The sequence below is a fragment of the Elephas maximus genome, chromosome 11 (genome assembly GCF_024166365.1).
Source record: "Elephas maximus indicus isolate mEleMax1 chromosome 11, mEleMax1 primary haplotype, whole genome shotgun sequence".
Classification (NCBI taxonomy): domain Eukaryota; kingdom Metazoa; phylum Chordata; class Mammalia; order Proboscidea; family Elephantidae; genus Elephas; species Elephas maximus.
The window spans coordinates 111,938,675-112,161,075 of NC_064829.1; the positions used below are offsets into that span (position 1 = coordinate 111,938,675).

The 222,401-nt window shown below is 51.7% G+C and overlaps 13 protein-coding genes, 2 long non-coding RNA genes and 1 other non-coding gene across 20 annotated transcripts; 5 read left to right on the forward strand and 11 right to left on the reverse strand.

Moving 5' to 3' along the window:
* Positions 1-432: 432 nt before the first annotated feature.
* LOC126085415 (uncharacterized) lies at positions 433-13,065 on the reverse strand. Its single transcript, XR_007519269.1, has 3 exons — positions 12,870-13,065; positions 10,421-12,259; positions 433-7,020 (listed from the first exon to the last, which is right to left on the reverse strand). It is a non-coding gene; the product is annotated as an uncharacterized LOC126085415 (long non-coding RNA).
* A 10,141-nt stretch (positions 13,066-23,206) lies between these two features.
* Positions 23,207-36,984, reverse strand: SELENOV (selenoprotein V). Its single transcript, XM_049902463.1, has 6 exons — positions 36,161-36,984; positions 34,152-34,176; positions 33,973-34,026; positions 33,795-33,869; positions 33,599-33,696; positions 23,207-23,267 (listed from the first exon to the last, which is right to left on the reverse strand). Exons 1-5 carry the CDS (start codon positions 36,982-36,984, stop codon positions 33,619-33,621), a joined length of 1,056 nt encoding a protein of 351 aa, XP_049758420.1. The 3' UTR covers positions 23,207-23,267; positions 33,599-33,618.
* Positions 36,985-37,181: 197 nt separating this feature from the next.
* Positions 37,182-46,229, reverse strand: DLL3 (delta like canonical Notch ligand 3). Its single transcript, XM_049902464.1, has 10 exons — positions 46,161-46,229; positions 45,729-46,010; positions 44,788-44,845; positions 42,475-42,717; positions 41,291-41,508; positions 40,221-40,443; positions 39,266-39,857; positions 38,887-39,007; positions 37,376-37,462; positions 37,182-37,298 (listed from the first exon to the last, which is right to left on the reverse strand). Exons 1-10 carry the CDS (start codon positions 46,227-46,229, stop codon positions 37,182-37,184), a joined length of 2,010 nt encoding a protein of 669 aa, XP_049758421.1.
* A 2,645-nt stretch (positions 46,230-48,874) lies between these two features.
* Positions 48,875-58,733, reverse strand: TIMM50 (translocase of inner mitochondrial membrane 50). The gene is made up of 11 exons (XM_049901442.1): positions 58,599-58,733; positions 57,526-57,688; positions 57,154-57,185; positions 56,909-56,930; positions 55,317-55,375; positions 55,094-55,213; positions 54,744-54,848; positions 54,549-54,647; positions 53,502-53,658; positions 53,057-53,163; positions 48,875-51,873 (listed from the first exon to the last, which is right to left on the reverse strand). Exons 1-11 carry the CDS (start codon positions 58,704-58,706, stop codon positions 51,772-51,774), a joined length of 1,074 nt encoding a protein of 357 aa, XP_049757399.1. The 5' UTR covers positions 58,707-58,733; the 3' UTR covers positions 48,875-51,771.
* Positions 58,734-60,276: 1,543 nt separating this feature from the next.
* On the reverse strand, positions 60,277-86,902 carry SUPT5H (SPT5 homolog, DSIF elongation factor subunit). Of its 3 annotated transcripts, none has more exons than XM_049900878.1 (30): positions 86,810-86,902; positions 86,456-86,533; positions 81,956-82,121; positions 80,380-80,445; positions 79,813-79,824; positions 79,240-79,309; positions 79,068-79,136; positions 78,880-78,945; positions 78,554-78,584; positions 78,190-78,258; positions 72,217-72,468; positions 70,250-70,339; positions 70,075-70,145; positions 68,735-68,840; positions 68,414-68,507; positions 68,171-68,307; positions 67,051-67,206; positions 66,804-66,950; positions 65,632-65,778; positions 65,416-65,541; positions 64,446-64,530; positions 63,980-64,099; positions 63,808-63,910; positions 63,597-63,724; positions 63,398-63,503; positions 62,763-62,921; positions 62,486-62,654; positions 62,175-62,378; positions 60,776-60,871; positions 60,277-60,702 (listed from the first exon to the last, which is right to left on the reverse strand). In XM_049900878.1, exons 2-30 carry the CDS (start codon positions 86,528-86,530, stop codon positions 60,559-60,561), a joined length of 3,264 nt encoding a protein of 1,087 aa, XP_049756835.1. In that variant the 5' UTR covers positions 86,531-86,533; positions 86,810-86,902; the 3' UTR covers positions 60,277-60,558. The 3 variants fall into 3 exon arrangements, with proteins under 3 accessions (XP_049756835.1, XP_049756834.1, XP_049756836.1); XM_049900877.1 differs by having other exon boundaries at positions 86,456-86,617; positions 86,810-86,882; XM_049900879.1 differs by lacking the exon at positions 79,813-79,824 and having other exon boundaries at positions 86,456-86,617; positions 86,810-86,882.
* A 1,172-nt stretch (positions 86,903-88,074) lies between these two features.
* On the reverse strand, positions 88,075-94,395 carry LOC126085340 (uncharacterized). The gene is made up of 4 exons (XR_007519248.1): positions 92,875-94,395; positions 92,145-92,286; positions 91,956-92,000; positions 88,075-89,770 (listed from the first exon to the last, which is right to left on the reverse strand). It is a non-coding gene; the product is annotated as an uncharacterized LOC126085340 (long non-coding RNA).
* A 192-nt stretch (positions 94,396-94,587) lies between these two features.
* Positions 94,588-97,340, forward strand: RPS16 (ribosomal protein S16). The gene is made up of 5 exons (XM_049901047.1): positions 94,588-94,698; positions 94,836-94,937; positions 96,755-96,851; positions 96,956-97,003; positions 97,139-97,340. Exons 1-5 carry the CDS (start codon positions 94,651-94,653, stop codon positions 97,282-97,284), a joined length of 441 nt encoding a protein of 146 aa, XP_049757004.1. The 5' UTR covers positions 94,588-94,650; the 3' UTR covers positions 97,285-97,340.
* Positions 97,341-100,177: 2,837 nt separating this feature from the next.
* Positions 100,178-112,926, reverse strand: PLEKHG2 (pleckstrin homology and RhoGEF domain containing G2). 2 transcript variants are annotated; one of them, XR_007519302.1, is made up of 19 exons: positions 112,052-112,926; positions 111,282-111,409; positions 110,211-110,470; positions 110,031-110,131; positions 109,268-109,334; positions 109,089-109,135; positions 108,763-108,913; positions 107,851-107,988; positions 107,453-107,653; positions 106,814-106,906; positions 106,635-106,721; positions 106,231-106,264; positions 106,039-106,140; positions 105,840-105,887; positions 105,561-105,577; positions 105,165-105,344; positions 104,206-105,073; positions 102,042-104,126; positions 100,180-100,661 (listed from the first exon to the last, which is right to left on the reverse strand). XR_007519302.1 is itself a non-coding variant. In XM_049901046.1 (18 exons), exons 2-18 carry the CDS (start codon positions 111,382-111,384, stop codon positions 102,484-102,486), a joined length of 4,140 nt encoding a protein of 1,379 aa, XP_049757003.1. In that variant the 5' UTR covers positions 111,385-111,409; positions 112,052-112,926; the 3' UTR covers positions 100,178-102,483. The 2 variants fall into 2 exon arrangements, 1 of the variants encoding a protein (XP_049757003.1); XM_049901046.1 differs by having other exon boundaries at positions 100,178-104,126.
* Positions 112,927-113,222: 296 nt separating this feature from the next.
* Positions 113,223-113,315, forward strand: TRNAI-UAU (transfer RNA isoleucine (anticodon UAU)). The gene is given in 2 exon segments: positions 113,223-113,260; positions 113,280-113,315. It is a non-coding gene; the product is annotated as a tRNA-Ile (tRNA).
* A 3,544-nt stretch (positions 113,316-116,859) lies between these two features.
* ZFP36 (ZFP36 ring finger protein) lies at positions 116,860-118,831 on the reverse strand. Its single transcript, XM_049901518.1, has 2 exons — positions 118,734-118,831; positions 116,860-117,912 (listed from the first exon to the last, which is right to left on the reverse strand). Exons 1-2 carry the CDS (start codon positions 118,755-118,757, stop codon positions 116,965-116,967), a joined length of 972 nt encoding a protein of 323 aa, XP_049757475.1. The 5' UTR covers positions 118,758-118,831; the 3' UTR covers positions 116,860-116,964.
* Positions 118,832-126,023: 7,192 nt separating this feature from the next.
* Positions 126,024-129,226, reverse strand: MED29 (mediator complex subunit 29). Its single transcript, XM_049900566.1, has 4 exons — positions 128,919-129,226; positions 128,579-128,637; positions 128,067-128,151; positions 126,024-126,322 (listed from the first exon to the last, which is right to left on the reverse strand). The coding sequence occupies exons 1-4, from the start codon at positions 129,132-129,134 to the stop codon at positions 126,080-126,082; spliced, it is 603 nt and encodes a 200-aa protein (XP_049756523.1). The 5' UTR covers positions 129,135-129,226; the 3' UTR covers positions 126,024-126,079.
* Positions 129,227-129,415: 189 nt separating this feature from the next.
* On the forward strand, positions 129,416-134,350 carry PAF1 (PAF1 homolog, Paf1/RNA polymerase II complex component). Its single transcript, XM_049900564.1, has 14 exons — positions 129,416-129,738; positions 130,454-130,483; positions 130,581-130,673; positions 130,968-131,089; positions 131,183-131,249; positions 131,358-131,459; positions 131,545-131,650; positions 131,737-131,805; positions 131,923-132,026; positions 132,113-132,229; positions 132,326-132,454; positions 133,475-133,580; positions 133,689-133,779; positions 133,866-134,350. Exons 1-14 carry the CDS (start codon positions 129,692-129,694, stop codon positions 134,261-134,263), a joined length of 1,581 nt encoding a protein of 526 aa, XP_049756521.1. The 5' UTR covers positions 129,416-129,691; the 3' UTR covers positions 134,264-134,350.
* A 210-nt stretch (positions 134,351-134,560) lies between these two features.
* SAMD4B (sterile alpha motif domain containing 4B) lies at positions 134,561-174,605 on the reverse strand. 2 transcript variants are annotated; one of them, XM_049900562.1, is made up of 13 exons: positions 174,466-174,605; positions 158,896-159,295; positions 147,423-147,893; positions 143,786-144,025; positions 143,121-143,230; positions 142,873-142,959; positions 141,563-141,905; positions 140,750-140,835; positions 140,174-140,292; positions 139,430-139,628; positions 139,124-139,247; positions 136,967-137,050; positions 134,561-136,759 (listed from the first exon to the last, which is right to left on the reverse strand). In XM_049900562.1, exons 2-13 carry the CDS (start codon positions 159,089-159,091, stop codon positions 136,731-136,733), a joined length of 2,088 nt encoding a protein of 695 aa, XP_049756519.1. In that variant the 5' UTR covers positions 159,092-159,295; positions 174,466-174,605; the 3' UTR covers positions 134,561-136,730. The 2 variants fall into 2 exon arrangements, with proteins under 2 accessions (XP_049756519.1, XP_049756520.1); XM_049900563.1 differs by lacking the exon at positions 174,466-174,605 and adding an exon at positions 159,855-161,937.
* Positions 174,606-180,993: 6,388 nt separating this feature from the next.
* On the forward strand, positions 180,994-186,820 carry GMFG (glia maturation factor gamma). The gene is made up of 7 exons (XM_049901531.1): positions 180,994-181,098; positions 181,524-181,620; positions 181,717-181,766; positions 182,642-182,691; positions 184,990-185,072; positions 186,432-186,505; positions 186,631-186,820. Exons 1-7 carry the CDS (start codon positions 181,096-181,098, stop codon positions 186,700-186,702), a joined length of 429 nt encoding a protein of 142 aa, XP_049757488.1. The 5' UTR covers positions 180,994-181,095; the 3' UTR covers positions 186,703-186,820.
* A 6,731-nt stretch (positions 186,821-193,551) lies between these two features.
* LOC126086313 (basic proline-rich protein-like) lies at positions 193,552-198,027 on the reverse strand. Its single transcript, XM_049902465.1, has 4 exons — positions 197,939-198,027; positions 197,241-197,365; positions 195,989-196,064; positions 193,552-194,836 (listed from the first exon to the last, which is right to left on the reverse strand). Exons 1-4 carry the CDS (start codon positions 198,025-198,027, stop codon positions 193,552-193,554), a joined length of 1,575 nt encoding a protein of 524 aa, XP_049758422.1.
* Positions 194,032-204,883, forward strand: LRFN1 (leucine rich repeat and fibronectin type III domain containing 1). The gene is made up of 5 exons (XM_049900752.1): positions 194,032-194,088; positions 196,502-196,534; positions 198,655-198,709; positions 199,405-200,847; positions 203,911-204,883. The coding sequence occupies exons 4-5, from the start codon at positions 199,442-199,444 to the stop codon at positions 204,800-204,802; spliced, it is 2,298 nt and encodes a 765-aa protein (XP_049756709.1). The 5' UTR covers positions 194,032-194,088; positions 196,502-196,534; positions 198,655-198,709; positions 199,405-199,441; the 3' UTR covers positions 204,803-204,883.
* Positions 204,884-222,401: the final 17,518 nt, after the last annotated feature.

Consider the following 222,401-nt stretch of genomic DNA (forward strand, 5'->3'; position numbering starts at 1 on the left):
AAGATACAAGAGATACTCAAGACACAACCTAATCCTGCAGATTTGAGTCCTGCTTCATTAACATAACTGCCTCTAATCCTGCCTCATTAACATCATAGAGGTTAGGATTTACAACACATAGGCTAATCACATCAGACTACAAAATGGTGAACAGTCACACAATACTGGGAATCATGGCTTAGCCAAGTTGAAGCACATTTTTGGAGGACACAATTCAATCCATAACAATGTGCATAATGCAGGGAGTGCCATTCACAATGAATTATTTACGAAGACTCTCTCTGAAACCTTTCAACATCATCTATGCAGAAGACAACCCTGCCCTCCCAACCCCCTTAGAGTCCACAGGAGCACTCAGTTAACCACTGAGGGTGGTGAGACCCTGTGTGGCGCCCTGATCTCCTCGGCTCCAGGCATCTGGGAAAAGGGTGGGTGATCTAGAGACATGTCAGGTACAAGCAACATACATAGCTCACCTGGCTCCGCTCTGCCTCCCTGTGAGTGTGTGGTCATCCCCGCCATTAAGTAGGGGACACTGTAGGATCCCAGCCCAACTGAGAGTTGTCCAAGCGCTCGAGGCCCTTGGCTTCTGAGGAGCCCTGTTAAGGATGTGGGTCACCTCATGGCACCATTTATCATACTGAGATTCTTTAGATTTTCTGTACGTTTTTGTATAAATTCAAACAAAGCACAAAAATCTGAAGAAAATTCCAAGCAGTGCTCACACGGGATGAGTTAAGGGGGTAGGATTAGAAGGTAACCTATTTACGACCCTTTTATTTTTCAATTTTGTAAATAATAGAACTGGTTTTAGTACATATTAAAAAGCAGTATCTTCTGTAACCTTTTCACACGGGACTACACCAAATCCATAAACGTTGTTTTCGTTACCATAGCATAATGCTTTTATTTAATTGAAAGGCAAGGGCAAGGTTTGGTGGTGGTGGCGTCAGAAAGAAAAATAACCATTGGGGGGAAAGGGAAGAGCTCCAAAAAGTTGTCCGGGCGTAATGTGAAGAACCCCAGACTGAATTATATTGATGTCAGGGCAGAGCGGGTGTGATCATCACTTCCACACGTGTTCCATCACACCACCCAAATGCCCCAGGTGGGTGGGCTCTGCCTCCTTATCCTAGATCCCAGACTCCTTCCCTTTCTGCTGTAGTATGTTCACTGAAGTCTGCCCTGCCAAGCTCCCAGGTGAAAACATTTTGTAGGACAGTTATAGACACCTCTGCGGTCAACAGAATGCAGCAAAGAGGCCTCAGTTCCCTACTCTCCTGACCCCTGAAAATAAGGAATCCAAGACCTTCTGAGTCCCAAGGCCTTCTGAGTCCCAAGGCTTTCTGAGTCCCAAGGCCTTCTGAGTCCCAAGGCCTTCTGAGTCTCAAGGCTTTCTGAGTCCCAAGGCCTTCTGAGTCCCAAGGCCTTCTGAGTCCCAAGGCCTTCTGAGTCCCAAGGCCTTCTGAGTCCCAAGGCTTTCTGAGTCCCAAGGCCTTCTGAGTCCCAAGGCCTTCTGAGTCTCGCAGTCCACCCAGCACGCCCCTCCTCTGCCCCTCTCAATGCCTCCCCAGTGATTCTGGCCCCTGTGTCTGTGTCACATATTCTGGTCTCGAGACCAGTGAAGGCTTGGACCTAAAGGCTTCAGCCTTGTCTCCAAGAAGCTGCAGCTGTCCTAGTGTTTATCTGTTGTGACTTTTATTACATCAAGTCGATTATGACTCATAGTGACCCTATAAGACAGAGTAGAATTGCCCCATAGGGTTTCCAAGGAGCCGCTGGTGCATTCAACCTGCAAACCTTTTGGTTAGCAACCAAACGCTTAACCACTGCGCCACCAGGGAGGGCTCCTGCTTTATTTTAATTTATATTTTATTCTTAAAATTATTAAATTTAAATTTCTTGTTGTTGATTTCAATCATGGGTTTTCTCTGTTTTTCCGAATTTATATTTGGGTCATTTACTGTTATAGTAATGAATTTTCAATGTATTTTACATTTCTCTATTCTCATGGGCATATGGCTTTAGCTACAGCTCCTGGTTTTATTAAGGAGCTCTGGTGGCAAAACAGTTAAGTGCTCGGCTTAACCTGGTAGTTACGTCCCACCCAGTGGTTCCTCAGGAGAAAGACCTGACCATCTGCTCCCGTAAAGATTACAGCCAAGAAAGTCCTGTGGGGCAGTTCGGCTCTGTCACATGGGGTCACTACAAATCGGAATCGACTCAGTGGCACCCAACAACAAAAGCACGTTTATTATATTAGCTTTTTTCTCGTTCGTTACAGTCTCAGTCATATACATGGGGTTCAGTTCATGTACGTGTTAATACATCTGACAAGTGTAATAAAAAGACTGGGGGTATCAGAAATTTATATGACTGTAAGGCTTCTACAATTTACCAGAATTGGTAAGATATGAACTCTAATTAGACTGTGAAATGTTCGGTATATATATTTGTTATCCCCAGAGCAATCACTAAAGACAGTTCCAAAGCCACTCAAGAAAAATTGGGTAATCTCAATAGTCTCTCATCTAGGAGATGCATAAAGCAGGTAAAACTGCAAATGTAACAATACACACACACATATTCACGTGCAGGTTTCTGTGTGAACCAAAGTATTCATTTCTCTTGGCTCAGTACCTAGGGGTGGGAGTGCTGGGTCACATGGTAACTATGTCTCTCCCAGCCCCCACCCCAGCAGGATCTGGGCAGGTCTCCACAATGGGCCAGGGGAAAGGGCATGAGGACTCAGAACCACCCGGTCCTCCCCACTGCCTGCTGCATGGACTGCTCCTCCACCAGCTGCCCTTCCGGCTCCAGTATTAATCCATAGTAGACGAGATGCAAGAATCAGGACCCCCTAGGCCTGGAACCTACTGGAGGGGCCACACCTATCGAGCCTTTGTGTAGTGAGAAGCCCCACCCAACAGGCCCACCCCTTCCTGTCATAGCCCCTTTCACCTTGCTGTCCCCTCCTTCCTCCCTCTGTCAGCCATTCTGATAGGTCTCCTGTCCTTCCTGATCCCTCCCGCAAACCAGGTGTGGATGGGAAATGAGGGGCCCAACTCCTGACTGACTCGCTCCTCCAGCTGCTGCTCAGTTCCTTCCCCCTTCATGTTCAAGCCTACTGTGAGCCCCTCTGAAGGGGAAGGAAGGAGGCCCTTTGCATCTCAGGACCTCAGTCACGGCTACAGCAGATGCCCGTTCTGCCCTCCCCGCTGATCCCAGCAGTCACATACACCCATGAGTGTAGATTCTCTAGTCGCCGCCTCACAGTTCCCAGTTTCAACCAGGGATCTAGTGACCCTCTCTCCATCAGTCTACCAATGGCAGCTACTGCACCCAGTCCCAGCCCCTCAACCACCGTGTCTCCAGGCTGCTTCTGACATTGGGTCATCCCCACAGACTTCACCCCAATTTCCCAGCCACTTCTCTTGGGGCATCCCACTAGCTACAGTGGGAGCTTCTTCCCATTTGACCAGCCCCTTCAGATACTGCCCCCCATGACAGTACGGCATCAGACCCAGAAACAACCAGCCCACCTGTGCTGAGGTTCTGTGGTCCCACCCTAAATTTGAACCTTTCCATTTACCCTGGAGTACAACCCAGCCCACAATCAGGGCCCCTGAGGGGCAGCAGCACAGAACCGGACCTCTAACAACTCACTCCGGTTGGGAATCCTAGCAGCCCAGCCCAGCCCCGAGATCCACTCCAGGCAGGCCAGCCTTGGCCAGCACACTCAGCTTTTGAGGATTCATTGCCCACAGCTTCCAACTTGGGCACCCATGTCAGCACACAGCTGGCCTTGTTGGCACCTCAGCTGTTTTCGTCTCTGGTGAAGCCATTACTTCTGGCTTTGCAGCTGTATATTACCCAGCACAACTATGGGCTTTGGGAGAAGACAGGCCGCCCTAAGGCCAAACCATTGTCATCATTTCTGTGATCCACCCAAAGAACTACTTCAGAGATTCTGAAGAAGAGACCAGCAAGCTGCTTGTAATTTATTTTCTCTTTCTGTTTGATTTTTATTCTCACTCCCTCTCTGTCTGCCTCTCTTATTCATAGGCTCTCCTTGTAGCTGACCTCATCTAGGCAATGGAGGTCCTTGGATCTTCAGTGCCTATAAAACCTCTCTCCAGCCCTCCAAACCCACTTTCTTAGCATTGCCCTGGTTTCTGAACCCCAGTCTGCACCACTGAATCACGCTAGATGACCCTTGATGGCCCAGGCAGGGAGCTGGGCTGGGAGTCAGAAGCACTGGGATATACTCTGCGGAGGGGGCACTGTGAAGTGGGGTTCTGGCCTGGGCACCCCCACACAGGTGCCGTACTGCACTTAGTGGCCCCGGACATGCACAACTGTTCTCTTCCCTCCAGCCATCAGGAGAGCCCCACAAGGAGGGTGGGCGCAGAAACCCTCTTCCTCCTCATTCCAGTGGACATATAAAAGGAGAGAAAGAGGAAATGTAAGTGTGGATGAGGTACTATGAGGAGGGGAAGGCAAAAACATTCCCATGTGCACCGCTGCTTCCCTAATTTTCATTTTGGCACTTCAGGGAAAGCAACGCAACCAATAATACCAAGATTCTGGGTGCTATACATGTATATGGAAGAGGAGACATCATAAAAATGAGTTTAGGTAAGTGAAGAGTGTCTGGAGAACACCTTCCATGCGGAAGGGATGCCCATTCCATAGAAGGCCCTAGGGGTGGTGAGGGCTTCAGCCCTAAGGCTAAGCTGTCCAATGGCTGCCATAATTTGGAGAGGATGGCAGTAGAGTGGCCATGTGAATAACTTCGAGGGGTGCCATTCACATGGAGTATTTTGTGAAGATTGTCCCTGAAAGCTTTCAACATCATCTCATGCAGAAGCCAACCCAGCCCTGCCATCCCCTTAGGGTCCACAGGGGGCACCCAGTCAAGCACTGCCCGTGGTGAGACCCTGAGTGGCACCTTGATCGCCTCTGCTCCAGGCAGCTGGGAAAGGGGGTGGGAGATCCAGAGGCATGTCAGATGCAAGCAACACAGCTCACCTGGCTCTGCTCTACCTCCCTTTGGGCACGTGGGCACGCCTGCCATCAAGTAGGGGACCCTGTAGGATCCCAGCCTGACTGGGAGTTGCCCAAGCTCTCGGGACCCTCAGCTTCTGGGGAGCCCTGTCGAAGGCCTGGTCACCTCATGACACCGTTTCTCAAGCTAGGGTTCTATAGATTTTTTGTGTGTATGTAAAATTTAAAAACACACACACACACGCGCAAAAATCTGAAGAAAATGCAACGCAATGCTCAGTTGGGGTGAATTCACGGGGTAGGTCTCCCCAGTGTGCCTGGGGAAAGGGCATGAGGACTCATAAATGCCTTATCCTTCCCCCTGCCTGCTGCAGGAACTGCTCCTAAAGCTACCTCTCCAGCCCCAGCATTAATGCACAGCTGAGACACAGGGAGAAGCAAGATTCCCTGGGCCCAGGGTGTCCTAGAACCTGCTGGAGTGGCCATCCCTATAGATCCTTCGTATTGGATAAGCCCAGCTCACCAGGCCCACTCCTCTCCTCACTGACAGCTTCCCTCCTCTCCTCACTGACAGCGTACCTTCCAGGCACCCTTCATGCTTACTGTCACAGCCCCTTTCACCTTGCTGTCCCCTCCTTCCTCCCTCTGTCAGGCATGGACATGGCTGAAACGTCTGATAGGTATACTGTCCTTTCTGATCCCTCCCTCACACCAGGTGTGGATGGGAAATGAGGGGCCCAACTCCTGACTGACCCGCTTCTCCAGCTGCTGCTCAGTTCCTTCCCCCTTCATGTTCAAGCCTACTGTGAGCTCCTCTGAAGGGGGAGGAAGGAGGCCCTTTGCATCCCAGGACCTTAGTCACGGCTACAGCAGATGCTGGTTCTGCCCTCCCCGCTGCTCCCAGCACCTGCTAAATGCAGTCACATACACCCACAACAGTAGATTCTCCGGTCTCCTCCTCAAAGCGCCCAGTTCCAACCAGGGACCTAGTGCCCCTCTCTCCATCAGCCCACCAATAGCTGCTTCTGCACTGTCCTACCCACTCAACCGCTGTGTCTGCAGACGCGACCTCCTGACCTACTTTTGACTTTGGGGTCACCCCATGGACACAACCCTGCCCTCCCATGACAGGCAGTCATTCTCAATCTAATCACTGTTTCTAACAGCTGCATCATAATCCGAGCAGGAAAGAACCAGTGCCCCATTGACAAATTTTTAGGATCTTTCAGGCTTTGGCTATTACAATGGATACACTTAAATATATCCCTTTGTGCATGGTTACCAGTGTCTGGCATAGGTGAAATCAGCCTCACAAGAGCTGAACCATGTACCTATGTAGTAAGTACTAATATTATCCCCATGAGACAGATGAGGACTCTGAATATTTCCCAAGAGGAGGAGTGGTCATTTGGAGAACTGCTGCCCATTGTTGCTGTGATAGGGGTGAACTGGAAGACAGAGGATGACCCAAGGGTTCTATAAGCCTTGGTCAACCAAATGTCCCACTTTGCCTTGGACAGCCCTATTCATAGCTGTTTCTCACATAATTACAGATAGCACCGCCTTTTACTTTTGAAAGTGTCTCTGTAAGGCGGTAAATTACATGGCCAATCACCAGAATGGGGAGGCTTGGAGAAAACAGATGGCCATGACCACGCAGAGACCCTCGCCTGCCCTGCCTTCCTTTCAGCCAGCAAGAGACATCCAGTTGACAGTAAAACAGATCAAGGAGGAACCTGGGCACTCTCAGTGAACCCCTACAGTCCCATTTGGAAGCTGAACATGGAGACCTGGAGGACATGTAGCTTCAGTGGGCGACAGCGTCTCTCCTTGCAGGAGCCAGGTGAGAAGTGGTAACTGCTCAGCAGCCAGCAGACACGGCAGATAAGGGCATCTTCTCCATGCGGGCATCCGGGTGCTGGAAACCCTCCCTCCTAGGATCCAGCTCTTCTGGAAGCATTCCCGCAGCCAGAGCAAGCCTTAATCCATCAGCTCCAATGACTTTATCATGACCTTGAAAGAGAAGATTGAGGAGGCTGGAGTGGCCTGCATGGAGGATCAGCCCTGCCATCACAGAGGATCCTTCTGAGAGCTCCCCAGGCGCAGAGCTCTCTAGAAGGGATGCATGACCACTCACCTTTGCTAGGATCAGCCTTCACCTGAGTTGAAAAGCAGCCACAAGTAAAAAGCTTTTACTTTCCAGTTATGCTTTGGCACTAATAAAGGGTGCGGGTGGAAAAATAATGAGCTTTTTTTGCTGAAATTTCAGTACCAAACTAGCTTCATTAGGCATCACATTATAACAGAGAACCATGGGAAGTTAGAGGCACTGCTGAGGTCATCTACAATATCAAGGCAGAAAATCAGCATGATATACAATCCTTCATGCTACAGGTAGAGAATCAGAGAAGCAGAGGGACAGCAGGACATATCCAAGTCCTAGGACAACTTAGGGGTCAAGTCAGGACTAAACTCCTCGACTCCCCAAATCTCTGACCTGACTGCTTTCCTCTATACCGTATTGACTTTAAGGCTAAAAACTTCAGCTTTTGTGAAAGATCATTTCATAGACACACTTTAAATTTAATACAAGAATATCTCACAGAGGACATGTTCAATTGTCAATTATAAAAGCCAATGACCCCAAATATTGACCTTATTTCCAATGACTGTTACTGGGCTTTGTTTACCCCAATGTCACCTCCTCCAAAACGAACTCTTATTAAATGAACAGAACCACACAAATAGTATTTAGCCTGGTAAGATCCTCAAGGCGTCTCCAAAAAGTAAGGCTTTGTCCAAACATGATGATTTTTAAAGCAAATTATACCATCCTAATTCCCATAAAGCTAAGAGCAAAACAGTAAAATATGTTGATAGCCACTTAATGCAAGTAAAACCCAAATCATAAGATCCAGTTAGCTTAGGAACTGCATGAGTCTCTCTAATGGCAGAAATGGACAGGATTCCCCAAGATTTGTTACATCAAAGAGGGACTCCCAGAATCTTTTGTGGATAGGAGGGTTGAAGTGAACTGTCTGACCTCACAGAAAGATGAGCCACTCAAAAGCCTATTTGGGGTTTCATAACTACCTAGCTCCATTTCTTGAAAGAAAAAAAATCCTTAAATTTATCTGCAAAAGGAGAATAAAAACATTTAAATCCAAAGAAGATCATGGTGTACTCGTGGTCCATCTTTAATGACAAGCTGTAGTTGTCTTCTCAGCTGTCCCCCACGAAACCCACCACTAAAAAGTCAGGTTTCTAAATTCTCCTTGCTCTTGGTGAAGGAATGAACTACAAAGTGATAGAGTGCCACTGTCGTTAAGGTCAACCCCCCACTCCAGAATCATCATTCAAGAAACCTATCGTCATTTACTTATTTGCCACTCAAAAGCAATTATCTCAGCAGTAATATTTAAGAATCCGAGAAGAAAATTAATTTCCAATATAATAGAAAGATACTGCTTAGGAGTTTTTCAACAACTTTGCCGATAAAAAGGTGCATTGGAACATAAATATCAAATTTATTCCCTGAAAACCTCCATCTCCCCATGTCTTTAGTGAGATGGTTCTATTGTGTAATATTACATCAATCCAACAACTAAAATAAAAATCAGATATTAGGGGAAAAAAACGTTACTCTGAGCACCTGTGAGAGAAAATACAAGAGAACTGGAAGACTTCCCAAGGGGGGAAATCAAACTTAACGGAAAGCAGTACTTGGGAAAACTTCCGGTTATCGTGACCACTATACCTCCAGTACGCATGGCTCAGACACAGCAGGGGCTGCACTTTCCCCACGGCTTCTAGCAGAGTGGAAACAGCTGTACTGTAACTCAACATCTGCATCCTTAGCTCTGAGCCCTTCGCGTTGGACCGCAAGAAGATTCGGCAAACTCATCTTCCTCCTAAAAACTATTATGTTCAACAACTATTTCCAATCTGTCTTCACAGTCTTTCAACCACCCCCATTATCTGCAATTCTGGGATTTCCTGATGGAGTACAGATCGTTATTTGCATTATGCAAGAACAGTCAGCAAATGAACAAACTTCTAACTTATCTCCCACCTTGGAGGGGGCTCTCCAAGTCAGGAGAAAGGAGGGCTTGGAAGCCCACTCAAATTCAAGTACATGCAGACCCATTTTCAGCAAAGAGCCTTTATTTTTATCATTCATTTACTGTTTAAGGAGCCCTGGTGGGGCAGTGGTTAAGCACTCGGCTGCTAACCAAAAGGTTGCAGGTTCCAACCCACCCAGTGGCCCCGCAAAGGAAAACCTGCTGGGGATCTGCTTCCTAAGAGGTGATGGCCAAGAATACCCTGTGAGGCAGTTCTACTGTCATATGTGGTCACTATGACGGCACCCAACAACAACAACAATTCACTATTTAAATCCTCTGCTCAAACTTACTATTGCCCAAAGTTTCCACTTGTATGCTTCTAGGGCTTTTTCCTGAGCTCCTGTTACCATGCACCTTTTCAAAGAACCAATAATTTTCAGTCCTCATGACCTCACAGAAACATTTTCTTACAAATTTCTACCCAACTTGAAAATGGTTGTTTTAATAACTGTGCTCTAAAAGAAAAGCCTTTGCGAAAACCAATGATCGCTAACCAAATCGTAAAATTCATTGCCTGCCCACGCTCACAGCATCCTTGGAGTTATCTTTTTCATCCACAGAAGGCATTCCATGCAGAGGTCATCATTCTGTTGGCTGAGCCTCTGTTAGAGAAAATCTGATGTGGTTAGCAAGGCTTGGAGAACTCAACCTCAGTTACCAGAGTCTACTGGACATCATGCTTGGCAGGGTAGAGGGTCAGCGAAGGAGAGGAAGACTCGCAGTGAGATGGACTGACGCAGTGGCTGCAACAATGGCCTCAAGCACAGAACTAGCCAGCATTTTGTTCTGTTGTACATGGGGTCACTATGAGTCAAAATCAACATGACGGCACCGAACAACAACAACGATGGTCCCAGTGGAGCCCTGGTGGTCGAGTGGTTAAGAGCTCCCTGCTAACCAAAATGTCGGGAGTTCAAACGCCACCAGCCGCTCCTTGGAAGCCCTTTGGGGCAGTTCTGCCCTGTCCTATAGGGTTTCTATGAGTCTGAATCGACTCGACGCTAGAGGTTTTTTTTTTTTTTTTTAATAATTTTTATTGTGCTTTAAGTGAAAGTTTACAAATCAAGTCAATCCCTCACACAAAAACCCATATACACCTTGCTACACACTCCCAAATACTCTCCCCCTAATGAGACAGTCTGCTCTCTCCCCCCACTCTGTTTTCTGCAATAGCTTTTTTTTAATGGTCCCAAGCAATTCTGCTATTCTTAGTGAGCATTCAATCTCCTGAGTCAATCTATCATGGCAATAATAGGGAGATTGCTAGAACAGAGGGTCCAATTACTTACCTTATGCAAAGAAAGCACAAGGAACACTCCTCTGATACTCCCTCTTTTGATTATGTGCAAAAGGAACTATGGCCGGCCACATGACAAACCCGGGTGTCATCGTAACACTGGTCATTTTTCACTGCTTGCCCAAACACAGGCTGAAACTTGCTCTGTTGTGCCCATGACCTTGTCGGGTCTGCAAAAGAGCAGGAAACACATTAGGACTACACCAAATTGAAAGCATCACCTTCACAAATGAAAAGCTGCAAGTAGGGAAAACAGAATGGTATGACATCTAGTCTACTCTTCTAAAAAGTAGCCAAAGTCCTAATCCAATTTTTCTTTGAAAGCACATACCCAGAAAAAAAATTCATAATACATCAGGGAAAAAATTAGAAGAATTAAATATATTTCTGATTTAGGATCCAGAAACATCTCAGTTTTAATTTTAGGAGAAAGATCAAGGGAAGAGATGACGAAAAATTGGAATTTTAGGGCTCAGTGGGAACTTAAAGATAATTTACTCAAATCCCTCCATTCCTTTTAAAGATAAATAATGATGAAGTTAAGTTCCCTAGTAGAATTGAAGCTGAACAAAACAAAGTTATCAGTTTGGATTTTTCCCCTGCCTGCCAAGGTTAGTGTCTTAGTTATTTACTGGTGCTATAACAGAAATACCACAAGTGGATGGCTTTAACAAACAGAAATTCATTCCCTCACAGTCTAAGAGGCTAGAAGTCCAAACTCAGGGTACCAGCTGCAGGGGAAGGCTTTCTCTCTGTCCGCTCTGGGGGAAGGTCCTTATCCTCTATCTTCCACTGGTCTAGGAGTTTCTCAGTACACGGAACCCAAGTCCAAAGGACACGCTCTTTCTTGGTGGTATGAGGTCCCTATTCCTCTTCTTGATTCTCTCTCCTTTTATCTCTTGTAAGATAAAAAGTGATGTAAGCCACACCCTAAGGAAACACCCCTTACAGATCAGGGCTGTGACCTGAGTTAGGATGTGGCATCCCACCCTAATCCTCTTTAACATAACCTACTCTTGCCTCATTAACCACAGGGAGACATTAGGATTTACAACACATAGGACAATTACATCAGATCACAAAATGGGGGACAGCCACACAATACTGGGGATCATGGCCTAGCCAAGATGATACATATTTTGGGGACACAATTCAATCCATGACAGTTTTCATTTTTGAAGCATTTTCCCCAGACATCAGCATTCTGCTGTCTCAGAACTGTCCCTGCTCACCACAGTGTTTCCACAAAACCATCTACGTGTTGTGACAAATTCGAGAGACACAAGCAACTGTCCTTGTCATCGAGACATAATATTCGCGGTAACTCTGTACTGTGTACTACAAGGGCAGACGCAGGTAAAATCCATCTGGGCTAAAGGAGTTGATGGATTTGGAAAACAGTAACAAGTATTTAAACAGAAAATAATGTGATGAAAGCAGAGTGCAGGATGATGATAATTCTGGCAGTGCACACTGCGTGGATTAGACAGGAAGAAGCTAGAAGACTGGTGCTGGGATAAGAAGCTGTGAGCATAAAACCAGATCCAAGAAAGACTTGGAGTGATTATGGTGGCAGGAATGGGACAGAGGAAAGGACAAAGTCACAGGCTGTTCTGGAGGAGAAAAAAGTTAGATTGGGTTTTCATGTTGAACCAGCACCACAGCCATCTCCCCAGTAAGCCAGGGGGTCTGGGGAGGGGAAATGACACAGAGCTGGCGTCCCTGGGCCTCCTCAGGGGTCATTTCAGACTCCAGACTCCACGTGGTTGTCCAAAACACGCACAACGAGGGCTCAGTGCTTTAGGATCTCCAGTCCTACTTGACTCCATGCCTAAAACGAAAACAGGACAGTAGGAAGGAGTGTGGTGAGTAGAAGGCAAGCTCAAAAAACAGGGACTTTCCATTTTCAATGCTCTTTTAAACAACTACATGTATGGTTTGTTTCAATCTTTGAAACTAGCCAAAACTTTCACACACAAATGCGATCACAAAACCATTCCTGACCACTTACACCATCAGAGGCCTGGTGGCATAGTGCTTAAGAGCTCAGCTGCTAACCCAAAGGTCGGCAGTTCAAATCCACCAGCGGCTCCTTGGAAACTCCATGGGGCAGTTCTACTCTGTCCTATAGGGTCGTTGTGAGTCAGAATCGACTGGCCGGCAACGGGTTTGGGTTTTTTGGTTTTGATTTTGGGTTTTTTTTAAAACGTATCAATCACTAATATCACCCAAGGCTGCACGTCTTATAATTTGAATACTGAACCAATGAACTTCTCAACAGTCGCCCTATTTTCACTTGGTTTTTGTCAAAGTCTCAAGTCAAAGAACTCCAAACACGTCGCGTCGCTGGGGCTCCAGGGGTCACTCCACCGCCCTCCATCCCTGCGCTCCTGACCCCCGGCTCATCCCTGGGGTCCCCTCAGGGCCCACCCCGGACGCACCCCACACCCTGCTCCCCGGGAGACGCGGGGCGCCGACACTGGATGAAAGGATCAGAAGTTCCGAGAAGCGTCTGTTCCTCCTAACGCGGCTATCTGCACAAAAACAGCCGGGCAGGCCGCTCACCACAGTCGACATGTCTGAAAAGCTGCAGCCGCCACCAACGCCCCGGTTTGCAAATAACGGCGACAGCTCCAACCGCCGCCTCGGGGGGCGGGGCCGGGCGCCCCACAGGACCCGCCCCTGCGGTGCACCAGCCAGTCAGAGCCACGGGGCTGGGATGGCCCCGCCCACTTCCGGGAGGGGCGTCCTTCTTCCTGCACGGCCTGGCGCCCTAGCGCCCTCTCTGGTAGCAGGCAGGGATACAGATGTGTAGCGGGGGAAACCTGTGCCCACGTGCCAGCACCGGCCACCAGCCTTTTGTCTGGTCACGGACCACACCCATGGGCGCTTCCCAGCCACGCCCACTTCTCTTCAGCACCTGAGGAAAGGTTCTCAGGCTCCACCCAATGAACTCTTAGGCCCTGCAGCACCTTGACCTCCTCCACAAAGATTCGTCCATAGATCCGAAAAACCCAGGCGTCGTGCTACCATGCTGGGAATACAACGTCTAGGGAAAAAAGCTCCAAAGAATTTAATAAAACGCTGGTAAGTGAAGAAGCAGTCCTGCTGGGAAAAATAATCCCCAAGCCACCATTCCACAGAATTCAAGCTTTGCAGAACCAATGGCCCTTTGGGATGGTCCAGTGTGTTTCAGCCAACAGATGCAAAGATGAGGGCCCTTCATGGAGGCATTCAAGGGACAAGTATTAGGTCACTAAGACACCCCCTGTCTCCCACCTTCCCTTTTATAGCTAAAAAAAAAGTCAGAAGACTGAAGTGCTTATTCTTGCTGTGTGACCTGGAGAAGTTCCTTCATTTATTCAACAACGTTAACTAAGGCCCTACTGTGTGCCAAGCTCTGCGTTAGGCACTGGGGACACATGGACTCTGTCCCCAATGTTCCCAGTTATCCAGGCATGGACCAGTAATGTGAAACTTGACTCCAAAAATGGAGGGCACCAAGAGACTGAAGAAAGAGGTAAGCAACTCCAGTGTGGCGGCAGAGGAGTTTATTAGGGAGACTTACGTATGAAGCAAGTCTTGGGTGACCACAGGGCCAAGGCAGATCTCTGCACTCCACAGCGGGAGGGCAGAGGTTTTATAGGGGTGGTGGACGACAATGGCTACAAGCTGGGGTTTACATAAGGATGAATTGGCAAACTGTAGTGAACTAGCAGACGGCATGAAGATGCTCACGTTCAACCTTGAGAAGTGTAGTTCCCCTTCAGTCCACCCCTCGAGGCCGGCTCTTACAATCTGGCACATTCCTCCTCTTACACTGCAGCACAGGGACCCAGTTCCCTCCCCACCTGGAACAGGTACAGAAGTGGGGTTGGCCAGGTACCATATGGTGCCCACGCCTGTACCAGAGACAAAAAGTTACCCTGTGCCCAGAACGGGGGAAGGCTTCTTCTATAAGGAGTTGGAACTGGGAGAGAGAAGATGACCCAATTCCCAGCCTCTTATCAGAGAAGGCTCTGAGACCAAGGCCTTTACTTAGGCAGCGTGGTTGGGAGGCATAGAGGCAGACAGTCCACCCCTTGACTCCCATTAGTGTGCCAGAAAAAGAAAAAAAACAGTACCAAGTCCTGGTATGTCCATCACACATCTTGGATGTTGAGCTGCATCCGTGGTTTGGTGCATAACCACTGTAGATGTTGTATCTGTGCTTCAACTGAGGCAGCACTTAATAAGGGTTACTAGTAGGACTGAGTCGGAATCGACTCGACGGCAGTGGGTTTGGTTTTTTGGTTGAGTAGGACTGTCCTCAGCAGATTGATCAGCCCTGCTTGGAGGACAGATCTGAACCAGCCACCATAGTTGGAGCTTAATCCAAGCCAACCGAATAGATCAAAAGGCTGCATTTGTCCAATTTTATGTGTATATAACATGTCCTGATTCATTTATGTAAAAACAGCATACTTCTCCCAACATGGCACATTATATGAACAGTACACATTTCAGTACAAGTAATACAAAAGCTCCTTTTTTCAGCACTACTGGACAAGGTATTACTATTGCCTGATCAGGCTAATTCAGACTTGGTTTAGTCAGTCAACGTACATTAGACCACCTGGTCACATCCTGCAAGTTCCCTGTGTCCAAAGTAATGTCAAACTTAATCTTAAAATTTCTGCTCTCCAAGTCAAACCATCCAGTTCTGTGCCGTTTACATTTTTAACACACAGGGAGAAATTTCCTTCTAAAGTTGGAGTACTGTCCACGTGCAGTTTTCATACCTTGAAAGATGTTTTCCACGAGTAGTGGAGTTGACCATATTCATTTACCACATGGTCTTCTCAGTACACCAGGTTACACATTCAGCTGGTCCACGAGGTGGTCCTCCTCGTTGACAGATCAGCTGGAACAATGTGGGGAGATGACTTGTCATCTCAGTTCAGATGTTCACAGAGCCAACAGTTGGTCTGATTGGTAGCTCAAGCAAAAGCCTTTATCATTGGGGCCCACGGGTGAAGGGCTCGTTCATCCTTGTGAGATAATCTGGTAGAGAAGGAGACAACATTAACAATTCCCACCTCCCCTCTATCTTCTGTAGGACTTGAGGTGGGGGTTGCCCAGGTATAGCCACCCAGGCTGTCCATCTTAGTCTTAAGGCAGTGACCTCTGTGGAAACCCAGATCTTTTGTGATGAACAGTTGTATACAAAAGAAACACATTTCATAAGATAGCTGGACCGAGCATATGGCGCAGATGAGAAATGCCCTTGCAGTGAACTGCTGCGTTGAGACTTCAGACTGTTTGCCTGAGATGTATTCTTCAGTCTGGGGTTGTCTGGTCCACTCCCGTCAGCCATTTGAGCCTGTCCATTGAAGTACTCCCAAGCCATGGCGTCTCCAATAGCCTCATATGCATGCAAAGGCTGGACAATGAATAAAGAAGATCAAAGAAGTGATGCTTTTGAATTATGGTGTTGGTGAAGAATATTGAATACACCATGGACTGCCAAGAAATGAACAAATTTGTCTTGGAAGAAGTACTGCCAGAATGCTCTTTAGAAGTGAGGATGGTAAGACTTTGTCTCACATACTTTGGACATATTGTCAGAAGGGATCAGTCCCTGGCCAAGGACATCATGCTTGTTAAAGTAGAGGGTCACTGAAAAAGAGGAAGACCTTCAGTGAGATGGACTGACACAGTGGCTGCAACAATGGGCTCAAGCACAATCGTGAGGATGGCGCATGACCAGGCAGGGTTTTGTTCTGTTATGCATAGCTTCCAACTCAAAGGCACCTAACAACAACAACACTGAGTACTCAATCACCCCTGTGACTTGGGGGTGATACAGAGCATGAAGAGTTCATTCAAGATCCAGTGAAGACTCTAATGGAAGACTCTAGAGTCCCCAATATTATTTACCTGCCCAGAACGCCCTGGCCTGTTGGCTCAGGAATCTGTCCCCAGGCAGGCTTTAGCCTTGGCCAGGGTCTCATAGGAAGGCCAACTTTCCTACGCTGTCTGGAGTTTTCTAACGGCAGGAGCAGCCCAAGCGTGTTGGCCCAGTCTGGGATGGTGTGGGAATCTCCGCGGCCGACCTCTTTTAAACCCAGGAGCTGGTCGGTTGCACATCTGCTTGCTCTGGAGCACAGGACGCTTCAGCTTCTGCAGTCTGCTCTTTGGGGGTTTTCCCGTCTCAGCGTAGGGGGCTTTCTGGTGACCAACCACACAAGTAACAAAAGCTTATCAGGAGCAGAACTAATTTTTTTTCTTTTTTATTGAGATGTCTCATCCCCCTGGGGGCTTGCTTTATATGTCAGTCTGACAGTTGTAGTGGCCAGATTGAGTGCCCAGGCTATCAGCTATAGCCCAAGTCACAGTTGCCATGTACCCCACTAAAATGGCCCTAACTGCAGCAATTCCCATCCGGTACTTGGAGGCAAAAGGCTACAAAGGTGTACGTTAATACATCAACACCATCAATACATATCATAGGGATTTGTAGGGGCTTCGAAGGGACTTATCCATAGCCAGGCTTGGACAAGGTTCTCAATGACGGTGACCTCAGACCCAAATATATTCCTCATTTTGGTGCCAGGTATTATAGAGATGACAGTCACCTGTCTAAAAACCCAAGACGTGCAATTCTTTTCATTTCCTCATTGAACTTTATTGTAACTTAAGGCCTTTGGCTCTCCCTGGTGACAGAATGACCTGGGCTTAATCCTCAGACTTAATTATTTCTGAAAGTCAGAAGGTCTGGGCAAAGTTGTCAGAGCCCTCAGTCATTTGTGGGGCCATGCCTCCGCTATACAAATGCAAGCATGGGTTCAGCCCAGCTGCCTGGTAACACGGATGCGGCTCCCTCCTACTTTAGTTTTCCCCTTACTATTACAGCTGCAGCTATGTTGATGCTTGCTTATCTTGGTGGGGGCAATTATCAGAGAATTCCAGAGGGGGCCTCCGAGGTCTCTTCAAGGCTGCTCAGCACAAGCTGTCTTGAATGGTTTTTTACTCCTTTTTTTTTTTTCTAGTATTTAAGCTCTTGTTTTGGGCTGGGTGTTACAGGATTTTTTTTTTTTTTTTTTTTTTTTTTTAGGGACTTGCTCAGCCCCTCCAACTGCCTCCAGTCCCATTGTTGCAGGGCTTTGAGCAATGGCTAGAATTGTTCCCCTAGCCCCGGAATCCTCCTCCATCTTTGTAAAACCTGCAGGCGAGTGTTTCTAGCTGCTCACCCTGTTCATGGATGTGGCTGTTTATAATGTGTCAGCTGTGACCACACATGACTGCCACACATCCCTTTCCAACAGTAACTCTTTCTGCAAATCTCTTATGTGCACTTCAGCAACTAGCTGGGCTTCAGTGGCCAGCTGAATAACCCAGAGCATTGGCCATCCCACGGCCCCTACTGCTCTCCTAGCTTCTTTTTCACACTTATGAAGGCACATGTCTGCCCAAAACCAAGCTATGTCACTTGGCATTTTGGGGGCATCCCCATACTCACACGGCAGTCCGCATTGATCAAGCATATGGGCTAGACCTTCCCACGTGGAGGCCACTGGCCAACCCAGCAGTTCCCCCACAGGTGCCTCACTCCCACTTGCCATTTCCTTGGTCTCCTGGTTGGCTCACCAATTGTCCAGGCATGGACCAGTAACGTGAAACTTGCCTCCAGAAAATGGAGGGTGCCAAGAGACCAAAGAAAGAGGCAGGCAACTCCAGTGTGGAAGTGAAGAAGTTTATCTGGAAGACTTACATACAAGGCCAAGTCCTGGGTGGCCACAGAACCAAAGCAGATCTCCTCACCCTGCAGTGGGAGGGCAGAGGTTTTATAGGGGTGTTGGACAATAGTGGCTACATACCAGGGATTTACATAAGGATGACTTAACATGCTGTAGTGAACTAGTGGACCACATGAGGATGCTCATGTGTTCGGCTTTGCAAAGCCTGTTTCCCCTTCAGGTTTGAACCCACTAGCTGCTCCACGGGAGAAAGATGTGGAAGTCTGCTTCTGTAAAGATTATAGCCTTGGAACCCCTATGGGCAATTCTACTCTGTCCTATAGGGTCACTATGAGTTGGAATCAACTCTACGGCAATTGGTTTGGTTTTTGGTTTTTAAGGTATTGATTATATGGAGAGGGGAGATGTGTGCAATGGTTTCCATTCTGAGAGGGAAATGGGTAGAATATCAAAAAGTGACCCTCATAATCAGGGGTCGCCAACTCAAATTTCTACAGAAGTTAAGTGCACTTGGATGTGGGACAAGAGGGAGAGATGGGGACTCTGGCAAACTGTTACAGCAAAGGAGTCAACTGCTACTCAACTTCAGCCAATTACGCCATATGGAAATACGAGTTCAGTGCTCCTACAGCTTGTTTTTTTTAAGAGATTTTGGTATTTTGTGTGAAAACTCCTGATTTTCAAATTTTGGCAACTAATTCAAAAAGATTTAAAACACCATGGAGATCAAAAAAATAGGTCAGCTTAGGACAGATACTTGTTATTTCTCCCACACTTTCTTAGTTTCCAGAACTAGTCAGGCTTGCCCAGGGGGTGAACCAAGGTTGATCTAACTCAGCAATTCTCTGAGTGCAGTGTGGGGACACCAAGGGAGATTCACAAGATCAAAACTACTTTCATAATAATGCTAAGATTATTTACCTTGTCCTTTTCATTCTCTCGTGAGTATACCATGTGATTTTCCAGAGCCTGTGTGGCAAGTAACAGCACAACACAGTGAGCACAGACGCAGATAAGAGAACCTAGCTTCCTTCCATTGAAGAGATTTGCAAAACTGTAAAACAGTGCCACTTTTTTTCACTACATTATTTTTTGTTTTGGAAAATGTTTATTTTTATAAAAATATATTATTTACGTTAACGTCTTGCCACCAAACACGGGTGCTTGTCCTGTCCTATTAGCTGATCAAAATGAGACGGATGCCACACCACCAGCTGCAAGGGAAACAGAAAGTGGAAATTTATTGTTTGTACAAAAGAGGAGCAACGTCAGTCTTAGCAGCTGAAAGACTACATGCTTCCCGCCCCAGGGGAGCTTGGAGCTTTTATGCCCTCCAGTCGCCAAGGGGCAGGGATTGGCCCGCAAAATCCCATCCCTCCCATGTCCATATTTGGAGATTCAAGTGCTGAGTCATGTTGTAAAATAAGGGACATTTCACTCTGCAAATAGTCTCGGATGCAGCTGTGTGCTGGAGAACACCTTCTCTGGGCAATGTTCAAGTCTGGGGTCAAGTTCAGGGCCATGGCTGTTCAGGTCCAGTGCCGGCACCAAGATCCTCATTCACTCATGCACGGATTCTGGTGCCAAATTCAAACCGCAGTTAGAGCCCAAGGTCTAGGTTTGAAACTGCGGCTTGGCAGGCTGCAAGAAAGGGGGTAAACTGCGGTAGAGTGGGGAAAGCCTTGGCAGCAGCTTCAATCTTAATATTGTTCTTTTTAAATGAATGCTTTTTAAATTAATTTTATGTTTTAATTCCTAAAATGTGAATAGCAGTAGATATAATCCACATGCATAAATATTGGGGCCAACAATAATTTTTAGAAGTGTAAAGGGTCTGGAAACCAAGCAGTTTGAGAACCACTGCTCTAAACTTGGCAATTCCATCCTCTTTTGCTAAAGATTGATTGGCCTGGAGATAAGCGTGTGACCCAGGTATGGCCAATCAGATGTAAGGGCAAATCTGCTAGGCCTTCTGGGAAGGATCTTTTCTGAGAAAGCAAATTGTTTAAATCAATTAACAAATAGAAATTTTTTTAAGTTGTCAGTTTCTAATACAGGAAATATCAATTGGTAGAGCCCACATAAACAAAAGTACTTTGTGCTTCTCAATAATTTTCAAAAGTATAAAAAAATAAGACCAAAAAGCTTGGGAACCTCTGAACTAACCCATGTAAAATTTTGTAATGGCATGTCGTAAGCCTTTCAAAATATTAGCTGTTCTTATTATTTTTACGGTGATGATTAATAAGATATAAAATGTCAAAATTGCTATGTAACAAATTATCATAAACTTGGCAGCTTAAAACCACACTAATTTATTATCTCAGTTTCTTTGGGTCAGGAACCCAGACATGGGTTAGCTTGTTTCTGCTCAAGATCTCTCCAAGATGAAATCAAGATGTCAGCCAGGGCTGCAATCTCATTTGAGGTTTTCAAGTTCATCCAAATTGTTGGCAGAATTCAGTTCCTTGCAGTTGTGGGACTGAGATCCCCGTTTTGTTGCTGGCTGTTGGCCAGGACTCAGTCTTAGCTCCTAGAGGCCATCCTCAGGTTCTAGCCACATGGCCGTCCCACACATGGCAGCTTCCGTCGTCAAACCCGGCAGAAAACTCTTCTGCTGCTTCATGTCTCCTTTAGGGGCTCATCCAATTAGGTCAGGCCCACCCAGGATAAGCTCCCTTTTGATAAACTCAAAGCCAATTGATTAGGGGCCTTAATTACATCTGCGAAATCCCTGCTGCCATAACATGTAACATAATTACAGAAAGGACACCCGTCATTTCACAGATCTCACCCACACTGAAAGGAAGGGGATTATACAAGAGTTGGATCATCAGGAGTCATCTTAGAGTTCTGCCTACCACAAAAACTTCGTATATTACCTTATTATTTCTCATCGTATTTGTGTGGTGGGGAAAACTTGGGGTCTGCCTGGGCTGGAATCTTAGTCCACACCAGCTGTATGACCTGGGTCAAGTGACTTTAACTCTCTGAACTCATGATTCTCTTCTATAATGTTGAGAAAATAATGATGATGATATCACCTAGCACTTACATAGTGTGTCCCCTCTACCAGGCACTGTCCTAAGTGTTCACAAGGATTAACTTATTCCATCCCCACCACAATCTGATGACGAAGGTACTACCAGCATCTCTGCGTTCCAGATCAGGAAACAGCTGGAGGCACAGAGAGGTCAAGCGACTTGTTGGGATCACTCCCCAAGTCTGAGGCAGATGGAGCCCAACACGCCACACTGCTTCTCCATGACACTCATAGCACCTGGCTTTGAGGATTTAAGCCAGAGAGATGAACACGTGGGACCCAGTGACACAGAGGCCAGGGTCTGCTTCTCCTCTCACTCCTCATCTCTCTGTCACTATGTCAGCCTCCCACCAAGTCTCTGGCCCCAGCCCCGAGAGCTCAGCAGCCTCCTGAATGATCCCTCCTGGGCTTCCGCCAGGCCCTTCACACTCACGTGTCCCACTAACACTTCAGAGCCTCCCCCAAGCCCACCCTTCCCAGTTTCCACCTGTGGTGAAATGAAGCCTTTATGTGGTATTTTGCCTTGGTTCTTTGGAAAAACAGCTTGAGAGCTTTTTCCCCCAAGCCACAAGGAGATACTTTTGCCCTAGTTTCCTACCCCAGAGGGTGTGTTATTTTTGCCAAGCTGATTGACATTTCCTGGGTAAGCTGTAAACAAGCTGAGGTTTGATATTTTTTGCCTGTCCTGCGGTTGCTACGGAGCCCTGGTGGCGCAGTGGTTAAAAGCTCGGCTGCTAACCAAAATGTCAGCAGTTTGAATCTATCAGTCCCTCCTTGGAAACCTTCTGGGGTAGTTTTACTCAGCCCTATAGGGTGCTATTAGTCGGAATTGATTCAATGGCAACAGGTTTTGATACAGTGACTCTTGTGTGTTCCTTCCATCTTCTTTTGATGCTTCTTGCGTCATTTAACATTTTACCTGTAAAGTCATTCAATACTGCAACTCAATACTTAACTTTTACTCCTCCCCAAAACCCTATGGGTTAAGTACTACTATTTTCCTCATTTTACAGATGAAACAACTGAGGCAAAGAGAAGTGAAATGCCAAAGCTAGTGTCATGGATTCAATTGTTTGCCCCCCAAAATATGTGTCAACTTGGTTAAGCCATGATGCCTAGTGTGGTTGTCCTCCATCTTGTGATCTGATCTGATGTAATTGTCCTATGCGTTGTGGTTAATGAGGCAAGATTAGGTTATGTTAAAGAGGATTAGGGTGAAATCCAACACCCTTACTCAGGTCACAGCCCTGATCTGATGTAAAAAGAGTTTCCCTGGAGTGTAGCCTGCATCACCTTTTAACTTACCGAAGATAAAAGGAGAGAGAAGTGAGCAGAGAGGGAGGGACCTCCTACCACCAAGAAAGAAAGGCCAGAAGCAGAGTGCGTCCCTGCACTGAGAAACTTAGACCCCGGGGAAGACTGATTACAAGGACCTTCCTCCAGAGCTGACAGAGAGAGGAAGACTTCTCCTGGAGCTGGTACCCTGAATTCAGACTTCTAGCTTCCTAAACTGTGAGTGAATAAATTTCTGTTCATTAAAGCCATCCACTTGTGGTATTTCTGTTATAAAAGCACTAGATAACTAAGACAGCTAGGAAGTGTCAAAGCTAGGATTTGAATCCAGGCAGGGATTTGGGTCTATGCTCTTGACCACTGGGCCATACTGCCTTCTACTCTGCCACACTATCTGCAACCAGGTAATTACTTCTGATCCTCCCTTACTAGACATAGAAATAGTATCCAGACTCTCGTAAATGGGCAGATCTGAGCTTCACAAGGGCGGGCAGCATGTCTGATTTTTCTCTCCAGTAACGCTCCCCACCACCAGCTTACGCCAGGTAGTATCTGTTAGTTGCCTACCCTATATCTAGCCCCCATTTTTCCACTGAAGCAGGGTGCAGTTTCCATCAGTCAGAGGCAGGCAGACCAGAACACAGGGAGGCAGACTCTGTATTTTTTTCTTCACCCCTCCCTGGCCCCACCCCAGCCCCAGCCACCATCAGAAAAGGACCTGACTTGGCAACATTTCAGCCCTTCTCATCATCTTGCTGAGGCTCCTGAGATGGGGAGAGAAGAGAGAAAATTAAAAATAACAATGATGTCAGCAGCTCCATAAAAATAATAGCATTTACATGGGGCTTACAAGGTGTTAGCCACTGTCCTCGTGCTTTATATGAATTACCATACCCACCTCAGTCTCCTTGCTAGTTTTCAAGTGCACCTGGCACCCTCCTACCATGGGGGCCCTTTGCACTTGCTGCTTCCTCTGCCTGGACTGCTTCTCCCCCAGACATCTGCATGGTTCAAACATGTGACCCTAATACCTTGCAACATGTTTTCTCCTATTCAAAATGGGTGATTGGAGCTTGACATAACTAACACCATAATGATGTTCTAAGTAATCTGTAAGCATTTTTTATTGCACCAGCTGCACTGGTCTCTGTCCACAGGAGTGTGGTGCCTTCTTGGCTCCTGCGGCCTTGGTCTCCATCCTTTTCTTTGTCCTCTTGGGGAATGGCCTTCAGCCTGCAAGGCAGCAGCTAGGAAGGTTGCCTGGAGCTTTTGGTCTGCAACTTTCTTTCTTGCTCCTTATCTCAGGCAGAGTGGACTTGGCAGGCCACTTCTACTAGCTGAGAGATTCTTATGTAAGTTCTTTTTCAGACTGTTACAAGCATACAGATTAGAGTTCAGATGTCCAAAGTGCGTATCTTTAAGAGTTTCTTGTAGTTGTTCTGTGATGTATATGACCATCTGTGGGCTATGTGCTTAAAAACATTGAGTAATCCTTGCCAAAATGATTGATATATAAGCTCTGATGTAAAAATTGCTTTTGGGGGACTCCATAAAGGACAGCCTGCATTGCTGTGGGGGCCCCTCCGCTGGTGTCACCTCCTAAAAACTTTCTCTTTCTGACTTGGAGCACGTTTCATTGGCTCGACAGCTCCAGGGCACGGACCCCAATCAGGTAACAAATATCACCTTCTCAATGAGACCTTCCTTGACCACCCAATTTAAAATTGCAAAAAAAAAAAAAATACCCCAGCACTTCTTACTCCTCTTCCCTGCTTATTTTTCTCCTTAGCACTTGTCACCTTCTAAAATGCCTTCTAATTTACCTACATATCTTGTTCATCGTTTTCCCTTCCCCACTAAAATGTCAGCAGGGGTTTGTGTCTGTTTTGTATCCCCAAGGCCTAGAACAGAGTAGGTGCTCGGCAGATACTTGTTGAATAAATTAAAAAAATCTAATGAGGTAAGGTATATTATAATCTCCACTTTACAGAGGGGGAAACTAAGGCACAGAGAAGTGAAGACATTCACCCCAGGTCACACAGGTAGTAAATGGCACAGCTGAGATTTGAACCCTGGCAGCACTGGCTTAATCATTATCAATCCTCCCATCTGTAATGCTCCCCCAGCACCCTTCACCCATTCCGCCCCCTTGTGGTTTGGAGGCCAACTCCAACTCTGGCTCCGGGAGTAGACGCAGGGTTCAGGACTAGCCAAAGAGAGCACCATACCCCCTTGGGCCTCAGTGATTGGTTCAGGGATGGACAAGTGACCTAATTCAGATCAATGAGAACCTTCTGCAGGACATATGCCACCAGGAGGGGGAACCTGTTTGAGAATAAAGCCAGCCTAGGAAAAAGCTGACCTCAAAGAAAGGGTGCCTAAATCCAGCCATGCCTAAATCCAGCCATGCCTAAAGCCCATTTTCCCCTAGACTTTTATTCACACAAACCATTTTTTTTTTCTTAAACCTGTTCAAACTGGGGTTTTTGCTTCAATCCAAAGAATTCTAAGCAATTCTAATAACAACGGTTACCATTTTAGCAAGCTCTTAGCACCTAACATCTAATCTCACCCCACCTCAACTTTGTGTGGCTGGCAGAGTCAGGATTTGAACCATGTCTCTGTCATCCTGGAAGCTGGATGTGTAACCACCACGTATTCTACATATCGGTGAGTATGGGGAACAGACCTTTCCCCAGGCTCTCCCGCCCTCCACTTCGGCTGCTGAAAAATAGACCAATTAACACGTAGCAAACCAAAACCAAACCCGTTGCCATCGAGTCGATTCTGACTCATAGCGATCCTATAGGACAGAGTAGAACTGCCCCATGGAGTTTCCAAGCTGCGCCTGGTGGATTCAAACTGCCAATCTTTTGATTAGCAGATGTAGCTCTTAACTATTACACCACCAGGGTTTCCATTAACACATTAACATACAGTATTTTCAAAAGCTTGTTTATAAGTCTTTAAAAACAGATAATAAAACATGTGGACCTTGTCTGGATCCTGATTCCAGAAACTAACTGTAAAAAGACCTCCCCGAGACACTCGAGCAGGCACTCAATAATATTAAGACTTTTTTAAAAATGTTCTAGGTGTGATAATGACTTTGTTTATATTTTTAAAATTTATCCATTAAAGATACATACTGAAGTATTTACGGGTGAAATAACATGAGGTCTGAAATCTATATTAAAATCCTACAGTGCAAAAAAACAGAGGGAGGAAGAAGAATTGATGAAAAAAGATAAGAGCAAGATAATAGGTACATGAAGTTCAAACTATTCTCTTACCTATTGGCTATGTCTAAAAATTTCCACCACAAAAAAAGTTTTTAAAACTCATAGCCTCCATTTATAAAAAATTCTAGAGAACACAAACTAATCTGTGGTGGTAGAAAGCAGCCTAGCGGTTGAGTGCGGTGGAGAAGAGAAGGTGAGAGATGACACAGACTCATTAGGAAACTTTTGGGGTGAAGAGCATGCTCATTTTCCTGATTGTGGTGATGGCTTCACAGATGTGTGCAGATATCATAACTCATCAGCTTGTACATTGTGAACATGCACTGTTTCTTATACACCACTATCCCTCAACAAAACTGGAAACTAATATAAATATATATATATACAGTCATGTATCACTTAACGTCCATGATAACCAAACCAAAACCAAACCCTGTGCCGTCAAGTCGATTCCGACTCATAGCGACCGTATAGGACAGAGTAGAACTGCCCCATGGAGTTTCCAAGGAGTGCCTGGCAGATTCGAACTGCTGACCCTTTGGTTAGCAGCCGTAGCACTTAACCACTATGCCACTAGGGTTTCCATGTCCTAGGTTCTGCCAAATAGGATGTTATGTAATTTAGATGTTGTGCAAACACCATATTATATACAGACAGTCCCCAGGTTACAAACATCCGACTTACGTACAATCCATAATGACGAACCAACCCCTGTAAAGCCTGTTACATTAAAAACTTGAGGTATATACAATGGTTTGTAATAACAAATGGGCACTATTTTGCAACTCACATGAAGACATTATTATTACCTCAACAAAAAAACTAATTAAAAAATGGGCAAAGGATATGAACAGACACTTCACCAAAGAAGGCATTCAAGTGGCTAACAGATACATGAGGAAATGGTCACAATCACTAGCCGTTAGAGAAATGCAAATCAAAACTACAATGAGATACCATCTCACCCTGACATTACTGGCAGGCATCAAAAAAAACAGAAAATAACAAATGTTGGAGAGGCTGAAGGGAGATTGAAGCTCTTATGCACTGCTGGTAGGAATGCAAAATGGTAAAACCATTTTGGAAAATGATATGGTACTTCCTTAAAAAGCTAGAAATAGAAATACCACATGATCCAGCAATCCCACTTGTAGGAACATATCCTAGAGAAAGAAGAGCCATCACTCAAATAGACATGCACACCCATGTTCATTGTAACATTGTTCACAATAGCAAAAGGATGGAAACAACCTAAGTGCCTATCATCTGATGAATGAAAAAAAAAAACTATGGTGTACACACACGATGGAATCCTACCCAACAATAAAAAACAATGATGAATCCGTGAAACATCTCACAACACGGATGAATATGGAGGGCATTATGCAGAGTGAAATAAGTCAATCACAAAAAGACAAATACTGTTTGAGACCACCATTATAAAACCTCAAGAAATAGTTTACACAGAGAAAAAAAAATCATTGATGGTTACGAGGGAGGGGAAGGAAAATCACTATCTAGATAGTAGACAAGAGTCAACTTTGGGCAAATCAAAACTACAATAAGATTCCATCTCACGCCAACAAGGCTGGCATTAATCCAAAAAACACAAAATCATAAATGTTAGAGAGGCTGTGGGGAGACTGGAACACTTATACACTGCTGGTGGGAATGTAAAATGGTACAACCACTTTGGAAATTGATTTGGCACTTCCTTAAAAAGCTAGAAATAGAACTACCATATGATCTAGCAATCCCACTCCTTGGAATATATAATAGAGAAATAAGAGCCTTTACACGAACAGATATATGCACACCCATGTTCATTGCAGCTCTGTTTACAATAGCAAAAAGATGGAAGCCCATCAACGGATGAATGGATAAATAAATTATGGTATATTCACACAATGGAATACTACACATCGATAAAGAACAGTGAGGAATCTGTGAAACATTTCATAACATGGAGAAACCTGGAAGGCATTATGCTGAGTGAAACTAGTCAGGTGCAAAAGGACAAATATTGTATAAGACCACTATTATAAGAACTTGAGAAGTAGTTTAAACTGAGAAGAAAATATTCCTTTATGGTTATGAGAGGGAGAGGGGTATTCACTAATTAGATAGTAGATAAGAACTACTTTAGGTGATGGAAAAGACAACACACAATACAGGCGAGGTCAGCACAACTGGACTAAACCAAAAGCAAAGAAGTTTCCTGAATAAACTGAATGGTTCGAAGGCCAGCGTAGCAGGGGCGGGGGTTTGGGGACCATGGTTTCAGGGGACATCTAAGTCAGTTGGCATAATAAAATCTATTAAGAAAACACTCTGCATCCCACTTTGAAGAGTGGCGCCTGGAGTCTTAAACGCTAGCAAGCAGCCATCTAAGATGTAGCAATTGGTCTCAACCTACCTGGATCAAAGGAGAATGAAGAACACCAAGGACACAAGGTAATTATGAGCCCAAGAGACAGAAAGGGCCACATAAACCAGAGACTACATCATCCTGAGACCAGAAGAACTAGATGGTGCCCGGCTACAACCAATGACTGCCCTGACAGGGAACGCAACAGAGAACCCCTGAGGGAGCAGGAGAGCAGTGGGATGCAGACCCCAAATTCCCATAAAAAGATCAGATTTAATGGTCTGACTGAGACTAGAAGGACCCTGGTGGTCATGGCCGCCAGACCTTCTGTTGGCCCAGGGCAGGAACCATTCCCAAAGCCATCTCTTCAGACAGGAATTGGACTGGACAATGAGATGGAGAGGGATGCTGGTGAGGAATGAGCTTCTTGGATCAGGTGGACACTTGAGACTATGTTGGCATCTCCTGCCTGGAGGAGAGATGAGAAGGTAGAGGGGGTTAGAAGCTGACCAAATGGGCACCAAAAGAGAGAGTAGAAGGAGGGAGGGGGTTGTCTCATTAGGGGGAGAGCAAATGGGAGTATGTAGCAAGGTGTATATAAGTTTTTGTGTGAGAGACTGACTTGATTTGTAAACTTTCACTTAAAGCACAATAAAAATTATTAAAAAAAAAGTCAACTTTGGTGAAGGGAAGGACAACACACAATATGGGGGAAGTCAGCACAATTCGACAAAGGCAAAGGCACAGAAGCTTCCTAGACACATCCAAATACCTTGAGGGACCAAGTTACTGGGGCTGAGGGCTGGGGACCATGGTCTCAGGGGACATCTAGGTCAATTGGCCTAACACAATTCATAAAGAAAATGTTCTACATCCTACTTTGGTGAGTAGTGTCTGGCGTCTTAAAGCTTGCGAGTGGCCATCTAAGATACATCTATTGGTCCCATCCCGTCTGAAGCAAAGGAGAATGAAGAAAACCAAAAACACAAGGAAAATATTCTTCCAAAGGACTAATGGAGCACATGAACCACAGCGTCCACCAACCTGAGCCCAGAAGAACAAGATGGTTCCCCGCTACCATTACCAATTGGTCTGACAGGGATCACAATAGAGAGTCTCGGACACAGCGGTAGAAAAATGTAGAAAAAAATTCAAATCCACAAAAAAAAGATGAAGCTTACTGGTCTAACAGAGACTGGAGGAACCCCCAAGACTATGGCCCCCAGACACCCTGCTAACTCAGAAGCGAAGCCACTCCCAAGGTCCACCTTTCAGCCAAAGACTAGACAGGCCTATAAAACAAACAATACCACGTGAGGAACGTGCTTCTTAGTTCAGTCAAGTACGCTAGACCAAATGCGCAATGCCTGCCCAAAAGCAAAGCCAAGAAGGGAGGAAGGGACAGGAAAACTGGATGAATGGACACAGGGAACCTGGGGTGGAGAAGGGGGAGAGTGCTGACACATTGTGGGGATTGCAACCAATGTCGCAAAACAATTTGTGTATAAACTTTTTAATAAGAACCTTTTTGTTATTTTTTTCCTTAATTTGTATTGTAAAAAAAATTATTTGAATTTTTCCTCCTAAATGTTAAACTCAAAACAAAAAGTTATTTGCGTAATTAATTGCCCAAATCCTTCTCCTACCGCTTGCCCTCACGCTGCACTCGGTTTCACACATAAACAAAGGAGGGGTTATCTATTGACTTTTTATTGAAGATGAGGGTTTACTTCCCTTACAACCACCGTCTCCCCCAAACACACACACATGAAAGTGACTGAGAGGAGAAACGTAAAATAAAGTTATTTGTCTATTCTCCAGCCTCAATTAAAAGAGAAAAATGGACAAGGAGTCTTCAACAGAGAGAAAACGGTGTTTTGCACCCAAAAATATCCTGCTTATGCGCTTTGCTATAAATTGCTTTTCTCTGTACTAACAACAACAACAAAAACCGGAGATAGAGAATAGCTACAACCCTGTGAGCTAAACAAGAAATCTTATTATCTGAGTAGTCATCTTGAAGGCAAGTTTCCAAGATTAAATTTCACTGTGCTTTGTTCTTATAAGCTGTACCCACTACCTACTGCTGTCAAATCAATTCCGACTCATAGCAACCCTATAGGACAGAGTAGAACTGCCCATGGGGTTTCCAAGGCTGTAAATCTTTACGGAAGCAGATGCCACATCTTTCTCCCACAGAGCGACTGGTAGATTCGAGCCGCCATCCTTTCAGTTAGCAGCCAAGTACTTAAACCACCACACCGCCAAGGCACCTATCGTAAGCTGCAGGGGTCCTCTGTAGTGTGCTTCCCTGACATTCGGGATAAGGATATAAGCACTCTCATCATATGTGTTACTTAAGAGTCTCCCTTACCTACCCTGTGTTTAGGATTGCATCAACGCCAACAGACGGCAAAACATGTTTTGGGGAATTCCAGGAAGTCATAAATGATTGCAGAAAACAATGCCAGCTCACAAACTGTACCTGTTACTAATCACTTAAGTTATGGTAGGCTGTCAAGACTCAAGGAATTAAAAGCAGTGCTTCTAACAGGATTTATTCACAGTGCAAAGTCTTGTTGATCCATATACTTTCCCTTACCCCATACTTACTATTTAATTATATTTTTCCTTAATCATAATTCAGTGTTAAAAAAAAAAAAAAGCAGTGTTATTATTATCACTGTATTACGTTAAAGATGTTTTAGTGTATCTGGAAGTATTTCAGGTTTTTTTATGCATCGAAAGTTACACTATGCACTATACACTAAGATAAATATTTGACTGACTGACAATAGATACGAACACGTGTTGCCTGCAGGAAGCTGTTGCATTTGCTGTATCCGGTTATGTTTGATACGTCCCATTCTCCAATCGGGATTTCTTAATTTATGGGACCATGGACTTACATGTGGTTGAACGTTGCCCAAATGGACGTTATGCAGCGCATGACTGTGTGTGTATATATATATATACACACACACACACATACATGAAACAAAGTACTAAGCCAGGAGCAGCCTGCAAATGTGTATACGGTAAGTACCTTTAAAAATCCACTATCAGGCATCTGGGGTCTTAAATGCTAACAAGAGGCCATCTAAGATGCATCAATTGGTCTCAACCCACCTGGAGCAAAGGAAAATGAAGAATGCCAAGGTCACACGACAACTAAGAGCCCAAGAGACAGAAAGGGCCACATGAACCAGAGACCTACATCATCCTGAGACCAGAAGAACTAGTTGGTGGCCGGCCACAATCGATGACTGCCCTGACAGGGAGCACAACAGAGAACCCCTGAGGGAGCAGGAGATCAGTGGGATACAGACCCCAAATTCTCATAAAAAGACCAAACTTAATGGTCTGACTGAGACTAGAGGAATCCCGGTGGCCATGGTCCCCAGACCTTCTGTTGGCACAGGACAGGAACCATCCCCGAAGACAACTCATCAGACATGAAAGGGACTGGTCAGCGGGTGGGAGAGAGACGCTGATGAAGAGTGAGCTAATTAAATCAGGTGGACACTTGAGATTGTGTTGGCAACTCTTGTCTGGAGGGGGGATGGGAGGATAGAGAGAGAGGGAAGCCGGCAAAATTGTCAAGAAAGGAGAGACTGAAAGGGCTGAGTCAAGAGGGGGAGAGCAAGTGGGAGTAGGGAGTGAGATGTATGTAAACTTATATGTGACAACTGATTGGATTTGTAAACGTTCACTTGAAGCTTAATAAAAGTTATAAAAAAAAAATCCACTATCAGCAGCAAATAAATTATTGTACGTACACTTTAACACCTAAGAACAACACTGCCACCGGAGCTTCCTGTGACGGTGGATTCCACGTTCTATGTCTGTGCCGTCCAGTCAGTGGCCACGTGTGGCTACTGAGGACTTGAAATGTGGCTACTGTGACTGAAAAACTGTTGTTTTTTTATTTTTATTATTATTTCATTTTAATTAATTTAAATTTAAATAGCAACAATGAAGGAAATACTGCATTGATTAAGGGTAGGGTTGCCCAGCCAATTAATGTAATTACTGTCGATGAGTTGTACACCTGTAAAAAGTTGAATTGGCAAAAGCTGTGTGACAGATACATTTACAACAACCACAAAGAAAGGAAAAAAGTAGCTACTGAGGCTTCTTATGTACAACCAAGCACCTCATGGGATTTGGTTCCTTGGTTTGGAGGTTTAGGGTCATGGTTTCATGGGACATCCTAGTTAATTGGCCTAGTGCTTCTGTTCTACCTCCTAATTCATTGCGTAGTGCCTGTGGTCTTAAAAGCTTGTAATCAGCCATGGAAGGCACAGCGACTGGTCTCTATTCAACTGGAGCCAACAAAGGAAGGAAAAGGAGGAGAACATGGAATGTGTGGCTAACTGCCTCCATGAACAACTGCCTCCTTTGTCACGAGACCAGAAGAACCAGATGGTGCCTGGCTACCATAACTGAATATTTTGATCAAAGATTCTATAGAAGAATCCTGATCAAAAGGGGTAAAATTCAGCACAGTAATCTCATGGAATCCAGATTTCTGGAGCCATGGAGGCTGGATGAGGCCCTGAAACTACTGCCCTAAAATAACTGTTAAACCTTAAACCAAAAATACCCCCTGAAGTCTTCTTAAAACCAAACAATAGTTTAGCTAAACTAGTAAAGAATGTCTGCCTTGAGCATTATGCTCTTTTAAGATCTATCTATATGGAATCAAATTGACAACAGCAACTCAAAAGGTTAGATAGGAACCTTAGGGGGCACTGAGTTTATGTTAACGGGGGAAGAACAACTAGGAAAAGAGGTTGAGAACGGTGGCACAACTCAAAGAATGTAATCAATGTCACGGAATTGTACATGTAGAAACTTGAATTGGTGTATGTTTTTGCTATGTATATTCTCAACTACAGCTAATTTTTAAAATTTTTTAAAAATTTTAAATAGCCACAGGCTGTTCTGAGATAGTATAAACTTTAAAAGCTCTTCTAAGAGGAAAAAGTTATAATCAACATACCAGTGTACTGCTTACTACCTTATTACCTACTCTGTGCCAGATACTGTTTATTACCCTATTACCTACTCTGTGACAAGTATTGGTTATTACCTTATCACCTACTCTGGGCTGACTACTGTTTATTACCTTATTACCTACTCTGTGCTGAGTATTGTTTATTACCTTATCACCTACTCTGTGCCAAGTACTGTTTATTACCCTATTACCTACTCTGTGCTGAGTACTGTTTATTACCTTCTTACCTTACATGAGCCGTCTCATCAAATCATCTCAACAACCCCATTGTATAGATGAGGAAACTGAGTCTCAGAAAAGGGTGTAGGTGATTTCTCCCCAGTTATAATAGTGAGGGTTGGCTGTGCTAGGATTGAAACTAGGAGTCTATGACTCCAGGATAGTATCCTATCCCCCTTTCCCCACACCTGCCCCCATCCCAGCCTCCACCCCTCTCACCATGGCCCTGGCAAGCCCTCACCTCACCTCCAGCTGGCCAGTGCCTGCTACTCTTTCTTGATCGTCTCATTGATACTGTTCACAATTTTCTGCAGCCTGGTATCATCCACAAAACCATCACCTTTCTGGGCACAGAGGGCAAGAGTAGAGACATGTCTACCCGATCCCCCCCGAGCCCCAGCCCCACTCCCCTTCCCTGTCTGGGACCCTTGCTCAGAATCACCTTCTTCGAATGGACCAGTTTCCCGTCCACAAACACTTCAAATTCCCCCGTAGCCTGGGAAGAAATGTCCTCCTCCTGGGAATGGAAGGTTGGGGGCTGGGCAAGGCCCCCTTTTCCCCCTACTTGGGGGTCTCCAAGCTCTGACCACCCCCAACGCCCAGGCTACCAGCACACTTACAAAGATTAGACGATTTGGAAATTGCTGCTCCAGACTCTTTCTCAGTAGAATGTACTGTGGAGAGATGAGGTGGGGTCATGGGGTCATGAGGTCACAGGATAGGGGAAATAAGAACTCCTCCCAGGCTTCATACCTTCATACCCCACACTCCCCCCATTCCCAAAGCCAAAACTACTCACCCGAAGGCCGTAGCTTCAGAGGCCACTGGAGGCAGAGGGCAAGAGGAATGTGGCAGAGAGAGTGAAGGGAAGACACAAGACACAAGTCAGGGCCCTCCGGTGGCTCCATCTCACTCAGGGCAAAACCACAGTCCTCCTGTGACCCACAAGGCCCCACATAATCGCCCCATTACCTCCCTGCACTCACCACCTCCCACTCTCCACCTGGCTCACCCTGCTCCAGCCACAGGGACCTCCTAGGTCTTCTTCCAACACTCCAGGCACTTCTGCCTCAGGGCCTTTGCACTGGCTGTTCTCTCTGCTGATTGCCCTTCCCCCAGTCTCCACACAGCTCCTTCCCTCCCCACCTTTGCTCAGGGAGGCCTTTCCTGACCACCCTAGCTAGAATCGTAAACTCCCAAGATGCCTTTTGTCCATAGCACTGATTACCTCCCAATATACTAGATAATTCACAATTTGTCTTCTTTATTGCTTTTGTTTGTTTGGTTTTTTATTGTGACTTAGGTGACTGTTTACATAACAAATTAGTTTCTCATTAAACAGTTAATACACAAATTGTTTTGTGACATTGGTTACAATCCCTGCAATGTGTCAGCACTCTCCCCCATTCCACCTGGGTTCCCTATGTCCATTTGTACAGTTTTCCTGTCCCTTTCGGCCTTCTCGTCTTTGCTTGTGGGCTGGTGTGCCCATTAGTCTTGCATACATGATTGAACTACAACATAAGTTCCTCACGTGTGTTACTGTTGGCCCTATAGACCTGTCTAATCTTTGGCTGAAGGGTGAACCTCAGGAGTGACTTCAGTACTGAGTTAAAAGGGCAGCCTCGGGTCATTATCATTTTTTGCCTGCCCTCTAAACCAGAACGTCAGCACCACAAACAAGGGCAGGGATCTTTGTCTTTTTCACTGCCGGGTCCCCGGTGCCTGGCACATGGTAGGTGTGTCCAATGAACTACCTAATGAATTCATGGAGACAGAGAAAGAGATAGAAAGAAAGGAGGAGCTGGGCAGAAAAAGAGAGAAGGGGAGATGAGCAGACGGAGACACACGCACAGCCTGGGGAAATGATGACTCGGAGTGAGTTGGGGGGAGACAGCGAGAGCTGGTGAGATGGGCTGGGCAGAGACGGAAGAGAGACAGGGTGAGACAGGGAGAGAGGCAGGCCGCAGAGAGCCTTCGATGAATTCAGCCCTGAGTCCCAGGGAGGTCAAGGAAGGTTGGTGTTACAGTTGTTGCTGTCGTTGACACAACCCAAGGCTCAGGTCCAGGGCGGCAAATGAGGACAGCACTCAGCCTCCCGCCGTCTTTGCCCTTGCTGCTTTGACCACCTTCCCCCCAGCTCTTCATTTAGCAGCCCCTTCCCATCACTGAGGGAGCAGCTCAAGTGCCATCTCCTCAGAAAGGCCATCCCTGATGCCCAGTTGGAAGCCCCCTCGTCCTCCCACAGAGCACCCATCTGCATTCACACTAACACCTGCTGACTTTGTGTCCTGGGGCTTCCCCTCCGGAGAGGTGCATTCAGATGTGTTCAACCAACACAGGTCTGAATGAATGAATGAATCTATAAAAGTGAACAAATGAAGTTCAGAGCCAAGAATCACACCGCTGGAGCATGGCAGGGATTTGAACCCAGGTCTCTGGAACCTCACAGAGAATGAGAAGGAAAGCCAAGTTTCCTACCTGGGAATTAGGACCCTCCCCTCACCCTGTGGAACTCTGGCGGCGGTTGTTAAGAGCTCGGCTGTTAACCAAAAGGTCGGCAGGTCGAGTCCACCAGTCGCTCCTTGAAAACCCTATGGGGCAGTTCTACTCTGTCGTATAGGGTCACTATGAATCGGAACCTCGACGGCAACGGGTTTTTTTGTTTACTCGTTTGTTTTGATTTTTTTGGTTTGTTCCTCACCCTACCCCAGACCCGAACTTCCAGGTCCCCAGTGCCCCTGCACCCAGCCCATCCAGCCCTTTCCCCAGGGGAGGAAGGCAGCTGTGGGTGGGGCCAGCCCTCACCAGTAGACCACTCGAATAATGACTCTGTCGTCCATTTCGACGTTCTCGCTGGTGGAGGCGAGTGTGTTGTTAGAAACCGGTAAGGTGGCTGACAGCTTGGTCCCCAGAATGGGCACTGGGATAGGCCTGGGGGTGGAATCTATCAGCTTGGAGGCCTGTGTGTCTACGGTCGGGATGGCCCCGAAGGCGGACCCCAGTATCTCAGTGGCCGATGGAGTGAGCGGCGGATGGGGACCCTCGGTGAGCTCAGACAGGCTGGTGACAGATGGGACGGCCTTCAGACTCGACGACCGCGCAGGATCCTTATCAGGCGACAAAGTTGGCTCCGGAGCCGGCTCTGGGGGTGAATCCAACAGCAGGGCCGGGGTCGGGAAGGAGGCCGGGGCCGGAAGCTCAGCGGGAATCTGGGCTGGAGTGGCAGCCTGGACCAGAGGGGGGGCCCGGACCGGAGGCAAAGCCCGGACCGGAGCCGGAGCCCGGACTGGAGTCGGGGTCCGGACCGGATTCGAGGCCCGGACCAGAGTCGCCGCCCGGACCAGGGTAAGGACCTGGGCCGGGGTCGGGACCTGGGCCGGGGTCGGGACCTGGGCCGGGGTCGGGATCCGGGCCGGGGTCGGGACCTGGGCCGGGGTCGGGGTCCGGGCCGGGTTCGGGACCTGGGCCGGGGTCGGGGTCCGGACGGGGGTCGGAGTCCGGACTGGGGTCGGGGCCCGGACAGGGGTTGGGGTCCTGACTGGGGTCGAGGCCCGGACCGGAGTGGAGGCCCGGACCGGGGTAGAGGTCCTGACTGAGGAAGGGGCTGGGGCCCGAGTCTGGTTGTTCATGGAGGGGCCAGTGGGGGCCGGGGTAGCCCGGGTTGGGATTCCCGCCCCGCCCTCCCCCCGGGACAGGGAGCACACACCCGCACAGAGTTCTGAAATGGAACGTGACCACAGGGGGCACTGTTACACCGCGTTCACTCGGAGCGGAGAGTCGAGGGGTGAGACCAGACCCCTGGATCTTGCCTAATAACTCCCGCTACTTAACGGCCACTACCAGGGTAGGAAGCACCCATATTGCCCCAGTGTTTCCCCCAGCCCTTGTTAACCTTCTTGTACCCTGAATGTTTCTTGACTGTCTGGTCCTGTGCTGGATGATTCTGGGACAAAGAGGTATCAGAAAATCCCTGGTTCCTGCCCTCACCAGGCTCCCTAGTCGGGGAGACACACCCCTCACCAAACAGTGATAGTCCAGGGGGTCAGGGCCAGGATGGGGGTAGGTGCTGGCAGTCGGGTCTGGATTGGGAGGGGGGCAAGTATTGGGCTGTGGGAGACCAGAGGAGACACTAGACTCAGTCTGTGGCAATCAAAGAGGGCTTCCTAAAAGAGGCGACAACGGAGAGAGCTGGAAAATAAGAGCAATAGCAACAACAAAGAAGCTACATTTATATAGCTTGAAGTGCTATACACTTGCCCACAATAGTAAGTAGAAGAGCTGGGATTCAAACTCAAGCTGTCAGGCTCCAGAGTTCTGGCCCATCACCACCCTGACAAGGACTAGAGCAAACTGTGACCTCATCAAGGGCAAGAATTTGGCTGTCTCATGCCCTGCTGTGTCTCCAGCTCCTAGAACAAGACTTGGCACACAGTAGGATCTTAGTAGGTATCTGTGGAGTGAATGAAAGTATCAGGAAAAAAGGCACTTAACTAAGGTGACCTGTAGGCAGAGGAAAAACACTGGCTTGTTGAAAGGGCTGAGAGAGCCTGGGCAGACACACACATACACATACACACACACACACAAACACACAAACTAGTCCCAGGGGAAACAACCAACTGGAGAAGGGCACTGAGTCACAGAATTCAGCCCTGTCTGAGGCTACACCTACTATAGGGTTTTCCTTTTTATTCTTTTTTTACTTCAACTAGTATTTTTCTTCCTTCCACAACAAAGTCCTATCTATGATTCTTGCTAGGAAACCCTGGTGGTGTAGTGGTTAAGAGTTTGGCTGCTAACCAAAAGCTAGGTAGTTCAAATCCACTAAGGGCTCCTTGGAAACCCTATGGGGCAGCTCTACTCTGTCCTACAGGGTGGCTGAGTCGGAATCGACTCCACGGCAACGGGCTTGTTTATTTTTTGTTTTTTAATGACTCTTCTAAAGCACAGAATTTCTCCCCTTAACCCCACACTAAGTACAAAGCGATCAGAGGGACGAGTCAAAGTTGGTCAAAACAGGAGCATTTATAGATGCCTCTGAAGAGATGGGGAGAGAAAAATAATAGGATATAAATAGCCATTATGTACAATTTCCAACGGTAAAGTTCTCCCAGCTACCCCTTCCAACGTGAACTCCAAAGTGTCTGGGGCAGAGATTTGGCACCACCAACTAAATACAAAAATATCCAAGATCTGTCTCCAAGAGATGATGGCGAAGAGGCAGGTCAGGCCTAGAAACAAGATGAGTAGGAGGTATTAGAAAGGGCTGCCCTCAGCCTCTTCTCCCTCTCCCCAGTAAGAGGAAATCAAGTAAGGGGTTTTGGCTGAGGAACCCCACCGTAACCTCTCGAAGCCATAGGTCTTCAAAACAGAAGCTGGCCAACAGCTCAGAACGACAGCAAGAGGGATGTAGGACAGACTTATATTAAGTCAGAACTGGAAATTGGGCTTAAGCACCTTCCAGAGGTTCCCATTTTACACAGAGAAAAGGAGGTTTAGAGATAAAGCAGAGGATGCCTCCACCGGTGTACCCAATGTGTGTAGAGGCGATAGACAGGGACAGCTACCTCCCGAGCATAAATCGAAGGAGCAGATATGACATAAATCGCTCGAGAGTCTCCATCCTCGGGACGACTCCAATCAGCGGACAGACTGCGGGAGAAAATGAAGAAGAAAGAAAGATGCAAATCCCTTAATTCTCGGATCTTGTTTTTCCCACCGACCATCGAGGGGAACCTAAACCCAACCAGGGGAATTGTGGAACCAAACAACCCGAAAAGCCCAAGAGCTCAGGGACAACAGGACTGGACCAATCAGGGAGGTCCGTCGAGGAAGCAGGCCAACTTTCCTATGGAGATTGACGCAAGCAGCCAATGGGACGAGGCATAGGTCTGTGGCCCGGTCCCTCACCTCGGGCCATCCCCGGGGTCCTCTCGCATACGCATGTTGTTCAGAGCATCGGGGAGTGAGTGGGTTGGTGGCTCCGGGGTCCCCGCCAACAGGCGAGACCCAGTATCCCGGCCAGAGCCACGGCGTCGCAAGTGGATCAGCCAGAGCACAGCGCCGGCAAAGCTTGCGGCCACCAACAAGCCCAAAGCTGGCGGCAAAAGGAAGCGCTGCGGATCCCCCTGCCTGGGGCCCGGCGGGGCCGCGTGCGGTGCGCCTGCGCCGTCCTCCGCACCGTCGGGGCGAACCGGGAACTCGCACCGCGCCCCCATGTAGCCGGGCGCGCAGGCGCAGACGAGGCCGGAGAAGTGGGCGTAGCAGCGGCCGCCGTGCGCGCAGGGGCGCGCGGCGCACGGGTCGGCGCGCTCGCGGCAGTCGCGGCCGCCGAAGCCCAGCGCGCAGGAGCAGCGGCGCGCGCCACCGCCCTCCAGGCACGTGCCGCCGTTAGCGCAGGCGCGCCCGGCGCAGTCATCCAGGTCGTGCTCGCAGCGTGGGCCCGCGAAGCCCGCGCGGCAGCGGCAGCGCAGGGCATAGCCCAGGTCCAGGCAGAGCCCGCCTGCGAGGAGAGGGGGCGTCAGGGGGAGCCGCCCGGGAAGGGAGCACCCCGGAGCGCTCAGAGCTCTTCTGTTTCCCGGGCTTGTAATCCCTTTCTCTAATGACCAACCGCTATAGCTGTCTAGCAAGGGCTGGCCTCCTGGAGTTTGCCCAGTGCCTGTATCTACCTGCAAAGCCAGCCCGCTTCCTTTTCTACCTGGTGGCATCATGGGTTAGCTCAGCCTTCCCTCTTTGGCTCTCTGCGTGTCTTTTTTTCTCGGCTTCGACCACACGTTAACAGTTCGGGAACTACGTGTGGTCCTCTTGCTCACTGCGGGGGCCCCACCCCACCCCACCCCGCACCGATCCGGCCTCGCCGCCTCACCATTCCGGCACGGCTGCAGGCTGCACCGGTCTACCCTCTTCTCGCAGTTGGAGCCCTGGAAGCCGGGCGGGCAGTGGCAGACGTAGGCAGAGTCGGGGTCTGCGCCCCCCACACACAAGCCGCCATTGAAGCAGGGTCCATCCGCGCATGTCACCCCGCTCACCTCACACCGAAGCCCGTAGAACCCACGGGGGCAGGCGCACTCGAAGGAACCTGGTGTTTCCTGGGCAGGGGCAAGAAGGCTTGGGGCGGGCCGTCTCCTTGGAGCAAAATCCCATGCCCCTCAGGGTCTTGACTATGGAGTCGGCTGCTTTTCTAGTCTCAGCCCTCAGCATGCAGGCGTCTTCTCTGGGAAGCCCTCCCCAGACAACCCCTTGCTCCCTTCCATGCTTCTGCGTCTACCCATGTAACCCCACAAAGAGGCCCAGAGGCATCCAGTCCCCACCTATACACCTTTGCCTACCACCTGCTGCCTGTCTGGTCTGCCCTCCCGATTCCTCCTCATAGCTTTCTTCCGATCTCTCCTGCCCCCACAACTTGAACCCTGAGTGTGTCTCACTGTCCCATGGTGACAGTGTCCAGGTGGCCCACGCTGGGTTCTCCATTATCCCAATACACACTGGGCTCATCCCACCTCCATGCTTTGGCTCACTCGTCTACCCATTCACTTGGTACCTCCCTCGGCCAAGTGGTACTTCAAAAGTCCCACCCCTGTGCCCGCCTCCTCCAGAAAGCCTCTTCTCAAGTTCCGCCCCTCCCCCCAGGTCCCAAATCCCCATCCCACCTGGCCCCACCACCCCCTACCTTGGGCCCTAAGTTGTTCTCTATGCTCATCATTCCCACTCCACACCTTTAGGTACTGCCCGCCAGGTCTGCCCTCCCCCGTCCCAGCCCCATCACCTAGTCCAACTTCAAGGCCCTAGATGCAGGCTGGACACCCCCAGGAAGCCCTCCCTAACGGCTACCCCTGGCTCTCCACCCTAGCTGGTGTCACATGGAGCCCCAGAGGGATGTGGAAACTCCCAGGGTAAAGTAGGGAGCAGGATGAGGTGGGGGTGGGTGGTACTGACACTACAGCTGCCCCCGTTGGCACACGGGTTCCCGTCACAGGGCCCAGGCCCGGGTATGAGGCACCCAGCTGTGGCAGAGGATGGGCCCCTGGGGCTGAGGCAGCTGCTGGTGGAGACTGGGACTGTGCAGAGGGGCCCAGCCCATCCCTCCAGGCATCGACATTCATTGGGTTGCTCACAGAAGCCATGCTCCGGGCTGCAGCCTGCTCGACATGCCACTGTGAGGGACAGAGAGACAGAAGGAAGTGGAACATAGATGGTGGGGAAGGCCAGGGTCGGGGGGATGGGGGCCGCAGAGAGGTTTCTGAGTGCTTTCCACATACCACCTTGTTTCATCCTGTGACAACCCTCTGGACTAGATGACATTGTGAGCCCCAGATTACAGACAGGGAAACTGAGGCCCAGAGTGGTGAGATGACTCGCCCAGCTAGGAGGTGGGGGATCAAGGATTTGAACCCGGCCATCGGGTTTCAGAGTCTGTGCTCTTGGAAGGAGGATGGGGAGGGGACTCCCAGGCCTGGGCTTGCAGAGAGGAAAATGAGCAGAGGGATTTACGACTGGGAGGGCCCCTGCCCCTTCAGGGAGATGGGAGGGACTGGCTTAGTCTGGGAGTTCCTAGGGGTCTCAGTGGGGCTCTGAAACTTGGGGAGAGATCTGAGAGGACTCAGGGTTAGTTGGGGGTTCCCAGGCTTTAAAAAGCAAGGGGATCTGGCCTGCAACAGCAGGCAGGGAGGAGAAAGGATCCCTTGGGAAATCTAAGAAGAGTTTCTGAACTTCTAGGTAGAAGTAAGGAGACCCCAGCATTAGAAGAGCTGTGGGTGTCCTCACATTTAGAAGGGGTGTGGGTATAGGAAATGGATGTAGGAGTCCTATTTGAGGCTGACGAGTTCTGGGAAGAAGGAATGCGGTTGGGGTACCCAGGCAGGGCTAGTGAGAGATCTAGGGTCCATAGTTTCCCCGAAGGTGGTAGGTGGAAGCTGGATGGGAGGCTGGGTACATGGGCAGGGATCGGCGGGCGTCCTCACTACCTTGGAGAGGGGTGTCTGGAGTATCTGGGAGGATCCTGGGGTCCCCAGTTACCTGAAGAGGGTAGCTGGGTTGTGAGAGGGGACAAGGGGGCATGACGGTAACTAAGGAGGGACGGGGTCCGGGTGGGTTGGGGCGGGGTTGAAGGTGGGACCCACGTGGTGCTGCGCACTCCTCCTCCATGGGAGCGCATGGGCGCTGTCCCGGGCCGCACCGCGAGGGGGCGCTGCGCGAACGGCAGAGGCGCGTGCACGCGGCCCCGACGGCGGGAGGCTCGCAGCGCGCGCGGTACGAGAAGCGCAGCTCCCAGCCGCCTGCGCGCTGCACGTCCCTGGCCCACGGGCTCCCAGCCTCCAGGCGCCACCGTCCGGCCACGCGCGACAGCAAGCTCCAGGCTGCTCCTGCAGGGACGGGGGAGAGCCGCTAGGAGGGGTCTGATCGGACCGCGGCAGCACTCAGGTCTCCGGATAGAGACTGACCGCGCTGGCTTGACTCTGGGATCCCATTAACCAAAAACCACACCCATTGCCCTCGAGTGGATTCCAACTCGTAGCGACCCTATAGCGACCCTATAGCAGGCCGAAACAACCGTTATCCAGCCTTGAGGTCCTTTGGCACCGCGATAGTCGAGGTTGTGGCTTGGTATGTCTCTTCCCCCATCTCTGCTTGCTAGCTTGCATTTAACCTATTTTATATCTCAAAAGAGATTGACTCAAGATACACCTTACCCAATTAGCAAGGCTGTAACTGTCGGGGACTTTTAATATCACGATCCCAACTAGCTCCCCACGACCGCGTTGGCAGTAGTTCCCCCACAAAAGCTGTATTGTTAGTTGCCTTCAAGTCGATTCTGACTCTGGCGACCCCACGTGTGCCCCACAGGGTTCTCAAGGCTATGACCTTTCAGAAGCAGATCGCCGGGCCTGTCTTTGGAGGTGCCTCTGGGTGGGTTTGTACCGCCAACCTTTGAACTAGTAGTTGAGTGCTTCACCTTTTGCACCACCCAGGGACTCCTATAAAAGAGTGATGCCCCATATTTTGCCCCCAAATCCTTTAGATAGTAAAGCAATTGCCTGGCTATAAATTACCCCCTACAGCACTCTGTGACATTTGATATCTCCATATGGCCAAGGGACACAAGCAGGTCGCCCCCATATTGTGCCTCAGAATCTTTCTATATCAAAACAGTGACAGAGATCCCAATTAGTAGGCCATAAATTACTCATATTGCACCTGAGACCTTGGAATACCAGGAGAGTGACAGTCCTCCCCCCATAATAGCTGTTACACCCTATTATGGATTGCAGTGTGCCCCCCCCAAATATGTGTTGCAAATCCTAACCTCTATGCCTGTGGTTATAATCCCATTTGGGAATGGGTTTGTTATGTTAATGAGGCAGAATTAGTGTAGGGTAGATTTTGAGTCAATCTCTTTTGAGATATAAAAGAGATTAAATGCAAGCTAGCAAGCAGAGACGGGGGAAGAGAGATAACCAGGCCACGTGAAGATCGCCCAGGAGCAGAAGCTCAAAGACACGAGGACCCTCCTCCAGAGCCAACAGAGAGAGAAAGCCTTCCCCTAGGGTCAGCACCTTGAATTCAGATTTCTAGCTTCCTAAACGATGAGAAAATAAATTTCTGTTTGTTAAAGCCACTTGTGGAATTTAAGCATTTGGCTGCTAACCAAAAGGTCAGCAGTTCGAGTCCACCAGCCACTCCTTGAAAATCCTATGGGGCACCTCGACTCTGTTCTAAAGGGCCGCTGTGAGCTGGAATTGACTGGACAGCACTGGGGGTTTGTTTGGTTGGTGTAGACGACTACGACGCCCAACACTGGGCTGCAGGAGCGTTCTACGTCAAAATGCCGACCGAGCCCCCACCGCTTGTGAGTTGCTGTGGGGTCTGTCCCGACTCAGGACAACCTTATATATAACAGAATGAAACATTGCTGGTCCTGCGCCACCTTCAAAATCACACAGCACCAGAGCTCCCGCCAAAGAAGGCTAAGAGCACCCCACATCCCTCCCCAAAACCTTCACTCAAAATTCTTCCTGGAAAGCCTACAACATCCCATAGAGCTCATGGGACCTCTGTATGGATGTGGTGCCACAGCCTCCCGTAAAAGAACCAGTAGTAACTCACATTGCACGTTGGTTCTCAAAATCATGATGGTGACAGAGCCCACCAGAGCAGGGCTGTGAAATGCTATCTTGCTCTAGTGGCTTCAATTCCAAGACAGAGAGCTTCCCCCTGCTACCCAGGGCCAGGCCTATGGACTCCCACACCCAGCGCCAAGACATTTCTGTGTTGAGATGCCCTGACCCTGGAGCTGTCAACACCCAGCGCCATGCTCCAGGGGCTGTGATGACACCCCAGAACCAGGGATCCTGTGAAGGCCCCACTCTGCGTGCCCTTGGGGCCACAGACAGCACCAGGTCACTACCCTGGACCTCACATCAGACCCCACTCACCTGCAATCTCCTCTCCTAGTTCTTCTTTCCAGATTTCAATGATGAGAGAAAAGGTACCCTGGTTAGGTTGGGGGAGGAGGAAAGGAAGGAATAAAAGACGTTGATCAAGGCAAGGACTCAGTGAAGACCAGAGTACAGGGGTGAAGAGTGATGGTCAACTCTGGGCATCAGGCAGGCAAGGGACAATTCCTAGAGGTACTGGCCCAGGGAAGGAATGGAATTTTGAGCACTTACTATGTGCTCAGTATGTACTCAGTCTCACTTTATTCAAGACATCTGGTTGAATTCCTCACAAGCGAACCTAGTGAGGTGCCTTGATAATCCCATTTTACAGATGAGGAAACTGAGGCTGGGTCTAGAATTCGAATACAGGTCTGTTCACCTTTGTACTTTTGGGGTTGTGGGAATGGGAAACACGATTTCAGAGGTGAAGGAGTTAGGAATAAGGGCCCCAAATGGAAGAACCGAGGGAGGATAAAGTGAGATTGGGGGTCTCCAAGACAGGATGGGAGGGTTCCTAGGTGCAAGGGAATTTGGGGATAAAGATGAGGGTTCCAGTATTTAGGGCTTCCCAAAGAACAGATGCTCCTTGGAAACCCTATGGGGCACTCCACTCTGTCCTAAATGGTCCTGGTTGGTAGAAATCGACTGGACGCCAATGAGTAGTAAAGAGCAGACAGCCTTCTGTGAATTTAGGGTTTCCAGAGGGTGGGCTTGGAGTTCTGGGAATTTAGAGTCCTCAGCATGCAGGGTGGGTCAGAACATTTGGGTCTCCAGTAAGTAGGGTTTAGGGGTCTGGGAATGTGGAATTTCACATGGTAGAGTTACTGGTCTGGGAATTTGGTGTCCCAAGGGGGACACTGGGATCTTAGAAGTTGGGGGGTGGATTTGGGTGGAAGGTTAGGCCCCTAACACCGGGGGTGCCCTGGAATGGGTCTCACCGTCCAGGCCTCATGGAAGGGCACGCGCATGAGGCGGTCGGGCAGCTGCAGGTCAGACGTGGGCGCTCCGGGCTGCCCGGTGTAGACGGGTCCGCGCGCGCTCAGCGCCGTGCCCAGGGCGCACTGGGACTCGGCGGCCTCCTCGGAGACCCCCGGCTTCAGGCAAACCCGGAAGAAGAGGCGACAAGGACCCCGGGCGCTGCACGGCGACCGCGGGGCCTCGGGGCCAGGGCCCGGCCTGAAAGAGTGGATCTGCAGTTCGAAGACGCCGGCCGGCTGTGCCTGGGGCGGAAAGGGCCACGAGGTGAGAGGCCTTTGGGGACGCAGGCGTCCAGTCCGCCCCGCGCCCCTTCCCCAGGGCCCTCGGGTCGTCTCCCCACACACGCACCTCGCAACCCTCCCTTCCCACTTCATCTCCCGCGGGTCTCTGACCTGGGGGAGGAAAAAAAGCGCCAGGAGCATGGTCCGGGATAGGAGCGGGGGCTTCCGCAGGGCCACCATGGCCTTTCGGGGGTCTCGAGAGTCGCAGCTGCTGGCTCTGGAGCCTTATATCCGAGGGGACGGCCCCGCCCCTCTGGGCAGCCGCCGGTCTCCGGGGGACTCGAGGGGAGGGGGCTCTCCGGGGGACTCGAGGTCTGAGCAGGAGCAGCTGTGAGATTCTGTGTGGTCGTGGGCACGGGCAACGTCGTGAGTGTATGATTCTGTGAGGGTGTGCGGTTGTGGGCGCCACCTTGTGTGTGGCTGGTTGGGGGGAGATGGTGGTTAAGCCTGTGTGTGAGATTGTTACTGATCTCAAGATTCTGTGTGTGTGTGTGTGGTGGGAGCGAGAGCTGCTGGGGGGTGGGAGTCTGTGCGTGACTTCGTGATTGTGTCTACCTGAGATTGTGTGAATTCAGGCATGCTCGTGTGGTGAAGCCTGCTACCGAGGTTGTGAATAATTCTAATCTGTGTGTGTGTGTGTGTGTGTATGTCCGTGTCCACCTCCATGGGAAGCCAGGGATGTACAAGATTTCCTGATGTGACATTCTGAGGTTCTGTAGCTGCGTGGATGCTTCCCTGGGCATGCCTGTGAGGCCTGGGCAGCTGTGTTAGTAGTATGAACCTGTAACTTAGTGGTCTGTGCAGGTGCCTCTAGGTGGCTGTGTGTGTGTTTGTGTGTGGGAGGGGCAGCGCGAGGTTGTGACTGAGGGGTGTGTGTGATGGAGCCTGGGTGTGTATTTACTGTGGGGGACATGGTGAGAAGTCCATAGGTGTAGCCCTGTGTGGCTACTATGAAGATGGGGGGTTCTTTGTGGACCCATGTGTGTGCTTCTGTGCTCCCCCCCTCCCCCAAGACAAACCCACATCACGGAAGCACCAGACGCCAGGGCAGAGGAGCCCCCGCCTCAGAAGGGGCTCCCAGCTGTATGTAAATGTCGCCATCTGCCGGGCGGCCGCCCCCGCCCCCTCCGGGTCGCAGCTGGCTGCCCGTTTGGCCTCCGGAAGGTGTGAGGAGCAAACGGGCAGGAAACTCCGTCCTCACATACCAAGGGGAGGCTCCCCGCCCCGGGACGAACGGAGGGGGCACCCCTAGACCCTCCAGAAGCCCCTTAGTATTCCAGGGCCTCCGCGAGGAAATCCAGTTAGCAGCAGGTGTTCCGGCCCGGTCATAATCACTTACTCCGTGCCGGGCGCTGGGCACGGCCCTTTAGAGGAAGTAAAGCCATTCATTTCCAGAATTAAAAACACTTTAATACTTAGAAGCTAGTGATTATAGGGAAAGAATATAGGTCCAACTTACAGACATTTTTTCTTTTGGAGGAGTAAGATAGGATGACCCCTAATGCCCGTCCAGCAGAGACATACACAGGTGGTCAGTAATGTTCGAATTAAAGAGACCAGGGGCGTACAACAACCTAGAGTTTTCTCTTAATCCTGAGGACACCAGAGTCTTGGCAGGTTTTATGCAGGGGAGGCCATGGTTGTGTGGTGCAGAAAACCCCACACTCCTTTGCACAAACCCTCCCTCCACTTGTTACTCTTCCCATTCATTTGTCTAATTCCCTCTTGTTCACCATTCAAGCATCACCTCCTCCAGGGAGCCCTCCCTAACACCTCCCAAGGGGCCTGGGCAGCTCCTCTGAGCTCTCATCACCCCCAGTACTTCTCCCATCCGGGGGCCCAACCCCTCTGTCTGTACTTCCCCATCCAGGCCCTGATCACTCTATGGGCTCCTTCTAAAGCACAAACCTGAGTATGGCTCCCTGCATGGATTTCCAGGGCTCTTCAGGGTCCTCAAAATATACTCCAACCTTCCAAAAGCTCCTCCCCTACCCCACCTTCCCACCCCCCAGCTGACTCAGGTTATATGGTCTCCAAAGGTAGTCAGATCTCATGGACAAAATTACTGGAAGGTGAATGGGGGCCCACACCAGGTTAGGTGCCAGAATGAGCACCCCACCACAGGAAAACAGTCAAAAACAATGTGGGCAGTCATCAGAACCAGCTGGGGGAAGTCCTGGCAAGCCCTGCCCTGGATGGCAGCTTCAGAGGGTATCCAGGTGGGAGAGGTCTCAAAATCATTAAAGAAAAACAGCAAGAGCCAACCTTTCCTGAGTGTTTGTGCCAGGCCTGAAGGTGCTTCACAAGGATGCTCATTTCTGGGTGTGATGTGTACCTTAAGGGATTGCCAAACACCCTCTGTAGAGCTCTGGTGGTGTGGTGGTTAAGAGCCTGGCTGCTAACCAAAAGGCTGGCAGTTCAAATCCACCAGCTGCTCCTTGGAAATCCAATGATGGAGTGCTACTCTGTCCTATAGGGTCATTACCCCCAAACCCAGTGCTGTGGAGTCGATTCTGACTCATAGCGACCCTATAGGACAGAGTAGAACTGCCCCACGGAGTTTCCAAGGAGTGCCTGGCAGATTCGAACTGCCGACCTTTTGGTTAGCAGCTGTAGCACTTAACCACTGCACCACCATTATGAGTTGGAAATCCACCCAACAGCAATGGGTTTGGTTTTCTGTAGCTATATGCCCACAGGTCCTCAAGACAAAACGGGATTTGACCGTCAAGTGTCAGCCACCACATACCCATTTATGAACTCATTTAGTAATACAGCCGCCCTTGGAAATGCGCCCCTCCCCACGACCCCCACTGGAGTCCTGCCCATCACCTCCGGCCTCTCCTCACCATCTCTCACCCCTCAATACAGAAATGTCCCTTCTCTGCTCAGGACACCCCTGTGGCTCCATCTCACACCAAGTAAAAGGCAAAGTCCTCACTGTCGCCTGTGACACCCCACACGACCTGTTTCTCTCTGCCTCAACTCCTGCCATGACCCTCCTCACCCACCTGCTCTGGCCACACGGGCCTCCTTGCCATTCCTTGAACAACCAAGCCCTTGGCTCCCTCAGGGCCGTGCATGGGCTGTTCCCATCACCTAGAACGCTCCTTCATTCCACAAATATTTAAGACGGGCCTAGTAACCACCAGGAATCCCTGGTGGCACAGTGGTTAAGAGCTACGGCTGCTACCAAAAGGTCAGCAGTTCACATCCACCAGTCGCTCCTTGGAAACCGTGCGGGCAGTTCTACTCCGTCCTATAGGGGTCGCTCTGAGTCGGGATAGACTCAACAGCAACAGGTTTGGTTTAGTAACCACCAGGCACCGACAAGCAAAACAAGACTCTCTGCCCTCCTGGCACTTTCACGGAAGGAAGGCAGAGAGAATAAATGAAAATGTGTATGCCAGGTGGTGGTGAGCATATCGCAGAATAAACCAGAGTGAAGAGGGATGGAGTATATTGGGAGGAAGATTATAATATTCAACAGGGTGGTCAGGGGAGCCCAGACCTAAAGGCAGGGAGGAAGCCAGATGGATACCTGAGGAAAACGTTCCCCGCAGAGCAATCAGCCAGTGCCAAGGCCACACGCACAGATCACCAGGCCCCAGACCTGCTCAAGGTCAGGGACGAGCCCTTTCCCACGCCCAGGGCTGGAGGGCAGGAAGCAAATTTTCATTCTTTGTAGACACTTGTGAGCCTTTTAGAAAACCTAGAGTTCAGAGATTCATTGTGGCCCACAGTTTGAAATAAATTTTAATTAGTATAGCAAACAGCTATTGATCCACAATCAACACCCACGGAACCAGCACTCAAGAAATCAATGGACACATTGCCTTGGGCAAATTTGTTGCAAAAGACCTCTTTGAAGTATGAAAAAGCAAAGATATCTCTTTGAGGACTAAGGTGTGCTGGACCCAAGCCATGGTGTTTTCAATCACCTCATATGCATGTGAAAACTGGACAATGAATAAGGAAGACTGAAGAGCTGATACCTGTGAATACTGAACATACCCTTGGGCTGCCAGAAAAAGGAACAGAACAAATCTGTCTGGGAAAAAGTACAGCCAGAATGCTCATTAGAAGCCAAGGATGGCGAAACTATGTCTCACATACTTTGGGCATGTTATCAGGAGGAATCAGTACCTGGAGAAGGACATCATGCTTGGTCAAGTACAGGGTCATCAAAAAAGAGGAAGACCCTCAACGAGGTGGACTGACACAGTGGCTCCAACAATGGGGTCAAGCATAACAACGACTGTGAGCATGGCCCAGGACCGGGCACTGCTTCGTTCTGTTGTACACAGGGTCACTATGAGTCAGAACTGACTCTACGGCACCTAACACCAACATAGAGTAGAGAAGGTATTTTTAAAAAATATTTAACTGGTACTAGCACTGGATGGCAGCTGGGACAGCAAAGGGGGAAGGACTTGGGTAGAAGGTGATTCAAGTCCAACTGGTACAGGATATTTCAATCTGTAGGTAACCAGTATGGCCGGTAACAAGTCCCCGTTAATACAGACAGACAGGCAGGCAGACAGAGATGATGGATTTAGTCTGGATGTGGATTATCCTGTTTACTCCTCTCAAGTACTCTACTAAGATAAGTACTGTTACACCCCCATTTTAGAGATGAGGAAACTGAGGCAGAAGGTACGTGCCTTGCCTAAGGTTCACACAGCTACCACTGGAAAGCCTTACATGGAAGCATCCCGCCAAACCCTAAAGCCTACCCTATGAAGTAGGTGCTACTATTACTTTATAGATGTGGAAACTGAGGCACCGAGAGAGGTAAAGCAACTTGCCCAAGATCACACAGCCAGGAAGGTGCAGAGCTTGGATTTGAACCTGGGCAGTCTGGAGCCGTACCCTTAATACATGGCTCTGCTGTCCAGTGTGGGAGCCAGGAGCTACCTGTGGCAATTTAAAATTAAGTAACATTTCAAATTCTGTTTTTTCAGTCACACTCTCCACATTTCAAGTGCTCAATATCCATAAGTGGCCGCTGGCTCCTGTACCGGACAGCGCAGACATGGAACGTGCAGTCCACCATGGCAGAAAGTTCTACTGGGCATTACTGCTACCGCCTGCCTGTTTTAGCTAGGAGCCAACATTTAGAAACTCGGAGATTTAATTTAAGAAATTCCAATTTCTAGCTCCTACTAAACAGACCAGAAGATGAAACGACCCCAGGCCTACTTTCCCGCGGGGTGACAGCCGGCTGGGGCGGAGCATCCCTGGCCCTTGTGACAGGGAGATCTCTGGTCCACCAGAGCCCCAGTGAGCCCGCTCTTCACGTATTCACATAGCAGCCCGGTGGCTACCTGTCTTCAGAACCCATGGTGCCGTCCTCACTTCTCCTGTTCACAAGTGGAGAGTCTGGGGCCACAGGCAGATGCGTTTTTTTCCCGCAGATCACACAGCCACAGAAAGACACGGCCAGAGCAGGGACCCAAGTGTCCCGATTCCCAGGCCAGGGAACCGACCCTGATGCAATAAAGCACCCACTCCGTGCTTGGCAGCCGATGAGCCGCTCTGGGAGAGGTGGGTGATGACGCCCGAGTCCCTGACCTCACCCTGATGCCCCCAGCTCGTGACTCTCCGGACACACGAGTCGTGGCGTCTGGGATGGACTTTATTGGACACGTGGCAGCCCACTTCTTGGGTCTGTGAGCCCTGGGGCCAGGACCCAGGCACTGAGTCTGAGGAGGCCCAGGGATTAGGGCTGTTTGGAGCGAGGCCACAAGCGGCTGGTGAGGGAGCTGAAGAAGAGGTTCTGCTTGCTGGACTTGGAGAGCTCAGCCAGGCGCTGCTGTTCCTCCTGAGCAGATGGACAAACAGACAAGGGGAGGTCAGCCCAGGGTGGGCACAGCTTCCCCCCTAGACTCCCAGGCCCGCAGCCCTCAGCCCAGGGGCCAGCCTTCCTCTACTCCCAGCCCAGCCCAGCCTAGCCCAGCCCAGCCTTCCTCTAGCCCCTGGCCCAGCCCAGCCCAGCCCAGCCTTCCTCTAGCCCCTGGCCTGGCCCAGCCCAGCCCAGCCCAGCCCAGCCTTCCTCTAGCCCTCAGCCCAGCCCAGCCCAGTGCCCCCCTCCCCAAGCCCCCAAGATACCAGCTCATAGACAGGTGGACTCCAGGCTCCAGAGAGCCAGCCTAGACACTGGCAATAACCAGCTCTGAGTCACAGGACCCCCCGGCTCTGACATTTGGGGGACGCCAGATCCAAATCCCAGGCACTCAGGATCTCCATTCTTGAGCCTCAACAACTTCTTAGACCACAAGCTCTCACGAGCCCTTTTCCCAGATCTCAGGGGGCCCCTCCCCTGAAACCTGGGAACCTAATCTAGACCCTACCCTCCAAACCTGGATGCTGGCAAGACCCTGGCCCAAACTTCAGGGGTCCCTTCCCCAGACTGCATGGTCCTGCTTCCTGGGCCACTGGTACCCCACCCTGACCGCTGCTGAGTGCTGGGGGACACCAAGCCCAAATCTCTAGGAACCCCTTCTCTGGGTTGTGTTCAGGGGCCCCAGGAACACAATCTAGAATCTGATCACTCCCAGCCCAGAGCCCCGGCAATCTCGTCCCCAGACTCAATCCACACCCGCAGCCCCATTTCCAAATTACCAAGGTCCAAACAGGACCACCAGAACTCCTTATCCAGACCTTCAGGCCTCACCCCCCAATCCCCAGGGATCCCTCTTTCCAGACCTGAGCAAAGCCCACAGGCTACCTCCACAAGTAAGCACGGCCCCAGCCCTATCTCAAATGCTTGGCATTTCCGGCGTCTGTTCTCAGGCCAGGCCACAGAATCCGCTCCCCACTCATTACCACAGCCCCGTGAAGCGGATTGTCTTATACTCCCAGTTTACAGACACAGGCTGAGGCGAAGCAGGAAAGGTCACACAGCCAACCAGTGAAGGTAGAGATGGGCTGACTCCAGGCCCCTCCAGGGAGCCTCGGAACCAATGTACCTGCCCCCACGTGGCTTGGGGACCCACAGCACCCACCTGCTCTAACCGGCTCTGCCGCTGTTTGAAAGCCTCAAGCGGGTCCTCCTCCAGTGCGTAGTGCTCCAGCACTGTCCGGACATCCTCCACATTGTTGAGCGCAATGGCTACGAGCACAAAGGCTGGGGTCAGCCAGGCTGAGGGCCAGAGGGAGGCAGGGCCCACAGGTAAAGGGCAGACCCTGGGGGTCGGGGCCACCTCACAACATTCTGAAAGGATTCCAAGCCCTGAATGTCCCCGGAACATCCCCAGGTGCCCCCTACACTCCAGAGGAACCACCCAAATAGCCCAAGAAGCTTCTAAACACTTTAAGATGCCCCTGGACCCTCTGCTTCTCAACTGCCCAGTTCTACATGAAAGACGAGCCAGAGTCAAGAGCTTATAGTCCTTCTTGAGGGGCAAGGGCTCTGGGGTAAGAGGCCAGGAGGTCAAGGGCCAGCCTCACTCTTGAGGAAGGCGGACAGGTCCAACAAGACCCGGTCATCAGAGTTGCCATCCCAAGGCCGCAGGGCAACGCCGTTGTACGGCTGTAAGCGAAAGGCTTCCTTCTTGCAGTCCACAATAACCACACGGGCTGGGTCCCGATTCAGACACGAAATGTCCTGGAAGCGGGGGGGGGGGGGGGGGGGGGGAGGGGGTGGTAGGTCAGGTCACTGCCTGAGTCCCTCCCCTCCCTACCAGGAACCCATAGAGACAGGCAGACACACACACTGGGATCACCACGGCAGGCTTGTGTCTATGGCAACAAACTTCCCAGGGAGCTGGTCACACAGGTTCCTGGAATTCCCACCCAGACAGACATCCAGTACACAGAGAGGGTGATCCAGGAGGGCAGGGGAGGGAGCCAGACACCACCCAGGGGATTGGGACATGCTGGTGTGTCATGGGCTGCAGAACCTCTCACCCAGATACAGAGATGCAGGCAGACCCAGAGCAAGAGGGAGACCAACAGACAGTCATAGGAGACAGGCACAGATGCCAAACACATGGCCACAGATCCTCCCATGACCCTCAGTTGCAGCCCACTACCTTTAAACCCCCAAGAACAACACAGACCCCAGACCCACCAAGACACAGTCAGAAATCCATGAACACTTGAACCCACACGCACAAAAAGGCCCAGGCACAGACTCAGGGACGCTGGATATATAACGGATCATAGTTACAGACTTCAGATCAGGTGGGCCCCAAATGCAATCTCAATTACACAGTCCCAAAGACACAGAGACAAGCCCTGTGTCCCTACTGGTTGTCCCTAACTTTCTCTTTTAAAGAGAACCCACTTCCCTTCACTCCCATCCCAGATTCTAAGGAGAGAAAAGGGCTCAGAGTCCCAACCCAGACTGGAGGCAGACCAGGTCCTGCCAGCAGGAACCAGAGCTGGGGCTGAACCCAGGTCGAGGCTGGGGTCAGAGCTGGGCCCTTGTTCCCTCAGGAAGTCCCCACCCCAAGTCTGCCAGCCCAGTAGCCCACCCATGGCCCCACCCGGCACCTTAACATGGTGCCCCTCCATGTATCGTGTGGCATCCCGGAAGAGGCGATAGGAGATGAAGCCATGGGGGTCCACGCTGTCTATGAGAGGAAACGCGGTCTGGGGTGGGGTGGGAGGGATAACAAGGTCAGGCTGAGCCCTGGCCTCCAGCCCTCCCGCCACACTGAACACCCCTCCCCGACCCCAGGCCCTCACCATGCCAGTCTCTGACGTAAAAATGACGATTTCATACAAAGGGGCGAGCTGCTGGAACAAGGTCTCGATGCCTGGACGCTTCTTAAACCTCCAGCCAGTGGCCAGCTGGGGAGGCAGTGGGGACAGTGAGACACGCCACACCCGCCCTGCTGCATGGACACTAGCATCCTCTCCTTTTCACAGCTGAGGAAGGCAAAGCAAAGAGAGGCGCACCTCCTCCCCAAGGTCACACAGCAGAGCCGGGGCCGAGCCCCAGCCCGGCTCCAAAAACTGTGCTCTTAACCATGTTATAAGATCCGGATGCCCAGACCTGTCCAGTGCCCCAACCCACTGCCTTCCCCAGCACACACCGACCACTCAGGGTGCAAGAGGACGCCAGTGAGCTCCAAGACCAGTGTGTAGGGCGGCTGGTAGTACGGCTCCCGCAGGGGGTCTGGGAGCAGGCAGGGGCTGGTGGGCTCGATGATCATCTGTGAAAGAGGGACAGGATGGGGCGCCCTCAGATGGAGCCAGGCGGCTGGGGTGGGGTGGGTCGGGGGGGATCTGGGGACAGGGCCTAGGGCTCCTGCTCACCTGTCTATAATCTTTGAAATATTTGTACGTCCGGCGCAACTGCTGGACCAGGACTGGATCTAGGAGAACGCCAAGGAACAAAGGGTTCTGAGCTAAGCCCCTGCTCAACCTCCCAGACAAACCAGGGGCTTACTGAGCTACCAGGTACAAACCATCTACCAACACACCTAGCTTGAACCAGTTCATTTCTAGGTAAAAAGAAAGAGAGGGGTAAAACGAGGTAACCGCCAGGTAGAGACAAAGATAATTTATCCACCTGCCTAGTTTTAACCTGGAGCCCTGGTGGCGCAGTGGTTAAGACCTCAGCTGCTAACCAAAAGGTTAGCAGTTCAAATCCACCAGCTGCTCTTTGGAAACCCTATGGGGCAATTCTACTCTGTCCTATAGGGGCATTATGAATCAGAACCAACTTGATGGCACCTGACAACAAGTTTTAACCTGAATATTGCATTCACCCGGCACCCAAAGTATAAAACAGAACGACTATACATCATCTACCCATTCAAAACCAACGTATGTATATATCTGTTGACATCCAATTTGAACCACTAGGCTTCTAGAACTGCTCACTTTCAGCCAGCAAGCCAAGTCCAGTCAAATCAGGATGAATATACACACATCTCTCTCTTTTCAACCAGTGGTTCTCACCCAGGAGTGATGTGGAAGGCAGCGTCTGGAGATCTTTTTGATGGTCGTGCTACTGACATGGAGTGGGTAGGGGCCCAGGATGCTGCTAAACATCCTACCGATGCACTGGGCAGGCCCCCACAACAAAGAATTCTCGATTCCCAACTGTCAGAAGTACCAAGGTCAAGAACACCTGCTTTACATCCCATTTATTCGCGACCTACTTATACCACTGCCTACTTCAATATGGCATATTTAGCCCACTTAAACCCATGGGCCTACGTGTCAAAAACTATAATACTGGAACCAGTTAAACTAATAAACATATACACTTATGCTTGTGTTTATCCGCTCATTTTATACCTGTACCTTCCGAGTTACAGCAGCATCAATATATTAATGTGCTGACTGACAAACGTCTCCAACACAAATAGGTAGCTTCTGAAATGTTTTTTTCTCGGGGAAAGTGCCAGGTGTGATAGGAATTGACAGCTACTCACTACTATCCAATTTGTCAGAAACTCCCCAGCCAAAGCTGGTTAAACAGAAGCGGGAGAAGGGAGGAAGGCATTGTATTGGAAATGAAGAGCCGGATGGGTTAGAGGCTTGGGGGAAAAGAGGAGGCTGTCATAAAGAGGCAGAGGTTAGGGGCTAGAGGCTCAGATCTAAGGCACAGGAAGCCATGTGTCTGGCGTAGGGCCACCCTGTCTCCCCAACTCCCCCCATTCTCCTCCCCCCATCTGGCCCTGACCATCTGCTGCCGGGCTGAGGGGCCAGGGAAGGGGACTGGGGCTTTGTAATGCCCCTCCTCCCAAAGCCATCCAGCTGCTGACTCCCCCACCTCCCAATGGAAGAAGGAGGGGCAGGGGGAGGGAGGACGCACCAGATGGGGAGGGTGACATCCCTGCAAACTGCGGGCAGAGTTGGGAGGATGGGGATCCCAGAATCTGTGCCTGTTTACTTACCATTGTCGAATTCATCAGGAATCTAAGAGGTAAAGAGAAAAACAGGGGGCTGGGGGTGGCAGAAGCAGAACCCCATCACACCCAGAAAAGGCATCTCCAGAATCCCGAAGAGGAGTAAGCAATAGTCCCTGGGAGGGAGAAGTTCACCCCAGGCAAAAATGGGCCTGACCAGACCAAAGGGGACCCACTGTCACACGCACAGGATGGGACCTCTAACATGGAATCTAGATCTCTTTCCTCCTCACCTTGGCACCAGTTTCATCCACAGAGTTGTTTCCTGCAAGGAACAGAGGGATGAATGAGAAGATTTGGGGCCCAGTCTTCTGGGTACTGAGGCAGGGGCAGGGAGACTGGACTCCTGAGTTCTGAGGTCTCCTCTTTCCCATCTTCCCACCGGCCCCCTGTAACCTTGTGTAGGAGCCCATGTGAAGGAGTAAAAACTTGAGGGAGGGAGCAAAGGAGAGAAGACAGGAAATGCCCCCCCTTTTCTACGTATGTGTCCTAGTTGGCTGCCCTTCTGAAGGACAAGCTGAATGAAGATAAAACTCTAGGGGGAGGTTCTGTGGTGGAATGGGAGGCCTAAACGACAAAACTGGGGAAAAGGGTGTATCCCTCACCAAAGATATAGACAACGCTCACGGTCCCACCAGCCCCGAGCAGCCCTGCGATCCAGAGTGCGACTTTCTTGGCATAGCTAGGGCCCTCAGACCCCCGCTGCTGCTGCTGCTGCTTCTGTGACCCCTGGGCCTGAGTGCCCCCACGGCTCCGGATCTCTGCAGCCTGTGATTGAGAAGAAGGCAGGTTGGCCAAAAGAGGAGAGAGAGGAAGCTGGGGTGGTTTGGGCACCCCAGACCCTGAGAAGAATCAAGGCCCAGAGCCAGAAGCAGACACCCACATCACCCCCAGGCCTCCTGTCCCTGGAGGGGCAGCGGGAGGCTGGTCCCTCAGGAGAGTCAGGAACTAGACTGCCAAACACCTGGATCCCCGGGGTACCCGGGATCCTGGAGGCAACAGGACTGGAGGGTCTGGAGCCCAGAAAAGTAGGGGAGGAAGAAATCGGAGGGCCGGGACATTTGGGTGCCTGGAGCAAGGGGTTGGAGGACACAGGGGGGATGGGACAGGACGAGGAATTAAGACATCTGGATGCTGGGGCTCATGGTAGCAGGGTACTGAGAGAAGGGGTGGTTCAGGAAGGGGGCAGTCCGCTTGCCTGGGGCTTGAGGAAGTAGGGCACGGAAATGATGGGTCTGGAGGTCGGAATGGCTGGGTCACTGTCAACATGGAGGGAGGTCGAATCGAGAGCCCGAATGCCTACACCCTTCCCTTCCACCACCAAAGCGGAGAAAAAACCCCCAAGGCCAGGTTGGGACCCCGGTGTCCCGGGCCTCTCCCCCTGAAGTATCACCCGAGCGGGCAGAGAGATGGAGAACAGGTGACCCTCCCCCCGGCACCCACGTGAGTGAGAGATGGGGTCCAGAGGGCACACTTGGGCCCCCAGCATCCAGCCCAGGGGAGTAAGCATGTCCACTTCGGGTGCCAGAGAAGCGCCCCAGGGCGCGGGGGGCGGCGGCGGCGGGGTTCCATTCAGCACCCTGAGGTGCGGCGCCCCAGAGCCCCCGGCCGACCGCGTCCCGTCTGGAATTCCGGGGAAAGGCCTCCGCACGCGGGGCGCCACCCCTGTCCCGCTCACCTGGTCCGGGGCCCGGGGGGACGGTGTCGCCAGCCTCGTGCACAGCCCCCGGGCGCCGAGCCGGAGCCCGGTCCGCAAGCGCAAGCACAGCGCCGCCGAGGCCGCCATCTTGCGTGACGCCACGCGGCCCCGCCCACTCGCTGCCCTTTTGCCCGCCCCAGGCGGGGCCACGACCAATGGGTGCGCAGGAGCGGGGCGGGCGGACGGGAGCCCGAGAGAGACAAAGGGCCGCCGACCCATCGCTGCCGGCGCGCTCTCCTCTGGCCGCGGTTCTGGGCGCGCCAAAAGGGCTAGAGTCACCCCGCACCACGCCCCTCGGGCGCTCCACCGCCCCTGCGACGGGACGCAGCAAGGGCAGCGATCACACTCACTGCTGAGGCCATGTAAGAGAACCACCGGCCAAGGTTGCCCACAGTGGCTGCCTGATCTGTCCAAAAAGGGAATAGACAGGAGTCCGGGAGCTCCTCTCGCCCTCGGAGGGGTCTGCCTGCTCCTCCCAGCTGTCAGAAGTGGAGGCCCAGAAAGCGGACTAAAAAGCCGTCCCTCAAAACCCTCCCTCACGTGGAGCTGGGCGGCGGCATCTGTCTTCTCTACCGTTTTCTGAGCACTTCTTGCCCTTCCAACCCTGTTTCTCATAAAACCAAAAAAAAAAAAAAACCCGTTGCTGTCGAGTCCGACTCATAGTGACCCTATAGGGCGGAGTAGAACTGCCCCAGAGGGTTTCCAAGGCTGTGATCTGTACAGAAGCAGACTGCCACATTTTTCTCCCACAGAGCGGCTGGTGGATTCCAACTGCTGACCTTTGGGTTTGCAGCTGAGCGCTTTAACCACTGCGCTACCAGAGCTCACTCGAGTTTCTTGTAACAGTCTGGAATTTGGAGAGCCTACCGTTTCATCTGGGGCTCAGCCAAAGGACAGCGAGGGACATGTCTGGCTCAGCTGGGCTTACTCATTGAGGATGAGAATTCTATGAATCAATCTCCCCAAAATTATTTTGCATGGGGGGGGTGCGAAAAAAAGTCTGATACCATTTCTATGACTTTAAAAACATGCAAAATGAACACACAACATTTAAGGGTAAATACTAAGGTCGTAAAAGTATAAAGTCAGGCACAGGAAAGATTCGATTCAGGAACGTGGTTACCTCTGGAGGAGCCCTGGTGGTGCAGTGGTTAAGCACTCGGCTGCAAACTGAAAGGTCTACAGTTCGTACCCACCAGCTGCTCCGGGTGAGAAAGAAAGATGTGGCAGTCTGCTTCCATACAGATCACAGCCTTGGAAGCCCTGTGGGGCAGTTCTTCTCTGTCCTATAGGGTCGCTATGAGTCAGAATCGACTCCAAGGCAACGGGTTGGGTTTGGTTTGGGGAACAGTAACTGTGATTTTCACTTAGCACAATAACTCATGCCTGAATGAGGCGTTATTTCATCAACCACATGGCACGCTGTGCTCTAAGATGTCTCTTCACGCATTCCTCTCAAGAGCCCTCTAGGGTGGGCACTGTCAGTATTTTCTATATAGAGAAATTGAGGCTTCGGTGGGACCCCAAGTTATTTGCCCAAGACCACAATGAAGTAAGAGCAGGGTCTGCAAATGACCCCACTTAACAGACCAGAGAATGTCCCGTGCACACACACGCACGCACGCACGCACGCACACACACACATATCAATGAAGACTTGACCAAATGGCTTTTTATTGAAAGACCGTAACGCAAAAGCAAGCTTGGGGGAGTGGTGCATACAAGGTGAAGACCCTCCCCAGACTCTACTCTGATTCCCGTGATGGAGATGGAGTCCCAAAACATCAGGGAGGGAGGGGATGGGAACCCAGAAAGGAAAATAAAGGACACCCAGAATGACCTGCCTCGCTCGGCTCCAGCCCCAGGGTCACAGCCAAGGGAAAGGAGGGTCACACACCACCTGCCAGGAATCTGCCAAAGTTCACCCACCCTGCCTGCCTCAGACCTCCAGGAGCTTCCCTAGGAAGCGGAGGTTGAGGATCTTGAGCTGTTCGTCAAGGTCCATTCGCACAATGCCGTCCTCGCCATCGATGCTCAGCAGGACGCCTGTAGCTTCCCGGTCCTCACCCAGGATGACCTTCACCTGGGGGTGGGGAGCATGGGGTCAGGGTCCCGCATCAGCAGCCCCGTGCCCCTTACCCGCCTTGTGCCCTTACCTTATTGTTCTTGGTAGGGGTGATGGGCTCCAGGTGCTCACTGGAGATGCTGACCACCTTCTCACTGTCCTTCAGGTACACAGAGCACATGCCTCCCTGGGAGTGGGGACAGCCCAGTCAGCCCGTCCTGCTCCCCACACAGGACTGACACTGCATTCCAAAGGACACACACTTGGTGCTCATTCTAAGAAGCCACTCCCAAGGTGACACAGGGCAAGAAATGGCAAGGCTGGGCCTGGATCCAAGGCTGGAGCCCAGTTCCAAGGCTGGGGCCTATGGGGGGTGTTTTGGGGAGGGGTGACCAGGTCAGTGAGGGAAGCACTGCTTCTCAGGCCAGAGCCCTGGGCCTCATCTTGGTCGCCTTCTTCCAAGACAACCCTCCAACTGAGGCCTGTGTGCAGCCCGTCCTGCCCCGGGCTCCGGCCCCCAGCTCACCATCTCTAATCCCAGTAAAGCAACATAGAGAAGTAATTCCAAACCATAGATCTGATCCCACGCTCCCTGCTCCAGTTCCTCCCTGACTCCTCAAGCACAGTCTAAGCTCCCCCAGCTGGCATTTGACCTGGCCTGGCCACTGCTCTGGCCTCAGCGCCCCCTTTCCCTCTGGCTCTTTGTGTTCCAGTCACAATAATGTAGCTCCGCTCCCCAAAATGCGCCAGGCACGTGCAAGGCCCTCTGGCTGGAGCACTGCTAACCCTTTCCCCAGCCATTTTTCCTGGCTTACTCCTACGCATTCTTCAGGGCTCAGCTTAGACATCTCCTCCAGAAAGCCCTAATTTCCCCCAAAGTTGAGTAAAAGTCCCCTTGCTCTGGAGTTCCCCCATCCCAGGTCTGCCCACTTCACTCTGGGCTGTCACTATCTTGGGACATATCTGTCTCCCCCGCCACTGGAATGTGAAATCCATGTGGACAGGGCCTGAGGCTGTCTCAGTCTCTAGTGTTTCTTTAGTTAATTCAATTAATATTTATTGAAGGGCCAACTAGGTGCCAGGCCTTCATCTAGGAACTGGGAATATCTACTTAGGAATACAACCCTGGCTTAGTAATCAAGGACTCACACCAGGGTAAACTTCAAGCTGTGACAGAACACAGGAAGAATTACATGGACCTGAGAGAGCCAGTAAGAGGCAGATGTGCGCTAGCCTAGGAGGTGCTTTGCTGAAGGGCAACGAGGAGTTAACTGGGCAAAGAATGGAAGGAAGAGGAATAAGCATATCAAAGGCCCTGAGGCTGAAGAAGGCACAAGGGGGGAGGAGGGCCTGTCACTAAACTCAAGCCTGGCACAGAGGAGGCACTCGGTACAGGTTACTGAATCAATCTCTCAGAAAAACATGTCAAAAAGATCAGGGGCACCATGGGAGAGGATGCCTGCCCACTGACCACTCTGGGCCCCACGTACCGTGACGCTGCGGATGACGCCGGTCTGCCCCACCACCTGTGTATCCAGGTAGGTGTCCCGCACCTTCACCTGGATGTCAGTGGTCACCCAGTCACTGGAGTTCTGTTCAATGCCCGAGCCCGGTGTGTGCGGGTTGTAACCACCAGGGGAGGGGGCTCCGGGTGTCATCGGACTGTAGCCAACAGGGCTGGGGCTGGGGCTGGCCTGCAGGGGCAGAGGGACAGGGTTGTTGGGGACAGGGCATCTGGCCTGGCTGTCCCCATGCGCTGAGGCCTGCCCTGGGCCTCCAGGCCATGCGAGCTGACCAGTACCTGATAGGCCATGGGTGAGGGCGTGGGGTGGTAGCTGGCAGGAGAGTGGGTGTTCTGGTAGCCTGCTGGGCTTGGCGCCACCTGGTGGTAGCTCTGGGGACTGGGGCTGGGCTGGTAGGAGCCTTGTGGGGAGGGGGCGGCGTAGGGTGAGAACTGGTCTGTGTTGTACCTGCAGGGACAAGGAGAGACAGGGGCATTTGTTGGGGTGGGGGAGTGAGGTAGCAGCAGCGGCGTGGGGCTGGACAGGGATGGTTAGGGTGAGCCCCAGCTGACTCACATGGCCGGTGTCCCTGGTGTCTGTGGGTTGTACTGCGGGTTGACCTGTGGGGACGAGGGGTCAGGATAGCCAGGTGTTTGGGGATTGGGGGTTCCCCCGTAGGCCTGCGGTGACGGGGTGGGCTCATCGTCAAAGGCGTACTCGTACTCTTCCTCAGCCCTGTTGGGGCGAGAAGCTGAGAATGACTGGTGACAACAAGGCAGCACGCACTCACAGAACAGCTGCCACACACAGGCCCTGAATGGAGGCCGTTTTGTCCTCCTGTCAGCCCGTTCAGGGGTGCTCCTGACGGTGTTTTACAGCTGAGGAGACTGGGACTGCGAGATGAGGCTGCCTACCAAGGTCACACCACCACGTGACCTGTCTCCAACCTCAAGTCCCAACCACAATGCACCACTGGCTGGGGCTGGAGTGGAGGGTGTCTTGGCCCAGCCTCAGCCGTGCCTACTCCTTCACCTGGACCAGCCTGGGGCTGGGGGCAAAGAATTCAGGGATGGGCCCACACAGACCCCTTGGTTCCCCGTGAACGCTGAAGCAGAAAGAGGTCTCCCAGGTACCCCGGCCTAACCACACACACACCAGCACTCAGACCCAGGGGCTCAGGGAACCACGGACCCCCAGCTCCTGGCCCTCACCGTGACGGCGTGTTAGGGTTATTAGGGTCCCAGGCCCCACTCTGGGCAGGTGTGCGGCTGCCGTCGTGCAGGGGCGTCTGCGAGCCGTAATGCGGGGTGCGGCTACCTGGAATAGGGGAGATGAATGTGACCATTAGCTTTGTCCCACCTCCATGTCCCCCCCACATCACCCTCCGCCCTGCCCTTCAGGAGCACTCACCATCCTGGAGAGGTGTCTGTGAGCCGTACATGGGCGTGCGGGAGCCGGAACCATACATGGGCGTCTGGGAGCCGTACATGGGTGTCCGCCCATAGGTTGAGGTCATGCCACCGGGGCGCCGTGAGCCCCTGTCCACCAAGAGAATAAGAGGGGTGAGCAGGGCCCCTCACCCCAGTGATCCCACCCTGGCCCTCCCCTGGCCCAGTCATACACCGTGGTGAGCCGCTGGCGGTCAACAGAGATGGTCTGGCAGGTGGAGTGCAGCTCCACGCGGGCCGTGGACTCAGTGGCATCCTTCACCACGCCGATGTAGCCTGGTGGGGAGGCGGAAGGTCAGGCCAGGGGCTCCTTCCCCCTGACCCTCCTCTGGCCTCACAGGTCACCTTTGTAGGGCCCTTGGGAGATGCGCACGGTCTGGCCGATCAGCTCGTTGTCTCTCCGTCCGCGGCCCCGACTCATGCCGCCACCACCGCCACCCGGGCTACCAAAGCCTCCGCGCTGACCTGGGGCGGGAGGGGAAAGGCAGTAATGTCCCCGGGCTGTGACCCCGTTACACCCCGTGCCTATAGCCAGAGCGCCCTCAGGCCCCTCTTCACCTGCCTGCCTCCCCCATCAGAGCCCTGCCTACTCTGGGCTATCACTGTGGGGTTGGGTCTCCACCCCCATCCCAGGCTGTCAGCCCCACGAGGGCAGGTCCCAGGGTGATCTCAGTCACTGCTGGGCCCCCAGCATCACCAGCCCAGCATCCTGCCCCGATCCTGCTCAGCGAGCATGGGCCTGCACACAGCAGTCTCTCCTCCAGCTCCTCCCTCCTACATCCCCAGGCACATCCCACCCAACTCCTCTCACCTCCGGCACTGGGGTGCATAGGGCTGCTGATCCGGGGGCTCATAGGGGCAAAGCCGCCCACAGTGAAGTTGGTCACATCTCGGGGCTAAGGGCGGGGCAAGAAGTGAGCTGACAGGCAGGAGCTACGGGTGGCGGGGCCTGGGTGACAGGCCCCCAGCCCCCATGCCACACTGACTGCCTGCCCTTGGGAAGAGTTCCTGCTTGAACCTGCCCAGTTCTTTCGCTCCTTCTGGTGACAATGCCTCAATTTCCCTTTGGGGGAACTGCCACCCATCTGCCACTGTGGACCTGTCAATCAAGAGGCCCAGCCTCATCTGGCCAAGGGGTGGGACTGAGATTTGGTTAGTCAGGAATTTAAATCCCTGGTGATTTTTAAATCCCCCTGCGGGGCCCTGAGGAGACCGCCTCCTCATTCTAGCTACCCAGGTCCCCAGTCCCGATTTCCTTTCAGACCTGGCCTATACGACTCTCCTATAAGTCCCACCTCAGGGCCTTTGAGCCTGCTATTCCTCTGCCTGGAACACCCTTCCCTGACATGCCATGCGGCTGTCTGTGCCTTCGCTCAGGTCTCTGCTCAGCATCGCCTCCTCCATTTAAAGCCACAGCCCCTACCCTTCTCTATCTCTGTCCCGTTTTATTATTCTTTTTCACAGAGCTGACCACCACCTCATGTCGTTCTAGTATTTACTTATCTGCCTATTCACCTCTGGAGGCTCAACTTCAGGAGGGCAGAGACCTTTGTCTTCTTCATGGCCACATCCTCAGTGTCTGGCACCTGATAGGTGCTCAATAAAACCAAGTAACAGACGATCTGGGGAAGAGCTCAGAACCCTAATAAACCACATTTCTCTGTAACTTTGCCAAGAACCTGACAGTGACACCTCCTCTCCTAACTCACTTCCGGTCCACTCTTGTCACTCCTGAGGCCAGGAAAGGCCAGAGCCAACAGGGCCCCCCCTGCCCGCCTCACCTTCGAGCCCCCCGCCAGCACCAGGTGGCGTGTCTTGCAGACAAACATGCCCCCGTTCTCCACCAGTTTCTTGCAATGCAGGAAGGCAAAACTCCGGAAGATGTGGCGAATCTCGCCCTCCCGGCCCTGGAGCGGGAGAGAATGGTCACTCTCGTCACCGTGCCCACCCCACGCCACCCCCCCAGACCCGGCTGAAGAGCAGAAGCTTGCACTCACCGAGTGGGGACCGTCGATGACCTTGACGATGTCTTTCACGTGGATGTTGTTCTGTTCCGAGTCCAGGGCCACAGCAAAGCGGTTGTCCTTCTTCCGGGTCACGGCCTGATGCCTGACGGTCACCACCTTCCCATACATGTTCAGCACCTGTGGGAGGGTATGGCGAGGGGGCAGAGTGGAGCAGGCCTTCCCTAATGGGGCACAAGCCTCCTTGTGGCAGACTGTCCCGAGTTCTGCAGGACACCGAGACTCTGTGCCCCAGGGCAGACGATGTCAGGAACGAGGCACCTAGGCACCAAAAATGTTCCCACTCATTCCACATAACCCTCTGGGGGAGACTCAGGGACCTGAGCGGGGCGGGGGAGATGGTAACATGATAACTACTGTTTGCCCATCACTCTGTCAGGCCCCTGCTAATTTCCTGAAGTCTCACAGCCTCTCTCTGAGGTGGCTGCTGTCATGATGCCCATCTGATGGAGGGGGAAAACTCAGAGAGGGCAATTTACTAGCCCAGGGCCACAAGGCACAGCAGCAACAGAGCTAAGATGTGAATCCAGAGTCCAGGGACCAAAGCACTCTGCTCTGTGGCTCCCAGGTCGGTGAGGAGGGTTAGGGGGGAAGGGTCCCTGCGCTCCCAGGTCTGTGAGGAAGGTTAGGGAGGAAGGTCCCTGTGCTCCCAGGTCTGTGAGGAAGGGTTAGGGAGGAGGGTCCCTGTGCTCCCAGGTCTGTGAGGAAGGGTTAGGGAGGAGGGTCCCTGTGCTCCCAGGTCTGTGAGGAAGGTTAGGGAGGAGGGTCCCTGTGCTCCCAGGTCTGTGAGGAAGGGTTGGGGGGAGGGTCCCTGTGCTCCCAGGGTGAAGAGGAAGAGGGTCCCTGCCCTCCTGCACCTCAAATAGGCACCAAATGCCAGGATACATATCTGAGTGCAGGGAATCATTCACAACCAATGAAGTAGATGCTGCCACTATCCCCATTTTACAGGTTGTGAAACTGAGGCTCAGGGAAAATAAATGACTTGTCACTTGCCCAGCATCACACAGCCATTGGTGACAGGACCAGGTCTGCACCCCAGAGCAGATCTGGGTTCTTTGCCACGGTGCTCTGCCGTCTCCCAGGATGAGGAAGCCCCTCAAAGTAAGCCCACCTCCCCAGGCCCCATGGAGCCCACCACACACCTGGAAGGTCTCCCGCTCCAGCCGCACGATAACACCCACGGTCTGCGGGTCCAGCTGCACCAGCTCACCCCACTCGTGCTGGCCCCCCACGTCTACACCCGATGCTGTCTCTGAGCAGAGCTGCAGGTCGCGGGGCAGCACTTTCAGCTGCCAGGAGATGGGGAGGGGAATGAGGCGGGTCCCGGTGGACCGTCTGCCTGTGTCCCCATTTGGCATAGGCACTCCACTCCCCAGCCCCAGCCCCTACCTCATGCATGGTGAGGTCAGAAAAGAGGATGACAAAGTTGTCCTCCACCCGCACGATGAGGCCTGTGTCGCCCTCGAAGCGGCCAGCAATCACCTTCACGTGGTCCCCCATCTTGAAGTACTTCCGAAGTTCCTGGGCTGGGAACTCCAGCATATCCTGGGGGTTGGGGTGGGGACGAGCAGGTGAGGGGATGCCACCACCACCCGCCCGTGGTCTTCCAAGTCCACTTGTGTTCTCAGAAAGGGCCCTGGGTCAAAGGCCACTTCAGGCTCAAGCCCCTTACCACAAGCCCTCAGGCTGCCGTGGAGACGCCTGAGCCCAGACACAGGACAGTTGCCTGGACAGCTCTTCAGGCCCACCCAGAGAGCCTGCCCCTTGGACACACAGTGCCGGACTAGACAGCTCTGCAGACCCACCTGGAGACCGCCTACCCCAGACACACAGTGTTAGCCCAGACAGCCCCTCAGGGACACCTGTCTAAGCAAACCAAAGCAGGCACCCACCTCAGAATACTCCATGGGTACACCAGACCCTCAATCCTCAATCCAATACATTCCCCAATGCCTTCCTTTCCAGAAACAAAACATAGGCCAACCCACTCTCCAGTTCCACACACGAGGCAATCCCTTCAATGACAGCCACACATCAGGACACATACCCGAACACATTTCCTCTTCTATCAACACCTAAGCTTCAGTCATGTGCAAGCAGGACACAGGCTCTGCCCTCACCTCCCAGGCTAGGGAGGTAAGCACACACCCCATCTGTGCACAAGCCCAGTCACCCGAAGACTCAGACCCCTGGCAGTCCCCTAGAGACAGACAGGACCCCAGGAATGTAACCAGGCGGCCCTTTCCCCAAATCACACAAGCAGGCCTGCACAGACCCCACCCCAACCCCGAGACTCACGCATTACTACCTCATCAGACATACCCTCTCACCTGAAAACACTAGAAAGGCCCAGACATACCCCTACCTTGAAAGCACACCACTGCCTGGACACACAAGTACAACCAGACACATCCCCAAACACTCAGCTCCCCTGCCTCTCAGACCTGAGCGCAGCAGAAGCACACAGGCAAGCACACGGCTGCAGCCCCGGGAGCGGGATGGCGCCCACCTTGAGGTCCTCGTGCTTGGGCATGATGGTGATCTTGTTGCCGTCCACACTCAGGATCTTGCCCTGCAGGTTGATGAGCTCACCCTCGCATACCTCCACGTTGTCTCCCGGCTGGAAGTTGTGCTCCCGTTCCTTCCCTGCAGGGCAGGCACGGGGCTGATGCGGGGCTGACGTGGGGCAGGTATGGGGCTGACGTGGGCCACTCCCTCCTCCTTGGCTGGGTTAGAGATGGGGACCAAATACCTGTGCTCTCAGTCACCACCTCCAGGTCGATGCCCTCTGGCTGGTCCTCAAACTTCTCCAGCTCGGAGAGAGTGGGCTTCACACCCTCTGTGATCTGAGCCCCGAGGTGCAAAGGGGGGAGGAGGAAGTAGATGAAGGTGAGTGTCACAGCCCCGCTGAGTAGGCCAGACAGCAAGGATTACTCCCCTCGGACACTCCTGCCTCAAGCATTATCTGAGAGACCCCGACACAACCACTGCTCCGGGGTCTGGACTGCAGAAGGAAGAAAACACTTGACACCCATCTCCCATGCACACCCACCACCGATGCTGGGACCCTCACCACAGCAGACATGGCGAAGCTCTTGAAGAGAAAGCCCTTCCGGCTATAGCGGTTCCCCTCGAAGATGAGGAAGTCACCATCAGAGGCAACATCACCCCCCAGGGACCTGCGATTTGGGGAGAGTGATGGTTAGAAGGGGAGGGGTGAAGAGGACAATCTTGCTGTACCTCAGTCTCCTCAGCTGGCCAAACAGGAAGAGGACCATGGGATGAAATGGCCGACACACAGTCTCCTGGCGCGAGGGCCTTCTCACAAACCCGAGGCCCCACCTCCACAGAGTAGCCTGCAGCCCTGCCTTCTGCCCTCTCTCGCCCCCTTCCCTGCTTTGTTTATCACTACGACACTTATTGCCACCCGACAGTGGACTCTCGATGATCTGTCTCCCTAACTAGAATGTCAGCTCCCCAAAGGCAGGGATTTAACAACTTTTATTATTTCGCCTGTGAGAGTACTGGCGCATGGTAGCTCTCAATAAGTCTTAGGTGAAGAAAGTCAGTAACGGTTAATACAGTCACAGAGCACTCCCCCTGAGCTGCCCTCCGAGTTGGACGCCCAGGCCACCCGGGGTGATGGGAGAAGAAATCAGAGCGCTGACAGCTCCCAAAATTCTCTCTCTACCCTAACTATCTCCCTCCAACTCTGCAACTGGATGTCCAATGCCTGCATGACATGTCTAAACCAAACCCACTGCCACTGAGTTGATTCCAACTCACAGCAACCCTACAGGACAGAGTAGAACTGCCCCACAGGGTTTCCAAGGCTGTAATCTTTATGGAAGCCAACCACCACATCTTTCTCCCGCAGAGCAGCTGGTGGGTTCCGACCACTGACTTTTTGGTTAGCAGCCAAGTGCTTAACCACTGCACCACCAAGGCTCCTCGACATGTCGACCTGGGGGTTTAAAAGGTGTCACAAACTGAGCTGCTCCAATCCCCCACCAAGCTGGTGACAGTGGGGGGAAACGTGCTGGGTGGGTACTCTGAGCCCCATCTCATGCCAGGAAAGAGGTCAGACTTTACTAAAAAAAAACAGAGCCTGGCATAATGGGAAAACCCCATTTCAGTACACGATGCCATCCCTGGAGCACTGACTACTGCAGAGCGTTGCTCTGGATATGGCATGCACGTTCATTCACTGAGTTCTCACTACGGTCCTAGGAAACATGAGTTGTTAGTATCCATCTTTACAGTGGAGAAAACTGAGGCCCAGTGACATTAGTCAAGTTGCCGGAGGTTACACACGTAAACGAACCACTCACGACCTGCACCTGCTGGGTGCCCCTGCCTATGGAGGAACAAGGAAAGGCACATTCTGTGCTGCAGGCCCCAGGGCATGCTCACCTGATCTTCTCAGCATCAAACAGCCTCTGTGGCGGTCGCTTGAACTTCTTCCTTTTGGCAAACCAGTCTTTCTGTGGGATAAACAGGGCAGGGGTGGGACAGGTGAGGGGGTGGCTTGGCCATGAGCAGGTACCACCTGCTCCCGCCTTCCCCGCGGCAGCCTGCCCCATAGTACCAAGCTCATGCGAGCCTTGATGCGGTCGTAGTCTATGCGCGGGATCATCTTCAGGGAGATGGTGTTCTGGCTGGGCTCCACGTAATCCACCTGAGCAGGTGGGATGGGGTCAAAGAGGCCCAGCCCAGGGCCCAGCCCCTGCCTGGCCCTCCCTCTCCCTGAGCCCGGACACAGGAAGGGCAAGGGACGGGGTAATGGGGGACTACTTGACACATCTACCTGGGTGATTAAAAGGTGCCTCAGACTTAGCACATCAACGACTGACCTCCTGCTTGCCACCCAGAGGCTCCTCTCCCCAGCACCTCCACTCCCATCTTCCTGCTGCTCAGACACGCAGCCTGGGACTCGTTCCTGACGCCTTCCTTTCTCCCACACCCCATCTCATCTCTTAGTAACTCCTGTCAGCTCCATCTTCATAACACAGCCAGAATCTGACCTCTTCCCCCCTCCTCTATTACTCTGTCCCTGGTCCTGTCCCACCATCACCTCTGCCTGGACTACGGTAGCTGCCTCCTCATGGGTTTCCCTGCTTCTGCCTTTGGCCCCTACAGTCTATTCCAGGGGATCGGAGCCTTGCCACTACTGACCTCTTGGGCAGGTAGTTCTTTGTTACAGGGGGCGGGCTGCCTTGTACATGCAAGACGTTTAGCAGCACCCCTGGCTTCTACCAACTAGCTTCCAGTTCCACCTCCTCCCCAGCTGTCACAACCAAAAACGTTTCCAAACATTGCCAATGTCCCCTAGGGGGCAGACTCACCCTTGGATGAAAACCAGTGTTCTAATCTCAACAGTCACTATAGTAATCTGGTTGAGCCCAGAGTCAGGCTGTGGCCCTCTGGGCCCCGTGGCCCTCAGAGCCCTCCCAAGGCACGAAATGCCCCATCGCCTCTCTGAGCTCAGCTCCAGCCACTCCTGCCTGCACTCAGTCTGCTTCGGCTGCTGACGGCCCTGCTTCACTGCTGTTCCTTTGGCCTCTAACACCCTTCCCCAAGACATCCATGTGGCTCCCTCCCTCAGTCCCTTCAGATCTTAACTCAACATGTCTTTTAACATGCACACGAGATGGCCAACTTGCTCCTCCTTCCACAGCCTTCTCCCTCACCCTCTCAAGCCAGAAACCCCAAGTCACCCACGATTCCTCTCTCATCTACCACCCGCAGTCACAGAGATCTATTAATTCTACACCAAATATCTCTGAAACCCACCACTGCTCTCCTCCCCATTCCCTTCTCCTAGCCCCACCACTGCCCTCTCCTGCCTGGATCAGGCCCAGTCCCACCACTGTCCTCTCCTGCCTCGATCGGGCCCAGCCCCACCACTGTCCTCTCCTGCCTAGATCGGGCCCAGCCCCACCACTGTGCTCTCCTGCCTGGATCAGGCCCAGCCCCACCACTGTGCTCTCCTGCCTGGATCGGGCCCAGCCCCACCACTGTCCTCTCCTGCCTGGATCGGGCCCAGCCCCACCACTATCCTCTCCTGCCTGGATCGGGCCCAGCCCCACCACTGTCCTCTCCTGCCTAGATCGGGCCCAGCCCCACCACTGTCCTCTCCTGCCTGGATCGGGCCCAGCCCCACCACTGTCCTCTCCTGCCTAGATCGGGCCCAGCCCCACCACTGTGCTCTCCTCCCTGGATCAGACCCAGCCCTACCACTGTCCTCTCCTGCCTAGATTAGGCCCAGCCCCACCACTGTCCTCTCCTGCCTGGATCAGGCCCAGCCCCACCACTGTGCTCTCCTGTCTGGATTGGGCCCATCCCCGTGGGAGTCTCCCAGGTCCCAATCTACCCTGTATCATACAGTCTCCTGTGTGCTCAGCAAAAGCCCAGGCTCTGCTTCACAGAATCTCTGTGGAGTTCTACTCCCTACTCTTGGAAAGGGGGGGAGCACAAGAAAGGAGGGGGTACTAAACAGAGAAGTAGCACAGGTGTGAGCCCCACCCCCTCTCAATCCCCCCAGCCCCCAGGCACCTGAGCAATGTCATCCTTATAGATACCCCGCTTCAGACGGACCCAGGACTTCGGCTTCAGGTTGGCCACCTCCTTCACCACCTTGAGCACGTCCGTCATCTCCTTGATGGGCACCATCTGCTGGTTCCAGTACCCGAGCCGCAGGTTGCCCACGCCCTCAATGGCCTGCTTCACGTGGGTCTGCTTATACGCCTCCACGTAGATGTAGCCCTTCACATGCTCTGGGGCCACAACCGACTTAATCTGCAGGGGCTGTAGGATGAGCCGGTGGAAGAAGGAGATGGTAAGACGTAACTGCTAATGGGGGTAATGACCACCACCTGGCAGTCCCTCTCCCAGGAACTGATCCCACATGGACACAACGATGTCCACTCAAAAGTTCTTAGAGCAAACAAACAAAACTGAAATAAAAAACACCCTGCAAAAAAGATTGGTTAAATTATTGCTTAACCATGCCATGAAATACACTGTAGCAGTTTTAAAAAAGCAACATAAACCTACAGTGACATAGAAAGAAATATGTTACAACACAGAAAGATACATGTTAGGTGTAAAAGCAATTAGAACCAAAGAGCTAGAGTAGCTACACTATCAGGACAGACTTTAAGACAAAAATTGTTACTAGAAACAAAGAAAGACATTCTATAATGATAAAAGGGTTAATCCATCAAGAAGATATCACAATTGGCAACATACACTATGCTCCTAACCAAACCCAAACCAAACCCACTGCTGTCTAGTCAATTCCGACTCATAGTGACCCCATAAGACAGAGGAGGACTGCCCCCATAGGATTTCCAAGGCTGTAAATCTTTACGGAAGCACACTTGCACATCTTTTTCCCACAGACTGGCTGATGGGTTCAATCTGCTGACCTTTTTGGTTAACAGCAGAGCATTTTAACCACTGCGTAACCAGGGCTCCTTCAATGCTCTTAATCACAGCCCCAAATTACATGAAGCAAAGACTGACAAAATGAAAGTGAGAAAGAGACAATGCAACAATAGCTGGAGACTTTAACAGCCCACTTTGTTGTTCAGTAACGGACCGAACAACTAAGCAGAAGATGAGCAAGGCAACAGAAGACTTGACTGACACTATGAAGGACCTAGACCTAAGAGACATATGGAGAGCACGACCCCCAACACCAGGAGAATACACACCCTTCTCAAGTGCACAGAGAACGCTCCACAGTGTTAGGTCACAAGACAAGTCTCAACAAATTTAAAAGGATTAAAATCATATGTTCTCCAATTTACAAAGTATAGGAAATTACAAATCAGTAACATAAGGAAATTTAGGAAATTAAAAACTATGTGGAAAATAAACAACAAACTCCTAAATAACCAATGAGTCAAAGAGGAATTTACAAGGGAAATCAGAAAATGGTTCGAGGTGAATGAACACAGAAACACAGTGTACTAAAACTTATGGAATACATGAAAGCAGTACTTAGAGGGAAATTTAGAGCCACAAACATCCGTATTAAAAAACAAAAAAGATCGGAAATCAATAACGTAGCCTTACATCTTAAGAAAGTAGAAAAAAAAGAGCACACTAAACTCAAAGCTAGCAGAAAGATGATAAAGGTCAGAGTGGAAATAAATGAAATACAGAACGGAAAAACAATAGAGAAAATCAATGAAGCCAAAAGTTGCTTCTTTGAAAAGATCAACAAAATTGACAAAGCTTTAGCTCAGCTGATGAAGAGAAAAGGCTCAATTTAGTAAAATCAGGAAAGAATGAGGAGACATTACTACCAATTTTAAAGAATAGAAAGGATTATAAGGTAATACTATAAAAAAAATGGTATACCAAGAAATTAGATAGCCTAGGTAAAATGAACAAATTCCCAGAAAAACACAAACTACCAAAACTGACTCAAGAAGAAATAGAAAATTTAAATACGCCTATAACAAGTAGATATTAAATCAGTAATTTAAAAACTCCCACAAAGACAAGTCCAGGCCAGATGGCTTCACTGGTAAATTCTACCAAATGTTCAAAGAAGAATTAACACCAATTCCTCAAAAACTCTTCCATAACATAGAAGAAGAAGAGGCATTTCCCAAATCATTCTATGAAGCCAGTATCACCCTGTTATCAAAGCCTGGCAAAGGCATCATGAGAAAACTACAGACTAATACCCCAGATGAATATAGATGTAAAAATCCTCAACAAAATACTAAGCAAACTGAATTCAGCAGGGTATTAAAAAGATTCTAAAACTTTCACTTCAAGCACAATAAAAATTTTTTTTTTTTAAAAAAAAGGATGTGGGGTTAATACTAGGAATGCCAAGTTCAATATAAGAAAATCAATGTAACATGCTGTATGAATAGAATTAAAAACAAAATCCATTTGATAATCTCAACAGATGCAGAAAAAACACTGACAAAACCCAGCACCCTTTTGTGATAAAAACACTAAACAAACCAGGACTAGATCACCCTCAACCTAATGAAGGGCAGCTAAGAAACACCATCCCACTTAAAGGTGAAAAACTTATCCTGTAAGATCAGGAACTAGGAATTCCGCCCTTGCCACTTCAATTTACCGTTTCACTAGAGGTTCTATCCAGACAATGAAGTAAAAAAGGAAAGAAAGAATAAGCATCTGGACTGGAAAGGAAAAAATAAAACTCTCTCTTTGTGAACAGCATGACTTTGTATGTAGAATACACACACACACACACACACAGAGAAAACTATCAGAGATAACACGTGAACTCAGCAATGTTGAAAGATGCAAGATGAATATACAAAAATCAATTGTATTTCTATACGCTAGCAATGAACGACCCGAAAATAAAATTAAGAAAACAATTCCATCTACAATAGCTTCAAAAAGAGTAAAACACTTAGAAATAAAGTAAACCAAAGAAGTGCAATAATTACACACTGAAAGGTTCAAAGCATCACTGAAAGAAATGAAAGACTTAAATAAATGGAAAGACATCCCAAGCATGTGAATTGAAGGGTATGATGTAGTTAAGGCAGCAACAGTCCCCAAAATGGTCTACAGATTGAGCACAACTGCCATCAAAATCCCAGGTGACATTTGTGAAGAAATGGGCAAGTCGACCCTTACATTCACAGAGAAATACAAGGGATCCAGAACAGCAAAAACGAGTTGGAAAAAGAAGAACAAAGCTGGGAGACTCACTCCTCTGGATTTTAAAACTCACTGCAAAGCTACAGTACCCAAGGTAGTGTGGTACTGGCATACGTTTAGACGTAACAATCAGTGGAATATACTTGAGATCTACGAATAAACCGTTATCTTTATGGCCAAATGATTTTCAACAAGGGTGCCAAGATAATTCTATGGGGAAACAATAGTTTCTTTTTAACAAAATGGTGCTGGGAAAACTGACACCCACGTGCAAAAGAATAAAGTTGGATCTTATCTCACATCATATACAAAGATTAACTCAAAATTGATCAAAGATCTAAACACAAAAGCTAAAACCAAAACTTTCAGGGAAAAAAAAAAAACAAACAGGTGTAAATCTCTGTGACTTTAAATTATGAAATGGTTTTTTAGTTATGACACCAAAGGCACAAACATCCAGAGGAAAAAATAGATAAATTGGACTTCCGTCAAAATTAAAAACTCCTGTATAAAAAGGACACCATCAAGAAGATGAAAAGAATGAAGAAAACCAAAGACACAAGGGAAAGGTTAATCCAAGGGACTAATGGACCGCAACTACCACGCCTCCACCAGACTGAGTCCAGCATGACTAGGTGGTGCCCAGCTACCACCACCAACTGCTCTGACAGGGATCACAAGAGGGTCCCAGGCAGAGATGGGGGAAAATGTAGAAAAAATCCTAACTCACAACAAAAGACCAGATTTAGTGGCCTGACAAAGACTGGAGAAACCCTGAGAGTATGGCCCTCGGACACCCTTTTAACTCAGTATTGAAGTCACTCCTGGGGTTCACCTTTCAGCCAAAGATTAGACAGGCCCATAAAACAATAACACACGTAGCTCAGTCGTGTACAAGAGGCTAAATGGGCACACCAGCCCAGGGGCAAGGACGAGAAGGCAGGAGGGAACACCAAGGCTGGACAAATGGAAAGGAGGAACCCAAGGTTGAAAAGGGGAGAGTGTTAACATGCTGCGGGGCTGGCAACCAAAGTCACAAAACAATATGCGCATTAACTGTGCAATGAGAAACTGTATTTGCTCTGTAAACCTTCATCGAAGCACAATTTTAAAAAAAGCAACTACTTTGTTTTAGCACTGGTTGAGATAATGAAAAATGGAAACAATCTAAATGTTCAACAATAGGGGATTAGCTAAATAAATTGTGATCTACCTAATTAATTATATTGCTCTCACAAAGAGGGAAGCAGCTCTACCTGAAGTAACTAACATGAAAAGACGTCCCTCAGATGCTTACGAGAAAAAAGCAAGATGTTCACCGCAACATAACTTGCAATAGCCCCAAACTAAGACTCAACCTCCTACACAATCATCAAGGAGGGGTTAATAAATCAAGCAATGTCCGTATCGTGAAATGTTACCCATTTAAAAAGAAGGATGTGAAACTGTCTAACGACACGCATAGATTTCTAATAACCCAAATGTTAAGGTCAAAGTGAAAAAGCAAGTTGTTCAAAGCTCTTCTGTTTACGACAGCTAAAAACTAGAAATAAAAGTTAAATGACCAAACAGAGAACAGTGCATCCACAGAACGGAAGACCGTGCAGCCGCTGGGAAGAATGAGGCTGTATTCACTCACAAAAAAAGACTGGCTATAGAACGGTGTGCATATGATGCCGTTGTGTTTAAAAAAGCAAGATACACGTTTCAACATGCACGGGAGATGGTCTGGAAAGACACCAATTGCTCTGAGTTCTCACTTCTGGAGGATGGCACTTATGTGTGGACAGACTTGGGCTTTTTACAATACACATGTACGACTTCGGTCATTAAAAATTAAAATGATAATCAGCGTCACAACTCAAATGGCGTCACTGGAGTTTTGCCCCCAGGCACAATGTAGAGACTTGAACATTTAAAATCGTGAGGTGCACATCCTGCAGCTTTCCGCTGGACCCCACTGATACAGCCACTGCCGCTCCGGCAGGCAGGAGCACCTGACTCAGCCTGACAGGAACCACGTGAAGTCGGAGTCAGCAGCCAGCACACAGTACTCAGCAGCCGTGTTCATACAAATTTCACAGGTGATGGGAGGACTTACAGGGTTTGCCCTGGTTCCAACACCCCCAATTACACCTTTGACAACTATGTTTTTTGAGCGTAAGCCACAGGCCAGGTTCCACCAGGGAGCTAGACACGTCTATAGCCACATAATCCTAATGATGCTGAGGGGCAAGCACGGGCCCACAGGAAGCGGCAGGTTAGGATTCAAACCCTGGCAGTCTAAGGAGAGATCTGTGCCCTTAACCCCACACTTCCTGCCTTGCATGCGGGTGCATTACTGCACGTTCCACGCGCTGGCAGAGCTCTCAAGGGGCAGGGAGCAGCTGAGCACGTTCCAGCATGGGGACAGACACGCAGGAGGGCGTGGTGAATGTCGGATGACAGCACGAAACAGAGAAGGAACTCTCCTCCAGGCAGGCCTGCTCACTGACTGACAACCCACATGGCCCTCTCCTGAGACTCAGGTCTAAACTGTTAAGAGGTGACAGCTGCCCAAGGGGGCTGGTGAACAGGCAGAATTCAGCTTCAGGTGGCAAGGCACAGGCAGCCAGATGGCTACAGTGGCTGTGGAAAACCTCCTGGGGATGCAGACAGCAGAGACAACACCCAGCCCCTCCCTGGGGACACGGGAGGAGCCTTCAAGCCGGGTGGTCTTTTTCTGGCTGGCCCAACTCACTGACCACGCAGCTCTGTTCAGTGCAAGGTGCACCTGGCACTCTTGAGCCTACAGTGCCCCTCCCTGTGGGCCTGGCTCTCTCTGCCTCCCACCCCAAGCTGCCTGATTACCCAGCTTACCGTGTCTGTGAACTGGTAGGCAATGAACTTGCGCATCAAGGAAATGGCTGTGGCCCGTTCCTCCCCAATCTGGAGGGCGAGAGACAGACTTGAGAGAGATGATGGGATGGAGGGCACGACATGAGAGACAGCAAGAGAGGGAGTCAGCAGGCAAGGAAGACAGGGCAGGAAAAAGACGGGTAGGAGAGATGAGCAGACAAAGAGAGGGAAGTACAGTCATAAAGACTGGGGTGGGAGACAGTGAGTGAGTGGGTGGGGGGAGAGGGAGAGAAAGATATCCTAAGGCAGAAGTAAAGGGACCAAAATGAAGAGCTGACAGTACTCCCTACAGGCAGCCTCCCCCATTCAGTGCCAGGGCACACACCTTACACTTGACAGTCCACAGGTTGGGGTCCCTAGACAGGAGAGACAAGAAACCCTTTAGTGTGACTGTCCTCTCTGTGTGAAACCCGCAAACCACCACACCTACCCTTCTTGCTCTCTCTCCACATCCTGGGATTCCCCTACTCATCCTTCTCTACTCTTCACCCCAAAGCAAAAGGAAAAGGGGAGAAAGAACCTACTTGGCCCCCACCCACCACTCTCCCCGTGAGACTGGCCTGATTTACTTCAGGGAGCGACCCATGTGGGCAAATCGACTACGTGGGCACAACAAGATTCCCACCTCAGCCCTCCTGCTTGCCCACTTACTTGACTCCTGGGAGCAGCTGCTGCTGGGTGATGTCATCCGAGAGCTCATCAGATCCGCCATATACCCTGGAAGGAGAGGGGCAGTTGGAAGTCAGAAGGGGGAAGCTGCCAGCCCTGGCCTCCCCCAGAGGGTCCAGGGGTCCACCTAATCTCCACCCCACCCCACCCTGCCCACCCCATGCCCTTACGTCTCGCCCACCGAGGACTTGGCATATTTTTTCATGTAATACTCTCCCAGTTCTTCTTCTCGTTGGTCCCTGAGACACAAAGGAGAAAGAGAACGTGTGAATGGAAGGTCCTGCCCCCACATCTCCCCATGGGAGCCAGTGCCATGGGGATCCTTTTCCTCTCCTTGCTCACCTCCAGAGGTTCTGTAAGCGGCGAGCTCCAGAACGGTCTTCATCCAGAACAACATTATCGATATTGGAGGCTGAAAAAAAATGGGCAGATGGGGTGGGTAAGGGGAGGTGGAGGGTAAGGGGACCTGGAGAGGGTCATGGGCCTAAGAGGGCTAGAGTTTGGCCCTGGGGCAGGAAGATACCTCAGTAAGGAAACCCCCAACCCTCCACCCTCCTGCCCTCTCCTGCTCGGCACCCTGCTCCTCCTGACAAAGACCTGGGGGGCGGGGCAGCAGTAGGGGCATCCAGCTGTTCCCCGTTTCACAGACTTGGCCTAAGCACGCCCACCCTCGACTCCATGCCACCCTCACATTCCTGACACCCACAAACACCCCTGGGCACACGTCAACACGTACACTTTTCCAGGGCAGCAACTGCTGCAGGCCTGGCCCCAGAACTCCCTGACTCCAGGCCCTATGTAAGTCAGAGCACCCAGGGCCAGACACGGGTAGGGTGGGGGTGGGGGTGCCACAGGAAAGAGGAAATGTCCAGATATGGGAGGAGGGCCAGGGAGCCACGCGTTTCAGACTCTTACCTTCGATCTCTTCTACTTGGAGGAAGAGGAGGAGGTGGTGGTGGTGGTGGTGGTGGTGGTGGTGGTGGTGGGCGAGGGCAGACAAAGTATGAGCCAAATTATAGCAGCGAAATCAACCATGGGTTGAGGGGCGGGGAAGGGAGGGACACAGGGAGGTCGGAAACCAAAAGGAAAGGCCAGGCACCGGGTGGTTGGGAGGAGAAGCCGAGATGTATGAGGCGCACAGAACGGAAAATAACAGGGAAGGGGGAGCACCGGCCCAGGAAGTGGGGGGTAGCTTGGGACAGTGCCCACCACCCCCACAATCGTCAGAAGGGATTCGCTGGGGCCCTGGGATCCCAGAATCCTCTCCCCGCAGCACCCACCACCCCACAGCCCCCCCCGCCCCCCAACTCATGGGCCTAAAAGGAAAAGGGCGAGGAGCTGGTCTCTCTGGCAACAACAAAAAGAAGCGAGGTGAGGTGGGTGGGGGTTGGGGTGAGACAGGGCATGGGGGGATGGGCTCTCAAGACCCTCTCAGCCCTGCCCCTGTTGATGTCTGTCTTGTGGAGAGGGACCCACACTCACCTTTCTCTAGGATGTCCTCTGCTCCATCCTCCCACTGGTCCTCGTCCTCATACTCATCGTCCACATCTGAAAAGAGAAGGCCAAGGGCTCAGGGGACAGCTGGGGCACAGGGGGTCTTCATGACAACAGCTCCCAGGAATCAAGGATCTCTCTGCAAGAGGGGCTCTCCAGATCTCCACTTACAGCAGGACCCTGAGGCTCGGGCAGGCAAGGCGAGCACCTGCCTGAGTTCAACAAGAGCTGGGAGGAGCAGCACCCAGGCCTGCAGGCACACCCCCGGCTCTAAGAGGAATCCCCCAACCCCAGCCCCCCACACACCCTTTCTAAAAAATAAGATCAACATAAGCAGGCATAGTTTCCTCCCAACTGTCAAAAGAAGACTGATGTATAAATACACGTTTTTACAGGTAAGACAGGATTAACGGTTTATTTGCTGTTTTCATTCTTCTCTCGTGTACACAACGACTAACACTTATTTCCCAACAAGCACAAATTACTGTCAGTTTCTTACAGGGTAGGAACAATACCATGATTACCGGAAAGAGTCTAATGTTTAGGAATCCATGCAAAAATATTTTTGGATAAAATTATACATTCGGAATTTGCTTCAAAATCATCCAGTAAAGGGCAGGAAATGAGAAGGAAAGAGCAAAACAAGTTTGGTACCAAGCTGATAACTGTTGAGGCTATCCAAAAGAACTGCTGACCTTTTGGTTAGCAGCCAAGCTCTTAACCACTGCACCAACAGGGCTCCCTGCTGAAGCTAGGTGACGGTATGTTGGGGTTCAACATATTATTCTACCATTGTGTGTCTGAAATTTACCAAAACATTTTTTTTTAAAGTACACTAGACTAATTTATTGCACAGCGCCTGGAGTCTTAAAAGCTTGCGAGTGACCATCTAAAGCACGATAGTCTCTATTCACCTGGGGCAACAGATGAAAGAGAGGCAGGAATGCGAGAAGGATATGTAATGTGTGGCTAAAACTGCCTCCTTTGCCATGAGATCAGAAGAACTGGATGGTGCCTGGCTGGACATTTTGATCAAAGATTCTATACAAGAATCCTGACCGAAAGGGAGAAAATGTAGAACAGAATTTCAAATTCTCACGGAATCCAGAATTTCTTGAGCCACAGAGGCTAGATGAGCTCCTGAAACTACTGCCTGGAGATAATCTTTAAAACTTAAACCGAAAACATCCCTCAAGTCTTCTCATAGGCGAACAATAGTTCTGCTTAAGTGGTAAAGAACACCTGTTTTAAACGCCATGCTCTTTCATAAAGTACATATATGGGATCTAATTGACAACAGTGACTCGAAAGATTAGATAGGAAACCTAGGGGGCAGTGAGTTTATGTTACTGGGGGAGGAACAACTCAGAAAAGGACGGTAAGTACAGTTGCGCAACTCAAAGAATGGAATCAACGTCACTGAAGCGTACACGTAGAAACTGTTGAGTTGGTAGCTGTTCTGATTTGCATATTCTCAACAACAAAAAAAATACATTAAAAAAAAAGTATACTAGAGAAACAGAACTGAAGGTGGAAGCCCACCCCTGCTGGCCCCGTGACACACCAGCCTCATCCAGAATGAAGCCTCCATGGCGGGGTTTCTTGGGGGGCCGGTCATCGTCTTCCTCCTCCTCTTCCTCATCATATTCTTCCTCCTCTTCCTCCTCCTCTTCTTCCTCTGGCTCTTCCTCCTTCTCACTGCCTGCCGCGCTCCGCCGCTCCTCCTCTACCTGCAGGGTTGGGGTACGAGCCTTCTACTGGCCCCAAATCTGGAAACCAAGTTCCCGACCCAAAATCTGACCTCAGATCTACCTGGCCAATCCCAGTCCCCTCTCCCCTGTGCACACACCCTCCACTCTGGCCAGTGACAGCAGCGCCATCCACCCAGTCACCCAACCAATACCTGGGAGCTGACCCTCCTCCCTCCACCAGACCATCCTGCTGGCCACCTTTCACCTGGCCTTGAAATGTTAGAGCTCTGTGCAGCTGGTCCTTGGCCCTTGTCTGTCCATTCTACAACTCTCCCTGGGACATCTCATCCACTCCCATGGCTGCGGTGGCCACCTCAGTGACAATGACCTCCACAGCTGTTTTCAGTACACACAGCTTGTCAAGGTCACTGACTACCCCAATCCACTGAACGTTCTTCAGTCCTTACCTACAGGGTATTTCAGCAGCACTGGACACTGCAGGCCCCTCTCCCCATGGAAACACACTTCCCTTGGTTTCTGCCACATCACACTCCCGTGCTTTCTTTCCCATCTCTCAAGCTCCTCTTCTCTGCTCATTCCTTAAACCTTGCCTTTGACCCTCAGAATGCAGTCCCCGGCCCACCGTGCTTCTCTCTCCGTGGGCTCTCGCCCTGGGCCTTTTTCCCTTCCACGGCCTCAGTTCCAGCTCTTCAGACGAAGTCCCCATCAGCCTCCAGTCCCCACTGCTCTCCTGAACTAGAAACCCGAAGTGCCAGCAGCCTCCTGGATGTCTCCCCAAGATGTTCCCTGAGCCCCTCACACCCACCATGTCCCAAACTGGCCTCGGTCCTCCAGCTCCCATTAGGCACCAAATTTTTGTCCTTTCTGACGTTTGAACAGTTCTCTAATCCGTCCCCTCCTCCTCATCCCCACACACTCTAGTACAGGCCAGGACAGCGGCCTCTAACACTTGCTTGATCCTTACCCAGCCTCCTCCTGGGCTCTTGGCTGCTAATTCCTCTTTCAACAGGAGCCACAAAACAGTGTTTCCTAAACTTCAATCTTTTCCTTAAAACCCCATTGCCATCGAGTCAATTCCAAATCATAGCCATAACTGCCCCATAGAGTTTCCAAGGAGCAGCTGGTGGATCTGAACAGCCGACCTTTAGGTTAGCAGCTGTAGCTCGTCACCACCGCACCACCAGGGTTTCCATCTTTTCCTTACTACGTGATTTCCTGCCACATCCACATCAGTGTAAGCCACTGGCCTGATGTTGTCTTGAAATCCACTCACCTCTGCCCTTAAAGGCGAAGCTTTTCTATATTTTGAAATTTTCCTAACTAAAATTTTTTTAAAAGTTTCACTTACTAATAAAAGGTAACCACAAAGGTAAAAGCAAAACAATGTAACTAAATTCCGGCAAGATACTGTTGCCTCTTGAAGACTCCAAGCCTGAAGCCTGGTAAACAGACAAACTGCCAAATTAAAAAAAAAAAAAAAAACAGAGCACTTATTCAAGACATAGTAGAGGATCAGCAAAAAAGAGGAAGACCCTTAACAAGACGGACTGACACACACTGTGGCTGCCACAATGGGCTCGAGCATAACAACTGTGAGGATGGCACAGGATCAGGCAGTGTTTCATTCTGTCATATGTAGGGTCGCTATGAGTTGAAACCAACTCAACAACACCTAACAACTAACAACTAACAACATTCAAGGCCTAAGGAGCCCTGGCGGTGCAGTGATTAAGCACTCAGCTGTTAATTAAGAGGTCCGCAGTTCTAACTCACCAGCAGCTCCATAGGGGAAAAGACCTGGTGATCTGCTCCCATAAAGACTAGAGCATAGGAAACTACTATACTTGCTCTGAGTCAGAATCAACGACATCAAAGGGTTTGGTTTTGGTTTTTTATTCAAGACGTACCAGCCCAAAAGTAAAACTTCCTCCTTTACCCAATCAGAAAACAGGACATACAACTTAAAAGAAATAACTTTCTCACTAAATGATTCAAAAGAACTTAAAGTGTGTCTTTATTCCACCTACAAGTACCTCTCAACCCACCCTAGGAACGCATCCTACAGTCTTGGGAAACACTAATCGAAAGCATGAATCTGACCACGTCAGTCCCCTGCTTAAAACACAGCCATGGCTCGCCACTGCTCTGAGGTAAAGAACCAGCCCCTCGGCCAGCCTGGGTTAGCACCTCCCAAGTGCTACGTCCAGTCACACTGAGCCCCTTGCACCATGCTCTCATTGCTGTCCACCATCCATGCTGTTCCTCTGGGTAAAAAGCCATTCTTCTCTTTCTCTCACTCCTACATTAATCAAAACACTCCCTCCTCCAGGAAGCCCTCCCTATCCCCCTGCCCTCCTACCTCACCTGGTGACAGCAAACCAGCCAGCAGGTGAGCCAAGAGGCTGGTAAGGTGTTGGGGAAGTACTAAGCCTTGCACAGCACAAACCAGACTGTCCCAGATAGGAAAAGAACCTGGGGATTGCAGTCTCATACCACCAAGCAAAGTGCTCGGAAGCCATGAGTCAGTGACCGAGGATCCAGTGCTCCAGCTTGGAGCAAGGCCCTTTCTGTCATCCTTCCACTTGCTCCACTCCCACCACAATACCCCAATTCCTCCAACTCCTCACTGGAAGCTGAGTAACCCCCAAAGAGCCCAGCAGGAGACGACAATCAAATGCCTACAGGGACCAAGCAGGCAACCTAAGTGGAGCAGACCAAAGGAAACCCATAGCACTCTGTCCTGGAGAACAGATGCATTAATGCTGCCACCATGCAGGATGATAAAGGGCAACTGACACTCAGTCTCAGTGTTGGGGAAGGGATAAAGGGGGAGTGATGGGCTCTCCGGGACCCTAGATAAAATCCCAGTTCTAAAGGGGGCAGCCACTTTTCAGGTCTAGCAAAGAGCTGCCACATAGAACAATCCCAGGCTCTGGATTGCCAGTTCCCCCCCTTGTCCCTGAAAAGTAGAAAATTCTGATTTTTACACCCAATCTCCCTTACAGGTGTTGGAAACTAACTTAAAAAGGGAACTTAAGTTTCCACAGGTCACACAAGATTATCTATAATCACCTTGTCATCTCTTTATTGGTTTTTCACTGTTATCTACTAAACGTTCACTATGATCCAGCCAAACTAGACTCCCCGCTATCCTTGAACATGGCAGACATGCTCCTGATTTTGTATCTCCTGTTCCCCCTTAGGAAACCCCAGTGGTGCAGTGGTTAAGTACTACGGCTGCTAACCAAAGGTTGGCAGTTCAAATCCCCCAGGTGCTCCTTGGAAACTCTTTGGGGTAGTTCTAGTCTGTCCTATAGGGTCACTATGAGTCGGAATCGACTCGACGGCACTGGGTTTGAGTTTTTGTTCCCCTTATGGAGCCCTGGTGGCGCAGTGGTTAAGGGCCCAGCTGCTAACCAAAAGGTCCACAGTTTGAATCCACCAGCTGCTCTATGATGGGCAGTTCTAATCTGTCCTTTAGGGTCGTTATGAGTCGCAATCAGCCAGGTGGCAAAAGGTTTTTTTTTTTGTTCCCACTTATTAAAATACCCTCCTGCCAAATATCCCCAGGGCTCACTCCCTCACCTCCAGTAAGTCTTTGCTCAAATGTCACCCTCTAAGACTCACTCTGACCACTCTATTTAAAGTGTAACCAGGACTTCCTACTCCTCTTCTTTGTCCTACTTTCCTCCAGAGTAAGCATCACTTCCTGGCTCACAAAGTCATTTACTTACTGGGTAAGTCTACTTCTGTTTGAACGCACAAGAATGTAAATTTCATGAGGAGTTTTGAAACCTGTTTTGTTCACTGGTGTAGCCCAAGGGCAAAGAAGTGCCTAACACTTATGCTGCTGCTGTTGTGGACTGTCCAGTCGTTTTCACTCAGAGAGACCTCACCTGACAGAGCAGAGCTGCTCCCATAGGCCTTTCTGGGCTGTAATCTTTACAGGAGCAGACTGCCAGGTCTTTTCCCCCTCAGAGCAGCTGATGGGTTCAAACCACTGATTTCCTGGTTAACACCTGAGCACTGACCCACTGCACCACCAGGGCTCCACCCAGCATACAAGCAGTACTAAAAACACATTTTCAGAATAACTGAGCACACCTAAAAACAGAAACAACTGATAGTGAGTACTTACTATATGCTAGATCCTTTAAACACATAACCTGTTATCCCTCTGTACCCGTGCCTCTGCTTGAGTGCGACCAGCCTACCTCTCGATCTCTCCCGACAACCTAGAAGCTCCCAGAGACCAGAGCCCGCTCAAATCCCTTCTGGATGCCCACAGGGGCCTTTCTGTCCTGGTCCTGTCCCCAGGAGCAATGCCTCCCCCAGGACTCCCAGCCACAGACCTCGGCCTCCTCGCCGTCGCTGCTGCGTTCGCTGTCCTCCTCCTCAGAGAAGTTACTGTCCTCGCTGTCCGACATCTTCTGCTCCCGCAAGGAAAGACGGCGGTTTCAGAAAGTCCCACAATTCCAAGTCCCACCCTGAGCCTCAGTTTCCCCGCAGGCTCCCTGGGAGAAGAAAAACTCCTTAGCGCACTTCCGGCAGCCTCGTTCTGGCAACCGCGAACCGGAGAGCGGACCACCACGCCACCGGCTATACCTCCTCAGTCCCAGAATCCGACATCTACACTTTCCCAACCCCGGCAGCCCCCGGGCCTGACATCTTTGGGGGGGGGTCCCACCTCACCGCTCCGGTCCTACCTTTGCCTTCGGGACCAGCTGCTGTTCACACGACGCCTGGCTGGGACAGACGAACTCTCTCGCGATAACCTACCCGTTGGCCTCGCCCAACGCGAGATTTCCGGGGCTTGCCCCGGGTGACGCACTTCCGGGGCGCCATCTTGAGAGTGGCACGCTGTCGTAATGCATAACGTGGAGCTGACATATTGGGAGGGTCAAGAGCAGGGAAAGGCTTCCCCACGCCTCGCCCCACCCTTTCGCCCCCGCCCCCCGTCCGAGGTCAGATTTTTGGGTCCTTCCAGCTTGGAAATCGAACTTGAATATAATGCGCTATTTATTTGTTAGTTCAAGCCGCTAACACGGCGTGCCATGCTGTCAAAAAAAAAAAAATGCTGTCAGGAGGCAGGAAATTAGCAAGTAATAACAATAATCAAGAAGACTTCACATGCTTGATTTGCCAGTTGCGGTGGAGTAGACTCCGACTCATAGCGAGCCCGTGTGTTACACAGTAGAACTGAGGTCCGCACGGGTTTGGGGTTGTAATCTTAATGGAAGCAGATCGGCAAGCCTTCTGCAGAGCCGCTCAGTGAGTTCCAATCGCCAACCCCACTGCACGGCCAGGCTTCCCTTTAGGTTAGTAACCAAACCAAAACCCATTGCTGTGGCGTTGATTCCGACTCATAGTGACCCTATAGGACAGACTGGAACTGCCCCTAGGGTTTCCAAGGATGGATTTGAACTGCCGACCTTTTGGTTAGCAGCCAAACACTTAACCACTTCACCACCAGGGCTCCCAAAACTGCTGCATAGGGTTTCCTAGGCTGTGATCTTTACAAGAGTAAATTTCCAGGTCTTCCTCCCGTAGAGTGCCTGGTGGGTTTGAACGGCCAACCCTTCGGTTAGCACCCCAGTGCTTAACCATTACACCACCAGGGCTCCTTTTAGGTTAGTAGTTTAGTGCATTTACGTCACAGAGGTATATACCCCAGTTTGTAGAGGAAGAAATTGAAGCTCAGAAAAATAAGCTAGCTGTAAAGTGACAGACCCAGGACTTCACCCCAAGGTGACCCCCAAAGCTCTTGTTTTTTCCTTGCAGTCTCCCTAAATTCGTTTAAATATGAATTTATGCATCAGTGATTATTTGTCAGACAGGTGGTAAAGAGAACAGATATAAGGGAGAAACAGGAAAAGTTAACCTGCTGGAGGAATAAAAAAAAAAGCTTTTAGAACACATTGCTAAAATTTCTCACATATGCAATGAGACAGCTGGACTCAATTTACAGAAATTTAATATACACATAGTTACACGGGAATGTGGTGTGGCGACAATTGGGGACAGCAGCAGGCTCAGCAGCTCAGCTGCCAGGGAGTGCATATACCACAGGTCCCTTTCGGTATAAGCACACCCATCCCAACCCAACAATCCCAAAATTGAACCTACAATAGAGTGGGGAGGGGCTGGGCACATTGAACAAAAGACTTGTCCAGAGGCTTTCAACAGCAGCTCTTTACAGCAAGATTCTGCGTAGAGAGTCTGTTGACTGCACGCTGCTGCAGAAAGGTGTTTACTCCAGGAAAGAGCGCAAACGGTCATTTTCCCCCCATGGAAAGTCCTTCCTCAGGCTGTTAGTGGTTCTCAGCTCCCAACTCTGGCAGCACGGTAGAATACTTGGAAAGTGTAAAAAGAGACAGAGAGAGATGCATAATAGCCTCCCAAACTAAAAACAACCTGTCTTAGCCATCTAGTGCTGCTGTAACAGAAATACAAGTGGATGCCTTTAACAGAGAGAAGTTTATTTTCTCACAGCAAAGTAGGCTAAAAGTCCAAATTCAGGGTGCCAGCTCCAGGGGAAGGCTTTCTCTCTCTGTGGGCTCTGGAGGAAGGTCTTTCTCACCAATCTTCCCCTGGGCTAGGAGCTTCTCCGCACAGGAACCCTGGGTCTAAAGGATGCTCTAGGTGCTTCTTTGTGGGTATGAGGTCCCCAACTCTCTGCTCGCTTCCCTTATCTCTTGAGAGATAAAAGGTGGTGCAGGCCACACCCTAGGGAAGCTTCCTTTACAGTGGATCAGGAATGTGACCTGAGTAAGGGTGGTGTTACGATCCCACCCTAATCCTCTTTAACATAAAATTACAGTCACAAAATGGGTGACAGTAACACAGTACTGGGAATCATGGCCCAGCCAAATCGATACACATTGTTGGGAGGACATAATTCAATCCATGACGCAACCCAAGTGTCCTCACGAGGAGAAAAGATAAGCTGTGGTACATCAGTATAATGGAATACTGCTCAGCAAGAGAGAGGAACTAACCGATACACAACATCAGTGACTCTCAAAAACATGCTGCACAAAACAAGCCAGACACGAGGGGATGTATGGTATGATCCCATTCGTCTGAAATTCTAGAACAGGAAAAACCAGTCTCTACAAACAGAAAGCAGACTAGTGGGCGTCCAGGGCCGGGATAAGGACTGACTCCATGAGAAAACCTTTTGGGGTGATGGAAACGTCCTATCGGGATTGTGGCAGTGTGCACACGTTAGTCAGAACGTGTTGAAGCGTAGGCTTAAAATGGGTGCGTTTTACTGTATGCAAACTATACCTCAAAAAAGTACAGACCCTCAGGCTCCACCAGAGACCAATTAGCAAAACCTCCGGGCTCAGACCTTTTATTGTTGTTATTGTCAGGTGCCGTCGAGTCGGTTCCAACTCATAGTAACCCTATGTACAAAAGAATGAAACGCTGCCGGGTCCTGCGCCATCCTCACAATCATTGCTATGCTTGAGCCCATCATTTTAGCTCCCGGACTCTGGCTAACCAAGCTGGGGCCTGGGCATCAGTATTTCTTGAAAGTTCTCCAGATGGTAATTATTTGAAACCAGGGATGTGAGTCACAGAAATTTCCCAGGCCTCAAGGGATGGAGATGAGCTTAGAGGCCACCTGTGCAATGCTCTGTCCTCTCCTGGGAGAAGAGAATCTGAAAGAGAAGGAGATCGGGGGCCAGATGAGGCTAATTGACCTAACCTCCTGCCCCGGAAGGTCAGAGACCTCGGGCTTCAGAGGTTACCTTATTTTCCTCCCTCTCTCCTCTTTTCAAGGAGCCCTGGTAATACAGTGGTTAAGCGCTTGGCTGTTAACCGAAAGGCTGGCTGTTCAAACCCACCAGCCACTCTGTAAGAGAAAGATGTGGCAGTCTGCTTCCATAAAGACTTACAGTCTTAGAAACCCTGTGGGGCAATTCTACCCTGTCCTGTAGTGTCCCTATGAGTCGGAATCGACTCTGTGGCAGTGGGTTTGGGTGGTCTCCTCTCTTCCCGGGCTCCAGGTGGGGCTCTCTGGCCTAGAAGGAGAAGGCTTGGGTTTGGGAGTTGAGGCTGGGAGTCAAGTCTCCTCCCACCTCTTCTCACCCAGCCTTTCCTCAGGTACCTGAGAGTCTATCCTCCAAGACTCATGCTGCTGGCAGGTGTCGGGCACAAGCCCCTTGTAATAACTCCAAGAGCTTGGCCAGAAAGAGGGGGATAGGTCTCTGGGGGTGTCTCTCACAGGGTGGGCAAGGGCCCTGGCTGGCCACCCACAGCTGGGACCCGAGAGCATCCAGCAGGCGCTGCAGCCGGAACACAACAATCCCCATGGATGGACTCTCCTCGAACCTAACCACAGACAGCTCCAGCCTGAAGCAGCTTGGAGTCTCAGCAGGACACACCTGTGGGGCCAGAGGGGACTGGAGTCTCTGCAGAAGGCCAATCTGAAATCTCCACCTCCAGAGCGTCTGACAAGTTCCCTAGAGGACGCAAGCGGTTTGCAATAAATTGCTAACCTAAAGGTTGGTGTTTGAACCCGCCCCGAAGAAAGGCCTGGTAATCTGCTTCGGCAGATTATAGCCAAGAAAACCCTATGGAACTCAATTCTACTCTGTAAACACACAGGGTCGCCATGAGTCGGAATCCACCCAACAACAGTGGGTTCAGGGCTTCTGACTTGTGGCCTGGGACAAGCCCCCTCACCTCACTGGGCCTGTTTCCTCCTTTGTAAAACAGGGTTCAGAATAACCCCTACCTTCAGGGCCAACACTAGCCCATAAGGTACCTTTGTACAAGTCAGAAAAAGATCCTTCCTCCTTAAGGCATTTCTAAATGTTGGAAAAAGTGCCATAATGTGCTGATTTTGTTAGAACAAGACACTTCACTGCCATCTTCTGTACAAATCCATAACATCTAGGATGTGAATACTATCCTTGTAGATGTGGGGTCCTTGTGCTGTGTTCAGTCTTCAGGCCCACACATGGTGGCCCTGTCTATCTCATAGGGTTGGTATGAAAAGAAAATAAACTACAGACCTTAAAGGACTTAGACCAGCACCTGGCACAGGATAAAACCCATTGCCGTCAAGTCGATTCCAACTCATAGGAACCCTATAGGGCAGAGTAGAACTGCCCCAAGGAGTGGCTGGTGGACTCGAACTGCTGACCTTTTGGTTAGCAGCCATTGCTGTTAACCACTGCACCACCACGGCTCCTGGCACAGGGTTAGCACTCCTTAAGCATAGAAGAATTGACGCCTTTGAATTGTGGTGTTGGCGAAGAACATCGAATACACCATGGACTGCCAAAAGAACAAACAAATCTGTCTTGGAAGAAGTACAACCAGAATGCTCCTTAGAAGCAAGGATGGTGAGACTACATCTCACATACTTTGGGCGTGTTGTCAGGAGGGACTAATCCCTGGAGAAGGACATCATGCTTGGTAAAGTAGAGGGTCAGTGAAAAAGAGGAAGACCCTCAATGAGATGGACTGACACAGTGGCCCCAACCACAGGCTCACGCATAGCAACGATCATGAGGATGGCTCAGGACGAAGCAAGTGTTTCTTTCTGTTGTACATAAGGTCGCTATGAGTCGGAACCGACTTGACGGCACCTGATACCTAAGAAGTGTAGCTGCAATCATCGTCATCATCACTGCTGTTGTTCTGTGCCAATCACTGTTCTAGGTGCTGGAGTCAGCAGTTAACAATGTACCGTCTGTCAAGGCTGGGGCTGAGCAGCCAGAGCAGCCCCGCTGCCTCCTACCTTGAACCCCTAAGCAGACATGCAAGTGAGTTCACAGACTCTAGTGGATTCCCCCTAAACTTCCAGCTTCAGTAAAGAGCTAATAAAACACTCACCGAGAGATCATCTGGCGTGTAGAGCGTGCCATCATTTCTGTTTCCCTACAATTTGGGGGAAGGAGGGAGAATCAGGAATTGGAGAGGGAGAGCCTGACCCTTCCTCAAACATGTCCCCGCCCCCTCCCCCACTAGCCTGTCCCGGTCTGCTGGATCTCCCCTCCCACCCCTGCCCCTCCTCCTCCTCACCAGAATCGTCTTGATAAAAATCTGAGAGGGCAGGGGGGGGCCCCAGGCCCTCCAAGGGTCGCACTGGCAGGAGGATGGTCCAGAGAGGCCACATGGGCACCCTGCCCTCTCCTAGACTTTTTCCGGCCCTTGGCCCGGGATCCTGGAGGGAGAGGTACAGAGAAAACGAGCAGGTTGGAAGACTGGAATGGGTGGAGGGAACTGCCCCCTGCCTCTCCCTCCAGCTCCACTCGAATCACAGATGTTCAAGGAATGTGCCCTGAGAGGCTGGGGGCGGTGGTAACCCCAGAGTAGACAGAGCTGGGTCAGAGGGCTCCCTGACCCCCGCCCCCAGGCTCAAGAAAGACAGAACACTTAGCAAGGGTGTGGGAGATTGGAGAGTTTGGGACCCTCCCCCTCACCAGGTCCAAATGGCAGGACAGCATTCGTGGTCTGTCTGTCTCTGTAGCCTAAGATGTGTTTTGTGGGAAAACACCTGTGCTAGCTAGACTTTATCTGTGTCTGCAGGTGGTATTTGGGGGTCTCTGCTCTCCTTTTTATTTCTGTCTGGTGTCTGGGAATCTTCATGCCTGCCTGTATCTGTCTGGTTGCCTTTTCTTTCTTTGGCTGTTGGCCTGACTTTGAGTCCCTGTATTGGGTCGCTATGCGTCGATAATCAACTCAATGGCAGTGGGTTTTTTTGTTTTTTTTTTTACTGGACTTGTGTTTTCTGGGTCCATCTCTGACTTACCTGATGTCTCTCTTTTTCCTCCTTTTCTCCGTTGAGCCCATCTTCGCCTTTCTCTCTTTCTCCATGTGTGCTTCTCTCTCTCTTGTGCTGCATGTGTGTGTGTCTCTCCCTCCAGGTCTGCCTCTGTAGGCTCCCTTCCTCCCTCCCCCGGTCCCTTTCCCTCTCTCACCCTTTTGCAGCTGGACTGTGGGCTGCAGGTGCCTCCCTTTAGCCTCAGACCTGGCCTCCTCTCTCCACCCTGTCTCCACCATTCAGGCCCAAGGTGAGTTGCCACACCCCTTGGAACCTTGGACCCCAGACCCTGTACTTCCAGACAAACTGAGGCAACCCCAGTCTCCCCTTAGCCCCAAGAGAGGAGCTTCTTGGTTGGGAAGGGTGCATCCTGAGTGGGGCAGGTCTGCTGGGGAACCAGGGGGGCAACCCAATCCTGGGGTTGCTGAGCTCTGTGAAGAGGAGGCCTGGAGAAGAGAGTGATTTGGGGGGAGAGAGTGAAGACATGATTTTGGAGGTTCTGGAAAAAGGTACCTAGCCAGGGGAGGGACCCTGAGTGGCACAGTGGTTAAGAGCTTGGCTGCTATCCAAAAGGTCGGCAGTTCAAATCCACCAGCCACTCCCTGGAAACCCAGTGGAGCAGTTCTACTCTGTCCTATAGGGTCACTGTGAGTCAGAATCGACTCGACGGCAATGGGTTTTTAGGGACCCTGAAGAGAGGGCTATCGCAGTGTCTCTGAGAATAGGGTTCCAGGTGAGGAAAATTCCAGACGAGGTACTTGCTGCAAAGAGGAGATTCTGAAGGGAAGGAAATTCTACAGAAAGTAGACTTTGGGGTTCTGAGAGGGAGGAAGATCTTGCGACAGGTCCTGTTGTTGTTAGATGCCTCGAGTTGGTTCTGACTCACAGCGTCCCTACGTAGGACAGGGTGAACCACTGCCCGGTTCTGCGCCAGCTTCACAATCGTTTCTATGCTTGAACCCACTGTTGAAGCCACTGTGCCAATACATCTTGAGCGTCTTCCTCTTTTTTGCTGACCCTCTACTTTAGTGCCTTCCAACTTGAGGGGCTCATCTTCCACACTACATCAGACAATGTTCTGCTGGTATTCATAAGGTTTCCACTGTCTCTTTTCAGAAGTCGATTGTCAGGTCTTTCTTCCTAGTCTTAGTCTGGAAGGGCAGCTGAAACCTGTCTGCCATGGGTGGCCCTGCTGGGTTTGAACACCGATGGCATAGCTTCCAGCATCACAGCAACACGCAAGCCCCTACAGGATGACAAACTGACAGACGTGGGGAGACGGGTTCTGTGAAAGGTGAATTCTAGGGGGAGAGAGGCTTTGAAGAAGGGGGATTCTGGGAGGACGATGTCCAGAGGGAAGAAAGATTACCGGGGAGTGTATGGGGGTCTTTAGAGGAGGATGAGAACCGATAATACAGGGATCAGAGAGAGAATATTAAAGCAGCAGAACCGCCGGGGACGAATGAGAGCCGAGGCTGAGCGACAGCTCCGTCTCACCTCACTTCTTCCTCTGCGTATGTCGCTCTTCAGGCCCCGCCCCTTCCATAGCCAAGACCGCGCCCCTTCCGTTCCCAGGATCCACCTTCCCGCCACTGATCCGAGGCCCCGCCCCCTGGCGTACGTGAGCCGTAAAACCTCCTCTGGCTGCGACGTAGCGATCAATGCGCCTGCGCAGATCCTGAAAAGCGGCAGGGTTTTCGCCGCGCCTTCCTTTTTCTGGTTGCATCGCCGCGTGGTGAGGAGCTCTCGTCTACGCCATCGGCCATGCCGTCCAAGGGTCCGTTGCAGTCTGTACAAGTCTTCGGGCGCAAGGTGGATCGGGCGCCCCCTGGGACGGGCCCGGGGAGGCTGGGGTCTGGGAGAGGCCGGTGGGCAGGGGCCTGGAGTCAGCCTGAGAGGTGGGGCCCGGAACTCAAGCGGCCCCGCTCTCTGCCTCTCGCTTTCCGCAGAAGACCGCCACAGCCGTGGCGCACTGCAAGAGGGGCAACGGCCTCATCAAGGTGAACGGACGGCCCCTGGAGATGATCGAGCCGCGCACATTGCAGTACAAGGTGCCGGGATGGAGGATGGGCGTTTGGGTTGAGTGGAGGGCACTGGAGACGGAAATGATAAAACCCATTTGGGCTTTGGAGTTGGTGGACCTTGCTGCGGAGGGATCTGGTATTAACGACGGAATGTGAAGGGGCTGAGGCGAGGTCGGAAGGACAGTATTTCGTGATAGAACTAAGCTTGAAATTCAGAAAATGTAGTAAAAGCGGAGTTTAAGAGTGAAAAAGTGGGTGTTGGAGGTGCTTTGAAAATTGTTATTTGGAAGCAGCCCCAGCTGGGAACTGGGTAGCAGGGCGGTACTAGAATTAATGAGGCTAATTTCTTGGAAACTGTGGTGGTGTGGGGGTTAAGTGCTACAGCTGCTAACTAAAAGGTTGGCAGTTCGAATCCACTAGGCGCTCCTTGGAAACTATGGGGCGCTTGTATTCTGTCTTATAGGATCTCTATGAGTCGGAATCGACTTGGCGGCATTGGGTTTGGTTTTTCATATTTTTTTGGTAGTAAGGTAATGAGGGTCGTGTATCTTGTGTACAATTTATCGCTTTTGGCTTGTGGAGAGTAAGCTCCCTAAGGACAGGAATCAATGTTTTGTTTCTGGTAAATCTCAGGTATCTAAAATGGGCTGGAGCTTGTAGATGAGATACTCATTAAGCGTTAAAAGAGTAGGAACCAAATATGGATTTATTTAAATACTTGGTTGTGAAAAGGGTTGTTCTACTTCTTTTCGTTTTCAAGGCCTGGCCCCAAGGCCCCAGTTTATTTGGCTTAAAATGATTTCTGCCTTTCCTAGCCATGTTTCTTGAGGCAAGTCGCTTGGGTTCATCGTTTGTAAAATGGAAGTAAATTCTAGCTTGTAGGGCAGTTAGGAGGCTAAATTAGATTCGGGGATGGATTAGATTCTGTGGGTAAACTGTTTGGCACGTATGAGAACATATTCTTTTTAAATACATATTTTGGGTAGAAATATGTTGCAACGTCAGTATTAAAGACTTTAATAGGGTAGTGCCTGAGATTACCTTGTCTAACATTTTCAGTATCAGTGTTTTCTTGTTACTGGCTTGTTTATTTGAAGGCTTCGTACACCCACAGCCCTGTGTTGGATATTCAAGATGCAGTGGTGACCCAGACGACCCCAGGCCCTGCCCTTTCAGAGCTCTTAGTCTGGAGGGGGAGACAGACTAGATTCATGAGAAGACACTAATCCAGAGGGGTCAGGGCTGGCGTGGGGGGACCTAAAGGAACCTTCTGACTCAAACCTGGGTGGAGATGGGTCAAGTCGAGCTTCCTATGGGAGGAGACCTAAAACAGGTAAAGCAGAAGGGAAGGGAGCGTATGCCATAGGTTTGTAGCATAATTGTAGTTTTTTTGGAGCTCAGTGTGAGGCTTCACAGGGAATGTATGGAACCTAGAGAAGCCACCTGATGCAGCCCAGGAGTGGCTTTCTCCTCTCAGAGGCAGCCTTGGTGGTCGCACAGATTTTCCTTACTGTTGAACTAAAATGTCAGCGTTCTAAGAACCAGTCTTGAAGATGGGAGCTGTGGGACCCGGAGAGGGACAAACACAGGAAGGACTCCAGCTTGATTTTTTTTCTTTTTTTTTCATTTCTTCCCATTTCACCAGTCTTTTACCTGGCTGTTTCAAATCCTCACTGACTCCTTGGCTTCCTAGAGGGGCTCAGGGTGATAGTTCATCCCCCTTCCACTAGTACTTTAAGACTGATGACAGAAGCTATGTGGAAGGAAAGGAGGGATTCGTAGTGATGTGGCCCAGCCACCCAGGTTGTGACCCAAAGCCCTGTTCTTTCTCCTTGTTCTTCCAGCTATTAGAGCCTGTTCTGCTTCTGGGCAAAGAACGGTTTGCCGGTGTGGACATCCGCGTCCGTGTGAAGGGTGGCGGTCACGTGGCCCAGATTTATGGTGAGTCCTGGGACCTGGACACTTGGTGGGGGGGGGGTGGCAAGACCTAGTCTTTGGCCTTCAGGCAGCTCACATGCCCTTTTTCGTGTGAATCTTTCCCACAGCAATACGCCAGTGCATCTCCAAAGCCTTGGTTGCTTATTACCAGAAATGTAAGCAAGAGTGGGTCCTTCCCATCAGATGGCTTGTGGGGTGGGGGGTGTGTGCAAGTTGAGGACCAGCTCTGGCTTCGGAATTGCAGAAAGTAAGAGGACCTTCCCTGCTCACCTAAACTTTCTCTTCCCCAGATGTGGATGAGGCTTCCAAGAAGGAAATCAAAGATATCCTCATCCAGTATGATCGGACACTGCTAGTGGCTGACCCCCGACGCTGTGAGTCCAAGAAGTTCGGGGGTCCTGGTGCCCGCGCTCGCTACCAGAAATCCTACCGATAACCCACCACGACGAACGGGGTTCACCTTTGGAATAAACAAGGGTTATGGAATTTTAAGGTTCAAAGACTATGCTGTGATCGTCTGTGGGTGCGTCAGGGGGGTCTTTTATTAGACAAAGTGCAGGAAATGCTCCCAGCCCTTACCCAGCCTGGACTTTAGTCTTTTCCAGAAGCCACCACTCAAGTTAGTGTGGAAGGATGGGAACAGGTGGGTCTCACTCTCCTGTGACATCCAGGAGAGCCTAGGGAGCTGGAGGTGGTTCTGGGCTGCTGGTGACTGCAGAGCTGGCTGGGTAGGTGGGGTGCCGTTAGAGGTTTACATCTTTTTTTCTTTTTTTTTTTCCTATTCCTTTGTTCTTTTTTTTTTCCCCACAAAGTCTTAACCTTTATTGTGACTTTTTGTCAGTAGAAAAATAAAATTTAATAGTCACACTCTTAGTTATAGGTGATTTAGCACAACGATTTTAAAGAGTGGATGTTCCCTGGTCAGTCACTCAGGAAAACCCCATCTCGATGCACATTCTGTCTGGACAGTTCTGTGATGAAACTGATGTGTGAGGACCACTGTGCAGGTCTGTGTTTACAAAATAGTCATTCCCTCGTGGATTAGCCACTGGACACACCACTTCTTCCCACCATGACTGGGAGGCATTTCTGACTTAGTAGGTTCTTTACAGCCGCTTGGACATCTTTGTTTCCTTTACTTTTATTTTAATGGCACGTCGGAAGAACAGAGGAATTGTGGGCAGTCAGTCATCTTTAACGATAGGAAGACGTAATGAAGAAAGGGAAGTGGAAATGCCCGGTTGAACCTGAAATCTGCGACTGAGGGCCGTGCCTGTGGTTGGCAAGGAGGTTTTCTCTCTGCCAGCCTGCAGTGTGGTTAGCAGGAGGCCCAGTAAGGGGGGAACAGCTTGTAACAGCCATGGCGGGGAGGGAGGCATGTGTGAGTTTAAGAAATCTCCCTCTGACCTCTCTAGTCCAGGCCATGCCAGCCTCCTTTCATTTTTTTTCTCAGTCTTTGTGGCAGTCTTCTTGGTCTGCAGCCCCATTCTTGTTGCCGTTGTTTGCTTCATCCTTCAGGGTGTGACCAGTAACTTCCTGAGGAAAGGCCCTCCCCCGCCATCTTAAAGCAGCTCTGGCTATGCTTAGGGTGGTAGTTTTTCTGTCTTCATCTGCACTAGCCTTGTGCTGTGGCCATCCCAGTAACCACAACCCACTTTCTACCCCCATGGAGCCAGACAGTCGGTGTGGTAGCTGCTGCTGGTGGAGGAGTGGGTCCATAATGACTTGAATGGCAGATCACCTGGTGAGGTTCATGGGGGTCCGTCTGCCTCCACACCAGCCGGGGCAGCCAACCTGGACACCTCACACCTATCCTCGCCCCTGCCAATGGGCTTCTACGTGACTGCACCCATCCCCCCGTGGTGGGGTCCCACGTGATTGCTGAGAGTGTAGGGGAGAATGTGATACCACACTTGAAAGGTGATTAAGAGGAAAGTTTCACAAATTTGCTTTATAGAAGCAGGAACTTGAGCTTGAGTCACTCCGTGCCTATCTAGTTTCCATTTATGTATTTTTTGCAGTATCCAACATGGTAGGCACACGAAGTGCTCCACAGCCACGTGTTGGGCCACATAGATAACAGGACATTCCCACCTTCCAGGACAGTTGTACTGGACAGCAGTGGTGTAGAGCATCCTAAAGAGAGTCTTAACAGCCATAGGTGGGGCTGAAGCATACCAGCTAGGTGCCACGTTGAGAATTGTTAGGTACGTCCTCACACCATCCCTGTGGGGGAGGTGACAGTATACAAGGATTACAAATGAAGAAGCAGGCCTGGGGGCAAGGTCACGTTCTGCGACTCACCAAATGCTATGCTAGAGCTGGAGTTGGAACTCCGGTTAACTACCTTTTAGCTGGCATTAGCCTGAGTGTCCCAGAGAGGGCAGCAGTGTTCCAAGGAGGTAACGCCACTGCTGAGCACCTTCAGCTGCAGCTATAAAGGCAATGGCTTAGACAGGCTGGAGGAAGAGTGAGAAAGGTACTCCTGAGGACGCTGGACCTGGGGCCACGAAGCAGGGGTAGGACTTGGGCAGGGAGTGGAGTTCAGGAGCAGAGAACAGGAAGGGTGTGCTAAAGCAGGCCTGGCACTCGGGCTCTCTGGAGCCCGTTTTAGTGAAGGTCCTGGCGCCCTCCCGGAGGCACAGCTGGGACACATTCGGAGAGGACAAGGGGCTCCTCTCCTTCCCTGCTCCAGGCCTTGGAGGAGATAGCCCTTTTCTTCCTCCCTGCCGCCTCCTTGAATGCCGGGAATTCTGGCGCCGCTGGGAGCCCAGGCCAGGCTGGGAACTTCCCTTCAGCCAGGAATGTGCAGCTGGGGCGGAGGAGGCAAAGGCCAGCTCCAGTGCCCCGACGGCCCTGGGGAGTCTGGGGACACCCCAGCCGCTGGGGGCCTCAGGCCCTGGTGCACAGTGGGCGTTCTACAGGTTGAAGGCTGGTGTAGAGCTTGGTCCGGCGCCAGCTCAATGGTCATCGATACACTTGAGCCCACCGCTGTGGCCATTTTGTTGACCCCGGGAAGTAATGAGTGAATAAAAGCTACAGTCGACATTCACCAGCCCAGGCTCTGGACCAGCTACCCGGCTAATTACCAGGATCACGTGGGGCTGTTAGAGGGTCAAGCTGTAAACCTCACGTGGGCAGGGAAGTGCTCCCCCTCGTGCCCCCAGCAGCAAAAATAATACTGGTACAGTAGGGCATTCGGCACATAAATGAGAGCACAGGCTTGAGCTAGGCTGTGAGTTCAAATCCTAGCTCTGCCCCTTCCTAGCTGTGTGACTTATCCTTATGCCTCAGTTTCCTCATCTCTGAAATAAAAGCCACCCTCGCTTGCTGTTTAGGAATGTTGTGAGGATTGAATCAGTTCATATCAAGAGACTGTAAAACTTGTATGCAGCTAGGACCAGGGCTTTGAACTCGTTTATTCCGGTTTGATCCCCTGCTGAAAACTTGTGTTTCCACCCCAGGTACACTGAGTCAGAATCTACATTTCAACACGATCCCCAGGTGATTCTTAGGTATAAGAAAATTTGAGAACACTTCTCTACTAGTGGAGCCCTGGTGGCACAGTAGTTAAGAGCTCGGCTACTAACCCAAGGGTTTGCAGTTCAAATCCACCAGCCAGTCCTTGGAAACCATATGGGGCAGCTCTATTATGTGCTGTAGGGTCCTATGAGTCAGAATTGACTGCAAAGAGTTTGGTTTTGGGCTCCACTTAGCGGTCCTCAGAGTTGGTCCCTAACCAGCAGCATTAACATCCCCTGGAACTTGTTAGAAATGCAGACTCTCCAACTTGGGACAAACCAGTTTGAAGCCCTGGTTGGAAAAAAAAAAAAAAAAAAACAGTTTGAAGCCCTTTTAGTAGTCAGTAAATGCAAGCTTTTTTGCTTTTGTTAACTGATTGCTAAAAATTCAGATTCTTAGACCCCTGGCCTAGATGTTCTGATCCAGTAGGTTAGGGCTAAATCCTGGAATCTGCTTTTAACAAGTGTTCTTTGTGAGTGAGAGGGTCATTCCTGCTGAGCCTTTACAATGATCCTGAGGCAGGTACACTGTCCTCATTTTACAAATGAGAAAACAGGCTCAAAGGCGGGGGGGGGGGGTCACACACCAAGTCAGTGGGAAAGACAGGGCTTGAACTAACTCAGAATGTACCCTTTTAGCCATGCCTCCGTGGTGTCCCACAGAATTCCAGGGAAGATTAAATGAAATAATATGCTAAAACACAAGGAGCCCCGGGGGCGCAGCAGTGAAGTGTTCAGCTGCTGACTGGAAGGCTGGCGGTTTGAAATAACCAGCTGTTCCACAGAAAGATGGGGCAGTCTGCTTCCATAAAGATTTAGTCTTGGAAACCCTGTGGGGCAGTCCTACTCTGTCCTATAGGGTCACTGAAAGTGGGGGTTGACTGAAGGGCAAGGGAGGTTGTTTTGGTATGCTAAAGCACAAAGGGTTAAGGGTTTGATGAAAGAACCTAATATTATTGCCAAGGAAACTGCTTAAATTATGCTTCCCACTGGTGGTACCACTGCTGGAAGGAGGGGCAGAAGGATCCTAATATAAAAGCCCTTTGTCCCCATGACCTGAATTTTTCAGGGGAAGTAGGGAGACGCACATTGAGGCATTGTAGAAGTTCCCAAACTGGAAAGAGGGTGTGAAGGGATCTGATGTGTGTGGGTGGGCACAAGAATTGGGATATTCATGAAGATGGGGGTGGAGAGTGGTTGCCAAGAGAAATCAGACAGCTGTGGGACAGACATTCCTCAGAGCGCCAAACCTGATGAGCCCTAGTGCTAGCAAGGGACTGTCTGAAATCCCACTTAAGAGGCATGGATAGAGGTAGAAATAGTTGAGTGGGTTGATGGATGGATGGGTGACTAGACAGGATGGATGTACAGATGGACTTGGAGGAATGGAGAAGATTGGATGGAGGAGACGGACAGGTGGGATAACAGACGGACATAAGGAGGAACGGAGGCTAGATGGGTGGGCAGGGTGGTGGATGTGTTGTGGATGAATAAAGCAGAAAAGACAGGATAAACAAGATGGAAGAGATAGGTGGGTGAGAGGAATGCAAACATGGATGGACACAAGCTGGCCAAACTGCTAAGGGAATGAACTCATAGGGGGACGACTTGGAGCAAGACCTAACTTGGGGTCCCCAGATGGGCATCAAGGAGTTTATTAAAAAAAACCCACCAAACCCGTTGCCGTGGATTCTGACTCAGCGACCCTATGAGTCGGCGGTTTATAAGCCTCCTGAAATCACACACCCAACTGCAGTAGGTTTAGTTGCCAATGCTTCTCCAAGGGGTTTGAGATTCCTCCGATTTTCACAACCACTGATTTTGTGCCGCATCCGACCTTCCCATTCATGGTTTTCTGTCATCCCACACTGCCTCCGGCATGGTAAGACATATAATTTCATATTAATTAACACAATACTTGGGACATCCCCTTCCCCACCCAGGTTGAGTGTCACCGTAAGTAATAAGGGCCATTTGCCAAAGCAGGTCCCAGGAGTTGGAAAGCTGCAGCAAGTTTTAGGCCTGCGTTCAGTGTCTGAATTTCTGAGTGGAGTTCTGGGGGTCTGTCGCTTCCGGTTGAAGTCCTCGCTTTTCGGGATGTCCGACGTCCTGGCTCACAGGTGGAAAGGGGCATCAGGAGTTCCCTGGGCCCTTCGAGGGCCCACAGATTTCTGGGTGGGGGCCAAAAGAGCAGGGTGGTTCAACCTGACCTGGGCCTTGGCTGGCCGCAGCCGTCCCCCACCCCCAACGTGGATGCTGACCGTGGTGGCATAGCTGAGTCGCCTGGCTGGGGGTGGCGGGGGCTGGGGCTGGGGTGGTGGTGAAGGTGCCCGTGATGTGGGGGCAGAGGAGGACCAGGGGCCCCTGGAGGCTGGGGGAGCCTCTCCCCCAGGCCCCTGCCGCCGAGCCAGGCTCTGGCTGATGTATGAGGCTGCCAGGTATCTTGACAGGGCAGCTGCACTGGGGCCCAGGAGCTGACGGGTGGGGGGTGGGGGACTCTGGGGTGGGGTCAAGTCCTCAGACTCTGACCTGGCAACATGAGAGACCGAGTGGCCTCCTGGCTTGGACAAAACCGTGGTGGTCTGAACTGGGGTGGGTGACAGGCCCGAAAAGTCTTGTGAGCCCCCTTGCTCAGGCAAAGGTGTGGCAGCTGGAACATGGATGTTTGTAAGGCTTCTCTGTTCCACCAGAGGCGTGAGTTTTTGGATCTGGAGGTCTATAAGGCTATGCTCCCGCAGCAAAGATCCAACATCTGGGCTCCGAACATCTGAGAGGCCTCCCTGCTTGGGCAAAAGTGTGAGGGCTTGCACCTGGATGTCGGTGAGGATTTGTGGCTGGGGCGGAGTTGTGGCAGCTAGAACCTGAATGTCTGAGGGGTCTTGGGGCAAAGGCGACAGACCACTGGCTAGGATCTTGCAGTCCAGCTGGCCTCCATCTGCAGGTACAGGTGTGGTGCCTGATACCCGAATGTCTGGGAGGTCTTGTGGCAAAGACCATGGAGCGCTGGCTGGGATCTGGTGGTCCAGGTGGCCTCCATCTGCAGGCACAGGTGTGGTACTTGGCACTAGAATGTCTGTGAGGTCATGTGGCAAAGGTAGTGGGGTACTGGCTGGGATCTGATCATTCCGGCCACTCCCATAACTAAGCAAAGGATTGATGGTTTGGATCTGAACATCCCTGGAGCCTCCTTCCTTAGTTAATGGGGGGCTGGGGGGGCTCTGGCTGTCTAGGTGGGCTTCTTGCCTGGGCACGGTGGCTGGAACCATGACATCACAGCAACTTCCCTGTTTGGACAAAGCTGGGGGGGCTGGAACTTGGAGATCTACGTGGTGTCCTTGCTCAGGAAGAAAGATGGCAGACAGACCCTGTCTATCCAGGTGGTGTCTTGGCTCAGGCAAAAGAGTGGTGGCTGGATCTTCTACTTCCAGGAGGCCTTCTTGATCAGGCAAAGTTGTAACAGCTGGAGCCTGGATGTCTGGGGGGCCTTCCTGCTTGGGCTGCAGTGTGGTGGCCGGAACCTGGACATCTTGAAGGCCTCCTTGCTCAGGCAAAGGGGTAGTAACTGGGCTGCCCAGATAGTCCTGCTTAGGCAAATTTGAAACACTTGGACCATGGGCATCCAGGCAGGCTGCCTGTTTAGACAAAGGTGTGGCAGCTTGAAGCTGGGTAGCAGGGCCCAGCGGGACAGATTCCTGGGCACAGATGAACGGGAAGGGCAGCTCGCATACCCGTACGTGTCCAAATGCAGGCAGGGGCCCTGTAGGCAAACAGAGAATGGAGTCAGGGCCGATGCCACAGCTTGGGCCACCTCTACCAACCACACGCCTGGACCTCACCTGGCTCAGCCTGCTCGTGAAGCAGGCAAGGGGATGCCTGGGGCTGGGCCAGAACCCGTGGCCGGCGGCGGGGGGCATTGGTGGACGCCCGTGTCTCAGCCCGCTGCATCTGCTGGATCCGCTCGCTGTAGAGCCGGGCCAGCTCGCGCACTCGGGAGGCAGCCCTCTCTGCACTTGGGGCTCCCATCTTCCCACTCCTGCTGCCTCCAGCCAGATCCGAATCTTCCAGGATTAGCAGTGGCTCTGGGAAGCCTGGCTGGGCCAGCTGCCCCTGCTCCAAGGCCTGCCAGGCGCTCCGGATTTCTGAGCAAGAGCGGAGCTCCAGCTCATCGGGGAATCCCTGACCTCCAGCGACATCCTTGGGCATGAACTCTGAGAAGGCTACCCCTTCTTCATCCTCCTCCTGCCCTGTCCGGCTTCCTGAGGATGGGTGTCTCAGTTTTCTGGGATTGCTTCCAGGGAACAGTTCTCTCCTAGTGGCCAGAGGCTCACAAGGAAGGGCCGGAGTGCTGGGAGGACTGGGAATGTCAGGGGTGTTAGCTATGGCTGGAAGGCAAGGCATTTCAAAGACACTGGAAATGTCGGGGAGACTGGGAAGGCGGGGAACTTGGGGAATTTCAGGAAGGCTGGGAATGTCAGGAATTTGGGGAAGGCTGGGAATGTCGACAGTCTCAGCCACACTGGAGCTTTCAAGCCCCTCCAGGACGTGGAGCGGGGAAGGTTCTCGTTCATCCACCTCCAGCTCCCCCTCCTCCTCTGAGGAGTCCCGGCTGGGCAAGGCTTGGAATTCAAGGATGTTGGTGTCGGCTGGCACCTGAGAGTCTCCGGGGAACTCGGGAATGTCGTGGGGGGATGTCTGCAGTGGGCACTGGGAAGAGGCCCAGGTATCAGGGGGGTGGGCCACCTGGTCCCTGGTCTGAGCCCCATCCCAGCGTGCAGTGATGGGAACACCAGCTCACCCCCGGGTCCCGAAGGCCTCTCTGGTTCAGTAGCTCCAGGATTTCTTCAGTGATGGAGGTCCCAGAAGGGTCAAGGGGGGGTGGTCTGGCATCCTCCAGGTCCTCAGAGGGTCCAGAAGCTGGAACTGGTGGAGGCTGAGACTCTGAGGAGGGGTACACCTCCCCCTCACTGCCAGCATGCTGTGGGGAGGAAAAGGGATGAGGGCAAGAACCGAGAGTATCCTGTTCCCCGTCTCTCAGACCCAGGGGTCCGGGCCCCAGGCCCTCCTCCCTCAGATGCAGGAATCTAAGCCCCAGCCCTTTTCTTCTTCAAACTCAAGATTTTGGAACTCAAGCCCCCTCCAGTCCCTTCCTCCATCAGACCCAGGAGTCTCCTGGGCCCAGAATATTTCTTACCTTGAGTCTGGGCTTAGCTGGGGACGGAGAGATGAGAAAGAAAAAGGATAATAAGCAGGAAAAAGTTATTTCTTATAACTGATGAGCTGCCCCCATCATGCCTCCCCCCACCCCAGGCATCCCCTGGGGAGAGACAGACACAGGCTGGGCTGGAGCAGTCACTGACCAATCTGGAGACATGACAAAGGGCTCTTTGCGGGCTCTGGGGTGAGGACACGGTGTGTCAGGCCTACATCCCACCCCAGCCCCTGGTTTACTTTTGAGGTGGTGGGCACTCACCAGACTGCCTGCGGCTATGGCGGGTTGTAGAGGGTCCTGGGGAGGGAGCTGTGGGAGAGGCAGGGTCAGGCCCGTGTTATGAACCCAGCTCCAGGGTCAGGGCAGTCAGGGCTTCTCTCCCAGGACTCAGGATATAATTCCTGAATCCTAGGAAAGAAGTGGACCAGAGGACTGGGACTCAGGGTCCCATCTCATTTACCTGTGTTTCTCCGTCCAGGGGTGAAGTTTTTAGCATCTTGAGGTCGGGGAGACCCAAGTGGGGGTGTCAGGGGCTCTGGGATGAGCTTACTTTTGGGAGCACCTATGGGGAGAGTGTGGGGCTAACAGTACATTTTCCTCTACAAACAATGCCTCTATTTCCACATTGCCCAACCCAAGGCCGCCAACTCACAATGTAGGCTGTTTTCAAGGAGAACTTGCTTTGCCTGAAAGAGACAAGGATAAGGGCTGAGGGGGCCCTAGGCTCTGAGCACCACTTGGGAGGGACGGCAGTCCTGAGTCCCAGGCCCAGGTGTTATCTACATGGCCAGTTATCCCCACCCTACATAGCAAGTGTCTTACTCCCTCAGGTGAGGAAATCGAGGTCCAGAGCCCAGGGAGGTGAAGTTACTCGCCCAAGGTCACACAGCAAGGACATGGTGGAGCTGGGATTCAAACCCAGGCAGCCTGACCTGCTGCATCTGTACTTTGTACTATCACACTACAAGAGAGTTCTCTTGTACCCAGAGGGGCTTCTAGGATTACAGGGGAGTGATCAGTGCAGAGGGGGGCCCCCAGCTGTGGCACAGGTCTTACCTTGGCAGGAATGGAGGCAGGGTGGTTCTCAAAGAAGAGGCGCTGGAGACAGTGAACCCACAGCCTCTTCTCCTCTTGGTTCTTGGCCTAGAAGGGAGAGAGGCGGAGTCAGAGAGCCAGGCATGAGGCCAGGCCGGGGCTGGGGGAGCCCTGACTGCCCAGCCCCACCCTGTGCTCACCTGGAACAGGTGCCTGTGCTTGGGAATGGTCAGGTCCGACACCTTGAACCCTAGAGGGTCACGAGCGCTCTCACTCACACTCAAGTTGCAGCACTGGATGTGGGGGCAAAGAAGGGGGGGAGCTCAGAGGCCTGACTCTGCCATGCAGCCCTTGCAGCTATATCTGGGCCCCGTGAGGTTGTATGGAAGAACCCCGTTCCCCTGCTGACCCTCCCCCCGAGGCTGGGCAATGCTCTCCCTCACAGCCCCTCCCACCCTCATCTGGAGCTCCTTTGTAGCTCTCGGGGCTCCTTCCCTCCTCTCCCCTAACTCCCCAACCCTGCCAGACCTCATCCCTCCCTAATAAGCCTTGCTCCCTACCCTCGGGCTAAGGAAAACGGGACCTGTTTAAACCAGGTTGCTCCTCTCGGTAGGCCCCAGCCTACAAAAACCAAACTCAAACCCATTGCTGTGACTCAATTCCAACTCATAGCGATTCTATAGAACAGAGTAGAACTGCCCCATAGGGTCTCCAAGGAGCAGCTGGTGGATTCAAACTGCTGACTTTTTTGGTTGACAGCCATCCTTAGGTACGTGTGTACAGCAATACAGACCATAACCGGTAGGTATGTTCTAGCCCCGTCCCATCCCTGAACTCACAAAGATGTGGCCCTTGTAGGTATATTCCGGCCCCCGGCGCTTGGTCACGAGCAGCATCCGTGAGAACAGGAAGAGCAGCCGCTCACCCCCTCGCAGCCGGGGGCCGCCACCTCCACCACCTCGGAACACACCCTCCAGCACCAGCTCCCCGAAAGCACTGAGCTCCGGGCCAGTCCAGCCACCCAGTCGCCGCTGCACTTCCTGCCAGGACCCCGCCAGGTGTGCCAGGCACAGGGGCACACACAGGTGGGCGGCACACGCATGCCAAGATGGGGGGTTCAGCACAGGGATGTGTCATCCAAGGCACCCTCCGAGGCTGCCTTGGGAGCACCCACCCCCACGAAAGCCCCCTTGCCCGAGCCCCTCCAGCCAGCCGGCCCAGCCCACCCTGAGGCCACCTGGAGGCGCGCAGCGTGCTCCTGCTTGCGCTTCATGTCGTTGATGTACCAGGCAACCGCTGTCATGGACACGATAGCCTCCTCCACCATCTCGCGGCCCCCGGCGTCTGGGCCCTCTGCCCAGTGCTTGCCAAGCTCCTGCCAGGTGGCCACCAGGAGCCATGGGAGGGAAGCAAAAATGAGAGGGGGAGAATGAGAGAACAGCAGTGATTGGAAACAGGGAAATACACAGGTAGGGGCAGAGATGGCGGGAGACACAGAGAGAGAGAGACGAGATGGAGAAACAGACAGAAACTAAGAGGGACACAGAGATGGAGAGAAAGAGTGATGGAGAAACAGAGAAATAGACACAGATAGCAAGAGACATAAAGATGGAGACAGGGGAAGGAGAAAGACAGAGATGGAAAGACACAAAAAGAGAGATATTGGGACACAGATATGGAGAGAGACACAGAGACAGATGCAGAGAGACACAGAGAGAAAAAAGAGACACAGAAATAAACGAAGAGAAACAGAGATATACACAAATAGTGATGGAGAGAAAGGCACTGAGAGAGGTGGAAAAACACACAGAAATGGAACGACAGAAAGAGAAATAGAGGTAGACACAGAGAGAGACAGAGACACAGAAAGAGAGATGTAGAGACACTGAGAGACACAGACGCAAAGACAGAAACTGAAATCAGCTGGTACCGCCCCCACTGCCAGCAAGACCCTTTGCCAAGCACTGGCCCAGTTTTCAGGGACCAGCGGCCTCCCCACCTGCTCAGTCTGGCACAGAAAGCCAGAGGATGCTCCCGAGGCCGTGCCCCCAGGGCTGGCCCAGGACGTGGCGTCCACCCCAGACACACCCGGGTCACCCCCCGGATCAGGCCCTGCCCCCCCAGCCAGCCCCCAGGGGCTGCCCCTGACCTGCAGCAGCAGGTGGTACTTCAGGATGCGCTGAACGGGTTTGAGGAGAAAGCTCTGCAGAGGCAGCGAGTGGCGGAGCTGGGCCTGGCGCTGCTGCAGCCACAGGGCCGCTGGCGGAGACAGGGCCAGCTCCCGAAGCAGGGCCAGGGAGCTGGGGGCACAGCACAGGTCAGGGTGGCAGCAGGGAGGGAGCGCAGGGCTGGGCGGGGGCGGGAGCGGCCAGGGATCGGGCAGAGTCGGGGTCTGGCACGGGAAGGAGCTGGATGGGCCGTGGGGCGGGGGCACATCAGTCCCCAGGGGCCCAGCAGGGGCTCCTTTCCCTTCACCTTGGGTAATTCATGCAGTACAGCGTGTAGATGTCAAAATCCTCACTCTGCGGGTGACATGGGAGTCAGGTCAGGCAGGCCCTGGGCCCGGGTGCCCTGTGACTCCCCCAGGCTGGCTCAGGTGTGCCCTGCCCCAGCCCCATCTCCGAGACCTTCTTTGCCCTCTGCTCCCCACTCACCCTCTGCACGAAGCACTCCGCAATGCCCCCCGCACTGCTGCTGCCTTCCAGGTCCTCCAGGAGCTCGCTATGGGGAGAGGTGAGGGTGAGGGCAGCCCTGTCCCCAGGACTCTCCCACCCCCGCACAGGATAGCTCCAAGAGGCAGACGTCCCAATAGTCCCCTGGGACTGGGACCTGCTCAGGCTTTGTCCTGGGACACCTGAAATCCTGTCACAGCCCTCATAACTGGCATGAGCCTGGGGGTGGCAGTCAAGACCCAGAGCGGGGCCTCACGACCTTAAGATCAAGCCATGACCCTGAGATCTTGTCCCTATTCTCAGACCTACAGTAAACCAAAAACCCTTTTAAGACACCGAGAAGGGTCAGGGCCTTTGGGCCCCGTCCTCCTCCTCAGCACGGTGACCCAGTGCCCAGGTCTGCCTAGGACTGAGGGGTTTCCTGGAACGGAACACTTTGAGTGCCAATGCTAGGAAAGTCCCAGGCACACTGGGACAAGTTGTTCACCCGAATCCTCACTCTCTCATGTTCTTCGGGTCCCAGATGATTCCTGGCAATCCCAGACGGAGATCCGCCCTGATGTCTGCAACCTCTGACTCCCATGCACCCCGCGCCCCCACCACTCTGGACCCTCATAATCATCAGGGCCCCTGCCTGCTGGCATTGACAGCACAAATACGTTCCAGGACGGGATGCTATGGCACTCCAAGGTTGAGTAGGACTCAGCTCCCCACCCCACTGGCCAGCACCCCGCCTGCCCCTGACCTGCTAAACTCGTAGATGTCCTCAATGTTGGCAAACAGCGTGCCCACCTGCTCCACACTCAGGCCCAGGGCCCCGCCGTCCAGCAGAGGGCCCAGGTAGTCCTGTAAGAATGGCTTGGGTTACAGGGGCCAACAGCCTGGCCTGGATCCCCACTTGCCCTCGAGTGCCTGACCATCTCACCTCCACGATGCTGCGGAGGTCTCGGACGTAGGCCCGCTCAGTCTCCACGATCTCGCGGGCCACACGCTCTAGCCGTGAGGGTTTCACTAAACCCGCAGTTCCCACAGGTGACAGATGCAGGCGGATGGGGGGCTCCGGAAGGGGCTCTGGCCTGGATGCTGAGCAGGCTGGGGCAGGCCCTGGAGCCGGGTCCCCCTCAGAGCCCACAGTGCTCAGGGATGTGGCACTCCCGGAGCCTCGGGAGGAGGCCATGGTGGTGGCTGTGAGGGCGTGGAGCAGGGGGTCAAGGGTCTCCCTCACTGCCCACCTCCCACAGCCCTTCATGCACTCAGCCCCCACACTTACCCATGCCTGGTGAACATTCCTCCCATGGACTCCCCTTCTCCTCCCTACCCCACTGTCCTGCTTTGGACCAGTCCTATCCTCTCCCACCAGAGTTCCTGACCAATCAGCTTCCTGGGCTAGAGGTATCTGCTCTCTCCTGTCTAATCCCCCTCCATGGGTCAGCCAAGGTGATCTTTATTAATCTGCTCTCTGACCCTGTCACTCCCACAAGTAAAACCCTTTCAAGCTCTCAGGATGAAATCCAAACTCCTCAGATCCACAGAGCCCTCACAACGCGGCCATTATGAGCCTTTCAGCCTGCTCTCGTCCCGCGGCCACACTTCTTACACTCCAGGTTCCAGTCACACTCAATCTCAGTTACTTAAACAAGCATGCTTCTCTCGTCTCTGTGTCTTTGCATATACTGTTTCTCCGGTGTGGAACACCCTTTCTTGCGTTGGCCCAACTCACTCCTTCTAATCCTTCGGTTCTCAGTTTAGACGCCCCCTTCTCCAGGAAGTCTTCCCTGACTTCCCAGGATGGATCAGGTGCTTCTAGGCTCCCACAACCCCCAAGGTTTTCCCCTACACACTCTTCTGGGGGCTTCCCCCTCTGGCTCCCCACCACACTTAGTGCTCTGTGTGTTCATCACCCAGCACTGGGCCTGTCACAGAGGATGGGGGGGTCCCACGTCTGGAATGAAGGAATTAATGCCTAGCAGGCTCCACCCCTGCCTTGCCCACTCACCTGATCGGGTCTCACACACAGCTGCACAGTCACACACGTCTCCTCTGCTGCTACACCCAAGGCTGGTGCTGGACTTGGACAGTCCGTGGGCTCCCTCAGGCATGGCTGAGCGCGCTCAGAGCAGCGTCCTGCAGAAAGATCCCCTGTTTGGATATTGGGACCCCCCCATCACCCAAGCTTCCTGGATTGAGGGCTGGGAATCTAATCCTGGAAAGGGCCCCTGGGTGTAACTAACTGGGGAGACCCAGGCAGAGCGACAGAGAGAGGCGAACAGGTAGGGATAACAGAAAGAGAGGGAAAAGTTCAGACCGAGTTAAGACAGCAAAGGAGTGAAGAAGCCCGGAGTTCCACCGCGGCCCCAGGCAGAGCGGCAGGAGGCTCAAGGACCCTGGGAACGTCTGGACTCTGGCTGGAGCGGAGGGTGAGGGGCAGGGCTGGGAAAAGCCGTGGGCGGGAGGCCGCGGGGTCCCAGGGGAAGGCGGAGGAGGCTGGGGGACCGGATGCCAGGGTCCGGCAGACAGGCGGCTCCCTCCCCCGCCGAGGGCTGCGCGCAGGGGCGCCGTCCCCGAGCCCTCGACCCCCCCTCCAGCCGGCCTCCGCGGTCCCATCAGCAGCCCAGCGGCCAGCCTCCCCAGCGCCTCCCGGCGCCCCTCCGGCCCCCAGCTCCCGCCGGCGCCTCGGCCCACCCCCGCCGGCACGCCCCCTCATTGTTCAGCGGCCGCGGCGCCGCCCCCTCCCCCAGCCCGCCGGGCCCCTCGCCTCCCCCTCACCTCCCCGGAGCCTCCAGCCCCGGCCCGAGGCCGCCCGGTTCCTATCCGGCCGTAACGCGGTCCCCGCGGAGGCGCGGAGCCGGGATGCCGGGTCTCTGCGACCCGGGGGCGTGAACTTGGGGCTCGCCGGTTCCGGGAACCCGAATCCGCAGTCCGGGAACCGGAGTGGAGGGCCCGGCGGTGCGAATTTCTTGGTCCTCTAGATGGGGGATGCGGGAGCCTCGACTCCGAAGTCTCAGATGGGGCGCTGGGGACCCAAATTCCTGGGTCTGCTGGGTACAGCCGGGGGGCGCCCGGATTCCTGAGTTCCCCAACTCTCGAAGCGGGGGCTTAAACCACCTCCCGGCGGGAGCGCAGGGGAGGTCCCAAATTCCTGGGTCCCCTTGAAGTGAAGGGCTTTGCGGCCCAAGACAGGTTGCTTGGGGTGCTAGGGGTCTGGATCCCGAGTTCCTACAACCTGGTGGTCTTGGGTTCAGATTTCTGGGAACCTCTGACGGGAATCCGCGCTCCAGGGTCCAGGATCCTGATCTTCAAACGAGGGTACGGGAGGCTTGGCCTTTAGGGTCCCGCGGGACTGACATCCCCGGACGCCCGGCTCCTCCAGGAGGGGGCGCTGGGGGCCTAGATATTCGGGGTCCTCCAGCCTAGGCGCGGGGGCCCGGACTTCGGGGTCTCTCAGGAGGCGGTGCAGAAATTGCGGACGCCGGGGTCCGTGACTCTGGGCGGCTCGGGGCTCCTGCAGCGACAGCGGCGCCACATCTGGGGCGGGAGAGTCCGGCTCCAGCTGTGGGGCGGGGGGCGGTCGCCTGGGGCTCCCCCTCCCCCCTGCCGCCCGGGCTCATATCCTGTTCCTGCCCGCGGGGGGGAAGGGCCGCTTTCCGGCCGGCCCGCCAGCAAAGGGTTAAGGCCCCACCTCCTCGGAGCTGAATATTCATAAGGAGGCGGGTCCCGGACAGGCCACGCCCCCACATTCCAGGCGCCTCGCGGGCTTTTCCCTTTTACAGCAAGGGCTTTGGAGCGAGCGTGAGAATCCGGAACTCGCCACGCGGCTTCTCGTATTGGTCAGCCAAAATAACTTTTATTTGCGTATGAAACACGGGGCAGGGCTGTCTGACGAGGTCACGTGGTCACGAACAACTGAAGGACCCCGCTGCGCAAGGGTGCGGCCGGAGCTCCAGTGGCGCAATCGGTTAGCGCGCGGTACTTATACGACAGTGCGGGCGGAGCGATGCCGAGGTTGTGAGTTCGATCCTCACCTGGAGCACGTTCGTTTTCTCTTCTCAGTTTTTATAAATTTATAAGTCTTATTAATCAACGAAAACATCTATGCTACCATGAGTAATAAGCAGTTCGATCTTTGGAATTTGGGGGCTCGAAAGACTCGGGATTCCGGAGACGATCGGTTGTGGAGAAGCGACCTGTATTGTGGGAAGGTGGTTTTGTCGTGGCCACCAGGGGGCGATATCGCCCCTTAATAGATCCCCTGGGCATCTAATTGGGACTGAGAATCTCAGTTTAGGATTTCTAAAGAGATCTTTCAGGCTGGGGGAAGCTGTGTACAGGACACTCTCCGTTTTGGAGGTTCCAACTCTCTGTCTTTTTTCCTTATCAGTTTCTGAATCTGTTTTAGTAAACAAATACTGAGCACCCAGTAGCTGCCTTGCTCTGTTCTAGAAGTGGAAGGTAAAGTCCCTGCCCCTGAGGACTTGACATCCTAGAGGAAGACATTAACAATAAACATAGCAACTAAGTACATTTTGTATGTAGGTACGGATAAGTTTCATGGAAAAGGTAGAGCTGGGTAAGAGAGGTGGGGGAAACGGTGGTGGGGTGTAGCTTGCAGTATTAAATAAGGGGACAGTCTCAATGAGGTGACATTTGAGCAAAGACCTGAAGCAGGGAGGTGAGCCGTAGAGATCTGTGGGAGAAAGGTGTTCCTGTGGCTACAGAGCGTCAGATGTGTTGGTGGAGCAGCTAGGAAGTGCGTGCGACCACAGGGAGTCGACGAGGGAGGTAAAGGGAGCCAGGCCCCTGTAAGCCTTGGAGAAGACTTAGAACTTTGGCTTTTAGGAGGTATGACTCAGGTGTTCACAGTCTCCCTTTAGTTGCGGAATGGGTTACTAGGGAAAAACAGGACAGGGGCTGAGCAGGACAGGAGGGGGTGTTGAGAAGACTCAGACAGGATTGCTGTTGAATGAGGTGTGCGTTGTTTGGCCTGAGCACTGGTAGCTGGTGTTAGTGCCATTTTCTTGGATGAGGCTTTTTTTTTTTTTTTTAAGAAGGGGCAGGGAATTTGTTTCTACTAAGCGAAGTGTTGTCTGGAGTCTCCATTTCTGCAAATGTCTGTATCGCTGGCTAGTGCTCTGTGCCTCCTCAGTGTCTTGGGGTCTCTGGGTTCTTGTCTGTCTCTTCCTCTTTCCCAACCCTCTTCAGCCTCAGGGCCTGAGCCCTTTCCCACCTTGGGGGCAATTTCCTGGAAGAGGGGACCAAAAGTCCAGGTCTACCAGTGGGCAAGGAGTGAGAGGGGAAGGAAGGTGTGAGGAAGGGAGAAGGGAATGGAGGGAAAGGGGCAGGGGGAAGAGGAGGGGGGAGGAGGACGGGCTGGGGGGCGGGACAGAGGGAACAGAGGGGTAGGGAGGGGAGGAGAGTGGCAAAGAGGAGTGAGAGGGCAGGGAAAGGATGGTGAGGGAAGGCAGAGGATGAGGAGGGCTGGAAGCGTAGAAAAAGGGGAGAGGGAAAGGGTACTGGGGGGGTGAAGGGGGTGAGGCAAAAACAGGAGGGAGAGGAGGAGGAGGGAGGGCTGGAGGCTGAGAGGAGGAAGAGAGAAGGAGGGGGAAGAGGGGTGAGGGTGCAGCCGCATCGAGGGTGGGGACGAGCGGAGGAGAGGGAAGTGGGAGGAGGAGGGGAAAGGGGGGGAGGAGGAGGGGAAAGGGGGGAAAGGAGGAGGGGAAGAGGGTCGGGTTGGGGGAGTTGGAGAGTGCGATAGAGGGGCGGGGCGCAGGCCCTGACGCGGGGCCGCTTCCGGGCGCGCAGCTACCCCGCCCCGGGGGTGGCTCCGAGGCCTCTTGCCTTGTATGGTGCGAGGTCGCGGCTCGCCGGGCTCCGCCCTGAGACGCACGGCCAACACTCACCTACACTGCGCTGGGGAGGCTGACCCTGGCCGGTCCTGCAACTGCCTGGGGCCTGCCCGCTTCCAAGGTTCGGAAATGCCCAGATCCTGTAATTCTGAACTTTCAGAAGCCTGACCTGCTAAGATTCTTTAATTCCCAGGTTCTAGGACCCTGGAAAAGGAGCCTTGGTGGCCCAATGGCTAAGGGCTCCTGCTAACCCAGAGGTCGGCGGTTGGTACCCACCAGCCCCTCTGCGGAAGCACAGACCTGACAATCTGCTCCATTAAAGATGACAGCCCAGGAAACCCTATGGAGCAGGTCTCCTCTGTCCTATAGGGTCGCTGTGAGTCGGAATCGTCTGGAAGGCATAGGACAACAGGATCCTGGAATACCAGAGTTCGAGAATTCTGCGATTCCTAACGTCTTGAGATGCCAAGGGTCTGGAATTCTGGGGGTCTAGAATTCTAACTCGGCAAGAGACAAATTCTGAGATTCTGAGATGTTGAGAGCCTAGAACCCTGAGCCTTTAAAACAGTTCCCCCCAAGATTTCGAAAAAGCCTAGATGCCTCAGAATCTCAAATCTTAACGCGCTGGCTCCTGAGAGCCCAGAACGCCCGCCCTGGCGTTTCCGGGGTGACCCTTCCCGACCCTCCACCGCTCCCCTTCCCCCTCACCCGTCACCCCGCGCCCGCGGGGCCCGCCCCTGGGCTCAAGCGCCAGCACATTCCGTCCTCCCGCTCTGCCCCGCCCTCCTCCTGCGGCCTGCCTCATGGGGACGGAAACATCCCGTCCCCGCCCGCGCCCGGGCGAGAGCTAGGGCAGGCAGCCTGACGGGACGGGAGCGCCTGTGTCCCCCACGCTCCGGGAACTGGCTCTCCCGGCTCCTGCCGGGTGACCTCACCTGGCCCCGCCCCCTCAGGTGAACGGTCGGCCGATTATGTCACTTCCTGCCAGGTAAGCGCCCGGAGGAGCTCCGCGCCGGGGAAGTTTGGAGTTCTTATTTAACTTGACCCCGCTTCTAAAAACGGGCACACCATCCATCCTTCCCATTCCTCACGCCCTTCGGACGCTAGAAAAGCCAGGATTCCAGTCTACACGTTGATTCTTTTTATTTAAAAATTCCAAAAAACACAAAAATAGACTTTTCAGGTAACAATATATATATTAATATATTATTATAGTATACTTATAACAATAATTATTCCATTGTTTCCAATATTACAAAAGGAGAAAGAAAAATACAAGGGGAGCAGACGACCCAATATATATAAATACTATAAAATCTATTAGAATAAATAAAGTCGTCATAAATAAAAGACCCATTGGCTTGGGCGGGGGGGTGGCAACGGCTTTGGCTGCTTGCTTTTGGAGAGAAATTTGAGCACCAGGATTCCCTCTCAGGGGAGGCTCCACTAACCCCCAGGCGTTGGGACCTCAGGTCTAGGAAAATTGGGAGGGGGCAGTGGGGGCCTATTATTCACAGCACATGAGATTCTAAGAGACCGATTTGGGCAGGGGAGAGCTGGGGACCCCACTGCCTCCCTCCAATATGCTACATCTTGTCTTTAAAGAACCCAGCAAACACTCCATCTCCCACACCATAAACACTGTCCAGCTGGCACACTGGGGACCTGCCCCAGGGCAGGGTCAGAAGAGTGGGTTAATGCATCTGGGAAGGTGAAGGGGGCTACTTGATCAAGGGCTCCCCCAGTTCCCCACAGCCCCAGGGCCCTTTGTGGCGTCCACAGCATGAGAAATGGACCCCCTCTGTGATCCAGCTGATCTGTACTAGGGAGGACTTGTCACTCAGAAACGGAAATGCGATTGAAGATGGGGAGTCGGCGGGGGGCTGCAGGCGGCTGGGGTGGCCCAAAAACCCCCGTCTCGAAGACAGGTGAGTCAGAGCCCCCCAGACTGCTGCCGCTGCTGGCATAGTCGTCAGGGTCGGATCCCAAGGAGTGTGCAGAGGGGCTCCGAGCCAGGCCACCCAAGGGTCCCCAGAGACTGGGAGTTGCTCTTCGACAGGAGGGGCAACAGGTTGGGGTGGGGTCCCTTCGGGGCACAGGGGTCCCAGGGGCAGCAGAGAAAGCAGAGGGCGAGAGTGGGAGGTCCCCAGGCGGTGGTGGCGGGGAGCTGGAGGGCGAGAAGGAGCAGGAGGACAGGGAAGGGCCCGGCAGGCCCGCTGGTGGTGGTGAAGCCCGGCGGCCGGAGGGCAGGCCAGAGAAGCTGACGCTCTGGCGCAACACGTGGGGGTGCCCAGGGGTGGCCAAGTCCTCGCTGGGGTTGTGGATGAAGTGGCAGCGCGAGCCGTAGGGGCAGCGGCCCTGGAGGTAGAACTTGTGGCAGAGTTCCGTCTTGTACTTGGGGTGGCGATTGGCCTGGCGCAGCTCACTCAGGCCATGGGCAAACTGACACTTAGCCCCGTAGCGGCAGCGCCCGCTCTCAGAGAAGGTCCGACACAGCTCAGTCTTGTAGCGGGACGAGGTGGCCGGGGTTGCAGTAGGCGAGGTGGGTGAGGGTGACAACTCAGGGCCTGGGCGTGGAGCCAGGGGTGCGAAGCCTGGGGGTGGTGGCACCCAGGCGCAGGCGCGGCCCTCCACCAAGCTGGTGGAGCGGCCGGGCAGGCGGGGGACCACGCCGGCAGGGCTGCAATCGGATGAGCTCCAGGGTCCTGAGGAGGGCCATCCCAGGCTGGACTCAGTGCCTCCGCGGGTTGTCCCTGCCAGGTCAGGACTCAGCGACAGGAGGCTCTGTGGGAATGGGGGCGGTTAAGACACCGAAAATGGAGGGTGACGCTCCGCCCCAGCTTCAGGGCAAGGCACCTTAAGAGCCTGCCCTGCCCGCCCGGTTTGTGGGTTTGTGGGCTCTGACTTGAGCCCCACCCGCCCGCAGAAACCCGGGGTTTCGCGATTCCAGGAATCTCGATTTGGAGGCTTGGAGTTTATCCACGACTGAAGCCTACCCCGGGGCACCCGGGAATTTGGGCTCTCCGATCCCGGGCACAGAGGGGGCCCCAAAGTCAGGGCACACCACTGTCCCCCAATTTTGAGCCTCTGGGACTCCGCGGATCTGACCCATGCCTCCTAGATCGCCAGTATGATAACTGGAAGATCCTGTCAAAGTTAACCCCGGAGTCCGGATCCCTTTGGTTCAGTTCTGAGAGCCTTCCCCTGGACAGGGAGGGAGGCAGGCAAGGAACAGAGGTCGGCTTCCCCCTCCAGACTCTTGCCCCTGAACCGCCTACGCGCAAAAGCGCGCCCTCAGCAACTCCTAGGGGTAAGCCAGGTTCGGGGGCCGTTTCCGCCTCTAGACAGCCCTCGTCGGAGAAAAATCCTCCGGCTTTCTATCTCCAGGGTCACCGCACCCATATTGGGGACGAGATCCGGGAGTCCCGGGCTTCATTTTCGCCTCCAGAGAATCGCACTGGTCTGAGAAGAAAGGCAGGGACCCCGTGCCGGAGTGGGTGGCACTAAGGAGCCTCAGTTTGAGAAGGGAGCCAGGGTCTCCGGGCCGGAGTTTGCGGCGCTAAGGAGCGCTAGTTTGAAAGGGGGTGGCCGCTGCGGGGGCTCACCTCGTAGATAGCAGTGAGATCCATGGCGGAGCTGGGGGCCGGTCAGCTGAGGGCTCGGCCGAGAGTAGAAGAGATGGAGTCAGAGGCTGCGTTGGGGCTGGAGGGCCACCCTCTTATAGACAGAGGGTGGGGCTAATCGGGGCGGGGCCGGGGCGGGGGGCGGGATCAGGAGGGCGCTTCCCGGACGCGCGCCCCCGGCGCGGGCCGCGCCAGTCCTGGACTAGTCCCCTTCCGCCCGGCCCACAGTCGGGGGGTGCGTGGGGTGCGGAGTGTCGGCCCAGTTTTCAAGATTGGAGACTGAGGCGCGAAGAAGGGAGCAGGGGCGGAGGCGGGTCAGAGGTCCACGGGGAATTGACAAGGGAACAGACAGACAAAAGAGAGGGTGTGCGTGCGTGCGTGAGTGCGGGACAGACATGGAGAGAGAGACATATACAGGATGAAACACACCGAGAGAGGGGAGGTGGGGAGACAGAAAACATCATGAGAGACAGTCTCAGAGAGAAGTTTAGAATGAGAAGCAGGATGGAGAGATTCGTACAAAGAGACAGAGAAAAACAGTGATAAACGCACGAAGAGGGAGACAGAAACTCCAAGGGGCAAAACGGGGAAATGGGCGCAGTAGGCTGGAAGCGAGTTCTCTTCCCAGACCTGCCCTTGGCACTCTTCCAAGCAACACAGATCCGGAGACCTGGACCGACCGCCCTCCCGCCCCCACTCGCGGGTTGGTTGTGTGGGTGGCCCGGCTACCTGGCCAGGCTGGAAAGGGGCCTCCTTTCTCAATTCAGCAGGGCCCCTGTAGCCCCTCGTCTTCGCGAAGCTGATGACGATTCTAGGTCACTTCTGGGCTGGGCACTCTTCTAAGTACTTTATATACCTTCACTTTATCACTGCTATGAGTCAACCAGGTATTAATATGCTCATTTTACACAAGTGGAAACTTGTGTAAAAGAGAGGCACAGAGTTAAAGTTACTCCCTTTGCTACCCAGCTATACTAAGCGGCAGCGGCCCAAATATCAGTACCTTAAGTTATATTTACAGGTTTGCTCTCTGAGCAAATCCTGAAGACAGAAAGGGGGAAGAGATCTTTTGTTATGATGGAGGGTTGCCTTGATTGAAAGTGGTTTTGAGATTGGAGAAATGAGTCATCCCCAGCTGATGTGTGGATGAGGTTTATCATGGTGTTGGCCTCAAGAACTCCAACTATGCTGAGGATCATTCCCCACATTGGCAAGTCTCTTATTGTCAGGCGGATGTCCTGAGTGAAAACTCTCTTAAGATATGGGAAGAAAGCTTGTTCTTTAAGGGGGTTGTGGACCTGGGAACATTGGTTAAGCACTCGCGGGCTAACAGAAAGGTTGGCTGTTCCAAGCCACCAGCTGCCAAGCAGGAGAAAAATGTGGCAGTCTGCTTCTGTAAAGATTACAGCCTTGGAAACTCTATGGGGCAGTCAGAATCGACTGGAAGGCAATGGGTAGGGCCCTAGGCGCAAACTGGAGAGGGAGAGGGGTGAGGCGGTAAGAAACCATTGTCACTGAGGGGTTATAATGACGGAAAATTCATTCTTGCAGACTGCGGCAGCGGGCTTGCACTGAGGTGGGGAGATTGTGCCAGACTCCGCGGCGATTTGCTCCTCGGAGCACGGGGGGAATCCCTGGTGCAGCGCATTCTGGGGCCCAGGGGCCTTCCCAGGCCGGTCTCGTGAACTGAGCGGCCGCGGGCGGCTCTGGCACGGTTGCGGCCTCCCGCTTGCCCGTGACTCACTTGCAAGGGGCGGGGGAGAGGGGGCTTCCTGGAAGCCGTGACGAGGAGGCTCGGGCCGGACGCCCGGGTTCCTCTCTTGTAACCAGGGCTTCTGTCTTCTGTAAACAGAGCCTACAAAACAACGGGAAATGGGGTGGTGGTGCCTCGGGCCCCCTCCCAGGGGGACTCCAAATCCCGGTGCCGCTAACAGGACTACGGCTGGAGAACATGGGTGGGGGCACCCTGGGGTCTCCGGGGCCCAGCTAGACGCTGGCCGAGGTCCTAGAGTAGGAATCCCGTTCCGATTCCCTGGAAAAAAGGAGCATTTCCCATCCCTGAGTCAGGCTGACCCTCCCTCCCTTCCCCCATCTGCTGAGTCATCCGCCAGAGAGCCGGGACGCTTGGGACCGGGCCAAAAAGACTTAAGGGGGGGACCTTGCGGGCGGACAGACTGACCCCCCGCACCCCGAACACGGACCTGTGGGGCTCAGGGGTCGGGATCTCAGCCCCTCCTCGCGAAAGAAGAGTTCAGGTTCTCAAGCAGCCTCCTCCCCCAGACCCAGGAGTCCCGGCCCCCTGTCCCCTTCTCCCCCAAGCCTGGAAGTTCGGGCCTCCAGCCCCCTCCTCCCCAAGACCCAGGAATTCGGACCCCCAGGCCCCTCCGGGCTCAGACTCAGGAGTCTGGGCTCCCAGCCCCCGCCCCCACCCCCACCCCCACCCCCGGGGGTCAGGCGTCCCAGCCCAGGAGGAAGTTCACGTTGGACTCCTCCCCGCTCCCGACGTAGCCAGCGGGAAAATCCGCGGCCCCAGCGGCGGCGGCCGGGAATCCCCTTTGGAATGATGTTGGGGAAGGGGACGGCCGGGGTCCCCCGCCAAGGCGCTGGGGGCAGGTCCTGAGCGGCTAGGGGAGAGGGGTAGGGGCGGAAACCAGAGAGGCTAAAAATACAGCAAACACTTCCGGCCTAGGGGGAGGGGAGCGGGGAGCAGAGTTTCCAGAAAAACAAGCGGGGACGGGAAACGCGGGGGTGTGAGAGCCGTTGTGAGCGCGCGGGCGGGCGGCCGGGCCGGCGGGCGGGCGAGCTGGGGGCCGCGTACTCGCAGCACGTGTGTGTGCCTGTGGCGTGTGTGCGCCCGGCGGGACTGACTGGGTGTGAGTCCAGTGTGCCTGGGGGACGGGCTGGCTGTCTGCGCCTGGGTGTGCGACTGCGTGGGGGAGAGGGAGCGTGGGACCTGTGTGTGTGTGTGCGCGCGCGCGCGCGCGCGCGGCAGTGTGAACAGCGTGTGCGCTGCAGGTGCGAAGGCGTGTGCCCCGGCATGACCGGCTGTGTGAGACCGAGGGTGGAAGGTGCATGAGACGTGACTGTGTGTGTGAATAAGTGTGCCAAACTGCCTATGCCTGTGCGGTTGACCATATTGTGCATATTTTAACCCTCTGTGGGTGTGGGAACTCTATGTGCATCTGGCTTTGAGGTGGCAGTCATGACAACGTGTGACTGACAGGAGTTTTGCTTGTACATCTGTGTATAGCTGTATGCCATGGCAGGATCTGGAGTGGCTGAGGGTGTGTGTAACTCCGTGAAGATGCCTGGGCGCGGGTGTGTGCCCTCTGGTGTGACTAGAGGTGCTCTCAGCCTTGTAGAACTATGTACAACTGTGTGTGCCCCACATGGGGGCCTCAACTGTGTGAGGGTGTGATGGGCTGTGCACACACAACTTTGTGTGTAAGCTCACCCATCTGCGTGTGTGTGGTTGTGGCAGTTTTGTGTGTAATCACCAGGTGTGTGAACAGTGCTCACATGCGTCTGTGGCCTTATTTGTTGGTGTCACAGATTGCGTGTGCATTAGAATATGGTAGGCCAGTGTCTGGATGTGGTTCCCCTGTGGCCCCGTCACAAGGCAGTGAAACTGGTGAACTTGGTTCCTGACGTCTGCAGCGCGCGTGATGGGGAGGCGGCTGGCGGGGGCCCCCCTCCCTGTTGTTGTTGGTGTGTCTGCCTTCGTGGGCAGAGCAGACGCACACACACCAGCACCTGAGAAGTCACGGCAGCGTCTGTGTTCGGCCTTATCTATGCCCAGCGACACTGCCTCTGATAGTGTTGGGCTGAGGGCAGGGCTGAGTCAGCCTGTGATGGGCAAAGTCTGCGATGGGGTGACAGATAGCGGGTTAAGTGCTGGGTAGAGGGTTGTTTGTGTATTCATGGCATTGGATTATTTCTTCAGAGAGTTTGTGGTGCAGCCACTGTGACAGGGTCCCTGGGGACACCGCGCTTGTAGGATGGTAGATCATGGTATCCTCTGTTGGGATGGGGTGTATCCCCCACGGTCTTTTCCCTACAGGAGTGGCTGTGTATCTCACATACACCCTTCCCTGGAGTGTGTGGTTGTGCACCGGACTCGGTCTAATAACCTAGTAAGAACAAAGTTCTCCCCAAGTCCCTCCATGATCTGCTTCGACTTCCTGTCCTATTCCCACCCCCTCACTGTGGCCCAGGTCGTCTTGCTGTTCAATAAACACAACAGCACATCCCTACCTCAGGGCCTTTGCACTTGCTGTTCCCTCTCTGTGGAATGCCCTTGCCCCACATGCTCACATGACTTATTCCCACTTCAAGTCTTTGCTCCAGTATTGCCTCAGTGAGGCTTTCCTTAATTTGTGTCAAAGGTTAAAAAAAAAAAACTTTCCTTTTTTAGATAATAATCTTGTGTATCTATATTTTAAAAAAACTCATTGTCATCGAGTCAATTCTGACTCATAGCCACCCTATAGGACAGAATAAAACTGCGCCATTAGGGTTTCCAAGGAGTGGCTGGTGGATTGGAACTGCTGACCTTTTGATTAGCAGCTGAGCTCTTAACCACCGCATGCGCTGCCAGGGCTCTATCTTATCTATAAACCGGTTGCCATAGCGGCCTTATAGGACAGAGTAGAACTGCCCCACAGGGTTTCCAAGGAGTGCCTGGTGGATTTGAACTGCTGACCTTTTGATTAGCCGCTGTAGCTCTTAACCATTACACCACTGTGGTTTCCATCTTATCTATATAACATAATAAATACAAGAAAATACAGGTAACATCCGTTCGTACACCATAGTAATTAATATCCGTGAAACCCCTACCCAACCTAAGCTCTTCAACTTTAATGGTTTTCAACGGCTTAATAATTTTCCTCTTGTGTTTCTTGCCTTAGACTTATTCCTAAGTACCAAGTTTTTTGCTGTTATAAATCTCTACTTCTGATCTCACTCCTCTGCCTTATTTTTCTTCTTGGAGCATCTCGCTATCAGATAACACGTTCTACTTTGTCATGTTTATGGTCTCTCACTAAGGTATCTGCTCCAGCAGGGCAGGGATCTTTGTACTGGGCCTGGCCCACACTAGGTGCTCACTAAATGGTTGTCAAATGAACACAGCTTCCTGGTGCACACGTCCCATCCTGTGTGTGGCTGCTGGGCTGTGCACCCACCCCCTCGCCTCATCCCTGCTCTGTTTTAGTCTTCCCCTTCAATGTGGTGTGGTTTTCAGCACTGTGGGCCCTCGATCATGGGTGGTGGCAAGCCACACCCCAGCCTCTGTGTAAGGTGGTCATGTTGCCTCTGCCCAGTAGGTCCAACTGTCCCCCAGTCTTCTCGTGTGGCACCGACACGCCTCCACCAGTACCTGGCATGTCCCCCAGGGTGGGCTCTGCTGGGGAAAGGGTTAGTGCGTTTTTGGTCATACACAGGATAGCTGCATCACGTTAGGTAGAAGTATGGAGCCCTGGTGGCCCAGTGGTTAAGTGCTATGGCTGCCAACCAAAAGGTTGTCAGATCAAATCCACCAGCCACTCCTTGGAAACCCTATGGGACAGTTCTTTGTCTTATAGGGTTGATATGAGTCAGGATCAACTCAACAGCAATGGATTATGGGTTTTAGGCAGAAATATGACTTCATTAGTGTATTTATTTGGAGATTCAGTATAGTTTAAAATGTATACTGGTGCCAAGTGGCCAAGGGGTAGATTATGGTGGTCAGTTGTGTGTGTCAACCTGAGTAGGCTATAGTGCCAAGGTACTCAAATGTTAATCTAGGTGTTGCTGTGAAGGTGAAGGTATTTTGTAGATGGGATTAAAGTACATAATCAGTTGACTTTAAATAAGGGAGAGTATGTAGATAATGGGGGGAGTTGGTTCATCAGTTACATGAGCAGGGCCGAGGCTTCCCGGAAGGAGTTGCACCTGTGGATGGAAGCTTCAGCTTGTGCCCAAGAGTTCCAGCCCAGCCTTCCTGATGGCCTACCCTGTGGGCCCTGGCATTTCGAGGAAGGACAAGGAGAAAGGGGAGGAATTTCCCGGGATGTACATGTTCATACACACACACACACACACACTGCTGGTCATTTTCCAGGACTCTAGTGTGGGGACTTGGGCTCTGGGTCGCTATGGTTTTGGAGTTTCCCTGCAGTTGTGGGATCTAGGACAGGAGGCCAACCAGTCCTGATGGGCAGGAAGATGGGAACAGAAGGTGTTGGGTGGGGCAGTCCCACCAACCCGGCTGAGTCACTGGAACCTCTCACACCCCAACAGCTGGGCTTGGGCTGGTAGCTCCTCCTTGCACTTGTCCAGGCATGAAGGCCATGGCTGAGCTCCCCTGAAGCTCTCCAGGGAGCAGGGACCTTGGTGGGGCACTCCCTCCCCGGAGCCCCCTCCCCAAGGGCAGCTTCCCAGAACTGGGGCCCAGGGGCCTGGGTCCTCCCCACAACTGATGATTCACGGCCTTTTCACTTCTTCTTTGGGGCTAAAAATACAGGGACCCAGGCATCCAGCTGAGCTGGGCCTCACCATGGATTGCACAATGGCCCTGGTGCGGGTGCTCTGACGCAAGCCTGGGGCAATTGGGGGCCCCAGCTGCTCCCGAGCAGACCTGCTGAAGTCAGGGCCTGGGCCTCTCCACTTCCCCTTTTTTGGGTCAAGGACACTGCGGGCTGCGCTTACGTGGGAGGTGGGGGACTCTGGACTTGTCTGTGCCTCCCGAATTCGGAGCTCCTCCCTGTACCCCAGGTAACCCAGGTGTCCAGCCTCCCAGAATCTGGCCCCCTCTGAAGACATGGAGTCTCTGTTAGGACTTGGCAGCAGGAGATAGCAAAGGGAAACTAGAAAAAAAGAGAGACAGGGAGGCCCAGGACCACAGGGGGGAGACACGGAAATTGGAGCAGAGAGACAGAGGCAAGGCCAAATAAAATCAGAATGAGAGAGATGGACAGACAGATGAAGGAGAGACAGAGGGACAGCTAGAAAAAGCAGTGAATCATCCCCTGCCCCTACTGGGACAGAGTCAAGCAAGATAGAGGTAGAGTAGCCCAGCCAGGGCTCCACATCAGGGCCAGGTGCGGGGAGGCCCCTGGAAACAGGGGTCATCAACACACACAGTCCAAAGTCCACTCCGGGCTGGAGAGGGGAACACCGGGTGGGGGAGGGGGGCACAGGGAGCGGAGGCCCGCCCCGCCCTCTGCTGGCAGGCCGCTGCTGCCCCCTGCTGGCTCCGGGGGGAGGAAGAACAGGCCGAGACAAGACTGCTTAAGATTACCACTTGTTCATTCCCCAGGCCTGCCCACTCCCCAACCTCCAGCTCAGAGGGTGCCCCCGGGGCCTGTGGGTGGTGCTGGCGTCTTGCCCGTGACCTTGTTGGCGCAGTCCAGCAGGGCAGTGTGAATGTCCTTGGCACAGGCAATCTGGGCTTTGATGACGGCCAGGTACTGAGGGTAGGGCAGGCTGTCCGGCTGTACTGCGTCTGGCTTGGTGGCTGTGGGCACCAGCGTCGGAGAGTGCTTGGCACTGTCGCAGCTCTGGGACAGGCACTCATGTGCCAGGCGCTGTGGGCAGGAGGGCAAGGCTATGCTCCCAGCGCTCCCAACCCCAGCCCAAGGGCCAACCTGGGGTACACTCTGCTGGGCCTCTGGGATCCCAGGGTCCTAGGGTCAAAGCCTGGCCCTGCTGGTCACTTGCTGAGTGACCTCAAGCAAGTGGTTGTGAGCCTCGGTTTCTTCCTTTGGAAAAGGGATTTAAGAACCATCTCTGTCTACCTCAGGAAGTGACAACAGTGAGGACAGGCTCGTGAGGCAAGGGGCACAAGTCGTGCCCCATCGTTTAAGTGCTAACTAAAGAACGTTGTCTACTCTTATTGTCATTCTCATGATTGGGTCCTAAGCCCAGGCTTGGAGCTGTCTGTGGCCTCCCTGGCTCCCACTCCTGGTTTTCCCCCTATTTGTCTGGCTGCTCCTTCTAGGCAGTTCTCACTCTACCCAAGCCTCACATGAGCAATTCCCAGGCCGTCTTCTCCTCTTCCTCCTCATGTCCTCCCAGGGCGGTCACACCCACACACACCACACCAGTTCCCACCTCTGGACTCATGTCCACATTCTCTGTCCCCAACACCTGCCTCTCCTGACATTCCCCGGGGCCCCTCATACTCTCTCTCCAAATTGCTCCTCTTCCTCCTGGGTTCCCCTGTAAGGGACGGCCCCAACACTGCAAACGGAGCCTTGAGCCTCATCTTGGAGGCTCCTTCTCCCCCGCACCTGCCTGTACGCAGGCCTCCTCAGCATCTCTCCCACCTGCCCTTGTTTCCTTCCCTTCCTTAAGGCCCTGCCTGGCTGCGCCTAGACCTATCCCACCTGGATCGTGCCGTGGCCACCTCCTTGGACTTCCAGAGACTGGAGGCAGTCTTGGCCCTTGTAACCCGTCCCTCAGTTGGCAGCCAGAAGGATATTCCTAAAGAGCAGATGGGTCCATGTTTCTCCCTGTGTGAAATCCTCCATGGTTCCCCAGTGCCCTAGGGCCATGCTCAATCTCCGACAAGCCCAAATGACTACCAGCCAGACTGAATTCTTCAAGTTTCCGAAGTGCATGTAAAGCCGAAGCTGTCCTCACTTGCTGGAACACTCTTCTGCCACTACCAGGCTTCTCCAATTCTGACTTTTTTTTCCAGATCTAGTTCAAAATGATGATGATGACGGTACTATAAGAAACCCTCACCATACGCCTGGTGCCACATGATGTATTTTACGTGCATGATCTCGCTAAGTCTTCTCTGAAACTCCATTTTCCAAAGGAGGAACCCAAAGCTCAGAAGTGGACACTGATGGTTGGGGGATTCACACAGTCAGCCGCATCCCAGAGGCCGTACTCTTAGCCACCTGCCCTTCTCCCAACTCCTGTCCCTCTCCCATTCTTTCTTCCAGCCTCAGCTCAGATGTGCTCCCAGGAGCCTTCCCTGAGCCATCCCCCAGCCCAGACAAGGCAGGTTGGGTGCCTTCTCAGGGCTTCCACAGTCCCTTGAGATTCCCTCGTTTTAACCCCGACCCTTCTGCCTGTGCCTCCCCCATCCCAGCCCTGACCACTCTTGCTGTTGCTGTTTGGGGACATACTTGTCACCCCACTGGACTAGAGGCTCTGTGAGGGTAAGGATCAGAGCAGCACTGTGTCCCTCACATTGGCTGAAGCACAGGCCTGGCCTGAAGGTGCTGCTGAGTGTGTGCTGAGTGACTGAATGACGGTGCCTGAGGACTCAGGGGGCTGAGTCAGGGCTGGGGCACTAGTGTCTGGGAAGCCCCTTACCAGGCAGAGCTCCAGCTGGTCACAGAGTGCATAGAACTCCTCCAGACACTTGTCAAAGCGCTGTATGGGTCCGTCACTGCTCTTTCTACAGCCCAGGAGAAGAGAGTAATTGAGGAATGGACTTCCAACCTTTGAGACACCAGTGTGTATCCAACTATCCATCACTCAACCAAGAGCAGGCCCAGAGACCAGGGCAGGGCCTAGGGGACAGGCAGTAAAACCCCGTTGCTATCGAGTTAATTCCGACTCATAGCGACCGTACAGGACAGAATAGAACTGCCCCATAGGGTTTCCAAGGAGTGACTGGATTCGAACCGCTGACTTTTTGTTTAGTAGCCAAGCTCTTAAATCACTGTGCCACCAGGGCCCCAGCAGTAGTAGACGCGAAGCCACAAAGCGCAGGACAAGCGGAGGGGGCGGCGTTTGTCTGTAGACAGGTGGAAGCCTGGGCACAGGGAGATTCTGAGACTGAGGTGGAGATGGGTCACCCCAGGGAAAGGGGCTGCACTCACTGTCCGTTGTCAATATTCGTGTTCTGAATCAAGTTCTGAGCTGCAACCTTCATCAAGGTCTGGGTAATAAAATAAAACAACACAAAAAAGGGGTGATGGAGAAACTGAAGGGGACGCCCTTAGCAGATCTGTACCCACTCCTCCTCTTCATTTGGCACCTGCCCTCCTGACATGTCACAGCAGCGCCCAGTCCCATTCCTACGGCCACCACCGCCCGCATTGCCCGCAGCAACCTCCCGGGCCTCCCTCAGGCCCCCTTCTCGCGCCGATCGAGGGCAGACTCAGCGCGAGCCCGTCCTCTCCCCATCCCGCTGGCTCGGCGCGGCTCCCGGCCCATCACCTGTAGGCTCTCCTTCAGCTGCGGGATGAGCAGCTTGTAGCGCTGCACGGGATCGAAGTCCTGCTGCTGCTGCTGCAGAAGCCCGCTCTGCGCAGGCCCCACCAGCTGTGCCGGCGGCTGCGGCTGCTGCTGGGCAGCCGGGCCGCCCGCCGAGCCCGGGCCCGACACACCAGCGGCTGAGGAAGCCGTCGAAGGGGGCTGCTGGGGCGCAGCCATCTTCCTCGCTGAGCGCGCCGGAACCGCGCCACAGAGCGGCTCTCGGTTGTTTTTTTTCCTCCCTAGGCCCCGTTGTGCTAGCTAGCCCCGCCTCCCAGACAATTCAGCCAATGGGAGGGAAGGAGGTATCCCATCTGCCGTCACATAGACTCTGAAACCTGCCGTCCAGACTGAGGTATCTTTCCGCCAATCACAGGCGGACATTGTTCCCTTGCTCCGCCCCCCGCCCAGCCGCTGGCCAATCCGCGTGTGGGTTCGACTCGGACTCTATTTCCCCGAAGGCCTCGCGGCGTGAGGCGCCCTGTCAGGCCCTCAGCGTCTTGGCGACAGTTGGTGGAGCCGGAGCTGCCGGTCCGTCCTCGGCGCTGCCTGCCCTTTTCCTCCGTCGTCCGGAACTCTTCTTGTCAGCCCCCCTCACCCCGACCCACTCACTCCCCTCGGAGAGCGGCTCCGGCCCGGCCCGGCCCCGGATCAGGCGTCCGCCGAAGCGGCAAGCCTCTCCGCAGCTCCCCGCGGCACAGCCAGGGCCCCGGCCCGGCCGTCGTCGCCTCGTCGCCATGGCGCCCACCATCCAGACCCAGGCCCAGCGGGAGGATGGCCACAGGTAGGCGCCGCGTCTCCTGGCGGCTTCGCTCTCCCCTCGGTTTGGCGGGGCGCGGGGGTCTGGGCGCGGGAGGTGCCTGCAGCGCCTCAGCCCAGGTGCGCCCGCGACGTCACGGAGCGCTCACCTCTGGCGAGGGGGGCGGGGTCTCTAGGTTCCTTCTGGGACGGGGACCTTGTCCCCTTCCCTACCATCCAGTGGAGGGATTCAGCGTTTTAGAGATTTTCTTCGAATTAATCGAGTTTTTAGACCCCTCCAATAAAGGGTCTGGAATCCCGTCTTTAACAAACGATTGAGTGTGTGGGTCTTTTTATTAAAGGATTTGGAAGACATCCCCTTAGGAAGGGACTGAGTATTTGGCCTCATTCTTTAAGGCACTGGAAACCCTGGTGGTGTAGTGGTTAGGAGTTCGGCTACTAACCAAAAGGGTGGCAGTTCGAACCCCCCAGGCGCTCCCTGGAAACTCTATGGGGGCAGTTCTACTCTGCCCTATAGGGTCGCTATGAATCAGAATCGACTGGATGGCAATGGGTTTATTAAGGCATTTGGAGCTACTTCAAACGGGATTGAATTCTTGGCTCCCTCCATTAAGACGCCTGGAGATACCTCTTCCAAAGAGGATCAGGCATGTAACGTTCCCCTTGTAAAAGCTTGAAGCAGCCCCTTCCTTCCACTCTGTCAATCTCGTTTCTCTCTGTGTCTCTCTTTTTCCCACCAGGCCCAATTCCCATCGGACTCTGCCTGAGAGGTGAGCCCCACTGTGCTTTCCAAGAAGGGGTGGGCCAGTGGGAGCTGGGAGCAGAGGTGGGCCAGTAGGGGCCAGTTTTGAGCTGTTGTGTTCCCAGGTCTGGAGTGGTCTGCCGAGTCAAGTACTGCAATAGCCTCCCCGACATTCCCTTCGACCCAAAGTTCATCACCTACCCTTTCGACCAGAACAGGTGAGACAGATCAGGGATGGGGGAGCAATTCACCAGAATATGAGTTCCTCAGGGCAGGGACTGCTGCTCTGTTGGCTGTTCTTGCCTTAAGGCCACAAGGGCAGTAGTAGGTGCTTAATAAATGTGTCAATGGGGCAAGCAGTGTCTTCCCACTGGAGTGCCAGCCTTCTGCCCCCAGTATGGGGAGGGACACTCGAGTTCCTCCCCAGAGAGGAGAAGCATGGCCTCTAGGAAGCAGGGATGAGGGGTAAAGCTGCCATCAGGAAATCATAACAGGCATGTTTCTCCACCCAGGTTCGTCCAGTACAAAGCCACTTCCTTGGAGAAACAGCACAAACATGACCTACTGACTGAGCCAGACCTGGGGGTCACCATCGACCTCATCAACCCTGACACCTACCGCATTGACCCTAATGGTGTGTGGGGAGGCAGGGAGGGTCTGCAGAGGCAAGCAAAGGCCATGCCTAGGCCTCCTTCCTGACGGTCCCGCCACCACTGCTCTCCTCTAGTTCTCCTAGATCCAGCTGATGAGAAGCTTTTGGAAGAGGAGATTCAAGCCCCCACAAGCTCTAAGAGGTGGGGATGCCAAGGGGGTGTTGGGGCCTGGCTTGGATGGGATCTCCAAGGAGGGCGGTGAGGTCCTGAGGGCCCTGAGGTCCTGAGGGCCCTGATCCGCTACCTCAGATCCCAGCAGCATGCGAAGGTGGTGCCGTGGATGCGAAAGACAGAATACATCTCCACCGAGTTCAACCGTTATGGCATCTCCAACGAAAAGCCCGAGGTCAAGTACGTTGCAGCTGAGTAGGGACGGTTGGTGGAAATTTCGGGTATGTCCAGTGGCCCTCTATAAGGCCTTTCTCTTCATTCCTAGGATTGGAGTTTCTGTGAAGCAGCAATTCACTGAGGAGGAAATATACAAAGACAGGGATAGCCAGATTACAGCCATTGAGAAGACTTTTGAGGATGCCCAGAAGTCGGTAACTGAGGGGCTGGTATGGGAAAAGGCAGAGAAAGGTGTGGCTCCAGAACTTGTCCTCTACTTCACCCTGTTTTTGCCCCCCAGATCTCCCAACATTACAGCAAGCCACGAGTGACACCAGTGGAGGTCATGCCTGTCTTCCCAGACTTTAAGGTCAGATTCAGGATGGGAGGCAGGGAGTGGGGTAGCAAAAAGTAAGGAGGTGGGCCAGGGGCAGGCCTCCCGTCTCTGCCCATTCCAGTCCAACCCCAGTGCTCTCCATCCTCCCAGATGTGGATCAACCCGTGTGCTCAGGTAATCTTTGACTCAGACCCAGCTCCCAAGGACACGAGCGGAGCAGCTGCCCTGGAGATGATGTCTCAGGCCATGATCAGGTAGGAAGCCCAGCTGCCCACTTGGCCTGCTCCTTGATAGCCTCTTTGTCCTCACTCTTCATTGCTCCTCCACTTCCCCCAACCAGGGGCATGATGGATGAGGAAGGGAACCAGTTTGTGGCTTACTTCCTGCCCGTGGAAGAGACGCTGAAGAAACGAAAGCGGGACCAGGAGGAGGAGATGGACTACGCGCCAGATGATGTGTACGTGCTTGGGGTTGGGTTTGGGAGTTGAGAAGTGCGTCCTCTTTTCCCCCTCATAGGGAAGGAATGGGGTTGATCTTATACTCTCGTGGTCAGGTACGACTACAAGATTGCTCGAGAGTACAACTGGAACGTGAAGAACAAGGCTAGCAAGGGATACGAGGAAAACTACTTCTTCATCTTCCGAGAGGGTGATGGGGTTTACTACAATGAGTTGGAGACGAGGTATTCAGCACACTCTCATCTTGGGGTAGTTTGGGCCTGTGCATCTCAAGACCCTGGAGCATATGAGGGCCACCTTGGGGGGACACTTGACCTAAGAATTTGTCACACGCACTTATAAGAGCAGCAAAAGCCTCCTCACGTGCATAAGCTGGTTCTGTCTCTAACGTGAGTGGGCAGAAAGAAAAGCTTTACGTAGCGCTGGAGACATTAGAGATTTTGTATACGGTGATCGTTGGGTGCTGTCGGGTCAGTCTCAGTGCGACAAAATGAAACGTGATCCGTAGGGTTTTCACTGGCTGATTTTCCAAAGACTGTCAGGCCTTTCTTCTTTTGTATAGGGCCGACAGCCCAATTTTCCCCAACATGAATGAGATTTTATGTGGAAGTAAACATAGCCCAAGTATAGAATGATAAAATTAGCATATATGTTTTAAAGGAAACATTGGGATACCCAAGTTCAAAAGTGTGATTCCAAAATTCTTTCCTGTTGGCTAAAAGTTCACTGATTTGCTAAGGACACTTGGTATAAGGATTAGGCAAGTGTGACCCTGAGTTTGTATTTAAAGCAGGGACCACACATTCCGATCCTGTAAGCCAGACAGCAGTGGGCTGCTAGGGTCTGGATGACCTGGAGCTCTTGGCAACCTCTGAGGGACACCCTGAGCCAGCTACAGCCCCCTGGTGCTATGCTGTGGAGGGCACAGAGGCCCCATACAACCATAGATTCCTGTTTTCTAGAAGCCAGAAATCTGGATTAGGTGGGAACCCCAGTTTTGTAAGTGTTGACAATTCACATTAAGAAATGGTGCAGGGTCACCCAGTTAGTACCTGGAGAGCTATCATCTTTGCCTCTCCCTGCCCCTGACCACTGGCTCTGTCTCCCTCACGCAGGCTTTTCTGTCCGTGTTTACCCTGGCCTGCTCTGGCTAAACACTGACGGCAAAGGAAACCAAGGCAGACCAGACCCCTCACTCGGGTGGGGTCTTTAACCACATCCTCTGCATGCCTCCCCCCCCGCAGGGTTCGCCTCAGTAAGCGTCGGGCCAAGGCTGGGGTTCAGTCGGGTACCAATGCCCTGCTTGTGGTCAAACACCGGGACATGAACGAGAAGGAATTAGAAGCCCAGGTAACGAGCACCATGCTGGCCAGGGCAGCCATAGGGAGGGTGGTGGAGGGTGAGGAGGGGAACAGAGGTCTGACAGTGACCCTCCCGTCCTACTCTTGCTGTTTCCAGGAGGCACGAAAGGCCCAGCTGGAGAACCACGAACCGGAAGAGGAGGAGGAGGAGGAGATGGAGACAGAGGAGAAAGAAGCTGGGGGCTCAGGTAAAGCCAGACAGATCAGACCCCAGGAGGCCGAAGAGGGTGGGGGACAGGGCAGGCGGGCCTCACCTCTTCTTGCTTCCCCACAGATGAAGAGCGAGAGAAGGGCAGCAGCAGCGAAAAGGAAGGCAGTGAGGAAGAGCGCTCAGGCAGCGAGAGTGAACGGGAGGAAGGGGACAGGGACGAGGCCAGCGACAAGAGCGGCAGTGGCGAGGATGAGAGCAGCGAGGATGAGGCCCGGGCTGCCCGGGATAAGGAGGAGATCTTTGGCAGCGATGCCGATTCGGAAGACGACGCTGACTCTGATGATGAGGACAGAGGACGGGCCCGTGGCAGTGACAATGATTCGGACAGTGGCAGTGAAGGGGGTGGCCAGCGGAGTCGCAGCGCCAGTCCCTTCCCAAGCGGCAGTGAGCACTCGGCCCAGGAGGATGGCAGTGAAGCTGCACCCTCAGATTCCAGCGAGGCTGACAGTGACAGTGACTGAGTGCCAGGGTGTCAGGCTGGTGCAGACATCGCTGTTGTGAGCAGGAAGGCACTTTTCTAGTGGCCTGTGAGCTCTTCACTTCGTTTGTCCCTCCACCCCCACCCACCCCACCCCACCCCACCCCACCCCACCCCACCCTTTTGCAGTTAATAAAGAACTTCTCTTCCCTCCCAGGCCCTGTGGTCTCACCCCACCTGACTCCCATCCCAGGTGCTCAGCGACCGCAGCCTAAGGCACAGAAGCAGAAGGCCACAGGGGCAGAACCACTGGGGTTTCCATTAAGTGTAGTATAACAAAGGTCAGAATCCTTTTTTGGTTTTTTTTGTTTTTTTTTTTTTCCAAAATAAGCCCAGACCATGAAACAAGTGAAACTCCAACAAATCAGTCTTCTCCAACAGCGAGAAAAACTGTACAGTTACTCAAAGCTGATTCTGCCAGTGGGGCTGGGGACAAAGGGTGGGGGAGGGCGAAATCATGGTGGAAGGGCCGGGCTGGGATGGGGGCGGAAGAGGGGCCGGGTCCTGCCCATCAGAGTGGGGCCGCCTGCGTCCTGCGCACTCTGGCACTCTGCTGTCGGGGCGACGAGGGAGGGGCTGGCTCTTGCCTCCTTGTGTGTGTGGAGGTGTCCCTCACCACCTGGCAAGCAGGCAGAGCCAGTGCATCCTGACAGGTAGTGAAGAACAGGATGGGGCTGGCTGGAGGGAGTGAGGGCCCGGTAAGAGGGACACCCTACTGATTCCAAACGAGGTGCCCCTGTCGCTCCGCTTCCTGGGCCGGGCAGGCAGGCAGGGGCCAGGGTGTCCTGGGAGCTTGAGGAGAATGAGCAAAGGCACAGAAACGTGGAGGGCCGGGGAGGGGACTTGCATAGGTTGATGAGTGTGCAAGAGGTACATAAATAAACCTGACACCCCACCGGCCTGCACTGGGAGAGGAGCTGAGGACCTGGGGGCAGGGCCTAGGGCTCCCGGACCCGGGCCTCCGCCCCTCCCTGGGCACAAGGCTGAGGGAGTTAGTTCCACAGACCAGGAGGGCAGGGGCAAGAAGGCCTGGGGCACTGGGGGAGGTACGGGGAGGGCGCTGGGTTTAAAATTGTTCTTTTTTTGGTTTTTTGTTTTTTCCCAACATTTTGTATCTTTAATAACATACACAATGGTTACCAGCCATATTCATAACAAAAGTTATTCATAAAATGTATCTAAAAATAACATTTTTTTTTTCCTTTTCGGTGTGAAAAGCTTGAGAATGTCCCAGTGAGGGGGGTAGGTTGAGGAGGAAGAGGGGGCTGGAAAAGGGGGAGCCTGGCTTCCCCAGTCTGTGCCCCCGAATCCCCTCCCTCCACCTGGGCTCCAGCACAGCGCCTCAGTAGGAACAGGGATCCGAGACCTGTATGACACGGGCTGGGACAAATCTCCGGGTTATGATAATAGTGTTCCACTTAAATGAGGTCATGACATAATGGGGGCGGGGAAGGCGGAAAGAAAAGGGGGCAGGGAAAGAAACCAAAAACCAAACAATCCCCTTCCCCTATTCCTTACCCCGTCTCTCACCAGCCAAACCTGGGAGTGGAGAAGGGGCGTGTGGGTGGAGAAGGGGACGTTAAGGCAACAGACTTCCTGACCTCACTGGCTGTCCTGGCTCCCCACCTTCAACCTCTGCGTCTAGGGGAACCAGGGCCGGGGCTGGAGGGGGGGGATAGGAAGAGGGGCTAGGGGGGTCTGGGGGAGGGGGCTCTGCCCTCTCCCCTCATAAAATTCAGGCGCCCCCTGCCACTGTCTTGGCTCAGAGAGAGGCCTGGGGATTCTAAAAATGCGAGGGAATGATCAGAGAAAAACCGTTAAGAACTATATAAATATGTATCTTAAATAGGCCTAAGAAATTAATTGTAGAGAACCTCTGATAAACAGGGCAAAAGGAGGTGAGTGAGAGGCAGGTGGCTCCTGTCCTCGTGGGATGGGGAAGAGGAGGAAGTTGGTGGGTGGAGAGGGGCTCCCCTCCCCAGTCCACCGCTTCTCCTCAGCTCCTCTCAGGTTATCTCCCTGCTCACTTCTCCCCAGGGTCAGATGTTTCTGCACAAGCTCCGCAAGGGAGCGGGTCAGCTTGTCTCTGGGGGTGTCTCCCTCCTTGGGGAGGGGCAGGTGGTCAGCAGTCTGGAGGAGGCTGGGTAACAGGGCCAGGTGGGGATGAGGGATGGAAAGAAGGGGTAGGCAGTCTGGCCAGTCCCTGCCCCCCTTTTTCCTGGCTGCCCCTACCTCCCCCGGCCTCAGCAGAGATCCCGCGACGGGCCTGGGAGTGAGTGAGCAAGGCGGGTGCCAATGTTAAACAAAAGTTAAAAGGGTGAGAGAGTAGAAAAATATTAGAATGTATAGCTGAGCCAGCCCACCCTCTCGCTGCCGCGGAGAAGCCCGTTGGGGGTCGGCCCCCGCCCGCCGCCCGGGGAGCCTATGGGTGCGCTGGGCTGTGGGTCCCGTCAGATGGTGGAGGTTTTGTCTGTCCCATCTGTGGTGAGAAAGGGAGGAAGGGAGGAAGATCAGGAGCTGGTGGGAGGTCCGAGAACAGGCGCTCAGGTAGCCTGTCATCCCAGCCAGGCCCTCCCTGGAGTCTGGCCTCCCCTAGGGACCCCTCAGGATGGCTCTGAGTTGCTCAGTTCAGAGGTGAAGACGCTGGGTAGGTGGGAGCTGGGTCAGGGGAAGAGGAAATGCTCACCACCCAAGGCGTGTTCTGTCATGCTCAGACACAGAGACTCCAGAGTGGGATTGATCTCCAGGTCAGGCCCAGGGACCGGGCAGTCTGGACGGAGAGAGGAAGACGGACAGGGTGAGGACAGGACTGGGGTGGAAAGAAGGGCTGGAGAGACAAAGGATGGAGACAGGCTTGCTTGGCAGAACAGCTGAGAGAGAAAGTGTGTGAGACAAATTTCTTGGGAGAGGGAGGAAGAGGCCAGAGACACACTGTGCACGCAAGACCTGCACACGCTCCATGGCAGATGACTGGGCAGAGACAAAGGGCAGAGATGAGGCCTGGGTGTGTCACAAAGCAGGCAGAGGAGACGATGGCAAGGGAAGAGAGCTAACAGAGAAAGCCGGACTGCTAGACAGAGGAAGTGATGTGGAGCCGAGAGGGGGCTTCCTGGAGCCCACACACAGGCTCCGACTATTCTGCACACAGGCTGTACATTGCCTTGGGCACAGTCTGGGCATCTGCCCAGACACTGGCCAGCCCCACGCTCCCTGATGGATGACCAGCTCTGTACTTGGTGCAGGAGCTTAATTAAAACCCTTCCTGTCCCCAGTGGGACTTGCTCTCTGGGAAGGTGGGGCAAATCAGGCCAGCAGCCACAGTACTTGTCCTCAAGCTGCCTCTAAGAGTGCCTCCGGTTCTGGCATCTGGGAAACAGCTCACCTCCTGGGTAGACCTGGCCCACCCCACACCACTTAAACAACTTCCTCAGCCCCTTACTGCCATCTGGAAGAGGTGTGAGCTTTCTCCCTGGGTTTAGGAGACCCTCCTCACCTCTCCAGCCTCACTTTTGATCACAGTCCCACCTGAACCAGGAACCCTGGCCCTATCAGACCACCCGAATGTCTCACCTTCTAAAAAAAAACAAAAAAATTTTTTTTAAACTCGGCCAAAAGTCACTTCTCTGAGTCTCAGCTTCCTGACTGATAAGATAGGAATAATATCAGTGCCAAGGAGCCCTGGTGGAGCAATGGTTAGGCACTCAGCTGCTAACAGAAAGGTTGGTGGTTCGAACCCACCCAGCAGCTCCATAGGAAAGACCTAGTGATCTGCTTCCATAAAGATTACAGCCAAGAAAATGCCACAGGGCAGTTCTCCTCTGTCCCACTGGGTCACTGTAAGTTGGAATCGACTTGACAGCATCCAACATCATCATTAGTACCACGGCACACACAGTCAGGAAGATTCAGTACAAGGCAAGAAAGCTGACACAATACCCGGTAAGCCGGCAGAAAAATGGTTCTGATTTTTTGCTCCTGTGGTTCACCCATGCACTCATTTAACAATTGTTCAGAGATGCCAAGCCTTGTGCTAAGATGAACATGAAAGACTGGGTCCCCTGCCTTATAATGATACAGTCCATGTTATCTCATCAGTTAAGAGTCTCCACTGATTTGGCTGTTTATGACACAAAGACCTGAGGGTCAACAGTAAACCTAAAGGCCTTTCCAGAGGCAGCCCATTCCAGATCCACTTTATCTGTCTCTGTCCCCCCAGTGCCCAGCACAAGGTGAGGACTCAACCCTAGCAGCTGAGCAGGGCAGGGCAGGGCCCTGTGGCCAGCGCCTAAGCTCCCTTTTACCACAACAGCCCCGATTCTGATTTCCCATCGCTGGGCTGGGCTGTTAGAAAAGTAAAACACTCTCCCCTGCCAACACTCTTTAGTGTAGAACCTGGTCTACGAGCCGAAGGCTGCTGGCTCCTATGTGCTCACTGACTTCAGAAAGAATGCTGGTGGAGGGGCTGATCAGGCAGGATTTCCCACCACCAACCTTGTTGCTCTGCCCATCCCATGCCTTCAACCCTGACAAACTGAGGAGACTGAGAGAGACACCAAGATTACGAGACAGGGAGGCAAAGGTGTAGAGATGGTGGGAGAAAGGAGTGAGAAAAAGAAGATCCAGAGAGAGAGAGAAAGAAGGCAGAACTTGAGAGACAGAAGAAAAGGAAACAAACCAAGAGTCTGAGAAAGCCTAGGATGAGGGGGATGGGAGCAGAGCGGCAGGCACACGGGGAGAGGAGCTCAAGCAGTGGCGATGGCCGGACGGCAGGCACAGAGACCAGGGCAGCAGGGAGAGTGTAGCGGGGATGGTGTCCTGCAGTCCCCAGGGTGGGGCATCTCACCTGGAGGAAACATGAGAATGGCCTGGGGCGACGAGTGGACCGGAAGCGAGTGGGTGCGCTGTACGGAGCTGCGGCTCTGGCTGGGCATACTGTTGCTGCCTCCAGGGTTGGCAAACCACAGGCTCTGCATAAGGTGTGGGACCAGGGAAGGCGGTGGATGAGCAGGAAGAGGCCCAGCGTGGTGGAGCTGGCAAAGGAGCCCCCTGCCCTCTGAGCTGGGACCAGACGCAGAGATAAAGACACACATATCCCAGGCAGCGCACCCCAACCCTGGAAGCACCAGATCCTCTGTTAGAGTCGGCTCACCTGTCGGCCCTGGCCTCCAAGGCTGGGGCTGGTGAGGCCATGTCGGGGGGAGACACCCCCAATGCCTGAGGGGCTCAGGAGGCCCATCCGGCCGGGTGGGAGTGCCCGGGGAGGCATGGGGAACTGTCGCTGGGTTCGCCGGGCCACCCCCATCCCCACAGAGCCAGCTATGGGGAGTGAGTTGGAGCCGAATGCCCAGCTGTGAGAGAGCAGAAGGCAGGGTCTCAATTTAGGACAGGGTCCATCTGTCCACCCCTTCTTTACCCCCACCATGGCCCCAACAAGTAGGACAGAACTTGAACCTCCTCAGAACAGGATTTCCTGATCCTTGACCACATCCCTGCATCACATAACCTGACTCCTTCTGACCCAAGGATGCCCCCAGGAGGGAGATGGGGAGTATAGGGGTTTCCTCACTGTCCACTCAAAGCACTTCTCCTAACTTCAGCGCTGAAGTGGGGCACATTTACTATCTGTCTGGGGTAGGGAGAGACTTCAGAGCTCCCTGCAGACAGGTGAGGAGAACAAGGTACAGGCCAACAACCTGCCACTGAGGACGTGTGTGTTCTCTGCCAGCTCAGCGTCCTGTGCTAGTGCCAGTGCCCCCGGTTGCCTTCTGGGGAAGCACTCTGCCTTCACTGGGTGGCTTATGTAAGCTGCCCCGGAGGGAATGAGTACAGCCTGGTTCCCTGCCCAGAATGCAGTCACCCTTCAGCCACCATCTGTCAACCAGCATGGGCTCACCCCTTCTGCTGCCGGTAGCTCTGCATCTCTAGTGCGGCTTTGCGAGGGAATGTCCGGAGGAGCTTCAGTACTTGCTGTTTCCAGGACAGCAGTCGTTTCTTCTGCGTCTCCGTGAAAGCCTACAATAGGGGGCGAGGGAGGGAGGGGGTGCTTCTTTCGGATCTGCTTTCCATTCATTCATTCAAATACTGACCGCCTGTCTGCTCTGTGCTCACAGAGCTTAGCATTTGGCTGGGGGAAGATACACAGGTAACTACAGCTGTGCTAACTGCTGGGAGAGAGACGTATAGGAGGTCAAGAAACCTGAACTAGTGTGATGGGTCGGTGAAAGCCTCCCTGAGGGACAGACGTTTGAGATGGAAGCTGAGGGGCAACTAGGAGGGTAGGGCACTGTTCCCCAGAGAAGGAACATGTATGATGGCCCTGAGAAGAAAAAGAGCCCAGAGCATTCACTGAACCCAGTATTGGCGAGATGAGAGGCTGGTAAGGTGGGCGGTGCCAGGCCAGGCAGGGCCCGGCGAGATAAGGAAGGAATTTTGGCCTTGAGAGCGATGGGGTGTCTGGAGAAGGCCTCACCTCATGAGTCAGGCACTTTTCGATGAGCTGGAGGTAACTGGTGATGTTCTCCTCGTCTGGCCGGGACACCAGCAGCTGGGTGCACACTGTGGGTCGTGGGAAAGTGGGGGAGGTTAGCCCCTAGCCTGCCCTCTGCCATGCGCTAGCCTCCTTGGCCCCAACTGGCTGGTACAGCAGGGACAGGAAACTCAGACCGGATAAGCATTAACGAAGTGCGAGGCACCTGTACCTGGGTCATCACAAGGCTACGATGAGATGTGAAGCCCCCACCACAGTGCCTGGCCCAAGGCAAATAAGAAGTCGGTAACGCCTGTCTCACTAACTCTTGCGACAACTTCGTCAATGTGGTATCTTTAGCCTGAGGAATCTGAGGCTCAGAGAGGTTAAGTCACTGCCCCCAGGTCACATAGCTGGAAGGATCTGGACCCAACTGTGAAGGCCGCTATGTCTGCTGCCTTCCGAAAGACCAGGCCTGTTATGAGCTCTGAATACCCATCCTGTGGACGTGGTCGTCTCTGCGTGAACTCATGGATCCACCTTAGCCTGTTCACTGTGTTCCCACTTACACACTGTCCTATCTCCGCTCAGGCCAGAGATGCTTTGCGGATAAGGGCTGTCTCCTACCATCAGCGTGGGCACTCTCTGGGGGCGGCGGCCTTGGCATGGTAAGTCTTAGCCACCCTCTGCAGTCTTCTGGTCTACAGGGTGCTCTAAAAGCCCTACTGCCACCACCTAACTTCTATTGGCTCCTGAGGCCTGGGTTCATGTGGATCCCGGCCCTGGGTCTTCCTGCTGTGCTCTGGACGGCCTCACCTTTGCCCATCACCCGTGTAAACTGGCTGGGGATGTCTCCGTCGGCGACGGGAGCTGGGGCTGGTTCACTGCCATCAGCGGGAGCCGGGGTTGGTGGAGGCGGGTAGCTCTCTGCCACTGAAGGGTCTTTGGGCTCAGTGCCCTTGTCTGTGCTGGAATGGGCCAGGGGAGGCTCAGCACCTGGCGGCGGCAGCTCCCCCCGGCCCCCGTCCTTGGCAGTAGGAGTGGCAGCGGCAGCGGCAGCCACGGTGGCCTGGAGGACGCTGTAGGCCTTGATGGGGGTGATGATGACCTGCTGGAGCTCCTGTAGAGCGTTTCGCAGATCCCCACCTTCCAGCACATCCTGGGTGGGGAGACACGGCCAAGTGTCAAATGCAGCCCCCTGGAGCTAGGCACAAACAACGACTACCCACGTGGGGTCAGACAAGGCCTGGGTCTCAGCACACAGAGAAGACAGCGAAGGGCACCGTGAGCTCCGCGTACATGTAGGGACACACTTGTACACGCAGAACCCCTCCTTCCTCTCAAGGTGGAGGCCCACAGAGTGGAGGAGAAGGTGTTCTGGTACTAGGGCCTTAGGCTCCCACCAAGGACAGAACCAGATTCAGACCCAAAGGTTCAGACCAAGACACTGAGGGGAAAAAACAAAACAGAAGGCAAGCAGCAGGGAGAGGAAAAAGTGAACACGAACAGAGGCAGGTATGGAAGGAGAGCAAATCAGAAACCAGGGCTTCCAAACGGTTTGTTCTGGTTCGAACTACTGCTGAGAATTTGCCTTTCCACCCCAGCTATACTGAATCAGAATCTACAGTTTAATACGATCCCCAGGTGATTCTTGTGTAAGGTAAATTTTGGGAACCACTGCTCTACTAGTGGTTCTCAGCACTGGTCCCTAAGCAGCAGCATTAGCATCACCTGGGCACTTGTTAGGAAGACAAATTCTCAGCAGGGATTCGAACTGGAACGAACCAGTTCAAAGCCCTGCCAGAAACAACAAAATGGAAAGAGATCATGGACACAGGGAAACACTCTGTTCTCCCAGAACAACCAGTCAGAAATGGAAAAAAGGGGAGAGGAGTTGAGTCAACGACAAAAAGACATTCTGGAGATGCAGACCAAGACAGAGAAGGGAGCCCCGTAGCCACCGGCTGGTAACCCTCTGAATCCGATCTGACCTTGGAACCCAGCTCCCTGAGGCTGGAGACACCCAGCAAAGAGGCCACCTGGGCAGTAGGACCGACCCAGAGGCTGGTCTACTGGTACCACTGGGCAGTTGGTTGGCCTCAGAGATGGGACTAGCAGGCCCTCACCTTCTCTAGGGACTTGAGGACACTTTGCCTCTCTCGCAGCTTCTGGATGCTCAGGGCTATCTTGTGGCGGGCACCTTTGGTGACATTCTGTGGTAGCAGAAGAAGGGGACAACAAGCTGGAAACACAAGTCTGAGGTGCTCAGGGGTGCCCCAAAAGGGGCTGAAGAGAGGGAGGCAGGCTGGGCTGCCAGGGTAGTGCCAAAATGGTACTGTCCCCATCACCACCCTGATGGTCCCCCTGGCGTCACCTGAGACTCCAGGTGCTGCTCAGTCAGTGTCATCATCTCCTCGTAGCTCATCTGTGAGAAGAGGGCTGCATACTTGTGCAAGCGGAGGCTCTTGAGCCAAGAGGGGACATCTGTGGAAAAGGGGAGGGTGAAAGGTCAGGAGTCTGGCCCTCGTGACCAGGGCAGAGAGGATTGTAGGGCTGGACCAGGCAGAAAGCACAGGCATCCTAAAAAGCTGCAGAAAACTGGGAGGAAGTCAAGGACCCATAAGCCACTTCTGTCTGTCCAGCTAGATCCACCCAGATAGCCTTCCCTGATCAGGACACCCCACCCTGCCTGGCAGGTCCCCCTTCTGTGCTGGATGACTACATGTGTGCTGGGCTGAGACCGTATGTCTCTAAAAGTGTTCCTGGAACTTTGTCAGTTACCTCCGTGTCCAGGTTTCTTGTCAGACTGGGGTCTGCAAGGGCAGGGGCTCCTCCCCAACACAACAGGGTCTACCAATGTGGAAGCGGGGTCCCTCTGCTCAGTCCTGAGCCCTAATGGCAGGGAGTGTCCACTCCCTTCAGGCCAAGGGCCCAGGCCTCAGAGGGACAGGCAAGGTGGTGGACAGGGGATCCCTTCTATCCTCGGGGCTCCGCAGAAAGGCTGGCGGGGGTCCTGGTGCTGCCCTCTCCAGGCTGTACCTTTCATGCCGCTGCCGTCCTCCTGGAAAGTGTTCCGGCTGGAGCCCTGCTCCTCCGTCTGCTCACTGCCAGAGGAGGCCACGCTGCTCTGGGGCGAGAGGGGTGCGTGGTCGGACGTGGTGAAGGCAGCCCGGGCCCCGAGCTCTTCTGGACTGGGCCACTCACCAGGGCCCTGTGGGCTCGTGGGGATGAGTGACATGGAGCGCTTCAGCTGGTTGGGGTGGATTTGGCAGGGGAGACCTGGCAGGAGGGGGACAGAGGCAAGGGGGAAGTCAGGCTTGGAGGTGTGACCACAGGAGACTGTACCTTTCTGGTTCCATCCCCCTGGCCAGTGCCATCAACAGTGGCTCAGCTCCTGAAGTCCTCCAAGGGGACCTGGAGTCTGAGGGGAACCGCCTACCAGATACTGCTCGTCCACTCACCCTGCAGACCCAAACTGTCAGCAAGCTCTGTCAGCCACTTCTCTCAATCTCTCCACTTCCTCTGCTGGCCCCTGATCCACGCCACTGACTCTCACTGGAATTGCTGCCATGGCCTCCTCACTGGTTCCTGGCCTTTATTCTTGCCTCCTGCAGTCCACTCACCTCACAGCAGACACTGACCCTTCTAAAGATGCAGATCTGATCAAGTCAGACCCCTGCATCAGTCCCACCTGCAGCTTCCCTTCATGCTGATCAAATCCAAGTGCTTCCATACGCCTAGAAGGCCCTGCAGGACCCGGCCCCTGCTCATCTCTGATGTCCCCTCTCCCACCACTCACTCCTGGCTCATGCCTTTCCAGTCCTCCCCCCTCCCCACATTTGTTCCTGAACACCCAGCCTGGTTTCAGCCTCAGGGCTTTTGCACTTGCTCTTTCTTCTTGTCTGTCTGATCTCAGCAGTTGGCTCCCTCAGGTCTCATCTCAAGTGTCACCTCTTTCCAGAGACCTTCCCTGACCGCTCAATCTGAAGTAGCTGCCCCCCACACCATGCCGGTTACGCTATCATATCACTGTTTTACCTTTGTCACAGCACCTGTCACTATGTGAAATTGTCTCATTTAGTTGTTGGCTTACTTGCTGACTAGCTGTGTCCCTCTGCTGGAATTGGAAAGTTGTGGCGGCAGGGACCTATCCTGTCTTACGTATCATTGTATCCTCAGCGACTGGAACGGGGCCTGGCCCAGAGGAGTGGTTTCGTCGGCACTTGTAGGTCCGCAAACGACGGATACCAACTGCTTCCTCAGCACCCGCCGCTGAGCCTCACTGCCTCCCAAAGTTCTCCCTGTACCGAGTCAAAACTTGCCACCCACGTGGCCCAGCCACTCAAGGTGAATCCAGGCCCTTTTACAGGACACGTCACACCTCCATCCATCCCATTCGAGGTAGGAAGAGGGGTCCAACTTAAATTTTAACCGTTCCCAGAACAGGGCAGGTCCCATGAACGTCCACATTCTTGCATGTTTCTCCTCTGCCTAGCTCACCGTTCTACCTTTGCCCGCCAGGCTTAGAGCTTCTGTGAGTCCTTCCCGAGTCCCCTCAGCCCCTGCAGTGCTGCCTCAAGCCTAGCACTTACTGCCCTCTTCATTAGCCTGACTCTCCCACTGGACTGTGGGCTCATGTAGGACAGCAACCCCACCCATCACTTCTGAGTTCCCAGGATCTGGGCCAGAAGCCCTCAAACAGTGCTTCACAAAGGACAAAGGAGGACATCCACAATCCTAAGGGTGGTCGTGGTGGCCTCTGAGTGCAACACAGGGAATCCAGGAGTACCCCAAGTCAGCCTAGAGAGGAAAATGAAGCACAGCCAAAAACCCTCACTCCTGGGTAGGTAGGAAAATTGCCTTGGAAGCCCTTTAACCCAGTTCCCACAGGAGTTAGAGGGTGGAGACAGAAGCACCCAGGCTTATTTCCGATGGAAAGACTAGGATTTCTGCCAGTGCTCCGCTGACACCCAGACCAGGGGCAGGCCCAAAGACACCTTTCCTCGTTGGTGACAGTACTTACATTCCTAGCCAGGAAGTCATCTGAGGGAGAAGGCAGTGCACTGACCTGCCCCTAAGGCCAGCCTCCACCCCTGTCTGACTTCTGAAGCCCTGTGCTCAGGGCTCATTCCAAGCCTCTCAGCCTAGCTTCCGCCCCACTCAATAGTACTTGGAGAAGATAGCACACTCTGGGCCTGGGGGGCCGGGGGAATCCTGAACACAGGTCCCTTGGCCTGTCACGGCGCCTCCTGGGGAGGCAAGGCTGAGGGCAGGAAATTACCCTGACTGGAATGACGGTGCAGTTCCTGAGAAGCCCGGTTTGGCCCTGTGCTGGGGTGGAGGCTGGCCGCAGCAAGAGAATTACAAAAACAGGAATGCTGGCCGCAGATCCAGTGCCTCACACTCTCCAAGAAACCCCGGTCTGTCCTTGGCAGCACCCCAAACCCACCCTGCCTGGCCTCATAGGCCAATCCTTGCGCCCCACTCAAAAATATTTTAATGGTTTCCTGTTTTCTCCAACTGCCTGAAATCCAAAAGCTTCATCCTGTCCTTCAAGGTCCCCCAGAATTTGGTCCTAACCTACTGAGGTCTGGGAGTCAAGACCCAAGTTCAAATCCTGACTCTGCCACCTATTAACAGTGAGATCTTGGACAAGTCACTTCCTTTGCCTCTCTGCCTCCTTGTGAAGTCCTCAGCACAGGGACAGGCAGGTGGAAAACACGAGCGTCTGCTACTACTACTCATTTAAACCTTCATATCGCTCTCCATTCCAGCTAGACCTGTCTGCATACTGTCCCCCCAATGCGACACCCGTGTGCCTTCAATTCATGCTGTGCCCTTTACTTGGAACACCCAATTCCTTCCTCTCTTCTGGTCCAAACCTCCCTATCCAACACTGTTCAAGCTTGGTCCTTTAGTAGCTGCTGTCCCCATCATGGGGAGCCCTGAAGGTGTGAGGAGGAAGAAATTCACGGGTGCCCAACTTGGGTTGATTCCTTTCCTTGGTGAGAGTTCGGCATCTACAGGAGGGCCACTTTCAGGCAGAGGCAGCGGAGCACAGTGGTTAAGAACATGAGCTCTGGAGCCAGGCTGCCTGGATTTAAATTCTGGCTACACTACCTTGGGCCAGTGACTTTTCTGTACCTCAACCAATGAGTGTAAGTGGATAAAGTTCTCAGAAAAGGTCCTGGCAAAGACTAAGTGGCACATACATACATACATATATATATATATACATACACACGTGTGTGTGCGATTCCTGATCCTCATTATCACCAAATTTGGTTTGAAAGAAAATAACAGTGTCGGCTCAGTAAGACATGTCTATAAGTCAGATGGAGCCCTGGTGGTGCAGTGGTTAAGATCTTGGCTGCTAACCAAAAGGTCAGCAGTTCAAATCCACCAGCCGCTCCTTGAAACCCTATGGGGCAGTTCTACTCTGCCCTATAGGGGCGCTATGAATCAGAATCAACTCCATAGCAATGGGTTTGGTTTTCTGGGTTTTGTAAGTCAGATGTGGCTCTGGGGCTGCCAGTTCACAAGCTCTGTGCTACCTCACAAAGGTGAGGCCCAGAGAGGTTATGTGATTTGCGTGAAGCCACAGAATACATGAAGACAGAGCCTAGCTGATTCCTTTTCAAGAAGGCCTGGCCTCCTGGGACCTCCCCACTCTCACCTGTGTTTGCATTGCTCCCAATACTGTTGATGGTTGCCGGCACTGAGCTGGGTGGGTGGAAGGGCACATGTCCATTCTCCCGGGGCGGCTTGTCCTGCCAGCTTGGTCCTGCCTCCCCAGGACCTAGCTCTGCAGGTCCCCCCCACTCATCTGAGCCCTGGCGCAAGTGGTAGGTAGGTTCGGGCCGGCTGCGGAAGCCGCTAGCCAGCCGCTCTTCCAGGTGGCTCAGCCAGAGGGCCAGTGCATTGCGGTCCTCCAGTGTGGTGGCCGGGTGGATGAGGGCATAGGAGAGCAGCTGACGGCTCTCCTCAATGAAGGCATTGCTCTCGATCGAGTAGGCCAACACTTTCTGCAGCAGCCTCATGTACTCCGTCTTGGCCTCCGTATTGCCCGGCTGGAGCAGGGGCAGGTGAGACAGCAGGAGGGACACCACCTTCTCTTTGGACTCCTGCTGCCACTGGCTGACGATGGCTGCAGAGGGAAGGAGAGGGAATGTCAGGGGAGCAGGTGGGGCACAGCTATAAACCCAAGAGAGCTGCCTGCTCTGTCAGGCCCCATCTTCTCTTCCTCTCCTTTCATGACCCCTGACCTTGTCCCTCTTATCATTCCCATATCTCAAGGCAAAATCAAATACATTTGCTCTGCCTTCAGAGTAATTTCTCTTGGTTCTACCACTCCTGCTCTCAAAAACCTGCTGTGGCTCCCCATCAGCCGAACTTGCTGTCCTGGCATCAGGGCTCCTCCTGCTGCCCCCAGGCCTCTTCTTCTTGCCTAGATTATCTCCCCTCTTTATCTTCAGGGCCTCTATCTCCTTCCCCGACTATCAGGACAGTCTCCTTTCCGACTGGGGAAAGCTTGGGCTCTGGAGTCAGAGGGTCTGAACTCCTCACCTGAGCAGCTGGACCTTGGGCAAGTCACCTTGAACCTCACTAAGCACTGATTTCCTCACCTGCAAAATTCTGGAGGTAATTCCAGTATCAACTCACAGTGCTGTTCTGAGATTCAAGGAGCTAATAAAGAATGGAAAGTGCCTTGGCATATACAGCATACTCAATAAATGCTCTTTTTTTAAAATGGTCTCTCTGCCTTTAGATTCTCCTCCCTCCAATCCGTCCCATACACCCAGATGGATCGATCTTTCTAAATCACACCAGGATATCATGTTCCTGACCCAGATTTACAATGGCAACCCAGCATCAAATAAGTCCAAGCACTCCCAGCCCAACATCACCTTCATTTCCAGGGCCCTCCCAGCCTCCTTTTCCTCCAGATAAAGACTCAGCTCAGGAAATCCCCATCTTCCCTGGAGCTCTCTACACGCCACATCCATCCTGACATCCAAGCTCAGGCTGAGACCAGTCTCCTTCCCCCTATCTAAGTTCTATGGGGACTGCCTAAACCTGCTGTCTTCTGGGAAGCCTCCCCTGGTGACCTCGCCTTCCTATCCTGTGGCTATGAGCTCAATTTCCCTTCTTGCCCAGAAGAGAGTTCCGCAACAGTGAGACCCCAGGCTGGCCTTGGGAAGAAACTGTTACATGTCTGAGGGAACCGCCCAGCAAGCTTGTTACCACTTCCACAACTAGCTTAACAGAGTGGAGGATTGGGGATAACGCACAGGAGAGGGACAAAAATATCAATACTTAGGAAAAGAGACAATCAATGATCAAGCGCTGTGACCAACTCTGCCCTTGACTGGCGAACAGCTCACGACAAGGGAGGTCTGAGAGAGGAGCTGCCAGTGAGGTCTTCGAAAGTGGCAAAGGAGGTGGCTCTAACTGGACAAAGACCCAATGGTGTGCGTGATGAAAAAGAAGAGGCAGAGATGTGGACCACGTGATGTGGGGCACGTGATCGCACCACTGAGCTCTCTTCTCTGTAAGATGGGGCCCACAATTGTCCCTACCTGACGTGGCTGCTAGAAGCTACGGGGACCATAAGTGCAAAGTAAGTCCTCAGTACACGTTAGCTGTTAACCACCCTCACAACGGTTACATCTTATTTTGGGTCCTTCCTTTCAAATACACAAAGGCACAAGCCAACCTCCCAACCCAGTGAACGGAGAGGCTAGGAATGGGGACCTATAAAGACAGTGGCAGAAGTCTAGGCATCTGGGGCTTCAAGTGAGCTCCCACCTGTCCCCCGTTTGGATCCCTCTGCATCTGAGGGTCTCTCAGCCCAACTTACCAAAGGCTTAAGGTTCCAAACACCTGTGGTCTCCTGGTCCTGCACTGCAGGCAGACCCCTGTCCATCTGAGCCTTGCATGAAAACTTGAGGCTGTCCCTTCTGCACCCTTTTTCCTTAATGACCTGTTTGAAAGTTTGTGTTCTGGGAATTCAGATAAACTTTTAATTCTGCTTAAACTTGTAGCCTTGGGAAAATGAATTGCAGGAAACTCCCAACTCCTGTCTACGTACACTGGACATTTTCTTGGCCTGTGCCTCCCTGCTCCAGGATTTCTGAGAACCTTTGTTAAGGTGCCCAGGAATTCATTCATTTCTTCAACATCATCAACTCCTGCTATGCACACAGCACTGGCCAAGATTAATAAAAGAACGAATAGTAATAATAGCACTACTAAAGGTAACAATAACGAGGAATAATGCACAGCACTTGCTGAGCATTTACTATGTTCCAGACACTATGCTAACAACATCATCGCTTTTCATCCTCACCGTAACCTCGTTTTTAGCATCCCCATTTTGCAGATGAGAAAACTGATTTGGGAAGGTGAAGTCACTTCTCTCAAGTGATAAAGCCAGTCAGATCAGAGCCAAGGTGATCTGCTTCCAAAATTGGGAGGGGCTTTTAACCACCTCTACAAGGCAGTCTCTTCTTTGCACCGTGCCCGGCTTTCCGGTTCCCTTTCAGTATCTGCTGCTCAAGGTTAGGGAACCTCACCCCCTCCATCTAGCTTCACTTGAACCAGCCCCCCATGACCATGACACTGTCCCTAAGGCCATGTCCACATCTAACCCTTTTTCCCCAAATCGGGGAGCCTTTGTCCCTTCTGCTCTCCAATCTCCATCTGGCACTGGATTACATGGAAGGACCTCCCTGGTAACCTCTTGTTCTGACGTAACCCTTGAATTTTTAGTTCTTGATGAGAAAGAAAAAGAAATAGGATAGAAAGTCAAAGATTTGCATCCCAGCTGCGTCACTTGGTTGCTCGGGCAGTAACGCTTCCTCCTCTGTAAAACAGGATCGTACAGCTGCTGAGAAGAGTTAAGGAGCCCTGCTGGCACAGTGGTTAAGAGTTTGGCTGCTAACTAAAAGGTCAGCAGTTCAAATCTACCAGCTGCTCCTTGGAAATCCTACGGGGCAGTTCTACTCTGTCCTATAGGGTCGCTTTGAGTCAGAGTCGACTCAATGGCAATAGGTTTGGCTTGGTGTTGCAGTGGTTAAAAGTGCTCAACTGCTAACCAAAAGGTCAGAGGTTTGAACCCACTAGTGGAGGGAGATTGGCAGTCTGCTTCCGTAGATTTACAGCTTTGGAAACCCTATGGGTCACTATGAGTCGGAACTGACTCAACAGCAGTGGGTTTTTGGTTTGAGAGGAGTCAGGGAGAAGATGCACGTAAACCATCTGACACAGGCTGCCCCTCGGAAGCCTGCAGTATGTGTGGCTCGGTGATTGGTGTTTTTCTCCCTTCTCCAGCAGAGCCACCCTATCCCTTCGCCCCTACCCCAAAGTTCTCAATCACTGTTGTTTAGGCCTTGCAGGGTAGCCAGAGGCATCTGGGACAGAGAGAAGCCTTGTCTAGTCCCTCCCCCACCCCAGAGTACTGCCAGGACCCCAGGGCTAAGGGACACAGCTTCTCTTCTGGTACTGCCAGGGGATGTGATGATACAGCCCCAAGGGCTGGCCTCAATAAAGGACCTTGTTCTATGGCAGAGAAAGAGAAGAGTGGTTGTGGACGACTGGAGACTGACCCTGGGGAAATGCGTGTTCCTGTGTGTGGTGGTGGCGGCAGTGAGGGCGGGCCTGCGATGACTGGGAAGCATCAGTGAGCACTGGAACCTTTCCAAGGAATTTGCGCAGCCTCAGGCCCCTTGGGGTTAGCCCAGCTGGGGCTGCAGATGACGGGTGGGGATGGAACTAGTTTCCTGCCCAGATTAGAAAAGTCTGGCCCAGGACTGAGGCACAGCAGGGGCCCAGTGAATACCTGCATAATTGAACTCAGATGGTCCCCTGGAAGGTAGTGGTGTCTGTGGGTGTATAGTGTGCCCTCTCTAGGACCCCCCAATCTCAGGTCACCCTCTCTCACGTGCTAGCAGAATATACTGATCAAGAGCACAAGTTCAGCTGGCAAACTTGCCCAGATTCAAGATCCAGCTCTGCCACCAGAACCTGGGTCAGCACAGCTGTGGGCCAGCCTTTGATCTCTCTGAGCCTCTGTCTCCTCTTCTGTACAATGGGAACAATGAAAGCCCCTACCTCACAGGGCGGGATGGGAGATTAAAATGCATTCATGCAAAGCACCTGGCATGTGGTAAGTGCTCACTACACTGTAAATATCACTGTTGTTTTTTCTGGTCAAAGATCTAGAGCCCAAGCTGTTTCAGGAGTGGGGGCAGCCATTCATGTAGAAAAGCACATCTGGGCCTCCCCCTTAAGATTCCCGACAGGGGTGGGGAATTTCACACAGTTATTTTCCACAAACAGAGCAAGGCTAACATTCTGGAGGTGAGCGGATGGGAGAGGGGCTGGGGCTGGGGCTGGGGATGCCATGAGGCCCATGACTGCTTCTCACCAAGCTGGAACCCAGCCTCCTCAGGGCAGGTGTGGACAGGAGGAAGGAGACTGTATGAGTGGCCTCCTTGGCTACATTGCAACAGAGGCAGGGCCGGCCAGGTGACCCGAGCTAAGTAGGTCATGACCCTGGTCCTGGCAAATCACAGGAGCCAAATATATCTTCGAAGCTGTCATAAGAGCAAACCCATTTTTATGTGCTGGGCTGTTGCAAGAGCTGTGGCAGGCCAAGGCAGCAGTTGGAGGGGCTGGGGTTTGGCCCTTCCTTCTTTGCCTCACTCCAGTTCTCACAGGCATGGGGGAGGGCAGGGGGCTCACATTTTTGTTTGATGAACTGTGTCAATAGAGCCTAAAAGGAGAGGGTGGAGGCACCAGGGCTGAGCTCTGGTGACTCACTCGGCCACGGCCCCCTCCTGACCTCAGTTTCCCCACCCAGATTCAGTGAGCCAGAGTGGGGAAAGGCTGAAACGTGCATGGTAGATGGATTCTGACTCAGAGGACAGGCGGGGGGAAGAAATGCAGGGAACGTGGCCCAGGAAGCTACAGGACCAGGGAGAGCAGCGGGTTTCAACTCCTCTGGGCCATCTTCCTGTGCAGCGGAACACCCTTCTGGTACAAATCAGCAGAAAGAGAGAGCAAGAATTACCGTTACAGCTCCATGTGGGAAGGGAGGACAGCACTGGACGAAGGATCGGGGATGACGAGGAGGGGAATCTGGGGCCTCTCTTTCCTCGTTCTGAAGACCTTTGGAGTATTGCTGCTCTGCTCCTGGGTGTTGCCTGCTTCCCTATGCCCTCCCAGCTGCTGGAAAGGCCCGGAGCAGAGCCCCCTTTCTGGAGCTGTGAGCCCCTTCCCCTCCCCCAGTAGGTCACATGATAGTACTCTCTCCCTGTCCCTGGGTCCATCCAGAATTGGCGCCAGCATCAAGTGTTTCTCCACTCTGGGTGCATAGAAGAGTCAACTGGGGAACTTAAAAAAAATCAGACTCTCTGGGGATAGGACCTAGGTCTCAGATGTTTTTTGAGATGGTCCCTGGGTGATTCTAACATGGGCTGAGAACCACTCCCCTAGATCAATCCCTCTGAGCTCCCTGCCCTTCTGAGGAGGACAAAGGCAGGTAGCAGTGCTGACCCAAACCTAGCATTCAGGTCTCCCTGGGAGAACTGGAGGCAGGAACTGGTTTGGGTAAGTGGGACGTGGAGATACAAACCCGGGAAGGGCAGGGGATTTGCCTCATTGTTCAGCCTTCCTGGCTTGAAGGGCTCTGAAAAGCTGAAGAAGGGCTTTGGTGGTAGCAGGGGACAAACCTGTAATCGGTGGCTCTTAACTGGGGACTGATGAACCGACTCAACTCAGGACTTGGTGTGTGGGGTCAGCGTACATCTTTTTTAGGGTGTGGGGAGGAGGGAGGCTGAGGAGAAACGGAGGGGCAGATTCTGAGGGGCCCACTGCATAAAACATTAAGAACTACTGCTTTAGAAGAATGTCTTGGGTCCAAAACAAAGAAAGTAACATGCTGAGCTGTGGCTCTGCCATCCATTGGCACAGTATTTTGGGGTCCAAGAGGCGCTTGAAGAGCACCCAGAACAACTCCCTCACTGTCCCAATGGGGCTCCACAGGCCCAAGAGGGGTAGGCCTTGTCCTGGTCACAAGAAGTGTTAGTGGCAGAGCTGGATTTAGGGCCCCTGCTTGTTCTGATTCCTATCCTCATGTCCTGTGACAAATAAATAATTTCTCAAAAGTGCCTGGTCATCTAACCTGGGCACTCATTCCCAGGCCTAACCCCTCAGGACTCTGATTTAGTGGGTTAGGGTAAAGGCCCAGGAGTCTGGATTTTAACAGTCATATCTAGGTGATTCTGATGATGAGGCAACTTTGGGAAACACAAGGGAATGGAAAGTCATCATGAACAGAGGAGGAGAAGCAGAGGAGGTACAGCTCCTTCCACGAGCAGACCCCAGGCCCAGGAAGCAGCTCCTTCCTTCCCAAATAACGCAAGGGGGCTGCTCTGCTGGGGGTGGGAGGGAGACAAGAAACACCAGCCTTCTTTGTCTTGGGGATCCCATCTCTACTAGGAAAAGGCACTTCCTTAGCCTTGGTGGCACAGTGCTTAAGAGCTCAACTGTTAACCAAAAAATGTCGGCAGTTCGAACCTAGCAACTGTTCCCTGGAAACCCTATGGGGTAGTTCCTCTCTGTCTCATAGGATCACCGAATTGGAAAAAACTTGATGGCAGTGACTTGGTTTTTTTTTTTTGGTTAGCCAGGCAGGCGCTCAAGGTCCTCCAGAATACACCTCTGTGACTACTTCTCTCTCGAGTTCTGCTTTGCTTCAGTCCTAGCAGGCTTCCTTCCTGCTAACTCTGGAATACACCACTTCCCTCCTTTCTTCCCTCAGAGTCTTCCCTACCTCTCCACCCACCTAAGGATGAGCGTGGTCCCCACCTCTGCTGGGAAGCCCTCCCTGACACCCAGCCCTCCATCAAACCTTCAGTGAGTAATCAACTGATCCACCAAGCAGTGCCTCTCTTACCTGTATTCCTGATTTGGTACCAGGCAGGCACTTCCTGGGCCACTGTTATTCCTTTACTGCACTGTGGTTCCCCCAAAGAGACTGTGAGCCCCACAAAGGTTGGGACCCTCTCTTAAAGGCTTCTTACAGTCTCACCACCTGACATGGGGTGTGAACAAAGATCCTGACACCCCATGATATCTGCTGCCATCGAGTCGATTCCAACTCATGGCAACCCTATAGGACAGAGCAGAACTGCCCATAGGATTTCTAAGGCTGTCATCTTTACAGAAGCAGACTGCCACATCTTTTTCTCATGGAGCTGCTGGTAGGTTAAAATCTCCAACCTTTCGGTTAGCAGCCGAGCACTTAACCATTGTGCCACCAGGTCTCCTATCTTGAGTCATACGCTCACCTCATTCATCATTCAGTTCATTCTGCAGCAGTTCTCAACCCTGGCTGGGTCTTACCCCCAACATCCCAGTCTGGGATGGGCCTCAGGTTCTGCTGTGTAAATTGTACTGTGTCTTTTGAGGGCAATGAGCTGGGAGTAAGTATTTTAAACACACATACCTTCAAACCAGCAGTTCACAGAATTCTAGGAATTTACCCTAGAGGTGCTTAAAGGGCATGCATTACAGCAGTGTTTACAAAAGCGAGACTGGGAAAAGCCTGGATGCCCGTCAGCAGAGGACCAGAACACCATGCAGGACAGCCTACTGACTGGGAAAGCCTGGGTGCCCGTCAGCAGAGAACAGGAACACCATGCAGGAGAGCCTACTGACTGGGAACACCTGGGTGCCCGTCAGCAGAGGGCAGGAACACCATGCAGGAGGGCCTACTGACTGGGAGACCCAAGATGCTCGTCAGCAGAGGACAGGAACACCAAGCAGAAAAGCCTACTGACTGGGAATGCCTAGGTGCCCGTCAGCAGAGGACAGGAACACCATGCAGGAAGGCCTACTGACTGGGAGACCTTAGATGCCCGTCAGCAGAGGACAGGAACACCATGCAGGAGAGCCTACTGACTGGGAAAGCCTGGGTGCCCGTCAGCGGGGGACAGGAACACCATGCAGGAAGGCCTACTGACTGGGAGACCTTAGGTGCCCGTCAGCAGAGGACAGGAACACCATGCAGGAGAGCCTACTGACTGGGAAAGCCTGGGTGCCCGTCAGCGGGGGACAGGAACACCATGCAGGAGAGCGTACTGGCTGGGAAAGCCCGGGTGTCTGTCAGCAGAGGACAGGAACACCAGGCAGGAGAGCCTACTGACTGGGGATGCCTGGATGCCCGTCAGCAGAGGACAGGAACACCATGCAGGAGAGCCTGCTGGCTGGGAACACCTGGGTGCCCATCAGCAGAGGACAGGAACACCATGCAGGATAGCCTACTGACTGGGAGAGCCTGGGTGCCCGTCAGCAGAGGACAGGAACACCATGCAGGAGAGCCTACTGACTGGGAACGCCTGGGTGCCCTTCAGCAAAGGACAAGAACACCATGCAGACGAGCCTACTGACTGGGAAAGCCCGGGTGCCCGTCAGCAGAGGACAGGAACACCATGCAGGAAAGCCTACTGACTGGGAGAGCCTGGGTGCCCGTCAGCAGAGGACAGGAACACCATGCAGGAAAGCCTACTGACTGGGAGAGCCTGGGTGCCCGTCAGCAGAGAACAGGAACACCATGCAGAAGAGCCTACTGACTGGGAAAGCCCAGGTGCCCATCAGCAGAGGACCGGAACACCATGCAGGAGAGCCTACTGACTGGGAATGCCTGGGTGCCTGGCAGCAGAGGACAGGAACACCATGCAGGAGAGCCTACTGGTCAAGAGCAAGAGCTCTGATGTCAAACTCCAGCTCCACCTCTACCAGCTGGAGGACCCCTCAGCCTCTCAGAAGCTCAGTCTCTTCATCAGTAAAATGGGGAAATAATATAACCTGCCCTATAGAGCTCTCCTGACGGCAAAATGAGTAATAAAAGTGCTGCTTGGCACATAGTATAAGAGCTCAATAAATGTTACCTATTCTTCTCCTTGGAAACCCTGGTGGCGTAGTGGTTAAGTGCTACAGCTGCTAACCAAAAGGCTGGCAGTTGGAATCCAAGAGGCGCTCCTTGGAAACTCTATGGGGCAGTTCCACTCTGCCCTATAGGGTCACTATGAGTCGGAATCGACTTGATGGCACCAGGTTTGGTGTTCTGGTTTTCTTCTCATGCAGCCGTTAACAATAACAAGGTACATATGTAGGTGCTGAATATGGAATGATCTTCAAGTTATATCATTAAGTGAAAAAAAGCAAACTGGTTAATATGTACGGTGTTTTGCCACATGCGTTAAAACAATTAAAAAGCTGGAGAGAGGATATGTGTGTATTTGTGTATCCACAGAATAGCTCACAACACAAAACAAGGAACTGGGAAGGTGGGAGTCTGGAAGGAGACCTCACTTTTCACCTTTTGTATGGTTTTAATTTTACCACAAACATGACCGTTTCAGAAGCAAAAACTACAAATGCTCAAATAACTAGCAACAACCACCACTGGTGGTCCTGATATGCAGCCGAGATTGGCGCCCAGTGGTCATACAAGTGCCTGCTCCGGATGGGATGATGGGGATGGGTGACAAAGCTGCCTAGGATACTGGTCTGCCCCCAAGGAGCTCCCACTCTGGGGGCAGAGCCATACCACAAACAGAACCCGTGCCACTGGTGCCAGAGCAGAGGGGAGCCTCCTGCTTGGGGAGCGCGGGAAAGCGTGTGATGAAATGGCTGAGCTCTGAGCCCGCTGCAGCTGACATGGGTTCTCGGTGCTCACTGTCTGCTAGACTAGGAATTAAAGTGGGGTGATTTCTGGCCTGAGCGACCATCTTCCCCCACAACCATGGTGTTTCTGTGACATGTACATAAAAATGGTAAAATAAAGGTGACTTGCTAAGTGGGTGGGCCTGGGGAGATGAGGGAGGCCAGGCAGCTCAGTGGCTCCCCAGACCCCAACCCTAGCAGCCCATGCTGGTTTCCTTGCCTGTAAAATGGGGATAATAATAGTACCTATTTCATTGGGTTTTTGTGAGGACTAAAAAAACAAACCAACGACTGACATTTACAGAGTGTGTACCAGTGCCAGGCACTGTTCTAAGAGCTACACGTTAACCCAATGAGTTCTCCCAACTACCCTAGAAGGTAGTACAATCATCACCTTGACTGTAAAGATGAGAAAACTGAGGCACAGAGAGGGTAAGTTACATATTCTACAGCTAGTAAGTGATAGAACCGGGATTTCAACCCAGAGAGTCTGACTCCACAGCCACCAAGAGACACTACCTTCAAAGCTAATACACAACTAAGACAGAACTTGGCATGTTGTAAGGGCTCAGTGTGAACTATTATTAAGGGAAGAAGGTGGGAAGGGTTAAGGTGACAAATCTGGACAAATTCTGCATGGAACTCCAGGGTCCTCTTCCAGCTAGCTTTCAAGTTGGAGCTACTCACTCTCTCTCCGGGCCTCCCTCCCCCACCTGTCACTGGGGTCAACCACCCTCCATCCAGCCCTGTGGAGGTCTATGTGAGCCCCAGAATGGCTTCAGCAATGACCCTTGAGATGGTGTTCTGGTCTGCCTCCTGGCTATGACTGGGGCCCTAGGGACAGGTTCTAGAAAAGCCTGGCTCACTGCCTCCCCCACACCCCATGACCACCTCACGGGACAGAGTGCCCCTCATTGATGGCTTAGGGAATGGATATGGAGGACTATTAAAAATAAATCCAAAACTCTTTTGAAGCTGCTTATGCCTTTAGTTCAACCTGCCTTCAGGGGAAAACAGTATAGGCTGACTTGTGAATCTGGAAGAGAGGTCTAAAATTCGCTCCTAGTTCTGACGTCCTGGAACTTGGGAAATGAACTTTTGCTCACCTTCCATCCCTTTTCACAGGTAATGACTTCAGTCTGTTCCCTTCAGCCTCCCAGATAAGCTGCCCCTGCCATTGCCTGGGGCAAAGGAGCCACCCTACATGATAGACCCTCTCTTCTGGGTAATTTCCAGTTTGCATTCTCCTCCCCAGGAGTCCTCCATTCCATGCCCGATGATATCTGGCAACAGGGTCCCAGGAGACCCCTAATATGACCGGGAGGTCAGGGACCACGGTCCTCCTCGGCCCGCCAGCTGTTCCTGTTCCAGGTCTCCCTCCTGCTGTGCTCCCATCTCTGGGGGTGGAGACTCACCAGCACTGTTGGCCTCCGACTCCAGTAGGTGGATGTCATTGCAGTCTGCCAGCGAGTGCTCCAGGCAGAGCTGCAGGAAGCGGGCCTGGGTGCGGGTGACCCGCTTCAGAAGTGACAGTAGGGCCACGGTCTGCTCACACTCATTCCAGCCCTTGAACCAGCCAGCGAGGATGCCCACCTGGTCTCGGAACATCATGGTGCCGGGCCTGGGGCCAGGGTGGGGGGGACGGCGGTGGCGAGGGCCAGCGCCGTCACATGGTCTTGGCTCTGGGCTCCTGTCACCTCTCCCCTGAGGGCCAGGGCTTGAGGATGTTCCCTGGCGTGGTGGCAACAGGAGGTGGGGGGAGGAGGCTTGCTCACATTGAGGGAGGTCCTGGTCCAGCCACGCCTCTTCAAGATCCTGGAAAAGAAAACAGGGGACTCAGGTAGGATGAAGGAGCTAGAGCTAGCCTGGTGAAATGTGGGTTGAGGGGGCAAGGAGGTCTCACGCCTTCCTGTCAGGGAACCTGCCCTGCTCAGGTCCTGGGAGAAAGATGAAGCCAACACCAGATAAACCAACTTCCCCTCCAATCTCTAAATCTAGACAAAAGGCTTCTGATTCAGAGACCCATGCCAGAGACTAAGAAGATGCTACCCTCAATTCTGCCTGTCAGTGGGCCAAGGGAAATGGACTTAGAGCACAGTAAGATGCTAAGATTTTCCAGGAATGGGAAGGAGAGGCTGCACACTATGGAAAAGACTTGCATTAATACATGCCTGCACTCAAGCCCACTAATAAGAAGACATGTGACCCTGAGCACAACCCCTGACCTTGGTGTCTCTGGCCACCTCCTCCAAGAGCTAGACAGAGTGACTGGCTACTTTATATTACCTTAAGGTAAAACACCCACAATGCTAAGACAGGGGTAGGTGGTGGGGTGGTGACCCCTGTGGGGATCCTGGGTAACACAGATACCTACCTGATTGGGAATGGGTGGGCGCCTGTCAGCCCAAAGATCTCCGACAGACTGAGGGGATCCCACCCCCTCCAATCCAGTTCTGCCGCCCTGGAAAAGGCACAGCTCTGCTCTCTAAGATCCTACCTGTCTCTGCTCTGAAGTGGATCTCTCCCAGCCCTCTTGAAGTTCCTGAGGGTGGCTCCAGACCCAAGCCCTAAGAACTGGGAAGTCCCCTTGGCTTCCACAGACGCCAACCTGTCACCCAACTCTTGGGAGCCAAGATGACGCTGACCTGAGGGGAAGGGGACAGATGAAAAGCCAAAAGCTTCCAAGCGAGAAAATGTCCAAATTCCTAAGGCAGGAACCACACCAGGAGTTGTTTCAATTAAGCAAACAACAGGTCTTTTCTTCAACTGACCGGTTTCTGGACACCACTCTGAAAACTTTTTCCAAGTGCCTCAAGCTCCAGGTCTCCACTCACATTTCCCCCGTCTGCCTCTCTTGTGGCCAGTGCCCTTGGCTCCATCCCCAAACCACATTCAGCTCCATCCCCCTCTAGCTGCCAATAGGACTGAGGTTTCCTAAAGCTCACACCCTGGGGCTGAGAGCTCCATACAGAGGCCCGGGTCTTAGAGAGCTACCTCCATCTCCCTGAACTTCCATGCCCCTGCTGAGAGGGTGGGGTGCATCTGACAGTGGCTGTGACCTGCCTCATGGATTCCCTGTGGAACCTCCAACAGAGCAAACTGGCCTGGCTGTCAATCCCTCTGGATACAACAACGCAGGGAAAGTTGTGGGGGGAAATGAAACCTTGCTCCAAGTTAAACAGTCCTCCCAGCATTCTTTTTAAAAGGGAAATTAGATGTTGCTTTTTGGCTTAAAACCTTCCAATGGATTCCCACTGTACTTGGAATAAAATCTATACTAAATCCAAACTTCTTATCATGGTCTACAGAGCCCTGTAGGATTCCTGTGGCCTCTTCAACCTCATCTTTTTGTTCACCAGAATCTTCTTCCCCTAGACCTAGCTATGCCTGGCTCCTACTTGTCACTTAAGTCTCAGCTCAATGTCACTTCCTTGAGAGATCTTTTCTGACCATCTAACCCAAAGGAATCTCTCCCCCAGTCACTCTATTATATTAACCCTATTTTATTTCTCGTATAATTTGGCAACCTCAGATATCAACGTATTTATGTCTGTTGTTTTGTCTCTTCCCATCAAAAAGCAGGATATGTGGTCTGTCGTGGTCACCCAGGACCTACAGCTGTGCATGGCACACAGAAAATGCTCGACATGTATTTGTTGAAGGAAATGACTGGCTAGAGAGGGAGGAGGTAAGCACGGAAGTGACACCTGGGATTTCTACAACCCTAGGGGAAACGATGACACAAGGGATGGCCCAGAGGGTCATAAAGGGATTTGGAAACCTTTTCCTAAGAGAAAAGTTAGAAGACCCTGAAGAAATTTCCCCTGGGGAAGGGAAGACTCAAGGAATGGTGTAACTGACTCCGAATATCTAAAGGGCCAGTCCACAGAAGAGAACTGGATTTGTTCTTTGACTCCACAGGTAAGAACTGGTAGCCGGCTCTAAGTGAGAGGCAACCTGGGATACGGGAAATGCTGAAAGTCAAGAAAAGTCAGTTCTAGTTCTGCCCCAGGCCCTGATTCACTTTGCTCTTTGAACTAGTCTGTTTCCTCTCTCTAGAACATGTGAGATAAGAGTGCTGGACTGGATGAAGTATGACAGACAGATTTTACCTCACAGGCTAACCCAATCGATCCAGGAGTGGTTGCCTGGAGCTCAGTAGTAAGAAGGATCCTCAAGAAATGAAGCAATTTGAATGTCCATCAATGAGGGAATGATTCGTAAACTGGGACACAACCCGCTATGGACATTATATAGTTATTAATACATTTTTGATCCCGAAAGCAGGATTTAAAAAATTTTACACATACAAAGACACACTCTTGCAGATGAATATCTAGGTCCATTTGTGTATACAGAAATGTGTGGAAGGCTACACCCTAGGCTGTTAGCATTGGTTAGTTACCTTGGGGAGAAGGGAGAGTCTGAACATTTTATTTATGTAACTGTTTACAATTTTACTCGTTCCAAGTGTACACATATTATTTTAAAAAAAATTTTTAATTTATTATGCTTTAGGTTAAAGTTAACAGCTCAAGTTAATTTCTCATACAAAACTTTATACATATATTGTTATGTGATCCTAGCTACAATCCCTGTAATGTGACAGCACACTCCCCCTTCCCACTCCCAGTTTCCTGTGTCCATTCAACTAGCTCCTATCCCCTTCTGCCTTCTTATCCCCCCTTCGGACAGGAGCTGCCCATTCGGTCTCGAGTATCTACTTGAACTAAGAGGCACCCTCTTCACAAATATTATTTTATGTTTTATAATCCAGTCTAATTTCTATCTGAAGAGTTTCCTTCGGGAATGGTTTTAGTTCTGGGTTAACAGAGAGTTCGGGGGCTATGTCTTCTGGGGTTCCAGTCAGACCATTAAGTCTGGTCCTTTTACATGAATTTGAGTTCTATTCCACACTTTTCTCCTGCTCCATCAGGGACTCTGTGTTGAGTTCCCTGTCAGGGCGGTCACTGGTGGTAGGCAGGTACCACATAGTTCTCTTGGTCTCGGGCTGATGGAGTTTCTGGGTTATGTGGCCCTTTTGTCTTTTGGGCTTATATTTTCCTTGTGTCTTTGGTGTTCTTCATTCTCCTTTGCTCCAGGTGGGTTGGGACCAAATGATTCATCTTAGATGGCTGCTTGCAAGCTTTTAAGTATTTTTGTAATTTTTAAAGAGGAATTTAATTCAAAAAAAAATTTTAAGGCTACATTCTCCCTTCTAGCTCAGTGAGAAAGGGTACTGTGACTGATTATCAGTGTTTGCCCTGGATGCAGCATGGGTAAGCAGCAGCTTGTGTCGGGAAAAGATCAGCTCTCTTCCCAGCTCCAGCACTCCGTGGCTTTTGGTCCCAAGTAGGCACAGCTGCTTCAACATAAGGGAGAATTTAAAAATCATTTATCTGTCCAAGAATGGAACTGGCTGTCACGTGAGGAGGTAAGAAGCTCCCTGACTGCTGGAAGTGGTCAAGGGGAGGCTGGGAGTGGAAGGGATTCTTTTGCTGGGTGGCAACTCATAAGACAGAAAGGCATGTTACTATTTCAGAAGGAACATTTGTGACAGGAGGTTTGAGATGCCAACGGCATTTACAGCAAAAAGATGACCAAATTCAAAAACAGACCAAAGTTGTGCACACTCCTTCCCATAAACTCCTGTACTGGCTTGTTTCTTGTCCTACTGCACTGTGCTATTTCAATAAACTGCTGACTAAACATTAATCTGGCTTCTTCCCCCAACCCAATTCTAGAAGGAAAGCCTTGGGACAGAGCAGGGGCTCAAACCTAAATGCTTACAGAGCCAGGCTTTGAATGAAGCAGGCCGTGGGGACTCTGCATTGGAAAGCCCACACCCAGTCTAAGGGAGAAGTCACTATTCGGCTCCAATTAACTGTTGCCATGTGGGAGTGTGGGCCCAGTACTGTCAGGTCTTAGAGATTTTATAAGAGGAGCTGAAAATCGGGCTTTTTGAGTAAATTTTTAAACGTTGGAAATGAGCACAAAATAGCAACAATAAACTACTCTGCTGAACAAACACAGATGCACACAACTGGGAAAAGACTAGAAATCTGCTAACTATCCCTCCCTCTGCCCATTCTGGTTTAAACCTTCAAGCCACCTGACTGCTCAGGGAACATGATTGCTGGAGAAGATCTAAGTGGCTGAGGATGGCTCTGACAGTCCTCAGTAAACACTGGGGACATGCAGTGTTAAAAAAGCGACCTTGAAGGAAGGCTTCCTCTGTCTTCTGGACAGAAGAAGCATGTTTAAAGAAGTTTGGTCAGGGTGGTGACTAAGAGGAATGTACGGCCTTATTTCACTGAAGGGCCAGTGGCCTCCTGCTATTGCCTATCCCCGCGCTTGACAACAGTGAGAGAGCAAGAGCCGGCTTGGAAAGATTGGCACTGCACTGACTATTCCAAGGCATCACACTGTGGAAGCATTTCACTGTGGTAGATTGTGGTGGATTCCCTCTTCTGGTACTAGCACCCTGAGTTCCCTTTGGAAAATTAACTTTCTTTCCTGGCTCCTGGACGGACATGCGGTAAGGCCTGGGCAAGGAAGGCCCTCTCTGGAACTTCTGCTGGAACTACTGGAGGAAAATAAGTTCTCTATTAGGATTGCTCAGTTTAAACAATGTAAGCCCCATGTGATTGGCTGCCATCTCTGTTAGCCCATAGTGAGAGCCTGCCTAAGAATGAAGCCAATGCAGATGACAGCAGACTGAAGAGATGAGGGGAGAAAAAGGGAGACCTGTTCACATCGTTTCATCCAGTTATGGATCAAACCTGGATCCAGTTATGCCTGAAGCCTCCCCTGACCCCTGAGACTTGTCAGTTATATAGACCAATAAATTCTCTCTTTGGCTTAAACCAGTTTAAGATGGATTTCTATTACTTAATATTGAAAGAGCCTTGACTGCTCTCATACAAAACAGAATTCACCAGTGTTCTGGTCTCTTTGTTCTCATATGACCAAAAATGACTCCCTGCCTCAGAGGAAAGATATATGAGTAGAACTCCTACGGCAAAAGCTTCTCAAATAGTCCAGCAATATTGCTGCCATATTTGATGGGAACCAGGTAACTTTCTTGGGAAGCATCTACCAACCCTGGAGGGTAGAAAATGGAGGCAACAAAATGAATAATAGGGTCCAGGGAAAACGGCCCTCCAGGCTCCTTCCCTAGCCCCAGTAAGACCAAAACAAACAAACAAAAAAAACCCATTCCTGTCGAGTCGATTCCGACTCATAGCCATCCTATAGGACAGAGTAGAACTACCGCATTGGATTTCCAAGGCTATAATCTTTATGGAAGCAGACTGCCACATCTTTCTTCCATGGAGCAGCTGGTGGGTTTGAATCGCTGACCTTTCAGTTAGGAGCTGAGCACTTAGCTAATGCACCACCAGGGCTCCTTAAAAACCCACCGGCATCAAGTCAATTCTGACTTATAGCGACCCTATAGGACAAATGGTGAGAAGGACCCCCAAACCCATCCGTGCCTCTGGAGATGAGATGGCCTCATGTTAAGGCGGAGTCACATCAGATCTGACTTAAATCCTGGCTCTCCTGCTGCTACTTATTTGCTGTGCTGACCTTTGGCAAGTAACTTCTGTATAATAGAGTGAAACAATGTATACAAGAACACCTAGGATGATACTTCGCATGTGTCTTTATGCATCATGTATTAAGTACTATGTGCCACACCCCTGTGCAAACAGCTTTCCACAGGTGAGCTCTAAAGTGATGAGCCTCTAAAAATTCTGTGTGTGTGTGTGTATGTGTGTACACATACACACACACACAGAGGAGTCCCTGGGTAGCATGAACAATTAAGCACTTGACTACTAACCAAAAGGCTGGCGGTTCGAACCCACCCAGAAGTGCCTTGGAAGAAAGGCCTGGCGATCTGCTTCTTGCAAACCCTTTAAAACCCTATAGAGTGCAGTTCTACTCTCCATACATGGCACTGCCATGAACTGGGATCCACTCCATCAGTGGTATGGTATGATATGTGCTAGGCCCCTAGACTAACAGCTTTTCATGGATGAGCTCATTTGCTTCTAAAAACTCTCTCTAGATAGTGTGTATGTGTACGTATGTATACAGTCACACGGACATACATACACACGCGTACTCTCACTTTACAAATGGAGACACTGAGGCACAGAGAAGCTAAGTCGCTTGCCCAAGATTGCTGAGATTTTCAAGGTTGGGCAGTCTGGCTTCAGAGCTCTTGTTTGCTCTTACCTATGACACTACCAAACCAAACCTGTTGCTGTTAAGTTGATTCTGTCTAATGGCAACCCTGTGTGTTACACAGAAGAACTGCTCCAAAGGGTTTTTTTGGCTTTAATCTTAACAGAAGCAGATCGCCAGGCCTTTCTCCTGCAGTGTCATTGGACGGGTTCAAACCATCAACCTTTAGGTTAGCAGTTAAGTGCAAATTGTTGCCAACAGCCTCCTGTTACTTTCCTTCTACCGCCTAAGAATTTGGGCCTAAGGGTATGCTCTTTATATAGACATCTGAATAAATAATAGGGTCCCATTAGCCTCCCTCCATCACTCGTCTGCCAGTTTGTCGTACCATGGTGGCTTATGAGTTGTTATGATTATGGAAGCTATGTTGCCGATATTTCAAATACCAGCAGGGTTATCCATGGTGGACAAGTTTCAGTGGCGCTTCAGACTAAGACAGACAGATTAGGAAGAAAGGGCTGGTGCTCTACTTCTGCAAATCAGCCAGTGAAAACCTTATGGATCACAACAGAACACTGTCTGGCTCGCTTGCTTTGGACACATCATCAGGAGGGATTAATTGCTGGAGAAGGACGTCATGTCTGGCGAAGCAGAGAGCCACTGAGGGTGCAGGAGACCCTCGGTGAGATGCAGCAGCACAAATGCCACACGGATGGGCTCAAACAACCGATGGGCTGGCGACTGTGAGGACGACACAGTGTACCAGTTAGCAACTCATTCCGCTGTATATAAGGTTACCGTGAATCGGCGTGGACTCGAGGGCAGCTAACAACAACCAGCATTCCTGTCCAATCCCAGCCCATCTATAGTACCATCTAGGCCTTTAAGGAGTTTATACTTGATATACAAGGTAACAGGCTAGTTACCTAAAGCTAACACATTATCCTGACCTGAGAAAAACACAAATGTCAGCAGCCAAGGGAGTCCAACTTCTCTTGTAAGAACCATTACTTTCAGAAACTCCTGAAATATGTACACAAAATATACATACAACTGCTTTAGCAAAGAATAAGCCTTCTGTATGAAGGGTCCTAGGGATGGGAAGGAGACAAACAAGCAGGGCCTCCTGGAAGATAAGCACAGCCTGCCGAGCTCTGGGAAATCCGGGAGTGGAAAGGAAGCTGGTCTTCCTCCTTCCACCGCAAGTTTCTCCGTTTTCCTTTTCCTCCTCTAACCCCTGTATATGATGACTTCTCTCCTCTGAAGGTCTATCTTTGGCTCCCTTCCCCTTCTCTATACTTGTATTCTCTCACTTGGGAACGAAATCAACTCCTGTAGATTCAACTATCACCTCTCTGGGGACAACTCAGAATTTTTTGTGTCATCTTTGACTTCTTCCTTTTCCCTAAAATCTGGTCACTAGGTCTTGATAATTCTTCTTTCTTAATGCCAGCTAAACAGCCCCTCTTTTTTTTTTTTTTTATTTCCTGAAACCCAAACCCAGACTGCACGGGTTGGAAATATAATCCTATCACTTGCTGCCTGTGTAATCCGGGGCAAGAGATTTAATCCTGCTCTGCCTGTTTTCTCATCTGTAGAATGCATTTAGTTAATAGTACCTAATCTCTGTAAGGAAACCCTGGTGGCGTAATGGTTAAGAGCTCAGGCTGCTAACCAAAAGGTTGGCGGTTTGAATCCACCAGCCGCTCCTTGGAAACCCTGTGGGGCAGTTGTACCCTGTCCTACAGGAGTTGTGAGGAATAAATGACTTAACTATTATCATCATCCTGGATTCCTCTCTTTTATCCCACCATCAAGTCCCGTTTTCTCTACCCCTAAGATATATTAGCTTCTCTCCACTTTTACTCCCACCACAATTCAAATCACCATCCTTTCTCATCTGGACAGATACGCAGCCTTCGAACTCACCTTCCTGCTTCTCTCTTGCCCCCACTGTCCTCACAGAAGCCCAAGTGAACTTTCCAAAATACATATCAGATCATGCGGCTGTTCTGCCTTAAAAAACCCTCTCTGGTGATGGTCGCACAGCATGATGAACACAATGTCACATGTAACAAATGCTGAAATGGAAATGTTTCATTACATGCATATTCATTAAAAGAAAGAAAAAAAAAAAACCCATTGCTGTCAAGCCTGTTCCAACTCATAGTGACCCTACAGGACAGAGTAGAACCGTCCTGTAGAGTTTCCAAGGAGTGCCTAGTGGTTCTGAACTGCTGACCTTTTGGTTATCAGTCATAGCGCGTAACCACTATGCCACCAGGGTTTCCATATATTTACCACAATTAAGAAAATAAAAATAAAAAACCAAAAGCCCTATTACAGGTTCCTTTCTCTTAAATTAGAATTTAAATCCCTTACCATGAGCCACAAGGCCCCCTATGATCTAGTCTGCCAACCTCTCCAACATCCTGCTCGCACTCCCTCACTGACCATGCCCCAGTCACACTGGCCTCCTGCTGTCCCCTGACCATACCTCAGGGCCTCTGCACTTGCTGGTCCCTCTTCTCTGGATGTGCCCCCCCGGACCATCACATGCCTGACTCCTTCTCAATCACATCTGGGCTCCAAAGTGCCCCAGTCTTCCTCATTTCCCCAGGACTCTTTGATCTGATACCATCGAGACGTATTTTCCAAAGGCTGCAGCTCTCCCCAAAATGCCCAGACTGAAAAATCCACGAGGGAATCCGGCCTGTGGCCGTGTTATTCACTGCTACAGTGCCAGCTCCTAGCACTGCACCTGGCACCTAGCAGACCCTCGATAAGTACCTGTGGTAAGTTTTCCCACCTTGAAGCAGAGTCCTTTCTCCCTATGTAATGATGCTTAGAGTGCCCCGCTCTCAGATCTCCCCACAACTGGTGCCTTCTCATCTGTCAGGTTATCAGGCTCATGTGTCACCAAGAGGCCATTCCTGACCACCCTACCCAGAGGGGCCACCCCTCCCACTCTCTTGTCATAACATTGTTTTATTTCCTTCATAGCACTTATCACTATCTGATTTATTTACTTATTTGTATATTCTCTGCCATCAGAACATAAAAGCTCCGTGAGTTTCGGCACTTGCCTGTTTTATTCACTACTGTGTCTCCGATACCTAGAATAGTATCTGGCACCTAGTAAGCACTCCATAAATTGTTTAATGAATGCGTGCGGGCTGGAGACATCCGAGACTTGCATATTCTATACAATGTTCTGTGACACGCCCTCAGCTAGACTCTATTCAACAAGTTTACAGGAAAACAAACAGAACTCCACTCACAACAAACTACTTAACCTCTTCCAAAGTTCTTAGCCCTGGGAACCCAAAGCTGAGGTGTGAGGATTGAGCGCCAGCACTCCTGGATTCCACTGTCCTGCTGCCATCACCAAACCAGGCAGGTAACCTCATTCCTGTCTTTCCTAGTGAGGCCCCAGAGGAAAGTCTGGTTGGGTCAGACTAGTCATAAACTCATCCTGGATCCAAACAGTCAAAAAGAGAAAAATAATTGGGGCTGACTGGGGACAACGAGGGGGATTACTACCAATGCTCAGGAAGGTCTGGAGATGGAATCACAGTCCTACCTGACTCAGCGAGCAAGAGACTGAATTCCAGGGTCTGGAACCCAGAACATGTCTCTAAGGATCTTCCCTCATCATCTCACACTTATTCAGGGAAAAAACGGTTTCAAAACAATCTCTATTGCTGGGGCTCTCAGGAAAGAGCTCTCTTTCCACTGAGGATGCTGAGGGAGTAGGATTTAAGCTGACCAGTGGAGAAATGGGGAAGAGTTCTGAGAATATTGTTTGAACTCCTGGATGCAGCTAGGCCTGATGCCATCCTAGTTGTGGACTTTTTCAGTAACATGAACCAATTAATTCCCTTTTGATTAAATCAGTTTGAGCTGAGATTTTGTCACTTATGTCTTTAGAGTCCTGACTGATACAGGCTCAAATTTTTTTTTTTTTTATAATATTGACCCCTTATGTGCATTGTTTTAAGTACTTTATATACAGTAACTTATTTAATTCTTACAATAATTCTATGCAGTAGGATATCATTATCACCTTTGTTTTTTAGCTGGGGAAACGAAGAACCGGAGGAAGTTCAATAATGTGTCGTAGGTCACAAAACTGGTAAATGATGGATGTGTGATACAGATCCTGACGGTCCGGCCCCAGAGTCCGCATAATTAGCCACTACACTATGATGTACCCAACCTTATCTGAATAGAAAATCCAACTCTCTGACCCGAGGCAGTATCATCTTGGGACAAACAGGATGCAGAGACCTTCTATTTATGCCATCTCCCCTCAGTTTCATCATACGTAAAATGAGGATAATCACCATTTACCTACCTCAGAAGGCTTCTATGAATATTATGTAATGCGTGTAAAGCACTTAAACAGTGCTTGGCACCCAGCAAGCATTCAGTGAATAGTAGCCACTATTGATGTTATTACTCTGTAGCTCTTTAAAGCGCAGCTGACAAACACAATGTGGATGGGGGAGATGTGTCTTCTTTCCTATCTGCACACTAGGTGAGGAGAGACACCATGGGTGAGAGATAAGGACGCTTTCCTGTTTCTGACCCATTGCTTTTGCTCCTTCTGCCTGGAAGCCTCCTCCTCATTGTCCCAACTCCTGTGGACTACTACCCAGCCCAAGTAGCACCTTTTCCATGGAGTCTCCCCAACCCGAGGGCTCCCTTCTCATTGCTGAATTCCCACAGCATATAATCTGTATCTCATGCTCTGCCCTGTGTACCTGCCCAGCCCCTTTACTGTACTGTGTGTTCCCTGAAGGCAGGGCCTTGTGTTTAACCTGCAGTCGTCTCCTTTTTTCTCCTTTCAGCTCTAGAGTGAACCAATCCCTTGGAGAAGGTTGAGAGCCCTGTGGAGGCCCCAGACTTACAGAGCTTCAGGGGGGCTGAGAAGCCAACGAGAATGGGGTGAGGCAGGTTGCCAGGAACCGGACTTTGGGGAGCTCAGAATCAGGAGAAAGCACAAAGAAAAGTCCCATAGTTAGGAGCAGGTGAGGCAGAAAGCCTCTTCTAGGAGGAGAGGCAGAGGGGCTGGAGAGAGAAGAGAGGAACTAAGAGGAGAGGAGAGGGCAGAAAGGTGTGCTGAACCTGAATGGCGAGTGAGAGCTGAGGAACTTGGAGATATCTGGCCAAATGCAGAAGGAAGACCTGCCCATTCTCCAATGATTCCCAATAACTTACAGAGGGCAGATCCTGCTTGGGGTTTTCACAGAGAAACAAGACACAGCCCTGTACTTTCAGAGCTCTTCAGTCCAGTGAGGGTGAACAGGCAAGGACATAAAAATTACAAGCGGCAGGCGAGTGGTCCTCTAAGAGAAGTACAATGGAGGGCTCTGGGCAGCAAGGCACGCCGTAAGAAAAGACTCCAAGGGGGAGGGAGTCTACGTAGAGAGGGGCAAAAGAGGTGTGATGGACATGTATGCTGAAGGAGATAGCAACTTGAAAAAGCACCAAAGGCTAAGGTGGAGGTGAGACCAGAAAGAGAAAGTGCTGAGGAAGATCTACAAGGGAGCCATTCAAAGGTAAAATGTGAAGTAATTGCTCAGAGGGTGGGGCAACCATGTGGAGAAGCCAGGATCCTTTCAGGGAGGATAATGAGTGTTTCAGGAGGATAGGTACCTTTGCACAGAAGACTAGAAAAATAGAGGTGGGCAGTAGGGCATAGAAGGCATACCCTGAGGTATCCTTCAGGAGCTTTCTGCGGGGAAAGGAAAATCTTCCTAGAAAGCAAAGGTTCTCAAATTTGCATCAGATTCACCAGGAGGGCTTGATTTTCAGATTCAATAAGTCTGGATGTGGTCCAAGAATTTATATTTCTAACAAGCTTGCTGGGGATGCTGATACTGCTGGTCTAAGGATCCCACTTTGAGAACCACTGCAACAGGGGTGGAGCCCTGATGGTGCAGTGGTTATGAGCTAAGGCTGCTAACCAAGAGGTCGGCAGTTTGAATCCACCAGCCGCTCCTTGGGAACCCTATAGGGCAGCTCTACTCTGTCCTATAGGGTTGCTATGAGTCAGAATCGACTCAAGGGCAATGGGTTTGGGTTTTTTTGTTTTGTTTTGTTTTTGGCTACGGGGGAGGGATTCTTTAGTGAGGAAGCCCTCAAAGGGAAAAAGGAGAGAGGTTCTGAAAGGAAAATGGGGGGGTGGGCTTCTCTAAGAAGGGCATTAAGGGTCTCCCAGTCTCTGAAGGGAGGAGGGACCTATGAGAATGGGGCCTAAGAAAAACAATGTGAGAAGAAGGTCTTTGAGGGCTGGGAAATTTTAAATGGAAGGGGGAGGTCTGTCAGAGAATCTTTAAAAGCCATGAAGGCTCTTAGGGGGAGTCTGGAGAATGTTGGGGGGCCTCTGAGGGGATAATGCAGTAAGGCTCTCTGAAGGAGGTTCAGAAGGTATCTGAGAAAGGTATCTGAGGTGATTTCAGAGGAAAGAGAATGTGGGAGATGGGGGTGTAAAAGGGGTAAATCTGATGGGGTCCTAAGAAAGGTTTCTTAGAGATGTCAGAGGGGGAATCTGAGGGAGAGTTCTGAAGAAGTCTCATGAAGCACTGAGGGTAGATTGCTGATGCAGGGCCATTCTGGAGAAAAGGGTACCTGGGGGAGGTGTGGTCTTCTGAGAAAGGTCTTAGATGTACTGAAGTGGAATGACAACAGGAACTTTTAGGAAAACTCTGCAGAGAAACCTTGGAATAAAGTCTCCAATAGGATATACAAGGAAGGTGAGTCTTCTGAGGGGGACCTAGGAGTGTCAGCCCAAACCCAATGCCATCAAGTCAGAGTGGAAGGCTTTTCAGAAGGAATTCTGGGAGTTTCTAAGTGCAGAAACTCAGAGAATTGTTTTGAGAGGAGATGGAGGGGCTCCTAAAGAGGGTTCTAGAAGATTTGGAAGACCTAGGAGGGAGAGTTCAAGGGGGGAAATCTTTAGGTCTCTTAGTAAGGCAGGGGGGTTTCTGAGTGGGATTCTGGGGGTGTTAGGAGGGTCTCTGGGAGAGATTTCAAAGGCATATTGAGGAGGCTGTAGGAAGGTGCTGGGAGAGATTTCAGATGGTCTGTGGTCTCTGAGAAGCTGGAAGGAGGGTCCTGAAACACTGCATCTCAGGAGATCTGAGGTTTTGAGCAGTGTCTCCAGGAAGCTCATCTAAAAGTAGATCTAAAAGGGAAAGTTTTGAGGGTTCATCTAAGGGAACAGTTCTACAGAACAACAGAGAAGAACTACAGGAAAATTTTTGGGATACCTGAAGAAGCAATTTTTGGAACATGTGGTAGGGTCACTGGATCACTGGGATAAGTGAAAAGAATTTTGGAAGAGGCTTTTAGAATATGGGAGAAGAGTTTTCTGGAGATTTCAGGGAGTCTCTGGAGGAAATTTTTGGGGTAAAGGAGGTCTTGGGGCAGGCTGTTGGTGTATGTGAGTGTGATCTCTAGGGCATTTCAGGATAGTGAGATTTGGGGGACGTGAAGAGGTCTTTGGGAAAGATTACTGGGATCTGTGAAAGGGTCCAAAGGGATGACTTCTGGGATATATCAAGGGAGAGTGGGCATGGGAGATGCCTACAAATGGTGGTGGAGAGGTGGGGTCCTCCAGGTGAGTTTTGGGGACTAGGGGCATTTCAGAGAATCTCTGAGGAGAGTTTTGGGGGATATGTGAAGGAGATCTTCAGGGCAGATTTTCAGAGTATGCCAAGGATGCTCTGAAGGACTTTCTTTGGAGGGGGGGACTCTGAGATTTAGTGGATATAAGAGGAAAACCTCCAAGATTTCTGGAAAGGGGTAGATGGGAGGAAAATTCTTGGGAAACATGGAGGGGAAGTGTGAGGAGATTTCAGAAGGTCTCTGAGGGAGATAGTTGAGATATGCGAAGCAGGTCTCTGGGGGATATTTGGAATGCATGGGGTCACTGGAAATGACTTGAGGGCAATGGGTTTTGTTTGGTTTAGTTTATGCAGGGTTTGGAGCCCTGGTGGTGCAGTAGTTAAGAGCTACAGCGCTAACCAAAAGGGCAGCAGTTCGAATCCACCAGCTCCTCCTTGGATAACCCTATGAGGCTGTTCTACTCTGTCCTATAGGGTGGCTATGAGTCGGAATCGACTTGACGGCAACAGGTTTTAAAAAAAAAAAAAATTGGGGGGGGTCTGGAGGGAATTTCAGGGAGTCTGTGAGAATTTTTAGAATTTGTGAGATTTCTGGGATATATTGTTTGAATACGTGAAGAGTGACCTCTGGGAATATTTTTGGATACTGGAGTGGATAGGAACCTTAGGGGGTGGTCTTTGAAGAAAATTGCTGCGCCGTATGAAGAAGGTCTCTGGAGAAGCCTGTTGAAATATAAGGGGTGGTCTCTCGAGAAGACTTTTTGGACCTCATGAGGGGTATCTGGAGGGTTTTCAGGGGGTCTCTGAGGTAAATTTTGGGAATGTGTGGAAATGCCCTCAAAAGAGGTGTGTGAGGTAGGTCTGTGGGGGTCATGAGAAAGAGCCCCCTCGCCGGGCCCCTGGGCGATTCGGAGGGTCTGAGGGGGATCTGGGAGCCAAGCTGCTGACGGGCTTGTGAGTGAGATTCAGGGGACGGGTGCGGGGATTCTCTCGAGGTGCCCCGGACCCCCGAGGCCCGCGCTCGCGCCTGCCGCCGCCCGCGACTCGGGGTCCCTGAGGGGGCGGGGCCGCCCGCGCGGCCTCGGTCGCCCTGAAGTGATCCCCGCGCGTCCCGACCCGCCACCTCCCCGTGTCCGCCCGGCCCTGCCCGAAACTCACCGCCTCGGTCTCCGCCGCCGCCGCCGCCGCCACTCGGGCCTCCTCAGGCCACCGCCACCGCCACCGCCGTCGCCCCCTCTCTGGCCCGCGAGCTCTCCTCCCTCCTCCCGCACCGACCACCGCCGCCGCCACCGCTGCCGTCGCGCTGCGTCACCGCGCCGTGCGTCACCACCCCTGGCCCCGCCCCGACAGGGGCGCCGCGCACCCGCATTAGTTGATACCGAGATGACGAACGGCGCACCAGCCAATCAGCAACGAGGGCAGTCCGAAGGGCGGAGGTAGAGGAGAGAAAGGCGGGGTCTTGGAAAAGATTGGAGCGGCGGGGGTTGAAAGATGCCCGAGAGGCCCGCCCCCTTCTCAGTGGGATTGGTCCGGCGAGGGGATGATGGACAGTCCTCCAGGCTGAGGGGAATCGGAGCAGGCAGGCGGGGAAGGGGAGGGGCGCGCGCAGTGTTACCAAGGGCAACGGGCCTGGCGGGTCCCGGCATTGGGCCTCCTGCCCTGCAGGGGGCACTCTCGTGCCTGTCTACCTCGGCGGCCACGAAATAAGTCACAATTCCTTATTCTGGCGTTCAGGGCCTCCTCACCGTGGCCTCTCTTGAATGCCCCGCCTAAGGCTTTTACCCACCTGTGCCCCTGACCATACAGATTCAGGGTTTGGATTCAGGATTCTGGAGTCTCAGCTTTCTCACCACACCACTCTTTGAGCCTGCTGCTCAAATATTAATGGAAATATTAATAGCTCTTTCTCCCTTAGGATCGAAGGAGCTAAAGTGCATATGAAGTGTTTAGCACAAAGGAGACCATCAGTAAGTGGCAGCTGTTGCTATTGCTATCGTGGTAATCCATTCATTTAACAAAATTTCTTGGACCGGGGGAACTAATCAGACCTGGGACCCTGGCTCAGAAGGCTCTTAGGTGAGGAAATGTGGCTTGTTAAAGGAACTGAAAGAAATTTGGACAGGTTGGAGTGTAGAGCTCAAGGCGGGAAGTGTTGGGAAATGAACAGAAACTAGACGCTTAACCACCTGAGGGAGTTTGGATTTGTCCTGAGGGCACTAGGGAGCCATGGAAGGGTTCAAACGGGGCAGAGTCATGGTGAGTTGGGGGTTTTTGAAAGAGGCCTCTGATGGGGATGAGACTAGGGGTGGGAGTCTAGAGAAGGAACTAGGGCAAGGACCCAGGTGGGAGATAGGGATTACATCAGGGTGGGACTGTGGGGAGGGAAGCAGGGATGGGTGGGAGGGATGCCCAAGGCGCCAAGAGAGCAGACCCTAGGCTGGCTGGCCATGGACAGGGGGAGAAGCAGATGTCCAGGAAGAGGCCTTCTGGGTGGGAGATTAGGGAGGAAGTGACGTGGCCTCCCTGAGAAGCAGTTTGGGGACACACTGAGCCCATTGTGGGACATGCAATGGCAGGGTCCAGAATCCCCTGGGTCTGGAGCTTAAGAAAGAAATTGGAGCTGGTGACCAAGATTTGAGGATCATCAAAGATGGTAATTAAAGCGGTGGGAATTAGTGAGGTAGCCCAGGGAGAATATGAGGGGTGAGTGGAGACAAGGACCTGACAGATAAGTTGGGACACTTCGGTTTGGGGCAGAGGAATTGATACTCTCAATAGAGATTGAGAAGAAACAGCCAGAAAGAGAGAGAGATAGAGGAGGAAAAGCAGGAGAGTGTGGTATCACAGACACTGTGAGGAAAGGCCTTTTCAAGCCAGGGGTGGGGGAGACATCACAAACCCCACTGTCTTAGTCATCTTGTGCTGCCATAACAGAGATACCACAAGTGGATGGCTTTAACAGAGAGAATTTTATTCTCTTACAGTCTAGTATGTTGGAAGCCCAAATTCAGGGCTTCAGCTCCAGGGGAAGGCTTTCTCCCTCTGTCGGGTCTGGACGAAGGTCCTTGTCATCAATCTTCCCCTGGTCAAGGAGCTTCTCAGGCTCAGGGACCCCGTGTCCAAAGGATGCGCTGTGCTCCTGGTGAGAGATAAAAGGTGGTACAGGCCACACCCCAGGGAAACTCCCTTCACCTTGGATCAGGGAGGTGACCTGAGTAAAGGGGGTGTTATAATCCCACCCTAATACTCAACATAAAATTACAGTCACAAAATGGAGGACAACCACAGAATACTGGGAATCATGGCCTAACCAAGTTGACGTATATTTTTGGGGGGACACAATTCAATCCAAGACACCCACCCAATATACATTGAAAGCAACAACTTTCACACTGTGTAGAATGATTATGCTCAATAGCTGCTGATTCAGTTATTCATTCAATAATATTTCCTGAGTACGTAATATGCAATAGGCACTGCCAGCAATGAACAAGGCAAACAAAGATGCCCGTCTTCATCAAGCTTGCATACTAGTTGGGAGACACAAACAGTAAGTAAATATGTGTGATGTGATCTGGTGATAAGTACTCTAGAAAAATAAAGCAAGGTAAGGGGATGGAGCTATGGGGTCAGAACTATTTTAGATGGGCAAAGACCTCTTTGATCAGGTGAGATTTAAGCAGAAATCTTAAGAAACAAAGGAGTAAACCATGAGGATATTAGGAAAAGACGGTTCCAGAGAGAGGGAACAGCAAGTGCAAAGGCCCTGTGGTAGGCTTACTTACAGAATGACTAAGGAGCCGGCATGGCTGAAGTAGGGTGTGCGAGGAGAAAAGAAATGGAAGACAAGACCTAAGAGGTAATGGGGAAGGTGGCAACAGATAATTTACAGTTTAAAGCCTGTTATAAGGCCTTTAGCTTTTACCTGACTGACACAGAAACTACTGGAGAGTTTTGAGCAGAGGAGGGCCGTGATTTGACTTTGATTTTATTAGAATCCCTCTGGCGGACACGTGAAGAACAGATAGTGGAGGGCAGGGCGGGAGCAGGGGAACCATGAGGAATTTACTATGATATTTCAGACAGGAGACGAAGGTACACAGGACCAGGGTAGGGACTGTGGAGGAACAAAAGTGGGCAGGTTCTGGTTATATTCTCAAGTTCATAGTTGACAAGTTCTGATGTGTGTTATGAGAGGGAAGAGAAGGGGCCAGGGGTGACTCTAAGACATCCAGGTGGAGATGTCAAGTTGGCCATTGGGTATAAGAGTCTAGAGTTCAGAGACAGGTCCAGGCTAGAGAAATACTTTGGGCGTCCTTGTTGAAAGCCAAGAGACCAGATGAAATGAGGAAGAAAGTTAGATGGAAAAAAGTAAGAGAGCAAGGCCTGAGCTCTGGGACACTCCAAGGCTAAAAAGAGGAACCAGCAAGAGAGACAGAGAAGGAACAACCAAAGGAGGAGGAGGCAGATGTGGTGTCCTGAAAGCCTAGTGAAGACAGTGGTGCAAGGAGCAGAGAGTAGGTGATTGTGTCAGGTGGGGCTGAGATGGCAAGTAAGACCAGGACTGAGCATGGACCTTTAGACCCAGCACCCTGAAGGTCACTCGTGGCATGTCAGTGGAGCAGGGAGGGAGTGGGAATTGGACTGGGGAGGGTTTAAGAGAAAATTGGGAGGAGGAATTGGAGGTGGCCAGTGCAGACAAGTATTTGGAGAAGTTTGGCTGAAAAGGGAAGGAAATGAATGGGGTGGTAGCTGGACGAGAGACGGGGCTTTTCATTTCTAAAATGGGAGAAATAATACTGTGTGTAGGCTGAGGGGAAAGATCCAGTAGAGACGGGGAAGTGGATGGAGCAGGAGAGCGTGAAAAGCTGCAGCGGTGCCTGTGGGTAGGGGTGAGGGGGAGTCCAGAGCAGGAACGGAGGGCGGGGCACGAAGGCATGTCCATTACCCTGGAGGGAAGTCAGCAACGCGGGTGGGTGATGTGGAGCTAAAAAAGACCCTGTGAAAACGCCCTTTTGTTTGCTTATGGTTTCTCAGTGAAATACGTATGGTCTGCTTATGTTATTTCCCCTTTTTATGGCAGCTAGGACGTTATATTGATTTCTTGGAACTGGTGTGTATAAGTAGGTTACATTATCTGGGAATTTGATTCCAGGATGCAGAAAGGGACCAAAATATCCTTAGTAAAAAAGAAGGTACTGGCCTGACAGGCTTATCCCCACTCTTGTCAGTGGTGTCACTAATTGGTGTCACCCAGTGGGGCGACTCATGGTGTCATCCCCCACCCCCCGCCCCGGACATCCTTAGCACCAGGCCCTACAGAATCCTTAGTAATGTTTTTTTGTATTGATGTTACTCACCAATCATAATTCCCATATATCACTCCTTCTTCTTTAATTACTACTTTGTTTGCAAAAAAGTTATTGATATAGGTTGACAGATACTAATTACCGCAATATCGTAGCTAAGGCACCAGATAATTTGACGAGATGGGTGGCTATGAAAACATGAGCAACAAGGAAAGCAACAGCATGTGCAGAGAAAACCACAATGATTCGAAGCATCGTTGTAATTGGGTAATGATGACGGCTCTGACCGAGCACGTTAGAAGGTTCAGGAAGTAAATCAGCATAGAGCTGTAGCTTTGTAGGCATATTGACACGTGTAAACCGGGCTTACAAAAATGTCTCTATTGTTGTAACTACAGGGATATTTTATACACAGCCATTTTGGTGTCACCCCCTCCGACAGTGTCACCCAGCGCAGTCCACACCCCCCTAGCGATGCCACTGACTGTTGTAGGGCCTTGTTTTAGATATTTGGTGCCGCTAAAACGGAAATACCACATGTGGATGGCTTCAAAAAACAGAAGTTTATTCTCTCATAATCTAGGAAGCTAGATGTCCAAATTTAGGGTGTCAGCTCTAGGGGAAAGCTTTCTCTCTGGAGAAAGGTCTTTGTCATTAATCTTCCCTTGGTCTGGGAGTTCCTCAGTGCAGGGACCCTGGGTCCAAAGGACATGCTCTTCTCCCAGTGCTTCTTTCTTGGTGGTATGGGGTCCCCCTGTCTCTCTGCTCTCTTTTATATCTCAAAAGGGATTGATTTAAGATACAACCTTATCTTGTAGATTGAGTCCTGCCTCGTTAACATAACTGCCGCTAATCCCATCTCATCAACATCATAGAGACAGAATTTACAACACAAAGGAAAATCACATCAGATGACAAAATGGTGGACCATCACACAATACTGGGAATCGTCGCCTAGCCAAATTGATACACATATTTTTTGAGGCACAATTCAATCCATTGCGGGCCTATGAGGTTGAATAACTGCAGGAAAAATAATCACTACTATCCAGGTGGTGTGGAGTCTCCTGTCTGGTCTCCACTTCCCCATCAACGTAACGAGTGGCAGCCTGACTAGCAGAAATCCCTAAGCCTTTTTCAGCTCTAACTGTTCCTGTTGAGTTGCTTTGAACTCGTGGCGACCCCATGTTTTACAGAGTAGAATTGCTCCATAGGGTTTTCTTGGCTGTAATCCTATGGAAGCAGATTGCCAGGCCTTTTGTGGTGCTGGTTAAAGTAGAGGATCAGCAAAAAAAGAGGAAGACCCTCAATGAGATGGACTGACACAGTGGCTGCAACAATGGGCTCAAGCATAACAACAATTGTGAGGATGGTGCAGGACCGGGCAGTGTTTTGTTCTGTTGTACATGGGGTCACTATGAGTCAGAACTGACCTGATGCCACCTAACAACAACAACTGGGTGGGTTTGAACCACCACCCAGCAGTAGTAGACACCCAAAGGTTAGCAATCAAGTGCAAACAATTTGCACCCACCCAGAGGAGCCTCTGAAGACAGGCTTCGCAATCTGCTTCCGAAAAATCACGTTCTTGAACACCCTGCTCCGCACACATGGAGTCACCATGAGTCAGAATCAACTCAGCAGCGACTAACAACAGGAATTCAAATATTCCAGATGGGAGTGGATCCAGCATATCCAGTAGACATCATTATTAATATCTACTGCTTATTGGGAGCCGGAGCCCTGGTGACACAGTGGTCAAGTGCTCAGCTGCTAGTCAAAAGGTTGGTGGTTTGAACCCAACAGCTGCTCTGCAGGAGGAAGATGTGGCAGTCTGCTTCTGTAAAGATGCACAGCCTTGGAAATCCTAGGGGGCAATTCTACTCTGCCATTTTTTTTTTTTTGTATAGGCTCGCTGTGAGTTGGAATCAATTCCACAGCGCACAACAAAGACAATTTATTAGGAGTCCTCGCGTAGTGTCAATGGTTAACACGCTCCCTGCTAACCAAAAGGTTGGAGGTTCCAGGCCACCCAGAGCTTCGGAAGAAAGGTCTGGTGATCTGCTTCTGAAAAATTTGCCATTGGAAACCCTGTGGAGCACAGTTCTACTCTGACCCACATGGACTTTGGAACAACTGGTTACTGTTCACTGAGTGCACCATGCTGGGAGATAGGTGATGCCATTTTATCCTCACAATAATCCTGAATCCGAGGGGTGAAGTTACTTAGCCAGGGTCACACAGCAGGGAGCATTCAAACCCAGGCTCAGCGACTGCAGAGCCCGGGAGGTTGTGGCAGACAAGGGGAAGGAAGGAGGGGAGGAGCCCTCTGTGACAGTTGTCCCAGGATGGGCATAAACAGGATGTGGTGGTGTATGAAAGCTTCCCCCTACCTTACACCCCGCCCCCCATGGCCCTGGTCCCCACCCCTAGAAGACAGCGGAACTGAGAAAAGAAGAGGCCTTCGGACAGAAAAGCCATGGTCAGGGGGCCAGGGGTGGTATGGGAAGGGCTGGGGGAGGCGGCTGGAAGGGCCCCTGGATGAAGGCTAGGTGTGGGATTGGAGGTCAGAGGCTGGGAGGGGGATTCAACTGTGGCAAGGGTTTAGCTAGGGAAAGAGAGAGGGTGGTTCCGGGTTTAGACCCAGGAAAGCAAATCTTGGGGTCTCCTTGGCAGTTATCCAAGGGTTAACTGAAGCCAGTGGGCGCTGACATCCAGCCTCTACGCTGCTCCCCAAGCCCTGGTTAGGGGCAGCATCTGCTCTGAGGAAGGGCTGCCTTTTCCTAACTTGCACGAGGGCATCATACAGGCTGGTGTGGCCCTTCCCTTCATTAGTGGACAGAGGCATTGGGGTTTGGGGATGGGGGGTCTGAGGCCAGCTCAGCTCTCGCTGGACCCCACTGGCAGTCTGACTCCCTGGTGGTATGCGAGGTGGACCCGGAGCTCAAGGAAAAGCTGAGGAAATTCCGCTTCCGAAAAGAGACAGACAATGCAGCCATAATCAGTGAGTGACACCTTCCCCCACAGGAGGGTGGGAAGGGGGCGGGGCATGCGGGGAGGGCTGGCCCAAGTCTAACCCTCCTGTGCTGTCTCTCCCCAGTGAAGGTGGACAAGGAACGGCAAATGGTGGTGTTGGAGGAAGAATTCCAGGTGAGGGAGGGGCTGGGGCGAATAGGGCCCCCAACATGTCCAGGAACTGGGAGACCCAAGGGGCTGGAACTGATGCTAAGAGCCTGGCATCTGGGCCAGAAAGACCTGGAAGTCAAGTTGCAGCTCAGCTGTGACCCTAGGCAGAGGCTTTGCCCGTCTGGGCCAACCTCTGTTTCCTCATCTGTGAAATGGGAATAATAGTACCTGCCTCATAGGGTTGTTTGGGAAGTCTTTGAGTTAATCTTTTTCATGGGTGTAGAGTGAGGCCTGGCACATAGTATATGCTCAGTAAAGTGATGGTAATTATAGTAACAGTAATTGATTGGCACTTAGTTGAGCTTCCAGATAAGCTAACAAAGCTATTGGAAATCCTCCATCAAAGGGTAAACCTAACCCTCTCTTGACCTCGATGTCTTTATCAGTAACCTTTATCAGTAACATGAGGGTGATAATAAAGCTTAACTTCATAGTGTTGCGTTAAGGATTTATTTGGGGGTCCATGGAGGTTGGCACCACACCCGAACCAATTGCACCACTGGAGCCCTGGTGGCGTAGTGGTTAAGAGTTTGGCTGCTAACCAAAAGATTGGCAGTTCAAATCCATCAGCCGCTCCTTGGAAACCCTTCGGGACACCTCTACTCTGCTATAGGGTCACCGTAAGTCGGAATCAATTCAATGACAATGGGTTTTTAACACCTCTGGGCCTTGCTTTCCTCATCTGTAAAATGGGAATAATAATAGGCTCTACCCCACGGGGTTATGAGGAAGTTCAATGAGTTAGCCCATGTGCATTTCTTAGAACAATGTCTTAGCAAATAGTAAATGCTTACTTAATGGCAACTATTACTTTTCTTCTCTCCTGCTTTTTGCCTCAGAACATTTCCCCAGAGGAGCTGAAAATGGAGTTGCCGGAGAGACAGCCCAGGTACCCCGGGGGATGGAAGGAGAAGGTCAGGCCAGCAGGAGGGGGTGAGGATGGAGGTGCAGACTGAGAGAATGCTTGGGCTCCATCTTATTCGTGGGCTCAGGGTCTTTGTGCTTGAGACCAAGAGTCCCTACCTGGGGACTTTTTGTTTGTTTGCTAAGATTTTCTTGGAGATTTTTGCATGGATATTCACACACGGTATTAGCTTATAGTTTGCCTTTTTGTACAGACTTTGTCAGGCTTTGGTTTCAACATTACACTTGCTTCATCTAAAAAAAGAAAGTTTTCCTTCTTTTTCAATGCTCTGGGATACTTTAGGAACACAAAGGCATTGTTGGACCTGTAAACATTAGGATCTTCTGTGAAGCCACAGGAGCCTGGTGCTTTTTGCTGTTCTCGGGGGAACTCTTTGACCATGTTCTTCTATGAAAACTGGTCTGTTTAGATTTTCCATCTTGACTAGGGTCAATTTTGGGTGCCCTAGGATTTTGAAAGGGGCCCTGGTGGCATGATGGTTAAGAGCTTGGCTCCTAACCGAAAGGTCAGCAGTTGGAACCCACTAGCAGTTCCTCAGAGAAAAGACCTCATGATCTGCTCCAGTAAAGATTACAGCCTAGAAAACCCTATGAGGCAGCTCTACTCTGTCCTATAGGGTTACTGTGAGTCAAATATTCCAGATGGGAGTAAATCCGGGAAGGCCCCTTGGAGGGGAAGAAGAACAAAAGAGCTCATTCTACTATTCATTGAGAGCAGGAGCCGTGCTGGCACAGTGGTTAAGTGCTCAGCTGCTAACCAAAAGGTTGGTGGTTTGAACCCACCAGCCGCTCCTCGGAAGAAAGATGTGGCAGTCTGCTTCCGTAAAGATTTACAGCCTTAGAAACCCTATGGGGCAGTTCTACTCTGTCATATAGACAGAATACAACATCACCACAACAAAAACAACAGGATTTTGCGGAGTCCCTGGGTGGTGCAAACAGTTAACACACTTGGCTGCTAACCAAAAGGTTGGAGGTTCGAGTCCACCCAGAGACGCCTCGAAAGAAAGGCCTGGTGAGCTAAAAAAATTACTCCTGGAAAAATCAGCCACTGAAAACCCTACGGAGCGCAGTTCTAGTCGGACACACATGGGGTCGCATGAGTCTGGATCTGCTCCGCAGCGGCTGGCATCTTTTCACTGGAGGATTTTGAGCTGCGGTCCCAGGCTCTCAGTGAATAGGGTTCTCCAGGCGATTTGGGAACAGTCTGCATGTCTTGTGAACCTTTTCTCTGAGTTCGACAGGGAACAAGTTTGTGCCAGCCTGGGAGCCCCTGAGGGAGGGAGTCCTCGGCCAGCCCGAGCCTGCAGCAAATTTAATGAAGTCCATCCAGAAGACTAGAACCTTCTCTGAGCCTCCAGGGCCAGAGCCCATTTCATGGGTGTGGACAACTGCATAGCACGGAGCCTCCAGCTCAGAGGGTCTCTCGCACTTGGGGGTTCCTGCTCTGCAGCTGCCATCTTGAACCTTACTCATTTTATCTTTGGGTTTGTGTTTTGTAAGCCAAGGCCTACGGGACATGGAGCTTCGGCTTGCATGAAGTCCCAGTCACCCGCTCCCCACCCTGCCCAGTGGCCACTCCCGCCTTCCCTGGGTAGGTCGGGATCCAGCATGCACCCCTGCACGATGGGCTGTAGAGCAGCCTCCCAGTCCTCCCTGTCCCTCCTACCATGCCTATGAGGGTCTGCACTCACCCTGTGAGCACCCCCACACCCCACAGAGTTTGACATCAAATAGCAAATGAAAACTGCCCTGACAGGTCTAGGGAGAGACTGCAAATGAAAGGATAAAGCTTTTTTTTTCCCCCTGCTTTTTGAACAAGGGGCCCCACATTTTCATTTTGCACTGGGCCCGGCAAATTAGAGCCAGCCCTGCTCTCAGCCTGGGTTACAGAGTGCTGGGCAGTGCTGCATAGAGGCTGGGCGCTTACACTCTGTTGCTGAGTTTCCTGGGCTCAAATCTTTCCTCTGCCTGTAGAAGCTCGGCAAGTGGCTTCACCCCTCTGGGCCTCAGTTTTCCCATCTGTAGGTCTGGGGTAATAATAGCGCATACTTCATGGGGTTTTGGGGAGGGTTCGAATAAGCACTTGCTTTGGTTATTTTTTTAAGCATTTATTGTGTTGGAGGCCAGGACTCTGGGTCCCAGGTGTTAATACCAGGTTTTCAGACTCAGTCAAGATTTCTAGGCTGTGTCTCGGGTCATGGGCATTGGGCGTCGGCTCCGGGCCAAGGTCCTGAGTTTGAATTCTATTTCACTGGTGTAGGTTCGTGGTTTACAGCTACAAGTATGTGCATGAGGACGGCCGAGTGTCCTACCCTTTGTGTTTCATCTTCTCCAGCCCTGTGGGTAAGACACAGTTCTGTCCCTCTTGAGAAGAGGGGCTTGGACTCTGGGTGTGGGAGTGTATGCATGTGAGTGAGTGTGTGTGGTGTGCGTGGCTGTGTGTGTGGGTGCCTGTGTTAGCTGTGAGTGAGGGTGTGTGGGTGACTGCGTGAGTGTGTGACTATGTGTGAATGTGGGAATTTGAGTGTTTGACTGTGTGTGACTGGGTTAGAGTATGTATATGTGAATGTGTGCAGATGCCTGCGTGAGTGTGTTTATGAGACTGTGTAGGCACTTATGTTAGTGTGTGAAGGTGTATGGATGACTGTGTGAGTGTGTGAGACTGTGTAGGCACTTATGTTAGTGTGTGAAGGTGTGTGGATGACTGTGAGTGTGTGTAAGACTGTGTAGGCACTTATGTTAGTGTGTGAAGGTGTATGGATGACTGTGTGAGTGTGTGAGACTGTGTAGGCACTTGTGTTAGTGTGTGAGAGTGTGTGGATGACTGTGTGTGTGAGACTGTGTAGGCACTTGTGTTGGTGTGTGAGGGTGTGTGGATGACTGTGAGTGTGTGTGAGACTGTGTAGGCACTTGTGTTAGTGTGTGAGGGTGTGTGGATGACTGTGTGAGTGTGTGTGAGACTGTGTAGGCACTTGTGTTAGTGTGTGAGGGTGTGTGGATGACTGTGTGAGTGTGTGAGACTGTGTAGGCACTTGTGTTAGTGTGTGAAGGTGTATGGATGACTGTGTGAGTGTGTGTGAGACTGTAGGCACTTGTGTTAGTGTGTGAAGGTGTGTGGATGACTGTGTGAGTGTGTGTAAGACTGTGTAGGCACTTGTGTTAGTGTGTGAGGGTGTATGGATGACTCTATGAGTGTTTGTGACTGCATGTGTGATATGCGTAGACATACATGTGCCTGTGTGAGTGCATGTAGGCACCCGCGTGAGCATGTGTGTGAATATGTATGTGTGTGTTTGTATGTAGTGTGTGGCATGTGTAGTGTGTGTGAGCGTGTGGAATATGTGGTGTGTATAAGTGTGTACATGTGTGGTGTGTGTGAGTGCTGGGCGGGCAGTGGGGTGGGGGTGGGGGTGCAGATTCATCACAGAGCCCACCCATCCTCCTTGGTCCTGAGGCGTAAGCCAACTCACTCTCCCTTTTGTATAGAAATTCATCTCTGGCCCCTAAATCGTCTCCAGGGACCCTCGGGATAACTTCAAGACCCCCAAACAAACCTTGAATTCTGAGTATAGCCTCTGGGGACGTCCTTAGAACAGCTCATAGGACCCTTAGAAAACTCCGGGGCCTGCAGCACATTCTAGAGCCCTAGGGAACACTCTGGGGTCCCCCAGTTATGCTCAGTTTTCCTCTTCCTCCCCACAGGCTGCAAACCAGAACAACAGATGATGTATGCCGGGAGTAAAAACAGGCTGGTGCAGACGGCAGAGCTCACAAAGGTCCCGAGTCGTAGCGAGGAGGGGGCTGGGGGCCTGGGCTCCTGGGTCTGAGAGAGGAGGGGGCTTGAGTCCTCACTGTCTCAGCTCCCCAGTGGATCGTAATGCTGAGCCCTCTCCCTGCCCAGGTGTTTGAAATTCGGACCACCGACGACCTCACAGAGACCTGGCTCCGAGAGAAGCTGTCTTTCTTCCGTTGATCTCTGGGCTGGGGACGTGAATTCCTGATACCTGAGTCCCCAAGGGAACTGAGGACTCAAATCTCTGCACGTGTGAGATCCTAAAGAAATTAAAAATACGGGAACTCAAAGATCCTCAGTTCTGGCTACTTCGCCCTCTCACTGTGAGCTCTAGCCGACAGTCCCTGCAGTACTACCCTTAGGCCACCAGAGGGCGGGCAGACCAAGTAGAACTGCGAGTTGAGTCCCTGGAGGAAAGGAGAACGCCTGCTTCTCTGAAGGGAGGGGGACGGGGAGGGCGCGTGTAGAGTTTCCTGGGGGAATGTGGGAGGCCTGGGTCTCCTCGAGGAATTGGAAGAATATCTAGATCTATGGACAGGTCATTCCCAAGGGAACAAGGACACCCAGGTTCCTGAGAGTAAAGCAGGCAGACAGCCTGTTCCCCTTCCTCTCCCCTCTCCGCCCCAGCTGGGACCAGCCTGTATTAGCATGCAGTGATGCTACTTTTCTCAGCTGAGCCCCAAGGCGGGAAGAATTGAAAAGCCGAAAAGTTGTTGAAGGATCAAACCTAACTGCTTCAGGGGCTCGGGGGTTGTGGGGGGTGGGGTGGGTGGTTTGTGTGGTTGGCTGGGCCTCATGGCCCAGGGATGGGAAAGATGAAGAGGGTCCAGGGCTCTCAGTGGACCGCTGGAGAGGTATGAGATTGAGGAGATAGGGAAAAGACACCCCACCTGCACCTCCCCCAGCCCCCCCGCGAGATTCTTATTTACTTTCTTCTGGCATCTCCAGTTATTTGACTCAGGCTTTTTGTCTGTGTCTCTAAGCAACATTTATTGAGCACTCAGAGAGTACCAAACTCAAACCCGTTGCCTGCCGTTTAGTCTATTCCGACTAGAACTGCCCCATAGCGTTTCCAAGGAGCTCCTGGTGGATTCGAACTGCCCATCTTTTGATTAGCAGCTGTAGCACTTAACCACTCCGCCACTAGCTTCCCACAGTGTACCAGGCTCTGAGAATTCTGAGATGGCTAGGTCATCACGGAGATGAATTACACTATCTCTCTGCTGCCTTTCCCTGTCTCTGATTGTTCCTTTCTCTGTCCCCAGATTCAGGGACTTAGGAACCCCCCCCACCCCCTTCCAGGTTCCTTGTAGAAAGGTGGCCGTTGCCATGGTAACAATGACACAGTGACCTTGGGCCTGGGCTGCCCCTCCCCCAACCCTGTCGTTTCTGGGGAGGGGTCCACAAGACCAACTTCAACCCTACCCACTCTTTTCCAGCTGTAAGACACCATCCCCTCACTTCCCCACCCTGCCCCATCCCTTGTCCCCAGTCATGGCAAGCCCTCTGCATAGAGGGGTTCAGGATAGTCACTCTACACTGAGCTGTAGAGAAATCTCCCCTCCAGCCTCAATTTTTTTAGGGAGTTGAGCTGGTCTTCTCTCAGTCCTAGCCCCTCCCACCCCATCTCTGACAGAGAGGTCTCTTATCTCTGCTTCTGATTACAGCCCCAGTCCCTGAGGGCTAGAGACGGTAGAGGAGGCATGCTGAGGATAGAAGGAAGGGGTCATTCAATTAATAGGTCAGGGAACTCCTGGCTTGAGGAGGTCAGAAAAGCAAAGAGATTTGTCCAAGGCCATGCGCTGACATAATCAAATGGATAATAATCATATGAATAATAATCCTAACTCTCTTATTGAGGGTTACATGCCAGCTACTGCTGTAAGAACTTAACTCATTTAATCCTTGCAGTACTCCATGAAGAAGGTACTATTATTATTCCCATTTAACAGATGAGGAAACTGAGGCACAGAAGCAAAAGCTACTTGCTTGAGGTCTCTGTATAGTCAAAACTCAACCCTAGGGCTTTCTTGCAGCCAACGGCTACACCCTGTCTTAGGAAGGGACCCGGCTCCTCCTCCCTGGGGTTCCCCCACCCACCCAAGTTGAACTTTTGTTTGTGGCTCATGATTGTAAACAACCCAATCAGAAAAAGGCATGTTCAAGGACTTGGCCAATCAGAAGTAAGGAATTTGAAAAGCTGGGACCAATCAGAGAGGGTGACGCAGAGGGGCCATCCAATGCAGAATGGCTGTGGCTACAATGATCGTAGAAGGACCAATCAGAAAGCCCAGAACAGAGAACACTCTCCAATGAAGAGTCAGCACAATTGGACGTGGCCAGGGGCGGATTATCCAATAGACGAGGTAGGCATGGTGCTTACCTTGCTTACCAGCTCATTTGTAGTGAACACTTCCACATGGGTCTGTGGTGAAACCCATGTGAAATGGCTCATTATAAAGTTGTAAGCAAGCACAAGTAAGCCTGTGCTTACCTTGCTTACTTGGTCATCTGCCCGTCAGGGGTTGTAAATTTGAAAAGAAGCTTTGATGCTACAGGAGGGTGCTGTGGAGTTGAGAGAAAGACATATGCCAGCCATACCTAGAAGCAGAATCTTTGCTGTGGTGAAAAAATGTGAAATTGTTCACTACAGATGATCTAGTAAGCAAGGTGAGCACTGTGCTTACCTTGCCTATTGGCTAATCCGCCTCTAGGCATGGCTTTGGCTTTGGGGTGACTCCTCAGAGGGACAGTACAAACTGAGGACCGAACACCTCATCTCTTCCCAAAAACCTTCCCTTCTAGGTTTCCTGAGCCAACCTCCAGGCTTTCCTTGGGGTACTTCTCCCTCCTGATTTTGAAAGGAGCCCTGGTGGTACAATGGTTAAGATGTTGACTGGTAATGGTAAGGTCAGAGGTTAGAACTTACCAGCCACTCCACAGGAGAAAGCCATGAAAGTCGGCTTTCCTAAATATGGTTACTACGTGCCCTTGAGTGGGTTCCAACTCATAGTGACCTTATATACAACAAAAGAAAACTGCCGGGTCCTGCACCATCTTCATAATGGTTGCTGTGTTTAAGCCCATTGTTGCAGCCACTGTGTCAATTTGTCTCGTTGAGGGTCTTCCTCTTTTTTGCTGACCCTCTACCAAGCATGATGTCCTCCTTGGAAACCCTATGGGGCAGTTCTGCTCTGTCCTGTAGGGTCACTATAGTCAGAATCGACTGGATGGTAACAGGTAACCTTGAAAGCGAGCAGGGCTTACGTTGGGAAGTCCAGCGACTGGACTTTAGGTCCGAGCTGAGTGGGCCAGATCCCCATGGCTTGAGGCTGCTGAGGGAAGCTTTGGAGTGGGGTCTAAAGTGGAGGGGTGGGATCTAGCCTTGAGGGCGGGGCCTAGGCCGAGGAAGGCTGAATACTATGTTTTGGGGTAGTGTCTAAGGGGCAGGGGAGGGGTGGAGGTGTGAGAACGGGGCAGAGAGGTGGGCCCTAGGCTTGAAGGGCATTGCTTAGGTCAAATAGGGCTGGGATTTTTTGCTTTGGGGTGGAGCCTAAGAGGCAGAGGGTGGGGTGTAGGGTTGGAGGTGGGGCGTAGGGTTGGGGGTGGGGCGGGTTTTGTGTAAGAACGGGATTGGTCATAGGTCTATGTTAGAAGGTCTGAGGCAGGGAAATAAGCACCTTAGCTTCTTCCACCTGTTGTCCTTATTTTTCAGGCCAATTCCCATCCCCACTGACCTTGTGGGCCTACACCCCTTCTCTTCCAGTGACCCCAGGCTGAGGGGCCGTGCTTATTCCCGACTGTGACCTCCTGAGGTGAGGTCTAGAGTCAGCCTAGCTCCCCGGCCCTCTCGCAAGAGGTATTCAAGAACATATGTTTACTGAGTGCCTACTGCGTGCTTGTCACTGTTCTGGGCACTGGAGGAAATCGGTGCCCATGTCAAGCCCCTCAGGAGGCTTACGTTTCTATGACTAGGCAATAAACAAACAATAAACAGGTAAACAAACAAATAGATGATTTCAGAGAGTGATAGATAAGTGCTCTGAGGTGATGCAATGGGTAGAAATGGTGGGATATGTTGATGAAAGGTGTGCGTCAGGCTTGTATCCTTTCACCACACCTATTCAATCTCTATGATGAGCAAATAATCCGAGAAGCCAGACTGTATGAAGAAGAACGAGGCACCAGGATTGGAGGAAGACTCATTAACAACCTGCGTTATGCAGATGACACAGCCTTGCTTGCTGAAAGTGAAGAGGACTTGAAGCACTTACTGATGAAGATCAAAGACCACAGCCTTCCGTATGGATTACACCTCAACGTAAAGAAAGCAAAAATCCTCACAACTGGACCAATAAGCAACAATGGGCTCAAACATAGCAACAGTTGTGAGGATGGTGCAGGACTGGGCAGTGTTTCATTCTATTGTACATAGGGTGGCTGTGAGTCGGAGCTGCCTCGAGAACGGCACCTAACAACGCAACTCTGGAAGAGTTCTCCTGCTCCCTGCCGCTAGCCCCCAACATTTATTATTAAAAAGTGAATATCCAGCAAAATGGAAATAGTTTTACAGTAAACACCTGTATACCCAACACCTAGATTCTTCCATTAACATTTGATTAACTTGGTTTATCACATATCCATCCCCCAATACATCTCATTTCCTAAAAGATGTATTTCGAAGTAATTTGCATACATCAGGACACTTCCTTGGGGGAGTGGCTGATTTTAAATTGGGGATGGAAAGGGAAGGCCTCCCTGGGGAGATGCCATTTGAGTTAAGACCTGAATGAAAAGAAGGAACCAGCCATGGAAGGGGAAGAAAAGCACAAAGGCCTGGGGGCTGGAATGAGCTGGGTGAGTTGGAGGAATAGAAAAGGCATCGCCAAGGAGCTGGAAGCAGTGACTGAGGCTGGAAGACAAGAACCAAGGGACAGTGATCAGAGATGAGGTCAAGAGGTTGGCAGGGGGCCAGAGCTCACCGGGCTAGTATACCCTGTGAGGCGAGGCGGACTCTGCTGGGACCTCAGGCTCTTTGTCTCCCCTTCGCATCTCTGTCTATTGTTATTAGCTCTCTTCTCATTCTACCAAGGCCTGCTTAGGTCCTTTTACCCCTTCACCTCCACCCTACCTTGTCATTTACTTTCTGTGTGATCTCAGGCAAGGGACTTAACTTCTTAGTGCCTCAATTTTTCTCCTCTGTAAAATGGGAATAATAATGGGACCTCTTCATCAGGCTGTGGTGAAGATGGAATGAAGGAATATATGTGAAGTCCTTAGAACCATTTCTGGCACATCCAAAAAAACCAAACCTGTTGCCATTGAGTCTATTCTGAATCATAGAGCCCTATAGGACAGAGTAGAACTGCCTCATAGGGTTTCCAAGAAGCCGCTGGTAGATTTGAACTGCTGACTTTTTGGTTAGCAGCCAAACCCTCAATCATTGTGCCACCAGGGCCCCTTCTGGTACATGTTGCTGTTGTTGCTAGGTGCTGTCGAGTCAGTTCTGACTCAATTCTGACACATAGTGACCCTACAGGATGGAGAAGAACTGCCCCATAGGGTTTCCAAGGAGTGGCAGGTGGATTGGAACAGCCGACCTTTCGGTTAACAGCCAAGCTCTTAACCACTATGCCACCAGGGCTTCCGGTACATAAAACCCACTACCATCGAGTCAATTAGACCCTTAGCAACCATACAGGACAGAGTAGAACTGCCCCATAGGGTTTCCAAGGAGCGCCTAGTGGATTTGAACTGCTGACCTTTCGGTTAGCAGCCGAGCTCTTAACCACTGCGCCACCAGGGCTTCAGGCACATAAAAAAAAAATAGCTGTGCTGTATATGTATTTGCTTTCAGTGCTGTTATTGTTATTCCTCCCCCCACCCATCCTCCCAGCCCTGATCTGCATGCCCAGCAGGGAGCACCAGAAACTATGGCGGGAGGCGGGGGTGGTCCCTGGGGAGCACCAGGAACTATGGCGGGAGGCGGGGGTGGTCCCTGGGGAGCACCAGGAACTATGGCGGGAGGCGGGGGTGGTCCCTGGGGAGCACCAGGAACTATGGCGGGAGGCGGGGGTGGTCCCTGGGGAGCACCAGGAACTATGGCGGGAGGCGGGGGTCGTCCCTGGGAAGTGGTGGTGGCAGTGAGTTCTGAAGATTGGGGGGATTGTGGGTGTACCTAGTGGCATCTAATGCTTGTGAGTGTGGTCAGAGTTCACTAGAGGGATGGTCTGCAGAGGTGGGCTTCTTTTGGGGGCGGGGCAGCCTTAGTGCGATGGTGCTGGGCAGAGTTTAGGGAAATGGTTTGGACAGGACCTTTGATGCAGTGGGTTCCAAACTGGACTTCAGGAATCTGTGGACTGCCATAAGACTGATTTTGAGGGAAAGCCTTGCTGGGTTTGGGGGCCCCATAAGAATCTTAGAAAGAGATGAAGAGTGACCTAAGATAGCAGGGGTTGCAAGAGGGGCCTGGGGGGCTCACTGGGGGTTGGTCAAAGGGATCTGAACATGTAAGAAGCAAGGAATTCTGGCCCCCATGGAAGTCGCTAGGAGGGAGGAAGGGTCTTCAGGGCCCAAGAGAAAGAATGGGAACAGGGAGGAGTCAGGGGAGGAGGGAGAGAGAAAAGTCTAAGGTCTCCAAGGGGAAGATGGTCAGGGGTTGAGGGGGGGAATGGGGAAAATTTGGGATCTTCCATGGGGATAAGAGATCTTTTGGGGCCCCCTAGAACTTGGCCTGAGTCCTATTGGAGCTCAAGGGTGGTTTGGGGTCCTTGAGGGTGAAGGGACATGGTTGGGGTCTCCAAAAAGGAGTGGGATGTGGTTTGTGGTCCTGGATGGCTGGATGTTGGGGTATAATTTGTTGTCCCTGAGGGGAATGCATTGTCTAGGATCCCCCTGAATGTTGGGGTATGGTCTAGGGTCCCTGATGGGTTGGTTTGGGTCTCCTTGGATTTTGAGATACAGTCTGGGGTCCCTCTGTATCCTGGACGTGGTCTAGGGTCGTTGATGGAGTGGGACATAAATCTGGGGTCACCAAGGAGAGTAGGACATGGTTTGTGGTGCCAGGTGGCTGTAGGATATGGTCTGGGTTTCCAAAGCAGGTAAGGCAGGGTCTGAGGTCCCCCTGGGTATTGGGACATAGTCCAGGGTCTCCACTGGGAGATCTGGGGTCCCCATGCCCGTCGGGGCGTGGTCTGGGGGGGTCTCTGGGGAAGCCGGCAGAGCTGGGGGTGGGGCTGGGGAGTGGTCGGGGGCGGGCCGGCGGCGGCCCAGCAGTGGAGCCGAGTCTGCGGCCGACCCCGGAGCTGGGGGTCTGGGGTCTGCGGCCGCGCCGCCCGCCCGCCCCGCTCCGGTCGGCGCCCCCTCCCCCCTTGCGGCGGTGGTGGCGGCGGGGCTCGGGCGGCGGGCGGCGCGGAGGGCGGAGCTCGGCGGCGGCTGGGGAGGGAGGGCGGGAGGCGGGAGGGAGGCGGCCCCGCGGCACCGCGCCCCCTCCCCCGGCCCTCCCCCCACCATGGCGCGGAGCGAGGCGGCGGCGGCGGGGCCGGGCCCGGGGCCCCCCGGGGCTGGGTGAGCGCGGCCCGCAGCGGCCGGGGAGGCGGCGGGTGGGGGCGCCGGTGTGAGCGCGGGTGTGAGCGTGCAGCGTGTGAGTGTGTGTCCGCGGCGCTGCGGCGGGCCCGGCGTGCGCTCGCGCGGCCCTGTGTGTGCCCGGCGCCGGCGTGTGCGGCGCCCTGCTTGTGTGGCCATCCGGGTGTGTGCTGGGTGTCGATCCGAGGTTGTGTGTCCGGCGCTGCGTGTGTGTCCACCTGAGCGGCTGCCGCTCCGGCTGCGTGTCTGGGGGGCTGTCGCACGCCCATCGGAGGGGCTGTGTGCAGGTGTGTGTGCGTGGGTTGTGTGCCCAGGTGTGGGTGCCTCCCCCCATCCCCCAGCGAGTGTGTGCGCGGCTAGCTGCATTGGGTTTGGGTCCGGGTTGGATGTCCATCCGAGGGTCTGGGTAACCGGGTGTGCCCGCTCGGGTGTCCATTTGTGTGTGTGTGTGTGTCTGCGGTTGTATGTCTCCGAGGGTGTGTGTCTGTGCGTCCACGTCGGGTTCCCGGCCGGGGGCTGGGGCTCGGCGCGTTGTGGCTCCAGGCCTCTGTGTAGGTTTGGGGGAAGGGAGTTAGCCGCTCCCTCGGTCCATGTCAACTGGGGGGGTCCTAAGCGGTCCTTGGGGGAGACGGCCATGTCTTCCCCTTCCCGGTGGCTGGTGGGGGGGGGATGGGCGGCCGGGAGGTGTACAGATGGAGGGATGAGAGGCCGAGGGATGGGCAGATGGGCCCTGTGCGAGGGGGGGCACAGACCCGGCTCGTCCCTACGCACCCCACCCCTATTCCCCCACAGGCCAGAGCTCCCCAGATGGGGCCAGAGTTGCTGGCATCCAGATGGCCAGACTGGGGACCCATGGGCTGCTTGCTGGTTGGAGAAGATCTCCTTGGCTTGAGACAGTGCTCTAGCACCCTCAACCCTCTGAGAGTCGACTTGCTGAAACCTGACCTCCAGCCCTGGTTTGGTGGGGTGCGGGCCATGCTGGGAGGGCTGCTGGGATCTCTTTGGCTTGGGAAGCAGGTGGGGCGGGTGCCCTGGGTTTGGGAGGGATGTGTGTCCACCACCGTGTGTCAGTGTGCATCTGTGCCTGTGTGTTGATTATGCTGCTGTGGTTAAATATTTTGGGTGCACTTGTTAGTGTGTAAACGTCCGCCAGGGGTCTGGGCTGTTGTGTGAGTGTGTGTCTATTGGGAGTGAACATCTCTGAGTGTCGGTGCAGAGGTGCACCTTTTGGTGCATGTGTGTTTGAGCATCTCCCGGCATTGTGAGTGTCTGTGTACAGTCGTGGTTCTCTGTACATGTGTGTGGCCATGTGGGTATCTGTTGGTGTAGAGATGTATCAGTTTTGCGATAGTGCATTGTAGGAGTCTATGAAGTTGTATGGGTGTGTTTGGGCACTTAAGAGTGTGCACCTGTGCATCTTTGTGTAAGTATGCATCTGTTATAGGTGTGTGTGTGCCCGTGTGTTGGTGAGTGTGTGCACCTGTGTTGTGCAGCTGTGCAAAGGAAAGCCAGTGTTCGTGTGTGGTTGTGTGCAGGTGTGCCAACCTTGAGGGTTTGTGTCTATGTTGTGAACCTGTTTGTGCTTCAGTGTTGGTCTCTGGGGAGTGGAGTTGTGTGTGTTCATACACATATGTGCAGAGCACTACGCACATGCAAGCCTGTGTCCCTGCACAAGGCTGAACCCAATTCTGGGCCCAGGGAGTTTGGGGCCCATGTGGCAAGGCCTAGGGTATGCTGGGGTCCAGTCTGGGGACTGTGAGACAAGTGTGTCCACACCTCAGGCCAAGTGCCCATGGAGGGGAAGCACAGAATCTCAGCTGTGGAGACTTGGGGTGTGGGTCTGTGTGGGTTCTGGCATGTCCACACATGTCTGGGTGGGCACCTCCAAGCCTTCGCCAGCAGCTTGCGCTGCTCAGGTTCTTTGAACTTGGGGGGCTGGGTGGCTGAACTGCTGGGTTCTAAATGAGGAAGGGCAGGGGGCCAGGTCCAGACTCCTGGGTCTGAAGAAGGAGGCAGCTTTGGGCCTAGAATCCTGGATTTGAAGGAGGAAGGGTTTAGGGGATTGGATTCCTGAGACCTGAGGAAGGAAGGGACTGGGCTCTGGACTCCTGGGTCAGAAGTGGGAGATGGGGTCCTCGGGCTCCTGAGACCTCAGTGGACAAATGGCTGGATGTGGACTCCTGGGTTTTGGCAGGTGAACAGTCCTGAGCCCCAGACTCCTAGGTCTCTGGAGACGACCCCTGGGTTCCGTGAGACTGTGCAGAGCCTGCAGCAGGTGGGCTTAAGGGGGGCCACCACATCAGGGACTTCCTTGGCTGAGATAGCCTCCAATGAGGACCTGGCACCCAAAGAGGAGCCGGAAGGATGCTAACAGGGTTGCTTTGCTCCTTTGCAGGTACTGGCCCAGGCCCTGACTCCCTGAAGAGAGGTGAGTGGGGGTCTCAGGCTGGGAGAGCTGTGGGGTGATTGGGCTTTTTCTGAGTTTGTGGGAGGCCTGGAGCCCTGGGCTAGCATGGATTTCATTTTGAGGTGTGGTATGGGGTAGTGCCAAGGTCAGAATCATCATGCTTGGCTAAGGGCTCCTGGTACTCAAGCCATGGGTGGCTGAGGGTCTCTGGGGGCAGGTGTGGTTTCTGGCCAGGAGGCATCCCCTCTCAGGATGGTGCCAGGCAGCCAGGAAAGGGAGGTCCTTATGGTATCAGTAAAGGGTACAGGAGGGTTTCATGACGTGAAGTGACCCGTGCATTGGGAGAGTCGAGAAGACATGGTTTACCATTTTGTGCATGTTTGTGCCTGCATGTGGGATGGTCTACTAACAGTGGAACCTGCTGGTGGTTGAGTGAGAGCCAGAGAAAATAATAAATGAGCATAATAATAGCAGCTAACATTTACGTAGTGTGTATGCAGTTTGGAACTATTATAAGCTTGTTATGGTGTATCAACTTATCCTCACAACAACCCTCTGAGGTAGGTGCTACCATTATCCCCATTTTACAGATGAGTCCTCTGAGGCACAAAGAGGGGAAGTCACTTGCCTTGCCTATGGTCACATAGCAGGGAGTTGGGGTGTGAACCCAGACAGCCTGTTCTAGATTGCTTTAAACTGAGTGTCGCTGTGGGAGGAGAGATTGTACCCCTGTTGCGTAGATTGGGGAACTGAGCCCTAGAGATGCCATAGCCAAGCACGTCAGGGTTAGGGCTTCTACCTCTGGAGTCCTGCTTGCAGGCCAGCGTTTTCTGTCCCATAAGGAACAGTGTCCTAGAGGGAGTGAAAGACAAATTAGGGGTGGGGGCTCAGAGATGGTGAGATGCCCTGGTCCTGCCTTTTTCTCTTCTGCCCAGTGGCTATCTCTCTGTCTCTTTTCTGTCTCCCTCTGTGTAACACTATCTTTCTGTCTTTCCTCCTCTCTCTCCACTCTCTCTCTCTCTGCCTCCATCTCTCTTTTCCTTATGTTCCCCTTTTTCTCTTCACTCTGTTTTTCTGTATTTCTTTTCCTCAATCTCACTCCGTCTCTTCGCTGTTCTTCAAATTCTCTTTTTGTCTCTTTCTCATTCTCTGAGTCTTTCTGTCTCTGCCAGTCCATCTGTCCCTCCCCTTGCCTGTCCCCATCTCACTTCACTTCTTTTCCTGCCTCTCTTCGTCTCCCCTTTCCATGTCCTCTGTCCCCCTCCTTATGGCCAGGAGGGTAAGGACCACCTCAGGCCACAGCCCAAACTGCAGATTCCTGGAAGGTGGGCCAGCATGGGCTGGGGCATGGGGTGGGATGGGGTGAAAACTGCTCCGGGGACGCCCCCTTCCCATCCATTCTTCTTCACCCCCCTCCCCGCCCACCCTGTGTTGTGATGGGAGCTGACATGTCGTGGGCTGTAGCCGCCGCAGGGGGAATCCCCACCGGAAGGTTTTGCCTGGAGCAGAGGCATAGCGGGAGTGTGTGTGTGTGCGTGTGCTTGTGTGTGCATGCATTTGTAGGCTTGTGTGGCTGTATCCGAGCATGTGTGCCCACTGGTGTGAGCACAAAAGTCTGCCCCTTGCTTAGGGGCTCAGCAGTGCCCAGCGTGAGACCAGGCTCAGGGCAGGGCTTCCCAAAGTAGAGCAGGGAGACTCTGACAGGGTTTCTCGGCCCCTTCCACCGTCAAATGCTCTCTGCCACTGCCAAAGGCATTTATTGGGTGCTTATTGTGTGCCCAGCTGCAGGTTCAGCGGTTCCCATGAATAAGCTCACTGAGTCCTTACAACAACCCAGTGAAGGTGGCACTAGTAACGTTCCATTTTACAAATGAGGAAATCATTGTTTGGGATCACACAGCTAACAAGTGGTGAGCCAGGATTCGAACTGGGTCTGTTCGAATAATAGTGCACTTGTTCTTCATAATTCACACTGCTATACCTGGCATATATATATTAAGTGGTCGATGATGGTGATGATGGTAATATAGCTAGCATGCAGGAGCACATTTTACATGCCAGGTGCTGTTCCAAGTACACTATGTTTATTAAGCCATTTAACGGTCACAGAGGTAAGGCCTATTTCTGTCTCCATTTCACAGATGAAGAAACCGAGATTCAGAGAGCTTCAGACACTTGCCCAAGGTCACACAGCTAGTAAGTGTCAGAGGTGGGATATGAACCCAGGGAGTAGGGCTTTAAGGAGCCCTGGAGGCGCAGTGGTTAAGCGCTTGACTTCTAACCCAAAGATCTGAACCCATCAGCTGCTCCTTGGGAGAAAGATGTGGCAGTCTGTTTCTGTAAAAATTACAGGCTTGAAAATCCTATGGGGCAGTTCTAGTCTGTCTTACAGGGTCGCTATGAGTCAGAATCGACTCTATGGCAATGGATTTAGATTTTTTGGTTTAGTATGACTATAGGGTCGCTATGAGTTGGAATCAACTCAATGGCAATGGGTTTGGTTTTTTTGGTTTAGTGTGTCTTTGAAATCTATGGCCTTAAATCCTAGTCAGCAGTGATTTTTCAGAATATATCCTGCATACTGGAGGTACTGTTGGGCTAGGTGTTATCCCTCCCATGGGGAATCATTGGAGGGACTGGGGGGTTTCTGGAGGAGGGGGAGAGGAGGGAGTAGGGTGCTCAGGGGTGGGGCAGTGGCAGTTTACCAACCAACATGGAAATATGTTAATGTGTTAACGTGAATGCATGTTGGGTGATTATCTGTCCTATCACTGTGCTATGTGACCCCGTCCACAGGAGTGGAGGGGTCCAGGTGAGACTCCTAGCACGACCTCCAGGTGGCCAGGCTGGTGGCCAAGCCCCATGCCTGGTAACCATCTCCTCCCTTGCAGGTCTCTCCACCTCCTCCCCTGACCTGCCCACTGCACCATGGCTCCAGGCCCCTTCTCCTCGGCGCTTTTCTCGCCTCCCCCTGCAGCCCTGCCCTTCCTGCTGCTGCTCTGGGCAGGGGCGTCTCGTGGCCAGCCCTGCCCCGGCCGCTGCATCTGCCAGAACGTGGCGCCCACACTGACCATGCTGTGTGCCAAGACCGGCCTGCTCTTTGTGCCCCCTGCCATCGACCGGCGTGTTGTGGAGCTGCGGCTCACCGACAATTTCATTGCGGCCGTCCGCCGCCGCGACTTTGCCAACATGACCAGCCTGGTGCACCTCACCCTCTCCCGGAACACCATCGGCCAGGTAGCGGCCGGCGCCTTCGCCGACCTCCGAGCTCTCCGCGCCCTGCACCTCGACAGCAACCGCCTGGCGGAGGTGCGCGGTGACCAGCTCCGAGGCCTGGGCAACCTCCGCCACCTGATCCTCGGCAACAACCAGATCCGCCGGGTAGAGTCGGCCGCCTTCGACGCCTTCCTGTCCACCGTGGAGGACCTGGATCTGTCCTACAACAACCTGGAGGCCCTGCCCTGGGAGGCAGTGGGCCAGATGGTGAACCTGAACACCCTCACGCTGGACCACAATCTCATCGATCACATTGCCGAGGGCACCTTTGTGCAGCTCCACAAACTGGTCCGCCTGGACATGACCTCCAACCGCCTCCATAAACTCCCGCCCGATGGGCTCTTCCTGAGGTCCCAAGGCGCGGGCCCGAAGCCGCCCACGCCGCTGACCGTCAGCTTCGGTGGCAACCCCCTGCACTGTAACTGTGAGCTGCTGTGGCTACGGCGGCTAACCCGAGAAGACGACCTGGAGACCTGCGCCACCCCTGAGCACCTCACCGACCGCTACTTCTGGTCCATCCCGGAGGAGGAGTTCCTGTGTGAACCCCCGCTGATCACGCGGCAGGCGGGAGGCCGGGCCTTGGTGGTAGAGGGCCAGGCGGTCAGCCTGCGGTGCCGGGCGGTGGGTGACCCTGAGCCAGTGGTGCACTGGGTGGCACCTGACGGGCGGCTGCTGGGGAACTCGAGCCGGACCCGGGTCCGGGGGGACGGGACACTGGATGTTACCATCACCACCTTGCGGGACAGTGGCACCTTCACGTGCATCGCCTCCAACGCTGCCGGGGAGGCCACGGCGCCGGTGGAGGTGTGCGTGGTGCCTCTGCCGTTGATGGCACCGCCGCCGGCGGCCCCGCCCCCTCTCACCGAGCCTGGTTCCTCCGACATCGCCACGCCCGGCCGGCCTGGGGCCAATGACTCGGCTGCTGAGCGCCGGCTTGTGGCTGCCGAGCTTACCTCGAACTCTGTGCTCATCCGCTGGCCAGCCCAGAGGCCCGTGCCCGGCATCCGCATGTACCAGGTTCAGTACAACAGCTCCGCCGACGACTCCCTGGTCTACAGGTGGGTGTGCGGTCCCAGGACCTTCTCCCAAGCTCAGGGGGGCCGCCTTGCTTCAGCCAGGGTGCTAGATGGCCATTCGGAGTTGTCCAGGGTCCTGATTTACCTCTCTCTTTCTGTCTCTGTCGCTTTCTCATTTATTCAGCAAATACGCATGGAGCACTTACATGAATCAGACCAGGGCTGGGTACCGGTGTGATTATGACAGTGAATGAGCTGGGCACTGTCCCTGCTCTCCTGGGCTCCTGAGCTTCACCTCTGCTCACCAAAGGCGTTTGGTTGTCCACAGGGTCAGCTTAACATTTTGGAGCATGAAATATATATATTTACAGTTATGTTTATAAATCATATGCCAGTACCACACTATACCAACCCACTGGATATATTATAAAAACAGAAAACACAAAGCATGAGACATACATAAATAAGTTATTTCCACCCACCATTGGGTTAGAAGCCATTGCCTTGGTGTGGACAGACCTGTGTGGTGCTGACAGACATCGAGTGGTTACTTTATCCCATCTTCTCCATTATTCCTTTTCTCTTGCCTCTGACTCTGTCTGTCCTTCTCTCCCTCCTGCCCTCACCCGTCACTGAGCCCTTGCTCCATACCAGGCCCAGAGCTGGGTGCTGGGGACACAGAGAGACCAAGAGGAAACCTGGTTCCTGGCCTCAACGAGCTGACAGCCCAGTGGGAGCAGGCATGGATTACATAATGAATTATAGCCTCATCCTTGCTCTGTCTCTCCATTTGAGTACTTTTTGAATATCACTGCTGGCCTCGGGAGCTGACGCACAGTGGGCACTTGCTTAGTGGTTGTTGGCGTGTGGCCGTCTCCCCCGTCCCTCTCCCTCATGCACATTGCTGAGTGCTTGCTCTGTGCTTGAGTTCACTTGGGGATACTAGAGGGGCTGAGTCATTTTCCCACCTTTGGGAAGAAGCCTGGCTCCTGGCCTTTGCCTCCATCTTTGCTGGTGCTCACTTTGCTACATGCCTGGCACACAGTAGGCGCTTTCCCATTGTGGGTTGAATGAATAAATGTCTCTTCCCCTTGTCTCTGTCTTCCTTGTGTTTCCTTTCTTTTTTGATTCTGATCACCAAACATGGAGTAAACGCCTACTGTGTGCCAGATCCTGTGCTGGGCTCTGGGCTTACAGATGGAGATTAGACACTGGTCCTGTTTTATAATCCTTAAGGCAAACATATGAACAAAACAAAAACCTTTACAAGGTACCTCCTCCCAAGGAATGCCACCTCATTTGATTTTCCTGACTCTGCTATGAGGCAGAGATGGTCTTTTCCCTCTGTCCCGTTTTACAGCCAGGGAAACTGAGGCGCTGGGGTGATGAATCCCTCTGCCCAAGGTCACACAGGAAGCAGCAGAGCCAGTGTTCCAGAGCTTAGCCTTCCAGCTCCTAGTCCTGTCTTTTTTACATTGAGCACGTATTTATTGAGCACCCACTGTTTGCCAGGCAGGGATGGAGGGGAGATAGCTAAGACATTTCTGTAAAGAATCCTCAGTTTCTGTAACTTGTCCGCCTGTTTCTCACTTTCCTTCTCTCTCTGACCCATGGCCACTGTGGGGGGAGGAGGAGGATCGTTCACAGGTCCCCAGATGTTCCAGATGTATGCAGGTGTTGATGGCCCCTATCCCCTGCTGGACAGCAGACCCTGGGACTTGTCCCTCTCCCTTAGGGCCACAGTTCCAGCCCTTCACCCCACCTCCCCCCCTTGCAGACACCTGTCCTGTGGCATTGCAGGAGTTAACTTCCTCACTGCTGCCATGGACGGAGGTGACATCCAACCAGAAACCTGATTAGCTGCTTGCTTGGGCCTTGCGGCCAATGAGAGACACGTGGGCTCAAGCCTTTTTTAGGAGTTGGCCTCTGTCCTTGACAAGAAGGGAGCCCCTAGCAACTGGTTATTTGGGGGGAAGGGGCAAGAGGAATCCAAGGGAACCTGAGAGGACAGATGAGGAAAAGGAAGACTAAAAGCCAGGGGAGGCCAGGATGCTTAGGGTGGGGCTGTGAGTCTGTGAAACGGCAGGCAGGGCAGAGCTGGAGAAGTGGGTGGGCCTTTACTTGAAGTAAGTGGCTCTTGGTGGTGGAGGAATCTTCTGGAAGTGGGGTAGCGGGTGGAGCTTCAGGACCAGAAGGTGGCCCTGCTGGAAGGGGAAGCCTCTGAGAGGTAAGAAGGCCTGTGGAGATGGGGGTGTGGCCTTAAGGGGAGGTGGGGCTTGCTTTGCCTGATCCCTGGCAGATGAAGAGGCAGTCCTTGTCGCTGGTGACCCATTAAGAGCGGTGGGTTTTTGCAGGAGAGACCGGGAGAGTAGGTGAGGTTGAGTGGTGGGCATGCAAACCTATGTGACCATGGCAGTCCTGGTTTAGATGGGACTGGACGGGGCCACGTGGATTTGTGGGGACAGTGTGCAAGAGATGTATCCCACAGAGGGGAAGGCCTAGTGGTGCTGGCCCTCCAGAGGGCGGGTCTTATAGACAGGGAGCTGCAATTGCTAGTGAAGTGTAAAATGCAGAAAGTGTTACTGGCCAGCATGTGGTGGGGTGCTTGCTAATAATGATGATGTCATTATTGAGTGTCCAGCTTTGGATATGTTAACTCATTCAGTCCCCAAACCATCTCTGCCATGTGGGAACTCTCATTATTCCCCAATGGGGCACAGAGAGATTAAGAAACTCGCTGAAGGTCACAGAGCTAGTTAAGTGGTAGAGGAGAGATTCAAAACCAGGCAACCTGGCAGCTTAACCACTTTTCAGCATTGCTCCTCATTTGAAGGGAGTGGTCCAAAAGCAGGGAGCCCTGGTGGCACAATGGTTAAGAGCTCAGCTGCTAACCAAAAGGTCGGCAGTTCGAATCCACCAGCTGCTCCTTGGAAACTCTATGTGGCAGTTCTACTCTGTCCTATAGGGTCGCTATGAGTCAGAATCTACTCGACAGCAAGAAATTTTTTTTTTTTTTTGGTAAGGGATGAGACACGGGTAGGGGTTTGGTCCCCTCTGGACACTACGGGTGGTCCAGAGTGGGGCTAATGCCACCTCCTCCCGCAGGATGATCCCGTCCACCAGCCAGACCTTCCTGGTGAATGATCTGGCCGCGGGCCGTGCCTACGACCTGTGCGTGCTAGCTGTCTACGACGACGGGGCCACGGCGCTGCCCGCCACGCGCGTGGTGGGCTGCGTGCAGTTCACCACCGCCGGAGACCCGGCGCCCTGCCGCCCCCTGCGGGCCCATTTCCTGGGCGGCACCATGATCATCGCCATCGGGGGTGTCATCGTCGCCTCGGTCCTCGTCTTCATCGTCCTGCTCATGATCCGCTACAAGGTCTACGGCGATGGGAACGGCCGCCGCGTGAAGGGCACCTCCAGGTCGCCTCCGCGGGTCAGCCACGTGTGCTCGCAGACCAACGGCGCAGGCGCGGCGCAGGCCCCGCCCCCGCCGGACCGCTACGAGGCGCTGCGCGAGGGGACGTCCCCAGCCGTCGCCGTCGAGGCCGAGGCCAGCGCGGCGGAAGCGGCCTCCCCTGACTCGGAAGCGGCGCTCGGACGCGCTCTGGGCGGCTCGACCACCTCGCTGTGTCTGCTGCCGTCCGAGGAAGCCTCTGCGGAGGAGCCTCGGGCCACGGCGGGCCCTCGGAGGAGCCGTTCCGGGGCGCTGGGGCCGCCAGCTTCGGCTCCCGCCACTCTGGCTCTGGTTCCTGGGGGGGCCCCGGCCCGGCCAAGGCCGCAGCAGCGCTATTCGTTCGACGGGGACTACGGGGCGCTCTTCCAGAGCCACAGTTACCCGCGCCGCGCCCGGCGGACAAAGCGCCACCGGTCCACGCCGCACCTGGACGGGGCCGGAGCGGGCGCGGCCGGGGACGACGGAGACCTGGGGCTGGGCTCCGCCAGGGCGCGCCTGGCCTTTACCAGCACCGAGTGGATGCTGGAGAGTACCGTGTGAACGGCGGGCAGGCGCCGGGACAAACGCCCTGCCGCCCGGAGCCCGGGGCGGGACACCGGGAAAGGCCGCGCGGAGACGGCGCGCCTCGTCCGGAGGGGGCGGCGCGGCTTCCGGCTCGGCTCCGGCCACGCCCCGCGCCCGGGGGAGGGGGCGGCCGCTGGGCTCCCCTCCCCCACGCCCGCCTCGCCCCTCCTGCCCCTCCCCCCGCGCGCTCGCGGACCTCGCTGGAGCCGGTGCCTTACACAGCGAAGCGCGGGGAGGGGCAGGGCCCCCCGACACTGCAGCACTGAGACACGAGCCCCCTCCCCCCGCCCGGGACCCGGGGCAGGGGCGAGGGGCCCATTTCTTGTATCTGGCTGGACTAGATCCTATTCTGTCCCGCGTCGGCCTCCAAAGCCCCCACCCTCAACCCCTTCATCTCCTTGGTCCGGTTGGGTCTGGCTTGGGGTTCTCCTTTCTCTGATCCTCTCGTTTGTCTCTATCCCCCACCCTACCCCGCGTATTCTGTGTCTTACGTCTCCTTCCCAGTTTGTCTCCCTTTTCTCTGTCCGTCTGTCTCTCCTTCTGCCCTTCCTTCTTATGTCTAGTCTCTCTGTCTCCGGATTTTCTCTTCCCACTACGCAGTTTCCCGGGCAGGTCCCACTGGAAGGACCAGACTCCTCTATTCCCTCCTCGTTCGCCAAATAAATCCCCACACGAACAAAATCCAAAACCAAATCCCCTCTCCCTACTGGAGCCGGGATCCGCCGCCGCCGCAGCAGAATTAAACTTTTTTCTGTGTCCGAGGGCGCTCTGCGTGACCTCTGTGTGTGTCCGTGTGTGTCTTGGGGTGGGGAGGGCGACCTAGATTGCCGCATAAGGGCTGTAAGACCGAAGTGAGGATGGCTAATGGGCCGGCCGGGAGACTGGCAGACAGGCTCCCAGCCCCTGAGAGACGGAGAGCTGGGGAACAATAACAAAGTGATAATAGCCAACACTTAAAACCAAAAAAACCAAGCCCAGTGCCGTCAAGTCAATTATGACTCATAGCGACCCTATAGGACAAAGTAGAACTGCCCGCATAGAGTTTCCAAGGAGCGCCTGGTGGATTTGAACTGCCAACCCTTTGATTAGCAGCCATAGCACTTAACCACTACACCACCAGGGTTTCCAACACTTACTGAGTGGTTACTGTGTGCCAAGCACTGTTGCTGTCTTAAAAATCATTTAATCCTCACAACAACCCTAGGAGGCCGGTATTATCCTGTTTTACAGGTGAGGAAATTGAGGCCCAGGAAAGTTAACTAAGTTGCCCAAGGTTACACAGCCAGAAGATGGGATTTAAAGGCAGATATGGTGGCTTTTAAGGAGCCCTCGTGGTGCAGTGGTTAAGCGCTCGGCTAACTGAAAGGTCTGCAGTTGGAACCCACCAGGCCAAGGGAGAAAGATGTGGCAGTCTGCTTCCATAAAAATTACCGTCTTGGGAACCCTCTGGGGCAGCTCTACTCCGTCCTGTAGGGTCGCTGTGAGTTGGAATCAACTTGATGGCAACGAGTTTGGTTTGAGGTTTTGTGGCTTTTGAGTCTGGACTCAACCACGATATACCACTCTGCTGCTCAACAGTTACTGGATGTTCATTCCACAAGCAGGTATTGGGTCCACACGCAGGTATTGGGTCCACACGCAGGTATTGTGCTAAGCACAGCTTATCCCACCGAGATCTGACAACTGCAAGGTAGATGCCCATGGCCCCGTTCTACAGACAGGTAAATCTGAGCCACAGGGAGGTGAAGTCACTTGCCCGAGGCCCCTCAGTGAACACCCAGGAGCAGTTTACCCTCAGTCTCTTCCTCACCACTGCACTGTATTGCTTCTGGGGTCTGTCAGGAGGCTGAGAATGGCTCCAGTGACCCGAGCGGAGCACAGGTACCCAAAACCAGCCTGGTGGGGAAGGGACAGGAGAGTTCATTGCAGGCTCTAGTCTCTGGCTGGAACCTGAGGGGCCCTAGGTGGAGAAGGGGGTCTGCTGGGGGTCACAGAGAGTGGTGTGGGGAGGGGAGTTTCTCTGGAGAGCCTGGTAAGGGGGGTACCCAAGCTCTTGTGGGGCTCTGCAATGGAAGCTCCTTCCTGATCCTGGGGAAGGAGGAAGGCTTCCTGCCAGCCAGGGGCCCCCTGAGGCCTGGGGAAGAGGAGAGAAAAGACAGAAATAGAAACGGAGAGCAGGAGGGAGGGGGATGAATTTGGGCAGACAGGGTGGGAGGCAGCAAGGACAGAGGCACGGAGAATCACAGTCCAGGAGGCTCCCTCACCCAGTAGCCCAGCCACACTTACATCTATCTCAGTCATCACGACTCTTCAAACTGAGGGACTGAGGGCTTCCCACACTCGAGGTGCTTGCCCACAAACCCTCCCCGATGCATGGATACAGAGAATGCAACCCAGTGCCTGGCACACAGCTCTCGAGAGGCAGAGTTACTCAGATAACCATGGCAGCATTTAAACCCTGCCACAGACGCGTGTAACGTAGACCCAATTTTCCAGATGAGGAAACTGAAGCTCAGAGAGGTTAAGGAGCTCACCCAATATCACACAGCCGGTAACCTGCAGAGCTGTGATTGGAAAACTGTCTGCCTACAAATTCTGCATATCAGACTAACCATCCAAACCGCCAGAGTATATTGGCTCTGGTTTACTTGATAAGGATTTACTGAGCATGTTTTATGTACCTGGCCCTGTGCAGGGGATACAACAGTGAACAAAACAGACAAAATAAGAAAAGCCTGCCCCATGGAGCTGATATTCTAGAGGGGAGAGACAGTAAACAAGTAACAAAGAGTGTCTGCTGGTGAGAAAGTGCCATTCTAGGAATGAAAACAGGGAGAGGGTACAGGGAATGGCTGGGAGGCCTAGTTTAGCATGGAGCCAGGGAAGTGATGCTGGAGCTGAAGAAAATCCACCGTGGGAAGAGCTGGGGAGAAAAGCATTCCAGGCAAAGGAAGTAGTATGTGCAAAGGCCCTGAGGCAGGAGTGTGCTTGTGTGGCTGGTCCGGAGTGAGGGGAGAGGAGATGGGGGAGGCAAGCAGGGAGCACATTCTGCAGAGCCTTGTGGGCTGTGGTGGTGCTGGGGGAGATTTTATTCTCAGAGCTGTAGGAAGCCAAGGGAGAGTTTTCAGCAGGCAAGGTATGTGGTTGGATTTCTGTGGAGACCTCAACTTTGGGATAGAGTGTGCTTACCTTCAAAACAAAAGCAGGAACTGTCACCGGAGAACTTGGCATCCACTCATCTGCATATTCAGGGCCTTCATGGTCCCTGGTCCAGCCCTTTGGATGACACCCATTCGCCCCTCTTCCCTGTTAACTCAGACCCTTCGTTTAATAGAAAAGCACTTGTCAATGCCAATGACTTGCCTATTTTTCAAAATCGAGAGTTTGAAACCTAAGGAACAGGTACGCTCGCTGAGAGAGGGCACAGCATCATCTTAGGGGAATGCTGAGCATCCGCTCTGAGCCTGGCCCTGTGCTGGGCACTGGGGACACAGCAGTGACCAAGACAGCCCCGGCCCCTGCTCTCCCAAAGCTCAGACAGACAGATGGTTCTGGCCAATTAGGCCAGGATGGGGCAACACAGGGAGAAGGTGGGGGCAGGCACAGCAGAGGCACAGGAAACTGTGGGAGCCCAGAGGTGCTGCCTGACCCAGCCAGGAGGATCAGGGAAGTGTATTAGGGTCTTTTGGTGGCAAATGACAGAAGCTCAGCTCAGTTGGATTAGGCATAAAAAGAGGGCATTTGTTGGTTCATGTCTGGGAAGTAAACAGAATTACGGGTAAACCTATAGGACCCAGGTCCTCAGGGACTGGACCCCTGAGTTAACCCCACCAAGACTCACTCTCCCCAGCCATCTCTCCTTTCTGCTTGTCTCAGCTCAGATTCATTCCCTTCAACTGCATGTGGCGGGGAAAATGGACGTTTATTTACAGACACAGACTGAATCCTCCCAGCACCATACCCCAAAGGCAAAATGGCATCTCCCTAAGTCTGAAATAAAAAATTCCAGGGAATGGCTCTGATTAGCCTGATTGGGGTCACATGGCCACTGCAGTGCTGATTGTGGCAATGGAATTTTTTGATTGAGCAGGTGGCAGTCATGTGTGTCAGGTCATGTGGACTGGGGCGGGGGGGAGTGTTCCTAAATGTTAGGTTCAACAATATGAAATTGCCATTTTTGTGAGTCAGCAAAGGTAGAATAGTGGTCATTTCATGCGGCTCAACCTAAATATTTGCCAGAAAAAGTGGGATGGAAAACCTTGTTGGGGATAGAAAAGCAATAGAAGCCCAGTACAGTGCTCAGAAGGATTTTTGGAGAAGGAGATGGAGGTGACATCAAGCTGAGACATAGGGGACGGGTGGGTATTAGCCAGGAGAAGATGTTGAGATGGTGGGAGAGTACTGGGACATGTCCCAAGCAGAGGGAACAGCTACGCAAAGGCTGTCGTGAGGGAAGACAAAAGCAGGCTTGTCACGGTGCTCTGGAGAGGGAGTGCTCCGTTTGGTCAAACCCGAATCACGTGCCCAACCAAACGAGGGAGTGGGAAGGGAGGTCATTCCCCAGAGGACGGCTGAGGAGCTGTTACCAGCAGGAGTGGATGCAAAACCAAAATATACCCAGTTCAAAATTCCTTCTCTAAGGCCACGGCTTCTCAAAGTGGAGATTTGCAGCGTTAATTCCATTGCAACACCCATTAATTGATGAGAGTCATATGCCTGAACTCAGACATATCCTATATGATTCACATTTTTATTATTAAATTTTAATTGATCGCCCTTGTTAGGCTTGGTGCTGGGAACACAGAGATAGATTTATGAGAATACGTTTGGCTGCAAGAAACAAAAAACCTAATTAACATGACTTAAGCGTTAAATATGCAGTTATCTCATCTAATATGAAGTCTGGAGCTAGGAGGTTCTGAGGCTTGGTGAAACAGCTTACTGGTATCACCAAGGGCCCAGTCTTCTTCTACTCTTTTGCTCCACTTTCCTATCCTAGGCTTATTGCCTCGTGGTCACAAAATGGTGGCCATAGCTCCAGATCTCACATTCTCATTCCAGTGAACTAAGCAGGAAAGAAGGGAACAAGCAGAAAAGGGTTTTCTTTGTATCAGGAAAGAAAATAATAATAACCACAATAATGGCAACAAACATGTATATGGGGCTTACTCTGTGCCAAGCACTGTTTTAAATTCTTCACACGAATTAATTCATTTAAGAAGTCCTTTAGTCACACGGCCATCTCAAGTTGTAAGGGAGTCTGGGAATACAGGTGTTGGGCAAAGGGGAAAGAAATTCATACCCTGGGCGAGGCACATTGCTGTCCACCTCCCACCCAAACTGGGGTTCTTTTAACAAGAGAGAATGGAGGGAGTGGCTGTTGGGTGGGGAACCCATGGAATCTTCCACTGACAGGCCTTATAATGTAGTGGGAGTGGCTGTGGAGTTGTATGTAGTTCTTGGTGTATAGTTATACCTCCACCCCATAGTCTCCTAATCAAGAAAACACTCAAGAATGTAAAAGGAGTGAAAATTGTGGGATTATGGAGATGATTCTGAAAACCCTATAATATGACAAAAAGTCAACCATTCAGAAACTTCAGTGGGTTACTCTTGGTCATAAATGTCTTGTGACACATCTCCCAATGGATTGTGATGGACTGATGGCCGTCACACTGTGCCAATTCTCTTGCTGCATAATGAACCAAACATAGGGCATAAACCAAAAATCATTGTATGAAGCCTGCAGATTTCTCTGGCTCGGGAATTTGATCAGGACACATCAGTGGTGCTTGTCTCTGCTCCACGATGGCTGGGGGCTGGAATCACCTGGAGGCTCTGCATACACATGTCTGGTGCCTACACTGAGATGACTCAAAGGTGGGCTCAGCTGGGATTGCCAGCTGGAGTATCTACGTGTGGCCTCGCCATATGCTTTGGGCTTGGTGGCTGGGCTCCCAGAGGAATTGTCCGGACAGAGAGCATTCCAAGAGAGCTAGGTGAGAGCTGGATGATCTTTTCTTTTTAATAATTTTGTCGTGGTGAAATACATAAAGCAAAAAGTTTGCCATCTTAGCCATTTTCAAGTATTCAATTCTGAGATATTAATGACATTCACCATGTTGTGATACCATCACCACGATCTGTTTCCAAAATTCCTATCACCCTTAGCAGAAACTCAGTGCCCCTTAGGCAATAACTTCCCTTTTTCTCCTCCCATCCACCCCTGGAAACCTTAATAAACTTTGTTGTTGTTAGGCGCCCTCGAGTCGGTTCCGACCATAGCAACCCTATGTACACCAGAAGGAAACACTGCCCAGTCCTGCACCATCTTCACAATCGTTGTTATGCTTGAGCCCATTGTTGCAGCCACTGTGTCAATCCATTTCATTGAGGGTCTTCCTTTTTTTCGATGACCCTCTACTAAGCATGGTATCCTTCTTCAGGGATTGGTCCCTCCTGATAACATGTCCAAAGTATGTGAGACGTAGTCTCTCCCTCCTTGCTCTAAGGAGCATTCTGGTTGTACTTCTTCCAAGACAGATTTACTCATTCTTTTGGCAGTCCCTGGTATATTCAATATTCTTCGCCAACACCATGATTCAAAGGCATCAACTCTTCTTTGGTCTTCCTTATTCATTTTCCAGCTTTTGCATGCATTCGAGGTGATTGAAATAATAAACTTTGGTCTCCATGCGTTTGCTTATTCTAGATATTTCATAATAAGTGGAGTCATACAATATTTGTCCTTTTTTGTCTGGCTTATTTTGTTCAACATAATGTTTTCAAGGTTCATTCATGTCATAGCATGTAACAGCTATGGCTGCTAACCAAGAGGTTGGCAGTTTCAATCCACCAGCTGCTCCTTGAAAACCCTGTGGGGCAGTTCTATTCTGTCCTATAGGTCGCTACGAGTCAGAATCGACTCGACGGCAAAGGGTTTGGTTTTTGGTTTGGTGTGTATATACCATATTTTGTTTATCCTTTCATCTGCTGATGGACACTTGGGCTGTTTCCGCCTTTTGGCTATTGTGTACATGAACTTTAATGACTTCGTGTTGGAAGTCACACAGCTTTCCTTCCACCGCATTCTATTACTGAGAGCAGCCACAAGTCTGCCCAGGTTCAATGAGAGGGGACACTGACCTCAGCTCTTGATGAGGAGAATGTCAGTGAATTTGTGGCCATTTTTTAAAATAACATTTTATTGTGGTTGGAGTGAAAGTTTAGAGAGTGAATTAGTTTCCCATTCAACAATTATACACGTTTTGTTTCATGATGTTAATCCCTTCAATGTGACAGCACTCTACCTCCTTCCTCCTTGGGTTCTCCATTTTCATTCACCCATCTTTCCTGCCTTTTGGACTTTGTCTTTGGGCAAATGCTGCCCTTTTGGTCTCATATCATTGATTGTTCTGAGGAGCACATTCCTCATGGGTGTTATTGTTCACTTCATAGGCCTGTCTGTTGTTTGTCAGAAAGGTAATCTCCTGGAGTGGGTTTAATTCTAGGTTTGAAGGGTGTCCAAGGGCCATAGTCTCAGGGGTTCCAATAGTCTCTATCAGAACAGTAAGTCTGATTTTTTTTAATGAATTTGAATTCTGTTCTACATTTTTCTCCCACTCTGTCCAGGACCTTCTACTGTGATCCTGATCAGAGCAGTCAGTAGTGGTAGCCGGGCACCATCTAGTTCTTCTGGTCTCAGGCTAGTGGAGGCTGTGGTTCATGTGGTCCATTAGTCCTTTGGGCTAATTGTTTCCTTGAGTCTTTGGTTTTCTTCACCCTTCTTTGCTCCGGCTGGGAAGAGACCAATAGTGTCTTAGACAGCTGCTTGTAAACTTTTAAGACCCCAGTTGCTACTTGTCATACTAGGATGTAGAACATTGTCTTTATGGACTATGTCATGCCAGTTGACTTAGATGTCCCTTGAGACACTGGTCCTAAGCCCTCAAGCCCAGTGACTCACTTCCTCAAGGCGTTTGGTTATGGCTGAGGAGATTTCATAGTTCTGCCCTCTATGTGCTCTACTGTATGTATACATGAATGTCCTGTAGCACATACATATACTTATGTAGAAGTATCCCCTGCCAAACCTATATATGCTCATGGGTGTACTCCCATACATACGGCCATTTTTTTTCTTGTTTCAATTTTTATTCTGCTTTAAGTGAAAGTTTACAAATCAAGTCAGTCTCTCACGCAAATATTTATATACACCTTGCTACATACTCCCAGTGGCTCTCCGCCTAATGGGACAACCCGCTCCCTCCTTCCACTCCCTCTTTTCCTTTCCATTTGGACAGCTTTTAACCCCCTCTACCCTCTCATCTCCCCTCCGGGGAGGAGATGCCAACATAGTCTCAAGTGTCCACCTGATCCAAGAGGATCACTCCTCACCAGCATCCCTCTCCAACCCATTGTCCAGTCTAATCCCTGTCTGAAGAGTTGGCTTTGGGAATGGTTCCTGTCCTGGCCAACAGAAGGTCTGGGGGCCATGACCACTGGAGTCCTTCTAGTCTCAGTCAGACCATTAAGTCTGGTCTTTTTATGAGAATTTGGGGTCTGCATCCCACTGCTCTCCTGCTCCCTCAGGGGTTCTCTGTTGTGTTCCCTGTCAGGGCAGTCATCGGGTACCCGGGCACCATCTAGTTCTTCTGGTCTCAGGGTGATGTAGTCTCTGGTTTATGTGTTCCTTTCTGTCTCTTGGGCTCGTAAATACCTTGTGTCCTTGGTGTTCTTCATTCTCCTTTGATCCAGATGGGTTGAGACCAATTGATGCATCTTAGATAGCCACTTGCTAGCATTTAAGACCCCAGACATCTCTCTCCAAGGCGGGAGGCAGAATGTTTTCTTAATAGATTTTATTATGCCGATTGACTTAGATGTCCCCTGCAACCATGGTCCCCAAACCCCCGCCCCTGCTTCACTGGCCTTCGAAGCATTCAGTTTATTCCAGAAACTTCTTTGCTTTTGGTTTAGTCCAGTTGTGCTGACCTCGCCTGTATTGTCTTTCTCATCACCTAAAGTAGTTGCTATCTACTATGTAATTAGTGAATGCCCCTTTCCCACCCTGCCTCCCTCCCCCTCTTGTAACCATCAAAGAATATTCTCTATTTCGTGAGATCTTATAATAGTGGTCTTATACAATATTTGTCCTTTTGCAACTGACTAATTTCACTCAGCATAATGCCTTCCGGGTTCCTCCATGTTACGAAATGTTTCACAGATTCATCACTGTTCTTTATTGTTGCATAGTATTCCATTGTGTGAATATACCATAATTTATCCATTCATCTGTTGATGGGCACCTTGGTTGCTTCCATCTTTTTGCTATTGTAAACAGTGCTGCAATGAACATGGGTGTCCATATATCTGTTCGTGTAAAGGCTCTCATTTCTCTAGGATATATTCCAAGGAGTGGGATTGCTAGATCATATGGTAGCTCTAGTTTTATTTTTATTTTTTTTATGGTAGTTCTATTTCTAGCTTTTTAAGGAAGCACCAGATCGATTTCCAAAGTGGTTGTATCATTTTACATTCCCACCAGCAGTGTATAAGTGTTCCAATCTCTCCACAGCCTCTCCAACTTTTATTGTTTTGTGTTTTTTGGATTAATGCCAGCCTTGTTGAAGTGAGATGGAATTTCATTGTAGTTTTGATTTGCATTTCTCTAATGGCTAATGATTGTGAGCATTTCCTCATGTGTCTGTTAGCTACCTGAATGTCTTCTTTAGTGAAGTGTCTGTTCATATCTTTTGCCCATTTTTAAATTGGGTTATTCGTCTTTTTGCAGTTGAGTTTTTGCAGTATCACATATATTTTAGAGATCAAGAGCTGATCAGAAATGTCATAGCTAAAAACTTTTTCCCAGTCTGTAGGTAATCTTTTTACAGTTTTGGTGAAGTCTTTGAATGAGCGTAGGTGTTTGATTTTTAGGAGCTCCTGGTTATCTAGTTTTTCTTCTGCATTGTTAGTAATGTTTTGTATACTGTTTATGCCATGTATTAGGGCTCCTAACATTGTCCCTATTTTTTCTTCCATGATCTTTATCATTTTAAGTTTTATATTTAGGTATTTGATCCATTTTGAGCTCGTTTTTGTGCATGGTGTGAGGTATGGGTCTTGTTTTATTTCTTTGCAGATGGATATCCAGTTATGCCAGCAGCATTTGTTAAAAAGACTTCCTTTCCCCATTTAACTGTTTGGGGGCCTTTATCAAATATCAACTGCTCATATGTGGATGGATTTATGTGTGGATTCTAAATTCTGTTCCATGGGTCTATGTATCTGTTGTTGTACCAGTACCAGGGTGTTTTGACTACTGTGGTGGTGGGATAATAGGTTCTAAAATCAGGTAGAGTAAGGCCTCCCACTTTGTTCTTCTTTTTCAATAATACTTATCCAGGGCCTTTTTCCCTTCCATGTGAAGTTGGTGATTTGTTTCTCCATCTCATTAAAAAATGTCATTGGAATTTGGATCGGAATTGCATTAAATGTGTAGATCACTTTTGGTGGAATAGACATTTTTATAATGTTAAGTCTTCCTGTCTATGAGCAAGGTATGTTTTTCCACTTATGTAGGTCTCTTTTGGTTTCTTGCAGAAGTGTACTGTAGTTTTCTTTGTATAAGTCTTTTACATCTCTGGTAAGATTTATTCCTAAGTATTTTATCTTCTTGGGGACTACTGTAAATGGCATTGATGTGGTGATTTCCTCTTTGATGTTCTTTTTGTTGGTGTAGAGGATTCCAACTGATTTTTGTATGTTTATCTTGTATCCCAATACTCTGTTGAACTCTTCTGTTAGTTTCAGTAGTTTTCTGGAGGATTCTTTAGGGTTTTCTGTGTAGAAGATCATGTCGTCTGCAAACAGAGATAATTTTACTTCTTCCTTGCCAATCTGGATGCCCTTTATTTCTTTGTCTAGCCTAATTGCCCTGGCTAGGACCTCCAGCACAATGTTGAATAAGAGTGGTGATAAAGGGCATCCTTGTCTGGTTCCCGTTCTCGAGGTGAATGCTTTCAGGGTCTCTCCATTTAGGATGATGTTGGCTGTTGGCTTTGTATAAATGCCCTTTATGATGTTGAGGAATATTCGTTCTATTCCTATTTTGCTGAGAGTTTTTATCACAAACAGGTGTTGGACTTTGTCCAATGCCTTTTCTGCATCAATTGATAAAATCCTGTGATTCTTGTCTTTTGTTTTATTTATATGGTGGATTACATTAAATGTTTTTCTAATGTTGAACCATCCCTGCATACCTGGTATGAATCCCACTTGGTCATGGTGAATTATTTTTTTGATATGTTGTTGAATTCTATCGGCTAGAATTTTGTTGAGGATTTTTGCATCTAAGTTCATGAGGGATATAGGGCTATAATTTTCTTTACTTGTGGTGTCTTTACCTGGATTTGGTATCAGTGATATGGTGGCTTCATAGAATGATTTTGGCAGTGTTCCGTCCTTTTCTATGCTCTGAAATACCTTTAGTAGTAGTGGTGCTAACTCTTCTCTGAAAGTTTGCTACAACTCTGCAGTGAAGTCGTCCAGACCAGGACTTTTTTTTGTTGGGAGGTTTTTGATTACCTTTTCAATCTCTTCTTTGTTGTGGGTCTATTTAGTTGTTCTACCTCTGTTTGTGTTAGTTTAGGTAGGTAGTGTGTTTCTAGGAATTCATCCATTTCTTCTAGGTATTCAGATTTGTTTGAGTATAGTTTTTCATAGTAATCTGATATGATTCTTTTAATTTCAGTTGGGTCTGTTGTAATATTGCCCATCTCATTTCTTATTCTGGTTATTCGCTTCCTCTCCTGTTTTTCTTTTGTCAGTTTGACACATGGTTTATCAATTTTGTCAAAGAACCAGCTTTTGGTCTTGTTAATTCTTTCAATTGTTTTTCTGTTTTCTATTTCATTTAGTTCTGCTCTAATTTTTATTATTTGTTTTCTTCTGGTGCCTGAGGGTTTCTTTTGTTGCTCTCTATTTGTTCAAGTTGTAGGGATAATTCTTTGATTTTGGCCCTTCTTTTTGGGTGTGTGCATTTATTGATATAAATTGACCTCTGAGCACTACTTTCGCTGTATCCCAAAGGCTCTGATAGGAAGTGTTTTCATTCTCATTGGATTCTCTGAGTTTCTTTATTCCATCCTTAATGTCTTCTATAATCCAGTCTTTTTTGAGCAGGGTAGTGTTCAGTTTCCATGTGTTTGATTTCTTTTCCCTGCTTTTCCTGTCATTGATTTCCACTTTTATGGCCTTATGGTCAGAGAAGATGCTTTGTGATATTTCAATGTTTTGGATTCTGCTAAGGCTTGCTTTATGACCTGATATGTGATCTATTCTAGAGAATGTTCCATGTGCACTAGAAAAGAAAGTATACTTGGTTGCTGTTGGGTGGAGTGTTCTATATATGTCTACAAGGTCAAGTTGGTTCATTGTGGCACTTAGATCTTTCATGTCTTTATTGAGCTTCTTTCTGGATGTCCTGTCCTTCACCGCAAGTGGTGTGTTGAAGTCTCCTACTATTATTGTGGAGCTGTCTATCTCACTTTTCAATGATGATAGAGTTTGTTTTATGTATCTTGCAGCCCTGTCATTGGGAGCATAAATATTTAATATGGTTATATCTTCTTGGTGTATTGTCTTTTTAATCATTACATAGTGTCCTTCCTTATCTTTTCTGATGAATTTAACTTTAAAGTCTATTTTGTCAGAAATTAATATTGCCATTCCTGCTCTTTTTTGGTTGTTGTTTGCTTGATATATTTTTTTCCTTCCTTTGAGTTTTAGTTTGTTTGTGTCTCTAAGTCTAAGGTGTGTCTCTTGTAGGCAGCATATAGACGGATCTTGTTTTTTAATGCATTCTGCCACTCTCTGTCTCTTTATTGGTGCGTTTAGTCCATTTACATTCAGGGTAATTATGGATAGGTATGAACTTAGTGCTACCATTTTGATGTCTTTTTTTGTGTGTTATTGATGGTTTCTTTTTCCCACTTAATTTTACGAGCTGAGTAGATTATCTTTATATATTATCCTTTCTTCATATTCATTGTTGTTGATTTTGTTTCTTCTGAGTCTTTTTTTTTTTCTTGTATTTTATTTTGATGAATAGGATAGTTTGTCTCCTTTGTGGTTACCTTATTATTTACCCCTATTTTTTAAGTTTAAACCTAACTTTTATTTCTTTGTATCACCGTATCTTCCTCTCCATATGAAAGGTCTATGATTATATTTCTTAGTCCTTCCTTATTGTTTTAATGTTGTCTTCTTGTATATAATAATATCTCTGTTAACCCTGTTTTGAGCTTTTTTTTTTTTTTTTTTTAATCTTGCTTCATCTTTTTGCATTTCCCTGTCTGGGTTGACTTCTGGTTGCTCTGCCCAGTGTTCTAGTCTTGGGTCGATACATAATATTATTGATTTTCTAACCAAAGAACTCCCTTTAGTATTTCTTGTAGTTTTCGCTTGGTTTTTATGAATTCCTAAACTTCTGTATATCTGGAAATGTCCTAATTTCACCTTCGTATTTAAGAGACAGTTTTGCTGGATATATGATTCTTGGCTGGCAATTTTTTTCCTTCAATTTTTTAAATATGTCATCCCATTGCCTTCTTGCCTGCATGGTTTCTGCCAAGTAGTCCGAGCTTACTCTTATTGGCTCTCCTTTGTAGATGACTTTTCGTTCATCCCTCGCTGCTCTTAAAACTCTCTCATTACCTTTGGTTTTGGCAAGCTTGATTATAATATGTCCTGGTGACTTTCTTTTAACATCTAGTTATGTGGAGTTCGATGAGCATCTTGGATAGATATTGTCTCATCTTTCACAATATCAGGGAAGTTTTCTGCCAACAAATCTTCAAGAATTTTCTCTGTATTTTCTGTTATCCCTCCCTGTTCTGGTACTCCGATCACTCGTAGGTTATTTCTCTTGATAGAGTCCCATAAGATTCTTAAGGTTTCTTCACTTTTTAAAAATCTTTTATCTGATTTTTCTTCAAATATATTAGTGTCAAGTGATTTATCTTCAAGTTCAGAAATTTGGCTTCTACTTGCTCAATTCTGCTCATCTGACTTTCTATTGAGTTAATTCTGTAATTTTTTTTTTTTTTGTTAATCTTCTGAATTTCTGATTGCTGTCTGTCTATGGATTTTCCCAGCTTATTAAACTTTTCATTATGTTCCTGAATAATCTTTCTAATTTCTTCAATTGCTTTATCTGTGTGTTCCTTGTCTTGTTCTGCGTATTGCCTCATTTCCTTCCGGATGTCTTGAAGGGTTCTGTATATTAAACTTTTGTATTCTGCCTCTGGTAGTTCCAGGAATGCACTTTCATCTAGAAGATCCCTGGATTCTTTGTTTTGAGAGCCTGTTGAGGTGATCATGGTCTGTTTCTTTATGTGACTTGATGTTGACTGTTGTCTCTGGTCCATCTATAAGTTACTGTATTAGTTTATGCTTGCTTACTGTGTCATAGCTTCTTGGTTTGTTTTGTTTTGATAAGCCCAGATGGGTTGTTTGAGTGAGCTAGCTTGATTATTTTCACCCTTGGAGGTCTGACGTCCTGTCCCCAGATAGCTAGAGGTGTTATCAGGTATATCAGTCTAGGAGTCCATTCACTTTTCTTGTATGAATTCAGCTCAGGTGTCCTGGTAGCTGATCATCAAGTATGTGGTACAGGCTCTGTCCTAAAGTCTTAGAGGGGCAGGGGTGATTGGTGTAGGTACTGGTATCCGGTTGCAGCAGGGGGTCACACTCTGAGCAAGGCACGGCGTTGAGAACTGATGCCCGAGTGTCTCTGAGGAAAGAGTGTCCCTGTTCCCTAGAGTGTGCAGGTGGGTGAGTTCTGCAGACAGACCATGGGCAACCAATGTTTTTGGTTGTAAGGACTGCGAGGTACCAGTTATCCTTGGATCCCTGTCGTGGGTGGCTGGGTGACCTGTGTGGAGCCACCAGTCCTTAGGCCCCTGATGTGGGTAGGTGAGGGCCCTGTTTAATAGGCAAAGCAATGTCAAGCATCCAACACCCACCTCTCCACCGCACAGGTGAAACGGTTGGAGTTTGCCAACAAGGGCCTACACTCAGGAAGATCTTGGGGGAAATAGCTATTTAACAATAGTATGATAATGTTTCAGTATTTTAACTGCAGAAACTGCTGTACCATTGGCAAAATCCTGCATGAGGTTTGCAACCTCAGAATCTCCAGTTACCATTTTAGGCCACCTACCTAAGTCTGGGTGCTGCAAACAGTTAGGCACTCTACTACTAATTGAAACGTTGGCAGTTCGAACCCATCCAGAGGCACCTCAGAAGAAAGGCCTGGTGATCTGCTTCTGAAACATCACAGCCTTGAAAACCCCAAGGAGCACAGTTCTAATCTGCACACATGGGGCTGCCGTGTGTTGGAACAGACTTGACAGGAAATGGGGTTTACCAAGTCCACCTTCCACCTCCTTCCTGGCTGGTAGGGTTCTAATTTTTTTTTAATTAATTTTTATTGTGCTTTAAGTGAAAGTTTACAAATCAGTCTCTCATACAAAAATTCAAATACCCCTTGCCATACACTCCTAAATGCTGTCCCTCCAATGAGACAGCACAGTTCTTCCCTTGATTCTCTCTCCTTGTGTCCATTAGGGTAGCTTCTGGCCCCCTCTGCCCTCTCATCCCCCCTCCAGACAGGAGATGCCAACATAGTCTCATGTGTCCACTTGCTCCAAGAAGCCCGTTCTTCACCAGTATCATTTTCCATCCCCTATATCCCAGTCCAATCCCTGTCTGAAGAGTTGGCTTTGGGAATGGTTCCTGTCCTGGGCTAACAGAAGGTTTGGGGACCATGGCCTTTGGGGTCCCTCCAGTCCCAGTCCGACCATTAGTTTGAGACTATCTTTAAGAATTCAGCCTTCCTTGCCAGTGATTGGTTTAGGCTTGGGCACGAGACTAAATTCTAGCCAAGCATACAAATGAAATAGAGAGCTTCTGGAAAAGGTTTTTCTTGCTCTTAACAACTGTAGAAAAAGAATCAAAACCCCAGACATTAAAGAGCAGTGGCAAGCTATCCACAATGAGCCTTGCTCAAATTTGTGACCCGCAGAATCAGTGAGCATAGTAAGATGTTTGTTGCTTTAGTCCACTAAGTCTGGTGTGGCTCGTCATGACTTGGAGGTTGCTTGCTATCTTTGTGTGATTGCTGCAGCTATGGCTGCCATCTCGGGACCATGAGGTAGCTAGAGTAAGAATCAGCCAACAGAAATAGAAAAAATTTTTGGTTCCTGTATTAATTTCCTGGCATTGTTGTAACAAAGTACTATAAGTAGGTGGCTTAAAATTACAGAAATGCATTGTCTCACAGTCCTAGAGGCTAGAAGCCCAAATTCAAGGTGTCAGCATGCCCATGCTCTGTCTGAAAGCTCTGGGGGAAGATCCTTTCTTGCTCTCCCAGCTTCTGGTATCCCCAGGCATTCCTTGGCTCAAAGCTGCAGGATAACTCCATCTCTGCCTCCATCTTCACATGGCCATCTTCTCTCTACTACTCTGTGTCCCTTCTTCTCTTCTAAGGACACAACTCATTGGAGGTCCCTGAGTCATGCAAATGGTTAAGCACTTGGCTACTGTCTTAGTCATCTAGTGTTGCTATAACAAAAATACCATAAACGATGGCTTTAACAAACAGAGGTTTATTCTCTCACAGTCTAGGAGGCTAGAAGTCGCAATTCAGGGCACCAGCTCCAGAGAAAGCCTTCTCTCTCTGTTGGTTCTAGGGGAAGGTGTTTGTCATCAATCTTCCCCTGGTCTAGGAGCTTCTCAGTGCGGGAATCCCAGGTCCAAAGGCCACGCTCCTCTCCCAGGACTTTTTTCTTGGTGGCAAGAGGTCCCTCTCCCCTCTGCTCGATTCTCTATTTTATATCTCAAAAGAGATTGACTTAAAATGCAACCTAATTGTGTAGATTGAGTCCTGCCTCATTAACATAAAAAACCTAAACCTTTTGCTGTAGAGTCCATTCCAACTCATAGCGACCCTATAGGACAGAGTACAACTCCTCCATAGAGTTTCCAAGGAGAGCCTGGTGGATTCGAACTGCCAACCTTTTGGTTAGCAGCCATAGAACTTAACCACTATGCCACCTCATTAACATAACTGCCTCTAATTCTGCCTCATTAACATCATAGAGATAGGATTTACAATACATAGGAAAATCACATCAGATGACAAAATGGTAGACAGTCTCATAATACTAGGAATCATGGCCTAGCCAAGTTGACACACATTTTTTGGGGACACAGCTCAATCCGTGTCAGCTACCAAATGAAAGGCTGTGGTTTGAATCAACCCAGCAGTGATTCAGAAGAAAGCCTGTGATCTGCTTCTGAAAAGTCACAGCCATGAAAACCCTATGGAGTGTGGTTCTACTCTGCAACACATGGGGTCACCATGAGTTGGAATTGACTTGATGATGACTTCTTGTTGTTGTTGACTCATAATGAATTAGGACTCACAATACTCCAGTATGAATTCATGTTAACTGACAACATCTTCAAAGACTCTATTTCCAAATGGTCAGATTCACAAGTAAAAGAGGTT

Bases quoted from the DNA above. Each gene is read 5' to 3' on its own strand.
- DLL3 (XM_049902464.1), bottom strand. From the start codon at position 46,229: ATGGTGGCCCTGCGGAAGCCCCCGCTCCTATCCCGGACCATGCTCCTG. The intron at 46,011-46,160 runs GTCAGAGACCCG...TTTCCGCCCCAG, and splicing joins CGCTTTTTTTCCTCCCCCAG to GCACAGCCGGCCGGCGTCTT. The intron at 39,008-39,265 runs GTGAGGGACCGG...TTTCTCCCGCAG, and splicing joins GACCCCGGGGATGGCCCGAG to TCTGTCCGCTGATTGGAGTC.
- TIMM50 (XM_049901442.1), bottom strand. From the start codon at position 58,706: ATGGCGGCCTCGGCGGCGCTGTGCTTGCGCTTGCGGACCGGGCTCCGG. The intron at 57,689-58,598 runs GTGAGCGGGACA...TCTCAATCACAG, and splicing joins CCCCCCGGGCCCCGGACCAG to GCTGCAGAGATCCGGAGCCG. The intron at 54,648-54,743 runs GTGAGGGCCTGG...ACCCCACCCCAG, and splicing joins TTACGTCAGAGACTGGCATG to ACCGCGTTTCCTCTCATAGA.
- SUPT5H (XM_049900878.1), bottom strand. From the start codon at position 86,530: ATGTCGGACAGCGAGGACAGTAACTTCTCTGAGGAGGAGGACAGCGAA. The intron at 70,146-70,249 runs GTACTATGGGGC...TTTATCCCACAG, and splicing joins TCAAGGCTCGCATGAGCTTG to AAAGACTGGTTTGCCAAAAG. The intron at 65,779-66,803 runs GTGTGTGGTGGG...ACCCTCCCACAG, and splicing joins TGGAGCGGGAGACCTTCCAG to GTGCTGAACATGTATGGGAA.
- RPS16 (XM_049901047.1), top strand. From the start codon at position 94,651: ATGCCGTCCAAGGGTCCGTTGCAGTCTGTACAAGTCTTCGGGCGCAAG. The intron at 94,938-96,754 runs GTGCCGGGATGG...TTGTTCTTCCAG, and splicing joins CGCGCACATTGCAGTACAAG to CTATTAGAGCCTGTTCTGCT. The intron at 96,852-96,955 runs GTGAGTCCTGGG...TCTTTCCCACAG, and splicing joins TCACGTGGCCCAGATTTATG to CAATACGCCAGTGCATCTCC.
- PLEKHG2 (XM_049901046.1), bottom strand. From the start codon at position 111,384: ATGCCTGAGGGAGCCCACGGACTGTCCAAGTCCAGCACCAGCCTTGGG. The intron at 106,141-106,230 runs GTGAGTTGGCGG...CTCTCCCCATAG, and splicing joins CCTTGAAAACAGCCTACATT to GTGCTCCCAAAAGTAAGCTC. The intron at 104,127-104,205 runs GTGAGGTCCAGG...GTTTGCCTACAG, and splicing joins TCACGAGCAGGCTGAGCCAG to GGCCCCTGCCTGCATTTGGA.
- ZFP36 (XM_049901518.1), bottom strand. From the start codon at position 118,757: ATGGATCTCACTGCTATCTACGAG. The intron at 117,913-118,733 runs GTGAGCCCCCGC...CCATTCCCACAG, and splicing joins ATCTCACTGCTATCTACGAG to AGCCTCCTGTCGCTGAGTCC.
- MED29 (XM_049900566.1), bottom strand. From the start codon at position 129,134: ATGGCTGCGCCCCAGCAGCCCCCTTCGACGGCTTCCTCAGCCGCTGGT. The intron at 128,638-128,918 runs GTGATGGGCCGG...TTTATTACCCAG, and splicing joins AGCTGAAGGAGAGCCTACAG to ACCTTGATGAAGGTTGCAGC. The intron at 126,323-128,066 runs GTAAGGGGCTTC...TCCTGCCCACAG, and splicing joins ACCAGCTGGAGCTCTGCCTG to CGCCTGGCACATGAGTGCCT.
- PAF1 (XM_049900564.1), top strand. From the start codon at position 129,692: ATGGCGCCCACCATCCAGACCCAGGCCCAGCGGGAGGATGGCCACAG. The intron at 130,484-130,580 runs GTGAGCCCCACT...TTGTGTTCCCAG, and splicing joins CATCGGACTCTGCCTGAGAG to GTCTGGAGTGGTCTGCCGAG. The intron at 132,230-132,325 runs GTACGTGCTTGG...TCTCGTGGTCAG, and splicing joins GACTACGCGCCAGATGATGT to GTACGACTACAAGATTGCTC.
- SAMD4B (XM_049900562.1), bottom strand. From the start codon at position 159,091: ATGATGTTCCGAGACCAGGTGGGCATCCTCGCTGGCTGGTTCAAGGGC. The intron at 140,293-140,749 runs GTGAGGCCTTCT...CCCCTATTGTAG, and splicing joins AAAAGTGCCTGACTCATGAG to GCTTTCACGGAGACGCAGAA. The intron at 139,629-140,173 runs GTGAGCCCATGC...GCTCTCTCACAG, and splicing joins AGCTACCGGCAGCAGAAGGG to CTGGGCATTCGGCTCCAACT.
- GMFG (XM_049901531.1), top strand. The intron at 185,073-186,431 runs GTAAGACACAGT...TCCTCCCCACAG, and splicing joins CATCTTCTCCAGCCCTGTGG to GCTGCAAACCAGAACAACAG. The intron at 186,506-186,630 runs GTCCCGAGTCGT...CTCCCTGCCCAG, and splicing joins AGACGGCAGAGCTCACAAAG to GTGTTTGAAATTCGGACCAC.
- LOC126086313 (XM_049902465.1), bottom strand. From the start codon at position 198,027: ATGCCTCTGCTCCAGGCAAAACCTTCCGGTGGGGATTCCCCCTGCGGC. The intron at 196,065-197,240 runs GTACAATCTCTC...TTCCTCATTTAG, and splicing joins CCCCAATCTACGCAACAGGG to AACCCAGCAGTTCAGCCACC. The intron at 194,837-195,988 runs GTGCCCACCCAG...CCCCTCGCACAG, and splicing joins CTGCTGGCGAAGGCTTGGAG to GGCCCATCTGCCCATCCCTC.
- LRFN1 (XM_049900752.1), top strand. From the start codon at position 199,442: ATGGCTCCAGGCCCCTTCTCCTCGGCGCTTTTCTCGCCTCCCCCTGCA. The intron at 200,848-203,910 runs GTGGGTGTGCGG...CTCCTCCCGCAG, and splicing joins GACGACTCCCTGGTCTACAG to GATGATCCCGTCCACCAGCC.